This window comes from Leguminivora glycinivorella, chromosome 1, assembly GCF_023078275.1.
Source record: "Leguminivora glycinivorella isolate SPB_JAAS2020 chromosome 1, LegGlyc_1.1, whole genome shotgun sequence".
In the NCBI taxonomy this organism is placed as follows: Eukaryota; Metazoa; Arthropoda; class Insecta; order Lepidoptera; family Tortricidae; genus Leguminivora; species Leguminivora glycinivorella.
Window position 1 is genome coordinate 31,353,460 of NC_062971.1, and position 288,358 is coordinate 31,641,817.

General features: G+C 38.5%; 10 protein-coding genes and 3 long non-coding RNA genes across 66 annotated transcripts; 3 read left to right on the plus strand and 10 right to left on the minus strand.

Moving 5' to 3' along the window:
* Positions 1 to 591: 591 nt before the first annotated feature.
* LOC125229667 (breast cancer type 1 susceptibility protein homolog) lies at positions 592 to 23,942 on the minus strand. Of its 3 annotated transcripts, none has more exons than XM_048134573.1 (10): positions 23,839 to 23,942; positions 23,589 to 23,688; positions 23,210 to 23,409; positions 20,792 to 23,001; positions 19,566 to 19,801; positions 18,252 to 18,719; positions 17,786 to 17,879; positions 16,368 to 16,502; positions 1,124 to 1,244; positions 592 to 905 (listed from the first exon to the last, which is right to left on the minus strand). In XM_048134573.1, exons 2-10 carry the CDS (start codon positions 23,675 to 23,677, stop codon positions 718 to 720), a joined length of 3,741 nt encoding a protein of 1,246 aa, XP_047990530.1. In that variant the 5' UTR covers positions 23,678 to 23,688; positions 23,839 to 23,942; the 3' UTR covers positions 592 to 717. The 3 variants fall into 3 exon arrangements, with proteins under 3 accessions (XP_047990530.1, XP_047990521.1, XP_047990538.1); XM_048134564.1 differs by having other exon boundaries at positions 23,799 to 23,942; XM_048134581.1 differs by lacking the exons at positions 592 to 905; positions 1,124 to 1,244 and adding an exon at positions 15,123 to 15,362 and having other exon boundaries at positions 23,799 to 23,942.
* Positions 8,081 to 13,453, minus strand: LOC125229685. Its single transcript, XM_048134590.1, has 2 exons — positions 12,880 to 13,453; positions 8,081 to 10,516 (listed from the first exon to the last, which is right to left on the minus strand). Exon 2 carries the CDS (start codon positions 10,500 to 10,502, stop codon positions 9,297 to 9,299), a length of 1,206 nt encoding a protein of 401 aa, XP_047990547.1. The 5' UTR covers positions 10,503 to 10,516; positions 12,880 to 13,453; the 3' UTR covers positions 8,081 to 9,296.
* Positions 23,943 to 24,411: 469 nt separating the features above from the next.
* Positions 24,412 to 35,785, plus strand: LOC125224649 (ATP synthase subunit delta, mitochondrial). The gene is made up of 6 exons (XM_048128079.1): positions 24,412 to 24,564; positions 24,754 to 24,886; positions 25,133 to 25,223; positions 27,075 to 27,181; positions 32,979 to 33,083; positions 35,571 to 35,785. Exons 2-6 carry the CDS (start codon positions 24,755 to 24,757, stop codon positions 35,634 to 35,636), a joined length of 501 nt encoding a protein of 166 aa, XP_047984036.1. The 5' UTR covers positions 24,412 to 24,564; position 24,754; the 3' UTR covers positions 35,637 to 35,785.
* A 1,413-nt stretch (positions 35,786 to 37,198) lies between these two features.
* On the minus strand, positions 37,199 to 152,430 carry LOC125242628 (Down syndrome cell adhesion molecule-like protein Dscam2). Of its 50 annotated transcripts, none has more exons than XM_048151492.1 (41): positions 152,325 to 152,430; positions 141,696 to 141,854; positions 114,244 to 114,428; positions 112,783 to 112,921; positions 100,481 to 100,657; positions 100,074 to 100,223; positions 93,332 to 93,464; positions 92,436 to 92,584; positions 91,949 to 92,132; positions 91,478 to 91,581; positions 90,806 to 91,062; positions 88,613 to 88,770; positions 87,658 to 87,812; positions 73,090 to 73,383; positions 71,008 to 71,127; positions 70,726 to 70,899; positions 70,534 to 70,622; positions 69,790 to 69,997; positions 69,220 to 69,376; positions 68,685 to 68,936; positions 68,349 to 68,459; positions 67,974 to 68,215; positions 67,616 to 67,771; positions 67,140 to 67,288; positions 66,697 to 66,829; positions 65,446 to 65,555; positions 64,137 to 64,296; positions 63,128 to 63,279; positions 59,864 to 59,946; positions 59,196 to 59,372; positions 58,841 to 58,905; positions 58,205 to 58,306; positions 49,906 to 50,106; positions 47,850 to 48,026; positions 46,059 to 46,154; positions 44,174 to 44,349; positions 43,581 to 43,694; positions 42,958 to 43,096; positions 42,313 to 42,462; positions 38,926 to 38,986; positions 37,199 to 37,420 (listed from the first exon to the last, which is right to left on the minus strand). In XM_048151492.1, the coding sequence occupies exons 2-41, from the start codon at positions 141,742 to 141,744 to the stop codon at positions 37,342 to 37,344; spliced, it is 5,967 nt and encodes a 1,988-aa protein (XP_048007449.1). In that variant the 5' UTR covers positions 141,745 to 141,854; positions 152,325 to 152,430; the 3' UTR covers positions 37,199 to 37,341. The 50 variants fall into 50 exon arrangements, with proteins under 50 accessions (XP_048007449.1, XP_048007441.1, XP_048007425.1 ...); XM_048151484.1 differs by lacking the exon at positions 100,481 to 100,657 and adding an exon at positions 100,853 to 101,029; XM_048151468.1 differs by lacking the exon at positions 100,481 to 100,657 and adding an exon at positions 101,338 to 101,517.
* LOC125224666 lies at positions 52,601 to 54,804 on the plus strand. Of its 2 annotated transcripts, none has more exons than XR_007176898.1 (3): positions 52,601 to 52,633; positions 53,332 to 53,414; positions 54,336 to 54,804. It is a non-coding gene; the product is annotated as an uncharacterized LOC125224666 (long non-coding RNA). The 2 variants fall into 2 exon arrangements; XR_007176899.1 differs by lacking the exon at positions 52,601 to 52,633 and adding an exon at positions 52,850 to 53,136.
* LOC125224656 lies at positions 117,273 to 119,839 on the minus strand. The gene is made up of 2 exons (XM_048128087.1): positions 119,397 to 119,839; positions 117,273 to 119,019 (listed from the first exon to the last, which is right to left on the minus strand). Exons 1-2 carry the CDS (start codon positions 119,769 to 119,771, stop codon positions 119,014 to 119,016), a joined length of 381 nt encoding a protein of 126 aa, XP_047984044.1. The 5' UTR covers positions 119,772 to 119,839; the 3' UTR covers positions 117,273 to 119,013.
* A 2,138-nt stretch (positions 152,431 to 154,568) lies between the features above and the next one.
* LOC125227019 (glycogen phosphorylase) lies at positions 154,569 to 185,155 on the minus strand. The gene is made up of 9 exons (XM_048131213.1): positions 184,702 to 185,155; positions 183,691 to 183,922; positions 177,920 to 178,104; positions 167,560 to 167,671; positions 161,127 to 162,244; positions 160,542 to 160,662; positions 158,505 to 158,670; positions 155,678 to 155,879; positions 154,569 to 154,995 (listed from the first exon to the last, which is right to left on the minus strand). The coding sequence occupies exons 1-9, from the start codon at positions 184,939 to 184,941 to the stop codon at positions 154,846 to 154,848; spliced, it is 2,526 nt and encodes an 841-aa protein (XP_047987170.1). The 5' UTR covers positions 184,942 to 185,155; the 3' UTR covers positions 154,569 to 154,845.
* A 2,044-nt stretch (positions 185,156 to 187,199) lies between these two features.
* On the minus strand, positions 187,200 to 206,751 carry LOC125228297 (galectin-4-like). Of its 2 annotated transcripts, none has more exons than XM_048132804.1 (7): positions 206,540 to 206,751; positions 194,674 to 194,783; positions 193,743 to 193,889; positions 192,113 to 192,332; positions 190,054 to 190,175; positions 189,575 to 189,779; positions 187,200 to 189,304 (listed from the first exon to the last, which is right to left on the minus strand). In XM_048132804.1, exons 1-7 carry the CDS (start codon positions 206,657 to 206,659, stop codon positions 189,101 to 189,103), a joined length of 1,128 nt encoding a protein of 375 aa, XP_047988761.1. In that variant the 5' UTR covers positions 206,660 to 206,751; the 3' UTR covers positions 187,200 to 189,100. The 2 variants fall into 2 exon arrangements, with proteins under 2 accessions (XP_047988761.1, XP_047988768.1); XM_048132811.1 differs by lacking the exon at positions 206,540 to 206,751 and adding an exon at positions 205,744 to 205,961.
* Positions 206,752 to 212,752: 6,001 nt separating this feature from the next.
* LOC125227373 (PR domain zinc finger protein 10-like) lies at positions 212,753 to 228,268 on the minus strand. Its single transcript, XM_048131680.1, has 18 exons — positions 228,127 to 228,268; positions 227,891 to 228,021; positions 227,622 to 227,688; positions 227,236 to 227,321; positions 227,029 to 227,191; positions 226,356 to 226,484; positions 223,917 to 224,045; positions 223,273 to 223,473; positions 222,652 to 222,746; positions 219,444 to 219,511; positions 219,137 to 219,229; positions 217,259 to 217,517; positions 216,311 to 216,399; positions 214,922 to 215,042; positions 214,464 to 214,520; positions 214,138 to 214,297; positions 213,554 to 213,693; positions 212,753 to 212,923 (listed from the first exon to the last, which is right to left on the minus strand). The coding sequence occupies exons 1-18, from the start codon at positions 228,146 to 228,148 to the stop codon at positions 212,891 to 212,893; spliced, it is 2,043 nt and encodes a 680-aa protein (XP_047987637.1). The 5' UTR covers positions 228,149 to 228,268; the 3' UTR covers positions 212,753 to 212,890.
* An 8,793-nt stretch (positions 228,269 to 237,061) lies between these two features.
* On the minus strand, positions 237,062 to 241,509 carry LOC125231574 (trypsin, alkaline C-like). Its single transcript, XM_048137033.1, has 4 exons — positions 241,354 to 241,509; positions 240,421 to 240,589; positions 239,805 to 240,060; positions 237,062 to 237,462 (listed from the first exon to the last, which is right to left on the minus strand). Exons 1-4 carry the CDS (start codon positions 241,415 to 241,417, stop codon positions 237,106 to 237,108), a joined length of 846 nt encoding a protein of 281 aa, XP_047992990.1. The 5' UTR covers positions 241,418 to 241,509; the 3' UTR covers positions 237,062 to 237,105.
* A 7,207-nt stretch (positions 241,510 to 248,716) lies between these two features.
* LOC125231593 lies at positions 248,717 to 253,921 on the minus strand. The gene is made up of 4 exons (XR_007177636.1): positions 253,852 to 253,921; positions 253,421 to 253,617; positions 252,401 to 252,513; positions 248,717 to 249,015 (listed from the first exon to the last, which is right to left on the minus strand). It is a non-coding gene; the product is annotated as an uncharacterized LOC125231593 (long non-coding RNA).
* Positions 253,922 to 258,818: 4,897 nt separating this feature from the next.
* Positions 258,819 to 260,422, plus strand: LOC125231599. The gene is made up of 2 exons (XR_007177638.1): positions 258,819 to 259,660; positions 260,100 to 260,422. It is a non-coding gene; the product is annotated as an uncharacterized LOC125231599 (long non-coding RNA).
* Positions 260,423 to 271,898: 11,476 nt separating this feature from the next.
* On the minus strand, positions 271,899 to 277,337 carry LOC125231582 (trypsin, alkaline C-like). Its single transcript, XM_048137044.1, has 4 exons — positions 277,182 to 277,337; positions 274,872 to 275,040; positions 273,169 to 273,424; positions 271,899 to 272,275 (listed from the first exon to the last, which is right to left on the minus strand). The coding sequence occupies exons 1-4, from the start codon at positions 277,243 to 277,245 to the stop codon at positions 271,943 to 271,945; spliced, it is 822 nt and encodes a 273-aa protein (XP_047993001.1). The 5' UTR covers positions 277,246 to 277,337; the 3' UTR covers positions 271,899 to 271,942.
* Between the last annotated feature and the right edge of the window lie 11,021 nt (positions 277,338 to 288,358).

Here is a 288,358-nt window from a genome sequence, read left to right on the forward strand (position 1 = left end):
AATGCGCAATAGGAGCGTTTATCTACACGTGTGTACTTTGTGTGGGTTCAGGAGCTTGCGACAGGCGTATTCAATACAAAACGCACGCACGCACACAGTCTAAGCTCGTTCAAAAGAGATAAGACAGGTCGACTGGTCGCGTTCTTGACTGGCGGCAACTGTGAGGTAATCGAGAGCGGGTGGGCGGCCCACCCGGGCGGCACTCTCAGTGGGAAGCAAAGACATATCGTCACTAATTTTAAAAAATCTCGTATCTCACGCTGTTCCTCAAAGTAAAAACGCAGTAAGTCTATATGCATTCCATACATACTTACTACAATTTTCTTTTCATTGACAGACGAAGATACAAGTTTTTTTTAAAGTAGTGACGATATGTAACTCCGTATATACAGATAAAGTCTAAGAAAAAAACGTACCTCAGAACCATACAGAAACAGGTACGGTGGCCTAGATGGTGTTCCACCTTTGGGGGACGCTCAGCTAGATGGCGCTAATATTAATATTTGACATTTTCACACATGCTAAGAATATGGGCTAAATTGTCAAAACTGAGGTCCAAAAGTTTTAAGCCTGTGTCGAGAGATGGCAGTATAATGAACTGTGTTACATATTTTACTTTGACAGTAACTCTCTATAATACTCGATCCTCTGGTGGGAAGCAAGGGGCGGCCATACTGTATGATAGTAGTATACTGTGTCTGTGGTACCATCACCTGGTCAGTCGCACTCCGTGACAGAGTCGAACTCCTGCGTGATGAGGACGGGCGGCCATTTTGCGGTGACGGCCGGCAGCAGGGAGGAGGGGCACAGCATCAGGTCGAGGATGGAGGTCAGGGTGTAGCTGCCGAGGCAGTTGAGCGCCCACTCGTAGTTCACTGGGACGATGTTCAGCTCTAATGCTAAGTCTGTAACAATGGTTTTTTTTTGGAGTATTTCAAAGTGATAGTTATTTTATCCATTCTAATATTATAAACCGTCACAAAACTGACAGCGAGTTAATTTTTGTTAACAACTTACGCTAATTGGGGGGTCCCAAATTCTGAAAATGCACAGGAACAAATATCTGTGGTCATGCATCACACAAATAAGTATCTTATACCGTTATTCGTCCATTTGGACTTACATGTGAACTGATTCTCCTGCGTGTGCTCCGGCTCGGCGAGCAGCAACCGAACATCGTCCCCCTTGACTTGCACCTCGCGCGCCGACGACACCACGCGCCCGCCAGCTGATTCCAACATCACCTGAGAAATAAGATAAGATAAGATGTTTATTTGTAAAAGTCATATACATAGGATCTTAAAATTTTACAAATGGCTTCCATGACACCCTGTCAGGGCACACAAATTACTTATATCTAGCTTATTACTAAGTTTCAGGCCATAATATAATGACGTAGGTTGTCCACCGTTTTATTGAGGCAATTTCACACTCTTCACGGAGAAAAAAGTCTCGTCCATGATACCTGAATAGTGTAATCTGAACGAGAAAATCTAGTAAATTCTGGGACAATTGTTCACATAGTATAAATAACTAAACTAGTCTGTTTAAATGCGTTGAGCTTAGTGAACTAGTTATCTTGTAATTGCTACACATTAAAATAGCGTGTATTACTAGAATATTTAGTAATCATAACACGTGGACCGTACAAATAAATAATATTTTCTTGCAGAGCTTAATAAATGAAATGTGACCTTGACAATATATTCTTGTAAAGGTAATATATACATTACGTATCATAAAATAAAAATATTGTAAGGGTCACACAGTCAAATTGTGTGTATTACTAGATTATTCAGTATTTATAACAAATGGAGTGTCTAAATAAACAAAATAATGTAAACTCCACAAGAAATTCTTGTAAAGGTTATAAAACTTTAGTTAGGCCAATAATAGGTATCGTTAAGAATACAAGTCATCTGATATATATTACATTCTCTTCATTTATGTAAACTACATTAAATGGTTGATAGAACAAGAAAGTTAGTTACAGCAACTGCATTTATGGTACTCTCTAATAAATATACAATTGCGTTAACGTGTTATATTTTTATCGGTACCTATGAATTTGTCTGTGCACTGTATAGACAACTAACATTTCTTGTAAATGTAAAAAAAGGTTTGTTGTCTATACAAGGTGGTTCAGTAGGATTAAAGGCCGAGCCACGCCAGATACGTGTACGTAGACGTGTGCGTGGCGTGCGCGCTGTAAAGTACGAATCTTCAAAAGAGATGATACACCGTTAGACACACACGGGTAACACGTCACACAAGCGGTGTAATCTCTAATGAGGATTCGTCATTTACACCGCGTACGCTACGCGCACGTCTACGTACACGTATCTGGCGTGGTTCAGCCTTTAATCCTACTGTACCACCTTGTATAGACAACAAACCTTTTCTTACATTTACAAGAAATGTTAGTTGTCTATACAGTGCACAGACAAATTCATAGGTACCTACCGATAAAAATGCAGGTTGCTAGGACCAGTTCCAAGAGACAGAAGCCTAGAGTTGAAACTGGGATCCGGAAACCTGGGTCACCCAGCATATGGAATGGATGCTATGAGCGGTGAAAATTGGTGAATCTGAAAGTAAATAAAATAATTATATAATTTGTTAAAAAATATATTTCAACGATCCTTAGTGCAAGACTTTATTCATATATTCGTCAGTGTTAATAGAACCGTCCTTCATTTCGTCCAAAATTTATATTTTGCAGAATTTTTCCACTTTTGTTCCACAGTATGGCATGGGTCACAGGAAACTTGCAACCATTGTAAATCATCTGAAAAAAACATTAAAATTTCTATGAATAAATTTTACAAGAAGTAATATTCTACGTCCACTTCAGATATATATAAAGACTGTCCACGATAAAAAGTGGTCATATATAACATGGTAAATCTTTTGATACAATAAGAATTTATAAGCAGCATGTTTGTCAAATAATTTGTAGATATCAAACTACATTATAAAAATACAAACAAATTATAAACTTTAGGTGGCCTATGAATTTTAGCAGTAGGTATGTATCTCATGATAACAATATTTTTTTGTACTGTGTCTTCTTGCAGTCTTTAAGTACAACAGTTTTAATGACAAAAATATTTTTTAATGTTTAATTATAATAGCCAAAATATACCCTATTACATACTGATTTTACGATAGTAATCATTTTTCTGATTGTAATCAGATTAAGAAAGTACTGAGATTTTCTAACTTTGCTGAATTCGACTTTTTGACACTTTTTGGCTCTCCATACAAAAACAACTGTCAGTGCTTGGAGTAGAAAGTCTTCCTGACTCCCAAAAGTCGAAATGAGTTTCAAAAAGTATTTTTTTGTCTGCTAAGATGTCATTCTAATGTGTGTAAAACAGCTTATAAAAATATAAGTATTTATAAAATTGTGCCAGGAAGCGTGTGAAGTTTGTTAAAAAACACTGTACAAGAAATGAAATGCTTGATGGTATACATTCGGCGAAACCTCAGACACACTAAAGCATTATAAGGAATAGCTTTAATTATTATATAGTTTTATGTATACAGATTTATCAAAATATAATATTGCTTCAAAATGTGCATTCAGGAAGAAAGATTTATCATGTTATGTATGACCACTTTTTATCGTGGACAGTCCTTATTAGTTCAGTATTTAGATTTTGCCCACGTAATGTCGTATGAATTTGTATGCAATGTAAAATGAATACAACATTAAATGCCTTTTTACTCACCATTCTAATTATCTACTAAGTTCTACATGTAGGTACGGTACATGACTCACCTGCTTTTGCCAACTCTGCCATCTCCCATCCTTGCAAGAGTTTTTGCACCTCTTCATCCATTTCCTAAAATGGAAACTACCAAACGAATGGATAATACGTAGTGAGTACGTTTAACGATAAATAATATAACCTATTGCGATCCGCGTCCGCACGCGTGATCTCTCATGACACGTAAATGGCCGCCGACTACGCCGCGAGTGCTTTGACATTGCGTTTCGTTACACAAGCAAAACATTTATTTATGCGGACAATATTTTTGTTATAACAATTATTTTTCGGTGTATATTACGAGAATATCATTGTTATTTTTTTACAAGAGGCGCAAAGTAAAATCAACTATACTGCTATAGCATTCACTAAGATATACAATGGTACTTAAACATGGCGTTTCGTTACAAAAACGAAACACAACATTTATACTAACTAAATAATTTTTCAACAGAACTATTTGTTCACCAGTATACATTACGAGAATATTATTGTCATTATTTACAAGAGCTGCAAAGTAATACCAACTTATAAAACAGTCATATCAACTATACTGCGATGGCATTCGCTACGATACAAATAATAGAGTTGACAGCGATGCGTACATATTTATACAAACTTAATATTTTTAAATATAACTCTTCGTTGAGTTTACATTACAAGAATATTCTTTTTATTTCTTTACGAGAACTACAAAGTAATGGCAACGTATAAAAAAGTTACAGGAAGTATACTGTGATAGTAACCGCTAAGATTAAGATTGTAAAGATAATTTTTATTTTTTTGGCATTACAAGAAGCTTCTTGTTAATAGAATTATCGTAACCTTTATTCTATTAGTTGTAAATAAAACTAGAGTTCTCGTATATGTAATTCAAACAGAACTGTTTAGTGCATATTAATGTTTGCTTAGTTCTATTGAATTCAAGATATAGTAAACGTAACAATACAGTTGTTTTTATTACGAGATTGTAGTATCAGTTACGATAAATCTATTTTACTAAACGTTCTGGTAGTATTGTTAAAATATTTTTTTTCCGTGTTGGCAAACACCGCCAAACATCGAACACAAAGCACAAACACGAACGTATCGAGAGGTGTTCGGATTGAATAAACGCACCATGTAATCGTCAGCCCGCCTGTTTCCGGCCAGGCGACCCTACACTACATCTACGTGGAGAGGTGTTCGACTGTTCTGTTTGGTGTTAGGTTAGGCTGAGATCAGCATGGGTGTCGGTTTTTTACACAAATCAAAAATGTTGGCCTAGCGTGTGGATGCCGTGTTTGGCATGTGTTTGTGACAAACAACAACCAAAGCTAAAGAAAAAGCATAAATAAATTCGTTAACTTGGCATGGCAGCCAATGCTACTTTGGAAGCAACGTTTTATGGTTTGAAAATAATATGAATCAGATGTTGCGTTCACACGTGTTATTATCCACCTTAGGATTTTTTTTGTCTAATACCTGACCATAAAATAGTTTTTATAAATCTGCTTACGTATTACTAGAGCGGCCCCTTTGCGCCAAAATTAATTTTAAAACAAATCAATCATAATCTCGTAAATCGTCGACATCATCGTTTAATACATACCGATAAGATACAATCTACGATCTAAAGATATACTTTGAACTTGCAAATTATAAACAGTGTTTGTGTTTAATTTTATCGTAAACGTGTATAAAACGTGACTACAACAAATTCTTTATTTTATCACGTGGCACAATTGTTTTCAAAAATGCCTACCTCCTAAAGGCTCGTACCTGTAGGAATTACTAGTTTTTTTTTTATTTTTAGGGTTCCGTACCTCAAAAGGAAAAAACGGAACCCTTATAGGATCACTTTGTTGTCCGTCTGTCCGTCCGTCCGTCCGTCTGTCAAGACCCTTTTTCTCAGGAACGCGTGGAGGTATGAAGCTGAAATTTATATCAATTACTCAGGTCTACTGTCCCTTGAAGCTGTGAAAAAATCAAACTTCTAAGCCAACGCAATCAAAAGATACAGCCGTTTATGCCGCAAATTGTCGACACTTGCAAGGGAATCAAAACCTACAGGGTGCTTCCCGTGAACTCAGAATCTTGAAATTTGGTACGAAGCAACGTCTTATAGCATAGATAAAGGAAAAATTACGAAAACCATAAATTTTTAGTTACATCACATAATATTTTTTTTTTTAATAATTTTAACCTTACTACCCATTTCCTCATAAACGCGTAGAGGTATTAAATTGAAATTCATACCAAATACTCAGGTCTATAATACCTTTAAGCTGTAACAAAATCAAACTTCTATGTCAACGCAATCAAAAGAAACAGCAATTTAAGCTGCATATTTTGAAACTCGCAAGTACTCGCAAGGGAATCAAAACCTAAAGGGTACTTCCAGTCGACCTAGAATCTTGAAATTTGGCATGAAGCAACGTTTTATAGCACACATAAAGGAAAAATTCCGAAAACCTTAAATTTTTAGTTACATTACAAAATATATATTTTTTAATAAATATAAACTTATTACTTTTTTCCTCATGAACGCGTAGAGCTATCAAGTTGAAATTCATATCAAATGCAGGTTTGTACGGAACCCTCGGTGCGCGAGTCCGACTCGCACTTGGCCGGTTTTTTTATATTGCAATAGTTATATTCTTTTTACTTATACTCTACATACTTTTAAAGGCGATTTGACTTAATGGGTGACATTTGGCACGTGTGTGCTGTGTGCATTGGGCACATATGAAACTCTTGTTAATAGTGTCATCAGGCCTTGTACATCTTTACAGATGATTTAAGCAGCGTCTCAGATCTAGGGACAGCGGCGCTTGTGGCTATATAATAGAGCTCCTGGTCGTGTTTCGTGTACCCGTAGCCGAATCTCCGTTGCCGTGTTACTCGGCAACGGAGATCCGCTCCGTTTGCTCCGTGTGATTCGGCTACGTGTAATTAAGATACGTAGCTACGTGTACACGGAGATACGTATCTTATTTATACGTAGATCGGATCCAGTCGTGACCGTGACGTTTAGTGTAGATTTTATGCGTGTCACTAAGACCCCCGAATGTAATGCAAGGGGCGAGTTTTTAATTTCAGTTTCCATATTTTTGCATTTTAAATAAAGTTTTAAGAGTGATCAAAAATAATAAGATGCAAATATTATGTTGGAGGCAAAAATAATAGACCAGTACAAATTGTAAAAGATGTGTATTATATCAAAAGAATTCGCGTATAATCAACATATAAAAAAATAGGTAAAATTCTAATTTTCATTCACATGACACAGACTATAATTAATCAACTTTTTTTAAATAATCTAACATGTACAGTCAGCGTCTTATAGTTGGTAGTATCCGAAGTAGTCAAATAGTTTGTTATTTTTGCTTTCACTTAACTTCACAAACAATAGGAACACATGGTACTTAACAGGTAAATCCCAAAGCTACTTGAAGGTAATTATTATCAATGGCCCGCACACTATTGTTTGTTATCTTTATCTGCACGTGCAACTATTTCTTAGTATTTTCACCGACGAAAGACGGTTGTCCAGACAGTAATAATATTTATGAACAACAGTGTATAATAATAATAATAATAAGCCCGCGGGGGCAGCTTGTGGCGAGCTGACGGTGAGTGGCGACACCGCGGACCCCTATTCCAGAGGGCACTTCCATCTAGCCCTCGCCTCTGCACTTGCCTTAACCGGCCGGCCAGAGTGGATTCGCAAGAGCGGGACCTATGCTCCAGGTTGGAAGTGTAAAAATGTCATAACGCCGGCGGCCTGCTGAATGGAACACCAGGAACCAAGCTACCGCAGACTCACCTCTCGACAACCTTTTAGCCACTCTCAAGTGTTGCTCTGTTGTCGCACCGTGCGTGCGGCCGTTTTGCAGGGCCCACTCAATGAGTTGGCGAGTCACCGCCTGCCTTTTACAATTGTGAGACTAATTGTCACGGCAGATGTCCGATAGTCTCCTCCCATAGCCCTTTAACCAGTTCATCCAACTTTCAAAACAATAACCCATGACTTTAGCTCCCATCGCAGCACAAAAGTGCTGCACTGCAATAGTCTTTGCACCTGGCGGGGACCATCTCCGGTTGTATCATATTGTGCGCTCGGGGATGGTATCCGCCACGTGTATCCCTTGCCTTTAGATTAAAATGTCTAAAAGGGCCTATGTGCTGTTGGCTTCGGCCCCACGCATGCCTCCCAAAGGTCCGGGACCCCATGGTCCCAGATATGGTAATAATAATAATAATATATACTTTATTGTACACAGGGTGACCACTATTTACTACAACCAAAATTCCCTGACTTTTCCCGGTTTTCCAGGCGTTTTTTCAAGTTTTTCCCTGACCATAATCTTAAATGTAATAAATATACAATATATAATTGGAATACATTTTTGAGTTTTTGCTTGGGTGTAACTGAAACAAAGTCATCAGTTAGCATGGTTTATTATAATATAAGTACATATTTTAAAATCTATTGAAACTTCGCAATTTGTTCTTCTAATAACTCAGCTTCCTTGGCAGCTCCGTCGAGAAGTTTTTGCTTTTTGGCTTTAAGTTCTCTGACCATTTCTTCATTTTTTCTTTTTTCTGCTTTGAGTTTCGCCTCAGAACTTAAATTTTCCTTTCTTTTGTGTAGCTCCTCTGTGTACAAGGAGTGAGCATTACGAGCCGCGTGGATCATTTTTTTTCCAATATTTATTTTTTCTATACCGCCGTGGTACGATATAGCATCATAAATGCGTCTTTGCGCAATTATAGATTCTTGCGAAAGATTTTCCACCAATATTTCCTTATTGATGGAAAAGCCACGCTCACTATAAGCGTTTCCGTGGGATAACACCAGGACCATTTTTATTAAAGATTGCAAGTCTTTATTTTCCTTTTTCGTCAAACTGAGCCAAACATCATCCAGTCGGTGACCATCCTTAATGGAAAAATGTTTCATTGATTTTTCAAATTCAGGTGATTTACAAATATCGTTGAAAGCACTTTTGGCGTTATCTGCTTCATATCCTGAAAGCCGGTTATTTTTGACAAATATGTCCAACACTTTATCGAGCCTCTCTCGTCGGAATTCTGCATTGACTGCGATTGCGGGATCGAAACAAGATATTCCCTTAGTCAAAGCATACGAAAGTGGGGATGTTTGGCATAATGACACGCAAAATTCTATTAGACTCTTTCGACAGTCTTGACGGAAACGCAAGATATCGATATCTTTGATATCGCGGCTATTTCGAAGAGCATTCTTTACAGCGAAGCCCAAGTCGATTTCTTTCGCGTTTATCAGATTAGACTCCTTTTTCAAATCAATCGACGTGATATTAGTGGCAGAATCCAATACATCCACTTTAACAACTCTTTGCATGATTTTTTTCAGTGTGGCCAAAAGTGATTCGTATAAAAGTGGAGCAAGTGGTGCGTCGGATTGAAATAATGTTAAAAATGGCTCCACTTGCACCGCCACCGATTGAAAAAAGGCCAATTTAGCCTTTAATAATTTGTCTTCCAATGCAGCATTTACTACTGTAAAGCTTGCGCTGTCAGGTGCTTTTTTTCGTTTTTAATTCCCTTCACATATTTTTCAACGTTGGGTATGATTTTAGTGGCGCGATCAACAACGCTAAAGTTCTCGAGCCAACGTACTGCACAAAACTTTAATGGGAATGTACTCGAGCCTGAAAACCTTGTATAGTCTTCACGTCGCGCGGGGCTATAGCAGAATAGGTAGTATAGAGAACGTAAAAAGTCTACCACCTTCCACCCCGAGGCTTTCATTGATTTTTTAAACGCATTGTGGAGATTATGAAGTCCACAACTCCCCATGTTGAGCAGAATTGGGTCACCTGCTTCGCCCTCATTTTTTAGTTTGGATTTTAGGTCTTGCAAAAACTTCTTATTCACATTAGGGCCATCCATTGAAACCTGCAATATTTTTTTTGTATCAATGCCATCGGTAGTGGCAAGAAAAGCCTTCAACAAATCATCAGCAGTTGCGTGCCCCAGAAAAGCTGAACCATAATACCTGCTTCGGACTTGGTTTTTTTCATTGTCCCAATAACGGACAAAGATGTCCATCTGCCCTTTCTGCGCAACTTTATTAAGGGATTCGTCAAAGCCAATGGTAATGACATCACAATCGCAACATTCTTCTTTTAACTGTCGAAAAAAATATGGCGCTAATCCGTATAAAACAGTGTAGGCTATTTTTGTTCTTTGCAAGCGCATTTTTTTTGCGATATCAGAGTCCGGAAACATTAGAGGAAAGAGATCCACGGCTTGTCCACCGCTCCTTTGTGAGCTATGACTTAGTACTTGGTACATACACCAAATGATTTCAGCCTTCGTAATTTCGTCCTTAATAAGCATTGTCATTATAACACGTTTTTCTTTAATATTATTGTGATGTGATGGCGTGACCTGTCCTGCTGACTCGACTACTATGTCTGGGGAAGTAGTTGTAATGGGTTCTTTGGAAACAGGTTCCTTTTTATCTTCCGAGTAAAATGATTTAAGGCTCATGCTTTTATTTTGATTAGATAACAAAATATTGTGTTTTTTTCCCTTCATATGGCTGGAGAGAGCCTGCTCGCCCATATTACTAAGTGTAAAACTTTTTTTACACAATTTACAGTAGGCGGAAAAATGGTCATTTTTGACAGGTTCAAGCCACGGTTTAAATTTATCGTTCAATTGCCATTCACAATTAAAAGTAGTTTTCTTCGACATCGTAGAGTGACCATCTGGAAGTAAAAAGAAAACATTTTTGAAGAGACGTATAAGCTGTAAGTTACTTAAAATATACTCCACTAGCTATAGACATCTATGAAATGATACACAATTTAAAACTTATGAGTTGGCACATAAGTATACCGGGTGAAATTTTAAGGACCAGCCATATCCATCTATACGCAGTGACTTTATATTATTTGAGCAAACCCGTCATTTTCATAGAAAAGTCTAAATTCGAACTTTTTTCATTGTTTATATTAATTAAAAAGTATAAACACATAACACACATAAGTGAAATGTAAAGACAATTACGCTCTCCTGTTATATCGTCACGTTCCCCATTTGATACTCAAATAACAAAATAACTCAAATAACAAAGGGGATTAAATTAAATCATAGCACATTTTTATTCTATTTTTAAACACATTGATTTAATAGTTTGAGGCCGCTTAAATATTGTTAATATGCACAAATATCAAATAAATAAATAATTATTATAGGACATTCCACAGATAAAATGACTAAGTCCCGCAGTAAGCTCAAGAAAGCTTGTGTAGCCTGCTCAGACAACGAGTATAGGTATAATATACAAATACGTAAATACATACATAGAAAACCGGCCAAGAGCGTGTCGGGCCACGCTCAGTGTAGGGTTCCGTAGTTTTCCGTATTTTTCTCAAAAACTACTGAACCTATCAAGTTCAAAACAATTTTGCTAGAAAGTCTTTATAAAGTTCTACTTTTGTGATTTTTGTCATATTTTTTATACATATGGTTCAAAAGTTAGAGGGGGGGGGGGGGGGGGGGGGGTACGCACTTTTTTTTCCTTTAGGAGCGATTATTTCCGAAACTATTAATATTATCAAAAAACGATCTTAGTAAACCCTTGTTCATTTTTAAATACCTATCCGACAATATATCACACGTTGGGGTTGGAATGAAAAAAAATATCAGCCCCCACTTTACATGTAGGGGGGGGGATGTTTTACCCTAATAAAACATTATTTTCCATTTTTTATTTTTGCACCTTGTTGGCGTGATTGATATACATATTGGTACCAAATTTCAGCTTTCTAGTGCTAACGGTTACTGAGATTATCCGCGGACGGACGGACGGACGGACGGACAGACAGACAGACAGACATGGCGAAACTATAAGGGTTCCTAGTTGACTACGGAACCCTAAAAACACCCATGCCTTAGGGACAAATAGCTAGGATCATCGTAGATAGGATCATCGGCTCAGCAGGTAGGGTCACTACAAACTAGGTCAAACTGGTCGTCGTCCAAAAATATAGTATACAAATACGTAAATACATAGAAAATATCCATGACTCAGGAACAAACAACTGTGTTCATCACACAAATAAATGCCCTTACCGGGATTCAAACCCAGAACCATCGGCTTCGCAGGCAAGGTCACTACTAAGGTCAGTATGTAAAAGTAAAGTGAAAAAAAGATTGCACACAGGCCAAACCAAACCGATTGTCATGACAATGTCATAAAGGTGCTGTCATGGGAAACCTTTTCCCACTCGAAATATACCTATAGAGAGGGATAAAGTTGAATTGCTTTAAATGTAGCCATATAATATACACATACATCGCGCACCAAAGCGGACCCCAGGCTCCCATGAGCCGTGGCACATGCTGGGATAACGCAAGGAAGATGATGAAGATAATACACATACACAACAAAAAGCCAAGAAATCTTATAAGTAGGTATCTTACAAAATATAGTAGGTATACTATTAAGTTGTGTATATTTATGTGGTGAACGCAAATGTGTAACAGGAGACTGTTATTCGTGTTGTTGTTAACCTAGGCAGCGTCCACACTCATGAGACGCACGTCTTGCGGTGTGGAACGGACGTCTCCGCCACGCCGCCTGAATGTCATTCAAACAACGTCTCCTCAGTACATTTTGTATAGGAAGGACGTAAGATGCGCCCCCAGGCGGCACGGCGCGCGCCATGCAGAGACGCGGCGGTGGCGGAGACGTCCGTTCCGGGCCGCAAGACATGCGTCTCTTGGGTGTGGACGCTGCCTATGTGCATTATTATTTAAACCAATAAAATCGAAACATATATTTAAAACTTAGGCATTCTATGAAAATGACAGAAATTAAACCTACACGCAAAGTTTCGAATCACTGCAATTTACTATTGAGGAGTTCTCCCGAGAAGACAACCCTGTATATCATCCAGGAACGCAAAGTACTCGTCATGTCAATACGAAACAATCGAGCTTAAACTCGATGGGGGTAGTGTCGATTAATTACACAGTACTACGTTCCAGTGCCATCATCAGATCACAGAAACATGTTATAATCGTAATAATAATCGAGAAATAACGAAATAATCAAATCACTTACCGAGGTCATCCAAACGAAACAGAATAATTATAGTCCTTATGTCCTCTTCTTAATTCACGTCCTTAATGCACTTTTGCCAATTAACACACATTAACTTCCAAAAAACAATACTCGTAAGTCGTAAGTAAAGAAGTACACAAAGACACACAGCACTTTCACTATCGTCTTTATCCAATCGCGTAATGAATAGGAATGAAACAAATTTACCCATTGCAAAGGGCGGGCGCAAGGCGGTAACTAGAACACCTGATACCTACAGCCTTTGATTTGCCGCCAACCTGCGCCGGCTAAGTGTCGGCGTCCTTTGACATCCCAGCCGGCGGCGATTTCCGAGTAATACAGTGGCACGTGCGCCGCGTGGTCACGTTTACTTACCTATTATAGTATAATTATATATAAATTTGGAGATGATAAAATTAATAATTTGCTTATTTTTTTATGTACATACAAAGACAATTTTTATTCCCTGACCTCTATTAAATTTCCCTGACAATTCCCTGACTTTTCCATGACCAGTGAAATTCCCTGACTTTTCCCGGTTTTCCCGGTTTTCCAGAAAGTGGCCACCCTGTGTACACCACTTATTGACAATGAGATTCAGTACAAAAACAAAACGTATTAAGAAGCAGGTAACAACAGGCGGTCTTATCGCTAAAAAGCGATCTCTACCAGACAACCTTAGGGTAGCAGGAAACAGATTGCAAAGAACAATGAACGGGTAGTGCCAACATAAAAAATTATGTAGGTATTCGAACTATTTCAACACATCAAAAAGTAAGAGAAAAAAAAAAAAATATGCAAAAGACTATTTTGACCAAAATAATATTATAAACGCATACACACATATACAATACATATATACAATATATATATATACATATATAATACACATGTACAAAGGCAAGTCAAGGTAGCGAGAGGTAATGAGATTTTAAAATATTAATTATTTCACTTAAAATACTTTTAAATTGTTGCATTGGTCTACCTGTAGCATTTCTTACTAGGGAGTAAATATTAATTAGAGATATTAATATATTTATTTGGATGGACTTTCATATTCATCGACATCGCCAAGTAGGTACCTAGTACCTACCTGAGGTGCGATTTTTGATTCTCATCGGGTGGCTTATTTCGTACTAAATAGTCATCGGCTGCATACAAAACAAGGCACCGGTGAGATTCAAAAATCCCACCAATACCACCTCTGGTTTTTTTTGTACAAACTCATAATGTCTGGTTATCAGAGAACAGAATAATACCAATATGTAATTACTTAAAAAAACATCTGGAATCAAATCAGTGCAAAGACCACGAGTATAACACATAATGCGAAGGGTCCGTTCGACACTTACAAGCTCTTTTTCAACAACCGAGCGGAGAGGAGCCGAAGCCGAGATTCGCGGGAACGTAGCCGAATCCAGAAACGGATACGTATCTTTGACGTGACCGTGTAGTACGGGATCTTAGCACCGCCGGTGCTAAGGCTACGTAGCTACGGTTCCGCGTGTAACACGTATATCACAAGCCCTACTATATAACCCGATTCGTGATCGGCATAACCTACCACATCTGTCACAAATAAAACTAGAATTAGTCTCTATCTCTACACGAGCGCGAACCTCGTTATGCCTTATTGCCCGTTTTCGGGCTAAGTTTTGAAACTAGGACCTGTCATGGGTTTCACGACCTCTTAAAAGGCTGGCCCTCCACTCGACGCGGTTTGCTGCTAGGTCTTCCCACGAGTTAAAATCTATGTTAAAAGCTACCATATCGCGCTTTACACAGTCCTTAAAGCGGAGGAGTGGGCGTCCTACATTGCGCTTGCCTGATGCGATTTGGCACAGCATAGTCCGTCTGGGCAAACGAGTACTGTCCATACGCTGCACATGGCCCAGCCACCGCAAGCGTCTCTGCTTTAGGAGCGCGGTAATACTAGGCAGCTGAGCGATGTCCAGCACACTTTCGTTGGTGACCCTATCTTTCCATGTTATGTCGAGTATACTCCGAAGACAGCGCATGTGGAAGGTGTTCAGTCTTCGTTCCTGATTAGCGTACGACGTCCAAGTTTCGGCCCCGTACAAGAGCACGCTTAAGACACAAGTTTGGTAGACAGTCATCTTGGTCTTCGTCGTAAGGTGTTTGTTGTTCCATACTCTTGCACGCAGCCTACCGAACGTCGTTAATAGTGTTAATAGTGTAAGACATGGAAAATATTTCGATTTGTTGAACATTACCTTAAGCACAGGTTCACTGACCCAAGTGAGAACACTAAAGTCATGCCGCCGCACACGTTCCTCTCCACAAAAGAGTAGTCGAGATCGTCAAAATACTACGCTTGGTCACAGAGGGGGACAGGGGGGTCTAATTTCTTGTCACGTAAGCAGTGGAATATTGGTCCAGCAGTGGCCAGCAGTGGGACACATATAGGCTGGTGATGATGATGAAGGTGATGGGATGAAACCCATTGTTTAAAGGCTAGAAGGCTAGAAGAAAAACATGACAAACACGCGTCATTAAAATCAAATATTACATTTTATATAGACACACGAATATTTATTAACAACTTTCTGCAAAAATTGATTTAGAGTTTCATTTATAAATACTACGTGAAAACTACAGGGGAAGGGGGGGATTTCGGCATATACTAAGCCTGGGGGGCAAAAAACGGCACAAATATGGTCACATAGTTTGGGTATGTCCCCTTACGTGCCGCCTGTTAGTCCTGTTACCGCCTTTCAAAAACGCGAACAGTCGACCTGTCATATTTCACTCATACACGCATAGTATGCGTTCAATTGCGTTCAGCCGTTCACCTACACGAACTTAGACTGTGTGCTAGGAACGCGCCTTTTTCATATATTTGATCGCTAGTGTCCCAGGTGTGGTTATATTAAGTACCTTGAGCACAGGTTCGCTTAGAACGCTGAACGGAGGCATACAAAAGGCGAATCCGTCGAACAGTTTACGAGTGGCCGCGTCTAACGCACGTCGCTGCGGAGAGAGCGAGACAGAGCTATGCACGTATATATTGATCTCACCTTGAGCACAGGTTCGCTCAGAACGCTGAAGGGCGGCATACAGAAGAAGGTGAACTCGTCGAACAGCTTGCGAGTTGCGAGTGGCCGCGTCTAACGCACGCCGCTGCGGAGAGAGAGTGAGACAGAGCTATGCACGTATATATTGATCTCGCCTTGAGCACAGGTTCGCTTAGAACGCTGAAGGGCGGCATACAGAAGAAGGTGAACCCATCGAACAGCTTGCGAGTGGCCGCGTCTAACGCACGCCGCTGCGGAGAGAGTGAGACAGAGCTATGCACGTATATATTGATCTCGCCTTGAGCACAGGTTCGCTTAGAACGCTGAAGGGCGGCATACAGAAGAAGGTGAACCCATCGAACAGCTTGCGAGTGGCCGCGTCTAACGCACGCCGCTGCGGAGAGAGTGAGACAGAGCGTATGCACAGAGCTATGCACGTATATATGATCTCACCTTGAGCACAGGTTCGCTTAGAACGCTGAACGGCGGCATACAGAAGAAGGTGAACCCGTCGAACAGTTTACGAGTGGTGGTGCGAGCACGCTGAGGGCCTGGCTCACCCGTCCAGTCCAATGCTTCGAACGGCTCCTGATGGACAAACAATTAATAGTTATTTGTTTTACAAGGGTGCAAAGTAGTTGTTTAACCGCACGTGCCAATATTGATACCAGAGCAAGCGAAAGATTCCAATATTGAACCGCGAGCGTAGCGAGTGGTTCAAAAAGTGGAATCTTGAGCGTTGCGAGGGTATCAAGGCACGAAGGTTAAACAAACTTTGCCACCGAGTGAAACACAACATTTTTCACCACACCAACACGAACAAAATACTGACTATAAAATATCAAACTAAATCAAATCTATGAATTTTCATGACTCAGGAACAAATATCTGTGCTCATACATACATACAATCACGCCTGTATCCCATAAAGGGGTAGGCAGAACACATGAAACTACTAAAGCTTCAGTGCCACTCTTGGCAAATAAGGGGTTGAAAGAAAACGAAACTGTGACATTGCAGTGACAGGTTGCCAGCCTCTCGCCTACGCCACAATGCTCATCACACAAATAAATGCCCTTACCGGGATTCGAACCCAGGACCGCGGCTTAGCAGGCAGGGTCACTATTGACTGAGCCAAACCGGTCGTCAATATTACATAATACAACAACAACAATTACAGATTTTATTTCAGCACAAAGGCTATTGACAATTCAGACACGTCATGTCACCGTGTACAATGCGCAAATAAATTTTAAGTCATAATCGGTTACAAAATAACCACTTTGTTTCTACATGTGTCTACTATTAGAATTAAGGCGCAGTGAGGATGTGGCAAAATGCCATTGTTGGCATATGTACCTATGTATGATTTTTTTATTTATAAACAAATACATTGTTTATGCCACTCGTTATAGACTATTGGATAAAAGTGTTGGACTAAATACTGGGCTATGGGATAAAAACCGGACGCCAGCCTAATAAAACGCTATTTTATTTCCGGCAGTGACGTCCCCACAAGATGGGCCCCACAAAAAGCGTCATTCAAGATGGCTCATGGACAACACCGGTGTGAGAATTCAAGAGCGAGAGGTGTACACTGCTTTTTACCAAGTGACTTTTAAAGATCAGAGTAGCGTTGAAAAAACCGGAAAAAATCAAATGATTTTTCCCGAAGTTTAATTCTACTTCATTCAGTTCATGGAAGGTTCAAATTAGATTGCAACACTATGTACATTGTAATGTACATTGGGCCTTACGAGGTAAAATAGCTGCAACCAAATTGCTATTTGTATGCAACTTGTTACAAATATATAAATCCGTCGTATTGAATATGAACTCTGCCGTCGTATACATAAGGTTGAGGATCTCACCTCGGCGGCGTGGCCGCGGCGCAGCCACGTGTCGGCCCACTCGTAGCGCACGATCCAGCGCCCCGCCGCCAGCGCGCACATGAACTTTACCGTCCTGCGAATAAGGTACATGTTAGAATAAGGGCCAATTGCATCACAAACAAGAACCCGCCTAGTGGGCAATCGTGAAATTTGCTCAGAAGCCCTAGAACCCGCTGGGAGGGTTCTCGCCATACAAGCGAGCGGTTATAAATTATGCGACCCGTTTCTGACGTAGTGCGCCATGTTTTGTATTTTTTAATGTGTTAACAGGACACATCAAAACTCCTTGGAACTTGTACACGAAATCAAAATCCATAGCGATCGTCTATACCAAAGAATATAATACTCATTGTCTATAAGTCTAACGGCAGTTTAAAGTTTAGTCTAGAGTCTAGACTAACCTCTAGACCAACATATTAGTTAATAATTCAAAATTAAATCTTACCTCTGCGATCTACCCTCTTCATCCACCCCGACAACCAAATGTGTCAAGTCCTTAGTGAACTCCTTGACAAACGTCCACCCTCTCTTCGCACACAGCAGCTCCACTGTTTTCACCTCCGTCGACGTCAAGCAAGACGCTGCCACGCAATACTTCGCGCTCGGCGATCGCGGCTTCGTAAATTCTTTCATGCTAGTGCTAGATTTTGTTCTCTCCGAAGTGTCAAAGTTAAGACTCTTCCTCGCGACTGGTGTAGAATTATGCTGGATAGAGTTACAGAACTGGTTTATAGTCGGTGTGGCTATGGTGAGCTTGGGTTTAGTGACGACGGTGTTGTCTTTGTCAGTGTCCGACTTGTCGGAGATGTTGATGATTTCCTTGATGAGTTGGGCCTCGTTGGAGTTTAGTTGCGATTGGGCCTTGGCTTGGACGCCGCTGGCCGCGTTCGACTTTCTTGCGAATGGTGAAGCTCTGTGAATAAAGGGGTTTACATATTATTTTTTCTACTCCCGAACTGTTATTCGTCATTTACAGGGTCGTGCATAGATCTTTAAAACCCTACATAAAAGTGTATTCCCCAAAGTCAGCGCCCGCCGGCTTCCGCGCACGCGCGCAGTAACGAAAAAATTGAAAACGCATTGTTTGGCTCTGTAACCATGGCAACGCATTGTTATGACGATACTACGCGCGTGCGCGGTAAGCCAGCGGGGGATGGCTTTGGGCAGCTGCGCTGGCAGTGCAAAATACAGGAAACAGTGTGAATTTCATGAAAATTATTCTAGAAAACTATTAAAAACTAAGTGCATGGTCGTAGAAAAAGTATTGTATGCAACAGTGTTTAACTGAGGCAAAAAATACTCGTGGCGTCTTTATTAACAATTTTCGGCTTCACTCAAATTGTTACCCACGCCACTCGTCTTTTCTGAACCTCCTTTAAACGCCTGTTGCATAATAGTACATTACGATACAAGTGCGTAAAAAAGGAAGTTCGAAACGAGTGGCGATAAATTAAAACACGACCGAAGGGAGTGTTTTAAATCGACACGAGTTACGAATTTCCTTTTCGCACGTGTATCGTACGACGTTTTTCAGTACAGGTGAGCCTCCGAAGTTTCGACCTGGCATATAATGAACCACTTCTCGAACTAGTGCGTAAAAAAACGACCATCTGTACTGAAAAATACTATATACTCGTATCACGCGGTGTTATGGTAGTGTGTGGGCTATCCTAACTGTTCTATAGACCTAAACTACACGTCTGTCACATGCCTCCTGGTCTATAGACCTAAACTAAAGGTAAATAGGTGGTGTACATACTTCTGTGGTGTCTCTTCACACACGCTCGCATCAGAATCGTGGTCCTGCGGCGTGGCAGGTATCACATGCTGGCCACTCTGCTCCTCCTGACTCCTGTGACAATTATCTTGACTCTTGTGACCTTCATCCTGACTCTTATGGCCCGCTACCTGACTCTGGCGGGTGTCTGTCAAGTTCTGGCACATTCCAGGTGTAAGAAGGTTCTCGATGTGAGCCTGGGTCTCTGGGCCGTGTTTCTGAAAAATGGAGGGTTATGTTTTATGTTATAGTAGGAGTTTGGCTAAACAGTTACTTTATTTTTACTAGTAAATGTTAGATATAAATGCAAACGCAACGCTGTTCAAGAAAGCTAATGTGAAACTTTACATGAAAGCAAGAAGGTATGTACATGTAGTACTAAAGGTATGATGACTAGGGTTGTAAATAGAAAAAAAACCAAATTTTTTTTTCTAAATTATAAAAAAAACATGAAAAAAAACCGAGCACCTTGGTTTTTTTTTCTAAATATGGTTTTTTTTTCAGATGAACAAATAATACGACAGTAACGGTTTTTCGTGAGTTGTAACGTGTTTCAATAACAATAACGTACATTTTAATTCAGTATACAAACGTTTATTGGGGAATCCCCGATGCGGCGTGTAGCGTGGAGAGGCGGTGGTGTTGCCAACAGTAAATAGTGATAACTACAAACTACAGATTTCGTAAATGTTACTTTTATAAGACCAGAAATTAAAGTTATTTGATTAAATTCGTTTAATAGTTAACATTAAGTCTAAAAAACCGTATAAAAGTATTAACTACTTTGCAAATTTTGAGATTTCGTACTTTAGAAAAAAAACATACTCCAGAAAAAAAACTGTTTTTTTCACGGTTTTTTTTCATGTTTTTTTTCAAGCCAGAAAAAAAACCGTTTTTTTACAACCCTAATGATGACTAAGGCTGATAAACTTTAAACACAGACTTATCAAGACCAATTAGCATTATGAGTTGTTTTTTTGCAGAATATCACTCACAACTACTAGACTAGACAGACAGGTTATAAAACAACATAGTTACCCTTCGGGTTGGAAGGTCAAAACTAGTGCCTACGTCAAATCTTGGGATTCGTTGTCAAAGCGGACCCCAGGCTCCCATGAGCCGTGGCTAATGTCGGGATAACGCTAGGAGGAGGATGATGATGTTACCTTCACTAACTGAAAAAATAGTCTATAGTAAATAAAACACACCTGATTGTGGCCCTTCTCTGTTAAAATCTGCGAGTCCACATTTGACAATGCAAAAAGGCTCTCACTATCCTTTGGAGGTAAATTACTCTTTATGTTCTGTGTGGCATTGCCCAGTCTGCTCAACCCTAGCACTTTCCTTTGCGTTTTCTGAGTTTTCAAAAATTGCGAGTGTTGTATAATTGCTTGTGATTCAGCCTGTTTTTCAACTAACGTTTTATCTTGATTTTCGATGATACTTTGACTTTTATTGCTTTTCCCAATATCTGCATCAATATTGGCAAACACTTGGCCCATAACTGAATCATAATTTATAGAACTCTCATCTTTATTGTCTTCATTGTGTATGTCATCAATACTATCTTCATAGATTTCACTTGCAACTTTGATTTTCTTGTTAGTAGTCATCTCATCATCATTTTCTCTGTTTCTTTTATCAGCCTGCCTCTGTGTTTGTGTATGTTTCTTTTGCCTCAATGTAGGCATTAGTATTTCTGATGGAGCCGGTTTTGTAGCTTTAAGGAGTTGGACATTATTCTCTTTGACAGATCCACTGGCAAACATATCCTCATCCAGCTCCATTTCTTCTGATTTTTGTTCCTTATTAGGAGTGTATGTAGATGATATTCTATGGACCTCTTCACTTTTCTTTTGAAGTTCTTGTGTTTTATCTTTTTGAGCTTCATTTTTATCATCATCATCACATTCCATTATTTTAGTAAGTTCTTTTTCAAGGCTTGCTGAGATTTCAACAGGAACAGTTTCCGCTGATGCAGTATCTTTCTTTATGGATGCAGTTTGATTATGATTAGTATTAGAGACACTGGTGGTGGTTGGTGGTTGGTCGACACTGGGTTCGACACATTTTGTCTGCTGTGTGACAGCACTGACTACAGCCTCACCACCAATATTGATCTCAATGTTTTGTACATCTAAAGTTTTAGGAACAGATGGAGATGAGTTACAAGAAGTCGCTTTTTCCATGCATTGCAATGTTTGAGCTTCCTGGTCTGTATTGAGTTTTACCTTAACATCATTTTTCTTTTTCTTGATAAAAATATTAGTCAAAGTACTTCCGATTTTGATTGTTATCTGGATATCATCTGAATCAGTTTCAATATTGTCACTAACAGCATGGTTGACTGTTTGGACAGTATTCTCTTTGACAATCTCAGTACTTTTTAGATTGGAGTTTGAATCTTCAGCAGGTGTATCTGTTTGTAAAGCACTCTTTTTAAGAAAAGGTATATTGCTTTTAGACAATACATTTACTTCAGTCTCAATGGGTTCACTCTGATTTTCATTGAAACTTTGAAAGTTATGTAATATAGAGGAACTGTTAGTTCTATGGTCTCTTTTAGATATATCATTATTTTGATTAGTTTCCATTGCTGGGGAATTTTGTCTATCTTTTGTTGAAGCATTTTCAGGACTTTTGTTGTTCAAATCTTCAGTACAATTTTTATTATCAGTGTCAACAGTTATTTTGTCTGTCACAGGAACAGGTGATTTCTCTTTTTCATCTATCTTGGGTGTACAATCATCTATTATAATAACTTTTTGAGATTCTGGCTCCAGAGGAGGCTCCACTGGGGCGGGGTTGCTGATGGCACTTTTGGTTTTCTTACACATTTCTATTGAAACATTTAGTTTATTTTTATTCTTCTTATGTAACTTACTGAATTCTTTTCTCATTTTCTTAACATTGCTCCAGTTCTGCTTGATTTTGTTCAGCTTGTCAGTAGTATCTATGCTTATGTTGCTAGAGCTGTGCTTATCTCCTGAGGTTTCACTGGGTTTGAGTTCATTCTTGTGCTCCCTTTTTCTGAAACTTCTTCGCGGATGATCTGTTGTGTATTCCTCTTCATCATCTAGATTGAAAGGGTCAATATTAGGGCCAAAATTCTCTTTATTTTTCAAGAATTCTTCTGTGTCTGAAACACTTTCAATTTTATCCCAGTCATCCTGAGGGGGAGGTGGTGCATGAACTACTTTGGTTGGGCTCAGAACCTTCTTTGATTCTGTGTGGACTTGGATTTCACAAGTTTTCACTTCAACTGCAAGCTCCTCTCCTTGTGTGGATAGCTGAGTGGAGACAGGGGCTGAGAAGTGGTTCTGAGAGTCACACAGCCATGCATTCACTGTTTTACTTGGATCTTTATCCACTATCTTATTTAATACTTGAGGAGGTGGATCTGGAGCAAATTCTTCCACTGAAATACAACAACAATAACATCTTCAGTATTCAATTATAAAATAATTTACCTCATTACTGACTCAAAGGTAGAATCAGATAAAGTTAACCCTAAATAGTATTTTCAGAAACAAGGAGTGAAAATTTTGTATGAATTATGATGTTTAAAATTATTTGCACTGCTGAAGTTGGCGTTGAGTTGAGGACTGAATATAATCTATACTTACATTTGATGTTAAACTGTTTTTCAAACAAAGTTGAAGCCTTCTGTACACATTCAGTGTACCTTTTAATGACTGCATTTTGCTTCAAAGCCCGCCTCTTGAGTGGCAGAGCACAGACCGCACATGTCTGCCTCCCTATCCAGCAGCCATGGCACAGGGTGTGCCCACAAGCAGCAGTCTCCGGAACAATGTAAAATTTACAACTGGAAATTAAAATTAAATTAGCATTCGTTGACAAAAATGTTAATTGATATTGGGATTCGGGGGGAGGGACGGGTCAAAAACTAAAAAATGGCCATGTAGTTTGGGTATGTTCCCTTACAATGAGAGTAAAATAGTTTCAAAATATAGATTTATAAAACTGGCAACGCAAAATACAAACCATTCCAAACAAGTTACAGTTTCCGCTACCCTTGTCAGCTCCTTGGCAGCATTCTCGGGGTTCAACTTTTTCAATAGTTGTTTCTCCATGAATTATGATGCTGTAAACGCGCAAAAACAAAATTAACCAGAATATTATGGGACAGTTATTCTGTCAGGTTACGATTGTAATTTGTTCACAAATAGACACTAATTTAGAATAGAAACTTACACTTATTTCTTCATTGAATAACAGCAATTTACGCACAAACCTTTTACAAAAAATAACACTGGCCGGCGGCAAATATCTCTTTGCTATATGACAGAGACAGACTGACAGTTCGCGCGCCTATCTGACAATGACATCTGTAATATTGCAGAGTCCAAATTGTACGAAAATCACAATAATTTATTAATTTTCACGTTTTGCTCAATTTTTGCCCTCAGGACCTTCGTAATTATTTTATATAAAGATATTAGTTTTCAATATATTAATATACATATATGTCAATTTCTTCAAATATATTAAATTTAGAAAGGTTCTGAAGTTATTTTTTTTTTTTTTTATTTGGACCAAAACTATTTAGGTTAATTTAAAAACTGTTATACTTTGTGTGAATTTAACTCGAATAATAATTAAAACAGAAGACAAAAATAATGTCCGGAACAATATGTAAGTGTGACCAGAGTATTAGTGAATACTCCACATTTTATGGGACTGACTTTTTTGAAATTATTTACACAATTGCAAACATTTGTAGTAACAAAATTTATGTTCACACTATTTTAATTTTGCCCAGATACGTTTATGAAATACTTGTGTTATTATGACGGTTTTATATTACCCGAAATTATGACTTTATCTCAAGTGGCAACATAATTTTCTGTCAACGAAAAGTCAATCGGAATCGGGGGTGCGTGTGCCGATTTGCTGAAGGATCAAAAAACCACCTTCCTATTTTATAATCACCTTGAACAGACAATAAACTATATTTAATGTGAGTTAAACTCCTACTGAATTAATTTGTACTTAATAACTAATTATTTCTTTAAAAATCGTCCTTTAATTTTGACACAAATGTCATTACATAATATCAAGTTAGATATTTAGTATTCGGTGAATTTTATAACCAATAAGAATGGTTGGTGTCGGAGTGGAGCTACAATTATATTATTTGTGTTTGCAGCATGTCTGTGGCACTCCGCGGTTTGTTGAGGGGCGCAGCCAGGAGGGTCCAAGTCCGCACCTTTGCAGCGGAGGCCCCCAAAGAAACTGTCAAAGAGGGCGAGATGGCCCTCACCTTCGCCGCTGGTAACAAGGTACTTGAACTGTAGATTGTAACTAGAATAAAAGTCAGAATAATATTTAACTTGGCTAGGTTTGTTCACAAAATGTTTTTTGAAGGTTGTCAATAGGTTACCACTTTGTAAGTAGTATTCCTTGGCCTTATAATTGAAGTTCTCGATAAACATTTTACTGAAATATGTGTATTTTTTTCCTAATCTGGGGCTGACACCCTGTTGTTTATTATTAACTAACTATATTTCGGTTTGTCTGTGTTGCAGGTGTTCTACAACAAGGTGTCAGTGAAGCAGGTTGATGTGCCATCCTTCAGTGGAGCCTTCGGTATTTTGGCTAAGCACGTTCCCACACTGGGTATGTCATTATTTTTTTTTTAGAGGACTGGTCTGGCTCAGTCGGTAGTGACCCTGCCTGCTAATCCACGGTCCTGTATTTATTTGTGTGGTGAGCACAGATATTTGTTCCTGAGTCATGGATGTTTTCTATGTATATAAGTATGTATTTATCTATTTAAGTATGTATATTGTCGCTTAGCGCCCATAGTATAAGCTTTGCTTAGTTTGGGGCTAAGTTGATCTGCATAAGGTGTCCCCAATATTCATTTATTTATTTTATTTTTACTTACCCTGTTTGCTGCCTCTAGGCACATAAGTTCAATTGAGTACATAGAGGAATAAATGAGGGAAAAGTTGTATCTCCATACATCAGAAAATGCGGGTTATTTGTATAGGCATAGTTAAGTGACATCTAGCGACAATCACGCATCAAATCATCGTGAATTATCAGTACGTGTGTAGTCTCTTGTCTGCCAAAAATTTAATATTAGAACAGTTTATTACAAGCAGAAGGAATTTAAAACAGAATACTGATTGATAATATTAGCTAAAAATTGGTGAACATTAGACTTTTCGTTGGTCGCGACATCTATTCACAAGTAGCAGTACTGATAATTTACGCTAGTTGACGCATGATTGTCGCTAGATGTCACTTAACTATGCCTATACAAATAACCCGCATTTACTGATGTATGGAGATACAACTCTTCCCTTACTTATTCCTCTATGATTGAGTATGAGAAATTACTAGCCTAGTGCTGATTGTGTATAAGCTCAAACCTCATGTGTGGTCTGCCAATTCTGATAGTAGAAAAAGTGATTTTGACACAGATCCATCTCTAATAACGAAGGTTAGTGATTATAACTATTGATCTCAACTGATATGGGAATATATATTGATTCAAATCTGTGTAATGGCAGATGGCAGTTGTAGTAAAACCGGCCAAGAGCGTGTCGGGCCACGCTCAGTGTAGGGTTCCGTAGTTTTTCGTATTTTTCTCAAAAACTTCTGAACTTATCAAGTTCAAAACAATTTTCCTAGAAAGTATTTACAAAGTTCTGCTTTGGTGATTTTTTTCATATTTTTTAAACATATGGTTCAAAAGTTAGAGGGGGGGGACGCACTTTTTTTTCCTTTAGGAGCAATTATTTCCGAAAATATTAATATTATCAGAAAATTATCTTAGTAAACCCGTATTCATTTTTAAATACCTATCCAACAATATACCACACGTTGGGGTTGGAATGAAAAAAAATATCAGCCCCCACTTTACATGTAGGGGGGGTACCCTAATAAAACATTTTATTCCATTTTTTATTTTTGCACTTTGTTGGCGTGATTGATATACATATTGGTACCAAATTTCAGCTTTCTAGTGCTTACGGTTACTGAGATTATCCGCGGACGGACGGACGGACGGACGGACGGACAGACAGACAGACAGACATGGCGAAACTATAAGGGTTCCTAGTTGACTACGGAACCCTAAAAATTAGTGGCAATACCAATAAAATTCTTGGGATTATAAGGACAAGCAAATCATCAAAAAGCTGTTTAATTCCAAGCATGATGATGTGAAATATATCTTATATTTAAAGAATTATGCCTGTTGGTACTTGTTTTCAATTTTTTTTTGTTTAAATGTTGTTGTTGTAGTCCTAAGGCACCCCAGAGGTGCAAAGGGCCTTCACAAGCTCGCGCCACGCCTTTCTATCTTCAGCGGCCCTCGTGGCCTCGCTCCAGCTCAAACCAGCCGCTCGTAGCTCATTTTCGACGGACCGCTTCCATGAGTGAACAGGGCGCCCGGGGCCACGGCTTGCATTCTGCGGTTTTTGTTTAAATACTAAAGAATTATTATTTGGTTTCCAGCTGTCCTCCGACCCGGTGTTGTGACAGTGATTGAGAGTGATGGCAAACAGAACAAGATCTTCGTGTCATCAGGCACAGTCACTGTCAACGACGATTCCTCCGTTCAGGTATGTTAATAATTTTTGATGTTAAATTCCAAAGTCAAAAACAAACTCTTAGACTCTTAATCCGTAGATAAAAACAATGGATATGATTTTTTTTGCATAGAAATCTTATTATTTCCTTCTTTAGTGACGAAATTTAAAAATATAATATGAAATGAAGTTATTTGTGTCACATTCATTTTTATTAGAGATGGGCCGAATATTCGGTAAATATTCGATATTCGGCATATTCGGCAAGTTTTTCACTGTTCGTATTCGGCCGAATAATTCGGTTGCATTGCCGAATATTTACCGAATAAACAAAGTAAATAACTAATAAAGATCTTACGTATTCCATTGGATAATAAGCTCCTATTTTAGTAGCTTTCTAAGGAACTCTACTAAAAAGAAATAATTACCTTTGCGTCAAAACATAAATACAATTGTTTATTTAAACAATTGAAAAACCCATAGTTTAAGAGTTGAGAAGAGTTCAGAGTTGTTTTAACTAAGTTTTAGTTATCCACTAAATTATAAGAGCAAATGTAGTTCTAGTAACATAATGTAACCATTATCAATCATTTAATAGTTTTAATCTTAATATATGCTTTCTGAATATTCGTATTCCGCAAAGTCCATATTCCGCCCATCTCTAATTTTTATGGTTAATTGATGTCAGTTTTGACTATATAACCCCTTTTGTTGAAGGGCTCTAGCTATTTATACACCTTTTTTTTGGTTTTCCGTTAAATACGACACGCAGTTAGGTTCATCATCAGGAACCACCCTGTATATCGCGTTTTGTTAAATTGGAAAAAAAAAATTTTTTTTCGTTTCCATACATAATAAATGGATTAATTAGTGTGAGAGGACCTTAATCATAACATTAAAGTCATTGTCAAGTGTTTGACGGCACCTGTCGAAACAAATAACATTAGGAAGTGGTACTTTCGGCAAAATACCTCACAGTAATTTAATGGTGGACACATGTAAAAAATAATCAGTTTTAAGGTTTACAACCCGAAGCCACCTAAATATATGACGGGAAATAAGACTTTTTTTAATGATATAGAATTTTTGAATTTTTTCTAACGTGCTCTAGAGCAAATATAACAACAGATATTTTTAAGCAGAAATGAATAGCACATAATATTTCAGATATTTAGCATATAAAAACCACCAATATATTTATATGGAAATAAAAAAATCTAAATATTTGACCGGGCAAATTAGGAACAGATAATAGTACGAGGTTGACTTTTACTGTCCCTATTTAACAATATTAACAGCATGATAATCCACCCAATAAGTTTGACCTTTATTTAATACTTTAATTTAATAATATATTTACATTTTTTGCGTGGTTTGGTTTGGACCTTAGTGTCTTACATTTAGGAATTCATATGGCAAACCACCACGCCAGTGGAACTGGGCCGAGAGTAGGTGATGAGCCGTGTCGCATGCTTTTTATTCTGTTCTTCTATTACACATTAACGTAAATGAGGAGGCACACTGACATTTTACCCCGCCAGGCGGCGCCTATGCAAGAGTCCAGGCATGTCACTGTCATTCATATGTGAGAGAGAGAGAAAAAAACATAATTATCAGCTTCTCGCTCTCACGTCTCACGGACTAATAGGGTGGCGCCATCTGTCGTATCCTTTGAGTGTTCCTCCCCATTACATGCCTATTTCTACATAAGTAATATTTTAGGTAGATTAAAAACAGACGTTTCCCACCGATAATAAAGTCCAAAGTAATTTAAAAAATTACATATTTAGGCATGCGATTTGACAGTCGTCGAAAAGAGTATATACTTGTCAGTACATACATCTATCTCACGTTTTTCTCTTCTACCATTTGACAGATCTCCGTCATCTTGTGAAATGTATTCTTCCATTCTTCAGAATCGTTGAAGCAACGCTTGTTACAAACACGCGAAAGCTATGCAAAGTCTAATTTCGACCCATATGTCACGGCCAGGTATAGCCCCGGCGATTATCGTTAGACTTACAAGCCACAGGTCACGGGTTCAAATCTCAGTCGTCGCATACGTAGGTGCGGATATTACAGCTTTTTTAATTCATTTTTTTTATGTTTTATTTATATTATAAGTTGATAAGTACAAGCTACTGCAATGACATTAAATACAAGGACGAACAATTCATAACAAAAATGTTTTAAAAGTCTGGGTCTAAATTGCATTTATACCATTCTTGTTGATGCTAATAACGTTAACTTCTTATCTGCTTAGGAAAAAAATCGTTCATGCCATAACCAACTTAGTGTATAAAGACCTAAGTATCAAAATTGCAAATAGAACTGTGACACACTAAAAACTCTTTATCAAAATACCTTTTGTCATAATATGCTCAAATGACTTAAATGTCAAAATGAATTGCGAACGAATATTGAACGAATGGAGCCGCTACCAATATATAATAAGAATAGAAATACCTAAAAAAGGCCGCAATTTTACTTCTTCATTACATAAACTTTAAAAATACCCTACTGTATCATCTTTATCTTGGTCACTTGTACTACGTTTATTACAATAAGGGCCGGTTGCATCAAATCGTCTGTCATCGTTAAAGTGTTCGTTAAATTTTATTGTATGGAAAGTTACCATAGACGTCTCCTACTTGACGATGATGTGTCTGTCAAATGTGGTCGATGCAACTGGCCCTAAATGTATGTAATGTATGTATGTGTAAATTTCCTGACATGTCATATCTAGTTGTCACAAAGAAAAATTTACAGGACTTCCAAGAATCTCGAGCTGGAAGGATACAAATTAAAATATTTTCTATGCTGTCGAATTTAATTATTTTCAAATAATTAAATTCGACAGCAGACAACCCAAAGGTTAATCGGATTTATTTATTATAGGCATTTGTTTTAAATTAAATACCAGTGGCTCTGATCTGATAGTGGGATATTCTTTAAAATTTAATTTCAAAAGGAGATTTAATGTTGGTAAAGCCATTCAAATAATATTAGAAGTGTCTACGCGAGTGTCCGAATTTAATTATAGGATAGCACATATTGAAAGTACTGTAATATGGGTACAGAAGCCTGCCTATTGAAATATAAATACATAGCAAAAAGTATAGAAAGAACCTACTACTTTTCGACTTTTTATTTACACTACATACCGACCATACAACTGACTCTAATTAATCTTGGTTTTCAAAAGTGTAAAATGTAGACCTAAGTGCGTTTTCGCATTATCCGAACCGATATCGGATGTCGGACCGATATCCCATACATTACAGGCGGAATCTTGGATTCATCTATTGATATCCTTCCGACATCCGTTATCGGATCGGATAATGTGAAAACGGTCTAATAGCGACTCAATTAGTTTTTGTTCCTTGACGGTCATTAATTTGAACTAATAAAATTATTTATTTAAATCTATACAATTACAACGAGTATTATACATTCATTTTGTAATGTAATCCAACGAAATAACTTATAGAAATATATTCTACCCTTTTTGCTTGTTTTCCGATTACTATTTAGCCAATTTTTCATTGAGTCATACCATGGACTTTCAATAGGGACTGAGCTCACACTTTTTTTGCCATAATAAATTGAACTTTATCACCGGTGCAGAAAAACGTTCTTATTAGGATAGTAAAAGTGTATCCACATGAGAGGGTCAAAGTTGGGGCTGGTGTGTCCCTCTCGCACGTGTGACCAGTGTTAAAGAGATTACTATAGTAGTAGTGTTTTTACCTGTATGATAACTAAGTTAATAAACTTCTTAAATTATTTTTGTATTATATCGAGGCAAGGATATTAATACCTTGTAGCGAATTGGTAAGTCATTATTATGAAGCCATAAAACCAAAGATTTGCGCAATTAAAAAAAACCTTTAATTTCGGTATTAGTAGATTTGGTAGTAACTTTGAATATTGACTGGTATCCCCAAATAATGACAGTGATGACGTCATTCAAATAATTTTGACAGTGGCAATAAGTGCGAGAGGGACACCAGCCCCAACTTTACCCTCTCATGTGGACACACTTTTTGGCCTAACAACTCAATCTAGCTTAATAATATATAAATCTATGAGTCATACCGGACAACTGTCACTGTACATTTGTAATCCTTATTACAAGGGCATAACGTCTAGCGATGGTTAGCTAAGACAGAGTATTGCGGTTGCGGGGAGGAACGATGTTGAACCTTAGGTTACCTTCAATCAATACTAATACTGAAATACAGTTTTCGACCTTATTGCATTACATGTGTCTAATAACATTTTAAAACGGCTAGGGAATTAAATATCTTGACTGTACCTAAATTACTCACAGCATTAAATAAAATGTTATATACAACAAAAAAAAACAATATTTTAAATAAAGGGGTAAAAAGGCGGTAAAAGAAAAATAAAATAAAAATAAAAACCAAAAAAAGTTCATTTCGACTGCCGGGGATCGAACCCACGATATCAGGACCGTCCGTCATTTTACGTTACGCTAGTACAACCTGAGCTTATTTAAGCGATAGTAGTGGCGACGAAATATATTATTATACCATGATGTAATGAAAATGCGGTTGAACACATGAGTCACTTTTGAAATAATGCAGGAAATTACATCGTCAATGGTAGAGAGTTTGTAGGCAAGAAGAATATGAAAATACTTATTTCAGTACGTATGTATGTGGTTTTAGCGCTTCTTGGCGAGCATTTAAAGGTGGATTAATTTTTATTCTTCTTTATTATGATCCTAACGAAAAGTATGTTCCAATTTTTTTGCTTATGTAATTTTTGCCGTGAATGTTATTCCGAGCTAGTAAAATATTGAACATCCGTCTTGTTTTTGGGGTGGTTTAAGTTTTCATAGTGTTTCAACACATAATGTATATACAAAACAACCATTACTTCACTTGTCCTTTTATTGCTTGTGTCATAACTGATTTAATTAGTCCGCTTTTTGCTACTACGAAGTATCATTCACAAAAATAGGTGGTTTCTTAATGTGTTATAAAGGTCATAAATTAAAGTAGTCGAATTTAAAACAAAAGTCCTGATTCCATTTTCGCCTGATTTTTAGTGAATTAAAATATATTTTTTTTAATTCTATTATACGTTTTTTGTCACAAATTTTGGTGGCTTAACTAAAAAAACTATTTCAAATTACCAAACTTAATTTTTGGTGACATAAAAAGTACTGTTATAGAATTAAGTTATTTTCCCAGTAGTAGCAAGACCGGATGGTTCCTAGGCTAGTAAGGGATGCCACGCACATGTTCAGTAATTAAGATTTTTTTTGGTAATTCGATAACCGTAAGAGTTAAGAGGCTAGTTTCTTAGAGAAATTGATTGTATTTGAATTAAAGAATCTTCCCTTAAAGTTAACGGAATTCAATAAAAAACAGGGTGTATTAATCTGTGTTGAAAAAAGTAATTGCTCCAATTTCATAAACCGCTGAGTATGTTTGTATGGAGAAATCACCACTCGTAAGACTGGAACTAGGACTGGACTGGAAGTATATAGGTTTGTAGATAAGTATAGGTTTTGTACTTGTCGCTTTTAACAATGATGGGATGAAGGTCTTTTGTTATTTTTGGCAAATATAGCCTCATTACTCTCATAAGACAGTGTACAAATATAACACAAATTCTCGCGTTTAGTACACATGTTTTCCAAAATTTGTGTACAAAAATTTGTATGCTGATACAAAGTCACTAATTATATTTAGATCTAAATTTTTGTACATATTCCAAAGTTATTTTGATCAGATTATTGTTGATTAATTTTGAGGTACGAGATATTTGCCTAAGTGTTATTTGATGGTTGTGGCAGGTGCTGGCCGAGGAGGCGCACCCGCTGGAGAACCTGGACCGCGGCGCGGCGCAGGAGGCGCTCAGCAAGGCGCAGTCCGAGCTCAGCTCCGCCAGCGGAGACAAGGTACACCTGTTACTGTACAACGGATAGACGGGGGCAATTCATTTTCATGATACTGCAGAGGCTAATGAAAGTTTAAAACATACATACATACATACAATACATACAATCACGCCTGTATCCCATAAAGGGTAGGCAGAACATATGAAACTACTAAAGCTTCAGTGCCACTGAAGTTTAATATACAGGGTTAAATAAAAAGAATCGTTCAAACTTTGCATAGTGACTTTTGAGGTCATAATTCATAATGAACAACTTTTATCATGGGACCAATGCTGAAATCGCAAAAAAAAAAATGGCCTTTCCATAGAAATGAGCGGCATTATGACAGTCGAAATGTGTGAAACAGCCAAATTTTTTTTTGCGATTTCAACATTGATAACATAATAAAAGTTTTTCATTATGACCTCAAGTCACTACGCAAAGTTTGAATGGTCCTTATTATTTCACCGTGTATATTATATATCTCCACATGAAATAAATTGACTGCCGGTCAACTTGACGGCCGGTCTGGCTCAGTCGGTAGTGACCCTGCCTGCTAAGCCGCGGTCCTGGGTTCGAATCCCGGTAAGGGTAAGATATTTGTTCCTGAGTCATTGATATTTTCTATGTATGTAAGTATGTATTTATTTATTTAAGTATGTATATCGTCGCTTAGCACCCATAGTACAAGCTTTGCTAGTTTGGAGCTAAGTTGATCTGTGTAAGGTGTCCCCAATATTTATTTATTTAAATACGAATAAGTGAAGTAATATTGCAGGCATATCTGCCTTTCATTTGTGTTTGCACTATTCTCTCTTCCATCGGCTTATGCCTTATACTGTACTGTACTCTACGGAGTTATTGTTACCTCAAGACATTAGCCGTAACAGGTCACTGATGAAATACTCGTGATTCATATTCACTTTTATTGTGAAGTCCTTCGATAGCCTAAAAATTCATAGAAAGTCTCAAGTGGACAATACAGGTGGAATAGGCTAGTTTTCTATACTTGAAATAAAATATTTTATGCGGATGTATATCTAGATTCCTAAAGTTTTTTCTTCGATTTTTAGATCGCCTAATATTTTTTGGCATAATGATCATTTGGCCTAATTTAAATGTCCTAATATTGTTTCGCCTAACGCCGTTAAAACCCACTTTTTTAGAAGCGATTCGGATTTGTGTGAGGTCACGGTTCTAACCTAACCTAAACCTACCTTTCTAACAGCGAATCGGTTCTGGGTAATGTCATTTTTGGGGCAAAATTTAACTTATGCCAAATGATCGTTAGGCCAAAAGAGCGTTAGGCATTTCATAATTCGGCCAAATGAGTTAGGCCAAGTGATTTTCGAACAAACGTCATTAGGAATGTAGAGGTAGTCCCATTTTATGCAGTGCACGAAATAAAGCACCACATATTTAGAAGAAATATATAGACAGTAGTTAATTAGTTATGTTTAAACATAATTTCTATTTAATAAATCAAAGAGAAAGATTTAAAGTAAATGAATTGACCGTGACGTCACTCCTCAGTATTTCATAGTAATTCCATATTGGCAAATTGTTTTGACAGTTCTTAAAAAGAAGCTGATTTGACTAATAGGAAACTAGCCTATTGAGATTGATATGTTTTATACGAACACACTGGATTTTATTATTTATAAACTTCATCATCAGTCATCATCCTTTTAATAACTTCCAAAAGAGACGAGTCACAGAAAATTTCATGTGCTAAAAAGGTTATCAATACCTAAAATATCAGTGTATTCATGCCCCAAGAGCGTGCTCAGACAGAGAGCGGTCTGGAGTTCTGCGTTCTTTAGAATGTACCGAGTCTGTAGCAGCAACGCACACAGCGGGCAGTCTGCCCGCGGCGGTCAAAGCGGAACGCCGCGTTCTAGCGTTCTTTTCCCGCCGAGACAGAGAACGCCGGAACGCGGGGTTGTCTGAGGTTGCAAACACAGAAAAAATAATGAATTTGTTAGGAAAAGGAAGGATTTCTGAGGTCGAATCTACGGATAGTACACGACGAAATGCTGTTATGTTTATTTTATCCTTAATAAATAATTACAATGTCCTAAAAATACAGCCAGCCTTTATTTTTCTCAATGAATGAACCATATTCATCGACATGCGAATAAAAATATCGAATCGCTGTTCATCTGTAAGGAGAATTTAATAGGTGGAATTTTTGAGCAATAATTTTTCATAGGAAAACGAACTTTTCAGTGACATGTTGCATGTACAAAGACACAAACGAAACTAGAACGCGAGAATTTGAACGCCGCCTGTGTGCGTTGGAGCTCTTGAGCGGTCAACGGACACCAGAACGCGGAACTCTGACAGAACGCAGATCGCTATCTGTCTGCGCACGCTCAGGGTGTGTTTAAGGGTGCCAACGTCTTGAATCTCCATAAGCAACATTGAAACAGTTCTGCTTATGCTGTTAAAAACTTAATTACTTTGAATTTCATGTACAAGTTTTCTTAAGAGGTGTATTGATTGCAGGCCAAGGCTGAGGCGGCGATCGCCGTGGAGGTGGCCGAGGAGATCGTGAAGGCGGCGTCCGCGTAGGCGGGATCTAGCGTTAGTTAACTCTATATGAACTGAACCATCTGTATGTATAATAAACACCTCCGTAGAACATGTCAACGGTTCTTATTTATTGTATGTCACTTTGTAAATTATTTGTTGGTCGAAATAAAACAGCGATATGTAGTTGACGTTTGAGTAGTTTATTCAACACAAATCAAACACTTTGGTACAAACTGTTAGCCGCTACAGCGTCGGTTTCGCAAAATTCAAAATAAACAGAAAATGCGGCCGCGAACACAACACAGCAAGCGAACTTGGAACTTATCAAGAACACCGGATAGAATAGCCATTGATTACCGCTACGTATTTATTTATTATACGCTCATCGATTCGACATTATAATTTTGGATTAAGCTACCATATAATTTTGAATAATTTTATAATTTTTAATTTGTTCACAATTTTTAACTAAGCTTCGTTTCCGAATTCGCTAATATGGAAGGTTAATAGAAGAATTGGTTGCTAGGAAGCCGCGGGACCTACCTACAGCTACGCGAACGCGATGCACAACACAGAGGAAACACTACACACGACGACGTGTCTTACGCTAGCTCCAATAACTATAGAAGGATAAATTACGACTATGATTAGTAAAAATGCACCTTATCTAGAGTAACATTAGAAGCATTCAAATTCCGCGTCGGTAGTGAGTAACTTGACAGTTAATACTTTAAATTCATTTCGTATTCGTTCCTGTATATCGGTTTAGTCGAGGATTACAATAGTGTATGTACCTAGAGTCGATTAGTTAATTTAGTTCATTATAATATTGCGTAACACATACGTCACTAACTAGCTACGGATTACACGAGTCGTTTAAAAGTTGATTAATTAGTAATAAAGAAGCTTACATCTAGACTTAACCTACGTAGTGTACGCTTAAATGCAAATCAAAAACAATAAAAAACATCATACAATTTACAAAGTAAACGTCGGCAATACAATAACGTAAATGGTAAAAAGCATCACGAAATTCATAACATTAAAGGAAGCATGAGGGGAGCCCTACACCTAATCGCGAGGTCAAAACGGCCTCGCGCTAAACATAAAATGGGATAAAAATACAAAATATCACATTATTACGTGTCGAGCTTAATTTAAATCCAAACTTCCGAGAGAACACCCCGGACCGGCGGAAGCTTCGTTTAAATTAAGCTGAACAAATAAGACTAACACAAGGTTGACTAACTCGCTGTACTCGTACTCGCCGGAGTACTGTGCGCCGCTCGCGCGGAGTGAGATCTGGCGAGCGGCCGGCCGGTGCGCCGGGGGGAGGTCTAACATTTACCGAGCTATTGGACAGGTTCAATTTCAATACAAACGCGCCGCTACTAACGAGCGAATATATCAATTTGAAATAACTAGCACAACCATGATTCTCTGCTTCATACGGTAACTAGACGGCGCGGTCCTAGGGGCCCGGCGGCACCGGCCCGGGCGTCGTATGGCACCGACGGGCGCTCGGCCGAGGCGAAATAAACACTAAACCGGCCAACCGGGATAAACTACTGCAAATAAAACGCGACACGCTCGTCGAAAATTTGGCACAGCCGCTTCGCTGAACTTCGAGCGCGTACAACTGAGAAATAATGAGCGATCGAACGTAGGAGGTAAAGTTTCAGTTCAGCTGTACGGCGGGGTGGAGCGTGGTGGGAGCGTGCCGTGGTCGGGAGCGGTCTACAGGTTACACTGCCACAGTATCGTAGGCTGTGAGTCCCCGCCCGTGGACTGCTTGCTGGGCGACTGGGGTGCTTGCTTCTGGTCTGAAATTGTAACAAACACGGTGAGACATCGAGTCGCTGTTGAAGTTTTGAAAGCTTGATGTGTGTTGGACGGTAGAGATGAGTGAGTTACAAAAAGTTCGTTACGAGATGTGCCGTTGGATTTAAATACCATATCGTGTACTGTAACGATAGCTGTTGGGTTATATATTTCATCCAGCGACTATAAGGTATTGTAAGCTTATGGACATCATGGGGCGTATTTATAGTAAAAATGTAGCAAACTTTGGTTATTATTACACAGCATGTCGTATATAAGACAGTCGCACTTGGACAAACGATGAAGGCATATTATATTATTAATTAACAATCGAACACTAAGTGCGAGTAGCAGGCTAGTACATACATAATGTTTAAAAATTAATAGGTATGAGGGGGGTTAATTTTTTATAGCAGGGTAGCTAGACTCATAGCTAGATATCTAAGTATGCGGGGTCATCCGATTTCAAGGAGTAAATGCTAAAATGATTATCACACGCCTCACGGCAAATTATTATCAAAATAATGTTATGAGAAGGCCTTACCGATCTGCAAAATAAGTAAAGTGCACAAGGTTGGAAGTGTTAGCGACATAATGTTAGAACATAAACAGGCATATAAGTCACAGAGACATCGTTCACATACTTGACTTACTGTTTCCTCATTTAGATCTGGCTTTGTTAGACGTTTAGATGGAGACGGATGCAGAACATAACACATGCTTAGTAATGCATACTAGTACGCTACGCTATGTATGCAAGCGCACACACAAGGATACGGCCATGTTATAGTGTCTCATTTAGATCTGGCTTTGTTATTCTGGGGTGTCATTTAAATCAAAATTGTTTAGTTAACTGTTCACAGTTCAGTACATGTATTATTGGAATTTACGCATGGAACATTATCATAGTTAATACTTAATAGTTATGTGGTGCACAAGTATACTTTAAGAATATGTGCGAATGTGTGCAATAGGTACTGACACGTTGGTGTAAAGAAACTTAGGTTTTAAGTTTTTGTGTGGGTTGATTAGGTTCTTTAAAATGTAGTTTGAATAAGTAGTGTCACAGGATTATTTTTCAGCGTTTGGTATTTGTTGACCATAAAACATATTTAATATCAACAATATCCATACCTGTCGATAACGGCTGATAATTTTTTTTAAAAGGAAACGGTTATATGTAAAACATTTTGGCAGGAAGTAAACGTACCTTCATGCCTTCGCTTTATCCCCATGTTTAGGTAGTGACTAATGTCTAGAACTTGAATAAAATATTTAATAGTTTGTAGGCTACCTTTTAGTGGGAGCCTGTTCAATTACCTACTGTCGCTTCTATAATTCACAAGCAACAATGATGCATTGCATTTTGGCTCGTTTCACGCGTTTACGCGTATTTTAAGCGAGCTGAAGTTTCTTAACCTGGGTATATAAGTTTTCAACATTAGGCGGTGTAACAATTTTTTGACAGTTCTGTATGCGTGTGTATGTGTGTTGGCCTAGTACTGACCTGTCAATGAGTTTCCTCATTTCCTCGGTGTGCATGCCGTCCTTGGCAGTGTGGGCCCTCACTGCAACAGACACAAGTCACGACGCGCTCTACGCTACCTCCTACCTACGGCCGTCTCGGACAACATTCATCCAAACATTTTTTATAAATTTTTGCTTCGCGAAAAGTTCCCTTTGGTAAGGATATTAGTACTCATCTAACTTCCCAATTCCCAAGGCCTCACAGCCCCACACAAGTAGGTAATTTAATTTAAATCAATATTGTGGGAAGTATCGGTGAACCTCTGTTAGGTACAAGTAAGCTTTAAACGGTATTTAATGAGTGTGCAACTCCACCAGAGATATAGGTTTTGATGGCCGCTAGCCAACCAATAACCAGTGGCCAACGCTTGTTTGGCAGAAAACATCGTTTAAATTGTGTAATTCCACATCCATTGTTCTAGAATACCTATAACGAAATGAAAATCCAAACCTGGCAGACAAGTATGGTCGCGCGATAAATGATTAGGTAAACATCTGGCCGTCCCTATCGCACTTACAAATAATGCGATAGGGATGGCCTAATTTTTTATCATTTATTGCGCGACCATGCTTGCCTGCCTCCTCTATCTGAATATAATTTATTGAAATACCTACCGTGAGTAGAACCGTGGGCTTTAGAAAAAAATAAACTTCGCCACATACATTATGAATGGCCTTTCATTTTGAGATTAACATTTTGATTTTTTAACGTTTATCCATTCGACTACTACAAACTATTTTTGAATGGCGTGTTTTTGCAGTTTTTATTCTGTTTATATTATAAGGTACAAAATCCAAAGGATTAGAAATTCGTCAATTAAACTAGTGTTTGATGAATGATACCCGAGTCTGCCTTCTGAAACACGGACTATAATCTACAACAATTTAAAAAATAAGTTATCACAACCACGTCTATACACATAAAATAGATTTGTGAAACTTCACTTGAAGATTATAGAAATTCCCATTAGACTATTTGGCGACTCTGAACAACCAATCTTCTATTCGCATTTAAGTAATAAATAATATTTCGTGGAGGAACGTATTTATTAGGTGATCATTTGTTCAGTATCACAAAACAGTCAGAAGATAGAAAGACAAGACAAATTTTGAAAATTAAATCTAGAAAGCCAATTGCGCTATTCAGAAGCTTAGATGTATCCAATTGTTATTACTGAGACAAATTTAGCATGCTGTCAGTCACAATGTAATAAAACATAAAGATAATCTAGTTGAGCCAAAGTTTTACCGTCTTCTGTTCAGGCGACACCCAGGACGCATGGACCAATTTGAGGATTAATATTGAAAATTTACAGTTTAAAGACAGACAGGGGAAGGGTGTGTAAAGGTCGCATTAATCCGTCGCCAAAAAGCTACTGCCATACCATTTAATCAAAGTTACGCGCTCATACCTATTAAAAAGACAAGCTTTAATGAATATTGGCTGAACTTTTACAAAATATATGATTATGTCAGTATTCGTTTCGTTTTCCATTCAAAGAAAATAGAGCGAGTAGAAATTGTGTAGTTACGAGTAAGTATATAAAACTTTTGCAAGCAACAAACATGTGTGCAAGATAAACTAGTTTAGCGTGAGTTGCGGTCTCAGCCTATATGTATAAAAAAACAGTAAGGTCCATACGGGTAAGTGGGTCATAGGGCGAAGTGTGTATGGACTTCACATTTGGCCTATTTAAACCAATGATCAGTGTTTATTGAGAGTTCATACGTTTACCACTAACCGAGAATAACAAGTACCAAAAGTATGAACTCGCAAAAACACCTGTGACTATGAGTAAAAAGGTCAAATATGAAGGTCAGACACACTGCCTTATGGCACACTTATCCGTATTGATCTTATCCCGTTTTAATATGAATGAGACCGTAACATCGAGTATGGCGGCAGTGCCAGCTACTAGGTTCGTGTGACCCTTAGAGCGACTTGTAACTTCATAACAAGCAGATTCTGTACACACATGTTCACTTGTCGAGCCAAGCACTCGATTTGTGAATGTGTGCGTGCCCTGCGTAAACACAAGGATAATATCGGCGTTATGAAATCTGAGTTGTTTACCTCTGTCAGTCTTTTAACTCTTTGATTGATTATGTATGATTTTGTAAATGTATGGGATGAAGTAGAACTATTTGTCATACTTGTATATTATATGTAGCAAATTTGTTCAAAGGAAAATATATAATATGCTGCTTTAAGCTTTAGCGGAATATACTACTTAAATGTGTGAAGTATGACAAATATGATGTTTGGAATTTGATGTGTCCCTGGCAGAAGCAGTGCTTTGCGTATATATATCGGCATGTTGCATTCACATGCTGACCTTGAATTTGCTCGATTTGACACCTGTCTTATTCTATTGATCGTAAATGCAATAGCCTCGCTAGACTACTTTATGTATGTACGTTCCAGAAATTATCAAGATGTCACCAAGGTTAATGTTTGGCATCAGAGAAAGAATAAGCGTCCTGGTTTTGCCGGACGATTTCTTTATACTAATCGAGATTATTCTAGATGGACTGATTTCAGCCAAGGTTTCCAACCAGATCCATGGTTATTTTTATTTTTTATCAATTTTGTATCTACTTTTAATTGAATAACAATTAATTAGGATTACAATCCGGCCGTGCTTCGAGGCAGAATGTTGATGATAAACGACATGGATGTTTAGAATCAGAAGTTAAATTGGGATCGAGCTTTAAACTGGACCTTCGTTTTCTCTTACGAGTAATTGAACCTGTGTTTCGAACAAATATTGTTGCGAGGTATTGTTAAGAACTAATAGAATCACTGCACGTTGAGCAAGGAAAACAACTGAAGTGATTCCATTGGTTTTACAACTCCCACGCAACATCATTGATTCATCTGTGATTGCGGTAAAGTTTTGAGTATTAATGTGGATGATATTCGACCTTGTGATGTACCGTTTCCGGGAAAAAATCTAAAGTAGGGAATATTCCTTATCGGAGAAAATTTCCTATAGAGTATTCGCTACGTAAGATTATTTTCTCGGGAACGTCATAACTATGATAAATAAGAGCTCGGTGTAAGGCCTGAGTGGGCTGGTATTGAGCGTGCGGCGTGCACGTCAAACAATTGAAGCTCATATAGTGTCTAGGGTACGTAGTCGAATGGCACAAACGCCCACGAAACGCTCACCAAAACGTAACGCTCGTAGACATCTATTTCTGTCGCTCTTGCGTATTGGCGCGACAGAGCCAGACTACCTTTCTCGGCGTTTCGTTTCGGCGAGCCCGCCCCACTGCACGCCAAGCCGACCGAGCGTCCACTCAGGCCTTAAACTTATCTCCAAGCAAGGTTGTGTGTGTTGTGCGTGTGTGTGTGTGTTTGTACCGGGGTAGTTGCGGGGCTGGTCGCACTCGGCCTCGGAGATCTCGTTGGAGTCCTTGCTCTCGTTGAAGGAGGAGGAGCAGTTGTTGTCGGCGGCGGCGTTGCGCGGCGGCGGCGGCGGCGGCTCGGGCGACCCGCCGCACTTGCGGGTTCCTGCGCACACGAGACACACCACGGGTTAGCTTAAACTCTTATTATACATACTCCTGCTTACTCCTATCTACCTATGGGAATATTCCCAGAACACATGAAAATACTCAAGTTTTACTGCCACTCTTAGCAATTCAGGGTTTATTAAATATTTGACAAGTTTCCGACACCACAATTGACCTCTTTCTCATTAGACTTCTTTGACACACGGGAGGAAAGAGGGTGGTGAAATTCTTAGCTGAAGTAGTCAGAACACGTTCTAAGGGAACGGTTCCTCCGCCTCCCAGAAAAAAGAACTCGTCTAACGGGAAGACTTTCCATCTTTAACACATTCACTACCACACAAAAAATGGCGGACTACGTCAGAAACCGGTAGTAATCTGTAACCGCTTGTATGGGGACAACCCGTCCAACAGGCATCGTCGGGCATCTGAGCAAAGTTCACGAGTGCCCACCAGGCGTTCTTGGTTGCGAAAGTGTCATACTGAGGTCACTGACCGATGCTGGGTCGAGAGCCGTAGTGGTCGGAGTAGGGCGTGCCGTAGGCGCCGGTGTATTGCTCGTCCTCGGGCTGGCAGCACGCGGGTTCATCGTACTCGGGGCCGCAGGCGTACATCGGTCGGGAATAGCGGGCGCGCTGAAATTAAACATATATAACGTACAATTAATTAGAGTACATGTACAGTAAAGACCCTGATCGCATTTTTAGTCACCTTCTTTGTGTTCAATAGGACACAACTGAGGTTTCAGCCGACGATTTTATATCACCACACATATGGAATGTCAGGTGAGCATCTTGGAAAATGCGGAGCATTTCCTAAAATAGGCGTGACATAGCGTTCTGGTTGTGCAAAAATGTATTTTGAGGTTATGTTTCTTACTTCTCATCTGAGCGGATAGTTAATTACTGATCATCGACTCGACACCCTTTGCGAATATTTGGCGCGTTTAGATTATGTTTACAAAAGCGGCCCGGAACCTGCCGGAACTGTAAATAAAAGGCCGTGACGAGTGACAGGAGAGGCCTTTGCCCATCACTGGGATACAAGTGATGGGCAAAGGCCTCTCCTATACCATACCATACTTAGTATAAGCTAAAATAGTAATGTTGTATGACTCACGTATTGGTCCTCTTCAGCGCAGGTGGCCGGGTCGTCGTACTCGGGGGCGGTGGAGTAGATGGCGCTCTGTCCTCCCTGAGAGTTCTTGCGGGCGTAGCGGCTGTTGGCGCGAGGCTGGAACCATTTATAACAAGGTTATTCACATTATTTTATTTTTATTGTTGTTTTATGAAAATCCTGGTCACGGCACCAATTGTCATTTTAAGTCAAGTTAATAATTACGTGCCAAACTCCAATCGTCGCTAAATATCTGCAACTATTGAGCGAGTTAGATACCGATAACAAAAGAATATACACAGTGTTTTTTCTATGCTCCGTTAACTGAGAGGTATGGCTAAGAACATTTAAGGAGACATTACTTGATTGGTTTCCTTGAGCCCGTCTCTTTTTCGACCCGCACTAATTTCAGTTAGTAAGGTTACAAGCACAGCCTGGGGCTTGCTCCAGCGGATTGCTAATATGATTCAGTCCACCGTACTTGACCTGTCCACATGGGTAGGATTAGCTATCTGACGACCTGCGGGCTTTATGCTATCTCATGTAGTCTGCCGTATTCGACCTATCCACATGGCTATAGCTGGTAAGGCACTCACCATGCTTTGGCTGCCGGCGCGGGAGTGCGCGGGGTGGTGCGGGTGCGGGTGCGCGAGCGTGCCGGCGTGCGCATGCGCGTGCGCGTGTGGGAACGCCAGCGCCTTGCTCGGGTCCATCTCCTCGCGGAAGCCCAGCAGGTGGAACGTGGCGTACGGGCAGATCTCGTCCTCCATGCCTGCAACATAATCTTATTAGTAGGTGAATTTGCACATAAGGGCGTGATTCTCGCAGAGACCAGACAGAGAGAGTGAAATTTCAAAATCTTCGGTTTTCGATGAATCAAGATTCAATAGTTCATTCATGGTATTAAACACATAATTATCTATCCTAATATGGACACTGACTTGCCTTACAAATTTAATTGTAGTTTATCTCGATCTAAAATTCTGACAACTCACGCACTTAACTATTTTATGTTACTGATTTTAAATACGAATCAGGCTGCCACGTGACAGTTGGTAGCAGGCCTAGTGTGGAGCTGCAGGATATTAACCAATGTTAACAAGCTTTATATTTTAAATAAATATTCTATTCTTTCTCTGATGCTAAACATTAGGCCTGATTTAAACGGCGTGCAAACTCGCATGCGATTTTAGTTACATTGCGGGCTGTTTATGTTACATACAATTTTGCACAGCCGTCAATACCGCAATGTAATAAAACTCGTATGCGAGTTCTCGTAGTCGTTTGATAGATTCAGATATGAGGAGTTTAAAGATTTTTTAGTGTCTCTCCGAGAATGTGTATATTGTGTATTTCTAGTTAAATTAGGTTAGGTAATCGTAATCGTGCGTTATTATTGTTTAATATTACGCTTTTTATTATTCAAATGCATTTTAGTTACATTAGATGCGTTATCGTTATATGCAAATAGTATTCCCATGTGTACATTGACATTGCAAATTAATTTCATAGGTATGCTGAAAACACACTTGAAAAATGGGTATTTTAAATGAGAATGAAAAACTTGTTACCGGTTACTTAAACAACTGATTATTTTCATAATCTAAATTATAGGTAATATATAAAACGCATGCCATCTATGTTTACACAGAAAAAGAGGAGCAAATAAAAAATAACTGGGTTAGAAAAAAAGCCAAACTAGGTTGCAAACAACTATGAATTAACATTTAAAAACATTCTGCCCAGAAATTAACAAATATTAAGAGTTGACTTGTTTTTTCTTTCACGGAAATTGCTTCTTCGTGAAAAATTTACGTAGGTAAGTATTTTTATCCATATATTCTCTAGGCAGGATGTTATATAAGACACATACACATACTCACGGTTCAGGCATGTTAGTCGATACGCCACTCTGTTAGAACCTCATTACAATTCACTCTCTTAATGTCCAATTTCATCTTAATTCACAATTGTTTTTGGGTAAATAAGTATTTTAAGTGCATATTCAAAGCAGTTTTTTTATTTACGATATAAATTTAACAATTTTTTATACCGATATATTAGACATAATAATTTATCCTGTATACCTACTAATGTAATGGGATATGTGTTATATTTAATGTAGATGTGATTGGACATTAGTTACTACTTTTTGATACCAGTATGATCGCCGTTCATTTGTTACAAATTCAGTCTATACCTATACTCCTAGTGTACAAACATTTATGCAAGTAAATACTCAAGTGTTATTTTGTTATTGAATGGCCTGCTCTTAGAGTGCACTGGTGCCACAATCACAGCCACAAAACGCACGCTCCTAGCGCGCGCACGCAAGTCGTTTACGCCGGCCAAATATAGGTTAAAACAAATGACGGGCGGTCAACGTCAGGCGTCTCACTCTAGAATGCGTTCTGTGGTCGTCTTGGCAGCTAGATACCCAGTATTTTGTTAATGTTTGGCGATGACCCTGGTGTCAGTCACCTGTGGAAATGGTGTCGCCGGAGCCCCGGCGCTGGTGCGCGCGGCGCACGCGCTCGTAGTGGTGGCGGCGCGGGTCCCACGTCGAGTGCGCGTTCACTGTGCCACACTACCCGTTAGGAACCACGACCGAGCGGCTTGGCCGCTTACGATGCATTATGACGGATTACTATTTAGGTGGATCAATTTGAAGGCTTGAGCGAAATTTCTGGGAGGCGTATGGTCACGATATTATAGAGGACAAATCACTTTATGATAACCCTTCAGACATATGTCACTCTCAAGTAGATAATACATATCCTTGTCGATCATGACACGAGCTAACATAATGAGATTCAAAACCCGAAAAAGTAGTTTGTCTCTTGGGTTTAGGCAGAGACAATCCACGGGATCCGGTGATTGATATCACCTGGATTTTAGTCCTTTACATTTAATATAATACGGATCTAAACTTTGCCAAGATTATGATAGATTAGATGGTTAAATAATTTAGTCTGTTTATAATGATGGCCTCTATTTTCTTCAATCAGTCGTAACGCAATACGTAAGCGACGAAGTGGAACCAGAAACCATTGCTACATCCAAGCTCAGGGATTGGCCTAAAATAAGCTAGATCCATGCGCTTTGCCGTGGTTCTGAACGCATGCGGTCCGATAGCATCACACTAACAAAAGTATACCGTATTAAGTATACAAAGCACGAATGTGCAATTTAAATGATAGATCGTCAGATGCTAACGAACTGGGTTTAAACATAAACAATATAAAAAGCGTGCCCGATGTAAAATAAAAACATCGAACAGACAAAATTTATACGTACAAAGTTAATAAAGATTCGAATCGATAAAATTATTTCAATATCAAAATTACTTTTAATAAAAGTTATGATTCCTTAATCTTTATTAACCATTTCCAATATTTTCGTGCATTAAGGAAAATATGTTGAAAAAGAAATTGGAACCACTGTTACAGTAGGCAATGCATTTACTTATTGCACATTTTTTTCTGAAATTAGAACTTTAATATCAATTTTGTTTCGTTAATGCACGAACTTGTTATATCATAAGTAAGGGGCCACCCTAATAGGGAAAATCAAATAATAAAACAGGGGTAGAACAGACATAATGACAACGGACGACATCTACCATTTTATACCGTCACCCACCTTGTCACCTTGCTAAAACTATTGTCATAAATAATAATTTAGAACTATCTAGGCAAGAAATAGCGAAGAGAGAAATTCGTGCAGACAGGTTTATAAAAATCTGACATCATTTACTTACCTATTTCGATTTAAAATAAATAAAGAACTATTGAACTATTTTAGTTTCTTGTGATAGAATGAATTATTGATGACTTATATTATAAGAAAACAGTGTCGTAAAAATAACATGAAAGATTAAGAGTGCGTGTGAATTTTTATTTAGAAAGGTATCGTCGACAGTGGTGAACAGAGAAGTGGGGGTGAATAGAGATAACATAGAGGTGTTATCTCGAAATTACCTGAAATTAAGTATTAAGACACAAGGATTATGTAAATAGTAGGTATGTGAAGGGTCGCATGTCATATGAACATGAAACTTGAAACCCTGGTCCGGACATCATCTTTTAGGGTGCTCATCACACAAATAAATGCGATTCGAACCCGGGACCGCGGCGTAGCACAGGTTCACTACCGACTGCACTCATCGATCGCGCAATAGCGGTGTCTGCCGTACCTCCGCCGCCACTTTGGTGTGTGCTGTACCTACACGGCGCCTGGGGCAGGGGCAAGGAGTTATGTGTAGGCACTCACTGATAACAGCCTGTCGCTTGACACGGTCGCAGGTGTTGTAGTTGGAGCCGGGCACGGGCGGCAGCTTGCGGTTGGGCGGCGCGATGTAGCCGAGCTCGTCGCGCAGGCCGCCGCGCTTGTCCAGCGTGCCGCCGCCGCCGCCCATGGCCGCTTGAGACGCGTTGTACACGGCATCGTCTGCGGGCACGGAGTCGAGGATCGTGTAAGGTTGACTTTACTGTCACTTATAGCTGTTAGGGCTAGTTCAGACACGGCGGATTCCGCGCGGTCCTAATCCGCGCGGAACCATTCCGCGAGCGAACGAAAGTGTTCAGACATGCGCGGTTATCGTGCGGTGCGAGGTGAGGTGACGTGACAGCCTCTCAGTTCAATGATACACAATTTTGTTAGAACAAGAGATGGTGTGCGGTATAAAGACACTTTATACTCTGCACCCATGAGAAATCTTAATAGATCATACACAGGAAGAAGTACACCGTCATCTTTGAACATAAGATATAGATATGCTCATTACTTTGTAAATGGGTCGCGTAGAATGGCAAGATATAAAAATATAGAATTTACATGTAACTACTGCAGAAAATTGTAAATAAAGTACCAACTAACCAAACATTTTTTTTCGCCAACGAATCCTCTTTGTCACCTAAAATCTCTACCTGTACCAGCTCCTGCCTACCTCTGTTTTTGACTATTTTACTGGAATAATCTGCACACTGGATGTCCCATAGTGCTGGTCTTTTTTCAATTTCGTCTACAAATAATTCGGTGTCAAAGCACTCCATCGTCATGTAACGTGCGGCACGCGCGGATTCCACGAAGCAACTGAACACGCGTAGGCAACGTCATAGAATTTGGACCGCGCGGCGAACGCGCGTTTTCATTTTCTTGCGGTCGAGTTGCGGCTACCGCGCGGATGCATAGTCCGCGCGGTGTGGTGTGAACGTTCTAGTACTATGCTATTGAAACAAAATCCGCGCGGTTGATCCGCGCGGTTTGCATCCGCGCGGTTTCCGCCGTGTCTGAACTAGCCCTTAACCTAGTGATGATTCCATTTATTTCACTTATACTAGGTTCCAGGTTCATTTAGTCATAACTATACCTATCAAAGTCGTATTTAACGTATTAATAAAGGTAGTGGGGGCTTCATCAATTCGTATTTCATCATTAGATATGTAGATATAGCTATTTTTTAACAAGCTAGCCATGTTCCAAAATCGAATACCTACCTACCTATAGTATATTAAATTTATTACATGTTCATTAAACACATTATAAAGATATTTATTTTTGTATGAACAGATATAAATTAACATGTTTTTGTTTGTAACTGTAATACCTAATTGAGAACTTAAACACATTTTAAATTAAGGCTTGCTAGTCTGAAATTAAACCTTGAAGTATGTATGTTTAAGATTGTAATTAATGTAAGCACTGAGTCCTGGTTATGAATGTACCTACATAAGTACCTATAACTTAGGGCTCCAGCGCAAATGATTTTGCAAATCATATAAAACGATGGCTTTGAAACAATAAAAATAGGTTGACACATCTAATGTTATACAGGGTGGATATGATGGCTAGCAACAAGAATAGAATGAGATCGGAAGTTAAATTAATGAAAGGAACTCCAAGTAAGACGTCAATTTCAAATAAAGATAAGATGGACGATGCCGATGGTTACGTGATAGTTAGGTATACTTTATTATTATTGCAAACTTTAATCATTGTTTAATTTAGCGTGACCTCAATTCTGTGATATCTATCTTTAGTTAAATGTCAAGAGTCTTTAGAAAAAATGCAAATATTTGAGACTATAACGTAACATCAATTAACTTCATAATGTCATAAACAACATATGAACCTAAAAACAGAAAGTACCTAACTTATTTAAGATTTGAATCTGAAATCCGTCGAAACTTCAGGTCTGTTAGGCAAAAAAAAACTGGCAATAATTTTTCCAAAACAGTTACATTTCATTTCCTCACATGTTGTTTATGACAGAGTCTGAATAAGGTGTTAAAATCAAAAGATGAAGCGTCGCTCCATGCATACATACAGTCGTACACGTCCTTCTGACCTCGCAGGCGGTGCGGCGTGTTCCTTCGAGCCAGCGTCAGGCATATCACCACCACGCCCACTATGAACACCACTATAGTCGCCAGAATAGGCACCAGAACCTCAGGCTCCAGCCACGCTTTGATCCAAGGAGGTAGTTCCTTCCCATCTTCAGCGTTGCCTGGCAACGGCGCGACGGTACCTTTAAAAGAACATGTTTTTATATACCTTTGTGGTGGTCTCGGGTGCCTTTAACAACGCACACGACAACGATGGCGATGATGATAACCAAGATGGCGGCGACGACGGGCACTATCAGGTTGAGATGCGACAGGATCAGCTTGATCGTCTGCTCGGGGGTCAGTGACCCGTCGCCCACCTCGCGCACGGGCGCGATCGTACCTGAAATGCAACGCAAATTGTTAGAAGATATGCGCAGTGTTGCTTTCTCGCACGTTTATAGCGAGAGAGCAACGTTGCGGGACATATCTTACGTTTTTAAAAGAAAAATAAATTTATACTGCTCAATCTACACCAAAGATTACTCAGAGAAACACGACGTCAACTGTAGAGAATTCTCTGCGCAATCGGTGAGAGTAGATTATTGCAGTGAATATTTAAAATCATGGTAAGCGATGCATTTCAGGAACGAATTTGTACAGTTAATGATATGATTTATGAAAACTAGCTACTTCTATTAAACTACATGATTCTAAATATCCGTTTACCACGATAAAACCACAGTATCCATACTTGTACAGACTATCAAGTCGAATGGTAAGGTGCAAAAGTATACGACGCCTAGTCATGATAACATTGCAAAATAATTTTTTTGCAACTACAAATTAAGCCATTTCTATGTCTGTGCGATTCACCTGTCGCACTGCAGGACGCCTGACAGATCTTTGCCATGTTTTTGGAGAACGATTATTTTCGCTCTGTATAACACACCCAAAATATGTAAAAAAACTCTTTTTTTCCATTTTTCCCCTAGTAAAAGTCGCTCAGTATGCCTTATACTGTCTGTGGTTTTCAGTGGCTGGTGTAACACCAAACAGGTGCATACAGTAAAACAGAGGTTTAAACGCGCAATGAATTAGATCAATGACATGACCGCCACCCCTAGGTTAAAATACTATGTAGGACAGGAAAAGCTTAGCTACAAATAATATAGGTGACATTCAGGGTGCGTAGCCGAATGGCACAAACGCTCACGAAACGAAACGCTCGTAGATATCTGTCTCTATCGCTCTTGCGTATTGGCGCGACAGAGCTAGACTACCTTTCGCGGCGTTTCGTTCTCGTTTCGCGTCGTAGAAATGCCATTAAGCTACGGGGCCAGGGGCCCGTTTCTCGAAAGGTACAAGCCTTGTATTACAAGTGCGCGAACTGTCAAATCGTATGGGTTGTCATGGAAACACACTTGTCATACAAGGCTTGTACCTTTCTAGAAACGGGCCACTGGTCCACTTTGTACAGTCACCGTCATAAATAAGTTTCTGTACCTTGTCATTTATAATCGTTTGACATTTTATACAAGGTATAGAAATCATCATCATCATCATCACATTTTATAATCGTATTTGCATGCATTTAGTTATGTTCCATTGCAAATAAATAATGATTGAATCACTTATTTATGCCGGTAACTGTACTTGTCGTACATAGGTGTACTTTGTAGGTACAGTATATGCCCTCAACAGGATTCGAACCCAGGAGTATCGGATTCACAAACAGGGTTCAGGGTTACTACCCGCTGGGACAGACTGGTCATCAAATAGGTATGGACGGTTAAAATGCAATAACACATTATTTCTACCCAGCAAAGGGATTCCTTTTGCTTACTTATAATAATAATTCAACTCCCGCAAAAAAGAAATATATTTTCAATTCGCGACAGTATTTTACAGGACAAGTCATAATATGAAATAAATAAAAAATAACACACATAGGTAACACATACATTTTATTGCAACTACTAAAGCACCAACACCTATTAGCCACAAATAAGAAGAATAAGAATAAGCAAGCTACATAGAAATAAGCAAAAGCATAAAGTAAAGTATAAAAAGAAGAAATGCTTAACATACAAATTAAGTAGGTAAGACAAGCACAAAGGAAAGGTAATAAATACACAACTTAATTTTTTTTTGTAATTTTATGGCCTGGTATCTAAGACCTTTAAGCCAAGTCTTTATTTTTGATGGTGATGAGTTAGTTCTTTGTTCACTTCACAGTTCATATTTTAATATCACTAGTTTCACAATTAAAGCTGTCTTTATTTTAATGGTAATGCGTTTGTACGGTTTTTTAAGTTGGTTCACTTCACAGTTCACATATTTAAAACTCACTTTCGTTGCATACTGTCAAACCGGTGTAACGTCAAACTGAACCAAAAGTGTTTTTAACGAACTTATAAATTGGTTGATAATAGTCCACATTTTGCAACAACACTTTTAGGCGGCGGGAGGGGTCGTCTGTGACTTCAAGCACTTCCTTTTCAGTTACCTCAGTGGCCAGAATGAGACGAGCCATGGAATATGCTGGACACGAAAAGACTATATGTTGTACATCACAGATGTTACCACAGTTGGTGCATTTGTCATCACCAATGATCCCAAGTTTGGCTAGGTGTGCAGGTGTTTTAGTGTGACCAAAACGGAGGCGGTTTAAAGTTGTGATGAAGTCGCGACTTACTGTTCTTAACTTGTGGTACCATGGCTTAACTGGTAAGTTTGCCTGGATACTTCCATACCATTTTCCTTTAATTTCCTGATCTTTTTTCCCAAAACTCCTTCCACAAACTTCTTATTTCATTATTTATTGTCGAATAACAATCTGTCATTGGTATATTTATCATTAATGATACATCTAATGGGTTAAGTCCTTCATTTGCAGCCTTATCAGCTATCTCATTTCCGGTTATTCCTTTATGTGAAGGGATCCACATAAAGGAAATTTCAATTCCCTTTTTCTTATAAATAGTAATCATTTCTTTTATCTTAAAAATTATATACAAACTTTTGAAATGTATCTTAAAACTTTCTAAAGCTTTAATTAAACTTAAAGAGTCGGTGAGAATAAGAAACTTTTGATGACTATTTACATGACTTATAATTTTAATGGCCTCTAAGACTGCATATGCCTCTGCAGAGAAAATACTAAAGTTACCGTTCAGAACAAAGCTTTGGACAAATTTGGTTTGAGGATTATAAACAGCACTACGTACATGGTGATCTCCTTTACTACCATCAGTATAAAGTTTATAGACTTCTTCATTTTTACTTAAAAACTCTAACATTTCCTCATTATTATTGACTGAATCCTTAATTACTGAAACCTCACAAAACAAACAATCATATGTATGAGAATAGCATGGCCAAGGTGAAATACATTATATTGATGGGTAATTTTTCTTTAATTCCAGCAAAATGCGAGACAGTTCGGGAGGATGGCCATTGAGAAGATCAGCACCTGTTGTTAGAGGCTCCCTACAGTTTAATTCGCAAGGTATGATTTTCTTCATTATATGTTGATTACTTGAAGCTAGTAGCTTCACACCGAATCTTTCTGCAAGTAGTAATCTTCTCAATGTAAGTGGCATAATATTAGTTTCTATCTCCATTGCCCTTATAGGGGTGGAGCACATAGCTCCTGAAATTATCCTCAAAGCCTTGTTCTGAATAATATCTAATCTTTGTACACACTTACTATCTAAATACGCTAAACAACTATAATCAAAATGACTCCTAACTATGGCTTTATACAAAATAGTGAGTATTTTTGGGTCTGCCCCCCAAGATACTCCTGCCAAACATCTCATTATGTTTAGACCCTTTGCTGAATTTTGTGAAATATATTTAATGTGCTTTTCAAAAGACAGATTACTTTCAATAACTATACCCAAAAATTTATGGTGATCAACATGGGGAATTATTTCATTGTTAAATAAAATATGAAAAGATGGTAAATCTTTGCTAAAAATCATAGCGGAACTTTTAGAGGGATTTATTTGTAGTAGTAATTTATTTGAGTAATATGAATGAAGTTCCTCAAGAGCATAGTTTACCCTATTTATGGCAATGTCTACACTATGATGCACTGAGTATAATACAAGGTCATCTGCAAATTGCAAAATATTTACAAACTGTGTATTTACATATTTACAAATCTCACTAGTGTACAGATTATATAACAATGGGGATAAAATTGCACCTTAGATACAGATCTTGGTCCATGTAACATGTTATTATGTTTCACATATAAAATACGGTTACTTAGGAATTCATATATCCATTTTGCAAGTAGACCGGGTATCCCCAGGCCAGTCAAGACTTTAACTAGAACACTAGGCTGGACATTATCAAATGCCCCTTTTACATCTAAGAAAGCACATACAGCACTAGAATGACTATTTTTTGCATATTTCAGGTCAGATATGAGAGAAAGGAAGCTGTCTGCGCAGCTCCTACCCTTCCTGAAGCCATATTGCACATGAGGAATGATGCCGTTAGATTCAACAAACCAGTCAAGTCGACACTTAATAATATTTTCAAATATTTTGCCTATACATGAAGACAAGGATATAGGTCGATATGAATCGGCGTTATTTGGAGGTTTACCAGGCTTAAGGACTGGGATCACACATTGCGTTTTCCAAGACTGCGGAATTATTTGTTTCGACCATAATGCATTGAAGATGGTTAATAAAATATCTAGTACTGTTGAATCCAAATTTTTTATTAATATATAGGGAAAATCGTCTAAGCCAGGGCTAGTATTTTTACGTGATAAAAGACTTGATAAGAATTCATTTCTTGAAAATGGTTGCAAAAGAAATTTTGAATTTTCGTTGTTATTATTGAGATTGAAGTAATCATCAAGATTATCTAACAAAACTGTGCTGTCATCAGACAACTTGTCTAAAAAGGAGGGGACAAATTCATCACTATAAGATTTATTTTTATTTGCATTCATACCTTTAAACCTTTTAATATAGTTCCAAATGATGCTTATTGGCGTAGTTCTGTTGAAATAACTACAAAGCCTTTTCCAGCCATTACTTTTTTCCTCTGCAATAGTTCGTTTTTTTAATACATCAAGTCTTTTGTATTTAATATAATTATCTATAGTAGGATTAGCTCTATAGTATTTTAAAGCTTGATAAGAGTTGATGACACTCTGCTCACATTTGTCATTCCACCAAGGAGCGGGAGGTTTGCTTTTAAAAGATGATGTTTTAGTAAATTTAGGAATACATTGTTGTTTAAGAGTATCAAGACCTATGCAAAATTGATTGTATGACTCTAAAGGATTTTCATAATCAACAGTAAAATTTTCAAAGACGCTACTTGATAACTTATTAAACTTTGTCCAGTCTGCTTTGCTGTATAAATATTTATCAATAGGAGAGTTTACTTGATATCTATCAACTGAAAGTGTTATGTCGGTTATGGTTGGGAAGTGATAGCTTCCCATGTTGTTATCATTTACCAACCATTCGCATAGAGGGGCAACACTAGGACTAATTAAACTAACATCTATGGCAGAAGGATTACGATTTGGATAATTAAGAGTTGTGAAGCTACCATCATTCAAAATGCATAAGTCACACTCTTCTATCATGTCAAATAATTGACGGCCACGCGGTTTAGTGGATGCACAACCAAATGCTATATTATGAGCGTTGAAGTCGCCTGATACGAATATAGGTTTAGGTAGATCAAGAATTATTTTCTTTAATTTATTGATTTCTAAAAGACCGCCTGTTGGAGGGCAATAAACACATAAGATTGTCAACTTACCAGTTTCTACCGACAGTGATAAAGCAATTGTCTGTACATCCTCATAGAAATCTGTTTGTAATATATTGTACTTTAAAAATGGTTTAATAAGTATGGCTACACCACCGTGTCCATTTTTTGCATTTTTATTATAGAAATTGTAACCAGGAATGTTAAAATTATAACCATCTGTGAGCCACGTTTCGTTAAGTAAACAAATATCTATGTTATTTTCTTTTAAAAACCGAATAAGTAAAGGTTTTTTATTTTTAACACTTTGAATATTATGTAAAGCAATTCTTAACTGTGAAATATGAGAGGGACAAGAATCCATGTTATGACATATTCTTTAAGAGCATATCCTTAATTATTTTGGTATTAATTGGAGAGTCGTCAACTTTATTTGCTAAATCTATTAAAGTTTGAACGATAGCCGAGGACAGGACATCATTACTCAGTAACTGCGCCTTAATATCGGCAACAGTGGGCAGTGCCGGTGGGGTCTGTGACTTATTTACAGTTACAGGTTTATTTACATTCTTTTTTACATTGGTATTTACATTAGTATTTACATTTTGCGCTCCTTGCAGCGGGGCCTTTAAGGCTGGGAAATTAGTCAGGTGTTCAGTATTTACAACAGTATTTACAGTGGAGGCATAAGTGATTTTACTCCTTTTTTCATCGATTTTCTGCATTTTGATTGGGCATGCCCTGGATATCGCCATATGAGGTCCGCTGCAATTAACACAATTAAGTTCCGTTGGGGTTTCACAATCCTTGTAGTGATGATCACCAGCGCAACAGCTGCAGCGCTGTTTGCCGCTGCAGATCTTGGCCGAGTGATTAAATTTAAAACATCTGTAACATTGCTGCAGAGGAGGGACATAGTCAAAGACTCTGTACGAGAACAGGTCGTATTGGACATTATCCGGTAATGTATTCGACAAGAATGTGATGCTTACAGTTTGTAAGGGCACTCGGTCTTGGCCTACTTTTTTTGTGAATCGTCGAATCGAAATGATTTCGTAAATCGACGTCAGCTTCGAATACAAATCCTTATTAGAAATGGTCGTTGGAACAAATCGTATGATGCCAGTTTTTTCTATATGCGCCGCAGGAATGAATGCTCGCAAACCGTTTTTTTCCAGAAAAGTGGAGTTATTTATGAAATTGTTCGCTGTGTTAAATTGTTTGAACGCCACTACAATTTTATTCGCATTCACTCTGCGAATAGCCTGCACACCTTTAATACCATTTGTGAATATATGATTCAGATAAATCGGGCTTTTATTGCCAATCTTTTCCGTGCCGGTTGACTCAACAAAAACTTTAAATTCACTGTTGAGTGAGTTCTCTGGGTAAAGCCTTTTGTAATTAGGCTTGAAGTAAGGTAAATAAGAATTTTCCTCACCGCCGCCGACGCCATTACCCTTTTCCTTGTCCAGGTCCATTGTCTTTGTCCTTTTATTCTTTTTGTTGCTAGGGGCTGGGGGTTTCTCACCCCCGCCCTCGCCGTCACCCATTTTCTATCACTATATTACACTACTACTATATTACAGCCAAAATTATACAATATATACAAAATCTTGAAAAGTTTGAAAAATATTTGAAAATTTCCGCCCTCTCAGTTCAAATTCCCGCCAAAGAATCCCTACACAACTTAACAATTAATATTATTGTTACCAACCTCATTCAAATTAAAATTTAAAAAAAAAAACACAGCTAAAAAAACCAAATGAGAATTGTGAAATAGTACATAATAGTCGATTTCCTAGAGTCCATATTGTCCATAATAGTCTGGGAAATCACGGATAAATCAATTTTCTGTTAACTTGAATTATTAATTTATTATTGTTGTTGTAGCGGATGGTTAAATAATTTCATAATTCAAACATTGAGATACCTTCTGCCATTATCGTGGTAAACGGTTGATTAATAACCCATGAGTACTATACGTATACAGTGCAACTTAATGCCTACCTGTCTATGCGATTCTGTGAACTCGATCGCAGTCCAACTCGCTCGTATACAATAGGCACATTGCTACTCAGACGAGTCGCAACTCTCTAGTACTTTATTGCGATTCGCGCTAAGAAACGAAACGGTGGGCTTGAAGAGGAGTACTATGACGCTATGTGGGTGCTATCTCTATCGCTCTGGCGTATCGGCGCGACAGAGCTAGACTACCTTTCGCGGCGTTTCGTTTTCGTTTCGCGTCGTAGAAATGCCATTCGGCTACGGGGCCTGGTTTGGTAGACAACGTTATACAACGAACACAAACTTGGATTGGTGTTTGGTCGGTTCGGCGTTTGTCATCGGAGTTAGTTTTGTCACAAACCGGAGGACTGTTCAACAAAGTAGCAGGTTCGTCAAGCGTGCGTATGTTTGGTGGTGTTGGACAAGCGCTTGGTTTTTGTAGCAAACACCAAGTGCGATGGAGGGGGAATGCGGTCGAGTTCACCTTTTGTAAATGTCAAGTTATGGTATCCGTGAAGGTAGTTGGTTAATATATCGTACCGCCAGTCATGGTGAGCGTAGCGAATTCATACTCGGCGACGTTGAATCCAGCATTGTTGTGCGCCGTGATGCGCAGCACGTACCACGTCGCGGGCTCCAGATCTGCGAAATGGGGGTTATGAATATACACAGTAATCGAAATCTCTGAGATAAAGTTTAGAAAATCAATATAACCAAAATAAAATGTTGTACGGCGAATTCATAATTATGTTTGTTCAACATTGACGTTGTCGATTAGTGATATATTTTAACTACTCAAACATATTTAAAAATATTTTAAGCGTGTTACTCACGTGTTACTCTTGAGAAAGATCCTCAAAAATGGATCGAAATATGTCGAACGCTATATCGACTTAACACGTGAGTAACCCGCTTAAAATATTTTTTAAGTGATATATTTTTTTTTATTTAACCTCTTCAGTCCTCGTGCACATTTTTTGCACATATTCCAAAATGTATTCTAAACTTTTACAGAGTAACAAAAGCAACTTTGGGAGGAAATGAAATTATTTTACAACTTATTTCGATTTTTGAGTAACAAAAGGTTCCAAATTCAAAAACAAAACAAATGCTTCCAGGACTTTTGTTTTTTGAAGGGATTGCTTTTTTTAATTTGATTGATTGTATGTAGCGTACCAAGAACGACGAAGTTTCCGCCAGGTTTCACAGCGTTGGAGATCTGGTTCCATTCAGCAGCTCCCCTATACAAATAAAAAACATAAAATTAGATTGCGTAGGAATTTTAACGCAGTTCATTCGTATCGAAATATTTAGTCCATGACTGTTTATAAGGAGCCTAAGCCATTAAATAACCACCCTTTATCCTTTTTCAGGAACGATATTTTCTGTCAGGATCGTAGAAAGTGGAAATCCGTGATCTCTGCCTACACCTCCGGAATACAAGCGCGACTAGAAGCAAGAGATGATATATTTCTGTTGATATACAGCACTTCCGATGATATAACGTATGAATTGTGGAGACTGTGCTTACTTCTTCTTGTTCTCAACGACGAAATGGCTCATGGGACAGCCTCCGTCCAGCCATTGTTTGAGATGCAGGGTCACACTCGAAGATCCTACTTCGATGAAATCAGCCGCGCGAGGTACAGGGGGCTTGGAGCCGCGGGTGCGAGCGATCACTACATCAGATGCTTCGCCAGTGCCGATACTAAAAGGAAGGGTAAGAACGATTTATTGCAAAGTCAAAAACAGAAATAACAATACAACTTGTTTGCAAATGTTAGAAACCTAGAGGAACAGCGTGCGTAGCCGAATGGCATTTCTCCGACGCCAAACGAAAACGAAACGCCGCGCCAGTTAGTCTGGCTCTGTCGCGCCAATACGCACGAGCGATAGAGATAGATATCTACTAGCGTTTCGTTTCGTGAGTGTTACGTGAGCGTTTGTGCCATTCGGCTACGCACCGTGTCTTGTTAATTTTCGAGTACGAGTAAAAAAAGTAAAAACCGTTTAAGTAAGTATAAAAATGTGACCTTTTACATGAGAAGTTACAGTATGTATAAAATTTATTAGGAGAGCTTAAGAGTTAGAGTATTTAGTATTTAAGTATATTGGATAACCATCCACCGGTAAATACGCCCTGTTGAATACTCTTGAGACAAAATATTAAAAATAATGTCAAGTTAAATAAACAGTTACCCATTGTAAGCCGTGACGTAGAGTTGGTATCTAGATCCGCAGAATAGGTTTTCCAAGGTATAGGTGTCAGTATTGCTTGGAATCTGAAAATAAGGTCAAGATCTTTAGAAATCCTCTTTATGTTTATAATTCGAAGCGGTATAGTATGTCCCATAAAATGACATTGGAATTGTAAATGAAATAAAGCAATTTCAACATTTTCAACTTAACAATATTTTGAATAAGGGAAATAGAAGTGTCAGCGAGTAACCTGTTGAAAGTACCATCCGCTTCGTCAGTTATTTTGGAACATACATAATCAGCAGACATCGTAAATTTTCCAGCAATTTCGGTGCAGCATGTTAGAAATAAGAATACACGTATTTTCTAGGTAGATGATCAATTAAGGCTCATTTTACTGTTATTAATCCTAATTAAATATTCCAGCTAATTTCGGACATATCATCATCATCATCATAATAATATAATACTAATAATATTATAGGACATTCTTACACAGATTGACTGAGGCCCACGGTAAGCTCAAGAAGGCTTGTGTTGTGGGTACTCAGACAACGATATATATAATATACATATAAATACTTATATACATAGAAAACATCCATGACTCAGGAACAAATATCTGTGCTCATCACACTAATAAATGCCCTTACCGGGATTCGAACCCGGGACCGCGGCGTAGCAGGCAAGGTCACTACCGACTGCGCCAGCACGGTCGTCAATCATCATCATCTCCTTCCTTGTCGTATCCGAGAAAGGCGACTCCATTAACAATTATTGTTCGGATGATGGAATGCTCTGATGTGGCTCGCAAACCCAAACTTGGTCTTGAAGATGCGGTCACACGTTGCACAGTGGAGCTGACGGGTTAGTTAGTTAGTTAGTTTTATTGGGCATTTTCCGCAAGCTAACATCCATCGTGCCTATTTTGCGTGAAATCATAAATTAAATATAACAAGATCATACCATCTCATACATTAAAATGCGACCGCCTACGAACGCGCTTACACTCCACCACACATAGATGGCGCCACAAAAAAATGCCTTGTTGCCACCGATTATTTGTAGATTGGCATTAAGGGTCAATTCCGAGCCGTAAATCTATGTCAAAAGTGACACTTAACGCCATCTACAAGTATAATCGAAAGCTACAAGACATTTTTTTTGTGGCGCCATCTATGTGTGGTGGAGTGTAAGCGCGGTCTTAGGCGGTCGCATTTTAATGTATGGGATGGTATGATCTTGTTATATTTAATTTATGGTGAAATAGACGAGGAAGCGCTACTCTGACGGGTTGCGGGTATACGTGTACGAGGGCTTAGGTCGCGTCTTTCGAATATGGCGCTTAGCATCCAGGTTTTCCAACCGCTGCTGCTCAAATTCGTGCACTTTCTTATGGACACTAGAACGCCATTCAGGCATATACATTCCTTTTGACGACCTGTCTGGCTCAATCGGTAGTGACCTGCTGAGCGGCGGTCCTGGGTTCGAATACCGGTAAGGGCATTTATTTGTGTGATGAGCAGAGATATTTGTTCCTGAGTCATGGATGTTTTCTATGTATATGTCGCAGTAAGATAGATAAAGCCGTTATATAGTTATAACCCTAGGAATATAATTATACGTCGTAACATAGTTAAACGAAAGCGATTAATTGCTATCTTACTAGGAATATAACTATAATACTAAACTAGTTTAGTCATATAGTTATATGACTGGATTCAGTTTAGTGAAATGATTGTAGGCAGGAGTGCGGCGGTGCGGCGGAGGTATAGTTATAAACCTAGGGATATAATTATATGCCGTAACATAGCTAAACGAAAGCGATTCCTTACCATCTTACTAGGAATATAATTATAATACGTTACTAGTTTAGTTATATAATTATATCACTGGATTAAACTTAGTCTAGGGATATAATTATAATACGTCTCTAGTTAAGTAATATAGTTATATAACTGGATTAGGTTCAGTAGTATAATTGTAGCAGTGTAGTGCGGGGGTGCAGTGGAGACGGGGGCGGGGGCTTACCCGCTACCACAATGCAGTCGTTCGGCATCAGGTTGTCGTTCATGTCACGGTTGCGTTTTCGTGCACAATTATTTATTGAATTTTCGAACTATTTTTATAGTTCTAAGTATACCAAAAACAATCAAAAACACCCTTATGTCGCGATGTCTGTCCGTCCGTCTGTGTGTTTTGAGAGAATAAGCACATTGAATTGGAAATAATTAACAAATTCTTGCCCTAAACAATTCTTCACTGTGGTTTGTTTACGTTATATAAGGAAATACAATAGTACCATGGTTTCAAGCAATGTTGCAAATTACACTATTTGCGATAAATATCATGTTTATCTTGTCAGATTAAATTAAAACTGCCATCGCACAAATCCAAATGCAGATACAATTCAAAAAATGAATAAATCGGATATTTTGAAAAGAACCGGGAGCACCGGTTCCTAAATTTTTGTCCCGGTTCTTTCGCCACCATAAAATTACCGGGATTTCCCGGGAAATATCGGGAGCATGCCCTAACTGTTACGTTTTAACTAATATAGCTTGGATTCGTTTGTTTAGTAACCAAACCTTGTGTACTATGTTCGATACAAAATAAACTTTGTTCTAACGTCAGTGACGGTGTTGTTATTCCAAATCGTCCCGCTATACGTATTATAAAACACTGATTTAAACTTTCACGATTTTGACACATATTTAAAATTGCAAACGGGACTTAATACATAGTAATACGCGATTAAGTCCCGTTTGCAATTTTAAATACCGTATTATAATTATATTCCTAGTAAGATGGTTCTGAATCGCTCCCTTATATCCCTAGGGTTATAACTATACCTCCGCCGCACCGCTGCACTCCTGCCTACAATCATTTCACTAAACTGAATCCAGTCATATAACTATATGACTAAACTAGTTTAGTATTATAGTTATATTCCTAGTAAGATAGCAATTAATCGCATTCGTTTAACTATGTTACGACGTATAATTATATTCCTAGGGTTATAACTATATAACGGCTTTATCTATCTTACTGCGACATATATAAGTAAAAGTATGTATTCATATATTTAAGTATGTATATCGTCGCTTAGCACCCATAGTACAAGCTTTGCTTAGTTTGGGGCTAAGTTGATCTGTGTAAGATGTCCCCAATATTTATTTATTTAACGCGACAATGCTGCACCAAAATTGCTGAATAAGTTACTACGTCTGATAATGACCTATTCAGGGCATAGTTATATTATACCTGCACAGTTTCCCAGTCTCCGAACTCCTGTTTGTAGTGGATGGTGTAGCCGGCAGCTGGCGACTGGTCGGCGTTCTCGGAGGGCTTGAGGCGGAGCGTGAGCGACGACACGGAGGAGGAGGCGATGCTCAGTTGCGGGGGGAAGGGCGGCGCTGTCGCGGACACAAACGGGTTAGGTAAGAAAAAAAAACAGAGATAATATGAACTAGAGAAATTCCGATGTTTGTGTACGTAGGCCTTGTAAGTTAAAGACCCGGGTTCGACTCCTAGCCCGCGCCCACCGATTTTACCATCTTGAATAAATGTGTCGCTTAACTTCAAACCTGGGTAAATCCATTCTGCTTTAAGGTTGAATATATAAAAAATTTAATATGATCTGAAAGATCTGATGTATCTTGTACATAGTACCTAAATAAGTTAGTTATAAGAACAATATTTGTACGCCCGTCGTGGCAAAACAAGAATCGTTCATGAAAAACCACTATTATGTAAGACCTGTATATACGCTTGTTTGATACAAATAAATATTTCATTCATTCATTCATTCAAGATAATCAACATTATAGCAGAATGGATTTACCCAGTTTTGAAGTTAAGCGACACAAATGTCATACCCAGTGGAATCCTAGCAGGATTAGGCTGCCTAAGTGCCTATTTAATTTTACTGTTAAATACTATGAAGTTGACGTAAATTATAGAAGTCACAATTCTCCAAGAGGTAACATATCATCTAGTAGTTTATGTCGGCCCGTGCCTGCTAAACGGCCACAGTATTTCAAAATGTTTGATTTTTGAGATTATTGCAGATTCGGGTTCAGAATCATTACGACTTTAATTCGAAAAAAACACAAAAAGTCTCCTTACTTCCAAAAAGCCTTTTTTTAGATGCACATGGCCACTTTCCTGCAATACAGCCACAAATCCCAATATCCCGTTATACACCATAATTATTTTTGAATTATGCCCGTATTGCAGACACTCATAACTTTGACGATGTGTGTATATTTACCGAGAACGGAGAGCGTGTGTGTAACGGTGTCAGTTCCGAACTGGTTGTCGACATGGCACGAATACTCTCCGGCGTCCTCGCGAGCCACTCCGGCGATTTGGAGGGAACCTTCCGGCAGTTGACGAACGCGCTCAGATGCTTCTAGAGGCTGGCCCTTGATCTAGAAACATAAACATCATTAATATATATCCATGTGAGCCTTTTCTGGTAAACTGTAAAAGTTCCATAATAAAATGTGACAGTGTAGAGATGCCTTATTCATAAACGTACACCAAAGTGTCTAAAGTTATCTAGCCGATAAAGTTCGTTTGTCCTTTCCTATCATACCAATACGTCGGAAAGGGACAATAGTACATTGTGCAACAAGGGGAGGAAGTTGAATATTACTAACGAGAGTAAGTTAAATCGCGACGGCTTGCCGGAGCGATTTAAAGACTCGAGTTAGTAATATTCATACTCCACGAGTTACACACAATGTTTTTCATAACATTTGAGAGAAAAATACAGAGGAAACAGTCATAAGGCAAAACCTTCAACCGGCGGCGTTGCGACCAGTAGTGTATCTTGATCTACATCAGATTATTCATATTAAATCCATTGTTTTTGATAACAAACACATTTTGAACGAAAACAAACACGAAAATACTGCATATAAATTAAATGCAACGTTCAAAAAAGCATATAAATCATATAATTAAACTAAAATTGTACTCATTTTCCATTCCTTTAAATATTTTGATCTGTTGTACTCTCCGTTGCTAGGCAACGGTGGGTGCCTCGCGTACGCCCGCGGTCAAGCGCGCGTAGAGAGCATATTGTCAGATTGTAAATTATTTATAACAATTTATCTAAGTAAAATTTTACGAAATAAATGCAAAACACACTGAAATAATTGTAAAACATAAATAAAATGCATTTTTCATACCGTATAATATATTTTATAGCTTAATAGTAAAATTTTGGTTGTGCAATAAAAATCCTTGGCAGATTGAAACATCCTTTGCCTGAAGTATTGTACGGATTGTATTAATTTTTAAAACTAAATCCATTATTCCCTTGGGAATAAAATAGTACATTATGCTTCAGTACACGTAGACGCAATGATACCTTTAAACAGCAAATGTGATGAAAACGAACTTTATCGGTTTGATAACTTTAGTGAATGTTTATGAATAAGGGGGTAACAGTGTAACTCGTAACGACGTTGTAAGATGTTTCTTTTTAGATGACTATCCAATTATTCGTTAATATAATTACAATTGATTACAAAACACGTTTGATAAGGATGGAATTAAATTATTTGTCTTACCTTCCAGATAATGTTGGGAGGCGGTACACCAACAGCGAGGCACGGCAGTTTCACATCTTCCTTGTACGTCGCGGTGAAGGATTCGTCGAACGAGGCGATCTTGGCGGGCACTGCAACACGTAAAATTATCTTGATATGAAATGTAAAACATTATTTATTATTATAATGTGAAAGTGATTTTATATATTTGTTCACAAATAAGGTAACAGACCCAATCATGGACAGTTTAAGAAAAAAAATCGCCTGTTTTTGATATTTCACTGATAAATGTAAAAATTCTACCGCTAAGCGTGTTAAATCTTGAATGTCCTATCCTTCTTTTACATTTCAAGCCTATTACAGAATAGATACTCCTATTGGTTTCTTCATAGTTAACAAATTAAAACTAGGTGTTTTTTCTCCAATCATGGACGGCAGTTCTCCAGTAATGGATGAAATGGATCCCCCATTATGGACAGTGAAATAAGTTTAAATTTTTACTTTTAAAGCCAACTGATACTCAATGAGTCAATTTTATATGCCATAAATAAAATTAGTTTTGGTTATTTTAACATAGGATTGTTTCTTGTAAATTGTTCCTTGTCCATCATAGGAGGTACGCAGTTTTCCGGTTCCAGTAATGGACACTCGCAAAATAACACTATTTCTTTATATCTTTGGAGCAACAAACTAGGATGTTTTATACCTTATCTCATGCTTAATGCAGTAAGTAAAACTCATTCAAGTTTACACCGAGTATTATTTTTTTATTATTTTTTACATGAACTCAACTCTCTTAGCAACATTACTAAGAATTCATCTTGATATTTTCTTCAGTAAACTGGTGAATTTTACCTTGCCACCAAATCCTTCAGAAATAACCGTATTAATTGAAAGTTCAAAATTAAACAGCTCTACAACTCTAGTTTATGGTACATTGCCGTCAGTTTTAGAAACTAATTTTAGATACTTATTTTTAAGGATTTGTGTTTTTTTGTCCATAATGGCATCACCGTCCATTATAGGGTATTTTACATTAATGGCATTATCATATTATCTCACTGGCGCAGTCTGGTAGGATGAAATTTTTTTGGTAGTTTCATTATGATGTTAAGTATACATAAAATATATGTCAATACAATAATTGTAGCAACTCTTCAACTATAACTATGAACGGCCCTGCCAGTGGAAGGATCAACATTTTTGAAATTTAATATATTTTTATCCCGAATAGTTAACTAAGTAACAGTAGGTAAAAAAAGTAAAGCATACCTTTGTCACTAGGGCTGCAGGAGGCGGTTCCTGAAGGCTGTCCCTCTCCGATGATGGTGGAAGCGGTCACCCAGAAGTCGTAGCGGCCGGCCTTCAAGTCCGTCGCCGAGTAGCTGGTTTGCGATGCAGGTACCTGACATAACACAATTAGATTCAGTTATTATATCAATTAATGCTAGTCCGTAAACTTCCGTTCCATTTATTAGACACCATCTGCTAGGTACTAATAATAATGTAAGTTTTGAAGAATAAATTATCTGGTTTCGTTAAGGCGTGCCGTAAGCTGGGTTCATCAACATATTATTATGCCTATTCAGTGCATAAGACAGCTACTAACATCATCGAAAAGCACCTTAAAGACAGACTGATATCAATTCAATATGGCGTTTCACTTTAGAGTCAGTTTCTTCGACTTTTCGACTAAATCAAGTTGAATTAATTACCTTGTTGGGATGGGGTTCAGCGTTCTGCGCTTGCGTGTAAACGTTGTAGTGAGTGACGACACCGTTGGGCTGCGCGGGCGCTCGCCATGACACCAGGATCGAGTCCGGGCCCATCACTAGAGCCTTTACCGCACGAGGAGCCTCGGGTACTAAACAGAAAATTCATCAATCGTTAAAATATATAACGGTGGGTGGATGTTCTATATCAATTAAGCAGCTAAAGCAATTTGAGCGTTCCAGGATTGGTTCATAATGTAAAGTAATCTGTAGCTTTTTAGTACCACGTCTAAATGGTACCAATAATCTCGGAACCCGATCATATGTGATGGATAAGCTTGGAGAGAGGTGAGCAGTATGAACTATATTATACTTGTTGCCACAGAATGTCTTATTCTGACACCAGATACGAGATCATCAGATATATAAATTTAAAATTCAGTGTGAGAGTAGCATATTCAGATCATTAGTATAATCACCGTCTTGTTCAGTCTGGCAATGAATAGGAGCAGATCGGACGCCGTCGCCTCCGTTGGTCGTCGCGAGCACTTCCATTGAGTAGTTCGTGAACTTCTTCAGTCCGTGAAGGATAGTTTCGCTGCTCGCCGTGATCTTGGTGTCCTTTGTCTTCTCATCTATGTAGAACGAAAAAGACAATATTACCATTTGTGAACTAATTTTCACTAAAAAGATTGCCACTAAGTATCAATCCTGACAACTAAGCCGAGACTTAGCGTCAAGAGTAAAGAGAGATTTTGCGTCAAAATGTCATAATCTTGTGTTTGATGATGTTTTATGAGAAGTAACTTCTAAGTTACAATAGGGACAGTTACTTACCATACCACGTGTCGCTAGGTCCATACACGACCTTGTAAGCCTTAATCAGTCCGTTGGCAGCCGCGAGCGGTGGAGAGACCCAGGAGACCCTGATAGTTTGGGCGGTCAGAGTAGTGCAGAGGACATCTTGTGGCGGGGCAGACGGCGCGCCTTCGGCGGTGTACGCGCGGACTTCTTGCGACACCGGACCGGAACCCATTTTGTTGAACGCTTGAGCTACTACGGCGTATTGGTGGAATGTTCTGGGGACAAAATAACCGTCAGGATTTTCTTCAAGCATTACTTAACTTGGGACTAATTAAGTGTGAGATTGTCTCCACATTTTTATACACAGTGTATCTACTATAATTACGTGAGTTCGTGAAGTACACTTACTTCAGATTAGTGATATCGAGGTGGTGCTCCTTGCCAGATTCCTTGGAAATGTCGACGGTTTCGAACACGAATGACTTGTTGCTTGACGCCAGTTTATATCCAACGTAGTATCTGTAAAATTACCTTTCATTACTGAGATATCCGCCACGTATCTCTAGTAAACACACAAATCATGTTAAGAAAAGAATATCTGGACCAGTTGCATCAACCACAGTAGCAGACATATCAACGTCACGCAGCAGAAGTCTATGGAATTTCCCATATAAAAAAAATTGCGAACTAAATTTGCTAACGGACGGTCTGGTGCAACGGTAGAAAGTCAAGATGTCCACTTACCCCTGTAGTTCACCATTCCAGTCCTGTGGCGGGGGAGGCTTCCATGTGACCCGCAGGGTGTGCTTGTCGTGAGCGTCGACCTTGACGTCCTGCGGCGGGCCAGTGGGCGCCTCCTCGGCGGTGATGATGGTCACGGTCTCCGAGGGCTCGGAGGTGCCCAGCTCGTTCTCGGCCACGATGCGGATGTGGTAGGCGGTGGCGGGCCGGAGGCTGAACACGCCGGCTTCGGTCGAATCGCCGGGGACTAGCACCCTGAAGATGACAAAACGTGAGACATAACGGTTGATGCCATACCACTGGCTTTCAAAGCCTCCAGTACTATCAATAAGACCAGAATCGAAAGAACAGTCTAACTGAAATACACTATTTTTATCTATACGTAGTTTCAGACAGTCATAAGAAGGTCCAATCGAAATGAGAAAATTCCACTACCCTTCAGATTTTGCGAACCTATAACAGTAATTGTACCTAATACCTATAAAGATTAGACTTTTGCCAGAGAGGTGTTCCATATTAAAGTTTAGAGTAACCTTACCTGTCAATATCCTTATCCCAGCTGCCCTTTGCGCGCTTGTATTCGATGAGGAACTTCTTGATGGGAGAGTTGCCGTCGTACGGGGCCGCCCAGGAAAGCTGCACGGTGCGACCGGACTTGTCTAGGACTTTCAGGCCGTAGGGAGCTTCGGGTACCTCTGTTGGAGACGGCGTGGATTAAAAATAGCTAACAAAATCATGAGCGGATCAGGTTTAAAGTCAGGTTAAGCAGAGGTAGCGTTTATAGTGTTAAAGGAAGACCAAAGACTGGAAACGTTTATAGTAATTGGGAATAGACCTGCTTGCATGAATTGAGTTGTTGCCTTGGGCGCATACATCTGGCGCAATTGCCAGCATGGTTGGCGAACTCTAGATTTCAGAACGTAACTCGGTCATCTAATAGTGCAACTGGTAGAGGGACTGATAATAACTCACGAAGCACGTGTCTTCCTAAAAACTTTGTCAAAGAAACAGATACCTACCTACTAATGGACATCCGATGATGACCATCCGATGATCCGATGATGACCCTCAGAAGGGAGCGACCAACGGAGAGACATCACTGACTAACCTTGGATAATCATGTTGATGCTAGTATCATCAGAACCGAAAGCGTTAGTGGCCACACAAGTGAAGAGCGCGCTGTCAGACCGCTCAGTCCTCCTGATGCTCAGGTCTGATACCACTCCTCCGGGCAAGATCTCTTCGCGGATCGTGTAGCGGGGGTCTGACTTGGGTTCCAGGCGTTTGTTGTTCATGTTCCAGATGATTCCAATGGGCTGTGGATGATATAAAATCAGAAATGATGACTCAAGAAAGAGCTAAGATAAATTATGTCGCAAAATTGTTCTTTGACGGATGAAAACCTTAAAGATTGTCCACCTAAAAGCCAAAGACCTCTCTCTCTTCCAAGCTATGAATCCCAACAGGTGGGGTCAGCTTTCCGTGTCATTCGCTTCCACGTAAAAGCCAAAGACCTCTTCTCTCTTCTTCCTCCTACCCTTATCCCACGTTATGTGGGGTCGGTACAACATTTCTTCCTCTTCCATTCGCCCCTATCTTTCGTCATCTCAACACTCACATCTTTCTTTCTCATATCCTCTTTCACACAATCCATCTATCGTTGTTTGGGTTTACCCCTCCCTCTCCATCCATCAACATTCATCTCCAACATTCTTTTGCCTATATGACACTCATCCTTCCTCACCAAAGACCTAATGTTGTTAATTTTCACACAGTGGTTTAATGAACTGGAGGAGTCTATCGGAAGAGGTTGAAATTTAGCAAAAATTATAGATGGACAGAAATTGGTAACCTTTTCTCCCTTGGCTTGGCACTGCAGTACAGCGGGCTCGCTCCTGCGGGCAGTTTGGTTCCTCATTTTGATTTCGAACTGAGGAGGAGCTACAAAAGATAAAACGAATTAATATGCAGTTGAAATAACTTCAACACTATTGGTACAGGTAGTGTTAATTTTTTTGTAGACTGGTATTTTATTTCAACTTACCTTGTACACTGATCAGAATGACAGCCGATAGTCCTGAGCCAATTCCATTGACGGCCTCACACAAATAATAACCCTCATTCGTTTTTTGAATATTGGCAATCGAGAGAGCTCCGTCCTCTACTTTCACATTAGGGTTATTTGGCTTAAGGTCTTTATAATCGCCAGGCGTATCCCCTGTAACAAACAGAGACGACTTGTATAGGATTCGTTTGAATTAATTTGTATGTATATTTATATTGACATCCCAGCAAAGAAAGATAAAGTAACATGAGAGCAACGTACCTTCAGCCCTCTTCCACGTGACCTGGGGCTTGGGGAAGCCATCGGCTTTGCATTCGACCTTAGCGTCCGAGCCCTGGGCAAATGCCTTGTCGGTGGGCTCAAGGATCCAGCGCGGGGGCACTGAAATCGCACTCATAGTTGTAGTTTACTGTCAAGCGTCAAGAGTGTATTGCATGCAATGATTATTTGTGAACTTTTATACAAGTGAATTTCTTTACAGATAGTGAATTTTAGATTATTCTTATAATTTTAAAGTTTAGTTAAAAATGTATTCAAAATTATTCAAAATATTTTTTATTATCAATTATTTTTGGGACCAATTATACGATACAATACTGTTAATTCCAGATCAGTCAATACAAAAACTGATAAATAATTTATTTGAATACAAAAAGGCTAATTTTTCTTTTGGATGTATGGAATATTTTTTCAAAATTATGGCACCTTAATTCGTCGTATTTACCAAATACTTATTTGCATTATCTGTATTTTGAAACACGATGTTTATATATCTATATATCTCAAGTATTAAGCAAATACGGTTACTTAAAATGCCACCAAATAAGATTGAATCATAAGTGTTTATCAATCAATGGAAACAAACGCCAGAACTTTTTAAATATCAGAAAACGTTTTAGATTATAAGAATTTAGTTAAAATGTTGATTGCTTTAGTGCAAACAATGCCATATGATTCAATCTGATTAATGTGAAAGCTTCTATTCCGATAACTATTCATTCCTTTTATAAATAATTGTTTTATATGTAAAAACTTTGTTACATCTACATATATTTATTATAGTTATAGCTAACGCAAAAAAGCGTAGCCACGGCTTTTTCAGCATATAAATTTATATATTATATGCTATGCATTTAAACAAACTACCAATTTAACACATAACATAAATAATTGTATCGCTATAGAAGCTTGTGGAATTACTTATTCTAAGCACATGACGCAAAACAAAACGCTTAATGAAGCAGCTAGCTACAAATAACATAAAATAAATGGAAATACAAATAATACTCAACTCCATTATGAGAAGCGTAATGCAAACAAAAAGCACTCTAGGGAAATTAATCGCTTGACGTGACATGTCTAGGATACAATAAATTGGTCAGACATCATTTTACATAGTAGGTTGTATAAATAACTATTTGTCAAAGAACTTTTATAAGAAGAACAGTATAATAAAACCACAAACCATTTGGAATTATTTCACCACGTCAACGCAATGTATTTCACTAGAGCCACAAGAAGCCAAGCATGTTAGCGCGAACCCAACACAAGTATGCAATAAAATGAACAAACATAAAATATAGAAGGAACCCGGGAAGAAGGAGGGAAATAATAAGAGATGCGAGGAGAGGTAGAGGTTCGTCGATGATAGCCGCAGCCGGTCCTATTGACATCCGTCTGTCCTAGATGATCCACGACATCGCAGCCTGTGTTCGGATATCTACATGTGCATCTTAGCCACATTCATTCATAAATATTTTAGACGTGATATACAAAATACCTTTAACATCAACATCGAATATAGTTATTTACCGCTATATTCTGACTATAAGCGAACGACATTGGAACTATAAAGGTATTTAGGCAAAGCTTCGTGCTAAGAATGCATATTATACCGTGTACTTCGAGTGAGGTGGTATAGTTGGAGAAGCCAGCGGCATTTCGCGCGAGACAAGTGTAAGATCCACTGTTCGACCACCCCGCCGGGTCGATCAGAAGCAATGAGGCCCTCTGTCCTATCTTGGTGGCTGATACGGCAGCCTTCTCTTTCAAGGATTGCCCTTCGAAGTACCACTGAATATCGAGAGGTTGGTCCCCCTCGGACACTAAACAAGTGACCTGAGTCGCCTGCCCCGCGAATAACGGCGTCTCGAATGAGAATGGAACTATGCGGGGCAGTACTGCAAACAACCATAGAAATATAGGGTTAGATCGATCGGTGGCAGGCATGTTAGCGACTGTGAGAGTGACGGAAAGAGCGGTGCCAGTGTGGAGGTCATTCGAAGGCACTGTTCCGTGATGTTAGTCCCTGTTTACCATCTCCGATATTGAATTAGCACGTGCCATTTACGACGAGACTCGCCACGTGCTCGGCTCGGCCGGCAGCGTTCTGTACGATGCACGTGTAGTTGCCCTGGTGGTTCGCGCTCACAGACGTGATGGTTAGCACGGACACGCGCGGACTGAGCTGCGTCGTCGTGATGTCTCGGTGCAGACTAGATTCTATAGTTTCACTGCTAAACGTCCACGAAATTTCTAGAGGCAGGTCTCCCTTGGAAGCCAGACAGTGTACGAGCACTGCGTCCCCCGGGTTGATGGGCACCTCACCGAAACTGAACGGCACTATCAATGGTGGAACTAGGACAAATACAAAACTTTAAATGAAGCAGAATTTTAGAATCAATATGTAATGGACTGAAACTTAATATGTATACTTCGGACCCTTGACTACAAGTTCGGTGGTATGCGAGGCGACGCCAGCTGCGTTAGTCGCGGTGCAGTTATAGAGACCGGCGTGTTTGGCATCTACGGATTCTATCGTGAGCACGCTGCTCCTTCGGTCCACGGTGGTGACGCGCGAGCCGGGGACGGAGTGGGCAAATCTATTGTTGACCGTCCACTCGATACGAACGGGCTGGTCCCCATGAGTTATTATACATTGGAGCGCAAAGTAATCGCCGAGAAAGGCCGGTTCGTCACCGGCGGCAAAAGGTGCGATCTTGGGAGGAACTGAAATGCAAACGTCATCTAGTAACTAAATGGAATTCTACCATAAATTAACTAACCGTAAACTACTAGTTCTGTGGTATGAGATGAGCGGCCCGCGCGATTTTCTCCTATACATACATAGGAACCAGCGTGCTTCGCGTCCACAGATTCTATAATGAGTAGGCTACTGCGCTTGGAATTAGTGAGAACATAATCGTTGTTTCTCTGCGATATGGGGTGGCCGTTGAACGCCCAAGAGATAGTGAGCGGGAGGTCGCCGAGGTTGACGGTGCACGCCGCTTGCAAGTACTCGCCAACATTTGCGGGCTTTTCTCCGAACGTAAACGGCAGAATATTTGGGGGGACTGGAATACATCATAAATTAATCCTACTACTTAATTAAAACAAGTTGATCAGTTAGAAGATAATGAAAAAGGGCAATGAATCTACTAAAATAATATCTAATATCTCAAAGTGTAAATACATCAAAATATGCACCATTTATAATCAAAGTAGAAGAGTGTAAACTAATCCCGGCCTCATTTTCCGCGACACAAGTGTAGTTGCCGGCGTGTTTGTGCGAGACAGAACCGATACTAAGGATCGCGCTTCGGTCTCCGATATGAAATACTGTCACTCCAGATCTCGGCTTGATCGGTTCATCATCGAAGAGCCACCGGAGCTGCAGCGGGTGGTCGCCCTCAATAACCGAGCAAGGAGCCGTCACTACTTGACCGGAATTCATGGCGACTTCCCCGAATGAGAAGGGTTGGACCACGGGAGGAACTGAACAGAAAGCAAGCGTCACTCGAGCTAAAGACGGTACCGATAACGTTGAGAACAGCTGTATGGCTGTCGCTTCCGGCGCGGTTGGTTGCTGTGCACGTATAGTTGCCGCTGTTCGCGCCCATTGCGGCTCGAATATCGAGAACGGAGACGCGAGCGCTTGAGGACGTCGTCATCACGCCCATCCTACGAGTCACGGGCTGCCCTTGGAAACTCCACGTTATATTTAGAGGCGTGTCGCCCTTGGACACGTAGCAGTCCAGGTGTACCGACTCCCCCGCGAACACGGCTTCGTCCAGTTCGAAAGGTTTGATGTGGGGGACGACTGGCAAAAAAACGGTATAGTTAATGGCGCAACTTATAAGGTGCATGCTGGAACAATTAACTAGCAGTACCCTTAACGTGGAGAGATGTCGAATGTCTATGTTCTCCTGCTCTGTTTTTTGCTATGCATGTGTAGTTTCCGCTGTGTTCTCCCGTAACAGCGGCTATAGAGAGGATAGAGGTCTGTTCTGCGATTTTCATCGTCCTGATGCTCAAATCATAGGAGAGGTCTTGTCCTTCGAAGGTCCACGATATTGTCATCGGTCGGTCACCTTTGCTCGCGTGGCAGGTCATTTGTACGGATTCTCCGTAGTACACGGACTCTTCGATCTCGAATGGCATTATATGAGGAGGAACTAATCAAAAAGAAAAAGAAAATGAGCTCTAGGTAAGTCTAATCGTGCATCGGGGGGTGGGGGTCGTTGGTGCGGTACCATGGATGTTGACGAGCGCGGAGTGGTGCGCGCGGCCAGCGCGGTTGCTGGCTGTACACGTGTAGTTCCCGCTGTGCTGGCCCATGGCCGTCGGAATGCTCAGAACTGACGCTTTCTCGCCTAACTTTGTCGTCGTTACGCCCATATTATTGTGGTACGGAATTTCATGACCGTTAAAGCTCCAAGTTATTTGAAGAGGACTGTCTCCTTTGGATACATGACATGTAAGATGGACCGATTCACCAGCGAAGATTTGCTCCTCAACTTCGAATGGGATTATGTGTGGGACCACTTGAAATAGCAATATAAGATCTGATAAGAAGATGCGGTAACAAAAAATAAAGGGACTTAATAGCCTATTTATGTAACAACACCATTTCAGTTACTTTCCGCACAACTGAAGTAAGGCGCTGACGGCAATTGCAAATTAGAAAATACCTCAATATTTTCTACCTACCTAGGTTTACTACTTAGGTTGCACAACTTAGTTACAAGTTTCATTGTAGATTAGTATATGCGTAGATGTTTTGGTAAAATGTCTGATGTGATTGAACGAATGATTTAAAAGGAAATAAACTGATGGCAAATTAAACGGTGGAAGAAAACAAGCGTACGCTGCAGATGTGTGGACAGAATGCATGCTGACTCCATCTACACGCCTGTCATCGGTGCGCTGCTGATGATAAATAAATTAAGAAAATTAAACTGACCATGAACATTAAGGATAGTGGTATGATTAGTAGAGCCGGCGTTGTTGGCAGCTACGCAGGTATAGTTGCCACTATGACTGGCGGTAGCGGCGGCGATTGATAGAAATGAGGTACGCGAGGTCATTTTAGTCGTCATGATGCCGAGTTCTGATGTAGCATTTTCGTAGCCATGAAAATGCCACTTAATGTTGAGAGGTAAGTCGCCCTTGGAAACGTGACAGTTGAGTTGAACCGATTCGCCAGCGAACACAGACTCGTCCGCCTCGAAGGGAACGATGTATGGCAGTACTGTTAATTCAGAAGGCCGAGATTATTATCGAGGCAAGCGTGCAGCGTGCGTTTAGGCTATAGAAGCGGATGGAACGGGGAATACCGATGACATTGATTGAGGCCGAGTGAACAGCCAGGCCAGCATGGTTGCCGGCGTGGCACGAGTATTCGCCGCTGTGACTCGCAGTCGCACTAGGTATAATGAGCAGCGATGTGCGCTCGCCAATTTTCATGGTAGAGATTCCCTGGTGGGAGGACAATCCTTCCCCGTGGAAACTCCAAGCGATGGTGAGTGGGGTGTCGCCTTTAGATACGTGGCAAGCCAATTGCACTGATTCTCCGGCAAAGACTGCCTCTTCGACCTCAAACGGAACAATGTGCGGGGGAACTGGTGAAGGAGGAAAACAAAAATAACGAAAAGTTAACAATGAATATACAGAAAAGTGTGAACAAGTACCCTGAACGTTTAATATGGCAGTGTGGTTTGTGTTAGCTACGGTATTGAAAGCCGCGCAAGTGTAATTTCCAGAGTGTTTCTCTGTGGCTGCCGGAATAGATAGCACAGAGCTCCTGTCGCCAAGTTTAGTAATGATGACGGTGTCCTGCTTTTGAAGTGGAAGATCGCGGAAATACCAAGTCAGAGTTAATGGCATGTCGCCCTTGGGAACGTGACACATGACTTGAATGCTTTCTCCATAAAATACGGCTTCATCGAATTCAAATGGTGATATAATAGGCGCCACTGTAACAAATTCTTACTTGTCTATTTTGTATCAGTAATATCAGTATCAATTTGGCCTTAAGGAGTTTGGAGGGGAACGTAACTTAAAATTACACATAAGTACATATGTATAGGCTATCACAAGAAGTGGACGATACCCTTGACATTGAGCGTGGCGTGGTGACTAGCATTGGCGACAATATTGGAGGCAGTGCATGTGAAAATGCCCGAATGTTGAGCCGTCACGGTCGGTACGATTAAAGCTGAGCCGCGGTCCCCAACATTCATGATGTTTACCCCGCTCAAGGAACTCACGTCTCCGCCACTGAACGTCCACTTGAAATCGAGCGGCCTGTCTCCTTTAGTAACGTGGCACATCACTTGAACGCCCTCACCGAAAAATACCGATTCGTCGAATTCAAAAGGAGCTATGATTGGTGCCACTGAAATTATGCAATTTATAAAATGTTAAGCTTGACGTCTCGTCGTCTGTATTTAGTGATATCCGCTATGACCCGCCAAAGTTACAAGTCGGAGGAGGATGGGGAAAAACTATTGCTAAAGCTACATACAGGCTTTAAGGCTGGGGTAAAGAAAGGTGCAAATACCGTTTACGAATAATTGTGCAGTATGGTTGACGGAGCCAGCGTCATTTCGCACGACGCATGAATAGGACCCTTGATTCTGGTGACTGACAGATTCAATGCTTAACTGACTTGTGCGTTTTGTATTTGTAAGTGTTATGCCTTTGTCGCCGGATTTCACGAGAGTTTCATTGAAATACCATTAAATCTTCAAAGGCTGGTCTCCTTTAAGAGCCGTACAAGTTACTAATACCATATCTTGAGCATTGACCGGTTCCTCGCCGAATTCAAAGGGCATGATCTGTGGAGGGACTGATAGAGGAGGGAAATCAGCAGAAAGCATGTGAACATTAGGATTATTGGTAGAAAGTAATCTACGCGAGTTATGACTAAGTACCGTTTACATAGAGCTCGGCCGAGTGGTTAGTCGTGCCCGCTTGGTTGGCTACGGCGCACGTGTAGTTCCCTTGGTTGGTGTGCGTGACCGCTTCTATAGTCAACTGGCTGGTGCGCTTCGTGTTTGTAAGCAACACTCCGTTATTCCCCGACTTAACGAGTTTTCCGTTAAAGTACCAATTTATCGAGAGAGGCATATCGCCTTTCGTGACCGTGCATATAACTACGACGAGTTCCTGATCGTTGACAGGTTCCGTACCGAAATCGAATGGCATAATTTGAGGAGCAACTAAAGTAAAGAAGAAAAAAATAAGGGCTAAGTACGTAACATTCGATTATTTAAAATAATTTAGGATTAGTGTACCATTAACGTGAAGAAGAGCAGAATGCGCTGCCGCGCCCGCATCGTTCTTTGCCACACACGTGTAATTTCCTCTGTGGGAGCCCTGGATTGAGTCAATGCTTAGCATTGATATTTTACGTCCACTGCGCGCGATAACTACACCATCTCCACTCCGCATGGGTTTATCGTTGAACAACCAAGATATCTCGACCGGCATATCGCCCTTTGTAACGGTGCACGTCAGGGACACGGTGTCTCCCGCGTTATACGTGTCCTCCCCGAAGTCGAACGGCGCCACTTGAGGGAGCACTGCCAAGGATGGTGATCGTACGTAACAAAAAGATAAAAACATACATGTGACTTTAAAATAGTTAAGTCGTGCAAACAAAAGCGAAGCGGTTTACATGATTTGTGTACCGTTGACGTTGAGGACAGCACTATGACTACTCTGGCCAGCTTCGTTTTCCGCGATGCAGGTGTAGTTGCCAATGTGTTCGTGTTGAACATTCTCTATGCTCAACACAGATATTCTTTTCCCATTTCTGTTTATTTGAACTCCGTTTCCCGAATTCAGGACTCGGTCGTTAAGTTGCCAGTGTATTGTAAGAGGCAGATCGCCTTTTCCGACGGTACAGACCAAAGATACAGTTTCGCCTGCATTCATGATGTCTTCGCCAAAATCGAATGGGGTCACTTGCGGTGCAACTAAGGAACATTTTTGTGAACTAGATTGTGCAGAGATACGAGTAAATAAGTAAAACAGGAGCAATCAAAATATCTGCCAAAAGTAAAATAAATTAAGACGAAAACTTTGTATCTATATAATTATTAGAGATTCCCTGTAATCTGCCTACGGACATTGCGGAAGGATATCTTCATATATTTTAGCGGATTTTTTTCCAGCCTGTTGTATTTAATCTTCGTTTATGACCCTGCATCGGCAAAATCATGGATGAAGGGAAATATAAAATAGGTGGACTTTTTGTACATAAAACAATACATGAACTTAGACAATACTGCGACTAATTCATAAGACAATGTTAAATCTGCTAAAACGTTGCGTTAGGAAAATTACCGTTAACTGCCAAGTCACTTGAGTAGTTGGCATGACCCGCTTGATTGGCAGCGAGACAAGTATAAACTCCCCTGTGGATGGCAGCTACCGAGTCAATAGACAGACTACTTGATTTATGTCCGATCTTGGTGACCGTAATTCCTTGAATTTCGTTCAAAGACTTTCCATTCAGCAGCCAAGTAATGTTGACAGGCACGTCGCCCTTAGTAACCATACACTGGATGCCCACCGTGTCACCAGCGTTGGCAGGCTCATCTCCGAATGTGAAGGGGTGGATTTGGGGCAAAACTGTTTTAGGAAGAATGCAACCTTAGTCATACTCGTAAATAGGTACAAGTAGGTACCCAACTTTACGTATATGGAAAAGAGCCTATTTGTTATATGAGTCAAATCGCCTAGACGGATTTGTGAATAAGTTTTATAGTATGCATATTAACTAAGAATGAATTAAGAAAATTTCGGTGTCGATACAATGAGATAAACGAAATGAACAATAGGTAGAAATAAAAACCGGCCAAGAGCGTGTCGGGCCACGCTCAGTGTAGGGTTCCGTAGTTTTCCGTATTTTTCTCAAAAACTACTGAACCTATCAAGTTCAAAACAATTTTCCTAGAAAGTCTTTATAAAGTTCTACTTTTGTGATTTTTTTCATATTTTTTAAACATATGGTTCAAAAGTTAGAGGGGGGGGACGCACTTTTTTTCCTTTAGGAGCGATTATTTCCGAAAATATTAATATTATAAAAAAACAATCTTAGCAAACCCTTATTCATTTTTAAATACCTATCCAACAATATATCACACGTTGGGGTTGGAATGAAAAAAATATCAGCCCCCACTTTACATGTAGGGGGGGTACCCTAATAAAACATTTTTTTCCATTTTTTATTTTTGCACTTTGTTGGCGTGATTGATATACATATTGGTACCAAATTTTAGCTTTCTAGTGCTAACGGTTACTGAGATTATCCGCGGACGGACGGACGGACGGACGGACGGACGGACGGACGGACGGACGGACGGACAGACAGACATGGCGAAACTATAAGGGTTCCTAGTTGACTACGGAACCCTAAAAAGGATGGCAAAAATAAATAGTAAAAAACAAGAAGCGGGCGCTGGAGATGTGTGGATAGAACACGAGGTTGGTTCTATCGACACACCTGTTGATGTCGACGCGAAACCAGCATGAATATGCTAAACCATAATAATGAAGAAAAAAATGAAACTGACCCTGAACATTCAAGATAGTGGTATGGTTAGTAGAGCCGGCGCTATTGGAGGCTACGCAGTTATAGTTGCCACTATGGCTGGCAGTAACGGCAGCAATAGATAGAAATGATGTGCGTGATGTCATTTTAGTCGTCATGATGCCGAGTTCTGAAGTAGCATTGTCGTAACCATGGAAATGCCACTTGATGTCGAGCGGTAAGTCACCCTTGGAAACGGTACAGGTGAGTTGGACCGATTCACCGGCGAACACAGATTCGTCTGCCTCGAATGGTACGATGTGTGGCAGCACTGACAATTCAGAAGGCCGATATTAGATATGTATTATTCAGGCAAGCGTGCAGCGTGCGCGTAGGCTAAGACAGCGGGCTGAATGAGGGATACCATGAACATTGACTGAGGCGGAGTGGACCGCAAGACCAGCGTGGTTGCCGGCGTGGCACGAGTATTCGCCGCTGTGACTCGCAGTGGCGCTAGAAATACTGAGCAGGGACGTGCGCTCGCCGATCTTCGTCGTAGACATGCCCTGGTGGGAAGACAGGTCTTCCCCGTGAAAACTCCAAGTGATAGTTAGGGGCGTATCGCCTTTAGATACGTGACACGTCAATTGTACAGATTCCCCAGCAAAGACTTGTTCTTCGGCTTCAAATGAAACAATGTGCGGAGGAACTGGTGAGGAAAAAAACATAAAACAAACCAAAAATCAACAATGAATCTACAAAAAAGTGTGGTGTACCCTGAACGTTTAGTGTGGCTGTGTGGTTAGTGCTCGCTACGGTATTGGAGGCTGCGCAAGTGTAATTTCCAGAGTGTTTTTCTGTCACTGCCGGAATGGATAACAAGGTGCTCCTGTCTCCTAATTTAGTTATTATGACTGTGTCCTGCCTTTGAAGTGGAAGATCGCGAAAATACCAAGTAATAATTAACGGCATATCTCCTTTAGGAACGTGACACATGACTTGAATACTTTCGCCGTAAAAAACCGCCGCATCAAATTCAAATGGTGAAATGATGGGCGCCACTGTAACAAACTCAATATTTTACAAATCTGGGAGCACAATGTTTCAAGCAGGTTTTGTTTCCACTATTTGGCTAAGGATTTGGGAGGAGAGACGAACGTAACATAATATAATAGACTATCACGAGAAGTGCGATGATACCCTTAACATTGAGCGTGGCGTGATGACTAGCGCTGGCGATAATGTTGGAGGCAGTGCACGTGAATATGCCCGAATGCTGGGCCGTCACGGTGGGTATTATAAGAACCGAGCCGCGGTCCCCAACATTCATGATGTTTACCCCGCTTAAGGAACTCACGTCTCCGCCACTAAACGTCCACTTGAAATCGAGCGGCCTGTCCCCTTTGGTAACGTGGCACATCACTTGAACGCCCTCTCCAAAAAATACCGATTCATCAAATTCGAAAGGCGCTATAATAGGTGCCACTGAAATGATGTAAGGTCAACGATTATGCCTGTTTTGTGTCTGAACATCTTTTCTCGTAAGTACCTATAGACAATATCTATGATGAATATTATGACCCGCCAAAGTTACAAGTAGAAGTAGGATGGGGAAAAGAAGGTACACTAATACTACTTAAATGGGTGCAATGTTAAGGAAAGTAGCTTAATACCGTTTACATATAGCTGTGCAGTGTGATTTACGGAACCAGCGGCATTTCGTACGACGCAAGAATAGAACCCTTGATTCTGGTGACTAACAGACTCGATGCTAAGTTGACTGGTACGCTTCGAGTTCATAAGAGTGACCCCGTTGTCTCCCGATCTTACTTGGGTGTCATTAAAATACCATTCTATTTTTAAGGGTAAGTCTCCTTTAGTAACCGTGCAAGTAACGACGACCATTTCTTGTGCATTGACCGGTTCCTCGCCGAACTCGAAGGGCATGATCTGAGGAGGGACTGTCAGAGGAGGGTAATCAGCAGTAAGCAAGTACAAAATCAAACTGTTGAAAGATAACAATCTACGCGAGTAATGTTAGAGTACCGTTTACATAGAGCTCGGCCGAGTGGTTAGTCGTGCCCGCTTGGTTGGCTACGGCGCACGTGTAGTTCCCTTGGTTTGTGTGCGTGACCGCCTCTATTGTCAACTGGCTGGTACGTTTTGTATTCGTAAGCACTACTCCGTTATTTCCCGACTTAACAGGTTTCCCGTTGAAATACCAATTTATCGATAGAGGCATATCGCCCTTGGAGACGGTGCACATAACCACGACGAGTTCCTGGTCATTAACGGGTTCCGTACCGAAATCAAAGGGCATAATTTGTGGAGCAACTGAAGGAAAATAACGAAAAAACAAGGACTAGGTATGATTCTATCAAGACAGTTAAATTCGGATTATAGTACCGTTGACGTGAAGGAGAGTGGAATGCGCTGCGGAGCCCGCATCGTTCTTTGCCACACACGTGTAATTCCCCCTGCGGGAGCCCTGAATAGAGTCGATGCTCAGTATTGATATTTTTCGTCCAGTGCGCGCGATGACGACGCCATCCCCATTCCCCACGGGCTTGTCGTCGAACAACCAAGATATCTCGATCGGCATGTCGCCCTTAGTGATGGTGCACGTCAGGGACACGGTGTCTCCCGCGTTATACGTGTCCTCCCCGAAGGCGAACGGCGCCACTTGAGGGAGCACTGCCAAGGATGGTGGTCGTACGTAACAGAAAGGTAAAAAAATACATGTGACTGTAAAATAGGTAATTGGTGCGAGCAAAAGCGAAGCGGTTTGCATGAAATGTATACCGTTGACGTTGAGGACTGCGCTGTGGCTACTCCGGCCGGCTTCATTCTCCGCTATGCAGGTGTAATTGCCAATGTGCTCATGTTGAACATTTTCTATACTCAGCATAGAAATTCTTTTGCCGCTTCTAATTATGAGCACACCGTTGCCGGAATTCAGAACTTCATTGTTAAGCTCCCAGTGTATGTTTAGAGGCAAATCTCCCTTGCCCACAGTACAGGTTAAAGAGACGGTTTCTCCTGCATTCAGGATGTCATCGCCGAAATCGAACGGAGTTACTTGGGGTACAACTATGTAGGTACAAATTAAATTGAAGAAAAATATTAAGCGGCTGGCTTTATCCGTAAACATTGGGAGGAAATGGAGGGTTCAGAACTAGTAAGGGCATAAAAAGACGAAGCTATAAAAGTTGTACAAAAAAAATTAAGTGTACCATTTACAGCAAGTTCAGCAGAGTGATTAGTGTGGCCGGCTGCGTTTTGCGCATGACAAGTGTATGTTCCTCTGTGAATGGCTAACACAGATTCGATAGTGAGGCCACTCGCCTTCGCGCTCATTTTCATGATCGATATTCCAGGGGTCTCCGATATGGGCCTATCGTTCAACCGCCACGTGATGTTGACGGGAGCGTCTCCTTTTACTACCATGCATTGCAAGCCGACTGTGTCACCCGCGTTGGCCGGCTCGTCTCCGAACGTAAACGGGTTGATTTGGGGGAGTACTATAATGGTTTTAAGTAAATAAATCATTTTAATGTAATAAACTAGACACGACAAGCAGAAGAAGTGTTGCATGAAGCCAGATCTACTTTGTTGTTTTTTTTATAAAATTACCATTTACAGCCAGTTCAGCAGAATAATTGGCATGACCGGCTTGGTTCGAGGCTAAACAAGTGTAGACACCTCTATGTATGGACGTTACGGAATCAATAGACAGGCTACTCGCTTTGTGACCAATCTTGGTGACTGTTATTCCTGGAACTCCTTTTAAAAGCTGCCCATTTAATTGCCAAGTTATGTTGATAGGAGCGTCGCCTTTCGGCACCATACACTGGACACCGACCATATCTCCCGCGTTGGCCGGCTCGTCTCCGAAGGTGAAAGGATGGATTTGGGGCAAAACTGTTACAGGATGAATAATTTATTGTCTACATTTACTACAAAGATCTGGATCAACAAACTACACTAATATAGAAAAGGGAGAGAAGAACCGTTGACTTCTAAAGTAGCGCTGTGGTTGGTGGAACCCGCGGCGTTCTCAACGCGACAGACGTAAGTGCCTCTGTGGGTTCCATTCACGGAATCAATATTGAGGATCGACATTTTACGGCTCATGCTGCCTATGGCGATGCCGAGGCTTTTGCCATGGAAGATCGGCTTCCCGTTGAGGCTCCACGAGAAGTTGGCCGGCAAGTCGCCCTTGTTCATCACGCACTGGACCGAGGCGGTGTCCCCGGCGTTGGCGGGCTCCGAGCCGAACTCGAAAGGTAAGATTTGAGGGGGGACTGCGATAAAAAGCGACAATTTAAAGTAATCTAATTAAAGAAAAGCGAACCGTTCACGCTAAGAAGAGTGGTGTGGTTAGTGTGCCCGGCTTGATTTCTGATCTCGCAAGTGTAGGAGCCGCGGTGCACGGCGCCGACGGGCTCAATGTTCAGGATGGAGGTTTTCTTGCTGATAGTAGTGAGGACGATGCCGAGGGTGTTGCGGGGCTTAATCTCATCTCCATTGAATCTCCACGTGAATACGACCGGGAGGTCTCCTTTGCTCATCACGCAAGAAACCGACGCCGTCTCACCCTCGTTCAAGATTTCCTCGCCAAATTCGAACGGCGTGATCTGCGGGGGGACTGGGGAGCATGTGAAAACGGGTCTCTAAGAGGAATCTACTTTTTAAAAGGAAGGATACAACCAGTTGTCGATAGCCGATAGCTGTACCGTTGACGTCAAGTACCGCGCTGTGGTTGGCGGAGCCGGCCCAGTTCGCCGCCACACAGACGTAGGAGCCCCTGTTCACCGCGCTAACCGAGTCTATGTTTAGGATGGAGGTTTTCTTGTTTATGTTGACGAGCACTATTCCGAGATCGTTTGCCCTGTGGAGCCGCTGTCCGTTGAAGTACCAGGAGACGTTGAGGCTGGTCGCCCTTGCTGAGGGCGCAGGTGACGGAGGCCATGTCGCCGGCGTTAGCGGGCTCCGAGCCGAACTCGAAGGGCGATATTTGCGGGGGCACTGCAATGACTCGCGCTCACAGACCAACCCCTATAGACATCTATTACAAGACGACTCGCGGTGGCCAGCCTTCCTAGTATTTGCACTGATATAAGCGCGGGCGCTCGCCGTGCCCGATCAGTATCGACCAAGTAACAGACCCGAAAGCAGCGCGTGTTTTTCGCACAAAAAAATTGCGATGTCCACCTGTAGTGTGAAATGGTGTGGAAAAGTAACAAGAAGCTCAAATTTAAAAACAGACGGCCATTCCACAAATAAGAACAGAGCCGGCATAGGTCAACTTACATTGGCCACTTACGGGTAGAGGGACAGATATTTGTCCCTTTTCATCTGGCGCGACTGCCCGCCGTCCTTGACGGCCAATCACAGCAACACATTCCCCGCCCGCTCCTCGCACCCCAAACACTGGTGACTCGTATCGCGAACCAAATATACAAGACTGCCACTCTATAGGAGGTTCTCTGTGCTCGCGCTACAGGGAGCTACTAGTTCTACGTCGGAGGAACGGGCCGTGTGTGGCAAACGATGTAGCTTTGGCGGGCATAAACATCTCCGATAATAACATTGGCCATTTTTAACACACTTATTCAACGCATTGATGTAAACTCTGAAAGGAAGGTTGTTAATACATCAGTGATAAAATAAAGCCACTGTAATATGTTTACATAAAATACTGCGATGTTTTGTTTAAAAAGTTTTTTGTTAAGTTGACGTCATATTACATTACAACGGCCTTATTTTGCCATAAGAAGAGACAGAGTCGCATGTATAAAAAAATGTGTTATCCTGTAATGTGTTAACGTGTAAGACTTGTATAAGTTAAATTACGGCCAACTCTGTGATTTATTCTTCCACTCATTATTTGATTATTTTTCTAATGTATGTTTTGTTCGACTAGAGGGTAGTCACTTTCCTATTTAAAGTCTTCTTTCAGTAAGAATTTATATTTCCGACAGAGTGTTCCTTTTTCCTTTGCTTCTTTCTTCTTCATTGAGTTTTAGCTTATTTAAATATTAAATTTTGCTCCAAATAATAAGTGGTTGACTCTTCTTTCGTAATAAATAATATTGCATAACTTTAATTTGTGTTGATGTGTAAGCAAATAAATTCTTAAATGTATGAATTTAATTTTTGATGTTGTTTCATAAACACTGCATACACTATTATTTGCTCAGGCGATAAATTTATTTGCTCGCACAACACATGGCTGCTGAAAGTTGACTCTAAAAAGTACAGACTTTTAGTAACTCATGTCCGGTCATATACCAAATAACTTTAGGGTCAACGTTCATACACCAAATTTGAGACACGTTTTATCTAGTGTCCAGTTTCAAACGTTCATTTTGTACACAGTTACAGTCACGTTAATACCAACCAACACTGAACCTTACGTTTTTGTGATAAGGTGTACGAAATATCAATAAGTAATAACGTGACAGCAACATGGTGCCCTAACAAAAGTATCCACTTTATCTATACAGCTATAGTTCGCATCATTCACAGAGACGCGCCTCACTGCTCTTCCTAATCTCAACACTACAAGTTTGCACACTTGTGTTATAAGCTACTAGGGAGTACAGCGGCACGCCTTCGTGAATGACACGAACTAAAGACGACGTGGGTACTTAAGTTGGGGCACTTATTGTCACCTGCAATAATCTTTTACACTTCAAAAATATGTGCCTCGCTCTTACGGCTAGGCCACGACATTGGTCTTAGGCGACAGCGGGGTGAATCCACGTAAAAGTAACGTGAGTCACGACATCATTGAGTGGTTTTTTTTAACTATAGCTGCAAATGAAAGGATCTATGCATATATCGGGAAAGTGACTCTTATTTAGAGATAGATTATCACATGAACTTGCATCGTGAATTTGAACATGCCATAAAATCGTGACTCATGTTACTGTTGCCGCGGATTGACCCAGCGGCAAGCCTCGCCCATAGGAACTTTCGTTCGCCCCAATGCCCGCCGTAAGATGTGTCAATGGCGCCATTGTCGTGTAACATAATGCAGGTGACTGTATTCCAATGAACGTTCCTGGATTTCTCTGGAAGCTTACCCATGACTTGGAGCTCGAGCGTGCCGCGGGCGCTGTAGCCCTGGCTGTTCTTGGCGACGCAGGTGTAGGTGGCCTGGTCGCTGTTCCGTTCCACGTTCTCGATCACAAGCGTGCCGTTGGGGAACACTTTCTGTTTGCGGTTGATTGGCAGGACGCTGGAAATTAATTAATAAATATTATATAGGACATTTTTACACCGATTGACTAAGCTGTGGACCTCAAGAGGGATTGTTTGTGTTATAATAAATAACACAGATTATTTCTCTAAATTGATGAATAGGTGTTGAAGTAGGTTTTATAGACGAGATTATTGAATTGTTGCGCTTTCGAGGCCAGAAGCAAAGTACACTGAGCAGATCTTCGCGAAATTGCTTTTCCTAATGTTTTGCGATTTGGATCGAAGTAATATGGCATATTACTTTGACCGAGGTGAGCAAACATTGTAAGCGGAGGACAATTAAAAATAACATTAATAACTTTATAATCATGGTACATGGTACCTGCTTAGTTTCAAATAGTGTCAGTGCTGTTCTTTGTACCTGGCAAAAAGAGTAGAAATTAAAGAGCGGTACTATGTTAACATAGTAGTGCCATCCCTTTCTATCATACACGTTCACACGGGCCAAGTGCGGTGAAGTGTGATCTACTACTATTGATGACCGGTCTAGCGCAGTCGGTAGTGACCCTGCCTGCTACGCCGCGGTCCCGGGTTCGAATCCCGGTAAGGGCATTTATTTGTGTGATGAGCACAGATAATTGTTCGAGTCAATGTTTTCATATATAAGTATTTGTATATTATATATATCGTTGTCTGAGTACCCACTACACAAGCCTTCTTGAGCTTACCGTGAGCCTCAGTCAATCTGTGTAAGAATGTACTATATAATATTTATTTATTACGCGACAACATACTGTCGTCAATCATTTGGTTACCCTACAGAGGCAAAGGGCTTACCGTCCATCTCGCTCCCACACGATAGAGTCAATCGGGTATCCGGCGACGGGGCAGTGCGCGACGAGCGTGTCGCTGGCCACGACGGGGCGTTTCTTCATGGGCCGCACGTACGGCAGACCGTACACGTTCACGCGGGCCGAGTGCGATGCGCTGCCAACCTGGAGTTGAAAACATACTTTTCATCACATTTGCTGTTTAAAGGTAACATTGCGTCTACGTGTACTGAAGCATGATGTACTATTTTATTCCCAAGGGAATAATGGATTTAGTTTTAAAAATTAGTACAATCCGTACAATACTTCAGGCAAAGGATGTTTCAATCTACCAAGGATTTTTATTGCACAAACAAAATTTGACTATTAGGGTATAAAATATATTATACGGTATGAAAAATGCGTTTTATTTATGTTGAACAATTATTCAGTGTGTTTTGCATTTATTTCGTAAATTTAACTCAGATAAGTTGTTATAATTTACGATCTGACAATATGCTCTCTACTCGCGTTTGACCACGTGCGTACGCGAGGCACCCACCGTTGACTAGCAACGGAGAGTACAACAGACCAAAATATTTAAATGAATGAAAAATAAGTAAAATCTTAGTTCAATTATATGATTTATATGCTTTTTTGAACGTTGCATTTAATTTATATGCAGTATTTTCGTGTTTGTTTTCGTTCAAAAAGTGTTTGTTATCAAACAATGGATTTAATATGAATAATCTGATGTAGATCAACATACACTACTGGTCGCAACGCCGCCGGTTGAAGGTTTTGCCTTATGACTGTTTCCTCTGTATTTTTCTCTCAAATGTGATGAAAAACATTGTGTGTAACTCAGGAGGTATCACATTAAAGACTTGTGTCTATTATTCACTCCTGCCTGCGGCAGTCGAGAATAATAACACGCGTCTTTAATGTACCTCCCTTGTTGCACAATGTACTATTGTTAAAGGTTTTAAAGAAATGCGGCCTCGCATATGTATAGCTAAAAGCTAAGTCATCGACATTGTCAGCTTTTTGTTACAGACTAAAGTGCGGGCGGAGCCTTGACTCAAGTCTGTAGTTGCCTGGCTACGACATTGGTTTAAGGCGACAGCGGCGAGAGACAGGTGCGAATGAAAGGCCTCATAACTGTGTCTCGCTCCAATCTATGGCCGTCGCTCGTTGTGGCCGGGCCGTAATTATGCATACTTGCATAGGTTGACTTGACAGCATCTATTAGGACAGTAATTCCGTGCCACGTTACCACATTTATAACTAAAATAGTAAAACAGAATAATGACCCAACTCAGGCTAGATGAATGTTAATGTTACTTCTTAGTACTTAATGTTACTTGCTTATTAAATGGTATCTTGTCTTTTAATGCATGTTAATTATAAGATGTAATGTGTTGACAAGAAGTGGCCCGCCGAGTTTCTTGCCGGTCCCATAGTGGATACCCCCCTCCAACTGAGGGGGGACTGAAATCTTCTCGAGGCTGAGGCGTAGGGTTAGAGCCGGCGTAGTTTTATTTGACGTTCATAAGCGCATTGTAATATGCCTACTTGGAAAAATAAATATTTCATTTCATTTCATTTCATTAGCAGTAACACGAACTAAACTGATATTGTACAAAAATTGATCTTCCAAGCATTTACTCAAAATAAATATTCGAGTAAATCGTGCTGCTTGAAATGGATTGGTGTCAGACAAATTGGCTTTAGGTTGGCTCATTTCCAATAATTGACACTTTAAATGCTAAACGGTTGAATTTGCGTGCCAATATCTACTTCTTGTTACATTAACTCAACTTAAGTGGCAATAGACTATCTTGTTAAAAGCTCGGCCACACATGCGTGTTTTGAGAGCGTAGGCGGAGCGTTAGCTGAGCGCAATGATAGCGATGCGCCGGACGAACGCTGGCGTTGCCAGCGGACGCCGGCGGGAACTAATGAGCGCGGAATGCGAGCGGAACGCCATCGTTTGTCCGGCGCACCGCTATCATTGCGCTACGCTAACGCTCCGCTAACGCTACGCTATCAAAACGCTTTATGTGTGGCGGAGGCTTAAGTCTTTTTCCGGCACTTTCGGTAGTTATTCTACATAGTAAATTTCTAGCAATAAGGTGATGTTGAGACATGAGGTTCCACAAGAAACTCTTGGGACCGAATTCTGGAATCGCACTACAGTTTATGAAAGTTCTTCAATTACCTTGCTCGAAGCGATGCAGGAATACAATCCACCATCATTAGTGTGTACCGAAGAGATGTTCAGATGCGATTCCACGTTGCCGTCAGCAGTAACGAACTGTCCGATCTGCAGGCGTTCTCCGCTGGACAGCTTCTCCCCGTCCAGAAGCCACGCGATGTCAGGAGTGGGGTTACCCGACGCAACGCACTGGAGTCGTAGAGATGGGCCAGATCGGAGAGTCTGCTCTTGGAAGTTCTTGCGGATTTGGGGCGGTTCGACTGAAATTGAATAAAGATAGGTATTAACTCTTACGGCTCGGCCATGACATTGGTCTAAGCGCGACAGCGGTGAGCGGCAGCCATACGTGCGAATGAAAAGTTCCATCGCTGTGTCTCGTTCCAATGTATGGCCGCCGCTGTGGCGCTTAGACCAATGTCGTGGCCGGGCCGTTAGAGCATAGCAAATTCTGGAGTAATTTAAGCGTTTTCGAATATTCTTAGTTGAATACGTTCGTTAACGTACGTACGAATGAAGATTTCTTGTGTGGTATAGGTTTTATGTGTTGAAATGACAGTTGACAGTACAAAAGTAATCAATAAGCAATCAAGTCGTTTGCTTCAGTCAATTTTTTTGCGAATTGTGAATCCTATTAATTACAATATATAAATGAAAGTGTAGTAAAATAAATCTTACATCGTCCTCCAAGTTTAAGTTCGGCGCTAGCTCCTGCACTTTCTTGGTCGTTCCTGATGAAACACTGGTACATTCCCTTGTCTTCTTTCTTCACCGATTCTATCCTGTAATCAATGTAAAAAAGATCATGTACCTATCGGAAACTTTCACAACAACTTTGTACAGGCAGGTTAAGTAAACGTCATAATTTCACACAAGTTTAGCGTTCAAAATAACATTTGCACCAGCGAAACTGTCAAAACTACCAATTAGTTTGGCTAAGACCTTGCTAAATATGACGAATTACATGAACTGAGAATTGAAAATAAGTATAACATTTATGAAACACCATGTCATTATCAAAAATAAACCGAATTATGTCCACATTGCAGGTGGACAATGCAGATCTACCGATTTCAAAGTTCTGGATCGACCAATTTGAAAAAATCAGGACCATTGCTATCCTTAACTGTAAGTTCACATAACAATTACCTGAGCAGAGGGTCGTGGTGCTTCATGTCCTTGCCATCCTTGAGCCAGGTGATCGTCTTGACGGGGTTGCCTTCATATTTGCAGGTAAACACCGCGGGTCTGCCAAAGTCAACAGTTTGAGTAGCTGGTTCCACGGTCGTCTTGAGAGGGGCGGTTACTGTTAGGACCGTTTCTACTGATTCGCCTGGAAATTTAGTAAGGAGCATTGATATATTATATTATTCTATAGCAACCGTTAGGACAACATTATTTAGGTACGTTCTCGAAAGTTGAAGGGTATGTTAATCCATAGTAATATTATAAATGGGAAAGTGTGTATGTCTGTTTGTTTGTCCGTCTTTCACGACAAAAAGGAGCGTCGAATTGATGTGATTTCTTTAGTGGAGGTAGTTGAAGGGATGGAAAGTGACATAGGCTACTTTTTGTCTCTTTCTAACGCGAGCGAAGCCGCAGGCGAAAGCTAGTATGTATATAAGTATGGACATACCACCAACAGAGTTGTTGACCACGCACAGGTATTTTCCAGAATCCTCAACTTTAGCTTCTTTGATAATAAGAGTGCCAGATACTTGTTTTACTCGATCGTTCAGCGTAACTGGCTGCTTTCTCGTCGTGCCGTCAATAAACTTGTACCATCTGGAACAAAACAGAACACGTTCAGAGAGTGAACCAGGCAACTAAAGTAATCTTGGACATTCAGAGATAAAATCGCTACAAAGTTAAAGACAAAAATATTATAGACTATCCTCTGTCACCCACCTGAAAACCGGCACCGGAAACCCTTGACTCAAACACAGAATTGCCCCCTTTTATCCAGCACCCAGTTCAGACTCTTGTAATCGACCACTAGACAGCTTGGGAGGGACACTATTCGTAGGTTCTTAAATGAGACGTTCATTTAATGTTGACGTGAGAAGCTTCAACCCTACCACCGAGACAGACTTGGCTACTAAATTAAAATAGGTACAGTAACGAAAGCGCTTGAAAGCACATGTATGTTATGTGCGAGCTACGCGAAGCACAAAGTAAAGATCGAAGCGTTTATAAAAGCAAGAACACCCTGACACTTACCGGCAGGTGTGTACGCTGTTCTATACTTTGGCTGGGGGCCTTACGGTCGCGGCCGGCCGCGAGTCACGCCTTCATGTCACGCGGGCGGAGCGGCCGCCGCAACAGACTGCAATAACAACGCACATCAGTACATTGGAATGGGATGGTGAGGCTACGTGATGGATGAATGCGTGAGATGTCGGCGGCCGGCCGTGACAGGGTTCAAATCTCAACTTTTACGCATTTCTTTGATTCATTATCAAAGGAAACTTTTATCCCTCGAATAAAAAAAAAAAGTCCACTCTGAATTTTCAATAGGCACCTATCACTCACCTAAATAAGGGTGCCGGAAATGCAGCGACTTGACACGTTAAGTATGCATTGGTGCCTTGAGAAACGACGAAAACTTCCCAACCTTCGAAGTGTTTGGCTGAATCTTTTCTAGGCGGTATCTTATTAGTTGGCTCTGTAATGGATGGATAGGCTGACTTGAAAACCTACAGATCTATGTTATAAACCCTATGGGAAAAGTCTCGAACAAAGCGATACATTTTAATCTCGAGAAATTGTTCTTGGGTACGGGTTAAGTACGATTATATCGGGCTTACCTAAATATAGGGGCGGGATAACCGGATACTTCGCAGGTGAGATAGACGGATTCTTTTTCGGAAACTAAAAATATTTGTCCACCTTCGAATTTGCGGCTTTTCTCACTCCGTGGGGCAATCTTGTTGGTGGGTTCTGCAAGAGAGTAAGTAAATAAATTCAACGCACCTTGACAACGGCACGGGGAACGCCTGCGCCGGGCACAGGAGAGCCATCGCAGAATTTTGCGAATAGTGAACCGCAGCCTTCTGCGTCGATGTGATACTCGGTGCAACACTCCCGATTGGCTCTATGAAATGTTACCTATGTCAAAAAACTTGCCTGTATAAGGGAGTAGGGAACGCCTGAGCCTGACACAGAAGAGCGAAGTTTTGGTTTATCTCTTTGATAAACGTAAAACTTTTAGAGTCCCCGGAAAAAGTCGGTGCTTTTGCGCCCACTGGCTCTGAGGAATTTAATATAACGCTTAAGAAAAACTGCCCTGCCGTATAACCTAATTTCAAAAACGACAACTTGCCTGAATAATGGCACAGGGAAAGCTTGAGCTTGACATAACAACCCGAAGCTTTGTCCAATTGTTCTTATGAATGTCGTACTACGTGCGTCCGTGGAGAAAGTTGGGGCTTTGGATCCCACGGGTTCTGTTATTCAAAATAAACAGTTGATAACCAAATTAAGTTAATAACTACTTGCCTCAAAATAGGGGTAGGGTAACAATGAGCCTGTCAGAATAGTGCGAAGCCTGGTTCGATGTTCAACGCGTTTTCGAAATAAGTACCTATAGTATGTATTTACTTACCTCCCCTTTGATTCCATGGGAAAGGTGGTCGATGTAGCTCCGACCAGTTCTAACGTTCAAAAGTCTATTTGAAATAAGATAGAAATACTTGCCTGAATAATGGTACTGGAAAAGCTTGAGCTTGACATAAGAGTGCGAAACCTTGACCTTGGGTTCTTAACAAGGTGGTACTAAGCGCATCTGTTGAGAAGGTCGGAGCTTTGGATCCCACGGGTTCTGTTGTTCAAAATAAACAGCTGATGACAGAATATAGATTTGACTTGCCTGAATAAAGGAGTAGGGAACGCTTGCGCCTGACACAGTAGAGCAAAACTTTTGTTTATCTCCTCGACGAATGTAAAACTTTTAGAGTTCCCGGAAAAAGTTGGCGCTTTAGCACCCACTGGCTCTGTAGAATGGAATATAACGCTTATGAAAAGTGTCCTGCCGTGAAACCTTATTGTTGGTTCTGTTGTTCAAAAACATCTATAGAATATAAGTACGATAACAGAATATAAGTACTTGCCTAAATACTGGGGCAGGGTAACTTTGAGCCTGACAGAGAAGAGCGAAGCCTTGTCCGATGCGTTTTCTAAATATACTTCCCATTGATTCCGTGGAAAATGTCGGCGATTTAGCTCCCACCGGTTCTACAGGAATTTAATTAAGACATTTTAAAGTGCCTGGGTAGGGCTAAAGTAATGTTGAACTTGCCTGAAGATTGGTACAGGAAATGCCTGTGCTTGACAAAGAAGCGCAAAGCTTTCGCCTCCGTGTCTTTTTAGAGAAGAGATATCAGACTCAGTAGAAAACGAAGGAGCCTTGGAACCGACGGGCTCTGCATAAGAAGAACGGACAGTTAGCACCAACCAAGTTGGTAACTTGGTACAATGCGCAAAACTACTAGACCAAAATAGTAAATGATGTTAGTAACACTTGCCTGAAGATTGGTATGGGAAAAGCCTGGGCTTGGCACATCATTGCAAAATCTTGGCCTCTATGTCTCGTGACCGCCGATAGAGTGAAATCATTGGAAAATGTCGGAGGCTTGGAACCCACCGGCTCTGCGTAAGAAAATACGTGAAGTTAGCTTACCTAAACACTGGAGTGGGGAATGCTTGGGCTTGACACAATAAAGCAAAACTATTCCCAATCTCTTTCACAAATATACTGCCTTTGGATTCAGTAGAAAAAGAAGGGGCTTTTGCTCCAACGGGCTCTACAAAATAAATTAAAATTAATATTTCGAACCGTGTTCGAATCTACCTGAAAGATGGTTTTGGGTACCTTTACTCTGGGAAAGCAGAACCCGGGGAACCTAGTTAAGTCTTACAATCGAAATATATCTCAGCCGTATTAACAGGAGATGTGATCTAACGCAGAGATAGCGAAGATAGAACAGTCGGAGAAACTAGTGGCTCACCTGAAAAGGGGAGTGGGATGCGCCTGAGCTTGACACAAGAGAACAATAGCCTGTTCTGCCGCTTTAGTCAATGTAGTGCTTTTAAATTCTGACGAAAATGTCGGCGCCTTCGACCCAACAGGTTCTGCCAAATAAACTTAATGTTAGGATCTTTGTTTGTCTTACCTGTATATTGGGACGGGGAAAGCTTGAGCTTGGCATAATAGAGCGAAATCTTGACCGGTCCTACGAGTGATTCCAGAGAACTGTACGTCGTTCGAAAACGTTGGGGACTTTGAGCCAACGGGTTCTATAATTGAAACATTAAAATGAATGTAATCACCTGAAAATCGGGACCGGAAAGGCTTGAGCCGGACAGAGGAGTGTCAGGCTTTCGCCTATTTTCCTCATGTATAAAGATAATTTGTTATCAGTAGAAAAGGTTGGCGACTTCGATCCGACGGGTTCTAAAATTATATCTTGAGTATATGATCTGAACTTGCAAGGAATGAAAAGCAGTAGTGATTAGTCCTCACCTAAACAGAGGAACAGGATACCCTTGAGCAGGACACGTAAGTGCAAAATCTTGACCGGAATGTATCTCAAACCACGCTAATTTGGATCCACTTGAGAAGGCAGGACTTTTCGAGCCAATCGGTTCTAAAACAATAAAAAGCTTAAAATACCTGAATAATGGGGCGGGGGATCCCTGAGCTGGGCACAAAAAGCCTTGCTCCACGTCCTTAACATACCACGCCATTTTGAAATCCGTAGAGAAAGTAGGGGCTTTCAAGCCGACAGGCTCTAAAACAAATACGATATTGATTTATAACTCACCTAAATACTGGGACCGGGAACGCTTGTGCCAGACACAAGAGTGTAACACTCGAATCCATTTTGAATTCCACGAATTCTATTGTTTTAGTAGGCACCTTGGGTGGAGCACTATTTATTGGTTCTACAAGAAAAAAGAGACATGCAAATAGTTCAATATTTACCTGGAGAGAGGAACTGGGAAGGCTTGAGCGGGGCACAGCAGAGTCACGCTCGAATTAACAGATGTACTAAAACCTCTAACACTGTCTAAAGTAGGAAACTTCGGAGGAACTCTTCCCACGGGCTCTAAACAGATATTTATTCTATTGTATTCACAACATCGATACTTGTGAATTACCTGAATATTGGGACAGGGAAAGACTGAGCCGGGCATAGCAATGTCACAGAATTATTGGATTGCGCCTCTGTGATGTCAATCATTTTCATAGCCACTTTGGGAGCAGCACTGCCCAGCGGTTCTACGAAATAGTTAACAGTTTATTGATTACCTTGATAGAGGAACTGGGAAAGCTTGGGCGGGACATAGCAACGTCACGCTTGCATTAACTGATGTTTTAAAACCTCTACTATCGTCCAAAGTAGGAAATTTCGGAGGAACTCTGCCCACGGGTTCTAAACATGGAAATTATCTCTACTGAATTCTACGACTCGACACTAGAAATAGCAAATTACCTGAATATTGGAACAGGGAAAGCCTGAGCCGGACAGAGCAATGTCACAGTATTATTTGATAAGTCTTCTGTAAGATCGATCAATTTAGTTGCCTTTTGGAGCCGCGCTTCCCAAAGGTTCAAAAATTGATGTAATATTTAGAAAAAGTTTATGTACCTGAACATTGGGGATGGAAATGCTTGTGCAGGGCATAAGAGCGTGATGCTATCTCCACCGTTTGCGTCGAAGGCGCGAAGTTTATCACCAGTTGTGAATTTCGGTTGAACGCGACCCACGGGCTCTAAATTACATAAGCGCGCATTGGTGTGATGTTTAATCTGAGGATTACCTGAACATTGGGGCAGGAAATGCCTGGGCGGGGCACAAAAGTGTGATGCTATCTCCACCGTTAGCGTCGAAGGCGCGGCTTTTGTCACCAGTCGTAAACTTAGGCTGGACACGACCAACGGGCTCTAAGAATATATATTTAAAAACTTACTGACATGCTTCTAATCTAATTACCTGAATAAAGGGACAGGAAATGCCTGCGCAGGGCATTGGATAGTCAGACTTGAATTAAGAGTAGCGCTGAAGCTCCTTGAGCTATCCATTGAAGGGAATTTTGGAGACACTTGACCCACAGGTTCTAGAGAGACAAACAGACATCTAAGTACCTGAACAATGGTGTGGGGAAGGCTTGGGCTGGACAGAGTAGTGTCACGCATGCATTTGAAGAAAAGGTAAAGCTGCGTCCAGTTTCCATAGACGGGAATTTCGGAGAAACCTTGCCCATCGGTTCTGTCCAAGAAAAACATTAGAGCTAGTTTTGAATTACCTAAATGCCGGCGCAGGGAACCCTTGAGCTGGACAGACCAACGGGAGATCGCTACCCGTATTTGCAATAAACGACCGGCTAACGTCTCCGGTAGCGAATTTCGGAGATACTTTTCCCATGGGCTCTACGAATCGGAAATGATATGTTTTTATATCATATTTAGGTGCGACTTACCTAAACATTGGGGCAGGAAAAGCTTGCGCAGGACAAAGAACCGACAAAGTTTGATTACTTTCAAATTGAATAGTCGACTCTTTTCTAGACTCGGAAACTTCGGTGACACTTTTCCCATGGGTTCTGTAGCAAAATGTAATATGATTTACCTATAAAGTGGAATCGGGAACGCTTGGGCAGGGCACAATAGAGTGATACTGCTGCTCTGCTGATAGTCCACAAGCCGGCCCTTATCGATATTGGGGAATTTCGGTGATACTTTTCCCATTGGTTCTATTACACATAAAATATGCGTAGCTCAAAAATATGTAACTGGTAAGTACCTGAAGAGTGGAACGGGGAACGCTTGAGCCGGGCATTGCAATGCAAGGGAATGATTTTCTTTAGCTCCCATCCAGGTGCCCATCAATAACGTGGCAAATTTCGGAGACACGCGACCAACCGGTTCTAGGGGGGAATTGCGAAATGGTAAAGGTCAAATACCTGAATAATGGAGTAGGGAACGCCTGCGCAGGGCATTGCAATGCGTATGATTCGTTTTTCTTAACCTCGAACATTGTCCCAGTGAGTACGGTCGCAAACTTGGGAGGTACGCGGCCAACCGGTTCTAGAAATATGTATAGACAGTAGAGATTTGGCGTGCAAAGATTACCTGAAAAGGGGTACAGGGAATGCTTGAGCGGGACATTGCAAAGTAAACGAAGCTGCCAGCGTGGTAACGTACATGGCGCCGACTTGTGTGGTGGATAGCTTGGGAGGCACGCGCCCTACCGGCGCTGGGGATGTAAAGGGTTAGATTTGAAGAGTCCTTACCGGTACATTGGTGGAGGAAAGGCCTGGGCAGGACACAGGACTGCCATGTTAGAACCTTCGCTAAACAGGAACCCGCTGGTGGTCGACGCGCTAGGAAACTTGGGAGGCACCCGACCCACGGGTTCTGCACATGTTGGGAGAAGGCGGGTTTTCAAGGATCGGACCAGAAAGATTACCCAGAGTGGACTTTGACCGGCCAAGTTACCCCTACTGTTCTCTATACACCTAATTTTGAAAACGCGAGTCAAGGCTCTGCAGGGTACCCTATCCCAACATTCAGGCAAGTCGTTTAATACAAGAAAGTTTTCAGACACAAATATTTGTGTGTGTAAACTTTGCTATTCACAGTAAAATTAATAACCTCAGCTGTATGCATATTTATGAAGTACTTGTAAATACCTTGATACGTTAGCTTTTGCTATGAATATATATTGGTGTTAGAAGAGATTATTAATTTTCTTAAAAAACTTCACTATGAAAAAAAAAAGCAGAATATTTCCAGCACAATATTAAAATTGCATTAACTGAATGATTGTTTTCAAAGTATAAGCAGAATGTGCTATATTATTATTAGTTGAACATATTAATATTTAGTTGTTGCCGTTGGTCAATTTATGTGATGTTGATAGGTACAATTAGGTGTGTATTGGAAATATTCTGCACTATAATAGATTTCAAAAACAGCTAATTAAGTAAAATTAAACTTAATATCAACAATGTCTTTAAAATGCTACTAAACTTTTAAGAAGTTTTAGACATAAGAAAATAACGAATGTGAAAACCTTGAGCACGTATAGATCCAAACGACATTGTTGTTATTAACGAGACGCTCTGAATTAATTACAAATTTAATTCTCGAATAGAAGGAGTGTTAAATTCATGGAATGTAAATACAATGATTCATACATTTAATACTTATAATAAGTAGGTGCTGAATGAATTCAAAGCGTCACCTCAGATAGAAAATAAGAAAACTCACCAGTAATTACGAGACGTCCCTTAGTGGCGGACAAGCGAGTTTCTCCCGTAAGCCTATGCTTGGTGCGGCATTGGTATGACTTATATCCATCCTCGGGTCCGACATCTCTAATATGTAATTCTCCAGATGGTAGTACTAAGTATTTCCCCTCTGAAAATTTACAAAACATTGTAGGAATCCATTATGTAACACGAATTTGTCAATAAATTCATTTTCATAATCTTCAATGGCTGCGCAGCTTAAGGCTGCTTTACTTACAAATTTCACAGCATGCAGGAAGGAGGATCAGAGGAAAAGGTAGGCCGTGAGGCCCATGGAGTCACGGGAAACCAATAGGAACATTGCTATGCACCACTGGAAAGACTTGATCATTGGAGACGGAGGCCAAGGACGGCAAAAACTCGTACCTAAGTCATGATCGGAATCGAGATTGATTTCGACCTCTTCTGCATCTTCGCTTATAATCCACGAGACAACAGTAACGTACTCCGCAACAAAGCTCGGGATGTGACACTTGAGAATGGCGGCGTTGCCTCTCAAAACGTATTCCTCCATTAGATTTACGGCATACGCTTGTGAAACCACTGGAACAATACGAGTTGTCAAGGCCTTGTTTTGACTCTAATAGAGGAGAACTAAAGATTAATAGTAGCCCTACGACAAAATCGCAATAATCCCTACATTGTAAACTAGAAATACCATATAACGACACTAGACAGAAGTGTTAAGGACAGGATGGGAAACCTCGGGAACGGAAAGGAATACAACCAAGCAAGTACCTAAATTTGATGAATTGTCGATATTGATTTCATCTTCCTGTTCGCCCTCGGATACTATCCAAGATGCGACTGACACGTATTCGGAAACGAAACTCGGAATCTGGCATTTGAGAATTGCAGCGTTTCCGCGTAAAACATATTCTTCCCAGAACTTCACGTCGTAAGCTTGGGATACGACTGTAAAAGGAAAGGACTTCCGATAAACTTGGCCCTTGATTTACGAGTAATTTTATATGGTTCGTAATATTACCCAGTAATAACTGTAACCACAGGACTGTGATTCACTCACAGCTTATGAAGATCTATCGTGAGTCATATAATATTTGCATCTTACAAATCCATTCATTTAGCAAGTGTTGCCACAGCTAACTATGACCCGTTATCTAGAGAAGAGAACGATATGCAATGTAGGTATACAACAATGGAATAGGAAATGATTAGGAATAATAATTATGCGTAAAAGATTCGAAGCTATCCTTATTTACCCAAATTAATGTCAGATTCTAAATTTATCTCCAACTCGTCACTATCCCCTTCGGAAATAATCCACGAAGTGACCGTGACATATTCGGTGACAAAACTCGGAATGTGACACTTTAGTATGGCGGCGTTTCCGCGCAGAACGTTCTCCTCCCAAAGATTGACGGTGTATGACTGAGACACCACTGGAATAAATTATCGACTTATTAAACACGAAACACTCAGAATATTCTTTTAGTCTAAACCTCGCTGTGATGTCGCTCCAAGTAGGATCCGGGCAGGAATTTGGGATTGGTTTTGTTATAATTAACAATACCTAAGCTAGCTGAATCTTCTACGCTAACCTCATTCTCATTAGTATCGCCTTCGGAAATAATCCAAGAAGATACAGTCACGTATTCTGTGACGAAGCTCGGTAAGTGGCACTTTAGGATGGCGGAGTTGCCACGCAGTACATTTTCATCCATCAAGTTAATCGTGTACGCTTGAGACACGACTGAAACAAAGTTATTTGTCTTGTCACATTAATAAACAATATACCGACAGCTTAATCGACCTAACAAACGACGATCAAGGGAAATGGGAGGATGGCACGGCCCGACTAGCTGTTAGATTAAAAATACCCAAGTCAGTTTCTTCAGCGTCGGCGTTAATTTCCAATTTGTCAGTTTCGCCTTCGGATATAATCCAAGAAGAGACGCTTACGTATTCCGTGACGAAAGTAGAAATGTGGCATTTTAGGATAACTGCGTTCCCGCGCAGCACGCTCTCTTCCATCAAATTTACTGTGTAAGCTTGGCTCACCACTGAAAATTAAGTCCAAAACATCCGGTTGAAAAAGGAAAGGATCTTTAGGATCTAAGCTGATGAAGTAACTATAAAATACCCTCTTTGTTAGTAATGTCTTCTAATTTGATTTCAGATTCTTGTTCGCCTTCAGAAATTATCCACGAAGCGACTGATACATATTCGGTCACGAAACTAGGAATGAGGCATTTCATTACTACGGAGTTTCCACGCAACACATTCTCGTCAACTAGTTGAACTGTGTAAGCCTGGCTCACGACTGCAAAAATAATTCGAAAACATCGTCTTAAAATATGTTCAATACGGGAAAGGATTTTAGGAGCTTAATTGACTCTACGGACATTGAATACAATCACAAAATACCCTTATTGTTAGCAACATCCTCTAATTTAATTTCAGTTTCTTGTTCGCCTTCCGAAATTATCCATGAAGATACTGAGACGTACTCAGTTACAAAACTGGGGATGAGGCATTTTATAATCACAGCGTTTCCGCGTAGCACGTTCTCTTCAACTAAGTGGACCGAGTACGCTTGCGATACCACTGCAATATTGAAACGACAACGTTGCGTTAGCCTGGCATAACTACTCGTGGGCTGGAGGAAAGGAGGTGATGGATAATTACTTTCGCAAACAAGTAATACCGTAAGTTTCATTCTGAGTATATTCCCCGCCATCCGTATCATGCCAAGAAACTATTTGCACATGATCGGAGACAAACGAGGGGATGTGACATTTGAATACTGCGGCGTTCCCTCGAATCACGTACATGTCGTACACCTGCGACTCATAGAATTGGTTGACGGCTGGAATTTAAAAATATACCTAGTCACTACAACACGGCCATTGCTGTTAAAGTTGTAGGATTTAGAGGAGAGCGGATAGGGACAATTGGGGTCGGGCGGGCGCTCTCGATTACCGTAATTGCCGTCAGAACCGTTTAACGAAAACGCAGAGAGGGACTTCTCGTCTGTTATCCATTCCAGGACATTGACGTAATCCGCCACGAACGACGGGATTGAACACTTAACGATAGCAGAGTTTCCACGCAGGACATCCTCGTCGATCACGCGAGGTTCATAAGACTGATGCACCACTGTGAAGCAGAATTTCATTCATCCCTTCAAAATGGTACGTTAAAGTGGGAAGGATTGGGATTAAAAGTCTACAGGTTTTATCTACCCGACTTGACATTCGCGTGTTCTTCAGCAGTAACAGTTTCATTGTCCATAGTCCACGACACGACATGAACGAAATCCGCAACAAAGGAAGGCACGATGCATTTGAGAATGGCTGTATTTCCGCGCAAAACGAACTCATCGTTGACTCTAGCCTCGTAAACTTGAAGAACAGCTGTGCAAAAATATTAAAATATGGATTTTATTAGGAAAGGAGTTGTGTTTCGTGTTGGAGGATTTACCCTCTCCATGTCCAGGAAAGTAGGACCCTCCATCGCTGTCGGTCCACATTTCAACAGATACAAAATCGGACACGAAACTGGGAACCTCGCATTTCATAATAGCAGCATTTCCGCGGATAACATATTCGTTGTCCGCCTCGGCCTCGTAGGGTTGAGATATCACTGACAACATTAGTTTATTTTTATTCATAGTTTCCGATAATAGTTAAGGAATTTGGGATGGGATCGTGAGAAGTAACAAAAGCAAGACGTCAAAGGAGTACCCTCAGAGTGTGTATTGTTAATGGTGAGCGTTTGTCCGTCATCCATTATCCATGACTCCACATAGACGAAGTCGCTCACGAAAGAGGGAATCTTGCACTTGACTATTGCGGCGTTGCCTCGTATCACGTACTCATTTTCGGCTTCGGTCACGTAATACTGTGACACGACTGAAGAATAACAATTAGTCACCTATAGTTGGAAATGAGCGGGTAAAGGTGTGGGACAGGCGTTTAGTGCGTCGGGAAGCGGTTACTTCATTGTTTAGCGTGGTATTGTTACCGAGGTCGTCGGAATGCGTAATCTCAGTTCCTTCTTCGTCGATCCACGCTTCTACCTTCACAAAATCGGCGACAAAGGAGGGAATGGAACATTTTAGGACAGCCGCATTGCCCCTTATAACATACTCTGTGAGGATTTCGGCTTCGTAGAATTGATTTACAACTGAAAAAAGACACGAGGTCTTTAACGAGTACACCAAACAGCAGGGATTCGAGGGGCGCTTGCAAATAATAATATGATTTTGACGACAGGAAGACCATAAAAGTTGGAGGTTTTATGGTCAATGACATTATATTGAAATGGTTTGATTGGGAATGGAAAGCTGGCAACAGGATGTGGAGGCACATTTGCTCATGTAATAGTGGTACCATTGTCTTTAGGATCAGCGGCGGCGTAAGAATTTCCGTCTTCGTCGTGCCAAGAGACAACGTTAACGAAATCAGCTACAAACGAGGGTATGGAGCATTTGAGAATGGCGGAGTTTCCACGGATGACATATTCATTGTTCACTTCGGATTCGTACTGCTGCTGTACCACTGTGGAGGTAGAAGTTTGGAAATCCTTGAGGATTAGGAAGAATGGGGGTAAAAGGCGAGAGAGTAACCGTAATTGTTGCCAGGGAAGAAGTCTTGGTTATCGTCGGTGTGCCAGGAGAGAACCTCCACGAAGTCGGCGACGAAAGACGGGACCTGGCATTTCAGCACAATGCTGTTGCCCATTATGACGTATTCCTTATTGACATCAGTGTCGTAATGCTGGGCCACAACTAGCGTCAAACATTGTTAAATATTATTGTACCACAAAGAAAAATATATAAATTACGTCCATGTATAACTGATATTCTGAAACCTGTCAGAATAAAAACACTCTCATTTAATTAAATAAGATGGCTTAGCATGAATAGTAAATTATTTAGTAGCGAAAATTTAGAAAATTAAGTAAGCAAAAACGTTAAACGACTTTTAATTTAATAACTGTACTATTCATGAGTCACAGCCAACTTAACCATTACTTATAGAAAGTATAACAATCAGATAAACATGTACTAGCATAATTAAAATTGAAAATGTACTTCTGTAACATAAATTAAAGCGCATTTCAAGAGACGCAACGCTGAACCATTAACGCACATATCACAAGAACAAAATATTTCTGAATGTTTACGAAGAAGATTATTGTAAAGAGTGCAGGTAATAGTGGTGAAGCTTTGTGTCTCTATTATGCCTTGATTTCATTGAATTCAAATTAAAGTTTAATCTGAAACGTACTGGGATCGTATGATGGATGCTCTTACTATACCTTGTACTTTTGGCACTTGAAAAAAGTGTAAACAAACCTGAGCTGTCAAATTTGAGGGTTGTTTATTAGGTAACGTTTGGTTCCTGAATTTTTTTCTCTATTTAAAAATAATTGAGCTCACTACTATTTTTCATTTCATTCCACTAACATGTAATTTCGTTTAATTTGACGAAACATATACACCTTCACGAATACAAACATATCGTCATTACATTTAATGAATATTATTATTTTCTTCAGGGAATCATCAACCAAAAAGTACCTAATTTTGCAGAGGTTTAAAACTCATGGTTGCATTTTAATCTGGGTGTAACTCCGGTTTCACATTATCCGATCCGATATCGGATGTCGGAAGGATTTCGATGGAAAAATCCAAGATGGCGCCTGTAATGTATGGGATATCGGTCCTACATCCGATATCGGATCGGATCATGTGAAAACGCACTAACTATACTAAAATATAAATTTTATCTGTCTGACATTTGCCGTTGCTTGTTATCAATCATCAATATCATCATCATCATCATCTGTTCCGAGTTCGATATTTGTGTTGATGATTGTTATATTTATGTTTTTTATGGTTCTGTACCAAAAAGGTACAAAAGGAACCCTTATGGCGACGCTCTGTCCCTCTGTCTGTATGTCTGTCACTTTTCTAAATATCTCGAGAGAACTACTTACGCTATCGATTTGAAATTTGGAACAGTTATGAACATTTTAAACCTCTACAAGCTGAAACTATTATTTTTAAAAATATATTAATATTAATTATAGAAAATGGCAAAAATGGAAGGGGGGCAAACTGTAAATGTCAAGTTACTAGGTCAAGTGGGGTATCGATACCATCCCCTTACCTTCCGAACTTTACCAACGATAAATTATGACTTTTTACGAAATATTGGTTTTTTTTAAGCTAAATTTTACAGGAAAAGGTTTTCTGGTTCTGGCCTTAAAAGGTTCACTATCCCCGGATCTGTCAAATTTGACGGCTCCGGTTTGTTTACACTTTTTTCAAGTGCCAAAAGTACAAAGTATAGCTTGATAGAGCAATTGTCATTTTCTAAAACCGCGTGATAGAAAGTGACAGGTTTTGCCATTATCACGCTATCGAGGATAACTGCGAGTTGCGACCATCATAACCGTACTGTAGTATCGCAAAATGTCCTTATCAGCAACCTTGAGCTCCACGCTGCCGATGTTACATTTGCAATACAACAGGTGGCTGTTACATCAGCAAATAGCATTGTTTACACGACGCGGTTACTCAATACGGGTGGAAGTACATTTGCATTTATTTACATGCTGTCAATTGAAGCTTTTACAGTTCAAAACAACGGTTTCCCGTTAGTAAAGTGTCTGTTTTCATTAGCTTTAAACAACGAAATTGTCACAGGCAACAATTTAAGTATGTTCTCTATAAAGGTGACACTGACTTTGGTAATTATGTAATTGGCAAGCTTAAGCTTAATAAATTAAATCATTCTAACCTAAAAGCTGCTCCCTGTAATGAAGCATAATTTTTGACAAAAATTTTTTTCGTAGGTCATCGAAGACGTGAATTGTTATAATTAAGATAAGGTTATGTTTTCGCGGCTTTATTTAATATTTATCTACACTTGTGTTATAAATAATTCTGACCCATATGAACTTTCATTATACACTGCATCTGCGTCTGTATGGGACTGCGAGTATGGGCGGTCCTCACCGAGAGCTGATTATTTAATTGACCGCTCGCCCCCCGAAGGGCAGGAGGGCCGTGACACGGCGCGACAGACCAATAAAGTGCATCTACTCGTACTATTGTTACTTTATTACTAATCAAGGGCCGTGAAAGGGCTTGTGGTTAAAAAGCTAGTTGTTTCTCGATGTATTTACACTGTAGTTAAATGAAAAAATGCATTAAATTTGTAGATACCTACCTACTATTATAGTAAACTGATTACAGTTAGTTTTTTTTTGTGTAAATAGCAGCTTCATAATATAAAATACCCTATAATGGACGGTGATGCCATTATGGACAAAAACACACAAATCCTTAAAAATAAGTATCTAAAATTTGTTTCTATAAACTGACGGCAATGTACCTACCATAAACTAGAGTCATACTTAGATCTGCTTAATTTTGAAGTTTCATTTAATTCGGTTATTTTTGAAGGATTTGACGGCAAGATAAAAGTCATCAGTTTACTGAAAAAAATATCAGGACGAATTCTTAGCAATGTTGCAGAGTTGAGTTCATGTATAAAATAATAAAAAAATAATACTCGGTGTAAACTGAAATGAGTTTTACTTACTGCATTAAGCATGAGATAAGGTATACTATAAGCATGAGATAATGTCCAACTATAATTTAGCATCATATTTTTCAAGGAAACATCAGCGGCGAGGTGGTTCGTGTATATTACTAAAGCACGGTCTAGAATATATACCACTAAAAATCGCAGCTAAATTATGTGCACCGCACTACTTTGAATGTTGTGGAGTCGAATTGACTAACTATAATTTAATAATAGTATGCATATATAGAATACCTAATCATAACATAGGGTTATTTATTCATAAGTTTAAACAATTATTAAACAGTCTTGTACGTAAAAAGAATAAAAAAAATGATATTTTGTGGAGATTGGAACATAGATATTTTAAAAAATAATAGTCAAACAAAAGAACTAATATCTCTCTTAACGAAATTTGGATTAAATATTCATGTAAAGTCACCAACCCGAAAAAATCTTGTATTGATTTAATAGCTTCAAATTTGGATTTATCGAATGTATCATGTAATCTACATAACCTAGGCCTGTCTGACCACGATACTGGGCAGTCTATATCCTTTCAGATTTCTGAAAACTCGAAACCGAGACAGACCATAGAATACACTGAACAAAAAAGAGACTATAGTCAAGAAAATTATGATAAATTTTATAACTATATTTCATGCCTTTCTTTCAGCCAAGTTTTCGAGACATCAGATCTCAATAGAGCATTTGAAGAGTTTCATGACTTAATTATCTTGTTTTTCAACTTATGTTTTCCAATTATAACCATACCACAGAATATATAATAGTACAAGTACAGAAGGCCCACTCTTTTGATGTTCACGAAATGCCGCCTTTTAAATGCCTACAAAATTCTAACAAAGAAACGAGCCGCACGTGCGCTGCGTCGGACGATAGGGTTGTCTAAGGATTAAAACGAATTAATACTGAGATGAAATGTTATGCTATTATATTCCAGTCTTGGGTACTTTTAGGTATATATACAGTCTATATATATTTTTGTTTAAGTCCCAACATCACAAACCTTATTGAACTTTTCCTTTGGACTTAATCAATAGTAGATCTGTGTAAGACTGTCCTATTTTATTCATGATGTCTATTTAACTAAGCACCATTAGCCATTCACACGCGGACATCGCATATAAAACTTTAAAAAAACTCGCGACGTAAAGTAACAATAGAAAGTGCGAACGTGCGTTCCGTGAGAACGCGCGCCACCCCTGATTAGGCCGCGAACTCGCGGCCGCCAGCATGTACTTGTAGCGCGGCGATAGAATCGCAGAGTGAGCCGCCCCTGGTAAAAAATAAACCTATAAAAAATAAATGGCTTACGAAAGGGCTAAAGAAATCATGCCTTAATAAAAGAAAGCTATACTTTAAATATCATAAAGAGCACACAAACAAAAAGTACAATAAACGAAAATATGTAGCATACTCAAAGTTGCTAAAAAAATGTATTCATAAGGCCCAGCAACTAAATAATATGTCTTATATCAATAATTCTAAAAACAAGGGTAGAGCAGCATGGAACTTAATAAAAGATAATCTTAACTTGAATATAAATAAATCAGAAATTGAATACATTACAATGAATGACACAATATTAGACGAGCCTTTGAAAATGTGCGAGATATTTAATGACTATTACACCAATAATTCAAATGATAGGATAAACTCTTACAATGGAAGTCCAAAAGTAAATACAATTCATAATAGTGTTTTTCTCTCTCCCTTAGATGAGTACGATGTGATCAAAATTATAAAATCATTAAATGATACAAACTCAACCGGATATGATGAGATTCCAACAAAACTTTTAAAATTATGTGCAGTACAAATAGCATCGCCCCTTAGCTACTTGATAAACTTATCTTTCGAGCAGGGTTGTTTCCCTGACCGCCTAAAAGTAACCATTATAAAACCTCTTTTCAAAAAGGGTGACCCGACTTCTATAAATAATTATCGCCCAATTGCACTAATACCCATATTATCAAAGGTCTTCGAAAAAGCTATGTATAGTAAAATAAACAATTTCTTCGACAAAGGTCATGTCATCCATCCAAATCAATTTGGCTTCAGGAAGGATACTTCTACATCTCATGCTTGCTTTACTTTGGTTAGACACATTACTCAATCACTTAATGACAACCAACCTATCTTAGCAGTTTTTCTGGACATGAGCAAAGCCTTCGACAGCGTGTGCCACAAAACTCTGCTAACTAAACTAGAAAATTATGGCATTAGAGGAAAGGCTAATGATTGGCTCAAAAGCTACTTATCTGAGCGAAAGCAATACGTGGAAATTACTAAAATAGTCCAGAAAAAGAAAACGACTTACAAGTCTCTACCAAAGACTAGTAATTGCGGTGTCCCTCAGGGAAGTGTACTCGGTCCACTGCTATTTTTAGCTTATATCAATGATTTGCCAAGCATATTAAAACATACATGCATTTTGTTTGCTGATGATGCTACTCTAATTATAAAGTCTAGTAATGATAGAGACCTAGAGAATGATGCAATTAATGAACTGCGTAACACGACTGCCTGGTTGGAAAATAACTCTTTAAAATTAAATTTAACTAAGACTAAAATTATTAGATTCAAAACTCGACATTCTACTATTACTGATATAAATGTACATATTGATAATTCGAATATAGAACTTGTTAATTCAACCACTTTTCTTGGTATCACTTTGGATGAACATTTAAATTGGTCTGCACATGTTGAAAATGTATGTTCCAGATTAGACCGATTTGTTTTTGCATTGCGCCGACTTAGATCTATAGCATCAAAAGAGGCTGCACTATCTGCCTATCATGGTTATGTGGCCTCAATTCTGCGGTACGGACTAGTCATTTGGGGTAATAGCACCGATATCCAAAGAGCATTTGTTACCCAAAAAGCTTGTGTTAGAGCTATAAGTGGTAGTGAATATCTTGCCCATTGTAAGCCAATATTCCAAAATCTCAAAATCCTCCCATTGCCCTGTCAATACATTTTTGAAATAACAAAATTTGTAAAAAAGCAGTCTCTCCTATTTCCACTTCACGATGAAGTAATAAATAAGCAAAGGCCCAGCAGAAGGCCACTCCAGCTATTTCAACCTATGCAAAAGCTGAAAGTGTCAAAGTCAAATGCATACCATATGGCTATAAAAATATTTAATCATGTACCTGATGAGTTCAAAACCCTGCCAACATGCCAATTTGAAAAAAAAATGTATAAGTGGCTACTGCAAAAATGTTTTTACTCGGTACAAGAACTTTTTGAATGACTTTGCTGATTATGTTAACTATATTATATTACCGCTGCACTATATACAATAATTTTGGAATGTTTATATTGTGTTGATTATGATTAATGTTAATTTTATGCCATATTATCTTATTGCTGTACTTTATTCAATAATTTCAGAATGATTATTATGTTATGTTAGGTACTTAATTGATTATGATAATTTTATGTTACATTATTTTCCCCTTCAACTTCATGTAAATATTTCTACGCCGTTGCATGCCGGCAGAATATGCTGTTCTAACACCTATTTTACTAACCAAAACTGTACCATATTCTCAGAAATAAATGATTATGATTATGATTATAAAACATACTAGTTTGTGTACCTCCTATGACGGACAAGGAACAATTTACGAAACCAAAATTTACAAGAAACAATCCTATATTAAAATGACCCAAACTAGTTTTATTTGGGGTATATAAAATTGACTCATTGATTATCAGTTGGCTTTAAAAGCAAAACTTTAAACTTATTTCACTGTCCATAATGGGGGATCCATTACTGGAGAACTGCCGTCCATAATTGGAGAAAAAACACCTCGTTTTAATTTGTTAACTATGAAGAAACCAATAGGAGTATCTATTCTGCAATACGCTTGAAATGTAAAAGAAGGATAAGACTTTCAAGTTTTAACCCGCATAGCTGTAGAATTTTTACACGTATCAGTAAAATATCAAAAATAGGCAAAATTTTATCTTAAACTGTCCATGATTGGGTCTGTTACCTTACTACTTGATTATTATGTCACAGGCGGTATCATATGAAGAGTAAAGCTGTACATTTTGGAGAGCCAGTCTTTACTTGATAGCCCGGGTATTTTACGAGTAGGATACATGATAAATCCAGGATGTGTCATAACTTTCTCCAAGCGGCCGCCTATCTCGGCATATCTCATATGAAACATAATTCGTTTATCAAATGACAGTCGCATTAGGTTACAAACGAGCGCGGGTCATAAGTCAACGGTCCAACCGTGTTTGAAGTGAGATATCTTGTTTGATAAATGCTTTTCCGTGTATAGTTCAACGTGTTCGGTTACTGTAACTTATTCTCCGTGTCACTTATAAAGACTTTAAGACGACGTGGTACGATATATTTTCATTTGGTTAGCTCGTTTATAGAGGCCTATGTTTAAAACTACTGTAGCGAACTGGTCGTCTAAACAGAGTTACAGGAACGACGTTACAGTGTTTTATGCTGTGTGGATTGCTAGTTTTATGGCTACATTACGAAATTAATAGCGTAAATTTAGATAACATGTAGTTTAAACAGACACTTTACTGAAGGGAATACGTTTTTTCTTCGTCTAACTTGCTGATGCTTATTTTAATGGCACAGGTATCAGAAGGTCTGTGCTCCCAGAGAGCGGCAAAAAGACGTAAGAATAGACCCCAAATAGTTGAAGAAGAATAAAACTGAACGCCTTTTAATTACAAGTATCGTTGTAATATTTATTATCATGTTATTAAGTCCACTACCCACGTCCTTTTGCAAGCTTTGATTTAAAATTAAATCATGTAGGGTCAGCCTCAACTTTGTGTTGATCTGAGATCATTACATCATACCGACTCACCAAGGTGCACCCCGCACTGACTGTAAAAGCAAATGTGACCTGGCATTCTGTTCTCACATTTCGGGCTCGAAGCATCTTTTGCATTTATCACGTATCACATTCTATTGAATTTTAGAGGTCTTTACACCACATTTTAAGATAGGTTATATGTATATTGTGACGCTATAGCAGCATATGGCATCAACCAATCACCAATGCTCAATATCAATTGAATGAATGAATGTATTACCAGCTCGCACGTTGACGTCTCGGGAGTGGATGGAGCCGACGGGGTTGCGCGCGAGGCAGGCGTACACCTGCGCATGCACTTCTTGCCGGTAGTCCTCGGCGCGGAACGGCGGGAACACCAGGTTACCGTTCGGCAGGACCTGAGGAGAAGGAAAACGATGGTGAGTAACATCAGTAGCATACAATTGCTCTGCTGGACACATGGCCACACTCTTACTCATCTGGCGCCGTGACCCAACGATTGTCCGCCACTGGCCCGATCCTCTGCAGTTCCTCTCCATTTTCAATTGTGGCCATGTCAATATTTATTTACCAAGTGAGCATAGCAAAAAGTTGTAATGTATTACATAAACAACGATAAGCATGATTACCACCAACCGCATTATGCAGACAATTGTTCTTGGGGAGTACACTTAGATTACAGAAAATTTGTTTAGATACTTTAAGGAGATTCCAAATGACTCGTGATGATTAATAAAAGTCAACAGCAGAACTGTAATTGGATTAAATTCTATTCTTGGCTAGACAAATCGAAACCTAATCCAAGCGATCTGTCTGTTTAAAGTCTATTTATATGCGAGTACAAGGGATGATAGTGAAAGTAGAATTACGTCGTGAGTGCCAGCTAACTACCTATGTTGCACTTGCATGCGAGGGACGTCAACTTTCGGGCCTTATTATGAAATTAATTTAAATCCTTACCAGAATTTCCAGGCTACTGACTGATATACGTTCAGGTACTATTTCTATAAAAATCTGTCCAAAAATAGTCTAGCACTTCTAACAGTCATCTCAAATCTTATAATCTAAGATGAGACGTCCAGAAATACACCAGAGTTAAGAAAAGCTGCCGGCGTTAGGAAATACAAGTCCAAATGGAGTTCTCACGTTCCGGCCTCATATTGGGTCAGCTATTATTAGCGAATGCTTGCTGTTTCGCTTCCTCTGAACGCTCGGTTTGCTTATTGACCGAACATGTGTTCAACTTGGTGATTAATGCCCATGGTGAGACTGTCGAGTATGCGTACGCTTAGTTTTAAATGTTTACGTGCACACTATTACATACAATAGCTGTAATAAAACTATAATAAAAGTGCAAAACTAGAATCCTTTAATTTTGGTGATTTTAGTCATGCCATCCCAAAAATAATTTCAACGCAGATTCTCACACACAGCGGGACTAATAGGAACTAATAATACCCACAGAAGAGATATCACAAAAACCAAAGGATTCGATGTATCTTCGCTGTTTTATAAACTTCTCCATTAATGACTTAAATAAGCAAGATCTAGTACTTACTTATCTGTTTAGAACATGCGTACGCGTTGCCCCACAGCGGTACCACCAAGTCGCACCCAGGTGACGTCAGGAGTAGGGGGTCCTCAACTCAAGTCAAACTTAAAGCTTATAATGTCCATTCAGTATATAGGATTTTCTAAGTGTCGGGGGTCTATGTCTTACCTGTCGCAAGCCAGGCACGTCGCCTACAGCAGTACCATCAGATCGGACCCAGATGACATCAGGAGTAGGGGATCCTCGAGCCGCACATTCCACAACTGCGCCGGTCGTGTTGCTGAAGTCCACTCGGTTCGGGGGTTCTTTCATGAATATCGGGCCTATCGTCTCATCCTCGGCTAGCACTGATCCTGTAAACGAACAATAATCTGTTAATGCAAATTACAGTTCCTTGCAATTAGTTAAGCTCTTAAAAGAAGATGTATGCGTAAAAGTGTCTTAAGTCTTTGGACAAAGCTGTATTCTAGTTATGAAGTATGTAATTTTTCTCTTTTGTTGTAGAATTGTCGTACAGAAAACATTCCGCAGCCTCTTCACTTCTTTTGTTCAAAAGAAACTATGCTAGTGGGACGCTATGACGCTAAGTTCAACTCAGGAATCCCTTTATTCATAGTTATATGTACAGCGACTAACTGCCGTCCTCGTAAAAATGCTGCCAAGCATAAGTGCACACAAAGCTTATTTCTGCGCGTAGTCAAACGACCCATTGAGTAGCGAGACAAGAGTTTTTAGCCCGGCTTTTTAGCTAGAAGTAAAACGAAGTAAAAGTCTATGGAAAACATACATTGTTAAGCTGTTCCCTATACAATGTAGCCACAGCCCTTTGCACTAGTTACTGGATCTCGACCTACTTTATAATGAAGCGGCGGAATTTTAATACCGAGTTGTTGTGGATTGTTTACCGTGCTCCATGGAGAATTGGAATGACTACAAACTACAACTTAACACGTTGTGCTGCATGAGGTCTGATGAGAAAAAACCCGCCAAGTGCGAGTCGGACTCGCCCACCCAGGGTTCCGTACAAACTTTCTATCAAAATACCTAGTTAAAATAATCTCATGTTTTCATATAACTCTAATGACTTGACTAGAAGCTAGTGAAGTACTAATGAGCATTATTGTGTATAGCGCCATCTCTCGGTGAATTCGCTAATTAATTTGCGCGACCTGTATAGTGTGTTGGTTTTTCAGGGATAATTCTTTATAATGTTAACCCATTTAAACAGTTTTTACTTAATTGGAAAGAAGATGGTTTACGTAGCATCTCGTATTAATTTGAAGTTTTTACATTTTCCTTCAAAATTCTTTTTTTTTCCACAACAAAAAAATTATAAAAAATAGTTTATTTATGTTCAATTTGCGCTCTTTCTAACGATGCCCCACTTGACCTAGTAACTTGAAATCTACAGTTTGGGCCCCTTTCATTTTAGCCATTTTCTATAATTAAAATTAATAAATTAAAAAAAAATACTTTCTATTTGTAGAGGTTTACAATTGATAAATAAAAGACGGCGTGTGGTGAGTAGTACGTATATTCACAGACTGGCGAGCCTAAGCTTAAAACCACCCTCCAGTACATTTATATTATCTCGCAACTACCCCATGTTCAATACCTAACACCTCCACCCTTATTTTCTAACTTAAAAGAATAAAATTCTTAAGTATCTAAATCTATATGATAATTATATAGATACATAATTAATAAGCATTAATTATGGTCATTAATAAGTTTTCCTTATAACTAAACAAGTTAACAATGGGTTAAGGTATTTTTAGTTACATGTTAATTATAGACGAAAGAAGGTACCTACGTCACACGTACCTGGAAACATACACTTGTTGATAGTTGTAAGGTAGGCACAAGGAAATCTTTACATAACTTTTAAGTCTGTTTATCGTATATATTATATAGATTATTACAAACATTCAGATACAAATACTAGAGGCAATTGTAACTTGTTTTAACCCCCACGTATTTATAACTATACAAAGTTAAACCAGGTATACAGATGTTAGACACCTATTTATTTATTGAACTGTTTAATACTAGTTACGGACTAGACTTACATACCTATCATAATAAAGAAACACTACAATCTGTAATAGATGCAACTTGAGAAATACTTATAACTAAAAGATGTCCTCAAAACCAAAACGTCTAGGGGGATTCACAATGGGCCTCAAACGATCGGGCCGCATGCGCTCACCGGCGGTGTCTGGGTCGGGCGCTGGCGCCGGTTCCGGGTTTGATTCCGGCTCTGCCCGCGCGTCCCCTGGCGGATTGTTTACTCTGTTTTTGTCACTCTCCGCCGACCCCGAACTCGACGCCTCCACGCTTGGGACGAACAAAGGTGCCTGAACCGGTGGATAACCTGCCCTCTTACTCAATGTAGGTATCTCAGTTTCCCCATGTGAATCGCGTTTTCTTAGCTGATTTATATGTCGATGTATTTTTTCACCCCATGAACCTACTATTGTATAATCGGTTTCTCCTAACCGTTCCAAAACCTGTCCAGCTTCCCACGTCCCCTGTGAATTCCCTGCATTGTACCGTCTATACCATACTAAATCGCCTACGTCGAAGGCTCGATGTGTTCCTCCTGCAGCCTCTCGCTGGCGGCGTTGAAGGTCGATTACCCTCTGTTCGCGATCAGGTTTGAGACAGTCTAAACGCGTACGCACTGCTCGACCTAAAAGAACCTTAGCGGGACTCTCGCCTGTAGTATTATGAGGGGTATTACGATACATTAATAGAAACCTACTCAACGCAGTATCTATATTCATATTCTGAATCATAGCTTTTTTTATTACACGTTTGATCAATTTCACCCCGTTTTCAGCGGCCCCGTTAGAGGCTGGATGATAAGGTGCTGAAAACAACTGTTCGATTTTATTATTTGAACAAAAAACTTTAAATTCATCACTAGAAAATGGCGGTCCATTATCACTCACTATCTGTTTCGGCAAACCAAACCTAGCAAAATATTCTCTCAGTTTTCTTATTAGTATTTTAGCTGTAGTACTTGACATTTCTGCTATTTCTATCCATTTAGAATACGCATCTATGAGTACCAGATACTTGACTCCAGCTACCGGTCCTAAGAAATCTAAATGAATCCTAGCCCAAGGACGGCTTGGGTAAGGCCAGGGGCAGGGTTCGTGGCGCGGGGGCGCCGCTGCCACCGCGGCGCACACAGCACCAGCGCGGCACATGCCTTCCACGGCCTCGTCCAGGCCGGGCCACCACACATAGCTACGCGCCAGCGCTTTGGTCTTTACGATCCCCATATGCGAATCATGCAACTCCCTCATAACTCGCTCGCGACATGCCGTCGGCACCACCACCCTATGACCCCACATGATGCAATCAAATTCGGTATATAGCTCTGATTTACGATTAAAAAAAGGTTTAAGTTCTCGTATGTCTATCTCTTGGGGCCAACCGTCTCGGATGTAGCTAACTACTCGACTTAATAATGCATCGTTGCGAGTCTCTTTACTTATCGTCTTATAATCCAAAAGCATCGCCTCGGTTGCAAAATGTAAATATGTTTGTTCGGGACCGTCCTCATCTACAGGACCCGACAACTTGTGCGCCGCGATTAATCGCGAAAGAGCGTCCGCCGTGTTATCGTCCGATTTTACGTATTCTATATCAAAGTCGTATGCTGATAATATCAAGGCCCAACGCTGCAAACGGCTCGCAGTCATACTAGGTATACCATGACCCGGGCCAAAGATGCTCACGAGAGGTTTGTGGTCGGTTTTTAACGTGAACCGCCTACCGTATAAGAATTGGTGAAATTTCTTTACTGAAAATATAATAGCAAGTGCCTCTTTGTGTATTTGACTGTAATTACGCTCGGCCGGCGTGAGCGCTCGCGACGCATAGGCGATGACGGTGTCGGGCCGGCCGCGCATGGCCAGCACGGCCCCCACCCCGTGCGGTCCCGCGTCACAGGTGACCACCAACTCTCGGTTCGCGTCGTAATGTCCTAAAACCGGCGCCTCACTCAATACTTTTTTTATCATGCTAAAGGCCCTATCCTGTTCGACCGACCACGCCCATTTTCTGTTTTTCTTTAATAATTCATATAAAGGTGATAAAATTTGGCTCAAGTTTTGTATGAATTTGCCATAAAAAATTACCATACCAATAAACGACTTGAGTTCTGAAACATTCCTGGGTCGCGTCATTTTCAAAATCGGCCTAATTTTGTCTTCGTCTACCTTAACCCCGTTTTTATCAATCACAAACCCCAAATATTTAACCTCTTGTACTAGAAACGAACACTTTTGTTTTTTTATCTTCAAACCGTTGCTACTCAATCTCTGTAGTACCTGCTGGAGGCTACCTAAATGTGAGTTTAAAGTATCCCCGGTTATCAAAATATCATCTAAAAAGAAAGTCACGTTGGGAATATCATTCAAAAGGTTACTCATAATTCTTTGGAATATTCCCGGGCTAGACGAAAGACCATATACTAAGCGTTTATACCTAAACAATCCCCGGTGCGTGTTTATTACCGTTAAATCTCTAGAACCGTCATCTTCTAATATAATTTGATTGTAGGCCTGTGATAAGTCTAGTTTTGTAAAATACCTACTACCGCTAAGCTGCGCAAATAAATCTTCAATTTTAGGAATCGGAAATTTATCAACTAACAAAACGCGATTCAATGTGGATTTGTAATCCGCACATAATCGTAATGACCCGTCCGGCTTATTTACGATTACCAATGGCGTGGCCCAGTCTGAGTGATCCACCGGCTCGATGACGTCGGCGCGCAGCATGGCGTCGAGCTCGGCGTCGACGCGGTCCCTCAGCGCGTACGGTAGGGGGCGCGCGCGGCAGAACACGGGGGCTGCGTCCGGTCGCACGCGCAGCCGAGCCCGCCCGCCGGTGAACGCACCCAAGCTCCCATCGAATATTTCCTTATGCCTGGAAATTACATCAGAAATGTTATCTTCACATCTTACATTATTCGTCGTGACAACATTTTCACCTGACAATAGTTTAGGTATTGTAATGTCTAATTCAGCCAACCATTCACGACCCAACAAACTGGTCGTGCCTCTTTGGTGGACATATAAATTCAATTTCTTATTGATATTTTTATACTGTACATTACCTACAATATAACCTGATAACGGTTTCGTTACGGTACCATCATAAAATTTTAGGGACATGTTACATGGCTCTAGAGGTACGTCCTTAAACAAAGTGTCGTATGTTTGTTTACTTATACATGTAATAGCCGTACCCGTATCAATTTCAAAGGTCATTAACTTATTATTAACAATTATTTGTATCCTTACCGGCTTATATTTGTCAAGGCTCATCTGGTAAACGGGATCCTCGCTTCCTTCATCTACCTCAAACGGTATCTCCTCCGGGTTCAGCTGGCCATCTTCCACCACCCAGTGCACCCGTGAGTTGCCCCAGCTGCTGTTCCTGGCGCGACCACCGCGCGCTCCGCTGCTCCCGAGCGTGGCCCCTGCTCCGCCTCGGCCATAACCAGCTGAATTCCTGGTACCCTTAGCACTTCCTCTAGGCGTAGAACCCTGTGCCCGTGTTCCATTTGCCATTGCTGGACACATGCGACGCAAGTGCCCTTTTAAATTACACCTACTACAAATATAAGTGTTAAATTTGCAGTGAGCCTGATCATGACGGAAATCTCCGCACGCCATGCACCCCCCCGGTGCCGATCGCACGTGATGTACTGCTGCAGCCTCTGCTGTCAATCCAGTGGCGGCTGCGCCGCCGCCTCCCTCTCGACCTCCACCGAATCCCGTTCGGCCGCTTCCAGAGATAATGCTAAGGATAATGATGTAGCAAAGTTTAATTTACTTTTCGTAAACAAACGCTGTCTTATCAAATCACTGGATAACCCACACACAAACTGATCTCGCATGTTATCGTCTAATGCCGTTTCGAATTCACAAAACCGTGCCAACTTTTTTAATTCCGCCACGTACTGCGCCACCGTCTGACCTTTGACCTGTCGGTACTGACGAAATCTGAAACGTTCTGCGAGCACCGAAGGAGTCGGTTGTAGATGTTTTCTCATTATCTCCACCACTTCTTTATAAGTCATATCGGCCGGCTTTTTAGGGCTGCATAAATTCACCATCAATTCGTACGCTGCCTCGCCCACTACACACACACTCGAAATCAATGTCGGTAATTTCCGCTCGTCCTTCACGTCGTTGACCACAAAGTAGCTCTCCAGCCTGTCGCAGTATGATCTCCAGCTACCACTTTGCACGTCAAACTCCCTAATTTTCCCCACAGACATGTTGAATGTAAAAAAAAAAATCCTCGTCAGCCACTGATAAATAAAAGACGGCGTGTGGTGAGTAGTACGTATATTCACAGACTGGCGAGCCTAAGCTTAAAACCACCCTCCAGTACATTTATATTATCTCGCAACTACCCCATGTTCAATACCTAACAACAATGTTCACAACTGTTCCAAATTTCAAGTGGATAGCGTTAGTAGTTCTCGAGATATTTAGGAATGTGACAGAAGGACAGACAGACGGACAGAGTCGCACCATAAGGGTTCCTGGTTGTACCTTTTTGGTACGGAACCCTAAAAAGCATGTTTTGAGTGGTAAAGTAAACGCTCAGGTCTTCTTATTTCATGATTTCCGTGTTTGCAACATTTTGTACTGGCAAAACGGAGATTACCCGATGAGAAAGCCCCACCGGTAGAGAACTACAAAATACAAATCTTACTGAAACCAAAGCTAGACTAATTTTAGATGCAGATGCACTGAGCCACTAACCAACTAACAAGGCTGTTTTCTGTGTCTTAGTTCCAATCAAATATTTGCAACGATATGATAATCAAGGATCCACCTTGTCAGATTGAAATAAAGCAGTTTTCAGAACAATATGCTATTCTGAGTTTAATATGGCGAGCTTGCGAGATGTGTGACATACTAGGACAATTACTCACAGCAATTAAGTCGCCTTCGTTAACGTTTTATTCATGTTTCCGGATCTAATTGGCCGTGAGGGGAAATCGGAGCAAAACAACCGTGGTAATGAGAGACAGCTCATGTATTTATGTCCGCTTAAAATAGGAGATAAGTAGCTCTTAAGTAAGTTAGATTCAGTCAGGATTCTAAGTATAGAAAGCTTCATCTTATTCTAAGTGTTCTCATTTTATTTCTTTCACGCCGGCGTCCATAAAAATAGGATTTTGTCCTAATCTTTTCACCCAGACGCCCAATTTCAAATTCTAAAGCTTTCGAAGGTATAAAATTATTAAGCCCTTTTAGATTGGTAGTAAGTCCAATTTCCAAAGGACTGAATATTAAGTTACTTGTCTATAACAAACACAAGAGACATGCAGGTTTCCAATTATGTGTTTTCTCCATATCCCTATAGTTTTCTCCACCATGTGTCGTGCTGTATCTAATTCCATAAGTCAAGGCGTGAATCTAAATGGGGCATTTGGTAGAGTCGTTGGAACAATATAACGGCTTATTCTATATTAGGCCGATTGCTCGGCCGCGTTAATCCGGTAAACCAATTAGGGAACAGTTTTATTGTGTGTTTATTTGATTCTTCGCATCACGCCAAAGTTATAAAGTTGTCTGTCTTGATAGACTTTATAGTTGAAACGGAACCATACAGTTTTAGAGGAAATAAACGTCAGTCCATATATTTTGCGACTTGGATTTAAAAGTTGTTGATGAGTTTTCTTATTAAGCAGTACCTATGATTTTACGATTTTACTTAAAATTTGTAGTTGGTCATGTGCACAGGAAATAGGTTATTTTATTAAGAGTAAGATTGGATATGAAACTTTAATAAATACATATAAATCACCCAAAAACTATGAAATATTCAACATTTCTAGTTTTTAATTAATCAGTATTGTTGGCATAACTAATCCCTTCAAATACTCCCCCCGTGCTCCACTCATGGACAAAAAATAGCAACAAAGGGAACAAAAAGCGCGGGTGTGCGCCCGGGCACTCCATCCGACAGATGCGCGCGCAGCACGCTCGTGATTGGCCGCCGCGGACAGATGTTCCATCCGAGTACTATGGACCGATCAGAAATGATTTACACACTTGCTTAGCGAGATTGAATCAGGTCTGGGTGCGTAGCCGAATGGCACAAACGCTCACGAAACGCTCACGAAACGAAACGCTAGTAGATATCTATCTCTATCGCTCGTGCGTATTGGCGCGACAGAGCCAGTCAAACTGGCGCGGCGTTTCGTTTTCGTTTGGCGTCGGAGAAATGCCATTCGGCTACGCACCCTGGTGGTAGTATGACTCTGATGGCTTTATCACAGCTTTACGTACTTCCATAGGTAGGTAATTAGGTATCTAATTTATAGAATCTATCCATAGTATATTATGTGTATTTTATTTTTAGTATCCAATTTATCTGACGTCACTTTTATATGTAAGTCAAAACAAGATAAAAGATTAAGATAGCCAGCATTAAACAAGTTCATAAAGAAAGAAAGCTTACTTAAGTATTTGATTAATGATTATGAATGAATTATTTATCCTTAAGTAATTTAGGAAAATTGTTTAAATATCTTATCAATCAGTTTGAAATTTACCTTATCAGGGAAATAGTATTGCGATATCATCCGGTGCTGCATAGCGACTTTGTTATCAGTGCACACTGCCGTTATCTGCGGTAGCCTATATTGATTGACCTAGGCCAATCTGAACACATCCGTTCGTTTTAATTTAATAGTAGATACATTAGGTACTATAATTAAAACAATATATGTAATTGTTTATGTTTGTGCAATCATCCAAAACGAAAAGCGAAACTTTTTGATTAGGCAGTTAACAATACTTACTTCGTTCGTTTAGGTTTAGATTGTAATATCAGTAACAAGAAATCTTAAACAACGTGCTCAGCAGGTAGACACAGATAGGTGTCATTGTTTTGTAATATACATAGAGACCATTCAATCCCGAAGCTTGTGGCTGAATGGACATGAATGAGCAAGCATTGTATGTTGAACACAAGAGATACCATACAAATGGGAATACCACGATTTTAGAGAAATAACCGGGAATAATAATTGAACATTTGAAAAGAAACGAGAAAGATATAGGTAAGTAAAGCTAGATTACTTTAACTTATCTCATTAAACCACAGTCAAGTGTCCTTAGCAAGTTAAAATGTATACTATGTGTATGCATAATTTATCAAATTAATTTAGGGGCTTTTTGATGGAACTTAAATATTTTGGTTTATTATTAAAGTCACAGAGCATAAGTACTCCATTTCAGGACATTATTGATGACGACATAACTAAATACAACAAAAATCTTATAATATTTTCGCTAAGTTCGCTTGTTGTCTATAATGAATGAGTATAATCCTTAGGTGATTAGGAATATTATTATGATTATTATGAAGTCCGACAGAAATGACAGCATTGATTATTGTAATTATGTAATTAGCATTAAAACAATGGTTGATAAGGATGCGCTAAACAATGGTCGGTAGGTGTAATAATTGGCACGACTATTTTCAGTATATCTAACCCGATTAGTATTCTACTACTGGATATTTATTGTCTTTGAAAATTTTAAGTGTCAAGTTTATGCATATGCATTTTATCCACTTAAGAAAATGTTTATATTGAAATATTTAATATATGATGATATAAAGATAGATGTACGAAATTGCAATGCCAATTGCTCATGAGCTCTACTTGAAACCTATCCAAAATAATTTAGCATCAACATAAACATTTAGACCAAAAATACCAATTTCTAAGTTCGCCAGTCTAAGATTCGTAGCAATTTAACACCCCGCATTCAGAAAGACGCAAGACGTAGACGGGTTCCTCGCATATGCCAAAGTTCGCTGTGAACTTCTCCATTGAGACCGAGACCTAGTACTACGACACGACACACGACCGTATGCATAATGTTACTGTACTAGAATTTAGTTTTGCATTATTCATCACCTGCATAGAATTTACTCGTACATGCTTTTGTTTGAGATTCGGTTGTTGAGTAACTGTTAACGTTAAAGAAGCGGTACTAATCAATAATCATTCACAAAACTGGAGAGCTTTTAATGGTAGTCATTGCAGAAGACTCATCATCTCAGCAATGCTATTATACTGTTCATCTTCATAATGTATTTAGTATATTTTACGGACTTGTAGTTACTGTATACCTAGCAATTTCATAGCCATTTCACTGTTCACAGCCAGAGTGAATTAAAACATATTGAAAATACATTAACCCTATTTTATTTATCACTTGCAATTTCAATTAAAATTTTAATTGAACATTTTTAAGACGTACTCTACCTACATAGAGCTAACGTCAAAGCGTTCGATTACGGCTGCACGATGCACGAGGTAGAGCCTAAATTTTAACAAGAACTTTAGGTACATTACCTAAGGTACGCTATTAGTAGTGAAGTGACGTCAGCAACAGGAACAGGTAAACGAGGTAACTGATATGTTTGGATTCCGGCGAACAAAGCACGCGTCGCCGTCGCGTGGAGACGCGTGCTGCGTGCCCGTGTGCTACTCTGCGGCGGCGCCACCATAATGAAATTCAACTATTTATATGTTAAAATGATGTTCGTAAGACGTACAGTATGTACGTATAATTTTATGACTGTACCTATAGCGGGAAACGAAATAATGGGCTTTTATTGTGGCGCCGCTGCAGAGGATGCTCTGCAGCGGCGCCACTCAGTTCTCATAGATAGATATGACATCATCTACTTTTTTCTCATGGAAATTGATGTACCAATGCTGTTTATTATGTACGTATTGAAAAAATCACTATAACTTAGTAAATTTATGTACTTTCAGTAATTCCGCATTCCGCCTGAACGGTATGAGCTAGTATGTAAGGAGGTGTACCTACGGGTAAGCGAGAGGGAGATATGTTCCTTCCCGCTCGCTCCCGCGCTCGGCGCGTTTCGTTCTAGGTTTCAATAATTATTATTAAATTTATGCCCCTGTTGTACACTTTGCTTTTTACTTCGATTGCGAGGAATTAATTATATTTTTCTCGGCAATTTACACCACGAAATTGTCGTAAAGCGAAAGAACATAATAGGTACATAAGATAACCAATTCCCGCCAACTTTTTTTTCAACATGTGATCAGAGTTTCAGACGCTTGGTTTTTTGCCAAGTCAAAAATTTTTTAAACGATAAGTAATCGAATCCTATTTTATTTAATTTACTTAATTTAATGACAGAAAATACGGAATTCTAATAAATTATAGCAAAAATAAAATAACCTATCAAAGTTTTGTCACCTACACAATTTTATTGCTCAATAAAATTGTGCAATATGTTTTAACTGTTTGTCTCTTGAGACCGATTACCTTAGTCTTAGGCCGGCACGGCAACAACAGTCTTAAAAATCATAATCTTAAAAAACAAGAGTGTGTGTGGACTAGGGCTTCCAAATACCGGACCTTATCCAATACCGGTATTCATTCCGGTATTGGCGATTTCAATTCCGGGATCCCGGTATTGAAATCGGGAAAATATAAAAACCAAGTAATTTGCTTAAAATAACAAATTTTATTCAAAATCTCGTTACTTTTCATGCGTGTTATATACTACAGCGGAATCTTGCCAATCCGACTTAGTGAGGTGTCAAATCGATTACATTTCCAACTTCATAAGTTTCGATTTCAACCCAAACGGTTCGCAAACTTATGTGGCCAAGTCCGTTCAACTTCTATTGTTTTTAAGTATACATAGTTCAAAGGGCTACGCCCTGTGCTCTTTATTTTTGTTATGAGTCCTCAGTCCCAAGTACGCAGTATAAAAGCAAACGGGAAAGAGCGCCAGATCTCTACTCAGGTGATTCTGTAAGTTAGATATCGCCGCCATATCGGACATTTCACAAGAAGACGCGGCTATAGCAAACCATGTTTTCTGCCAAATCGATCTCTTTAAGCTCGTGCGGAATAGAACCTTTTACATTTTAATAATAACAAGCCTTTGCATATATAACCAGATGGTTCAAACGGCATCCTTGCGACACTTACGTTTGTGGCTGTACAGCCCAATTCGATAGAGGATCCCTCGTCCGCACACACGGCAGGTGTATGCTCCCCCAGATGAGCGGGGTTTAGAGGCTTGCTCGTGACGCCTCATGCGTTTATCATTCAAGGAGGAGAACCAGGCATTGTCGTGCTTGGATTGAACGTCATGGACAACACGGCGCCACGTGGTTCGGTCTTCGGCCAGTCGTTGCCACGGGTCGCATGGAATATCAAATGTGACCATGTCACGCTTCACGCAATCTTTAAAGCGCAGCGTTGGCCGTCCGACCGGTCTTTTTGCATCTACAACATCTCCCAGCGTGGCAAACGAGTCCGCTCCATTCGATACACATGCCCGAGCCACCTCAATCGCCTCTTCTTTAGTATGGCTGTGATACTAGGAAGCTGCTGTGGCTCATTCATGCTGTGTTACATTTTATAGTCAGTGTTAATGGTGTAGTTGTGCTGTAGGTTTAACTATAATATCACTTTATTAAATAACAAGCATTAAGAAGCATTTCTCGATTATAGTTTCATCATTGACTTTTGAAATTAGAACATGAGATGATTTTTTTTTAGAAACACATTGTAATCAATATCTGTGGTACAATTTAGTGGTATTTTTGTATTTCGTGGCGCTAGAGGCGCTAATGCACTAATAAAATAAATCCGCCAAATCATTGAACAATTAGCCAAAAAAGCTGAATTGTCCGACATAGATTATCATAAATCACATTAAGAAATAATCTATGGAATCACACATTACTTTGCGGAAATCCATGATAATCAAAATCAAAAAGGTTATCCGCGGAATTGGAACACTTAATTTACGGATTAGAAAAGTATTTTTCTTGATTTTGATAGTTAAGGAGTGATTTCCCAATTTCGGTACTAAGTATAGGGAATGTTATGTACGGCAAAGTTTTGAGCTAGATAGAGTTCTACACACTAACGCACACGCATAGTAAAAATAGAGTAGCTACGGTATACGTTAGTTCGTATGCATTAACCAATTTTTGAAAAGTTATATCTATGATATAGATGCATCAAGGCGATTTGTTTACAGAGGATTTGTGTCCTGTTGCAACTACGTTTGATGTGTTGCTCCTCTGTCACACTTACGTGCGAATTCACAAGTGCAACAAATGTGTCAAAAAATGTTCGCGGCCGTCCCTCCTCAATGAATGCTTTTGACACGTATCTTTAATTCTTTATCTAGCTAATCATCGAAAAAACAATCATTTTCATACAAATATTGCAAAAACACCAAACAGAGAATGTGTCAAATCGAAAAACGAGAGCAAGAAGAAGATTTACGCGTGTAGTAACCATCGTGATGCAGAAATTTAACGTTTTTGATGAGTGATTTATGTTCATTTGGTAGTTACTAAAAATGCCGGGATCCCGGTATTACTAAATTAAATACAGGTATTGAAATGTGCCCAAAAAAAGGCGGGATCCCGGGATCCCGTGATACCGTATTGGAAGCCCTAGTGTGGACGGTCGCGAAATTGTATGGAACTCCGTGCACTCGATCTGATTTTTGTACTGATTATGGCTTCCCACAGACAGTCTTAAAAATTCATAATCTTAAAAAAAATTTGTATGCAAATTGACACTGACAGATCTGTCAGTGTCTTGTCAGTGTCAGTTTGAACTGTCAGATTGCATACAAGTTTTTTTTAAGATTATGAATTTTTAAGACTGTTGAGCAATAAAATTGTGCAATAAAATTGTGTAGGTGACAAAACTTTGATAGGTTATTTTATTTTTGCTATAATTTATTAGAATTCCGTATTTTCTGTCATTAAATTAAGTAAATTAAATAAAATAGGATTCGATTACTTATCGTTTAAAAATTTTTTGACTTGGCAAAAAACCAAGCGTCTGAAACTCTGATCACATGTTGAAAAAAAAGTTGGCGGGAATTAGTTATCTTATGTACCTATTATGTTCTTTCGCTTTACGACAATTTCGTGGTGTAAATTGCCGAGAAAAATATAATTAATTCCTCGCAATCGAAGTAAAAAGCAGTGTACAACAGGGGCATAAATTTAATAATAATTATTGAAACCTAGAACGAAACGCGCCGAGCGCGGGAGCGAGCGGGAAGGAACATATCTCCCTCTCGCTTACCCGTAGGTACACCTCCTTACATACTAGCTCATACCGTTCAGGCGGAATGCGGAATTACTGAAAGTACATAAATTTACTAAGTTATAGTGATTTTTTCAATACGTACATAATAAACAGCATTGGTACATCAATTTCCATGAGAAAAAAGTAGATGATGTCATATCTATCTATGAGAACTGAGTGGCGCCGCTGCAGAGCATCCTCTGCAGCGGCGCCACAATAAAAGCCCATTATTTCGTTTCCCGCTATAGGTACAGTCATAAAATTATACGTACATACTGTACGTCTTACGAACATCATTTTAACATATAAATAGTTGAATTTCATTATGGTGGCGCCGCCGCAGAGTAGCACACGATGTTTCTGATAGAATAGATAGAACCCTACCTAATACCTTTCATAATTCGAGGAAGTCTAGAAATTTATAATCACAAACACCTCCTTAAATAAACGACCCACGAATTTACCTCTTTACGATAGAGATTGTTCAAATTAATATAGCAAAACTGTCTAACAAACCTTATTAGAACTCTTCAAGTTTAAACACTTTCTTTCCCAGTAACGACCATAAAAAAAGTAAACAGCAATGATAGTCCATTAATAAGCACCGTAATTAGATGAGCATGTTAATAGATATAGTCCTAATTAAAGTCATCTCGCGCACGTGCGTACGCGCATCGCTGGCGTTAGGGTCGTTGACCTGCGCTGCTACCGAATCTTATCGTAAGATCTTGCATCACTGGTGCTTTCTGATAACGGAGGTATGGAATTTAGACTCCATACCTTCGTACAGACGGCCGCCTTTACGTTAGTCACACACCCACATTTGCATAGACTTTGAAAACTAAGCATCCAATTCCGACATCAATTATTAGTGCCCTTAAAAGCCTGGATAAAGAGGATACAAACATCTAGCTGTGTCTTAATTCATGTTTAATTCTATTTCTATGTCATATGTAAATTAAGGCGTTTTAGCTCTTTATGAAAATGTAAAAACATCGTACACGTAAAACTGACCATAACACGTACGTAACATTATCATAATTCCTATATTTATACTGACCTTACTCACAATCACAGTATATATGTAGGTACGATTTATTACAAACTCCTAGTGAAAGGAAAATTCCCTTTCCTTTTCAATAAGTATACACTACGGCGATCAATATGTAAAATTACTGTTACACTTTTACCTTTGCAATTAAAATGACACATTGTGACGTCGTGTTTATCATTATTTAACCTGTCCTGGCCCAATCTCGAACAGCTTTAGAGACAACATCACCATCTGAAATATCAACGGGAAATCCTCGAATATTTGTGATTACAATAGGTCAACATGAGATTTTTTGTCAATTTTGTCTAATATCGATAATGTCATTATGTATTGTATCTGAGTAGATATTTACTATACCTTGTACTTTTGGCACTTGAAAAAAGTGTAAACAAACCTGAGCTGTCAAATTTGAGGGTTGTTTATTAGGTAAACGTTTGGTTCCTGATTTTTTTTCTCTATGCAAAAATAGTTGAGCTCACTACTATTTTCCATTTCATTCCACTAACATGTAATTTCGTTTAATTTGACGAAACGTATACACCTTCACGAATACAAACATATTGTCATTACATTTGGATGCTGATAAGCAACAATGTGTCAACCCACACGCCAACCATTTTGAGAAAATGGCGTCTAAAGATTTTTTCTCATTTTTTTGTGTTTCTTTTAAAAAAAAATGTTTTTATATAGATTGTTGTGTTTTTCAGCTATAATACGTTCAGTAGTAGTGATTATTGTAGCTTAATTTCAAAACAAACTTCAATTTGACGAAATAATGCCCTTTTCTTTTATTGCGAATCGTTCGACGACGTCAAACTTTTTCAAGACTGTGTTATGATACTTAACCCACTTTTGCTAATTGTTTAAAAATATCTATGAGTCTTAAATAAACATGTTAAAGCACATAAATTGTTGTTGTAAAATACTCTACCTATGCATATTTTTAACTTTATAAGTGTTAAGTAACATATCAGTCATGGTCACTTATGTTATTAGGTATGTAGGAATCAATACATTGTTTATTAATCAAACCTTTTAATGATTTTTCTACTCCCGAACTGTTATTCGTCATTTACAGGATTGTGCGTATCGAAAAAACTGAAAACGCATTGTTTGGTTCTGTAATCATGGCAACGCATTGCATTAACGATACTGCGTGCGTGCGCGGGAAGGCTTTGGGCAGCTGAGCTGACAGTGCAAACCTTTGCAATACAGGAAACAGTGTGAATTTCGCGAGAATTATTTAAAAAAAACTATTAAAAACTAAGTGCATGGTTGTTGTAAAAGTATTGTATGCAATGGTGTTTAACTGACTCCAAAATACTCGTGGAAAGTACGCCACTCATATTTCTTGACCTCCTTTAAACGCCTGTTGAATAAAATACTATAAATTAACTATTAGAGTAATGATCATTTCTAGACACATATTTAAATTATCTGTGCTTTTTCAACAAAAAATCGTTACAAAAACCAAATAATATTCTTTAAAAAAATAAACTACTTATCTAAAATATACAACAAAATATTTTTTTACGCTAAGAAATAGACTAAGTCATTTAAGTTATGAATAACTCATGACTTGTACAAGAACAAAACATAAAATATCTTTAACAAAATAATAAACTACCATTCAGTAAGTATTCAAAAATCAAACAATATTTTTATGCATACATTAACACGTCTTAATGTAATTAGTAATTATAAAAAAATAGTAGCTTATATAAGTTTTTTATATAAACACGTACTTGTAAAAAATGTTTGCAAATTATAATAACGAATATGTATATTCATGACTTAAAATATTCAATTTCGTACTGAATTTACCATTCATGTGCAAAAATATACTAATGGACTAAGTCATAACTCATTCAAACATAAATTAATATGAACAGTTATATTTTACAATATAGTGTCATGGTACTTACACCAAAAACGAACAATTTATGACCCGAATATAATTTAACAATAATGACTTATGTTTTATAACACGGGTCGTAGCATAAAACAACGAATAAAATATCATTTTGCAATAATCATTCAAGTCTCATAGTGGGTAACTATGTCATTTTTTGCGTTTTGCAAGAATGAGTCAAGTGTAAAAAAATCGTTGAGTCAACCCTCATAACACATTATTGTAATTTAAATATGTCTTCTGCCAATTACTATAATAAGTTAAGGTTCTTGACACATTAATGCAAAACAGGCAACACACGATAAAGGATTTGTGTTAACCTATTTTTTTAATTTTGGGATAGTGAAAATTTTCAAAATGAAAAGGTCATTTTTGCAAATAGAAGTTTAAAAATCCAGCTATAACATGGCATTAAAATCTCATTTTTTTAGTTTTTGTGGGTTGACACATTATTGCTTATCACCATCCATTTAATGTATATTATTATTTTCTTCAGGGAATCATCAACCAAAAAGTACCTAATTTTGCAGAGGTTTAAAACTCATGGTTGCATTTTAATCTTTGTGTAACTCCGGTTTCACATTATCCGATCCGATATCGGTTGTTGGAAGGATTTCGATGGAAAAATCCAAGATGGCGCCTGTAATGTATGGGATATCGGTCCTACATCCGAAATCGGATCGGATAATGTGAAAACGCACTAACTCTACTAAAATATAAAGGTACACCTTACGCGATTTTTAATTATATCTGTCTGACATTTGCCATTGCTTGTTATCAACCGTTATCAATCATCATCATCATCATCTGTTCCGAGTTCGATATTTGTGTTTTCGAGCTTCCGTTTCTCCGTATGAGATGATGATTGTTATATTTATGTTTTTTAGGGTTCCGTACCAAAAAGGTACAAAAGGAACCCTTATGGCGACGCTCTATCCGTCTGTCTGTATGTCTGTCACATTTCTAAATATTTCGAGAACTACTTACGCTATCGATTTGAAATTTGGAAATGTTATGAACATTTTAAACCTCTACAAGCTGAAACTATTATTTTTTTAAATATATTAATATGAATTATAGAAAATGGCCAAAATGGAAGGGGGCAAACTGTAAATGTCAAGTTACTAGGTTGTGCTAGTGGGGTATCGTTAAAAAGAGTTCAAATTGTACATATCAAAACTATTTTTTATATTTTTTTTTTGTAGTGGAAAATAAAAAATAATTATGAAGGAAAATGTAAAAAAAAAATACCATTCCCCCCGTAGCTCCCGAAGTTTGTGATCAGAAAGATGGATTGATGGATGTTTATATTTATATATACTCGCCCAGCGGTGAGCTATCAATATCGCCGTGTCTCTTTTATTTGCACGGGAGTGCTTATCTTTTGTTCGTTTTTATAGCCGATAGCTCATAGCTTACTAGCTCGCGGTGGGACCAGTGCCTGATTGAGGCATAAAATTAACTTTCTGAACTTTATATAGAATGACAGAGAGCTTGAGCTTACGTTTAAGCCCCCGGTGTTTGGCCATATGCTGTACCATGGTTACACGCCATAATATCAGTATTCAAACCACAAAGCTTCATTTCACCTTGTAGCAATCTATCGCCCACATCTAGATAAATTATATGCGCTCCGGTTTCATGTTGTCACGGCAACGCACCCACCTCTCCATTGCCATGCATTGCATAACACAGCATCGTGTGGACAATGTGGGTGATGTGATAGCTGCCTTAAATTCTAAACGACTTAAAAATGCAAATTGAAGTCGCACATAAGACTTTTCATATTAGCAAAGACGTTTATCCTCACCGCCCGCGTATTATTGAAAAATTGCCGCTAAATTAGTTTATTTGTCGGTTTGTATTGAGCGAATGCAGCTAGCTGTGATTTAGCCACTTAGGATGATACACGAGTACATGAGATACGAACATGTTGTGGATTTGTTTTATAAACAGAAATACATATCTAAAGATATAATCAAAACTCACTGTTCTTTGCTGTTTCATACTTAATCGTCTTACATTACCAAGCATCCGAGATAAACAGAAATCGTGGTACCTATACGGCAAAAGTGAATTCCATTTCCTTTCATAATGTATGTAGTCATTGCGTCCTCTTTTCCAACGAAATCCAGCCGAGTAAGGGAAAGAGATAGAGTACATTGCTTCACGCTATCACTGCACTAGGCAAGTAGGCACGTGCAGAGGGCAGTGCTCTATCTTAGCTTGGCTTAACTTTTCGATTTTCAGTCCAGAGTCGAGGCATTCGAGCTTGAGAAAAAAAGAGACAAGTCTGAGTGCAAAACCCAACCTTGAACTGTAATAAAAAAATAATGATGGACAAGAGTTTTAACCGACTTCGTTATTAGATACGAGTATGTACCGGTACGGTACCTATGCATATTCATAAAGTAACCAACATATAGGCGGTAAAATTATTCATGAATAGACTACACACATAAGAGTTCGTAGTTCTAACAATACAATTCATTAAGCCTTGAATCATTTAATTCATTTTGTCATAAAGCCATGCAATATGTAAATATCCTCCAGGCTGGTCTTTGACCCTTAGACAAACACAGGGAGAATGCATCAAGTTACCCTCCGACTTAATCCCTTCTTCCCCTGATAGTGTTTAGACTGAACAGCCATTCATGAACCAGTTCTCGTCCTTGCTTTTAATAGAGCAAATTAAACAGCAGTTATACTCATAATCCGATCTTAAGGCATTGAATACTAGAGGAGTGTTAGAATTACTTTAGTAAGTGCTAAGCCTCAATTTTGTGTTGGTTCTTTGTAACTTTGTGGTGTTAATTAATTATGTAAATCTGAATAGCCCATTCCATCAAATGTTAATAGGTACAACCTATATGAACATTATGAACGCATAGAAGCCGCGATTGTCTAATATGTATTTTCTTAAATAGTATTTTATGCAACTGGTGGTTAAAAGAGGTCAAAAAAGGTGAGTGGCGTGGGTAACAATTTGAGGCGAAGCCGAAAATTGTTAATAAAGAGGCCACGAGCATTTTTTGACTCAGTTAAACACCGTTGCATACAATACTTTTTCTACGACCAAGCACTTATTTTGAAACAAAATTATAAATCAACAAATACCTACTTTCAGTCATCTTAGTTATCTAGTGGACCGCCTACCATTTTGAATATGCAGTTTCAGTGCAAACATGAAAATAAAACTGTCTATGGTATGGTTCTTTGAAGCCTGGCCACTAAGACGAATCGAGCCGAGTTGAATCGAGTTCTCATACATTTGAATGCGATTCGACGCGTCGCCAATGAACGCAGCAGAAAACGAAGGAGTCTCGACTCTGCGAATTGGTTTGTTAAGTTGGTAGCAATGTATTTACTGAACTGTAACAGCTATATCGTGCTACTTCTACTAAATGTTTTCAGGGTATAGACTAGATAGACTTGTCCTGACATCTTTTATGTAGGGTTTTTAAGTTCTATGCACGACCTTGTAACTCACGAATAACAGTACGGGAGTAGAAAAAACTGTTTATTGGTAAATACTAACTAACGATGACTAAATAGTAACTTACCACCCAGATAGATGTAGTAATCTCATGTGTATTCCATTGTAATCTGCATTAGTTTAAAGCCGCTAAGACAAACAAACGGCCAGTTTCAAATAACAATAAACATTCTCTATTTTGGTTTCTTTCGCCCCATTTGCTTCTGACGCAATGTAAACAATCAAACTAAAACGGACAAGTTTTGTAGATGTCCGTTTATTGATATGGTTTGTCCAATAAAATATGCTATGTTTTATCAATTGATAAGTAAAACAATATATTGAACCTGCTGTTTTTATTTGCATAGTTTGTAATGCAATCGTTTACTTAATCATTTTATAAAAATTCATTATCATCATATCAGTTCCTATACATATCGTCCACTGCCAAGTATACTGCTTACAAGTCTTACAACAACAAAACAAGAAATTACCTACTTACAAACAAACTACTCGTCAACTTATCTTCTCTACCTACTCTTCGAAATCTTAGGACTTTTTTGACTCCGGAAGTGACGGGAAGGGACAAAAAAAACAAATAGCTACTGTGATAAGTGATAACTGATAAGAGACAATGTCATGTAATGGACGGAGCTCTCGATGCTTTCCGACATTTCATCTTTACAAATGTACGTAATTACTGTAATGGTTAGTTATTATGTTGTTACGATAACGACATAATTAACCAAGGTAACGAAGCAAAAGAACCTACTGACTTTCAATTGAGACTTTGAGACTGATGCGTTTCACTCGACATCGAGAAATTTTATTTAACTAAATTACTTATGCGATGTATTCTTATGTTATGCCATACTATTACTGGGGACGCTATTGCTATGTCTTGTATGGGAACCCTGCATTTTATGATTAAGCACTGAGACTTGGCACAGTTGTTCATTGGGTGGCCCTGAGTAGATAAAGATCGGGAGGCATCGAGAGCCCCCCTTAATTTAGGAGGGAGGAGGGGGAGAAGGCTGGCGCCTCCGCGCTTCCATTGAAACCATATTTCTCAAAAACTATACAAAATAGGGCATGCGACATATCATTTTCGGATAAATGAAGGACGAGGAATTCATTTTTGGTACAAAAAAAATGTATTTTAGAACAAAAATACAAAATAAAATGGGAAAATCTGAAAATGAGATTTTTTTTTATACATATTATTGCACATTTTATGAAAACTGTAATGGTTTTTTCTAAATAAAAAATATTATTTAATAGCTATATTTATCTAGTTTTAGAAAATGTATAATTTGTTATAGAAATATATTATACGACGAGTGATAAAAAATCCGATAGGGTGATACGAATGCTCACTTCAATAAGTTTTGTCAATGATTTCGGGTATAATCACTATTTTTAACACACGAAAGCCGTAATCATTGTATTTTATGGCTATTTTAGTGATTAATGTACTTAAAATAAAAAAAATACAAAAATAAAAAAAATAAATGTGGTAACTTTTTTATAACATTATCCTATTTTGTTCTTTCTATACAATATATACCTAAAAGCAATAAATATGAATGAAAAGCCACATTTATGTAGTTTATAAAAATATATAGTTTGTTATATAAATACATTACGAAACGCGAGATAAAAAATAATAAAAGTGACGTGGCACGGCGATCTTGATGTACGGTACGGGTCAGCTTGTATGATTCGATGAGGTGAGGTAAAGGTACTCAAAGCTCTCAAAAAGTGTAGTTATTTAGAGTACTTCAAATTAAACAACATACTCCTATATAGTCTGAATTTAACTATTTATATTACATGAAATGAGCGATTGATATGATAGATCAGATATATACATCTGATCCTAATACATCTTGTGAAATAGTAGTTATCTATATGATTTGCATAATTTATGGATAATTCTTACTTGACATATTTATTATTCCAGGGGGCCGATTTTTGAGTCTCACGGCGTTCGAATTCAGAAAATTGTCACTGAAAATAATAGGCAATTCACCGTTTTCAACCGGTATTTTAGTGACAGTGAGACTCAAAAATCGGCCCCCCAGATCTGCGTCCTGTACTTTGGTTAACGAGTGCCGAAAATAGTTATTAACCAAAAAAGACCGCCAAATTAACAGCATTTCACCGACAAAAGCTGCCTTGCACCATTTTTGTAAGGGTTATAGGTATATCAAGGTGTCCATTTATGGGGTCAACTAAGTAAACCCAATTCAAAATTTGCCATTATTTGCTACTTGTGGCTGGACGAAAGTCTGTAACAATTGGGATTTGGGAGCCTACTTGCCCGCAACGTTGCCTGTTGCTGCAGAAACATGCCTCGAAATTGTCGGATGCAGCTGTAAAAAACAGTGCCGCGTAAGGTGCAATCGTAAAAAAAGACTTTTAAATTAAATGTGCGGAACTGATGTGCTTATGCAGTGGATGTTGTGATATATACATAATTAAATTCAGACTATTCATGTTGTTTTATTGAATAACTCAAAATAGCTACACTTTTTGAGAGCCTTGAGTACTAGTCCCGATACACATGTTTTCGTCTAGTCAGACCATTTTTTGAGGTTCTCCTTTGTACAAAAGCAATGTCTTAGTTCAAAAATCATTAATGTTTAATGCTAATACGAATCTAGTTTATTTTTTATGGCACTATTGCGCAATAACTAACTATCATTGATACTGAAAGGAAGAATATGACGATTTTTATTTTATCTTTTATGGATGGGTAAAACCGATTTAAGGGGGCCCAAAGGACGTAACTAAATTCTGCTAGTAAACTAAAAAATCTTCAAGCCTATACATGCAGAACTGCTTTAGGAGTGGAGAAAGTGATTATGACTTTTTTTTTTTTGCAATATAAGTCATATGCAATTTTATTTTACAATCAAAATAATCTATATTATAGGACTTTTACAATTTTCTGTACTGGGTCGTGATATACCTACATGTGTAAACGTTATTAGAATAAGTATATTTCTGTATTACTAGACGAACTCCACTGCATAGCGGGTAGTACCTTTACCTCACCTCATCGAATAATGCAAGCTGACCCGTACATAAAAATTTTCATTTTCATTATTTTTTTATCTCGCGTTTCGTAATATATTTATATAACAAAATATATATTTTTATAAACTGCATAAATGTGGCTCTTTATTGATATTTATTGCTTTTAGATATATATTGTGTAGAAAGAACAAAATAGGATAATGTTTAAAAAATTATCACATTATTAATATTTTTTAAAATTTTTGTATTTTTTTTTATTTTAAGTACATTAATCACTAAAATAGCCATAAACTACAATGATTACGGCTTTCGTGTGTTAAAAATAGTGATTATACCTGAAATCATTGACAAAACTTATTGAAATGAGCATTCAAATCACCCTATCGGGCGATGTAAATTATTTTTTATCACTCGTCCTATAATATATTTCTATAACAAATTATACATTTTCTAAAACTAGATAAATATAGCTATTAAATAATATTTTTTATTTAGAAAAAACCATTACAGTTTTCATAAAATGTGCAATAATATGTATAAAAAAAAATCTCGTTTTCAGATTTTCCCATTTTATTTTGTATTTTTGTTCTAAAATACATTTTTTTTGTTCCAAAAATGAATTCCTCGTCCTTCATTTATCCGAAAATGATATATCGCATGCCCTATTTTGTATAGTTTTAGAGAAATATGGTTTCAAAGGAAGCGCGGCGGCGCCAGCCTTCCCCCTCTTCCCTCCTAAATTAAGGGGGGCTCTCAATGCCTCCCGATCTTTATCTACTCAGGGCCACCCAAGGAACAACCTGTGCCAAGTCTCAGTGCTTAATCATAAAATGCAGGGTGTTGTGCAATAGCGTCCCCAGTATATTCATAGAAATCAATTAGAAAAAAATCAATTTTAACTATAAAACTCCCGTGAGACCCAAACATATTTAAAAATATTTTAAGCGGATTAGGGTTACTCACGTGTTAAGTCGATATAACGTTCGACATGTTTCAATACATTTCCGAGAATCTTTTCAAGAGTCGTTATTTTTAAATAAGAGCTTGTAACTAGGCCTACATGAATAAAGATATTTTGAATTGAATTGAATAGAAAAAAAACATTTAAAAGTCAGGAGTCACTTATTGGAACATTCGGAACTATCCAGTTATCCACCACTTTTTAGTGGTTTAGTTTTATACCTTACAGTGTCTGTTTGTATACGTTTAGGGTTTAGTTTAATGCATGTTACCAATTACATATAACTTTAATTCTGCATGTTCTATTTACTTAACTTTACTTTTAACTAATAACGATGTATGTATTTATACATAAATTTCAAAATTGTTTGCCATTAGAGCCATGTAATAATGAGAAGAATAAAGATTTTTTCCCCTCACTAGCTCGGAAACACGTGTTTTGTTCTTTAATACTAGCGGGTAAAAACGCATTTTATCCACTAGTGGGTAAAGTAATTTGACCTTGAATAAAGTCAAATTAACTGCTTTAAAATTGATAAAAGTACGTGAATCAAGTAATAAAGATGATTTACCACCCGTGGAACTACTGGAAGCAATGATAAACGCATTTTTTGCGTTGTAGTTTCCTCGCTATAGTGAGGGGAAAAGTTTTGTGTTACACTCGGGTGCAAATGTATTTTGCTTCTCGTGTGTTAAAAAACTTGCAAGTTCAGGATTCTATTCTCGAACCACGAGCGAACATAAAACAAAACGCGTACCTAACCTACGAAGTGTAGGTACTAGGTACACGTCAGTTCTGTCTGGCAGATATCAGTTCTGATACATTGTGTATTGGCTCGTATAGGTATAGCGAATCTGCAAGTCCGTGACCTCAGCTCAAAGGCCAACGTGCTGTGTGTTTACGATACGAGTTAACTCTACCGCCTACGCGTTCGCGAATAAACTGCAACTGAGGTTTACCATGAACTTGGAAATATTCATCGTGGAATAAATGTTTAATGTGTCAAATCATTTATATATTCCAGATTTTCATCGCGTTTTATTTAGGATCCATCTACTTTTAAGTTTCTGAACGAATATTAATAGTAGGTACCTAGGTACCTACTTAATATATGACTTGTTATTAGTTTTACTTAATATATGACTTGTTATTAGTTAGTTTAGCTGTATCCAATATTATATAATCCTTATTCCGTGAGAATGTCATACACACATTATTTTACTGTATTTACTATTACTTACTCTGATTTATGTGTATTTAATATTACTTATACCTGACGTGAAAACTGGAGTTTAATCAATTAACAAGGAGTTTAGCTAAGATAACTGTACCTATGTTTCATCTAAGCAGGTTTTACCTAAATGGAGATATCACAGACTAAACGAGATCTTCCGTTCACGAATTCTGACACTTTCCTCTAACTTGTTACAATACTGAATAATAACATTCTTATTACATTACCTACAGAAGTGAAATCTCTAGTTTTAATGAGCCGAGCCGGCGTGACGTGCGATCCAGTTCAGTGGCCGGGCTGTATCGACCGCTGACGTCACAGGGTGGCTACCCCCGCCGAGGGTTACCAGACACACATTTCAAAAGTCTTGATACAATTCCAATTGTCGTAATATCAGGCGAAATACTCAGCAGGAACAAAACAAAGCGGTTGGATTGTTGAACGAGTAACTAATCCGAATGGCGACACCTTCGCTGAATTGAAATAGATTTCTTAGAACTTGCTTTTGAGTCCTCAGTTGATAACTTGATACCAAATTAGTATTATATACCAAAATTACCAATCTCATTCACCCTTCAAACATTCGCTTCATATCCGTTTTTCGGCCTTATTCCTAATTTCTAACAACGTCGAATAATCTGAATGTGAAGAAAATTCCTCATGTCTGGTAACCCCACTGAGCGGTCGCGGCCGTATTTTCCACGCTCGTATTAAGGTGTAGTCACGTTCCACAATTTGAGGCCACTTGCTGTTCATTGGATTTTGCTGATAAATTGATAATTACGAAGTGGGAAAGTGATTGAAAATGTTAGCCAGTATAGAATCAGATATTTTTTTTAGTTTTGGTTTAGAATAGTTAGATGACACTCTAGCTACCTACTACATACTTTTAAACATGTTATGCTTTTAAAGTGTGAGATACGGTTCTCCTTTCAATTTAGCTTAAAGTCAAAACATCTTCGTCTTGTGTACAAAGCAGGACTACTCATACGGTCATTATTACGATACAATTATTTCTCACGGAATTTATATTGTGTAAAGTATGTAATTATATTTTCACAATGTTTAGTTAGTTATAATACCTATTAAGTTTATCGGAGACTTTGGAGGTCTATTTGACTTAAGTAAACTAACGAAAAACATAAATGTTCTTCCACTGTTTAGTCATTTTATTTATTTATTCGAAAACATATTTATTTAAATTAGATAAATAGGACATCAAAAATCCAAAACACGTCAAAAATTGTAATTACGATACAATATCAGAACAGGATCGGATATAAGTCACAGTTCCGGAGCTCATAATCCTGGTTTTAATGGGTGTTTGTTCAAGCATACCGCTGTCAACAGCCACAGCCCATCTGTTAGGGCCATCAACGTTATATGACCATAACATACATTCCACACAGTATACTTCATACTTCATGAATTAGAAATAGTAGTACTCCGCGCGATATCCAGGTTAGCGGGTCTTTATAGCTTAGTCTTGAGATTTTCTGTTTTGCCTTAGAACTACAGCAATAAATAGGTACCTAGTAAAATGTATTTGATTACAGTTAAGAGCCAGCTACAACTGGCAGGCAAGCATGGTCACGCGCGACAAATGATAAAACATTTACAAATAGCGCGATAGGGACGGCCAGATGTTTCTAGACAAGCGGTAGCGTGTCAAGCCAAGTTCAAGTAACAGAACTGGCGAGCAGCACCATGTGTAGTTATTATCCTTTATCGCGCACCTTGCTTGCCTGCCTGGTTTGCAAAAACTTACCCATAAGGATCAGCGCCGTAAGGGCCACGTGAGCCACCGGCGACGCCATAGCACCGTCACTTCGCACTTCACAACACTTCACTTTAACTCAAAGGAAAATGCCGGTAACGAAACTAAAACCAAACTGGGAGCCGCGCTGCGGCCGGGCTCTGCCCGAATCTGGAACAAACAATGTTTCATTGTAGTACTTACATATTTATTTAATAGTTATACGAGTAATTTATCGTAATAAAATATGGGTCCTTTGTCCTGTCTCCTGCATTAGGAGAAATGTCCAACTTTTGGGATTGAGACGTTCAAAGTTTTTATCCTAGAAGTCCTTGACCATGTCCCGAAAATTTTATATTTAGGTAAGTAAATCCGAAAAAAATATTTGCTCTCTCACATTTTCTTAATTATTTTCTCTGCTTTCTACCGCGACCCCTAAATTGCTACTTATATCAATTTATTTGGATAACATGCGATCCTCCTAGCACTAGATATATTAACAATATTATATCCACCCACCCACAATTATAGTTGCAATACTTATATTAAAAACCCATAGTAAAATATCGCGCAAAAAACCTAAGTGAAATCGACTATTATCAAATTCCGTTCAATCGGTATATTTTTATTAAGAATTTACCGTGGAATTTACCACATCCTTTTTGCACATTTACAATAATAAATTATTAATATTTTGATTAATGATTGTTTTACAGTTTATAATTATAAAGCACTAGGTTTTGCACGCGGCTTCGCTCGCGTTAGAAAGAGACAAATAGTAGCCTATGTCATTCTCCACCCCTTCAACCATCTCCATTTAAAAAATCACGTCAATTCGTCGCTCCGTTTTGCCGTGAAAGACGGACAAACAAACAGACTCACACACTTTCCCATTTATAATATTAGTAATAAATAAGTAATATAGAGGTAGTAAAATGGATCAATCGCAGAAACGTTTTCTTATCTGATTTACTGACTCAGGACTGTTTCATACAACTTGGGAAATTTGGAAGGACAGAAATGAGAAGCCATGGAACCAGAATAACGCCATTAACGCTCCTGTAAAAAAGTTTAAAAAGTTCCAACAGAAAAAAGTTTTCTGAAGGACTGCCATAGCAATAAATATACAAATCCTACCGTGCCTTTACTGTTTACTTAACAGTGTTTTTGGCAGTCTTAATTTCATGGCTGTGTGAGCCGAGACAGGTGATCCTGCAATGCATTTGGCACAAAGCGACATGGATGTGCGATTGCCGGCGTAGATATTTGCCTGTTAATGTTGTGAAAACAAATGAAGTAAAGCTTCTAACAGTTCTACATATTGCTTCCCCATAGGTAAGTAGGTAATATTAGCGATATGCTACAGTAGGTACATTAGGTACTAGTTACTGGCATCTAAAAATTCTATACCTAACCAAAAGTAAGATATAAATAACTAAAATGACTAAGCCGATATCTAGGTAATCTAGATATAAAAACTTTAACAGCTTGTCAAAATTACGATTTTTGTTTGTCGGTATAATATTTAATCGTTAATTACACATATTTTCATCTGGGTACTTAAAATGTTTCCATAATTGTCTATAATTATTTAATTATGTAATTATTCATGTCTTGTCCTTGGCCTTTCATAACAAAAATGTTGAAGAAATACGAAACATTAATCAAGACATTTTTATATCGTAACAACAGTAATTAATGATAAAAACAAAATTACAAACATCTTCGAAACTGGCGAAACTAGTACTTACTCAAGTCCCTGTTTTTGTAGATGAAAAAAAAAAGAACTTTATGGTCTCTTCCGATAAATCCACAGTTGAAATTTCAGACATTATGCTGCTGATTTTACACCTTTACAACCTCATATTACGGTTGTATTTTACTTATTTTACCTAATTGTTCTTAGACTCTAGAATAATAAAATACGTCCATTGGTTTAGTACACATTTTTCAACCGCGTTTTGATTTCAGAGCTTGGACCGGAAAACAGAAGCATTTCTCGTTTTGGCGAATGAAACGAGGCAAACTTCATTATTTATTGAGTCTGTTAGCTCATTTAGCTAGAAACGGAGCTGAGCTAGTTATTTATTTATACTTTAATCAGCGTTCATTGCAGTTTTAGCGAAAGTAGAGCAGGGAATAAATTGTATATTCGATTTTTTATAAACGACCATTCTCAAGTTCGATCAAAAGAAAGGTGTAAGGTGTAGCACTGTACATATTTAACCCGGGTAGATAAAAAAAAACCGTCGCGTAGCTGAAATTAGGTGAAAGTGTTAAAGTTCTAACATAACAACCATAAACATAGGATACCAAGAAAATAAATGGCATTTTCATAATTTTGCGGACCGCATACTTCACAACTTACTTAACTGAAATAGCCACGAAACCAGACCAAGAAAAAACAAAAGACGAGCGAAAGTTTCAGATTTTTATCACCAGCCAGTGCGCACTGATTTCCAGTTCCCGATAATTGTAAAAAAAAAACTATTTATCTTATAATGATGAGTCTTCTTAATATCTTCAATAGCCAATAGTTTATGCTGAACTGAAAGTATTCTTGGATAGCATAGCTTGATTTTTCCTCGCAAGCCGATCGGGTGCGTATCGATCGATATAACTTTTTTTGATATATTTTTAGTCGTTATAACGATCATTTGATATAATTATTGAATCATATAACAACAAATAATATACTAACAAATTGTATAATTCTTATTTAATATAATGATCATTTTTTCGAATAACATTTATTATAACATACTTTGAGTATAATGCTTATTTCTGATAATAAATAAATTGTATAGGTACCTAACACAAATTCTTTCTAAAGCACAGTTAGAATAAAAAACAACTGTACAGTAAATTAGATCCATCATTTATCAGAAAAGTAGATTAGGTTAGAATGTGTCCCCTACATACAACGCGCTGCTACCAGAAAAATAGGTTAGGTTAGGTTAGAACTGTGACCCTTAAACATATGTACTGCTATCAGAAAAGTAGGTTAGGTTAGGTTAGAACTGTGATCCCTTCAAAAAAGAATAAAATTAATTAATGAAATGTTTTATACTGTTTGCTAGTTATATTATACTAATCGTATATCAATAGATAGTTATACCATATAACGGTTATTATAAATAAGTATTATACGAAATAATGATTATACAAAATAAAAGTAGATATTTTGTGGTTATACCGAATGTTAATTATGTCAAATGAGTAATTATATCCTTCAAATATATACGAAATGTTGTTATATCAAATGTTATTATACCAAAAAAAGTTATACCAATCATTACACACCCAAGCCGATCTAGTATTTTTTTTAATTTCTACTAATCAAACTACGAATAATTAAAGCTGCCTACGCTTGTAATATAAGTTCTTTGCCACACCTCTACCCACTACTATCGCATTAATTAAGAACTGGGTCGTCCAAATGAATATTTCACCGCATGTACGAGTCCATTTCATTACGCTTTGGCTCTGACCAAACACATCATTACATGCCACTACGAGTAGAAGGTGCATAAATATATAAAACTCGCGTGTCCCACTCATAATAAACGTAGTACGTTATAGTCAGATCAAGCTTGATCTTTATTCTGAAAGATGCCAATTAATATGAAAATAGGTCGCTTGATATTGTTCTTCCGCACATACGAACTCTACCATCTTTATCTATGTTTTGTCGTTTTGTATTTCAGTTTTTATTACCGATTCAGAAAACTTGTCATGAAACCAGAAAGTTTCAAATTAATTCGTCGTCTATTATGCTTTCAGTAACACAGTATTTCGTGGGCAGGCAGGTAATCCGCGCCAAACCATGAACCCCAAGTGTTCGGTCACGCTACACTGTTTATTTTGAGTACCACACGGCTTCCCCCTTATTTTTGTGCTCAGTTAATGGACATCTATAGTTGAGCTTTTTATGGCAGGATATTGCTTTTGTCAGTGTATTGCGTGCTTCCTTTACGAATTTGCTTACGTTACGAGTGTGGGATAGTAATGAGGTGCCAACTAAAATTAATATACTGCGAGACTTAACCAGACGGGATCACAGGAGACCTAAAAACCATTTTCTTAAAAAAAGTGGATAATTCGAATTATTTTTACTTAGTCTAACGTGACATTCTTGACACACAAACGATTTTTATATAAATACAACATGCGAAGGTAAATACAAAAGCAATAAACATTTATGTAATCCATACTAATGTTATAAATGGGAAAGTGTGTGTCTGTTTGTCCGTCGTTCGTGGCAAAACGAAGCGACGAATTGACGTGATTTTTTAAGTGAAGATAATTGAAGGGATGGAGTGACATAGGCTACTTTTTGTCTCTTTCTAACGCGAGCGAAGCCGCGGGCAAAAGCTAGTTACCTATATAATGTCATTCTCTCAACAAGTGAACGATGCAAGTGAAAAGTGTTAAACAAAATATAAACTGGACATTTATGTCATCATATTACCCATTCGCGATGACATCACTCTAGTAATTTGTCAGCGTCTAGGCTATTAAGTATACACAGTGGTCGTTCGTTGTAAATTTTAGGACTATTTTTATAAAGAAGAGGGTGATAAACGATAAGTTACATACTTTGCCTAGCCAAGAATAGCTTTGTCATTAATATTAAAGAAAAAAGTATATAAGAGTATACTTCTTCGAATTTCGTATCATGCAATCCGTTTTTAGGGTTCCGTAGAGTATACTTCTGTCTGTCCGTCGAATTTCCGTAGTCATGCAATCCGTTTTTACTTTTAGATAAGTATTTCCTGTAAAATCAACGGACATTGGATCGATCAAATACCGCAAAGTATTGCAAATCGCATGCGATTGTCGGCGACGTTTGAAGCCATAATTTTAGATTTATGCAACATTAGGAAATTCTTATTTACGATTTCCAGACTTCTGTGTGCAACACGAAATCTTGTATAGCTGCCGTATTTGCGTGTAGGTAAACATTACCACATTCTAACAAATGTTCATTTTTGTAATATATTTTAGAATGTAATTTCTGTAACTATAAAATAAATTATACCCAACAATAAGCAATTATGACTAAGTTATGATATGAAACTGCACTTTTATTATCGCACATCGCATACAGAACTAAATTTTCCATATATTCACTTTGGTCACTTAGGTAGGTATTATATTTAAAAGAAGACCATGGATCAATTGATTCGGTAAAAACTGCGTTTGGTATGCAACTTTGCACACTGCATACTGAAGAGCACCAAACCCGTAGCTGATTTAACTAATAAAACTCCGAGGCCGAGTGCGGAGTGACGGAAGGTTATTTTTGGGCTTCCATTATCCAGGAATGGAGACGCGTTCCTGTTTATATTTCACAACTTATACGCGGTAACGCGGTATTGGCTGGAATTACTACAGATAATTCTGTTATTTGCTCGATATATTTTTAGGAGAAAATAATGTACTTTTGGCACAAAAGTTGGTACTTATCTAAAGTATCTTCGTATCAATGGATACAACTGTGGCTGTGTAGGCACAACTTTAGAGTTTACATTATCAAAATAAGCTAAGCAAGGGATTACAACTATTACAAGATTTGCAAGTTATAAATATGAGCCTCATTTTATGAATTGCGGCAGCGGCACTCACATTCCTAGCATTCGCGTGAAACGACGCACGAGACGTGTGGCACTTCCTCATTTTCTTGTTGCAGTCTCTAATGGGCTTAAACATAGCTAACGATGTTACGGGAACGAATAAACGAAATACTTGAAGTGTGTGAGAGAAAGGTCCACATGAAAGACCATATGAAAGGTCTGGACCATACATAAGGATAGGACTCTATAACCCCGTTTTATCTAAATGAATGAAAATAATTAAGTAGATAAAGCGATAAGTGATGTAGAAAGCTTATTTTCTATGATGCCCACACTTTTCCTTAGATATTACGGTCAATCTATCTCGTCAAGAGAAAGGTCCAGAAAAGCATTTGTACAAAATCACTTGCAATTACCTTTTTGATTGCTTGGTCATTGACCAATAACAGATAATAACGATAACTTTCACAGTAAATTTTCATGTTTAGCCTCAGCTGCAACTATGTTCACTTCCAGAACTCTGTAGAACGTCGATTCTTCAACTACTGATCTTTGGACATGATGTCCGCGAATTTACAAACTATCCTTTTTCATCTTTCTTTGCTTTGGTAATCCCTTACTGACTTCAAGCTGAGACTATAGTAGGTGCATTATACAGATGACTTTGTGTCCAAAAATACCTGTTGGGGTGTTGGGTCCCCTCTGACCGGAATTTTCTGCTTCCGTTCGCTACCTAAAACGCGGAACGCCCATCTATACCCATCTATACCAAAGGATACAACTTGTACCACCTCTCTTTCGTATCATTGCCAATTAAATGTCAAAACAAATCCTATTTTGTTTCTACTTAAATATACATAAGTAGGTATAATTTAAAGGGCAGGGCAGGCCCAGTATTCTCAGCATATTTGTTAATGTGTCGTGTCTCAAATCAAACCAGCATGTTTGAGCCCCCATTACGCTTAGTTGTTTTAGATCTCTAGATCAAAATATGTACCAAACCATCTAAGATGAAAGCTTGGCTTGTGAATGGAACAATCTAGTACGAGTCGAGTATATAACCTTTGAAGGGACACAGCTAAATATCGAACGACGACGGGCTGTCTGGGAGAGGAAGTGGAGACGGCGAATTCCGTTCTACCCCCACCCCCTCCCCCGGTCTACGCAGAAAGATGTGAATCGAGTACTTTACCTATAACTATACTTACTGTTTTGTGAGATGTGGAGACGTTCATAAAATACCGCTTAGCGGCGGACGAGGAAAGCAATTTCTAAAGAAAGGAAGGAATGGCATGGCTGTATCAAGGTATTGGTAATATTAGTATAGCCATATGTAAGCTAAGCAATACCAAAGTAAAATTATTATGGGATATCCAATAGGTACCTGTGGGTGCTTATAACGTTTAGTTGAAATGCCAGGATATATTTTGAAGTGGTATTTAATAGCGAGGAAAAGGTAAACATCCGCATAGCTGTCATGGTACCCGGCGAGTTTAAGTTTCAATGTGTCATGTTCGCTATACTTAATACTACCTACCTTCTAAATAGGTAGGTATAAATACATACATAAATATATACAATCACGCCTGTATCCCATAAAGGGGTAGGCAGAACACATGAAACTACTAAAGCTTCAGTGCCACTCTTGGCAAATAAGGGGTTGAAAGAAAACGAAACTGTTACATTGCAGTGACAGGTTGCCAGCCTCTCGCCTACGCCACAATTTAACCCATATCCCATAGTCGCCTTCTACGACACCCACGGGAAGAAAGGGGGTGGTGAAATTCTTAACCCGTCACCACACAGGACAGGTAGGTATAAATAGGTACTTTAAATGAAGCTGTATTACAAAACAGTTGAAATGAAGAGCGTACAATAGAAAATAAGCAAGAGCAATCAAGGATTGAAAACAAAGCGTTCAAAGTAATCGAATCTCTACACTTGAAGAGAACCATCATTATCATCATTTCAGCCGTTAATCGTACACTGATGAGTATAGGCCTCCCTTCGTGTACGTACACCACTTATCCCGGTCCTGGGCTAATCTCATCCGGAGGTGCCCCGCAGTTTTTCGAATGTCGTTCTTATAAAAGAAACAATCGTTTAATCTACCAACTGTTCCAAGTTTACATTATCTCGAAACCGAGCAATCGATACGTAATTACATTTTTATTGCTCTTGAGTGTACGTGTTCACAGGACAAACAATCCACAGCCATAAAAGTCTCAGTAAAGTAAACAGCAGCTGATCCAAATCAATGTTAGTATCGTATCGTAGGTGGAGGCGGGCGCCTACCTGCCGCCGCACAAAAATCGCTTTCGGGACATCCTGCACCTGCTCTCGAAAGGCCTTATAAAAAACGACGCCATGTGTTCTGGGGTGTAATTTTCGTGGCTTATTTAGCACAGGCAGGTTGGGATCAGTGTAACTGGACCTCGAGATTCGAGGCAAATTTATACGCAGTTGAGCGTACTTATACTGGCTCTGCCTTCGTTCTGTTATAAAGGGAATCCATGGCCAAATTTGCACGCACAATGCGTTGAATAAAACGAATGCTTAATTAGTTTGGAAGTTTTAGTATTTCCAAATAATTATGGCGTGGATGAATTCTACAAAGTGCATGCTTACCTAAATATGTAATATCAAATTAAAGAACTCGAATAGATAAGAAGGTAGAAAAAACACACTACAAGACATTTGCAATGGCAAAGGGTGCTTTGTGCAACGTTAAGATTTATGTCGAATTTCTATAGTACCTCATATTATAATTAGAATTACCTGTCGTTTATAATTTATATATTATACCCAATTAATTACATCACTCTGCTTTATTGAGTTGTATACATAGTTAACACTTTTGTACAGACATCTAAAAAAGTGGTTTACCATTTTTCGACCTTACGTGTTTAATTAACTAACCTAACCACAAAATTAAAATTTTGAAAAAACCCCCAACCGCGACATAGTAGACCGATTTTCATGAAACATGGCTAAGAACACTCTCGGCTAACTCAGCTTTCAGAAAAAAAAACTAAATCTAAATCGGTTCATCCGTTCGGGAGCTACGATGCCACAGACAGACACACACACAGATAGACAGGCAAACACACAGACAGACATGTCAAACTTATAACACCTCGTCGTTTTTGCGTCGGGGGTTAAAAATAGAGTCGAAAAGTGGTAAACCACTTTCTAGGCTAACCGTACCTGCCGCTAAGTAATTCTCTTCTAAAACCCTAGAACTCACATGTCTTGTAATATGTATTTTGTTACTAGATATTTCTGTAGGTAATTAGTAATTTCGCTCATTCATAAAAAGACCTATACCAACTTGCTATAGGTAGATTGTAGGTAAGCTGAGGGCGTTCCATATAAACGAATTGGTACACATTTCGTTACCCCTGAGATGTTTGTGCTTATTCGGTAAATGGGGGAAGGTCGGTGGGCCAGAAGGGCGAGGGTGGGTCCCTTCCGAATTTTAACGACCTTCGATCTTGCGCAGGCATGTGTTTTATTAATGAAAAATACACGTTTTTGACACGAGTACCTATAGCAAAATTTGGGATATTTTCGAGGAGCGTTTAATTTTCGTCGTATTTACGGTCGTATAGGAAGGACTAGCCTACTCTATATGTAATGTATAAAGTGATGAATTTACTAGGTACTTACTTAGAAGTTTGATATTTTTTATTTTATTTATTTATTTATTAACATTTCTACAAATACAGTATCCCACAAAACAGTTTCCACGGTTTAGATAGAAAATGTACCTGGTTATAAACGAGACCTAATATCTACCTAGTTCAAGATTTATGCATAAGTAGGAACGTAAACTACAGGTTTTCTAAACTTAGACGCAGAATCTTGAATAGCGTCTCTTACTTAAGTTTATTTCAGAAAGCTGTACCTACCTCGCTGTGTGAAATAGGAAATTTGTTATCAATTTAGCATGATAATTATCAAGTTAATGTCATTCATTTCAATTCGGTTTGATATCTTTAAGTTAACATTCTCTACGGGTTGGTGTGGTAATTAAATAAAATTTTCTTATTTAAACTTCGTGCCGTGCTTTAAACCACTCGCAACGCTCAAGATTCCAATTTTTGAACGAGTGTAGCGCAATTGTTCAGTTTGCGATAGCCAAAGTACGTAAATCTATTAGGTAGCTAATTAGAGCTAAGGCTAGACCATGCCAATAAAGCGAAAGTTCAGCAAGAATACCTACCGGCCGGTTCGGTTTGTTTATTTATGCCAAGTAAAATATACAAATTACTCACACAAACAAGGCGTGGCGGATTAAATTGCGTGCTGTTTTGTGAGCAATATTTTATAGGGCTCTCAATCTTTTCGTCGTTTCCAAATGCGAATTTTATCATTTTGAAGACCCGGCCAAGAGTAGGGATTCGTTATTTTAAAAATACTCGTAAGTTACAATATTGAAATCGTAAAGCTTGTGGCTCGTCGAACTTTGCAACATGTGCCGTCAAGGATTTCTTGAATGCATGAATCACCTTGATACAGTCATGCTGCCGCTTAAAAAATACATTTGTATAAAAGACGACGAGATAAGTTACTACCTAGGTTTTTAAGTTGTTAAATTGAGGTGCTAAGATTTAGGAATCTATAAAAAGCGAAATTTGACCGACATGCCCAAACGTTCCACCCACTGGATTCACTTGATTACGGCTGTGCCCAAATCGATGAATTGAAACCCATTTGGCAGTCAATTTACACAATCTAAGCCCAGTTTGCCTTGGATGTTTCAGAATTAAATTCCTGCGTAGACTAGAGAGCTTATGATAATCAGACAAGTACATATTGTAGAAAATTACAAGGATATACACCTTCACTTTGTTTAAATATAAAAATATTATAGCTCTCACTATGTGTGCAAAGGAAATTAATATCTAAATATAAAATTGATACGGCGAATCTGGCAGAACGGACAAGACAACATCGTTATCGATCGTGCTTGCGCATTCACCCGGCCGGCTTTATTCGTACAAAGGATTTCATAACACAAAAACACTGCAAGAGATCCTTCGGGAGCCATCCGCGGTCGTACCTGTGTGGTAGGAGTGGTGTATCACGGGAACGCACTCAACACTAAAAAGCACAACACTCGCGAAAGGACGGCGGTAACAACCGACCCGCCCAAGAGACCGACGCGGAGTGAGGTAGGTATTCAAGGAACATTCATCGGCCAATGACACGAGTTGAGAGGGACGGATGAGCGTGCCGCTCGCTTGCACAATACGGTTACGAGGGGGTGATCTTTACCGAAAAATGCCGAAGCGCTACGACTTTGGCCGACGGCAGGACTCCCTTTTGCGCGCGCAGGATTGAAGCTAAGTAGTATCAGCGCTTGTCCTTCCTAGCGTATTGCGTACTACCATCAATGAGTTCAGACGGATGGACAACCATCCGTGCCAGAATCACACCTTCAGCTCCTGTTGTTTTTTATAGGCTTGATAGATTCATTGGTGGAAGGCGATGAGCGAAATTGATCGTGTATCAGGATGATTTTTCCCCAGCACCTTTTATGTTGAGAGTAACCCCAGCGAAAACAAAACTGCCTTTCACTTTCTTACACACTCAGGTACGTCGTTGGCGTGGAATGGAATACAAACGCTCTCGACTATTTCCTCCCTGGTTTTTGAAGATACAGCAATGACTTTTTCAACACAGATTACAACACAGATATTTTTATTTTTGTATCGGACCGTTTTGATTTTTTTGATATTCTTATTTTTAAAGACGCTAAAGCCCATCAAAAATTTCCAAAAACGGCCTCATTGATTGTGGCGCAAAAAAAGGTATTGCATTCAAAATAAGCCAAAGAAACTAAACTGTCCGACACGGAATATTTCATTGTTATTCAGATTCTCAAATTTCGTTACGATTGATTAAGTTTTGAAGGAGGAAACAGTCGAGAGCGGCACCTCGATTATAAAAAATTTTTCGCAATATATTTTAACCCAGTCGTTTTGAATGAACAATTTTTTTTCGACAAATCTAGTTAATAACACTAGTATATTTAACTAAAATTCCTAAATTGAAAGAGGGGCTCCTTTCCATTTTAGCATTTTTGCTCCTGTAGCGTAATAAATAAAAATACACAAATATTGTTAATAGTTTATTAAAAATAAAATTGCAAAGAGTAACATAACAGCACACTAACAATACATATGGCAGTATTTGTTTTAATATAGATATTACATTTTATAAACTATAGAAACTGATAAATAACCTTAAAATTAACTATGACCTTATTTTTCTAATAATTGTTTATATGAATTCATATATAAAATAAACAATTTCAAAAAGTTGTGATTTGGAAGATCAATTAAAGTCTGGTTGGTTTTTTACATAGGTATTTAATTATTTATATAAAAATAATATACAGTTCGTTTTCCCCCACTCCATATAAATATAATCACCACAAACATCAAGGATCTACCTGGACAATATAAATAACATCGTATATAATTTATTCCTTTAATTATGGCACAAAAATAAATTCTTCAAAATATTTACGTTCACATAATAGTATAAAAATAACATTCAAGCATAATTTAAGTGAATATAAACACTAACTATCTATTATGCACTTTTCTTAGTCTAAATCTGGTGTTTATAATTTCTACAACGTTATTTATAACGTTCCATACTATAATCTCATAGGTTTTCTTACAATCGACTCTTATTCTATACGAAAGAACCAAACAGAGCTACCAATAACGCAATCTGATCGAATGCAAGCAAATAGGCCGAATAAAAATGAAAAACAGCGACCATGAGAGTTATATTAAAAGAAAAAAATTAAACCTAAAGCCCATTGTAATGAGTCTTCGGTCATAGTGCTCTTTGTTTTTGTTTTTTACCCCCGACGCAAAAACTACGGGGTGTTATAAGTTTGACGTGTCTGTCTGTCCGTCTGTCTGTCTGTCTGTCTGTTTGTTTGTTTGTTTGTCTGTCTGTCTGTGAGTGTCTGTCTGTGGCATCGTAGCTCCTGAACGGATGAACCGATTTAGATTTAGTTTTTTTTATTTGAAAGCTGTGTTAGTCGGGAGTGTTCTTAGCCATGTTTCATGAAAATCGGTCCACTAGGTCGCGGTTGGGGGTTTTTTCAAAATTTTATTTAGCAATACAGCAAATGTTGTTCTTTAAAGTTTACTTACACATAGACACAGTTAAGACTAGAAGAATAGAAGCCAACGTTATAAATTATAAACAGGACAACATTTGCAAATTTATCTAACACAGTATATACGAATTTGAATCTTCAACATACCCTCGATTGATGTGGCACATAATGTAAAAGTAGTTTATCTAATAACTTTAGTTTAATAATTTTAAACGCGCTTTTCATTTCGCTGTAAGAATTCTTAGAACAATTAAATGTTACATTATATCCGGCCAAACAAGATAGCAAGTAGAAATGGCGCGAAATTCAAATTGTCTATGGAACTTTTCGCGACACAATGTTTAGTCGCTTTTTTCTATTGGCGGAAGTGGTTTGACAGAGTATATATAGTGTTTTACATGCATTATCTGTGGTGGTAGCTTGTTTGCGTGCTAGCTTCTTAGGCGGTCTCGTGCGGCGCGGGCAGTTTCTCCCAGGAGGGTTCCACGCCCCAGATCTCGCGCGCGTACTCGGCGATGGTGCGGTCAGAAGAGAACTTGCCGGACGACGCGATGTTCTCAATCACCATCTCTGCCCATTTCGCCTGGTCCTGGAGACAAAGTATAAGTTTGAATAGACTATCTACTATAGAAAAACTTTTGACAACAGTCGTGAACTTTTTCAAAATTGCATCAAACCTCGTCTAGTAAAAATAAACCACTTATAAAGATGATTATCATCCAAATAGAACGTGCAAATCATACCAGAGTGATATAAGTTAAATACATATCAGCGAAATATAATAGGTGCAAACCATACCACTGCGTCATGTGTAAGATCAAGGTACACAGGTACCTACAACTTGGCAAAAAAAGTAGAAATTAAAAACTGGCAACACCATAGTGTCTTGATTTCTCACACTTATTGATTTCAAAGGAACGATAACAATGTTGCCACATTTTTTGCCAGACTGTATGATTGAGAAGCGCGAATCTGCCGTGTGAGGGATTCGACACGGCAAGAAAATCTCCCTGCAAACCATATTATCGCGATATATGTACCTGTACCTGATTTCCGCCAGACTTTCTCCTGCGCCTTGATATACGCGTCGTAATCGGCCAGGTGTAGGAACCGGTCGTGGTGGAGGAGCACATCAGCGATGTGCGCCAAGCGGCCCGGCTCGTCCGGCGAGAACCCACATATTGCCGGAGCTTGAGGATATATGCTTCAGAACACCTACGCGATTTAGTTCGGCTGACGTGAAAATCATACTACCGCGATATATGGACTACCTGATACGCCTGGGAGACTTTCTCCTGCGCCTCGAGATACGCGTCGTAATCGGCCAGGTGCAGGAACCGGTCGTGGTGGAGGAGCACGTCAGCGATGTGCGCGAAGCGGCCCGGCTCGCCCGGCGAGAAGAAGCCGCTGCGGATCTGCTCCACGCACTGCCGGAGCTCGGGGTTGCGCTCGTAGTACTCGTACGCGTTGTATCTAGAAACAAAATAAGATTCATTATCATCACACCTTCACAAGTACAACAAAGTCACCCGCTGCGTCTGTCTGTGTGTTTCTTTGTGTGTGTGTGTGCCTTCGCGGTAAACTCGAAAATTACTGAACGGATTTTCATGCGGTTTTCACCTATGAATAGTGATTTTTGGTTTTAGGTTTATAATTTAGGTTTAGGTATAGAATTTGTTAGTTTTGTTTTAAATTGATTGGTATGCGACGATATTTGCTAATCAAGTCGGTAAAAATCACGCTGCCTAAGAGCTTGAACCGATAAACGCTCAACATACCGATTGAGATATTTTATTTTATTTGGAAAACATGTTTATATGGCTTGACAGACAATCCAATGCGCTATAAACCTTAAATAGAACATAATAATTATAAGATAAGTTAAGAATAAATTAAACACATATCAGACTTTCACAGTGGTGGGTTTCGCATCCATCACCTCACAGAACCTCAAGCATTCATTTCTCACAGCCACAGCCGTCCATCGCCACGCAAACAGATCGCATTCAGGCGCTGATGTCAGGAGAGCATTCAATTGCGTGAGTGCCCGGGGCAGCGAAGAGTTCAAGCGTAACATAATAATAATAATGTATGGCGGAATTGTACAGTGACCTGCAAAAGTGCATGGCGAATTTATTCATAATTTCTCCATGCAATTTTGCAGCTCACTGTGCCTTACACTACCGTCAAAAAGTTTAAGACCAAACACAATGTTTAGTGTCATTGTTATAAACCCTTCTAAAAATCATCAAACTAAATTTGTAATCAATAGAAAACAACGTAATCTTATTTTATTGATCGGCAACCCATTTGTTCTGCAAGAAGACAACGATCCCAAACACTCAGCAAAGATCTGTAGAAGCTACACAATCAATAAAGAACGCCAAGGTGTGTTAAAAAATATGATTTGGCCACCGCAATCCCCAGACCTGCGCTTCACCCGATCGAACTTTTATGGGATGAACTCGACCGTAGAGTCCGAAGACAATGTCCGACATCTGCAACAGCTCTATGGGAGATACGGCAATACGAGTGGAAATCCATTAGCCAAGAAACGCTACACAAACTTATAGCAAGAATGCCAAGAATCTGCTCGGAAGTGAAAAAGCGTCGAGGAGGATTTTTCGATGAGAAAAACGTTTAGCTTTTATTTCTTATTATGATCCCTTTTAAAAATTGTTATACGCTTTATTTTGTCGGTTGTAGGTACTGAAAAGTAATTAAGTAACTAAAATTTGTTCAATAGATTTGGCTGTCAGACGTTCACGTCAATTAGAAAAAATCCATTTTAAATAACTAAATGACCTTTCTACGTTGACAGAAGTTACAGGAAGGTTGTTATAAAATCTAGGTATTGTGTCATATCCATACTGGGATTATTCGTGCACTTTATTACACTCCTCCGTGCACTGCTTTTGACTTGAACTACTTGAATAACAATTCTAGATAATTAGTCGTATTTAGAGTGCATTTGATTATTTGGATTAAAATAATATACACTTCGCGTAATGTATTTTTATGACATACATAATTAATGTCATTTGACGTTTATTGTTTTAAAAATATATAGTTGGTCGGAAAAGGCTTTGTACCGTAGAGGTGTAATCCTAAGAAGGTAAGTATTTATTTTGTAGTTAAAGAACAAAGTTAATATTTAAATGTATTTGTTTTTTTTTGCCAACCGTACCATCTGCCACGAAAAGTGCACCTTGATAACGATCTTTAATAATAACCTACCAAACTACATAAAAAATGAACAAAACTATAATAAGTTCCTAAAAATTTTGAAAGCATTCCTTGTAGACAACGCATTCTATTCTGTAAAAGAATATTTAGAGTATAAGAACAATATTTAACTTCACATAATTAAATGACTAAATTAAACGTCGCGCTCTCTGCTGTCACCCTATGATATAATATAATATAGCTTCATTGCCGGCCGTATAAATGTAAATACATATATTGTATTGTATAGTAATCTTCTTGTATATAGTGTTATTAGTTACTTAGTTTTAGTTTGTTACTTTATTGCAGTGCCCTTACAGGGTTGTGTTGAGTCATTACCATTTATAAGATCTTATGTACACACAAAGCAATGATTAAATGAATACTGAATACTGACTCTCATGCCGAAGATGAAGAGGTTGTGCTCGCCAGCCTCCTCGGCCTCCACGTTGGCACCGTCCATGGTGCCGATGGTCAGCGCTCCAACATTATTGCTAGTACCAGGACTAGTGTAGACTAGTGTAAGGACTCACCCCTTCCTCTGTAAAGCCTCTACATCGTCGACTCTCATGCCGAAGATGAAGAGGTTGTGCTCGCCAGCCTCCTCGGCCATCTCCACCTTGGCACCCTTCATTGTGCCGATGGCTAGCGCTCCATACATTGTTGCTAGTACCAGGACTAGTGTAGACTAGTGTAAGGACTCACCCCTTCCTCTGTAGAGCTTCTACGTCGTCGACTCTCATGCCGAAGATGAAGAGGTTGTGCTCGCCAGTCTCCTCGGCCTCCACGTTGGCACCGTCCATGGTGCCGATGGCCAGCGCTCCAACATTATTGCTAGTACCAGGACTAGTGTAGACTAGTGTAAGGACTTACCCCTTCCTCTGTAGAGCTTCTACGTCGTCAACTCTCATGCCGAAGATGAAGAGGTTGTGCTCGCCAGCCTCCTCGGCCATCTCCACGTTGGCTCCGTCCATGGTGCCGATGGTCAGCGCTCCGTTTAACATGAACTTCATGTTGCCAGTGCCGGAAGCCTCAGTACCTAGAGATGAATGTTATTGGTTAGGTACTGAAATTTTAGCAATTGGGGACAATAGACGTCACCACTGTTACCCCCCTGGAGGTTGACTTTAACCCTTAAATGCATGAATTTTTCTTTTACGAGATATGAATATATGTGATAGACAATGGTTTTCTGACTCTGGGAAAAAAAAAAAAAAATATTTAAGTTCGATTTTTATACTAAATCAGTGTTTGAAGTTAAATAGGTCAAATCTTATTTATATAAATATATCGTTATTGGTAAGTTTTATTTAAAAAATGACTACTATTAAAAAGGTACACTATTTGTGAAACCCCTATGATAAAATGTTTAAACATAAACTAATTATTAACTTCGAAAAAATCAGCCTAAATCACATACTAAAATCGCCATCATCCTGTTTTTTTACACTTTTCCACCATCTCATCTTAATCCTTCAATAATAAATAGTAAATCATAATATTATTTAATTTATTTAATTGTTTATTAAATAGTAATAAATAATGAATAATAATTAAGCAATAAATGTGATTGTGGATAGCTACATATCGAGCCACGGGCCATCAAATATATGATGCATATATGCCTCTACATCACCATGCATTTAAGGGTTAATCTCGAAATACAATAATATAGTAACTCTTCTATTTCACGTACAGTCGTAGGTAATATCGTAGATTAGAGCATTTTGTGAGCATTGTCATTTTGTGTGTCTGCGTGTGTATAGATAGATAGATAGATATATTTATTGGTACTAATCATACACCGTCAAACACTGTTACAATTATGTAAAAAATAAAAAAAATAAAAATACAATCTTTCAAATAAAATTCCAATAAAATAATGTCTAATTTGATCTAAGGAACTTGATGCCATTTTGTACATTAAAAAATAAATAATAATAGTAATGATCAGAAAAGTGATATCAATACAATAATTACAACACAATTCGAAAATCAATGAAATTACAATTAAAAATAATAATAATAAATAAGAATTCGTAAATACAATTTTATTATGGCATTTTAGGTCATGTTTAATTTTTAGCTAAATTTTCATTCATCAAAGAACTCATTTATTGTGTAATAGGCCTTCATTAGGCAATACATTTTCAACTTATGTATAAAATTGTATATTTTTAAGATTCGCAAAAGCCACTTATACCCCCTTATTCATAAACGTACTCTAAAGTTATCAAGCCGATAAAGTTCGTTTGTCCCTTTCCGACGTATTGGTGTGATAGAAAAGGACAAACGAACTTTATCGGCTTGATAACTTTAGAGTACGTTTATGAATAAGGGGGTTAGTGTTTGCCGGTCATCTGTACCCACTTTTACACTTGTAATCTAAACTACTTGCACTAGGGCAACCGGTGATAGCTTGCATACGACGGTAACGGCCCAGCCACGACATTGGTCTAAGCGCGACAGCGGTGAGCGGCAGCCATACGTGCGAATGAAATGTCCCATCGCTGTGTCTCGCTCCAATGTATGGCCGCCGCTCACCGCTGTCGCGCTTAGGCCAATGTCGTGGCTTAGCCGTAAAGAAGCGTTCTGACTTGTTCAGTAGGTTTAATTTGACGTCCAGTCGTATTTTCACGGTATTCTAATGTTTTACAAATTATGTATGTATATAAAACCAGCTTAGCCTTATGCTTTAAACATAAGTGGTAAAATGCGAATAATAATTGTAATTTTTATGAATGTACCTGCACTTCCTAGCTGTAATTTAGTTTTAAGGAATACTTGCTGTGCCCTAACAGGGTTCATGTGTGAAGCTACCTTATTGTAACACCTGCTTGTACCACATGATTATTATGCAATAAATTATGAATTATGTATGTAAATGTTATGACTTAAATATAAATTTACCAGCAGTGGAGATCTGCTCGCTGAGGTCAGCCGCAGGCATGATCCTCTCAGCGAGGGTAACGCGGTAGTTCTCCAGGTAGATCAGCTTCAGCTTGTCTCCGACGTCGGGGTCGTTGTTCACCTGGAATTCATACAAAATTTTAATTTTGTTCAATTATAGTTTTTCCTAATTTGTATAAAAACCCATACTTAAATAGGGAAAGTGTGTGTATCTGTTTGTCCGTCTTTCACGGCAAAATGGAGCGATAAATTGACGCGATTTTTTAAGTAGAGATAGCTGCAGAGATGGAGAGTGCCATAGGCTACTTTTTGTCTCTTTCTAACCCCCCACTTTCCCGCAATTATCTAATTTAACGCGAGCGAACCCGCGGGCAAAAGCTAGTTCTCTTTAAATGTGGGTATTCTGTTACGATATCTCTAGATACCAAAATACGAATTATGGTATTAAAATCTAGTATCTCAAGGTTGCTTTCATTATGTTACTGACGTAAATCCTCTTTTAGTGTTGAAGAACAGTATTTTGATTTTAATAAACACCATTAAAAACGTCTTGAAAAAGCTAACGCAATAAACGCATCTACTCACCGTGTTGCCCACGGCACACGCCAGCGCGATGATCTGCTTGGCAATGTAGTATCCGGGCGCGGCCTTCCCTCCGATCATGACGGTGCGCGGCGTCACCGGCGCCGACGGGTCGCGCTTGATGCGGTTGTACAGCGTGATCACGTGCAGGATGTTCAGCAGCTGCCGCTTGTACTCGTGAATGCGCTTCACCTGCACGTCAAACATCGACGCCGGGTTGATCTTCACCCCCGTATCCCTCTCGATCAACGACGCCAGCCGCAACTTGTTCTCCTGTTTCACTTTCATCACGGCTCTCTGGAAACCTGGGTCCTTCGCCCAGCGCTTCAGACCCTGCAGCTTCTCAAGGTGCACCATCCATTCCTCACCGATCTTATCACAGATCAAGTCGGATAATCCAGGATTGCACAGCAGCAACCAACGACGCGGAGTGATACCGTTGGTCTTGTTCTGGAATTTCTCAGGCCACATCTCGTAGAAGTCCTTGAAGACGGTCGCTTTAAGGATCTCGGAGTGGATGGCGGCGACGCCGTTGACGGCGTGGGAGCCGACGACGCACAGGTTCGCCATGTTCACTCGCTTCTCTCCCTCCTCTTCGATCAAGGACATGCGGCGGAGACGGTTCCCGTCGCCGGGCCAGCGCTTCTCGACCTCCTGTAGATGGAGGAAGTTGATGTGGTAGATCAGCTGTATGTGTCTGGGGAGGACATTCTCCAACATGGAGCAGGGCCATCTTTCTAACGCTTCGGGCAAGACAGTGTGGTTGGTGTACGCGCAGCACTTGGTGACGAGTTTCCAAGCTTCATCGTAAGGAAGGTTTTCTTGGTCGATGAGGATTCTGAGAAGTTCCGGGATGGCTAGGGCCGGGTGTGTGTCGTTGAGCTGGATGGCCACTTTGTCGGGGAGGCTGTCGAAGGTGGTGCGGACAGCTTCTCGGCAGCCGAACTTAGAGGACTTGTAGCGGCGGATGATGTCCTGCAGAGTGGCGGCACACATGAAGTACTCCTGGCGCAGGCGCAGCTCCTTGCCCTCGAAGAAGTTGTCGTTGGGGTAGAGCACGCGGGAGATGTTCTCCGCCACGTTGCGGTCCAGCACGGCTTGGATGTAGTCGCCGGAGTTGACTGGAAAAGATAAATATTGTTACTAATGTGATAGCTATAATCGTTAAACACTCGTTGAAATTTATTGTGAAAATGTACAAACATGCTGGACACTGCATTAACTAGTCCTTCATTTATGGTTAAATAGCTCAATTGATCCTTATGTAAGATGTTTCTCTAGAGCACATTCGACTTAAAAATTCGCATCTGTAAATAAGTTTGTTTACTTTCTTATTGTTTTTGTTTACACATGTCGTTCGTGTTGCGCTATTAATATAGTGTCTATTAATAGGTACTCCGACATTTTTGGAGTGACGCCGCATTCATATACCTATTATTATAAGTAAGTACGTGTAGGTTCATGTTGATGTCTTATAATGGCGCATGTTGTAAGAACATGTTATGCTTAGTTAGTGATGGGTCGTTACCGGTAATATTACTAAAACGAGTATTTTACCAGTAATGTTACTAGTAATATTACCACTTAGCGGTAATTTAGAGAAATATAGACATAAAAATAAATAAAAAATATTTCTTTAGTGTTTATTGATACAAAGGATACATGTTGCACTGTATTGTAACAAAAAATATTACCTACCTAACGTCAATTAGTAAACTACCAATATTACCAGTAATATTCCCAATACTACCGAGTATTTTACCAATCTTACTGGTAATATTACTATAGTAGTATGATATGAAAGTTACAATGAATCATAATTTGGAATAATATTATGGCGAAAATATAACGATTTTTTTTTAAATCTGTTTTAATTTGTTGTATTAAGGTACCGTACCAATATTAGGGTTCCGTACCTTAATGGAAAAACAGAACCCTTATAGGATCACCGTCCGTCTGTCACAGTCGCAGCTAATTTTCTCCGAAACTACGGAATCGAATAACTTGAAATTTGATAGACGTATGTAACCTTATGACCCGAAGACGGACATGTAACTTACATTAATACATTTCTATCATAGGGGTCACTTTTGGGGGTAATGTAAAAAATAAAAATTAAAGATTTTTGAATGAAAGTTTCTTACATACTATCACATGCATGAAAGAGCTTATTATAGAATTATAGGCATCTCAAAAATGTTTGTTTTTAATTAATTTAGAAATAATTTAAGAAAAGAGGCAATAAATAACCCGTTCCAGAACCGAAAGGTGGTAAGGCGGGGTTAGACAGCCGCTGGCTTTGCACTACATCTGTAGCAACGTGTCTGTCTGTATAAACATTTTCATTTATGATTTTTCCCAGCTAAACCATATTTTTGATCACCTGTAGTACCAGGGCCGCAGATCCGGAAGGCGAAATAATAGAAATTTTCCTGCATACTTCATATTTCTGATCTAAGGCGTGCCAAATCTCTCCCAATTTTTAAGGCTCAACTGAAATTACACTATCTGCTATCTGTCACTTCCTTAAACTTCTTAAACATGTTATTCTGTTGCTTTTTTATATGTATATATAATATTATGTTTATGTATATGTATGTATGTATATCTATATAACTTATATTAGTATGTATATATTTCTACGTAGTTACTTGTGCTGGTTTTTTTTTTTTCTCTCACACCACTTATTTTTTGCTACCCTTATATTTCTCCGTTACATTGATCTCTACTACCCGAAGGTTGGTAGAGATCGCTTTTTAGCGATAAGACCGCCTGTTGTTGCTTAATTTCTTGTTTGATCTTATTTGTTGTATGTAATTACTTAATGTGCACAATAAAGAATATTATTATTATTATGTTTGTTCTTTACATATCTCGGGACCATGGGGTCCCGGACCTTTGTAAGGCATACGTGGGGCCGAAGCCAACAGCGCAGTGGCCCTTTAGAACAGTTTAATCTAAATGTAATGTGACACAAACCAGCGATTATCCCTGTCCGCACTATAGTAATGCACCCAAGGACAAGCCCCGGTTAGTGTAGAACTATTGTAAGATAAAGGTACAAAAAGAAACCGGGCTATTATGTTGAGTTGCTAGTGAATTCGTAACCGGTGCTATTGGAAAAACTATGGCACCTGCCTTACTCATATGTTACAAAACATGACAAAATAGGCAGGTGGTGACTCGCCAACTCACTATATGGGTCCCCGAAAACGGCCGCTCGCACGGAGCGACAAGGGCACAACATAGCGTGAGCGGCTCAGGGTGTGGAGAGGTGTGCGCCGCTTTCTACCCAGTCTGTACGAAACAGCCACTGTGCCAACTCGCGTCTTATGCATATTTCACTTCCACCCTGCAAGCATATAGCTCTGGCACCCCACTCTGGACGGCCGGTTAAGGCAAGCCAGAGGTGAGAGTCCTGCGACCCCTGCTCAGTGTTCACTCCGGCCGGCCAATGAAGGCAAGCCGGAGGGAGGGATCTGATCGACTCTCGGGGGCATGGGACCCAAGGGACGCCACTTCCCATTCAGCTCGCCACAAGCTGCCCTGGGGGCCTTATTATTATTTCCTTTATTTATCTTTTCTCTTAGATTAGGCTATTTTATAATATGATTATAAAAGTAAAATACAAAACCACATACAAAACAATTCAAAATATATAAACACATTATAAAAAACCTAACCTAGGGTGCCGCCAGCAGCGGGGCAGGGCCCAAGCTGCCGGTGGTTAGGGCTGCAGAGAGAGGAACCGTCGGACTATACGCGCCGTGTCCAAGATCACCGCCTTCTGCATCTGGCCCTTGATCCAGCCACCTAACGAGAGTCTCTTAAGATGTTGGTGGAGACTCTTCGCTATGAGACCGTTCGCTGAAACGACTATAGGGACAATGATCGTTGAATCAACATCCCACATGGCGGTTATCTCGTGAGCCAAGTCTAGGTACTTACTGGACTTGTCCTTCTCGGCTTTCACGAGATTCTCATCATGGGGGATGGTGATGTCTCATGGGGGATGGTGATGTCTCATGGGGGATGGTGATGTCTTATTATTATTATTATTATATTTCCTATCACCAGTAGAACCAGGACCATAGAACCGAAAGGTGGTGAAGCAGGGTTACACAGCCTTAGGCACACAGATTAGTTTATGTATTGTAAATAGTGGAAAATTAATAGGGTAGTATTTAATTTTTGCTTAAATCTCATCTAACAAATTTTCGTTAAACTGTAAATAGTAGAAAAATGGTCCGATAATGGAGTTTCACTTCTTACTGTACCTCCGAGTACAAAAGAGAGAAAAAAAGCGGCCGTCCTACTCGCACTTGGCGCGTTTTTTTTTCACATTACCTATTCGGTACAACAACACATAGTTAACACAAAGTTATTAGGTACCCAATGCAGACTTGCATTAAAGTATTACAATAGATAGGTACCGTAAACTGGGGTTACATTGATCAGTTTATAGTTTAAACTACTCTAACTTCTACATTTAATAAAAAAAAATGGGAACATCAACTTTTTTTAGTCTTTCGCTGCTAAAAATCTAGAAAGGCTAACAAAATAATGTACGGAGAGAAAAAAAATGACGAAAACTAGGATTTTTTGGTAATCGAATATAACCCCTTACAGAAGTATTTTATCTCAAGGAAACATAAAAATCGTTTCGCAGGTTCAAAAGTTACAACTGTTTAATGCTATTTTGGGGTTACTTTGATCAAAAATATAAATTACCATCTTCTAAAAATTAACTTTATTTAAGATTGTCTCAATATTTATCACAAAAAGAGATCAAATTATCAGCCTCGATAAGTACCTTGACATAATACACAATAATCAACTTTGTGTAAGTCTGGTCAATGTTACCCCATGCAGGTGATCAAAGACACCCCACAAACTAAATAATTAGTAATAAAATGCCTAGTTTGAATTTTAACACAAAACTCAATACAATGATATACCTAAACATATTTCTGGCAAGCTAATATTCACTGTGAACCTTTTACTTTAATACCCACTATACTTCGTTTCTTTTAAGATTAGAATTATCTGTCAAACGGGTAAACAAAGAAGCAGTGGTCGTAGACCTTCCTTCTTCGATTTCGGCCGATACCACTGATTTCTTGGAACTTATGTACATAGTATTATAAGTTATAAGTTCCAAGAAATCAGTGGTATCGGCCGAAATCGAAGAAGGAAGGTCTACGACCACTGCTTCTTTCTTTACCCGTTTGACAGATAATTCTAATCTTAAAAGAAACGAAGTATAAGTTAGTTTAGAAGTTATTTGAACATGATAAATAGCGATAAACTATACTTACATTTTGACAAGTGATTTGCACTGCCCACGACCATATTTGTTCACTGCGTTAGAGCAACTATGGTAGTATCTATCGATAGTGCCAACGCCGTTAAAAACACCATAAGGGTTCCTGTTGTACCTTTTTGGTACGGAACCCTAAAAATGGACAGATGCGTTGTGACATGTAGAATTTTGCGTTTAAAGATAAAACGAAGTTTTTATCAATGTAACCCCAAGTATCAAAGTAACCCTAGTAGTAAAATAGTTGTTATATTTAATGGAACAGGGACAAAATATCCAAATATTAGATATATCTGCCACAAGCCACGAAATACCACAAAATTATACGAAGTATATTTGCAGTTGGTGACAATATAGGAAAGGAATGTTTCCAATAAGACTGGTAATTTACTCGGTATTATTGGGAATATTACTAGTAAGATTGGTAATTTACTCCCCGAGGCACTCTACGAGTTTTTTTAAGTTTTATGATGGCGACTTAGTAATACATAATTAAAAAAATAACCATGGCGTCTCATAAAAATTGCAAATTTTTGTATATTACCCGGTTTTGGTAATATTACCGGTAAGATTAGTATTTTACTGGTAATATTCCCAAATGGAAAAATACTGGTAACGAGTATTTTACCGACGACCCATCACTATGCTTAGTATACATATTATAGTATGTTTTTTATATGCGTAAGACGATTTGATATTATGAAGTTTGATACATGAATCACCAGAATTTTTTGAATTCGATAAGAAGGGTAAAAATGTCGAATACAATTAAGCCGTTCAGAATTAAATAATTGTTTTAGATAATATAATGTTGTATGGCACCGCAACCCCACCTGCTAGCAGTGGCTACTTACAGAACTTGAGGTTGAAGTCGATGGGGCTCTTGGCGGACCAGAGGAGCGTGTTCACCACGTTGTTGTTGTAGCCGGGGATGGGGTTGTAACTTGTACGGCACCGCAACCCCACCTGCTAGCAGTGGCTACTTACAGAACTTGAGGTTGAAGTCGATGGGGCTCTTGGCGGACCAGAGGCGGAGCGTGTTCACCACGTTGTTGTTGTAGCCGGGGATGGGGTTGTACGGCACCGCAACCCCACCTGATAGCAGTGGCTACTTACAGAACTTGAGGTTGAAGTCGATGGGGCTCTTGGCGGACCAGAGGCGGAGCGTGTTCACCACGTTGTTGTTGTAGCCGGGGATGGGGTTGTCATACGGCATCGCGAACACCACCTGTGATAAACCATAAAGTAAGTATGATAATATATCTTATCTGTGAACAAACGGAACGTTTAGGTGCCGATACAATTGAGCATTCACTGGTAAAATAAGATTTATCAATCATCGTTTTTAAATTTATTGCACTGCATTCACTCACTTCAGAAGTCTTCTAAAAATAATACCTATCTAATTTTCCCGATTTGGTTTATTTTGGCCGTTGGTACTACTATGTTTTCTGATCGATCCAACATTTTCTCTAATATCAACTTTAGGACTTAATGCTTACATAATAATTTATAACGTCGTGATTGTCAAGGCACAACTACTACTTAAACGTCTTATTTAGTTCTACATTGAAACATTCATGACCCAGTTACTTAACTGTGGAGGCATTCACCTAGATATTAATGAATAATATGAATTAATTGATAATTCGACGGGTCACTCACCAATGATAATAACCATCATTATAAATTTATTATCATTTAAACATGCGAATACGACCATCGGGTAAAATGTATCTTAACAATCTATCCAATGGAATCTACATTAATAAGATTTAATTTGTGTTCAGAATAAGTTTTATTATTAAGTATTTACATAAAGTAGTTGACATGTATACTTACTTATTAATCTTATTAAGTTGTGAAATAAATTTATACGGAGATTATCTACATTTTCTTGACATGTGCAAAGTACCTACAACCTACACTACCTACACGAAATAAATATATAACAGTCTATGCGAGGTGCCAACTTTTGGCAAATTGGTACAAACATTTTTTTTCTTAATTCGCAGAATTCTACCTTGATTTGCCTTCTAGACAATTGACACACAGGTACAATTAACCAATTGGAACCCTAGACCCCTGGTAGAACTATGTCACAGTGACGTTATAAATCAGACTAGCTTTTACCCGCGGCTTCGCCCGCGTAATAAAAGTATTCATTAAGATTTTCATTTGGATCCTTAGGTTTCTCTGTAGGTATATTTATCTGCGATTATTTCGATTGCACATAATACTTTTGCTTGCAATGATTGTAGAAATATTACACATCGACCACAGCGTAGGTAATTCTATATACGCTGGGGAAACCTTTATAAACATCCCACATAGCCCGTATTTAGACACTATGATCGGTGGGTAAAAAGTACTTTTTTCTATTATCCCTTAATTTTTTTTAAATTTTGCTTATACTTATCGCAAACGTAATCTTCAAGCAAGCAAACAACGATCGTCTTAGAGCACATTGATTGTAAGAGACCGCCGACCGATTATCCGTATCCCTCTAACGATACCCATATTATCCGTATCCGTATCGCTATCGCTATCCCTATCCCAATCCCAATCCCAATCCCTATCCCTATCCGTTATCAAGATGTTCAATGATTTCTTATCAAGTGCTAAAATATAAAGTTTCATGGTTTTATCTTTTAAAATTAAGAAATCCCATACAAACTTTCAACCTCTTTTTCAACCCCTTCATCCCTTTTTTTCGAAATAAAAAGTAGCCTATGTTCTGTCTCAGGGTCTAAAGATTGTCTGTTCCAAATTTCATCAAAATCGGTTGCGTGGTTTAAGCGGGAAAGCGTAACAGACAGACAGACAGACAGAGTTACTTTCGCATTTATAATATTAGTATGGATTGTAAGAAATCTTTTACTGCTTGTCATTTTGACATGGTTGTAGAGTGGCATAGGGTTCCAATTGCTGGACTGTACCAGTTTACCCTTCCCTATACAGGGTGATTCATGAGTCGTGAGCAGGAGTGAACAGGGTACTGGGGAGGGTCACGCTGAGCAACTTTCATAATGGGGCAACACTGAATTGTGATTATTTTTCTTAACTATGACTTAATTGATAGCTAATTATCAATTACGTTCTAATTATGACTTAATTGATGATTAACTATCAATTAAGTCATAGTTAAGAAAAAAAATATCACAATTTAGTGTTGCCCCATTATGAAAGTTGCTCAGTGTGACCCTCCCCAGTACCCTGTTCACTCCTGCTCACGACTCATGAATCAACCTGTATATAAGGTCCTAATTTATTAGATGCAGATATTTTTACAGCTGATAGTACTCGGTCTCTGGAGTATATTAAACCGTGAAACATTATAGCTTTTACGATGTTTTTTTGGAGAAAACGGAAAAACAAATTTGCTACGTAAAAACACCCTGTTTATGTGATTATTAAATGAAAACTCATTGAACAGATTCTAGTACCTCTTTTACGTACCACTTAACTGTAACTGGCCACTTCAATGACATGTGCAGTTTTCCCGCCGAACCTTTACGACATTTACAACAAACAATTGTTGACATGACAGACAGTGTTATTGTGACATGTGATAATGCACATGATGATTTTTTTTAGACGAAATTATAATTAATTTTTTTGTTAGGAAAATGAAATCAAAAAAGTTACATGAAAAGATTTTTTAATTTATATTTAAAGTTAATTATTTTAATGTAAAGTATCATGTGTTAAAATATCTGCAACTAATAAATTAGGACCTTATATAAGTACAAATCAAATGTTCCGTTAAAAATAATTTTATTTACCGATTTCATACAATTTTCACTACAGTACAGAAGTCGTCGTATTCAAGCGAACATATGCCTAAATCACTCTACACATCGTCCGATCTCTCTTCATCGTCCGATTTCTATTCAGTTTACGCCCACAATAGGGCTTCAAAACATAGCTGCGAATAGCGTGTAGGAATGTAAGTAATTTAAGTTTAAACTAAGAATACAATAACCACGTCATTACACAGATTGACATTATTACACAGATTGACTGAGCCTCACGGTAAGCTCAAGTAGGCTTGTGTTGCAGGTACTCAGACAACGATAAATATAATATACAAATACTTATATACATAGAAAACATTCATGACTCAGGAGCAAATATCTGTGCTCATCACACAAATAAATGCCCTTACCGGCATTCGAACCCGGGACGGCGGCTTAGCAGGCAGGGTCACTACGCGCTAGGCCAGACCGGTCGTCAAAAGTGTGTGACATTATCGATTATAATTAGACACTAAACATGTTTTATTTTTAACCATCTCAATGCCAGGAGTTAATTACTTTGAAATGACCTAGTGCTCTACTAGTAGTCAGTCTTTGCCTTGTTAAGTAATATGTACAAGTACATGCCTTAAGGCACTTATTGGAAAAGTATTTATAGTGGGTATTTTAATGGTCTAGTAGAGCGGCGAGAGGGTCTCGGAAAAAGTTGATGTGACTGGAGAGTATACTGCTGACAAGTGGTATCGTTGTGATCGGTAGACTTTACTGAGTACGAAATAATGACTTGTCGCATTCTCAGACTGTGGGGGGGTTAACTATGACGTCACAAAGATCGCGGTCCCGGGTTTCATTTTTTTGCCAATTTGTCTAGAACCCCTTATCCAATTTTGAAAAATGAGGTGTCAATTGAAAGCGTATAACATGCTGATTAAGATTTCTTATATGTGAAAAGTATAGTTTTGTTAGTTATTTTTTAATTAACAATAATGCAAAAAATACTTTTTTTTTTTCTCTTTTTTGATTTTTGTGACTCAAAAAGGCAATGAAAACGGCCACTTAGCTAAAAAATATGTTATATAAATCATTTAACTACATTATTAAGCTATCTGTTGCTTTTTAAATTTCTACGATCGGATAATAAATAAGCAAACTACAACCACATACCTGTAGGCGGGGAGTACCGCTTGACACGCGTTCCCATACATTCGGCGTCTATCAAATTACACCTCGCGCAAAATTCGTTTCAAGCAGATATACCTCTAATCTTATTCATCGTAACCTATCAATATTGGTATCATTTGAAAGGACAATTAAAGTACTTTAAGAAACAATGTCAATCATTTTCTTAAAATCAATAATTGCCAGTCTGCGGTGGTTACAAAGGAAAAAAGTGGGTATGCAATTTGACTGGTTTCCTAGGTTTGATACCTAGACGAGTTTAAAAGGGGAGGTAAAGGTGACATATGGGTTTTTCTCTGGCCTAAAAGCTACACAGAGGGTCAGGGAGAAAAAAACTAGGGTTTAAGTTTAGTTTTAAGTTATTTTTCCTTTATTTATTGATTTTATTGTGTTTAATTTTTTTGTAATTTTATCAAGGATACACGTTGGTTTCTTTTGCTAAAAGTTCCCTTTTTTATGAGAAATGTTATGAATTTTATGGCATTTTCCGATAGGGACTAAAATTAACTTTCAAATAAGGCCAAATAGTCATACTTTTACTTATATAATATTAAGGGTATGGCTGTGTATCAGTAGGCCACATAGTCATACTTTTACTTATATAATATTAAGGGTATGACTATGTATCAGTATGACTATGTGACCTTATTTGAAAGTTAATTTTAGTCTCTATCGGAAAATGCCATGAAATTTATAACATTTCTCATAAAAAAGGGAATTTTCAGCAAAAGAAACCAACGTGTATCCTTGATAAAATTACAAAAAAATTTAACACAATAAAATCAACAAATAAAAGAAAAAATAACTTAAAACTAAACTTAAACCCTAGTTTTTTTCTCCCCTGACCCTCTGTATAGCTTTTAGGCCAGAGAACAACCCATATGTCACCTTTACCTCCCCTTTTAAACTCGTCTAGGGTATCAAACCTAGGAAACCAGTCAAATTGCATACCCACTTTTTTCCTTTGTAACCACCGCAGACTGGCGATTATTGATTTTAAGAAAATGATTGAGATTGTTTCTTAAATAAAGTACTTTAATTGTACTTTCAAATGATATCAATATTGATAGGTTACGATGAATAAGATTAGAGGTATATCTGCTTGAAACGAATTTTGCGCGAGGTGTAATTTGATAGACGCCGAATGTATGGGAACGCGTGTCAAGCGGTACTCCCCGCCTACAGGTATGTGGTTGTAGTTTGCTTATTTATTATCCGATCGTAGAAATTTAAAAAGCAACAGATAGCTTAATAATGTAGTTAAATGATTTATATAACATATTTTTTAGCTAAGTGGCCGTTTTCATTGCCTTTTTGAGTCACAAAAATCAAAAAAGAGAGTAAAAAAAAAGTATTTTTTGCATTATTGTTAATTAAAAAATAACTAACACAACTATACTTTTCACATATAAGAAATCTTAATCAGCATGTTATACGCTTTCAATCGACACCTCATTTTTCAAAATTGGATAAGGGGTTCTAGACAAATTGGCAAAAAATTGAAACCCGGGACCGCGATCTTTGTGACGTCATAGTTAACCCCCCCACAGTCTGCCCATATAACCATAATCGGTCGCCGTTCCTACGCAAATCCTCCTATTTTGTGTACACACAGGTCTTCGGGTCTCAATGCTTAGTCGCAGTACGGTCGACGTTTAGTCGCGGCGACCCAAATGGGGACGATTGGTAACAGGCACAAATGGTCACAAAAGTGACAGAAGTGTGCACTACGCGTGCACACATTGTTACCGTTTGGCGACTACTTTCCCAAAATCATTCGTTCATTTCATTCTTTTCAAATGGCGACTGTCAGAGACGTCAAAGTAAAAAAGAAATAAAATAATTTGACATTAAAATGTAATGGCGTAAGAATTTGTTAAAGATAAATATTGTTTGCATTTGTAATATAATGTGGGCTAATTACCATGGCCAATTAAATTGCTCGAGTGATTTCATAAAATAAGTCTAAATTTATCAACGCGCCATCAATTTACCTCAGTTTAACCAGTAATAATATTATTGACTACTCGGTGTTTGCGTGTTATGTATATTGATTGGTGAAGTTTTAGTGCTCTGGTGCATATACTATACTGAAATAATAAAAATAATGCCTAGAAAACCAATAAAGTTGTTAAAATATGGATTAAGACGGTAATATTCCATGTAAAAAACAGTCGCCAAACGGTCACCAAACGGTCAACAAACGGTCGCAAAATGGTCGCAGCGTACACGCATGACCGAAAGCAGAATGGCTTCTTGTATTCATTTTTTTCAGGTATCCTCAAACTTTATAAACAATTAAATATGCCGTCGTACTCAGTTGCCCTCACTAAAGAAGATTAAAAAAAAATTGTAACGTGCGTACCGAGCTGCTGGGTTGTAAAGGATCGGGGATCATATTATTATGGTCTTCTATAGAGCAACTAGTATTTTGCGGCATTTCACAATTGACACTTGTTGAAGTAGTCGTCATTAATATTACTATCAACATTCATTTCAGCGATCTGTACTTCTTTTGTCAAGATTTTTGTATAGATAAGTGTCTACAAATTTGTAATGTTAAAGAGACATAAATAAAACGTAGTAGAGTAAATAATGTGTTTTTTTTTGTAACCCAAACAAAATACTTGTAGATACGAGTGCGGAAAAGAGGAAAATCGATACGAGTAGCAATAGATTAATACACGAACGAAGGGAGTGTTTTAAATCGACACGAGTTGTGAATGTCCTTTTCGCACGTGTATCGTACGACGATTTTCAGTACCTAAATCTAAGCTAAGAGTTTCGACCAGACAAGAAATGAATCATTGCTTGATTTGCTCGCACTACTGCGTTAAAAAAAGCAGCATCTGTACTGAAAAAAACTATCATTGCGCAACAGAAATTCTATTAATATCACAGTAAATACTCTATTTCATTTGATTCCTACTTTTATTGTGTAAAGCAACACTACACTTCATTTTTATCAATAAGAATTAAAAATTATATATTTAATACATTAAGTAACTATAAAGTGCTTATCTATTTGTATTATCATTCTGCACTTTTCTTAACTTTCCCACATTTCTATAAAATGTCGAAGAGTGCTTAAATGGTCGTCGTCGTTTATTATTATTTAATTCGCTCATATTTAAATGATTCAAAGCAACCAGTCCACAACTTCACAAGACAGTTTGAGAAACCTTCGTATTTCAGATTGTCATTTGCGGATACAGTGGTTTAGGAGCAGTTCGGTAATCAGACCTACACATGTGTGTACAAATTCTGTCAATGTCACTGTCAGAAACCGTTCTGACAGTGACAATGACAGCCACAAATTCGTCCACATGTTGTTACCGTTATGTGTGCAAACGTCGACTAATAAAGTGTCGTTAAAAGTCATTCTGACAGTGACATTGACAGCCACAAATTCGTACACATTTTGTTACCGTAACGAGTGCACACGACGACTACATTTTGTTATTGTATCAATACGGTCGCATTGTTTGCACGCCGTTACCACGCGTTATGTCACATTTGACAGTTAGTTACTGATTTGAAGATTTTGCGACTGAAATGGTTGTATGGGTGAGAATGCGACAAGTCATTATTTCGTACTCAGTAAAGTCTACCGATCACAACGATACCACTTGTCGGCAGTATACTCTCCAGTCACATCAACTTCAAAACTAAACGACTTTTTTCAATTCCGCCGCCTTACTAGTCTTACTAAACAAGGTTTCCTAAAATATCTGAAAAAAATATACTGCACGTCACGTCAATAGTTTAGTCTACTTCGAGCTTCAGGCCTTCAAGATGTCCGTTAAAATTGTTTCACGACATTTACGAGAATCCATAGTTCAATACCTAATAATCTTTATGATAACGTACCTAAATTATCTAATTATAAGAAAGATATTATTACGTACTTGAAGGCTTCCGTTTCGTGCATGACGTTTGCCGGCGGATTTCAGATGCAATTAAAAACTTATCGATTTTTATTGCGAATAATTGCCAAAAATGTCTAATTTTGTTTATAATTTACTGCGAAATTCGGTATTTATAGGTTAATTCCTGGACAATACATTGTTTAATTTAATAAAATTGCCACCTGCAGGCAGGCAAGTATGGTCGCGAGATAAATGAAAAAACATCTGGCCATCATTTACCGCGCGACCACAGTATAATAAAGAGTACTATCGTACAGTATGGCCACTCCCGCTCCCCGCTGAAAGTGCCTCCCATCCCCTCTCGGTTACCTCACAGTTACCGCCTGTCAAAAACGCGAACAGTCGACCTGTCATATTTCACTTATACGAGCATAGTACGCGTTCACCTACACGAGCTTATACTGTGTGCTAGGAACGCGCCTCTTTCATATATTTGATCGCCAGTGTCCGAGGTGTGGCGCGACTATGCTCGCCTACCAGATTGAGTTTGACAATTTTATTGTCGATTAAAATTAAACAGTTACCTTGGTGTGTACTGTGTACGATATTTCTTTAGCTAAATAGCTTCTATTGCAAACTTTAAGAACACATTCATTCAACCAATAAAAGTCATTCATTAGAATTCATAGAGTAATCCCTATTAAACATGTTTCATGAAAGCATTAAAGTCACCTTAACCCCGGAAGACGATATAATATTGACCTTATTTACATTCATTCATACGTAATTAAAGATCAATAATATCCGATATAAACAGTAACGCGACATTTCCTCTAATATAAGTAAGGCATAGATAACTTATCTCATTTCACTGACCACTGTCGCTTCACGACAGCGGCATCTTATCATCACTCAACCACGCTGAGGTCGATGGCTTCTCGTAAAAATAAGCGCATTACAAAACACGGAGAAACTAAAAAGCAAAAAATAATAAACCTTTGAATTCAGATTTCTTATCGGATTGCAATAATCTAAACATCCAAATTATAAACAAATCAATTATTTTTGTAGTCGGTACCAGACCTGTTCGTCGCCTTGTTATTTCCTGTTTGCTCCACCCAGGCTGGCCCCGACTCCAAAAATAATTGATTTGTTTATAATTTGGATGTTTAAATTATTGCAATCCGATAAGAAATCTGAATTCAAAGGTTTATTATTTTTTGCTTTTTAGTTTCTCCGTGTTTTGTAATGCGCTTATTTTTGAAGGCAGTTTTATTTTTTGTTAAAAAGTTTATTTATTTGTTGATTTTTAGTGATTCCTAGTGATATTATATGTATCGGTCCGAATATATGTACAGTAGTGAAAGAATTATCCTTTAACTCCTAACCATTGAGGAGTTGACCTTCCATCATCAGCTCAGCCACATAAAATTATTACCATCAGGCGTAAATACTGGTGTACTTTTGAAAAATACACTAAAAACATTACATGTGCCTATAACATTTGAAGAGTTCCCTCGATTTCTCCAAGATCCCATCATCAGACCCCGACTTGGTGTCAATGGGACCATCTCGGGGTTATACCCGTTCGATCAAAAAAAAAAATTTTGAAAATCGGTCCACGATTCTCGGAGATATCGAGTAACATACATACAAAAAAATAAAAAAATAAAACATTCAGTCGAATTGAGAACCTCCTCCTTTTTTGAAGTCGGTTAAAAATAGACGTTCCGCTTGTCTGTTTAGTGCGAAATTTCTTTAACGTTTGAAGGTCGGGACGTCCTCTAGAATGAGAAGTTTGCGTAGGATGCAATGTTCAGTAGTTTTTTTTATTAATATTATGGACTAGTTTTGGCTTAGAATTGTATTTTGTTAGTACTTGTAGTATTTTAAGTAACATTTGGACTGAGTACGTGGTCAAGGTTGATAACATTGAGGCAGGATTGTGCAGCCTTCCGTAGAAGTCGACGGGCAGCATGAACTCGTTGCGAGCCTTCTCCCACGGGTCGCCATGGCAACCAGTCGTCGACCTACCTGTGTGTCGACCCACTTCTTGCCCTGCGGGGTGTCGACGACGCGTCCGTAGAAGTCGACGGGCAGCATGAACTCGTTGCGAGCCTTCTCCCACGGGTTGCCATGGCGACCAGTCGTCGACCTACCTGTGTGTCGACCCACTTCTTGCCCTGCGGGATGTCGACGACCCGTCCGTAGAAGTTAACGGGGAGCATGAACTGTGGGCGCGCCTTCTCCCACGGGTTGCCATGGCGACCAGTCGTCGACCTACCTGTGTGTCGACCCACTTCTTGCCCTGCGGGGTGTCGACGACGCGTCCGTAGAAGTTGACGGGCAGCATGAACTCGTTGCGAGCCTTCTCCCACGGGTTCCCATGGCGACCAGTCGTCGACCTACCGTCGACCTACCTGTGTGTCGACCCACTTCTTGCCCTGCGGGATGTCGACGACCCGTCCGTAGAAGTTAACGGGGAGCATGAACTGTGGGCGCGCCTTCTCCCACGGGTTGCCATGGCGACCAGTCGTCGACCTACCTGTGTGTCGACCCACTTCTTGCCCTGCGGGGTGTCGACGACGCGTCCGTAGAAGTTGACGGGCAGCATGAACTCGTTGCGAGCCTTCTCCCACGGGTTCCCATGGCGACCAGTCGTCGACCTACCTGTGTGTCGACCCACTTCTTGCCCTGCGGGGTGTCGACGACCCGTCCGTAGAAGTTAACGGGCAGCATGTACTCTGGGCGAGCCTTCTCCCACGGGTTGCCGTAGCGGAGCCAGTCATCGGGCTCTTCTTGCTGCTCGCCGTTTTCGATCTTCTGAGCGAAGATACCGTACTCGTACCTTATACCTGTGGGATAATTTTACCGTAAATTACTTCTGTATACCTATAGTGTGAGGACTGTGGTGAACACCCAACAACGGAGCGTTTGGTCAAGCGGTTAGTCATTTTTAGTGGCATGTTTTCGTATGCTTCATTACCTACGTTGGTAGATGTTTTTGTTGCTACCACAGAACTAAATCAAGATAGAAGGAAAATGCTCGGCGATTAACAGCGAAACCGAGCGTGTAACGTTTTGTGTCGAGCCTATGACGTCACGAGTGTACTTTAGTGATGGGAACGTTGTCGCCGCGTAACCCATTCGATCGATTGTGGAGGTTGCGTGCGGGATGCCCGCCGAAGTTAAAAATATCGGATGTTCATCTTCGTTGTGAAATGAAGTAAGTATATACCTGTATTCGTGTGATGACAAACAATTCACTAGTAGGTATATAATTTGCCTAAGGCCAGGAACAAAGATTTTAGTAGTATTAATAATAGTTAATATTTCGTAATATTTTTAAGGAAATCGACCATGTACTCACAGCATTATCCTCATGTTATTTGTTACAACTTTTAGTAATATATAAATATAATTAACCATTAACACATTTTTAGAGTTATTTTTATTCATAATAAATATAGAGCGTATTATGTTTGTAGTTGTTTTTCTGCCGACCACAAATTCAACGTTAATACCGTAACTGTAACCTATTTTAAAGTAAAATTTTCTTTTCACTCGTACTTTATATGTATAGTTTCATAACAATATAAAAACATAATTATAATTTCCACTGCTTCGCAAAATCGATTTAAATCGAATAAGGAAATCGCAGCATACATGACAATATAGTTCCGTGGTGCACCACTATTCTTAAGTTCGACGTGAGTTCGACGGACAAAATAACAAATCTACCTTCACTTTGTCTCGACAGTTTGAATAGCCTATTTTTATATCGCTTGTCTTAAACGCACGCCAAGTCGGACTCGTCAAATTAAAGCCGCAATGGAAAACTAGTTTGACGGCCGTACGTCAGCTAATGTTTTGATGATAAAAATAGGAAAATCGTGTTTTTTATTTAATAAAAAATATTTTAGGACAAATGGTACTTACTTACCGATGATAGGAAACACTTTGTTTAACACCCTTGCTTTTATTGGTGGTGTTTGAACAGTTAATTATCGAATACCGACCCATTTTGTATTTTTCACTGTATGTCACTCGCGGGCAGCGGTCGGGAGCAGACTGACTTGCGCGGCGAACAATGTTGCTCGCTATTTAACTTTTTCGCACGCGAAGTAGATACACTTTTTCCTTCTATCTTGATTTAGTTCTGTGGTTGCTACATATATTTGTACATAGAATACATAGATGCTATTTGCCTAATCATTAAAAGAAATAAATAATTAGTAGTGTCCGGCCGAAATAATCTAACGAAACTACCTACAGTAAAACCTAATTTTCGGTTTCGATACAACTTTTGTTAATAAGGCCAACGTTTTCAACTTCATGGCGTCCATCTTAAAGTGGTAGTTTGTTCTATAACGGGGAATATCTAATAAAAATATAAATAATTCAGTATAATTGAAAACTTTATTTATCAGTATTTTCTGTCGTAAGTAAGTATATAGCTGGACGCAAAACTAAAGTAAGTACCTATTCCATCATTTCTCACTGAAACCTTGGGGAGTGGGGGTCAAACTAGGATCAGATGAGAAGTAAATGATTATCCATAGTGTCCACCAACTCGTTATCACTTTACGTCTCTGCAGCACGCAGGTGCGTAGTCAAGAAGTCACATTAAAGTTACACGATAGTAACATGGAAGACTCACAAATTGTCATTACTCGAGATACAAGTATCACGCGTGTTAAGAACGCGTAAAGATCTGATAACTTACATACTTTAAAAAACATACCGATAAAGTATAAAGAATTGTGCCTATCGCCTTGCGATAAAAATGGTGTGCATGTGCATCAATTGTGTTTTTTGCCATAATTATATCCATTTATGTGATTAAATGTTATTTATACATGACGATCACGATTAAGATTACTTCAATTGCTGCATATAAAAAATATTTATCAGTATGTCTACCATTATACTATATATGATCGTTCGTATTTTAAAAATAGTTAAACATTAGGTATGTCATGCCTAGGGTAAACTTGCCTCATTCGGTGACACGCCTAATTCGGTGAAACAACCAAAAATCGTCTTTCGGAATAGTGCCTCAAAGCTTGTATCACCGAATTAGGCGTGTCACCGAATGAGGCGAGTTTATATACCCTATATACAGATTCGCAATACGTGTACGTTGCGTAGGTACTAGGTACGGAATTACAGAACGAGTTACTGGATTTGTATTTGTTTAATGTTTTATGCTCTTCAGTATTTTGTTCGTGTTCGTGAAAAATTTTGTGTTTCACTCGGTGGCAAAGTTTGTTTAACCTTCGTGGCTTGAAACCCTCGCAACGTTCAAGATTCCACTGTTTGAACTGGATTCGGGTATCAATATTGGCACGTGCGGTTAAACAACTTTGCCCCCTTGTAAAACAAAAACAAATAACTATTATCGTGTTCGACTTTTGAGTGACTTTAAAAATGTGAACAAAACGCGAAAGTGTTACAAATAAATAATTCGTTATATTAGTTGCAACTGTAAACAAGGAATCGAAAGGATGCATTAGCGTGACTGCGACATCGCACTTCTACAGATGTTCAGGCTCAGTTTGGCGAAACACTATTAAATTGGCGGCGCGCCAACGGCCGTTATCAACCGCCTCAATTAGTTTATATGAATGTTGACTATTTTACTATTGTACGGTCGAGGAAATTGATTCCTTAGCAATTTGCGGTTCAAGTACATTTGCTTGACACATACTAATATAATGCTAAGAGATGTCAAATGTAAAGTGAACCGCTAACTGCTACTGAATCAATTTTCTCGGCCGTGCGTGCACCCACCAATTCCGTGCCTACATCATGTTTTAGTAAACATTTCGATGTCGTATTTTTATCTTTATGCAGATGTTTCCTATGACTAACAATTTGATAATCAAGATTTGAAATCTTTAAGTCTATTCAAGTAATTATTAGAGACAATGTAAATTAGTTACAAAAAAAATTATGCATACAAGAAAAAAAAATAATGTAGCGTTTTGCCAATATTTTTAGACAAATATCTGCAAAATACTTCATGATATGATATATATTGCAATATAACATTTTATAAAATTTATTTTGCTTTAGTTTTAGTGCAAATAAAGGTCAGTAAGACGAATAGTTACTTTGGTAAACAAAAAAAAATCTATAAATAGAGAAGCCAAGAGTCTAGTAGATTGGTTAAGGTAAAATAGTTTACGCTAAAAGTTTTAGGTTGAAAGTGCTATCTATTCGATCTTACTTTCTTTGATATCCGTTTATCTTAAAAAATTGTCTAAACTAACTTTGCATCGATTTGACTATTACTAATGAAGAAATAAAATACAGTAAAATTTTGAAGTTTAGTAAATTAGAAAAATAAAACAGAATTAGTTACATTTTACTTTTTCCTTTTTGAGGGTCCTGGTTCTGCATCTTGATGGCACAACTCCTGTAGTGATAGAAAGTCCACTTGAGTTGTATTTGACCACCAATTGCTGTGGAATAAACTACGGGAACGGAAAGCGCCCACGCCAATTATTAAGGTACTACTACTGAAGAAGTGGTATTCCCAGCAGAAAAACGTAGTAAGATGGAAGTCAACTCTGTCCACAGCCAGCGGGCTAAACTGTGGCGTGAGACAAGGAGGCAGTATGTCTCCGGCTCTCTACAGCGTGTACAATTGTACATGGATGGGCTGTCGCAGGCTTTGACCAGTACCGAGGTTGGCTGCTCCATCAATGGGCAAATGATAAATCACATCGCATATGCAGACGATATGGTCCTACTAGCACCATCTGTGGGAGCACTCATCATGCGTAAGTTACTTGCAGAATGCGAGAGATACGCCAGCCAGCATAACATGAGATAAAATCCGGACAAGTCTGAATTTATGCTCATGGAGGCAGCACATATGCCCACACATGTACCACCTCTTTTGCTTGATGGAGTTCAATTTCGGAGAGTACACGAAGTCAAATATCTTGGCCACATCTTGTTGTCCAGTTTAAAAGACCAGGAGGACATAGAAAGGCAGAGGCGAGCCACCGCAGTTAGGGCAAACATCATGTTGGCTAGAAGATTCGCCAAATGTAGTGACAGCGTAAAAAGACAGCTGTTCCTCAGTGTTTGTACAAGCGTGTATACTGTCGAGTTATAGTCCGACTACACCTGCGCGGCGGTGAGAGACCTGCGCGTGCAATACAACACGTACTATGTACTGATATTTCGTTAAACGGAGAATACTATGATTCGGGCACGTCCACGACAACGCTCGTGAGATTGCATCGATGTTATTGACCCTCAGTGATATGCTTTAAAAACCAGTCCGTACAAGAACAATTTCGGAACAATCTGATTCAATTAATGAGGGTTTTCTACTCGTAATTTTTTTTTTCCGCCAAGCGGCGATACTGAAGTCTTTCTGACCGTAAACTTAACTTACTAAATAAATGTTGATATGATATACGCAAATATGTGTCTGAGTAATACTTGAACAGCCCCCAAATAATAATAATTCGTTCTCCGCTACGCCTCCTGTAAATATATGTAAACTATCCCATTTGGCCATTACCATCCACCGATTATTTCTGATCCAGTTATACTAGACTAATCCTATTTTTTTAAATAACTGGCACTCTTTTGGTCTTAAATGAAAGCTAGTGAAATATTCTTCATTTTTATTTTACAATTTATGAAATAGCCTGAGTTGTTTTGCTGATATCTGTCTCAAAATATTAGCAAAACGAATATTTTCATAGAAAGGTGAAAAATGCTCTTTTTTTGACGCTTCATATCTCAAAAAATATTTGACAGACATTGATAAAAAAGATGTCAAACTGTTTGGAATTCAATGCGCTTTCAACATTACACAGCAACTTTTGACCAAAAATGCATGGTTTTTAAAAAAAACGGCAAAAACCAAAAAAAGTCAGATTTTTTTACTTTTTTTTTAAATTGCGAAGTTAGCACACCATTTTTTTGCTTGCAAAATATAGTCCTACATTCCCCCAAGGACCCCAAATAACATACCAAAAATGCAGCTTTACATCACACTTTGTTTTTTTATTTCTCTTTTTGACCAGTGTAAATAGGAAATAATGCAATAAGCAAAACTTATTTACAATTGTATATCGTAATTGTACATCGTAAATATCGTAATCTAATCTGCTTTGATTTAAAACTATCATGCTTACTGAACAGTGAACACCACACCATAACCGAAATCATCATCATCATATTGACCGTTTATCACCCCATGCTGAGCATAGCCCTCTCGTCTAATTCTCCACTTGTCCCAGTACTGAGCTAGTCACATCCTATGAAAACATGCAAGACCCTAACCATTAAACCCAATAAACTGAAACACTTTTCATTAGAAGTTCGATTTTTTAGAAACTCCAGAGACATTTTGAGTAATTCCAAACAAACTCAAAACTCAATAAAACAAAATTTAAAAATATTTGACTTACCATAGCCATAAGCAGCCAAGCCAAGTGTAGCCATGGAGTCCAAGAAGCAGGCAGCCAGCCTGCCCAGGCCTCCATTACCGAGGCCAGCGTCTTCCTCCAGCTCTTCCAACTCTTCAATGTCCAGGCCGAGCTGGTACAGGGCCTCGTCCACGGTGCCTTGGATGCCCAGGTTGATCATGGTGTTTTGGAGTGAGCGGCCCATGTAGTACTCCAGCGAGAGGTAGTATACACGCTGTAGGGGATTTTAGGGTTGTAGTTAAGAATATCACGGTAAACAAAATAGAGCAATGGTAGTGTTTCAATGTGTATAAAGAAAATTATTTGATTAAATATTTTTGAGTTGTGTAAAGAAGTACAGTTGTATACTACATTGGTGGCAAACAAACATATGCATAGCCTGATAGTAACCAATACTGCTTACATACTTATTATACACATGTAGCCTATACATTACAGATATGTAGTGTCAAGCTACTAAGTTTCCTAAAAATTACAGTAGCAGAATCTCATTTCAATTGTTTTAGAAGATGTTTAAAATCCAACACACGAAGAAAGATTTAGTTTAAAATTTGATTGTGAACAACACTTACAGGAGTTGCAAGTAGCCATAGTTTAGATATAGGTTCTTAAAGCATTGATTTGTTTCTTAAAATTATAATGAACTAGCATTCATATTCAAGACCAACTTTAAGTGAACTCAAACTATATTAATAAATATTTGATTTAGAAAAGTGTATTTTATCTTATCATAGTAATCAATTTACATGAAGACACAACTGTAGCAGGTGCTAGTTTAATTTTAATCAAATTTCTTTTATATAAAATGAAAAACTCTTTTTATTATTAACTATCCCCTGAAAAATACTTTATTACAAAAACCCTACACATACAAGTGACTATTCTATATGTGTAATTGTCAATTGACTAAATTGTGGGTAGCTTTTACATCAATTTTGTCTACCTTGGACAGTAAGCAAAACATCATGACTTAGCAGATATCAATAAAATTACCTTGGGGTCCTTCTCATAGTAATACTGCTGCGTGCGGATCCAACGGGAGACGAGGTGGTCCCGCACGGTGTGCGCCAGCGCGAAGTAGTAGTCCCTCGGCGTCGCCACATTGCGGTCTTTCACCAGGGTGTAGTGGACATGACGGTTGAAAGCCTTCTTCACCTCCGTCACATTCTCCACTGCCACGATCCCCCTCACGGAGATCTGCTTACGCTTATCGTGATCCGACTGTACGCTCATCTTGAATATTTAATTTCAAATCGTGCGGCCGAGACGGTCTCTTGACTGAGCGCGACTGAACTGGCCCGCGGTATCGGTCACCTTGAGAAGGTCAAACCGAGTATTGGAGTTGGAGATGTTATGTATTGGCTACCCGGCTTTTGACGTCTGTCTGGTGACACTAATAATTAGAACTTAGTACAGTCACAAATGGTGACTGAAACCAGTTTTCATTCAATTTAGTTTTAGTTATTAGCTGATTTATTCGGTACTAATAATAAAGTTTTTTTTACATATTTCATAGTCAGAAGAAAGGGATATACTAAGCCACATCAAGCTAAGTAATGTTTTGTTTTCGTTGTACGCAAGTTTTGATATTGGAAATATAAAAATGTTAGAATGCTATAACAAATGAAATCAAATTATGTCTCACTTCTAAATTTTTATATAATTTTAGTAATAACTGTTCATAAAGAAAGTAAATACTCTAAAAATACTTGATCAAGTAATTTTAAAAAATAACCAGAAATTGAAAACTGCAGAAATCGAAACGTTATGTGAAATATTTGACAGTTGACATTGACACTATTGACAGTCAGCTGTCTGTCAGTGTCAAAGTAAAGATACGTTCAAAATCACAAGAATGTTAAATTTATAATGAAGTCCAAAGAGCATTAGCATTGAAAACAAAGAATAATGAGGAGGCACACTGACAGGCATCCCGCCAGGCGCGATATTACTCATTGGCCTCCTCATTGAAAATGATTGAAAATCACTACGATGAAGTCTGTTAAATTAATAGGTAAGAAAATGTATGGTGGCTGAAGATTGAAGGCTTTTAATTTTTCATCTGTCTTTATTAAAATCCCTCCAATCTTCTCCACCTTACCTTAACACATTCACTATGGCATCGGATCTATTCCACCACCCGATGCAGTGTATGGTTGTTAACATAGCTGTAGCGACGTGGTAGCGACGGTATTGAATAAAGTTTGTAATATGACTTTTAAACTCTCTTTTTAATATCATCATAATTATAAGGTCGCTGTACCAGAGTTTACATTAAGCTATCATAGGTAGCGAGAATTTAATTCAACTGCCAAGCTGAAGATATCCACCACATTCCTAATTTGTATCTGGATCTTCAGCAAGATTAGAAGAGAGTAGGCTCTAAGGAACTTGTCTGAATTTAAAATAAAAGACGTACAGACATTTAAAAGTTTATTGTCAATACAGTGTCTCGTGTAGAAGTTATTATATCTTAGGTAACACCAAGTAACACTAAAAACCATATTTTTGCCCCAGATCATGTGTGAATATCTACTTTAAACAAAGCCGTGGATGGAAAATGTTCTTCAGAACTGTAATTTAAATTAATTTATAGTTCAAAACGCGGACGGAAAATTACCGATCGCACAAGTCTGGTCTGGGGGCAATAGTATATTAATTGTTGTTTTTTTTTTATAATTTTATTTTAGTCTACTTGGAAACCATTGTCAGTAATAGCGAGAAAAGATATCCTCTTGTACAATCACAATAAATTAACTAATTGATGCAACACATACACCGTGTTTCCGGTATCACTCAAAACCTCAGACACCCCAACTGATTTTTATTTTTTTAAACGTATCTACAATATTCATTTTTTAATTTGATGATTATTATTTTTTTAAATTGAATATTTAATTTTCTGTGCAGCTCTACTCGACTTTTAACTCTACACTCAATAAAATAATTGCTAGCTACCATCGTAAACCTTAAAACTGATTAATTGTGTACGTTACTGCAACGACATAAGGTTTACCAATAGACAGCTATGTACCAATACCACCAATTACCAATACCAATAGTCACTGTAAAGCACGTTAAACTGTGTCACAGTAAACTTCAAATTGGACAGGTGACGCAGTAAGCAAATTTAAACCTAACATTCAAAATGACAAGGTTGTAATTAGGTAAGAGTTCAATTTGTTATGACTTATGATAAACTTTAAAATTAAAGTGACGCACAACGTCAAACTCGTAGCGGAAAAAATAATCGTCCAAGTAACCAGCCAGTATTAATACCCCTAAATACTGAAAAAGGTATACAACCTCTAGCAATATGATATGCACAATGTTGTATTACGAATTTGTAGAATGGGCACGTAAACAATAACTAATAATACAAATTAAAACAAAAAATATTACCCCCATCAAGATATAGCTCAATCGATTCTACTCTCGATTCTGAACAAACGGTTTTCAGGTTTTTAGTGTTAAGTGAAACACGGTGTATACACAATCTTCTGGATGGATTGGGAATGGCAACTAAAAAAGAAATCATAATGATTTCTTGGGTTTTTTGGTTGTGACATTAAGGGCCTTATCACACTTGGGATTTGCGGGCGATTTGAAAGCGAAACGAGTTCGCCACGAGTGCGTAGCGAGTTCGCCACGATTGTGCAGCGTGTTCGCCGCGATATCCATTGCAGCAGTGTTTGAATCTTCCGACGGTGCTATTATTGTTGCTTGTTCATCTGCCCACATTCGTAGATAATATACTACTACAAATATCGGCTTAAACTAAAGTGGATAGAAATTAATTTTGCTGACGAATACAGCATGACGTCTCGACTATAGACGCGGCGATCTCGCTGCACACTCGCGGCGAACACACTGCGTACTCGCGGCGAACTCGCTGCGCCTGCAAATCGCAAGTGTGATAAGGCCCTAACCTCATACAAAAAAATGTTGGAGCAAAATTACACAGTGAGGAGCAAAATAGGCACATCTTATATACTTACTATGTTTATCTTCTCAAGCGCATATAAAATATATAAATATAAATTCCTTATAGGTAACATAAAAATTACTCAAATTAAAGAGTTAACACGAGCAAAAGCTGTGAAAGTAGCAACTATAAGTAAATGCGTTTTAATATTAAATAAATATTTATTACCTACTTACTCATACTTACTAAGTTGTACATGTGTTTCTTATAATTATGACGGCTGAGTGTAATAAACACATTTACAAAACAGCATAAAAAAGGTATGTATTATTCAATCCTTTTAATATTTACTCTCTTCTAAGCCAAAATTGAGGAAGATCCATTACACTACATCCAACTATTTCTCTAATAGATAATCTCGTTAAAATATCCAATAATTATGAGATAACATTATTTTAAACTTTGCAAACATTATCAAACGTCATATTCATAAGCTTAATTAAACAAAAAAATATTAGGTCATTAATAATATTAATATTTACAATAACAATTTATTAGGTAGGTAGGTACATATGTGATCCTGATCAACTCGAGATTTAATTTACAAACGACTAGGTATAAATACATAACACTCATTTGCACAATCCTTTTATGCACTTTATCGTGTACCATGTGATCATTTCGATTTTGACTCATACCTGATATTTAATGAATGTATTTATAATAGTACATCGTGGCCCCCCAGCCCCCTTTTTCAGATTTATCACTTTAATTTACTTTAGACCTCAAGGTTTATATCTCCTTAGTCATATTAAAACTCAGACTGGCAGACTATGGCCGATTGCCATCAATCTAAGTAGATTAGATCGACTTCGGTTACACCAAACTGTATTATTAATTGTGTTGGAAGCTTTATAGACTATAGTAAACGGCTGGGGCACGATTGTTGCTAATCGCTGCTCATTTGAATATGTCAACAGTTAGAAATAGCCTACCAGTCTTTCGTAGTGTGTGAAGGCGCACATAAACCGTGTAAGGGAAGATATCCCCGCGCATTTGTACGGCCCGCACCAGTGTTCAAGTCCGCCGATGAGCATCGTATTGATATTGACCTACTCGTGAATTTCCCTTTCAGATTTTGATATATAGAGGTATCGAACCAACTGATTCATGACCAACTTGACAGATAATTCGTTTGAATCTTTCAAACCTGTAAGGTCTATCGCTTATAATGCACTTAGGTCGTTTTAAACACTAACTAAATTTTGTCACTATCTACACACATGTCAGTTTCTAGTATGTATAATGATAACAAGTTCGTCACCAAGGAAACTCTATCTGCAAGCGAATTTCGATCAACTTACATTTGGACAGTTTGGCAAAATGAGCTTATGGTGTGGGTCATGATTTAGTTGGTTCGATAGTACATATATTCAGAATAGCCACCATACAACCCGTCTGAAACTATCAACAGTTAGACACATCCTTCCAGTCTTCCGTTGTAGGCGAGTGTGAAGATGGACACAAATAAATCGTGGAAGGGAATAAATCCCCGCGCACTCGAAAGGCGCGGACTAGTGCCGGCGCCGCGCGGTTTTCCAACTCTCCGATGAGCACATCGTTGGCGAACACTGACCACTCGCCCGGCCCGTTCAGGATGCGGAACGTGTTCTGTGGAGTTAAAGAAAATGAATTAACAGGAGTGAAGATGAGGTTCTTAGAGGAGCATAGATTTGAAGAGAGTGGGCGACAACAGTAGCATCGTTTCCATTCTCTGCCGTTTTTCATCACCCCAGGCTTCTATGTAAGAGTTGAGCACAACTAGTTGCCGCTCCGTGTGACTTGTCGTAGTTGTCGTGTGTGCGCCTTGACATGCAGGCGGCGTGTTGGGCACGGGCACTACACATCACACTAGTAAATATTAAACCACTTGTTATTTACCTGTGTTCCAGGCACAAGAGTAGCAGTCCTCTGTCGTCTCTCGTCGCCCCAGGCGCCTAAGTAAGAGTTGAGCACGACTAGTTGCCGCTCCCGGTGTGACTCGTCATGCGCGCGCACGTTGACGTGCAGGGGCGTGTTGGGCACGGGCCAGTCGCGCGCCGCGTCCATCAGGTTGAGCGTGAACGAGTGGAGGATGGGCCTGAGCCTGGAAACAAGCGATAACTTAGTTACATACTTTTATTCGTTTTAGTAGATAATTTGTGGAGCCTATGTGCATATTTTTTTTGTTTGATTCATAAACATTCTCCTATCTTATTTCAAGATAAGACACAACGAGCTCTCAAACTCAGAGTTTAGCTGAATCGATCGTCACGATGAACCGATGATACATGCTTACAATGATCGTATTCGTGAATGACAGGCTATAAACTATATTGAAGACTAGGTACATATAATAACAACAATGAATCCAAACATACCTTCCGTGTATGACTAGTTGGTATCCAGGTGGGATTCCCTTGGGTAATAGTGCTGTGATGTTCGGCCGCCAAAGCGGTTCGTCTTCCGAAGCCGACGCATCTAAACTAGGTCTCAGTGGCACCTGTAATGATATGACACACATTTTAATTCGTTAGTTTATGAACAAACAAAAAATGATCCCTTGAGGATGTTAATTGTCAAAAACTTGGGTCCTGTAAATGAATGGAATCGATTAGCATAAAAAGTTTATCAAGAATGACATTTTTCTCGCATCTTGTATGTCTTTCTAAAAAAAACATAAATGTTTATTAATTTTAATATAAGAGAAGGTCTACTAAGACCGTTTTTGTGTACAAGACCCATGTAGTTACAATTAGAATTTGCATTATCCGTCGGGTTTTTAATATTCGAATAATTCGGATAATACAATTTTTATTATTCGAATAATCGGATAATTTCGGATAATTTATAAATGGAACAAAATGATGTTCCAAGAAACATAATTTGTAAAACTAGCGCAAAATTAAGAGTGGAATTTGCGTGGAATTGATAACGGCTGAGATATATGAGTGCCATAATGCGAAATTTACCTATATTATATTTTATTTTTTGCGTAAATCAGCAAACTGTAGAAAACACACCTAGCTCTCTATTTTTAGTTCTGTGACTAAAATATGCTAGTAGATCTCTTGTTTATTTATTTTTTATTAGTAAAAACATGTTTACATGACATTACAGTAAAACCAATGCGTCACGAAACTTAGATAACAAAAAAGAGAGAAAATAAAGAGAACAATAATAAAAATAAAATTAAACAATATGAAAAGTTGAAAAAGTACTTAGGCTCTAATCAAAAGCGCCCTGGAGGTCTCCACCGGTGATTGGTGGTAATGGGCGTCATGGTTAGGGTCTTAGAATAGGAATGAGTGAAGATATAGGTACTCGCGCAAAACAGAATCCCCAAATAAAAGAAGACCAATTAGTCGAAGACACTTCCTATCCAGGTGTGGATCATTTGAGACCTTAGTTACATACCTAGTGGCTGGTACCAAAGTACCAATGGAAGGGGTATGTCCTCGGCAGCGATTTGATGGGTTTTAGTGTCCAAGCTGATCAGTAGCCTGATATTTTCAGTTGGACTATTCGAATATTTTCGGATAAAAATAGTAGTAGTAGTAGTAAAACACTTTATTGTACCAGAAAATAATACAACACACAGGAAAAAGAGCTTATTATAAGTACAAAGGCGAACTTATCCCTTTAAGGGATCTCTTCCAGTTAACCTTTGAGCAATTGAGGGAGAATTGGAGATGGTAGGCATACAGTACAAACGGCGCAGGAAACGGATTCTAGGTAATAATAAATTATAACTTACACTAACATGCAATATATACGAATAAATACATAATATACAACTATACAAATAGCAAATGACATAAATATATAATATATAAATTAAATATATATTTACATAATAAAAGCTACAACTACAAAACCGCATACATCCAATACCTTAGTCTTCATCAGAGAGCCAAAGCTTTTTTAGATTAGCCTTCAGCGACGCGACCGACTGACACTGTCGAAGAGATAAAGGCAAGGAGTTCCACAATTTAACTGCGTAGATTGTAAACGATTTATTATAGGACCTATGTTGGTGGGGCGGGATACTCAAAGTGAGATTCACACTGGAACGGAGCCGGTGCCCGCTACCGTCAGCCAAGTATTTAAATCGTTCTGAAAGATAGGGAGGGGAAGTAGGAGAAAATAAAACATTATACAGGAGAGAAACCACGTGCATGTCTCTACGGCGACGGATGGGCAGCCACTCCAGCTGGGAGCGGAAATGAGAGATGTGGTCAAATTTTCTTAAATTAAAAATGTATCTGATGCACACATTTTGCAAACGTTCAAAAATATTGGCGGATATTCGAATAATTCGGATATTCGAATATCCGGATTGCAAACCCTAGTTACAATAGTCACTAGTACTTCTCGTCGACCGCCCAGAAAGTCTCATCTCCACGATCACTTCTGTCTATAGCCAGTCCAGAGTCTCACCTCTACAGGGGGCGGTGCCAGCATCGGGTACACCTCAGCTTTCTGCACATTGAGCGTGGCGTCCCTTATCCCGGAGACCTGCAGCCAGGGCGCTCCGACGGGCGACGGCGTGCGGTGCGCGTAATTGCAATAGTGCTCGCCGTCTACCGCCCAGAATGTTTCCGTTTCGTCCACGATCACTTCTATCGTGAACGGACGGCCCATTTTGAAAGGAAATGATCTGACAAAAAACAAAATCGTTAACTCCTTCGTTGCTCTTAGTTAGCTATATATCATAACAGGCATTTTGACCCCGCAATGAACGTGTATTAGTAAAAAATGCGCTGGTAGCCTAGCGGTAAGAGCGTGCGACTTTCAATCCGGAGTTCGCGGGTTTGAACCCAGGCTCGTACCAATGAGTTTTTCGGAACTTACGTGCGAAATGTCATTTGATATTTGCCAGTCGCTCTTCAGTGAAGGAAAACATCGTGAGGAAACCGCACTAATTCCAATAAGGCCTAGTTATTCTTCGGGTTGGAAGGTCAGATGGCAGTCGCTTTCGTATGACTAGTGCCTACGCCAAATCTTGGGATTAGTTGTCAAAAGCGGACCACAGGCTCCCATGAGCCGCGGTGAATGAATGAACGTGTTATTAGTAATCCAGTTGGAAACAGCTTCCGTGCCCGAACTTGTTAAGTGTAACGCTAACGGCCTTCATACAGAACTGAGGTAAGTAGGTGCTCAATTTTCATTGACAGCAGCCCACTAATTTATGGTAATTACCCTCGACCCTAATTCCTGGGCACTTAGCACTTAGCTAAGTAGATACTATCTATTTGAAGCTACATACGTATTTGTGCAGTAGGTAAATAGCTAAAAGTGCAAACTTTCTGCGACCCGATTTTTATGCATGTTTTTTTGTTTTTAAATTTTTAAACAAATAGGCATTCCTGCGTAACTGCTTCTTGGCAGGTATTTTACCTAAATGCATTAGTTTCTTCTATCCACCACTTGTCATGCCGCCTTGTGTTCCGCACCACATAGCACTGCGCGATCTGCACGTTGAAGTGGACTGCGATCTCCCCCGTACCATTATCTGCGTCTCCTAAACCTGGCTTGTACTCACATATTGATGCCTTACCTAAATGCAGTAGTTTCTTCTATCCCCCACTTGTTATGTCGCCTTGTGTTCTGCACCACATAAAACTGCGGGGCCCCCACGTTGAAGTGGCCTGCGATCTCCCCAGTACCATTATCTGCGTCTCCTAAACCTGTCTTGTACTCACATATTGATGCCTTACCTAAATGCAGTAGTTTCTTCTATCCCCCACTTGTTATGTCGCCTTGTGTTCCGCACCACATAACACTGCGGGGCCCGCACGTTGAAGTGGCCTGCGATCTCCCCTGGACCACTGTCTGGGTCTCCGTATCCTATGTTAACTGTGAATCTATTGTACCCACATATTGATACCTTACCTAAATGCAGTAGTTTCTTCTATCCCCCATTTATTATGTCGCCTCGTGTTCCGCACCACATAACACTGCGGGGCCCGCACGTTGAAGTGGCCTGCGATCTCCCCTGGACCACTGTCTGGGTCTCCGTATCCTATGTTAACTGTGAATCTATTGTACCCACATATTGATACCTTACCTAAATGCAGTAGTTTCTTCTATCCCCCATTTATTATGTCGCCTCGTGTTCCGCACCACATAGCACTGCGGGACCCGCACGTTGAAGTGGACTGCGATCTCCCCTGTACCATTGTCTGGGTCTCCGTATCCTATGTTAACTGTAAACCTGGAATTAAAATACATAACAAGTAGTAGGGATGTATATTATGTGTAAAGATATGTTGATAGGTACTTTGTATATATGCCGATGCACTTTAGTTGTGTTTGTCTACCATTTCCTATTTTCCTCTCTTAGTTATTCTAAGGTTAGCTGGTAGAGATCCCTTAAAGGGATAAGGTCGCCTTTGTACATAACCATTATAATTATCCACTATACTTGTAATTTGTTCTGTGTTATTAGAAGCTGTGGATTTGTTAAGTGTTTACTACTACTACTACATTGAAACTTACCACCAGTATTAGTGAAGTAGGTTTTTTTTTAATATATGGCCTACATTTCTAGCGCAATAGCACCAGCCGGCCAGTCATTTTAGAATATTTGATCTAACACCCTTAGCACATGATTGGCGCGAGTTAGATCACACGTCTTCTTCTAACAGTATTAATGACATTGACGATGACGGGTCGTCTATCTCGCGGCGACATACTCTCGCGCCAATCATGTGCTAAGCCTGTAGAGTCGAGCTGTGATATGGTGGACAAAGCTCTTAAGTAGATGAGAGATCTTTCGATCATAAGGGGGTAAATGGGGTAATTGCATAAAGAACCCCATAGGTCGAAGTGTAGGTATGATACAAAATAAGATGTACCACTTAGAATACTTAGATTATGGTGATGATTATATTGATGAGTTTTATATCAGCAGGGTTTCCACTAGCCTGGCTTTGACATATTCTTATATCCACAATAATCCACATCCCGAAGAGTATTGGATTCAATGATGCAATTACCATGGTAAGTCCTCAGTAGGTGTACCGGTGCAGAGGATATGTGTCCCGACCGCCAGCGGATCCTTGAGGGTTTGGTTGAACTTGACATCTCGCGCCTCGGCCAACTGACACTGAAACATGATTGATAAAACATTTCATATCATTTCTGTGGAATGATAAGTCCTTAAGATTCGGATCCGACTGAGAACTATAAGTACTTATTTAAGTATTTTATTTATCTGCAATTCATATAGGCAGCTACGTGATGTATGAAATGAAAATGAAAAATATCTTTATTTAGATAATAACATATGCTTATACAATTTGCTGGGACTTCTCTTTAGGCTTACAGCGTTGAGACGACCCGCTCATCCAACGCCTGATTACGAAAGTAGTACAGCATGTATTTAATATATATCTAAGGTACACGTATATATTTAGAACCCTTACCTATAGAATAGGAGAATACAGAAGATGTCAGATTTCTGATTACAGTTAAAGGTGTAAGATACCATATACAAGTATGTGTGCGTGTGCGTGTGCGTGCGTGTGTGTGTGTGTGTGTGCGTTATCTGTGCAGCTGTGTGTGTGTGTGTGTGTGTGTGTGTGTGTGTGTGTGTGTGTGTGTGTGTGTATATACACATTTACATTATATAAATAGTTAATTTATACATAGATAGGTACTTCTCAGCTAGAGCATAGATTTTCACGAATTTGTGGTACCTACCTAAACAGTACCTAGGGCACAACAAGATTGCCAGTAATTAGGTAAAGAAAGGCAAAAAGTTGACTTTCCTTAAAAAAAAATCTTTTTCTACTGAAAACTTAAGTTTGTTTGAGTACATGTAACTAGCAACCAGTTTCAAGAATAATACACATATATCGATAAGTACCTAAAGTTGTTTGCACTGTTAATTAACAAATACAATTCCGTTTCCGTTTGGGCAAATTATTTCAATAATAATTACAGTTAAGTATTATTGAATTGCTGAATTTGCAGATTGCTGAGGCAGTAAATACAACGGGCATGTTGGAAATTTGTATATTTTAACGGTGCACTTACTTCATAATTGCCACATACAATATGGCTTAAGGTGTGGTTCGTTTGTTTATCTTTACCGAATCATAAAGAACTCCGCAAGCAACTTTCTTATCAGTCACATACAAAGCAGACTGATCCGATATCGATATTATTTATGTAGTGTGATGAATCAAGAATGTTAACTTAGTTTGGCGGGAAGAATTAATTAAAATTTATTCACAAGGTACGAGTATATTACACAAAACTCTGAGCAGGGGACTCATCCGGCATATTACAGAGGGTCTACCGCATACCGGACGTGACGTACTGAAATTAGGGTAACTTAAAATCCTATCTCTTTGCCTAAGAGGATTAACCTATTTTCTCCTAGATTTGTAAGAGTTGAAATTAGCGTTAGTTTCGTCGCCTACTGTGAATCTCTGCCTCCAACATAGAACTCATTAGATGTAATGAAAGCTGTCCAGTAAAGTAATGGTGATTGTTAATTAAAAGAATAGGTTAAGGCCAGGCTTAGGTCACTTTATTGCATTATTAGCCCGCTCAACAAGCTTGACGCTGTAGATCGAGTGTAATAAAGACGCTACATTTCACAGACATTTGGCAGATTGTTATTGGGTATTTAGGGGAGACTGAGGTCAATTGGAACGTTTTACACTACTCCGCCTGTTTTTTTTATTTCATTCCCCACACATGGATATTGTTTTACATTGATTCCCCTTAAAATTAAGGTATATATACTAGAGATGGCCCGAATATTCGGTAAATATTCGGTATTCGGCATATTCGGCAAGTTTTTAATTGTCATTCGGCCAATTATTCACATGGAATAAACAAAGTAAATTAATGAAGATCTTACGTATTCCAGTGGATAATAAGCTCCTTTTTTAGTAGCTTTTTAAGGAACTGCTAAAAAAAGATTCCAAAATATAAATACAATTATTTAAAAAAAAGTAAAAAACCGTAGTTCAAGAGTTGAGAAGAATTCAGAGTTGTTTTAAGTAAGTTTTACTTATCCACTAAATCATGAAAACATAGTTGTAGTAAATTATCAATCATTTAATAGTTTTCATGAATCCCCTTAAAAATATGGCGTAACCGAATATTCGGCCGAATATATAATATTCGTATTCGGCAAAGTCCATAATTCTAAAATATACGAATTCAAATAAGATTATTCAGTCAACGTTCATTATTCAGATGTTTTTTCAACGTTTTACAATTCTTTACCCTACATATCGTATGATGAAAACGCATTGTTTGGCTTAGTAGCCATTTACCTAAATGTAGCTACCTAATGTACTATTAAAAACAAAAAAGTATTGTATGCTTACTGAGTCAAAAAATACTTCCATAAAATCTTCAATTTAATATTGTAAAAAGGAAATTGTCAACAGTAGAATTTTGCATTTGTGTTTCAGTTCAAGAGCAAAGGAGGCAGGTCATTATAACATTTGTATATATACCTACCTAACTTACTACTAAGTTTTTTTTTTTTTTTTTGATCTCTATTTTTGTATACTGTCGCAGACAGTAATCATACAATACAGCACCTTATTGTATTGACAAAGTAATGCAGTATATGTTGACCTCAAGCGTCATCAGTGAGATCATCACAAGGCACGTTAAGGAGCTACCGTCGACGGATACGTCTACTCATGCGGACGGAATGTATGATATCAATTGATTAAAGTTTAGGAGAAAAATGTATCTTAATATAGCTCGAATGCCTTTTCTGACTTCTGTATTTGGTACCTACTAATGAATTATGGATGTTAAAAACCTTTAGCCGATTGGTAAGTAGCCGTGCGTTTGTGATTCAAACTATTCAAAGTGTTCAAACTTCGTATCGTGCCAACGATTGCCTTGGAACCTTACTTATGTTCGAAATATCATTTGAATTTAAATAGGCATTTTACTGGTGAATGAGGAGGAAAAATGTGAATGGTATGATTGGTGCATAAGAATTGTCTACTGTGTATAAAATTCGTAAGCCCTAAGAATGCAGGTAAATATGCAGCCGTGCAGCGCAGCGTGAGATTTTAGGGGACCTCTTAAATCGTTGAGATAACTCAAGGTGCTGGAAGATATTCTTAACATAACCATATGAAGTTTTTCTCTCTCTTATCTTGGCATTTCTACCTCGGGCTTCAGGTCCGCTTTCCTACGTTTTCTCATACAATGAGTAGTACCTAGTGGGTATTTAGGTACAAATTCTTAATTGAAGCACGCACATTCATCATTTTGAAATGGGAAAGCTCGCGTGTTGCGTGTTACAAAACGACCAGTTGTATCGTAAAGTACCTACTCGATACTATAAATATCACCCTGGAAGAAAGCAATCGAAAGACTGTCTCTTTGAGGGTCGCCATACCGGCAGTATTGATGTTATTCTATCTTTCAAAAGAAGTCAGGGTTAAGTAGGTATACTTAGAATACTGAGTTTTTTTTTCAAGCGAGAACTATTGTAACAAATATGAGTACAGACACCGGCATGATTTCTGTACCTTGTTCGTTTGACAATTTCGTATGACATTACAAACGAGACGTTAATATGACAAGGTACAGAAATTATCACTTCTTTATGCCGGTGACTGTACGAGCTGTACGAGTAATAATTAGGTACTTTATTGACATAAGGGACTTAGGTCAACAAAATTTCGATAACCAAACTCCGGAATCCAAACAAACCAACGCTTTTTATCGGAAATGAAATCGCCACAATTGATATTTGCTCCACAAAAGATAAATATGGTGACATCACATTTTCTTTCAAGTTCGTCGGGATGAAAACAGAAGTCCGAAATAATGTGATACATATACTTAGCTACTAATGAGAACGCTGATGATCTATTTTTGCAGGCCATTTGGTTCCCGCTGTCGTGGAATTTACGATTCACTTCTGTTTTACGAGGCTAATTTCATGTTAAGTAATTCAGTTCAGTCAGACTATCCAGCGAAATACGGATTTTAGGTATTTATAAACTGGACATACACTATCCTAGACAATGAAATTCAGAAGTTTATATCGAATTTGGTAGATATGCGAAAGATAATAAACGTAAGGTTTTAAGGAAGTATCGACCTTGGGTTGTGCCTTCGGGTTGACCTACCTAATTTAATTGGTCACATTACCATGCAGTACTTCGAAATTTAACCCCATAATAATATGGTACATATTTATACGTATTGATGTTACCATCACGCAGAATGATTTTACTGCCCATTGTCGATGTCGATTCGATGTCGCCACACAAGCGACACACGAACAAATGATCCATATAGTAAGTAGTCCACTAATACAAAGATTAACCGATGTTGATAACTAATATCATAATGAAAAAAAAAAAACAGTGATCAATAGGTGTTATAGTCTAGAGCCAATTTGGCCACAAGTCGTCTCCTTCACGATTTTCGTCGACATCTCTTCTAAATACCTAAAACAGGTATGGATATGTTCCTCGTTCTCTCCAGATTACGAATTGACCTGTTTTAGTTTAAGGAGGGGGGGACGGGTCGAGAAAAAGGGGGGGAAAGATGGCGACCGACCATCATAGATATTTATTCACATCTCGAGTCCTATGGCACCAATCTGTTCGTGCGAGGTGTCATTTGAAAGCTTATTAAACCTACTTTAATTGTTTTTAAATAACTATACTCATAAAAGTAACCGTTTACGAAATATTTGAAAATATGTGTTTTTTTATCGCGCATGAATTGCACAAGTACTAGTAAAAAATGCGTCTAACTCAATAAACAATAACTTTACCGCAATTGATGTTATTATAAAATTTTTGCGTCTATTCATGCTCTTTCTAAAAATATAAGTTTCATTGGTATATGATAATATATAACCATGTAATTAAGAATTTTGTTTGGCAGGGGTTATCCTCCAGGTCGCATAAACGGGCGCTGACCGTAGTAAAGTATTCAATATTTTTGAGGTCTTATTTTACGGATCCATATGTGAGAGGTATCGTTTGAAAGATAATTAAACCAACTATAATTGTTTACACATAACTATAGTCATAAAGGTAGCTGTTTACAAAATATTTGAAAATATGTGTTTTTTATCGAGCATGAATCGCACAAGTACTGGTAAAAAATGCTTCTAAGTCAATAAACAATAACGTTACCGCAATTGATGTTATTATAAAATTTACGCGACTATTCATGAGCTTTCTAAAAATATAAGTTTTATTGGTAAGTGATAATATAACCATGAAATTACGAATTTTGTTTCGTAGTGGTCACTCCGCCGGTCGCATAAATGAGCGCTGACCGTAGTAAAGTATTCAATATTTTTAAGTTCCTATTTTACGGATCCATATGTAAGAGGTATCATTTGAAAGCAAATTAAACCTACTATAATTATTTTTGAATAACTATAGTTATAAAGGTAGCTGTTTACAAAATATTTGAAAACATGAGTTTTTTTTTCGAGCATGAGTTGCACATATACAGATAAAAAATGCTTCTAACTTAATAAACCATAACTTTACCGCAATTAATGTTATTATAAAATTTACGCGAAATTTCATGCGCTTTCTAAAAATATAAGTTTTATTGGTGTATGATATTATATGACCAAGTAATTACGAATTTGGTTTAGCAGGGGTCACTGCGCCCTGTCACGATATTGGGTGCTGACTGACCGTCGCCAAATTTTCTACATTACTCAGATCCTATTTTACTGATAAATTTGTGAGAGGTATCATTTGAAAGCATATTATGCGTACTATCTTTATTTCTAATACTTCAAGTCGAAACTGTAGAAGTTTACAAAATATTTGATTAGTAATATGTGTATTTTACTGTGCATGAATAGCATTGGCATTGATAAGACACGCTTCTAGCTCAATAAATTATAGTTTTCCGCAATTGATATAATAACAAAATAAACGGAAAATGTATGACTTACACAAAAAATAAGTTTGGTTTGTATTGCATAAACAATTAATTTTAATTTGTTCAGCTCACCTACTGCGCACCATCATATAAATGGATGTCCACCGTCGTTGCCTTTTTTCATGATTTTTCAGACTTTATTTCACTGATCGTATATTCACAATAAATATAATTTATCACGTATCGAATTTACTTATATACTTAATTGATCAGTAAAATAAAATCTGTAAAATGATGAAAAAATTAAGGCAACGGCGGTGGACATCCGTTTATATGACGATTGACCGTGCGCAGTGGGTATGGTGGACAAATTAACATTAATTGTTTAAGCAAAACTAACAAAACTCATTTTTTGTAAAGGCCATACATTTTGCGGTTCATTTCGTTATTATATCAATTGCGGAAAAATATAATTTATTGAGCTAGAAGCATGTTTCACTCGTATCAGTGCGAATGCTATTCATATACAGTAAAAATACACATATTGTCAAATATTTTGTAAACTTCTACAATTACGACTAAAATTATTAAAAAGTAACGATAGTACCGATAGTACGCATAATATTCTTTCAAATGATACCTCTCACAAATTGATCGCTAAAATAGGATCTGAGAAATACATAAAATTAGGCGACGGTTAGCACCTATTTACGTCACGGGGGTGCAGTGACACCTGCTAAACCAAATTCGTAATTACTTGGTTGTATAATATCATACATCAATAAAACTTATATTTTTAGAAAGCACATGAAATGTCCTGTAAATCTTATAATAACATTATTTGCGGTAAAGTTATTGTTTATTGGTCATGCACCAAGATACAATCTTAAAAATTATGAAAACGGCAACGAAAATGGTCATCCATGTATATGACGGTGCGCAGTGAGTATGATGGATAAATTAACATTAATTGTTTATGCAATACTGACAAAACTTATTATTTGAAAAGGTCATACATTTCGCCGTTTATTTTGTTATTATATCAATTGCGGAAAAAATATAATTCATTGAGCTAGAAGCATGTTTTACTCACATCGGTTCCAATGCATATTTTCAAATATTTTGTTAGCTACTACAGTTACAACTAAAATTATTGAGAACTAATGATAGTACGCATAATATGCTTTCAAAAGATTCCTGTTAAATAAAATAGGATCTGAAAAATATAGAAAATTTGGCGACGGTCAGCATCCATACGTGGCCGGGCGCTGTGGCCCCTACTTAACCAAATTTGTAATTACTTGGTTATATAATATCATACACCAATAAAACTTATGTTATTAGAAAGCGCATGAAATTCCGCGTAAATCTTATACTAACATCAATTCCGGAAAAGTTGTTGTTTATTGATTAAGAAGCATTTTTTACCAGTAGGTACTTGTGCGACTCATGGTCTATAAAACACATATTTTCAAATATTTTCTAAACAGCTACCTTTATGACTATAGTTATTTATAAAAAAATATAGTAGGTTTAATTAGCTTTGAAACGATACCTCTCGCATATGGATCCGTAAAATAGGACCTCAAAAATATTGAATACTTTACTACGGTCAGCGCCCATTTCTGCGACCGGGCAGAGTGACTCCTGCTAAACCAAATTCGTAATTACATGGTTATATATTATCATATACCAATGAAACTTATATTTTTAGAAAGAGCATGAATAGACGCGAAAATTTTATAATAACATCAATTGCGGTAAAGTTATTGTTTATTGAGTTAGACGCATTTTTTACTAGTACTTGTGCAATTCATGCGCGATAAAAAACACATATTTTCAAATATTTCGTAAACAGTTACTTTTATGAGTATAGTTATTTAAAAACAATTAAAGTAGGTTTAATAAGCTTTCAAATGACACCTCGCACGAACAGATTGGTGCCATAGGACTCGAGATGTGAATAAATATCTATGATGGTCGGCCGCCATCTTTCTCCCCCCTTTTTCTCAACCCGTCCCCCCCTCCTTAAACTAAAACAGGTCAATTCGTAATCTGGAGAGAACGAGGAACACATCCATACCTGTTTTAGGTATTTAGAAGAGATGTCGACGACTTTTTGTAAAAGAGGTCGTTTGGTCCCTGACTATGTCTGTATGTTTTTTTTTTTTTTTTTTTTTATGTTTGTTCCTCGATATCTCCGTCGTTACTGGACCGATTTTGAAAATTTTTTTTTTTGATTGAATGTATATGCATACAGATTGGTCCCATTTTTCTCAGAACCCAGTTCTGATGATGGGATCCTGGAGAAATCGAGGGAACTCCTCAAATCTGAAAGGCATACATATGGTGATTTTTGTGTTTTTAAAGGAACAGCATGCATTTAGGTACGGAACAGTGACATTTGGTGCAGTGGAACTGCTGATGATGGCCAGAACGGAACTCTTCAAATCTGAACGGCACGCTTATAGTGACTTTGGTATTTTTATAAGAACAGCATGCACTTTCGTCCAGAACAGTGACATTTGGTGCAGTGGAACTGCTGATGATGGCCAGAACCAAACTCCTCAAATCTGAACGGCACGCTTATAGTGACTTTGCCATTTTTATAAGAACAGCATGCACTTTCGTCCAGAACAGTGACATTTGGTGCAGTGGAATTTCTGATGATGGTCAGAACCGAACTCCTCAAATCTGAACGGCACGCTTATAGTGACTTTGGTATTTTTATAAGAACAGCATGCACTTTCGTCCAGAACAGTGACATTTGGTGCAGTGGAACTGCTGATGATGGCCAGAACCAAACTCCTCAAACCTGAACGGCACACTCATAGTGACTTTGGTATTTTTGTAAGAAAAGCATGCATTGAAGTTCAGAACAGTGACATTTATTTAGTTATGTTTGTTAAGCATAAGTTTTGAAGTCAAAGTTTGTCAAGCTTCGATTTCTTATAATATAATCAATCGGATTCATGAGGAATTAAGGAAACTTCTCAAACCTTAACGTTATACGTATATTTCGTGTGTCATTTGTGTTGCCATCTAATAATTAAAGCATTAAAAACAGTTTTAAAAAATACTTACACATTTCTACATAATCCAACATTCGCAAGTAGCTTTCACCAGAACCCGAAAGGCGACGGTTTTTTTTTCTTAAAAATTATTTGGCTAATTGTTACCAATTTTGAATACCACACCTTTTTTTGCGCCATAATCAATAAGGCCGATTTTGGAAAATTTTGATGGGCTCTAGCGTCTTTAAAAATAAGAATATCAAAAAAATCAAAACGGTCCGACACAGATAAGAATAATAATAATGTGTGTTGAAAAAAATCAGTGCTCTATCTTCAAAACCCAGGGAAGAAATAGTCGAGAGCGTTTGTATGGAGAATTGACCCTTCCTGTATCGTCTTAAAATATCGGGCGTTACTCTGCGGAAATCCAAACATCGTAGGTACCAGTTTTTTTTTCCTTTTAGTAACGGTTGACTAAAACTGAAGGATCATTTGTTTCAGACAGGAAAATGAATAGTGCCATAGATGATGATGGATGAATTATTTATTTTTCCCCTCACTATAGCTCAACACGTGTTTTGTCCTTTAATACCAGCGGGTAAAAACGCATTTTATCCACTAGTGGGTAAAGTAATTTGACCTTGAATAAAGTCAAATTAACTGCTTTAAATTTGATAAAAGTAGGTGTATCTAGTGATAACTATAGCTGATGATTTACCACCTGTGGAACTACTGGAAGCAGTGATAAACGCATTTTTTGCGTTATAGTTTCCTCGCTATAGTGAGGGGAAAAGTTTTGTGTTACACTCGGGTGCAAATGTATTTTACTTCTCGTGTGTTAAAAAACTCGCAAGTTCAGGATTCTATTCTCGAACCACTCGCTTCGCTCGTGGTTCAACTATAGAATCCTTTCACTTGCTCGTTTTTCAATTCCACACTCGGCGTTAAAATACAACTTTGCCCCCTTGTATAACAAATAACTATTACTTCTCGTGTGTTAAAAAACTCGCAAGTTCAGGATTCTATTCTCGAACCACTCGCTTCGCTCGTGGTTCAACTATAGAATCCTTTCACTTGCTCGTTTTTCAATTCCACACTCGGCGTTAAAATACAATTTTGCCCCCTTGTATAACAAATAACTATTCTTGGAATTACGCTACTCTGCTGCCTCTAGTGCCTCGTCATTTGTGGCCTCTATAATTCTATATGAATGAAATGACTGATGAGGTTTTTAACTTAGTAATCGTTCCACGATTCTAATTGTTTGTATTCAAATTTATAAATATTAAACATGCCGGTAAGTATATTAAAAACATCGCCGGCACAAATCATCAGACTATAAACAGCAGATGAACTAGGAAGAAAACCAGGAGCAGGTACTTACGAAGAAATAGATAGATATGTATAGATTGTCAATTTGCAAATACCTACAGCATTCACGGTGAATCACATCGTTCCTTAGGTCAAGGATCAAGGAAAAGCAAACGAACGAAACAAAAGATACATATCTTCTTCCAACTACTTACGAGACTAAACTTCATGTGTCGACTATCCACCATGACGATCTAACCACTAATAATCTATGTTTACACTACGATTACTACTGAACGTGATCTGTCTGCATCCGTTAGCCACTACGGTGGGAAAACAGTTTTTCTCTTAGTTTTTTGTCGAATCGAGAACCTTTCAAGGCAAGTTACATGCCGATACGGTGCTTAAGATAACTAGGACAGTAAGGTTGTTTGTTTATCAATAAACATTGATTAGGTAGTTTTGAAGGCTACAACTTAGCTACTATTTACTAGTGCCTATGGTATATGGATATATGCGATATTTAGCTTACCTATTGTACATTGTTGTTTTTACCTAAGTATATTAAATTGCCCATGAAGTTTTTGAACAAGTTTGGATACTTAGGTATATTAAGTGGATAGACATTATTTATACATATTTATCTATCTCATATATTAACATAATTTAAAACTAGTGCCTACGCCACTTCCTGGAATTGGTCACTATGCGGACCCTAGGCTCCCATGAACTGTGGGAAAAGCCGCGATAACGCAAGGAAGATGATGATTTTACTGACATGTAATCGTTCTTCGAAGTCAAGTTCAAAAGAAACATTTTTCCAGGTGTTTATTATTATCGTTCATATTTCTAATTGCAGCAATTAGCCTATTTATTTACCAAAGTAACCGGCGCGTCTTCATCGACATTCTCAGGGCTCTCCGGCTCCGGCGGGCGAGCGCGGCAAAGCAGTCGCCGACAAAACGCACCGCACCCGCAGCGGTCACCGCTCACCATCACACTGCGATTCACAGTCGATTTATTACTCGAGCCGAGCGGTTCGTTCGAGCGATGCGGTCGCCCGGGACGTCGCTTACACACTAAAATACCCGCTCAGCCGAACAGCTGACGGCGCAAAAACGCGATGACTAACACTAACCATTATATCCTAACCATTACGCGTTTGTTTTGATTCTGCATATTAAATACTTACTCAATATTAGTTGCGAGTTTATGCAGGTGTTTATGTAATGTTTTGATCGCAAACCCAGCGCACCATCTGTCGATTTGCGACAATAAAAACACTTGTCACGTCTAACAGCGCCATCTATTGAAGGCCAATGACATTATTTTAACAATGTTTTTGTTGTTGTTTAGTTTTTGTTAACGCGAAGTTAATTGATGTGGTTAACATTTATTTTGAGATACGTTTTTAAGTTTTTATATTTTATTGATCAAGTTATGTGGTAATGAACGTTTTTAAACGCCTAGAAATAATTATGAATTACCTACCTACATCTATTATCTTACTTTGTTTACGTTTTTTATTGTGCCCTGATACCTATAAATTACCAAATAAAACTATAAATCATAATTTAGCATGTACCTTTTTGCAAATGAATAATTAATTGATACCGTCAACACATTATCCTAATTACCAACGACGATACTTAATTAAAACTAAGCTAAGACTAACCTCAAAATCATAAGCATCCTCAGCAAAGTCGTATTCGGCGTATTCACTAGGAAGATATCCTTCTTGAATATAATAATCCATCATCGGGCACTCCGCACATTTCAAGCAGTCAACTGGCATAGGTATTTTATCGGACACTGACTTAGGAGCACTTGTTAGGTTTTTTATGCGGTCACATAAATATAATATCTCTACACTGTTTACACACAGACACTAATAATATGCGCAATGCAGGTCGGTCGGCGGGTTTCCACGAACGTCGTTCTTGCGTCTCTCTTCGCAACGGGCTGATGACAAGGACAAACGATTATCGATTGGAGAAGTCACGTTATAAGCATACGGAATTGCTCTGCTCGCATCTCGCCTTGAGAAAGGAGGCGGATCAAATGCGACATTGTGTTTGTATTTAATTTCATCTTTTATAGTGATTGTACTTGGGTCGATTGAATTACAACCGCTCGGTTTCATGTGTTTCGTCACTTCGTTTAACATTATCTCCACAAAAATCTATTAATGAAAGCGAGAACCAGTGGTTAAATGCAACTAGATTCCTAATTTATATCGCTCGTAAGCATTTCAAAAAAAGCGTGTCCCCGTCTTTCACAAACTTTCGAGTGATGGCCCCTGTACACACATGGCCAACGGTTCCACCAGCCCTTTGTGAAACCCCTTGGCCAAGATAAGAGCCGCTGTTTACACATTGGCGAACCAATCACTTGGCATTGGCTCTTCATGAAAGATGGACGTGGAATGAAAAAATCTAGGAAATTCTTGGTCATAGACGTTGTCAGAAAAAAAATATTAAAAAATAATAACCCCGTAGTAAAATTAAATTATTTGCAATATTAACAATTTTTTGAATATTCTGATAAGAACATTTATCTTTTTTAGGAAATACATTAAACATTTGCAAGGTTATTTTATTTCCTAAAATCTACACTATTATTGGCATAGATAAACTTATTATTTTCGTAAATATATCACTACTGTCCTCTCTGACGGCTGACGACCAACTGAATGAAGCGCCAACGTGTAAACGCAGTTGGCCATTGGCGCCAAGATCCTTTGATGTGTGGACAAAAAACCGACACGAATCGGTTGGCCGGCAAGCGCAAGCGCCAACTGCCAACTTACGGCCAAGTAGCCCTCTACACACATGGCCAAGGGGGTTGGTGGAACTGTTGGCCATGTGTGTACAGCGGCCATGAGAAATCGAGCGCTCGGTATTATGGCCGCTGTACACACATGGCCAACAGTTCCACCAACCCCTTGGCCACTTTGAGTAATTATGTTAACTAGAGAGGGCACCTCAACTTGATTTTGTGTAACAACACTTAGAGCCGATCGGCACAACCGCGCTTAGTCTGTGCCGAACGGCTGAGGTAGATTGACGTATCGCAATGAAAAATATTTCGTCTAAATAATGCCGTCATGTGTAGTGAGGTACTGTACAAACTGCTCAGGAAAATCTAACTAAAGCCAAGGAGTGACTTTTCATACGTAGGTTTACTGCATTTTTGTTTAAACACGCTTACTTTTTAAAAAATGTATCAATATAAACTCATGCCGAAGTGCCATGTTGCGGCGGCCATGTTTCGTTGAAACCAAAGAGTAAAAAATGCAACAAAAGCAGACGTGACAATATCGCAAGTTAGTTCAAGTTTCCTATCATACATTAAATTATATATATGTATCGACGCAAAAAAGGTTATTTAATTATTATTGTCAGAATTGCACAGTTTTCCGACATGTCGGTCTATAACAGATTCTCAATACGCGTGTCGAATTTCATGTGAGTATGTAAATGTAAGTGCAGTACCTAACCTATCTGAATGAATTTGGGTAGGTAGACGGTCAAGCAAATTATGTGAGTATAAAAACGCGCGAAATTCAAATTGTGTATGGGACAATAAACCCGCGCCCATACATACATGGATGTAGATAAAGTTATGTATGCGACTATACATAATTAGGCATTAAAACATTCATGTTATATTATTAACACAACAAAAACAACACTCATGTTTTAATGCCTACCATTATGCAACAGTCACATAAATAACTAATATCCAGTTGCGGCTACGTGTACACATGTATGCTCAGTCCGTATGCAGCTTTCTATGTGGGCATTTAAAAAAATTGGGATTGAGTTGTTAAGAAAAAGTTAAATCGCTGTTAGTTTTGCAACGATAATTAAGCATGGAATTTCAATAAAAACATCGTTTTTGTTTTAATTATGTAAATTATACTAAGCTATAATCTAAATTCAGAACGTGAAAAAAGTTTAGTTTTAAATACAGATTTCAAGCTTGATTGTCGTTACAAAACTAACAGCGATTTATGTTTTTTGTTAACAACTCACGCTAATTGAGAGTCATAAATTAAAAAAATGCCCATGTAAACCCATGTCACTTCTATACTACGATTTCTAATCTATGCACTCTATGCAGGGCTCATCATCGCGACCGAAACGTCGTAAGCGCCGAGTAAAATCGTAGCGCTTGCGACGTTACGGAAGCAGGCCATTGGTTCACACCCCGCCCCCTCACCCCGCCTTCAGCTTACAGGCTGTGACACGTTCGTTGTTTGCTATAGCTCCTCTATACGAAGTAATAATTACTCAATGCTTGGCCATGTGTGTAGAGGGCTACTTGGCCGTAAGTTGGCAGTTGGCGCTTGCGCTTGCCGGCCAACCGATTCGTGTTATCAGAATATTCAAAAAATTGTTAATATTGCAAATAATTTAATTTTACTACGGGGTTATTATTTTTTTAATATTTTTTTCTGACAACGTCTATGACCAAGAATTTCCTAGATTTTTTCATTCCACGTCCATCTTTCATGAAGAGCCAATGCCAAGTGATTGGTTCGCCAATGTGTAAACAGCGGCTCTTATCTTGGCCAAGGGGTTTCACAAAGGGCTGGTGGAACCGTTGGCCATGTGTGTACAGGGGCCATTAAAGAATTCGGCCCCCGAACATTACTAATCCCGTTTCGTTTTGGTAAATGTTATGCAACTTTGTTGACTGCAATATCACTTTGTTAATGCGAATGGTGGCCGCTATCGGATGTAAGAAGCGCCTGGCATCCGTTGCGTTGGCTCGTTGGGTGGACGACATTCGAAAAACTGCGGGGCACTTCTGGATGAGATTAGCCCAGGACCGGGACGGGGCGTACACGAAGGGAGGCCTTTTTTTTTTTTTTTGACGAAGTGGGAGGCCTATGCTCAGCAGTGGGCGATTAATGGCTGAAATGATGATGAACTTTGTTGACTTTGATTCATTATTGCGACGCCTCAAACAACAGTAAAATATTGACGCTATGTAGATATTACTATTTAATTTAGGGTAATTGCATTTTATTAAGTAGGTCAACAAATGAATATTTTCAGATTTCAACAATTGGAGGTTTTTAAATCTTAAAATGACCCCTGGAACGCCGATGTCAAAATGCGTTACTAAATTAGTAGGTGATTAGTAGCCTGCGATTTTTTATTTCAATTCCAAATTAGCTGTAACGAATACGGGACTAGGCGTCAAAGGGGTTAATCATCAAGTTAGACCACAGCGATCGGTGTGAGCAGACGTGTAAGACGTTGCAATATTTTATTAATTTACGAATTAAAATCATGTGCAATATGCATTGACCTCGATATTGAAAAACTGTGTCATGCGATGTGCCTTGTGCTGTGCAAGTAGTTATGACGTCAGTGTTTAGTTATCAATAACTTTATACAAAATGAGTGGTAATAATAGTCCATTCGGCCGTAGCCCCAAAACTCAGCGAAGTCCACCATCAACACCATTGCCCTCGGACACCAGGAATGAAAATGTTCAACAAACAAGACCAGATCAGACAACCCTTGACGTGGTATCAACATCAGACCTTCAGAACTGGATGAGCACCATAGAAAAATATCTTTCTGAAATTAGCAGCATCTCGACGGAAGGCAAATTGAACGCCGACCAGAAGCTCAGGATCCAAAGCCTCTGCCGAAAAGTTTCCCATGGTTCCGCAAACATGGCAGTCCTCTACCAAAGCCTCAAACAAAAGGCTATCCAAAACCACCACGACCTTCAATCTCTGGAAGAAAAACTCGACCTGTCAGAAAGTTTCCGAGCCCTCAAGAACAGCATCGTTAGCGCTACTACTCCAACTACAAACGCTCTGTCTTTTGCTGATATGGTGAAAACTAGCAATAAAAAAGAAGTCCGCCCTGTAAATTTGAGCTCAGTCGCAATTTACCCTAAAGACCAGTCAAAGTCCAGTGAGGAAACGAAAAACCTGGTGCAAAAAATTATTAATCCAGAAGAAATGAAACTGCACGTAAGAGCGGTGCGCAAAGTCAAAAATGGCGGGGTTATTATTAGCACCGATACAAAGGACGACATAGAAAAATTGAAATTAACATTTAAAAACACATCCCCGAATCTGACCATCGATGAACCCCTCAAGCGCAGGCCCAGGATCATTCTACTAGGTGTACCGTCTACTATGCGGGAACAAGAGGTCTACAGTTGTTTATACGAGCAGAATATAGCCGATAAGTTTCCAAACTTAACTAGGGAAAAATTCTTAGCTTCTATTAAATTAAGCCACAAGTCAGGTAAAAAAGATTTAGAAACTTGTAATTTTATAATTGAAGTCCCAGCCAATATACGAAGAGCTCTCGTATCTCAGAACCGAGCATTCATTAACTGGTCATCGTGTCTCGTGAAAGACTTTACAACCCTTACCAGATGTCTGAAGTGTCATTTCTATGGCCACGCTGCGAAAACATGTAGACAGCCAGAACTGACGTGTGGACATTGCAGTAATCTAGGCCACTCGGACAAGGAATGCCCCAATAAAGCAGAAGACCCGAAATGTGCCACATGCAGTCTCTTCAAAAAACCAAGCAACCATCAAACTGGGGACCCTGACTGTCCCGTCAGGAAAACGGCTGAACGACGATACAATCATAAACTCAATTGATTATGGTGAGATTTAAGTACACGAACAGATTAGACTAAATTACTGATACTTTGATTATTATTATTTTTTTGCCAACTTTGAATTAATAATAGTTTGGATTGTAGTTATTGCCAGTTTTTGTCATTTTACTGATCAATCATTTTTTAACATTTTCACAAGCGTTTCATGTTTTGTATAACTTTATAATCAATAGGTAGATATACTTTGTCTATTTATCAAAAAAATAAATTTGTCCTACTAACCGTAAAGTTACATACTTTTAAAATGCAGTTCTTGCAATTTAAGATAGGTAGTTTGAATAACAATGTAAAAATATAAAATATACACGATCGATCTATTTTTTAGATGTTATAAACGCTGACGCAGCAACACATGTTTTCCAAGTGTAATTAATTTTATTTTTAATACCTATTTATGTACATGTTCTCATGATTTTAATTTGTTTACATTAAATTGTGTTTTAAACTAGGACATTATCTCTTTGCCCGAGATACAGGATTATTTTCCTAGTTCGGGCGCACGTAACACTGCACGTACTATAAGTAAACGCATAAATGTAACATTAGCAATAAGGTTTTTTCAATAAATTATTCTTATTCTTATTCTAATCTCTTAACTGATCAAGGGTCATGAAATTAAAACTACCTCACTTATACAGTTTTTTTTTCAATCAAACCAAACAAACGTCGCACGATGACGACCTATCCTTTGGTTGATATTAGATTTTTTTATCGACATATCGTCACTACTTTTAAAAAAACTTGTATCTTCGTCTGTCAATGAAAAGAAAATTGTAGTAAGTATGTATGGAATGCATATAGACTTACTGCGTTTTAACTTTGAGGAACAGCGTGAGATACGAGATTTTTTCAAAGTCTCCTCTTCTTCCTCCTACCCTTATCCCACATTATGTGGGGTCGGTACAACATGTCTTCCTCTTCCATTCTCCCCTATCTTTCGTCATCTCAACACTCACATCTTTCTTTCTCATGTCCTCTTTCACACAATCCATCCATCGTTCAAAGTAATGACGATATATAACTTTTTGTGGTCCCAACAAAATCTATGAATCCTTACTAAAATGATCTTTGGAATCTATTCAGTCCCACTAAAATTCTTTTTGTAACTCTATAAAAAGTTGTACTTAATAGGAAACTGAAAATTGTCATCTACAATCATAAGTAGAAGCTATCGTCATACCGTACAGTAAAGTTGGAAGGGAGGGTAAAAAAGAAACGGTTCACTTAAATTTCTTCTTTAATTAATTATGTATTTTAGAAAGGAACTTTCTTGAAACATACTAACATTTTGCATTTTTGCTCCTGATCATTCGAAGAATGTGGCTCGCAGGCGGGCGGCGTAATTTTCTCATTAATTTTAGCGGCGTAATTTTCTTTTGACTGGGGGAGCCTGAAATAAGAGAGAATTTAATTTCGATTACTTAACTAAAACTACACAACTTACTTAAACTAAAACTAAACAATATTTTTTAATCTAAGATATCCACAGATACAGTTCCGGTTTAAGACAGCGTCCGCCTTCTATCGACGTGGCTACTTTTCGGATGAACCCGGCAGTAAAAGTATACATAGCGGAGTGGTGTAGCCGCACGTGCTGTAGCTGTAGCAGCTTGGCACGCGCTGCAGACGGCCGGCGCGCGGGGCACGCGCCCGCCTTTTATCCACGTGGCTACTTTTCGGATGAACCAGACAGGTAAGTATACATACCCGCGCGGAGTGGTGTAGCCGCACGTGCTGCAGCAGCTTGGCACGCCTGGCGTACTGCCGCAGGCACACGCTGCAGACGGCCGGCGCGCGGGGCACGCGCCCGCCTTTTATCGATGTGGCTACTTTTCGGATGAACCCGACAGTAAGTATACATACCAGCGCGGGGTGGTGTAGCCGCACGTGCTGCAGCAGCTTGGCACGCCTGGCGTACTGCCGCAGGCACACGCTGCAGACGGCCGGCGCGCGGGGCACGCGCCCGCCTTCTATCGATGTGGCTACTTTTCGGATGAACACGACAGTAAGTAATACATACCAGCTCGGGGTGGTGTAGCCGCACGTGCTGCAGTAGCTTGGCGCGCGAGGCGTACTGCCGCGGGCACGCGCTGCAGACGGCCGGCGCGCACGCTACTCGCCCGCCTTCTATTGACGTTCCTATGCCGGACAATGATGAACCTGTACATAAAATACACGAGTTAATGACATACGAGGGTCTTTCTTACAACATTCAGCGTCGAAAACCGGACAAAGGGGTATTTTATGATTTCTTTCCCAGGCTACACGATCGGATAGTCGGGATTGTGGTATTGCAGCATGCCAGCACTATAGATGGTTCACGTAGAAAACACACTTACACTTCGGGACACGTGACGCACGGGTAGTGTCACACTTTCTTCTCTAGAGAGACAGCAGTTGTGACCGTCTTGTGGACTCAATATACATGGATCACTAGAACACTCACTAGGATGATGAATCTTCACGTCGTGACAGTCCCGTTGGGCCGCAGTGCGGCACATTTTGAGACACGTGACGCACGGGTAGTGTCACACTTTCTTCTCTAGAGACAGCAGTTGTAACCGTCTTGTGGACACAATATAGATGGATCAGTAGAGCACTTACCAGGGTGGTGTATCCTCACGTGGCTGTCCCGTTTCGCCGCAGTGCGGTACACTTTGGGACACGTGACGCACGGGTAGTGCCTCACTTTCTTCTCTAGAGGAACTGCAGTTGACAGAGTTTTGTGGACTCGCCAGAGATGGTTTACTAGCATGCCGCGCCGCTGAAGAATGAATACAAGTTATTAAGAAGTATAAGCGGATATAAAAAAATTAAAAAAAAACGGTGCCCAAACCCAACCTCATTGAGTTTGATTTCGTTAGAATATTAGTGTTGACAAATAGTTAAGCTATAAGCTATATAGCAGCGACTTTCTAATAGTTACTTACCTTAAACTTGAGATTGCACATTTCACATTTATATTGCAGCTCATTTTCATTTGTATTCTGAAAAAAATAAACATTGGATATTTGAAATGTAGGTATATTAAAAAAGGACACAGCCGCAAAATTCTAGGCCAAATACAATTTACGTAAATGGACTTGGAGCAGCATATCGTTAGTAAGTATAAAGAAATTTCTGCGAGATTCTTGTGACTCATAACATAAGTATTTAATAATAAATATATCTCGAAAAAAAAACCGCTTCGAATCCTTATCATACAGAGCTTAAACTAATCTCCATAGTACGTATAAAATAAGTCAGCCTCTCACCTTCGGTCTCCGCTGGTCAGACGTCAGGTTAGGGTGGTCGACGCGTGGCACGGGTGGCGTACTGGCGCAGAATCCTTATCATACAGAGCTTAAACTAATCTCCACAGTACGTATAAGAAAAGTCGGCCTCTCACCTTCCGTCTCCGCTGGTCAGACGTCAGGTTAGGATGGTCAACGTGAATGTGAAGAGCTAGTTTGTCCTTGTATAGGAACGAGCGTCCGCACTCGCAGTGAAACTTTCTTCCCGTGCATGCCCTAAACAACAATAAAACATACAATGTAACACATATCATTAAGGTCCGATCGAGATCTCGGTCTCGGTCTCGGCCAAATTGGGCCGAGATTCTCGGTCAGACCGAGACTGTGATTTTGAATTCATCGCGAACTGTTAGCGTCTGTTCTTAGCCAGTTTTTGGTCGCATGAGTCGCATCGCCTGGCTGGCGTGATATTTTTCGTGCTGTAAATATATATATATATATATATATATATATATTTATGGGATAGGAGGCCAACGAGCAGACAGGTCGCCTGATGGTAAGCGATCACCGCCGCCCATGGACACCCGAAACACCAGAGGTGTTGGAGGTGCGTTGCCGGCCTTTAAGATGGGTGTACGCTCTTTTCTTGAAGATTTGAAGGTCGTATCGGTCCGGAAATACCGCAGGCGACAATTCATTCCACAGTTTAGCTGTGCGGGGCAGGAAGTTTCTGGAGAAACGCACAGTTGAGGACTGCCAGCCATCTAAATGATGGCGATGGAAATGATGATTTTTAAGCCCGTAACAGTCAAATACTAGTAAAAGGTAGATATTTTTTGATTATTCGTCGAATTTAGATTTTTTTTGCGTAAAATGTGTGTTATTTTATTTCTCTGTTTTACTAATTCTCGGTCTCGGTCTTGGCCGAGAATACCATTCATTCTAGGTCTCAGTTTCGTTTTTGGCCGAGACAAAAAAATCGTTCTCGGTCGGACCTTACATATCATTATCAAGTTATTATGAGTCAAATTGTCAAAACTGAGGTTCAAAAATTTTAATCATGTGTCGAGAGATGGTATTCTAGGCACTGCATGTGCACATTTTACTTTTACTTTGACGGTTATTCTCTATAAGTCTACATATATACTCGATCCTTTTTGACCGTACTAAATAGGTACAGTCAAGTGCAAAAATATGTAGGTACTTATCGACAAAATCCATAAATATGGTACTTACTACGCTCTTATTACACCGGACTATTATGCTATGGGACATATTTTTGAGTAAGATGTGTACACCCATAGTTTACACTTGACTGTACAGTCAACCAATTGGAAGTATTGGAACCCTAGGCCACTCTACAACCATGTCACAATCACAAGTAGTAAGATATTTTTTAAATCTGATTTATAACGTCACTATGACATAGTTCTACAGTGGCCTAGGGTTCCAATTGGTTGACTGTACATGTTGTGACGAACTACTACTTTGATTGCTACAATATATTTGATGCTGACTGTACATGAAGGAAAGGAGTTGCTCACTTGACGTGCTGACGTTGCCGCCCTCGAATCACGGCCTGGTTACAATATCGGCAGGTTAGGAATACTGGTTCCGTGTTCTCTTTTCTCACCTGCAGACATATAATCAAGTCAGTATTGAGAGAAGAGCTGATGTATCTGTATTTCTTGTAGTTTATTTCTTTATTTTCTGAATATGGGTTTACAAAGATGTACAATAAAATATAGTTCAACCATACCCTGCTTGGAGTAGCATGCAAATTTAAAGTGGGTCTAGCTGCACTATAACATAACACAAGACAAAATGATAGAAATAAACATGTCAACTTAACTCAGGTAATTATTAATTCTAAAAGTCATGCAGTGATTTATAAGTTACAATAGAATTAGCATTTTACATTCATTATTTACACAAATGACATGTCATGTTGCGGTGTCCTAAAGATAAGGGCGTATGACTTACAATTTGGAGGAGGTTAAAACTCTGGCTTGCACTAATGAGTTTTTCGAAATCTTCGAAATGTATCTTTGGCTACTTTCCAGTACACTTTTCAGTGAAACAATAAGGACTGATATAATTGTGAACCCTTTGGTTTGGAAGGTCAGATAACAGTTGCATTTATAATAACTAGTGTCTGTGCCAGGTCTTTGGACTATTTGTCAAGCGAGAGTGGACAACTATAAGAGTGGGGAGAATAAAGGTACAACTTAGTCCGAATACAACACTGGCCTCATTTTTACTGCAAGCTTCGTCAAATGCCAACGGCCAACGCTATATCGTGTTTAAGCCCCATCGAATAGTTGAAGACCTCAGAACGCGAGCTGCCAGGCATGGCCTCTAAAGGTTGATACACTCCGTGTCTAAGAGGTTCGTAGAAAAGTCTAGAATGTGTGCAGACTGGCGACTGTTACCACCGGGTGGGTTTACCGGTGTAACACCACATAGGTTGGCACTTGTTTTTAGATACTAACCTCCTTTTTACTGCATGCTTCATCCATCCCAAAATCTATGCCAGCTGCTAGCGCCATATCATCCTTCAGCCCCAACGAATAGTTAAAGTCCTCAGAACGCGAGCTACCAGACATATCTAGATTGATCCGGTCCGTGTCGAAGAGGTTGGTGGAAAAGTCTAGATTGTTGGTCAATGTTTGGAGGCTCTCATCGGAGGGGAGGCGGCTGTCTTCCGCAGGGGGCATGGAGAGCTCCAGGTCGTCTGGCTTAGAGGTGTCTCTGGAAGGAAAACGTTGGAATGTAAGATGTTTGTCGCCTGGTGACGTACGCTGTGTACTGCTGTAGCAGTTTCTCAACTAGCACAGGGTGGGTGCGGCATTATCTCGCACGCAAGATAGACTATAAAACCCACTCCAATTGATAAAGAAAAAGATGGGTAACCTGCCTCGCGAACGAGGTACCCTGGCAAGTGCCATGCCCTTCTTGTGCTACACCTACAACCTAGTCACGTTGACAAGGATACGTCGACAAACGCAAATGAAGAGACTTGAGGTTTTTGGGAAAATATACTGGCTACAAGGAACAGTTCCATTATTTTTCACTGTAGCCTCAAAACTTTCTACAATTAGAACAACAATTATTGGGTTGGTAAGAAAGTAATGAGCGATCGATTGAATTCCACATAAAATTTTTGAGAGAGTTCTAGAATCTTCTATGGTCGAAAGTATATAAAGGGCGAGTCGCACAGTTTCTCGTCAGTCATTCACTAGCTGTCGCCGAGCTAATATAAGGAAGAAAATGGACGAATTAAAAGTGCATGTAAGGCATTGCTTACTACATGAATTTCAGTCTGGCCATTCAGCCGCCGAAGCAGTGCGTAATATATGTCAGCGTGTTGCTCCTGAAGTTGTGTCTGAGGCCACGGCGAAACGATGGTTCCAGCGGTTTCGTAGTGGCGACTTTTCATTATCAGATCAACCTAAGTCTGGTCGACCGGTGAAGATTGATGTAGCCAAATTAAAAACCTTAATTGAAGGAGATCCGAGGCTAACGAGTCGTACTCTTGCTACCGAGTTAGGCTGCTCTCATGTCACCATAGAAACACATTTACACGAGTTGGGAAAAAACTACAAATACAGTGTTTGGATACCGCACGAACTTGATAGAGATCAACTAAACCGCCGTGCCGATATCTGCATACAACTTCTGTCTTTTCGCCGCACATTCAACTGGTTGGACCATCTTATCACTGGAGATGGAAAATGGGTCTTATATATAAATCACACACGCAAACGTCAGTGGCTAGCTCCAAACGAAAAAGGAATAGAGGCACCAAAAACAGAGCCTCACCCGAAAAAAGTTATGCTGTCCGTTTGGTGGGATATTCATGGTATTATTCACTGGGAACTCCTACCAAGTGGAATGACTGTTACCGCATCAGTATACTGTAATCAGCTTGAAAATTTAAACCAAAAAATCTGTCAGAATCGTCCACAGCATGCTAAAGTTTTTTTCTTACACGACAATGCTCGCCCACACATTGCAAAAGTGACTCGGCTAAAGCTATTGGAGCTAGGTTGGAAAGTGATACCTCATCCACCGTACTCTCCAGACTTGGCACCTACGGATTACGCATTGTTCAGATCGCTAAGTAATGCCTTGAATGAAAAAAAGTTCGATGATCAAGCCCATCTACGACAGTACATAGCTGAGTTTTTTGAATCTAAACCTAAGAACTTCTTCGCCGATGCTATTCATTCTTTACCAGAACGATGGAGACAAGTAGTAGATAACGAAGGCCGTTATATTTTTGATAAATGATTAAAATGATAAATTAAATAAAAATTACAATATTGGTTATGATTCGCTCATTACTTTCTTACCAACCCAATACTTACAGAATACCATTCGCAGATTGGACCGCTTGCAAGTCATTATTTTTGTCTTCTTTCCCTTTCTTTGTACAATGCCGTGCCATGTGTCGTCTTAATCTGGAAAATGTAAAGAATGATTAGGTATTAAACGGATATGGGGTACCTAATTTTTGTGTAACTTGGTGGTGGAAGACATGGCAAAATAATAAAAACTGCCTAATAAGATAGTACACAAATGGTGACAATGTTGGTACAGAGGGATGTTTTTAATAGTATTATGAAAAATTGTCTTGTCACCATTTAAAGTAGGTCGAAAGTAATGTATACTAACGTAAACAATCTGCAGAAAGATCTGGTGCAGTGTAGACATCTGTAGCGGCGTGGTCGATGCGTCTGCTCCTAAGATAAAAAAGAAAGCAAGTTTTTAATATCCTCTACTCCAAAATTCGTTTTAGGCTTGTGTCGTTCTCCCATCACGTCAGTTTATTAGTAAAAAAATAGAAAAACTATCACCACATGTATATCTACATTTAAGTCGCAGTAGTATATTATGTATTTCGCAATTTCACTGATATGAAATTTATTATAACAAAACTGACTGTCATTTGTGATCTTTGAACGCATCATAGAGGGTTAATGATTTATGGTCAATTATGTTTGTTTTCGCGTAGGCTTGTGCCGTTTCGTTCGTTGATCGGAGCGTTCCGATCTCGTTCAATCGCTCCCACGAACTAGTTCGCTCTTCTAGGTCTTTTGCTCATTTAGTTCAGCCAGACCAGCGACCACTGCGGTCAGAAAGATCAGAACGAATGGGACCGAATAGTGTCAAAATGATACGAATAGTCTACAGATAGAAACTTTCCGGGCCGAAAGGTTGTAAGTAACCGAAGTTTAATATGACTTTGACTTTTTTTTTTGCTCTGCTAAGTAGCTCTCGCTCTCGGTCGGCGCAGTCACACATTCGTTCTCGATCCAAACCGCTCGCGCTCGCCGATCCTATACTGAACTAAATGAGCAAAGACCGATTCTCAGACCACGGAAAGATTCAGTTCATTTCGGTCATTGATGGGATTTTATTCCTAACAGTTCATAGTCCGTGAACGACACAAGCCTACATCAAACCTATTTAAAAAATCCGCCATAAATATGTCGCGTTCCATGTTTAAAGGGTCCACAATTCCACATCATTTATGTGCTGAAACTGCTGAAAGGAACCATGAAAAGGAACCTTTAGGCATGGAAAGTCACATGAAAAGTTGTCGTAACTTAATAATAGATGGCGCTGCATTCGAAAATCTTGACTGATAACTCTATACCATGCTAATCAATATACCCTATGGTGTCCGTGTGCCAAGAGACGTCACATACGAGTATTGTATAGCCTCGTAAATTTTTCCAATCCTGAATTTGGAACTTTATCTTATTTCTACAGAGTCTAAAACTCCAATATAATAATTTTGTACTTCTACAAGTACGCCTAGACCTGCCGGCGTACCATGCTTCCAATTTTATCACTTATCCACGTGGATAAGACATCTGTCACTCTCACACTGACATACTTGCCAAAGCGTGACAGAAGTTTTATCCACGTGGATAAGTGATAAAATTAGAAGCATGATCTGCGAAGATAAAACCTTATACTTTCCACAGCTCTTCTCTTTCCGAACTTTCGAACGTACTCTATGCCTATGTACAAAGACTCGGCTATTCTTTTTAACATGTCACAAGTGCCAATCGCTTGACTCCGTCACAATTCAAAATGTCAATCAAAATATAATTAATTATCAAAATATATGAGCATATTTCTGTATTTCTTCCTAAAACCTGGGATGTTTATAGAGGGCCCGAAACGGAAGACTATAAAGCCTCTCACTGAATGATAAGAAAAATGCAGTTGAGAGTTCGGTGACAATGACGATGTTTCATTTCTTCTAGAGTACTCATATCTCGTTGAAAACGTTTCTTTAGTCGTGCTACACCGAGTGAGAAACGTACGTGGGATCCTAGTACCCGGTTTGAATAGGATTCGTTAGTTCAGCTAAACCAACTCACCGTCATGGATTCGGTCACACCGAAGATATTTCATCAGTATTGCTAAACTCCTACAGACCAAATAGACAGCAAGCCACTGGAATTGTAAAACCTATAATGCTACCAACAATGTTTAGTGAGTTTTACTAAACTTACTAATCGAATTATAATTTTTTGTGGGAACCATTACGTCGAGTATATATTATGACATTGCAATATATTTCGTCAGTCCAGCTAAACCAAGTCATCTAATACATGTTCATATACTATTGCGGACCTTTTTTTTTTTTTTTTTTTTTTTTTTCACGCCATTGAAGATGTTTCACCCTCTTTTCCGTTGTGACAGCGCAAACGTTTCACTTCACCACTGCGCTCTCCGTCGTAAAGGATAAACGTTCTTCTAGTCGTTGTCACTCGAATTATTAAAGATGTTTCATCAGTACTACATTTATTTAATGTGTAACATAATGGACCGTCCGTGCCCCGCTAGGACCACTGATACCACTGTTGACAAGGTACAGATCTATGTAACCATTAGCCACACTACACGTCAAAAATAAAATCTCTATTTCTTTTCAATCCATCAAACCCAACCCTAACTCTGACCATGAAATGAGGAAATTAGTACAATACACAAAAATTGACTTAGTTGTTTACATACATACAATCTAGTTATTTATAGAAACGCCATTTGTAGACCAAAATAAACATATATTTTATATATTAAAATAACCAGTCGAAAATGGTGTAATATATAGTTTTCTTATAAAATGGTATTAATATTAATAATATACATAGGATCCAAAAATAATCATAAGCCATTTTTGGGGCTGTGCGATAAAAACAGGTAAAGAAAATGATAATTTTTTGGAAAGGACATTTTTTTGCAGAAAATATATTAATAGGTAAAATTTGAAGAAAAATAGTACATTACATCAGATTTTTTGGATTTATTATAGGAAATTTTTTACACGACGAGGCATGTATAGTGCAAAATACAATAAAATATATTCTAAAGATAATAGTTTGAAGACTTTGAACTCTTCTCGAGTTGTTGCGTACTTCCCAGCCCATTTTAAAAACGTAAAGACAATGCTTTTATCTTCCAGGTAAGTAACTATTAACTATAAATACCTAATTGAGCATTTGAACTAGACATAGAGACAAAGAAAATTTTTCATTAAAATATTCATTTGAAGTGTTTTTCTATATATTAGTAAAAAAGTGTTCTAGAACTAAAATAATAAAAATATATTTTACAAAAAGCTTAAATTGAATAAAGAATCATGTATAACATTAAATTAACATGATTTTATTTATAACACAGAAAACAATTAAAAGTCAGTGCTGTGCTCTTAATCCTTAAACAGCCATGCCGATGTCAGTAATTATTTTTATATTAGCGAAATTACCCTAAATCTTATTATTTTGAAATAAAGTAGTATGCGCGCTGGTAACTGCAACACTTAACAATAGGATTATTTAGCTAAAATTAGCAGGTAACTCACCGTGTGATAGACGTCCATGTGTCGCTGCAACAGCGCGGCCGTGGCCATGGACCGCTGACACTCGTGGCACCACCACTGCCGATTTGAGGACAGTTCTGAAAACACAGAACAGACAAACCTACGCTTAAAACAGTTACAAGTTTATTGCACGCTGCGGCGTGGCGCTTGTCTCATTGTGATTCCTAATAAAAAAAAAACATAAAATAAAATAAAATGAGTTTATTTTCAGACAAAATTGGTCCATAAGCTTTGTTAGTAAACATAAACTTAAAAACTAAAAATAACTAATACTTAAATGTGTTAGTATTATAAACTAGACTATATGGGCATAGGTATATTTTCAGTATGTTATGGATGAATTGCTTGTCCATTAGCTATGAAAAGCTTAAATAAGTAGAGGTTACACTTTCTTTTTTAACTATGAACTCGAAACAAAGGAACTTTATTTTACTTATAGGTAATATGTTTAATTTTATGGCTTAAACCGAGTAAGGTAGAAAGGGCGATCTTTTGAATGCCAAAGTCTCGTTAGGGCGGCGCATCATTGTAAACGTTGTCAGTGGTCCTCCTGGTAAAACCAAAAGTGTGCTGTATTTTGGTAGATTCAAACAATTCACTAACCTGCTTGAAGGTCCAAGACCGGTTCTTCAACAGGTAGCTGGTGAGTGTCCACATATTCTTTACTATATCCCAGTGCAAGCGGTACCCTGGCGGGTATAGTTTTTATAGTAGCAGCGTATAACTGATGGTCCTCTTCGTAAAGCCATACATTTGCTGTGCTTTGGTCACCGAGCGGAAGTAAGCTTAGCCAATTTGATTTATCTGATGATCAAAACATTTATAAGAAAATGAGTATACCTAAATATAATTAAAAAAATGTATGAATGAATGAATGAATTTATTTGTCAATTGGTTTACAAAAATGGTCTTAAAACTATTTACAATATCCTCCGATCCACACTCAGACTGGCGTACAAATAGGCTAACCTAAGTAATCACATGCATACATTAAATATAGCTGTAGTTCTTTGTTCTTTTATGTCATACGGTAATTTATTATAAAAGTATGAACATTGGTGCCATCCTCCGTCCACACTCGGAATAGGAAAATAAAACATAGTATGCTCAAAGTATTCTAGCCCCTAAAACTTCGGTCATAGAATGGTTAGATGCGGAGTAATCCTTAAATCAAGTACCTAAATCAATGTAGGAACATTTTGTACATTTTGTATTAATATTTCTACGAATTATAATTAATTCATTACCGTTGTCAGAAACATCTATGTGCGTGTGAGTGCCGTCCTCCGTTTTTAACAAAAACAGCGGCGTTTTAGAATTGCAGTGCGCTAATTTTAGGCTTTCGACGTCTTCAGTTGAAAGATTGTGTTTGATCCCTGAAACAATAGTACATTGTGCAACAAGGGGAGGAAGTTGAATATTACTAACGAGAGTAAGTTAAATCGCGACGGCTTGCCGGAGAACGATTTTTCTATAACTCACGCTCCGCCTGAGTGCAATAGCACATTAAAGTGTGGGTGTGACTGAAAACAAATATGGGTAGGATAATATTCATACTCCCCGAGTTACACACAATGTTTTTCATCACACTCGCAATGTAAAAAATATGTAAATAGATGTAAAAAAGTTAAATACGGTACAAGAAATTTCATTATTCCCTATATCAAGATATATATCCGATATATATATCAATGGATACAAATATCCGATATATATCTTTTTTTAAATAAATATTTCAATACAAAAATGGTTTTGAAAAATGTAACATTGTTAAAAAACTAGTTTTTTGTGTTTGTTACTGGTTTTATACAAAATTTTATGTTTTTTTGTACATTTTTCCTTAACTAAAGTAGTATTAATAAATAACGCAACAAAAAAATGAAATGCCTTCCATACAAAATGGATATATATCAAAGTTGATATATATCCGATATATATCATAAATATCCGATATTTTGATATTTATTATAAATATAGGATATTTTCGAACCCTGATATATGGATTATGGGCTAGGTAACATTATGATACAAGTGAGGAAAAGAGGTCTTCTCACATGTATCGTAACGTTTACATATGGCTTTTGAAGTTTCGACCTCACGAGAAATGTACTACTTTGCGAACTAGTTTGGGACAAAAACACCATACCTATCTTACTGTAAATATTATAACAAACGAAACTTCCACGAGACATCGGCATAAATACGGCATTAACTAAAACGTATTTTATTTCTCACATGTATTCTAATCACTATATGAAGATTTTTACTACCTATTCAATAACAGTCAACAGCGCCGGCCCGTGCACTCGATCAGGGTAGAGCGAGTTTGAGTTTCGGCGCCCCTGGGAAGAAAATTCACTAGGTAGGAAAATAAATCGCGAGCGTAGCGAGCGCGAAATTTTTTCCATAGTAATGCCGTAATTTGAAGATTAACGCAATACAGAATTTATGGATTTCATCATACAGAGTACGAAAGGGACAAATGGTTGAACAGGTTGAACTTTCGCAGTCGCACCCTAGTATAGTTACGTGTGGCTGAACGTGAATATCATGTACATAAAATAACAAATAAAATGGAGCACTATAGTGGCCAAGTCAGGAAAGCAGATTCAGAATTTTTCCAAACTAAAAGAGAACATATAAATAGTAAGCGCGATTTTTTTTCGACTCAACTCGCCAGCGGGGAATCCGCGAACTTTCAAGCTTTTATCCTCTGCATCCTTATTTTGACTTCACAGGGCTCCTATGTTCCCGACTTTTAGCCCTTATATTTCGCCATCACTATTATTTTTATAATAGTAAGAGTTCATTAAGAGATTAACTGCGGACTTGATCGTCACCGTCGGGATGCCCATTTCGGTATTTTGCCACTAAGTGATCTTAGTGCTTTGAAGTTCGCTCACCATCTGATGCTGTGACTTACAAAATTGCGCCTCTCTGAGACATTTTGCGCCTTTGGCTTTATGAGGAACTCCGCTTTGGACTATCGGGTAGACTCATATTTTTGCATTTGGATAGCGACGTAACTTTGTCGTTCGCCGCACAACAATGTGGTTCATCAAGGGATTCAAGGGCTAGAATCCTCCTTTTACGGCGCGCTAGCAACAGCGCCTTATGAATGTTGGTATATGTTGGCAATGTGGTGCAACTTTCCACTTAATCTAAATTACAAATCTAGATTTTCCATAGCTGGATTCATTCCCGACTCCTCTCCTCTCATTTTGTGATATGTGCGCGCCCACGCAACGTATAATTTTTTTGTATGGATTTTTCCGCATTCTCGATTTTGGCGCCCCCTTACCATGTGGCGCCTAGAGCGGCCGCTCCACTCGCTCTACCCTTAATCCGGCCCTGACAGTCAATAAGGACTATTTTCAGAACTTCGTTTGGGATTTTGGATAGAAAGGACCCTATTACACTTAAAGCATGAGTATGAATATGAAGACCCTCAGGACTGGAAAGTTACATATCGTCACTACTTTAAAAAAAACTTGTATCTTCGTCTGCCAATGAAAAGAAAATTGTAGTAAGTATGTATGGAATGCATATAGACTTACTGCGTTTTAACTTTGAAGAGCAGCGTGAGATACGAGATTTTTTCAAAGTAGTGACGATATTCGCTCTACACCGAACACCGAGCACTACAGAACACACACAACAACAAACAGGTGATAACGTGACATTACCTTGGACGGGTCCGAAGCGTACGCGGGCCGGCAGCGGCGCCCTCGGCGACACGACACCGTGGCGCAGCTGCAGCGCGCCTGGCAGCACCGCTACCGCACGCGGCGGCACCACGCGGTCTGAGATGTGCACTGCATAAACCAGACAACCACGTCGTTTAATTGAGAGCCTGAGAGCCCATATTTTCCCACTGCTGGGCAAAGGCCTCCCTCAAATTCCTCCATGTATCCCTATCCCCTGAAGTCTCTCTAGATCTCTGGCGAGGTGTACTGCAACACCTTACAATTTGTGGTACCCAACATGTGGCTGTTTTGGCCCACAGGGCATCCACCGAGTTAAATGTTGTTAAAAGAAAAAAAAAATCCGCCAAGAGCAGAGTAAGAAAAAAAAACATTTATTCAAATAACAAAAAATAGTAGTTACCACAGGTCATAATTGTCATAAACTATATTAACACAAAAGAAGCTTCAACATGTCCAGCGCCGGAACTAGGGAGATCCTGTATCTCAGATAGAGAGGTAGGTCGTATAGTGGTACCTCTTTTTTGATTTTTTTATTACACTGTTATGTTGCCATGTATGAATTATTTATTATCTATCCCAAATTACAGCTTTCTAGCACTAACAATCTTTATTCACCTTACTTATTAATTTAATAAGTTCATGTAATGCTTACCAAATTTTTGAATTACTCTCTTTTTCTGTTCAGCATTATGTGATGCCTTCATGTTGCTAATTCTGTCTTCAATTGATGGCAACTTTTCCAGCGTGGAAGCTTCTGTTTTGGTTTGCAATATATGTTCCTGGCAGGGTGTAGCACTTTTCCTAATATCCATGATTTGCACTCCTGGCAGGGTGTAGCACTTTTCCTAATATCCATGATTTGCACTTCATTATTTGTTATCTGTGGCTCAGTGATACTATAAAACTGGTTGTGTGCTACATTTGTGCCTGCATGTTCACGGGAATCTGAAGTATAAATACTAGAGATGCACCGAATTATTCGGCCCTTATTTTATTATTCGGCCGGAAACCGGATAGTGACGTACTACTACGCGCGAAGTTCACTACGAAATAAGTCAAAACCTGCATGACGCGCCCGCTCCCTGCTTAAATTGTAGGTATTGTAGGTAAAGTTCTACTGTCCGAATATCCGGCCAAACAACTATTTGTTGCATCTCTAATAAATACATAATACAAATATAAAAACATTATAAAATATTCAGTACAAATATAAAATTAAATTTTGTAATAATGTAACCAACTTACCAATATATAATTGTAACTGTTTGCCTTGAACTACAGGGATAAAGTACTGATGTTGGGGATCTTGCTCCTGAAACAGAATATTGTAATGTTGGATCTTGTGGAGGCTATGCACCTATGGGGTGCCCTAGGATCAACAACAACAATTGGATAAAATATTTCAACTTTGCATTTCCTATGTAGTATGTATGTATGTAAACATCAAAAAGATAGTAAATGGAATAATTTCAACTGTGGTATACAATGAAAATAAAATATATACGTTTTCTTACGTTTATAAGCAAGTGGAGTGGAATAGCATCAGCTTCTAAAGATCCTTCATTACCGCTTGGTTTAACTTGTAGAATATACATATTACTTGTACGAGGTTCCACAGAACTTGATATAGGATTTATGTAATGGTCTGCAACCCAAAAAATGTGAATTGTAACAGTAAGTAGTAACCAACATTAGGAGTTTTAACAAAATCCACTGCACGGGAAATAAGTAAACTTATCAATTTTTTTACCTTGAGTACCATTATCCATCATCGAGTTATAAATGTTTCAAGTAACAATTTAAAATTATGAACTGTATATTAATCTTTAAAAAACTCGTCAACGAATGTAATGTAAGTTAATAAGTTTATTTTTTATTTTCTGTTGCCTACTTGCCATTGTGTCATAATCTGTCATAATCACCTAGTGTCAAATTGGTCAAAGTAAGATTGTTTAAGACATGACTTTTCCATGGACTTTCAATAGGGACTGAGCTCACACTTTTTTTGTACAGAAAGGCGTTCTTATCAGACTAGTAAAAGTGTGTCCACATGAGAGGGTCAAAGTTGGGGCTGGTGTCCCTCTCGCACGTGTGACCAGTGTTAAAGAGATTACTATAGTAATAGTATTTTTACCTGTATGATTAAGTTTATAAACTTCTTAAATTATTTTTGTATTATATCGAGGCAAGGATATTAATACCTTGTAACGAATTGGTAAGTCATTATTATGAAGCCATAAAACCAATGATTTGCGCAATTAAAAAAAAATTGGTTGTCTGTAAAGTCGGTTTACGGACGGTAGTTTAACGTGATAACGTCAAACATTACAGTAGTAATATCTGGGCAACCGAGCTTCGCTCGGTTCTGGTATCCTTGACATGTGTCGCCATCTAGTTCAAAAATGAATAGTACCTCCATCGAGCGAAAGAATTCTCAGCCTTAACAACACAACTACTCCACACGAGATGGCGCGCATTTCGCCACAAAAACTCAAATAGTGTATTTTTCTATTCGTTTTAGCCTTGACCTGTGTCGCCATCTAGTGTTTGCAATAAATAGTACTTACATCGACCGAAAGAATTCTGTCTTAACAGTACAACTTTGGCGCGCGATTCGAAAATTCGCGTTTTCCGGGACCTTAAGTTATTAGATCGTCAGTGTAAATAAATATATATATAAATAAATAAATAAATAAATAAATAAATATACAAGAATTGCTCGTTTAAAAGTATAAGATAGACAGGGGCGGTCAGAGTATAGCAAAAGGGGCCCGATTCTGGGACTTTTTTCACGTTTCTTTATTTATTTATTTATTAAAAATACACAAAAGTTAACAGTATTTCACCAAAGCACTTATGTGGTAATATAATTATGTACATGTTAAATTGACATAAATAAAAGCAAACACACTTAAAAGTTAAACTATGGTTATTACATTAATCACCTAAGGAGTGTAGAGTCTATGAACCTTAAGACCGTTTTCACATTATCCGATCCGATATCGGATGTCGGAAGGATTTCAATACAAAAAATCCAAGATGGCGCCTGTAATGTATGGGATATCGGTCCGACATCCGATATCGGATCGGATAATGTGAAAACGCACTAAGAGTTTTCTGTAAAACACACCAACACTATCAGCAAATATGTCAATATCGTCTGTCTCCAACAGCAGAAAAAAGCTCTAAGGTTCCTAGAAGGTTGTTCCGGTATACCAGAAACGCATAGGTGTATATTTATAGAGCATAACATCTTAACAGTTGTCTCCCTTTACCTTTACTCTATATGCCTATATGTCTTTAAAAACAAACACCTTTTTAAAATAGCCAGACAAAATGTACGCAGTAATTTTAGAAATAAGGATGACATGTTAGTAATTAAGAGTAATTTTAGGTATTTTGACAAGAGTTTAAACAACACTGCTGTAAGAGTTTATAATAATTTGGATAAAGATATAAAGAATGCCCAGATCTTAGAACGTTTCAAAGAAAACTTAGACAATATTTTACAAGTAAGCCATATTATTCCATCAAAGAGTACTTTGCTAGAGCATTAGATTAAACATTTAGAATGAAAAATAAAATAGAAAATCGACACATAATTATACACTCCGGTCATCTAATTACATCACATTATCTTTGTATCTCTTCTATCTTGACATTCTTAGTTTCTCAATATGCAATTATTCTTAGTACCTGACTTTTAAATTATTATTATTATTTTATTTTAAATCGTATTCCCTTTTTATAATTTATAATTTTGTTTTCTTTTATTCTAATTGTAATCTATTTCTATTTTAATTATTATTTTGACATTACCAGTGATGTAATGTTCGTTACAACTATGTTTGCATGCATTGTATTATGTTTTATCAGCAAATAAAAATTTGATTGATTGATTGATGATGCGGTTAAGAGCAGCTCGGGCTCGAGCGGTGCGCCGGCCGCCGCGAACAGGCGCCGCCGCCGCCGCGCCGGCACCGCGCCCGGCATGCCAACCACCACATTCGCTCTTGGCACTTTCATTTATATTACAATACTCTTTGCTTGGCACTTGCAGCCTGCAGCCCCATTCTCTCAAGCACGGATGCGTCATCTACTCTATGGTGAAACAGTTGGCGGTAATGCATAATATGCAGCAGTTTCCGTCTGGTTTCTAGAGTTTGAAGACCAACCATTCCTGTTACGAATAGAGATGGATACATATATGGGTAATATCCGTACAGTCGTTTGTAAATGTGCCTACAGAACTTCCTCTGCACTCTTTCTAGCATAGTGTTTTGTTCTTATTTGAAAGAATGCATTAAAATAAGCATATTTTATAAATTGAAGTTTTTTTAAAACCTACTAATTTAGGAGTTAGAGTGGTGCAAAGTTGCAAAATTTTCCCGTAGCATTACTAAGGCGCCAGAGACAGAAAGCGATATCGACGGAGCCCCGCTTATTACAGAAACTGCACAGAATAGGAGCCTTCGGCCGTTTGAAGATACCTAACGAACCTAACCTATACCTATATAAAAGTCGTCATTTTGTATCCTAGACCGTTTGCGAGACACGCGTTAATTTTATTAAAGTGCTAGTGCCATTTACTAATCTTAGAACCCTAATATCTCAGTAAATATGAATGGAAAAGAAAAAGTTTACATAACAAAAGATCCTTATTTAAACGTGTTCTATATGATTTATCAATATTAACATAGGTTATATTGGTAAAAAAAATCATCGTAAATTTATTAAGTCTCTGGCGCCTTAGTAAATACTATGGGAAAATTCGCAACTTCGTACTGCTCTAACTCCTAAATAAGTAGGTTTTTCAAACAACTTCATTCTATAAAAGATGCTTATTTTAATGCAATCTTTCATGTTTTTAAATTACAAACACTCAAAAATAATAAATGAAAATTTTTGTTAAAAATTTTCTAAGTCCTAAAATGGTCCATACACAAACCACTAAACTTGCTCTTGCTTGGTGGCCTTGAGGAACGGGACAATGACGTCATCTTTTTCGTGCATGCTGCCCGTAGTAACGAGTTATTAGACGTTATCACGTCAAAAAACCTTTAATTCGGTATTAGTAGATTTGGTAGTAACTTTGAATATTGACTGGTATCCCCAAATAATGACAGTGATGACGTCATTCAAATAATTTTGACAGTGGCAATAAGTGCGAGAGGGACACCAGCCCCAACTTTACCCTCTCATATGGACACACTTTTTGGCCTAACAACTCAATCTAGCTTAATAATATATAAATCTATGGACTTTTCTTATTTTCTGGATAATCAAAATCATAAGGGCCCGCGCAGACGGGCGACACAACTTTTTTGTCTGCGGCGATCGGTCTATGGGCTAGTATGAAAGTGCGCACACGTTGCGACGCAACTTTTTTGTCTGCGGGTTCGGCGACAAGCCTGCGACACGTAGTATCTTCTTAGTAGTTTGTGCCTGCGACGCAACTGTCTCCCTCCCTATTGGTTTCAATGCAAGTGCGCACACGGCGACAAAATAGTTGCCGGTCGGTTTCATTTTGACAGTTAACAACAACAACATACTACGTATACCGCCTGGGCGAACGTATGTTATTATTAGAAAAAAATATAATTTAAATGCCGATTGTTGAATTCGACATTGATATTTGTCGTTTGATTGAAGAAGTAGAGGAAAGACCGACTTTATATGACAAGAATTTAAAATAATATTCCGACAATATTGAGAAAAACGATGCCGGGTTGTAAAATTCTAACCAGTTCATCAAAACTTTTAGGCCGGCAACGCCGGCAACAGACAGTCTTAAAAATTCATAATCTTAGAAAAGATTTGTATGCAAACTGACACTGACAGATCTGTCAGTTTGAACTGTCAGGAAATTTGCTCGTTTCCTTTACAAGAGGAAGTTTGGGTTTTACCCTTATCTCTATCCTTCTTTGTTCGTCAGCGGCATGGTCGGGTTGGATACACTAGAGTTGCGGAGGAAAATGTTGCTCCTGGGGCATTTTTATAAGCTACTGTGCAACCAAGTATCTAACCCGACTGCGCTAGCACGGATAGGTTTGTCTGTGCCGCCCCCTCGCCGGCTCGGAGTGGAAGGGGAGGGCGGGGCGGTGGTGTCGCGGCGGCGCCGGCGCCTGTTCGCGTGTCCGTCGACGCGCACGCGCTGGGCCGCAAACGCTCCAAGAGCTCTGCAAGAGCTATTGCTCTTTTAAATGACATAGCATCTGCATATATTAGTTTTAGTTTACTACCCTTGATGCCGATATTTTTTTTGATCCATCTTACCAAATTATGAAATGTATTAATGAAGTTTTGATTTTTGGATAGGCTCTCAATTTCATGAAAAAAGAAAAAGTTGCGTCCGTAGTATCTTCTTAGTAGTCTGTGGTTGCGTTGCTGTCGTTCCCGTGTGCGCACCTTGGAAATTGTCGCAAGGAGTGACGACAGAGACAAAAAAGTCGTCGAGTGACTTTGTCGCCCGTCTGCGCGGTCCCTAATAATCAATTCAATAAGGCTCCGCGCACACGGGCGACAAAACTGTTTTGTCTCCGTCGCTCGGTCTATGGGCTAGTATGAAGGTGCGCACACGAGGCGACCCAACTTTTCATACAAATACGACGGAGACAAAACAGTTTTGTCTCCCGTCTGTGGGGGGCCTAAATATCAATCACATTATTATATCCTCTAAGTAAGGCTCCGCGCACACGGGCGACAAAACTGTTTTGTCTCCGTCGCTCGGTCTATGGGCTAGTATGAAGGTCTGCGCACACGAGGCGACGCAACTTTTCATACAAATACGACGGAGACAAAACAGTTTTGTCTATTGTCTCCCGTCTGTGGGGGGCCTAAGAGCGAAAGCTAGAGTTATTACTTTTCGCTGTCAATTATGTGAAAAGTTTCAAGGTCGTGGTGTGGAGCGGTCGTGTGTTAGCTACAGTAGGTAACAGTAGCTAACAGTAAAGCTAGGAACACACTACGCGGACGTCCGTCGTAAATCGACCGCGGACGGGAATCTGGACAATGGAAATACACATAACCGTGCAAACTATCGGTCGACGGACGCGGACGTGGCCTTGAGCGCACGGACGTCCGATCGAAATCTGGCTCTCTGGATGTTTTGTTCCGTGCACACTGATAGGTCGCGGTCGCGGTCGTTTTACGACGGACGTCCGCGTAGTATGTTCCTAGCTTAACTGTTTAGCTGGGACGCTATTGCACAACACCCTGCATTTTATGATTAAGCACTGAGACTTGGCACAGGTTGTTCCTTGGGTGCCCCTTTGTAGATAAAGATCGGGAGGCATCGAGAGCCCCCCTTAATTTAGGAGGGAAGAGGGGGGGAAGGCTGGCGCCGCCGCGCTTCCTTTGAAACCATATTTCTCTAAAACTATACAAAATAGGGCATGCGATATATCATTTTCGGATAAATGAAGGACGAGGAATTCATTTTTGTAACAAAAAAAAATGTACTTTAGAACAAAAATACAAAATAAAACGAGATTTTTTTTTATACATATTATTGCACTTTTTATAAAAACCGTAATAGTTGTTTTAAAATAAAAAATATTATTTAATAGCTACATTTAATCTAGTTTTAGAAAATGTATAATTTGTTATAGAAATATATTATAGGACGAGTGATAAAAAATGATTTACATCGCCCGATAGGGTGATTTGAATGCTCATTTCAATAAGTTTTGTCGATGATTTCAGGTATAATCACTATTTTTAACACACGAAAGCTGTAATCATTGTAGTTTATGGTTATTTTAGTGATTAATGTACTTAAAATAAAATAAAAATACAAACATTTAAAAAAATACTTATTAAAAATGTGATAATTTTTTTTAACATTATCCTATTTTGTTCTTTCTACACAATATATATCTAACAGCAATAAATATCAATAAAAAGCCACATTTATTCAGTTTATAAAAATGTACAGTTTGTTATATAAATATATTACGAAACGCGAGATAAAAAATAATGAAAATGAAAATTTTAATGTACGGGTCAGCTTGCATTATTCGATGAGGTGAGGTAAAGGTACTACCCGCTATGCAGTGGAGTTCGTCTAGTAATACAGAAATATACTTGTTCTAATAACGTTTACACATGTAGGTATATCACGACCCAGTACAGAAAATTGTAAAAGTCCTATAATATAAATTAAATAAATAAATAAATATTATAGGACATTCTTACACAGATTGACTGAGGCCCACGGTAAGCTCAAGAAGGCTTGTGTTGTGGGTACTCAGACAACGATATATTTAATATATAAATACTTATATACATAGAAAACATCCATGACTCAGGAACAAATATCTGTGCTCATCACACAAATAAATGCCCTTACCGGGATTCGAACCCGGGACCGCGGCGCAGCAGGCAGGGTCACTACCGACTGCGCCAGACCGGTCGTCAAAATATAGTCAATATAGTTTATTTTGATTGTAAAATAAAATTGCATGTGACTCATATTGTAAAAAAAATGTCTTAATCACGTTCTCCTCTCCTAAAGCAGTTCTGCATGCATAGGCTTGAAGATTTTTTAGTTTACTAGCAGAACTTAGTTACTTCCTTTGGGCCCCCTTAAATCGGTTTTACCCATCCATAAAAGATAAAATAAAAATCGTCATATTCTTCCTTTCAGTATCAATGATAGTTAGTTATTGCGCAATAGTGCCATAAAAAATAAACTAGATTCGTATTAGCATTAAACATTAATGATTTTTGAACTAAGACATTGCTTTTGTACAAAGGAGAACCTCAAAAAATGGTCTGACTAGACGAAAACATGTGTATCGGGGCTAGTACTCAAGGCTCTCAAAAAGTGTAGCTATGTATAGTCTGTAACATGAATAGTCTGAATTTAATTATGTATATATCACAACATCACTGCATAAGCACATCAGCTCCGAACATTTAATTTAAAAAGTCTTTTTTTACGGTTGCAGCTTACGCGGCACTGTTTTTTTACACCTGCATCCGACAATTTCGAGGCATGTTTCTGCAGCAACAGGCAACGTTGCGGGCAAGTAGGCTCCCAAATCCCAATTGTTACAGACTTTCGTCCAGCCACAAGTAGCAAATACTTAATGGCAAATTTTGAATTGGGTTTAGTTGACCCCATACATGGACACCTTGATATACCTATAACCCTTACAAAAATGGTGTAAGGCAGCTTTTGTCGGTGAAATGCTGTTAATTTGGCGGTATTTTTTGGTTAATAACTATTTTCGGCACTCGTTAACCAAAGTACAGGACGCAGATCTGGAATAATAAATATGTCAAGTAAGAATTATCCATAAATTATGCAAATCATATAGATAACTACTATTTCACAAGATGTATTAGGATCAGATGTATATATCTGACCTATCATATCAATCGATAATTTCATGTGATATAAATAGTTAAATTCAGACTATATAGGAGTATGTTGTTTAATTTGAAGTACTCTAAATAACTACACTTTTTGAGAGCTTTGAGTACCTTTACCTCACCTCATCGAATCATACAAGCTGACCCGTACCGTACATCAAGATCGCCCTGCCACGTCACTTTCATTATTTTTTATCTCGCGTTTCGTAATATATTTAAATAACAAACTATATATTTTTATAAACTACATAAATGTGGCTTTTTATTAATATTTATTGCTTTTAGATATATATTGTATATAAAGAACAAAATAGGGTAATGTTATAAAAAAGTTATCAAATTTTAATTTTTTTTTTAATTTTTGTATTTTTTTATTTTAAGTACATTTATCACTAAAATAGCCCTAAACTACAATGATTACGGCTTTCGTGTGTTAAACATAGTGATTATACCTGAAATCATTAACAAAACTTATTGAAATGAGCATTCAAATCACCCTATCGGGTGATGTAAATTATTTTTTATCACTCGTCCTATAATATATTTCTATAACAAATTATACATTTTCTAAAACTAGATAAATGTAGCTATTAAATAATATTTTTTATTTAAAAAAAACCATTACAGTTTTCATAAAATGTGCAATAATATGTATAAAAAAAAATCTCGTTTTTAGATTTTCCCATTTTATTTTGTATTTTTGTTCTAAAATACATTTTTTTGTTCCAAAAATGAATTCCTCGTCCTTCATTTATCCGAAAATGATATATCGCATGCCCTATTTTGTATAGTTTTAGAGAAATATGGTTTCAAAGGAAGCGCGGAGGCGCCAGCCTTCCCCCCCTCCTCCCTCCTAAATTAAGGGGGGCTCTCGATGCCTCCCGATCTTTATCTACTCAGGGCCACCCAATGAACAACTGTGCCAAGTCTCAGTGCTTAATCACAAAATGCAGGGTTCCCATACAAGACATAGCAATAGCGTCCCCAGTAGTTGACATGAGAAAAGTTTGGGTGGTGTTCAGCATGGACCTAATATTATACGGACGGACGTAACGCTCAATACTCAAAAAATGTGATTCTGTGATTCTATTGCATGTGTTGCGTACGTACACTTCGCGCTTGTGTGCACCCCGCGCGGCGTACGTTGGTTAGAAGAGTTATTACTGGTTGTTTATACTGTGATTGTGTGTAACTCGGCGTATAAGAATATTGCAAACTGTACTACGTTGCACAATGTAAGTAGATACTACCTACTAGTGTAACAGCGACATGATTATTAAAGGGAATGTTATGTAAAACAATGGAAACATTCTTATAAAAAGTTTATATTTCGTGTTAGGTTCTTAGCTTCTTAGGCGTTGGCGACGATCCAGTCGGTGTATCTGCTGACGCGGGCGTTGACACCGGGGAATTCGGCGTGGGCGCACTGGTAGCCCCAGGACACGATGCCGACAAGCACGTCGGTGGGCTGAGCAGTGTGCACGTCGGTGGGCTGAGCAGTGTGCACGAGCGGGCCGCCGGAGTCGCCCTGGCAGGCGTCCTTGCCTCCGACGTGCAGGATGCCGGCGCACAGCATGTTGTCGGTTATGTCGGGCCAGCGCGAGAAGCCGGGTTGGGTCTTCAGCCAGGCGTACTGGGAGGCGCAGTATTCTTGGTTGATGATGTTGATGTCCACATGCTGGAGCTGCTCAGGAGCTTGACCGTTGCTCTGCGATATAAAAACGGTATAAACAAAACAACATCGGCTAATGTAAAAACTTTTTAACAAAAAATAAAACCGCCTTCAAAAATAAGCGCGTTACAAAACACGGAGAAACTAAAAAGCCAAAAATAATAAACCAGACCTGTTTGCCCCTCCCAACCATACGCAGGCTGGCCCCGCCTTCAAAAATAATTGATTTGTTTATAATTTGGATGTTTGAATTCAAAGGTTTATTATTTTTGGCTTTTTAGTTTCTCCGTGTTTTGTAACGCGCTTATTTTTGAAGGCGGTTTTATTTTTTGTTAAAAAGTTTATTTATTTGTTGATTTTTAGTGGTTCCTAGTGATATTATATGTATCAGTCTGAATATATGTACAGTAGTGAAAGAATTATCCTTTAACTCCTAACCATTGAGGAGTTGACCTTCCATCATCAGCTCAGCCACATAAAATTACTACCGTCAGGCGTAAATACTGGTGTACCTTTGAAAAATACACTAAAAACCTTACATGTGCCTATAACATTTGAAGAGTTCCCTCGATTTCTCCAAGATCCCATCATCAGACCCTGACTTGGTCTCAATGGGACCATCTCGGGGTTATACCCGTTCGATCAAAAAAAAAAATTTTGAAAATCGATCCACGATTCTCGGAGATATCGAGTAACATACATACAAAAAAAAAAAAAACATTCAGTCGAATTGAGAACCTCCTCCTTTTTTGAAGTCGGTTAAAAAAAATTGCCAAGTCTCTATATCATATTGTTTTGTTTTTGGGCATTTCTCAGGAGGCGCGTTTAACTTTATACGTGTCCGAGGCAAAAAACGTCAAAACGGACTGTTCTAAAAATCTGAATTAAATCAGGCATAATCTTTAACCTCTTTTCTATTTGGTACACCATAACATTATTTATTTATTATTTGTATGATATGAGTAATAAAATATTAAATGCGAAAAGTGACCGTCGGTGGGCGTGTCCCGCACTCAGAATTTGCAAAACAAAAAATCATAACTCAAAATGGAGTTGTTGATCGCAGTTGTTATAGATATTCACGTATAAGGTATTAGTTAACCTATCATATTTTCTGTATAAAAATAATATGTTAGCTAAACTCACCGAGTAAAGACAAATTTACCATGTGTCCCGGGCTAGTGACTGATTTCGGTGTAATTTTATAAACATGACATTACTCTTACAAATTAGTAGATCAGGGTGGCTAGCCGAATGGCACAATCGCTCACGAAACGCTCACGAAACGAAGCGCTAGTAGATATCTATCTCTATCGCGCTTGCGTATTGGCGCGACAGAGCCAGCGGCGTATCGCTTTCGTTTGGCGTCGGAGAAATGCCATTCGGCTACGGGGCCAGGGACGTAGTGGCACAAATATAGTTAGTTTTAGCTATGTTTTAACCATTCAGTGTAGAGGAGATGCAGTACCGTTTTATAAAGTGGACTTTTTGAAGGTTTCTCAGTCGCTCGCAGGGTTTGGTCCCATGTTTTTTAAGATTCGGTGGATCAATTTACTCCCACTGTTTAGGTCCATTTGTCGTTATGTAAGGTACTAACAAATCCTTGAAAGTATGTTATTACGTCATTATAACATCTCCTCTGTATTATGCATGCTATTGCAGTTATCTCCAAAAAAGCTATAACATTTGATATCAGTGGAGTTGATTTCATGGTTTCGATGGATTTTTTGACCACCGATATCAAAAAAAGTGACCACCGACTTCGATTGACATTGTAAACTGATTAAATGTCCATTATTTTCTAATATTTCATACTTAAATAGTAGGGTATACCTTGTAAAAACATAGAACTATGTTTCTAAACAAATTAAGCCACTCTATGGGTACAAACTTCTCTACTCGATAATGACTAGCATATTATCATGTTAAATTTAGTAAAATTGCGCGATTGTGAGCCTTTTTACATGACCTGTCATCGAATTAAAATGAAAAATATCATTAAATTGAATAATAAGTTATATATTAAGTTGAAATGTGGAATAATGTATAAAAAATTGAATTCGGTGGGGAAAATTGATTAGAGTGCCCATACATAATTTCGGTGATTTTAAAATGTCAGATTTCTTACAAACTATAAGGTTCTAATGGAGGCCTCCACCACCAATATTTTTTATATTTAGGCTAGATTTTAGTAAATTGACTGACATATCAATAAAGTAATAAATAAAAATCAGCACCGAAATCAGGCACCGAACGTCATCCCTGAGAACCGCCCTTTTAAAGTCCACTACATAATTCTCATTAAGCTCAACGGATAGTCTTCCTTCGTCCTCATGTGTCTACTACATGAAACCAGATGGATATGTAATTTAACTTACGGAGAGGGTGCCCCATCCGAGGGTGGTGACTACGGTGCCATCGGGGAGGTTGTAGTTGGCGCCGCCGACGCTCACAACAGCGATGTTGTTGCTGAAGGAGGCGGGGGTGGAGAGGCGGATGATGGCGATGTCGTGGTTGAGGGTGGCGCTGCTGTAGCCGGAATGCAGAATCAACTGGGACACTAGGTGCTCGACGCCGCCGCTCGATGCCCGCGAGGTGCCGAGGCGAACACGCCACTCGTTGGCACGATCACCCCTAGTACACAAAGAAAGCCAATTCAAAATTAGAATACACAATAATTATTCTGTATATACTGCTAATACCTACGACAATGAAGGAAGTAGGCATCCAAATTTTTTTCGAATCAAAATACAATTTATAAGTCAGACGATCAATGTACTTTAATTTTACTCCTGGATCATACGCCGATATTACACAGGAACACAAGATATAAGTACACGATATTGTGGTTTCGCTGTAGACTTGTAGAGCATACCTACTTGTCTGGTAGTAGGTATGCGCCGTATGACCATTAGACAGAAATATACATTTTCTGCATAAATCCTCTATTATTTTAATTACCTATAGTAACGAATGACAGACATGTGAACTTACTCGTAGCAATGGGCCGCTGAGAGGACGGACCGGGAGTTGATGAGGGATCCTCCGCACCACTGTTCCCAGAACGTGCCCCACAGCAAGTACTGCATGTTGCTGATGTAGGGGTAGTTGTCCACGGTGGTGGGAGTGCCCCCCACGATACGTTGTGGGTTCTTATGGGCCGCTGCAAAAAACATCGTTTTAGGAATCATTAGATTGGAACATTGGAAGTACTGCGAAAATCTCAGAGCAAAAATACACCCTTTTGCTTGGTAGGTACTTAATTATTATTATTCAGTAGGTGCACACCTCCGTAACTTATTGGTAGGTACCTACTATAATTGTCCCGAGTATTTGCAGGCGGCATTTTTATAATTAGTGTTTATATAGCCTGCCATGTAGAGGCGGCGCCAAATTCGAACTTCGTGAAATCCAAAAGGCGCCAAGTTTCGTTTTTTGAAAAAAGTCGAAACCCGGCGCGGCGCTACTGCAATGTATCACTACTTCAAAAACAACACCTAAATATGCCAAAACCTTCCAGCCGTTTAAGCTGCGAGATTTTGGAACGAAACCAAAGCAATGGTTCAAAATGAAAAGGCGTGGAAGGATCTCGTGGAGGCTTTATTATGCTCCAAGAGGTTGTGGTAGGACAAGCAACAACCATAAACTAACAATTGATGCTGACATCAATTCTTACTTCTTATTCTTCTTAAAGTTTCGGAAAAGGGTTTTTATTTTCTGCAACAAAGATCCAAATGGCTATTTTATTTTCTTCTGTAAGTACTACGAGAGAAAACTATCACTTTGCAGTTTTGAAATGTTGTTTTATAACCTTCCTCGGGTGAAAACCGCATGAAAATCCGTTCAGTATTTTTGAGTTTATTGCGAACACACGTACACACAGACACATTGAATCGTTGAATAAAAACACAAATTTAAGAAGCTTACCTGCGGCCAAGCCCAGAAGGGCGAAGAAGACCAAAGCACGCATGGTTCTGGTGGCTATCGACATGAAGTGAAATGCAAAATGTTGAGTATATATACCCGATTGCACTTCTTATCAAGTACTAATCAGCTTAGAATTTGATAGGATATATTAATTATACCTACTAAGATACCTTTTAGGTGCAACGGTTACCATTCGCGTGATAGATAATTTTATTATTAATTATCAAAGATCGTTATCAGGGTGCACTTTTCGTGGCAAGTGGTACGGTTGGCAAAAAAAAACAAATACATTTAAATATTCACTTTGTTCTTAACTACAAAATAAATACTTACCTTCTTAGGATTACACCTATATTTTTAAAACAATATACGTCAAATGACATTAATTATGTATGCCATAAAAATACATTACGCGAAGTGTAATTATATTATTTAAATCCAAATAATCAAATGCACTCTAGATACGACTAATTATCTAGAATTGTTATTCAAGTAGTTCAAGTCAAAAGTAGTGCACGAAGTAAGTCGAGCACGGAGAAGTATAATAAAGTGCATGAATAATCTCAGTATCTTCATTCACAGTATGGATATGACACAATACCTAGATTTTATAACAACCTTCTTGTAACTTCTGTCAACGTAGAAAGGTCATTTAGTTATTTAATAGTTATTTGTTATACAAGGGGGCAAAGTTGTATTTTAACGCCGAGTGTGGAATTGAGAAACGAGCAAGTGAAAGGATTATATAGTTGAACCACGAGCGAAGCGAGTGGTTCGAGAATAGAATCCTGAACTTGCTAGTTTTTTAACACACGAGAAGTAAAATACATTTGCACCCGAGTGTAACACAAAACTTTTCCCCTCACTATAGCGAGGAAACTACAACGCAAAAAATCCGTTTATCACTGCTTCCAGTAGTTCCACAGCTGGTAAATCATCTTTATTACTAGATTCACCTACTTTTATCAATTTTAAAGCAGTTAATTTGACTTTATTCAAGGTCAAATTACTTTACCCACTAGTGAATAAAACGCGTTTTTACCCGCTGGTATTAAAGGACAAAACACGTGTTTCCGAGCTAGTGAGGGGAAAAATGGATTTTTTCTAATCGACGTGAACGACTGACAGCCAAATATGTTGAACAAATTTTAGTTATTTATTCAATGTAATTTGGCTAAGTAATTATAAATATGTATATATTTCATAATTTGTTAAGTATATGTAGTGTTTTAAATACTTGTGTATTTGTTTTTTTGTCAACTATACTCTGCCACCAATACAGCACGCTGATAACGATCTTTATTAATTATCTGCCCTGCCTGTCTAAAGATCGCGTGCCAATAATGTTATCTACCAGCAAAATAAATTTATAGTTTAAAAAACACTAGAAAAACACGCTTTTATAAATGCACGTAAAAGCCAAAAATAAATTATGGATCGTTCAAGCGCTGTAACAGGAAACACTTTGTAGGTATAACTTGCTGAGAAATCAAGTTAAGCTATGTTACGAGAAGCAGTTTACATAGATTGGCGCGCTAACTGGACTTGCAGCACGACTGAAGCGCCCCACGCTTTTACAATCAAATATTATAATTAAAAGCACATAGTTTACTCTTCATCCCAGAAATAGAGAAAACTTGAACGATCCATAATTTATTTTTGGCTTTTACGTGCATTTATAAAAGCGTGTTTTTCTAGTGTTTTTTAAACTATAAATTTATTTTATACTTTTTAGTCGTTAATAATGAAATATCTTTAAAATTTAAACATAAATGTCAGCTTAGAACAATCTAGCTCTTCTATCTGGAGAGCACTAAGTGATTTTACTCTACTCAGGGCATCCTAATGCTAGTTGGCATAATTGATATTTAGCCTATTTTTGTTTAAGCCTAAAACTCATTTATTCTAACCATCTTTTTACCTTTTTTCAAATGGCCAATGGTTACTTGGCATAACGCTCATATAACCTATTTGTGGTAGGTAGGGTCAGGTAAGTGTGCTTCACTTTCAGAGAACGGTGGGAACGCGAGCAGTCAGGCTCTAGTGACGAGTCGGACTCCGCGTCTGCTCCGGCGCTGCGGGTAAATCAGCCCCTTCGCCCTTGCGTATTTGCTACGGCGGGCCAGGGCTGCTTCCCCTCCGCGCCTCTGGCCTTTAACATACACTCTAGGGGTAGGACAGACAAGACCACGTGGATAGTGGGGTGCTCTGATTCGGATTTGGTCTTAAAGATTATTTATTAGTACTCATTTTTGTGGCAGCAGTTCGTTTTTCGAAGGTCGCAGTTCTAACCTAACCTAACCCACTTTGGTGGCAGCAGTTCGTTTTTCGAAGGTCGCAGTTCTAACCTAACCTAACCCAATTTTGTGGCAGCAGTTCGTTTTTCGAAGGTCGCAGTTCTAACCTAACCCCCACTTTTGTGGCAGCAGTTCGTTTTTCGAAGGTCGCAGTTCTAACCTAACCCACTTTTGTGGCTGTATCGTCCTCTTTTAATATATTGTATCAAAAGGAGGAGTTCTGTAATAAATAAAACAACTATTTCTCTGTACGGCATTCTCCGACCTCTCACACTTGGTGCCATCTTGACAGCAACTGAGTGTTGCCAGTACACCGCCATTTATTAGAATACCACATCTCTTCCTTTTTAACAAATTTTAAATTAAAACAATGCATGAACCATTTATGAAATTACCAAGAGTGCATCGCGCACTAATCAACAGTTTAGCTTCAAACAAATTCAATAAATGCATTGTTGTCGCCGAGAGATGGCAGCACTGGTTGACGTCGGCTGACGTCACATCCGAGCAAGCAGAGCTGGGCCGACGGGTTCTCACGCCACCGAGTTGACGTGGAAGGGAGAACACCGGCGCGCCTCACTTTGTACTGGACTTCGAGCGAGAACGGGTCTTAGTGATTACTTGTACATTTCTGAATAGAAAGTGATTATATATTATTTACCAATTGATATTCGTGCCTTTTATTAATATCAGAAGTGCTCGACCTGCGCCATGGCGCCAAAAAGGAAAAGTAGGGAAATAAGTCGTAAAAGTAGAAGTAAAAATAAAAGTTCTCATAGAAAACGTAAACGTAAAGACAGTTCGAGCTCGGAGTCAAGCACGTCTCGAAGCAGTTCGTCGTCAAGTAAGTAGTAGTAGCAGCAGCTCTGGAGACAACAGGCGACATCGGCGGAAAACCAAGCGAAGTCGTAAGCGCTCCGAAACCGTGAGTCAGAATGCATTATTATCGTCGGTCATTCCAGAATTTGATCCCTTGATTGATGATATATCTATGTGGCTAAATGTTGTTGATGCTAATGCTCGGGCTTTCGGTTGGTCAGATAAAGTAATTAAATATCAGGCGTTACAAAAGCTTCGAAATACTGCAAAAACTTGGTACGATTCGTTACAAAAAAACCGTACGTGTTGGACTTCTTGGGACTGGAAAGATTGGCGCAATGAAATGTTAGATACGTTCCAAATAAATAGAAATATGTTCACATTGTTATCGGATTTAATGAGTGCTAAACCCACGGAAGGGCAATCGTTGTATGAGTTCTACTTCCAGCAAAAAAGTAAGATTGATCGGCTGCGACTTGCGTTTAAAGAGAAGGATGTGGTTTCGATTATAGTAGGGACAATAGGCGATAAAAATATTTGTACAGCGGCAGAGGCGGGCAATTTCCAATATTGTGAGGAATTAGCTTCATTTTTACATGGAAAAACATATTCGACGGTAGAAGCGAAATTGTTAAATAAAAATAATACAATGAATGTGACACATAAACAGCAAACTTCTCGGTCTAACAATGGTGGGTCGGTTTTTAGAAAAATAGAACAAACCAATAATCAGGGCTCTGTTAGTATCGACCATTCGCAGACAAGAATTACTTGTTTTTCTTGCGGTGAAGTGGGGCACAAAAAGATTGATTGTAATCAAAAAGACTCCATTAAATGTAACTTTTGTCAAAAACCGGGACATTTAGAGGCGGTGTGTAGATCCAAACCGAAAACAAAGACCGAGAAGTCGGCTGAAGTGAAGTTTATTAGTAAGTACGTCTAATACGAAAGAAAATTTTTATAAAGATGTGTATCTAAATGATTGTAAACATCAAGCTTTTATTGATATGGGCAGCGCGTGCTCATTAATGGAATCGGATCTGGTTGCAAAGTTGAAGTTAGTACCGCGAAAGTTAGACGTGCCGGTTACGCTGACGGGATACAAAAAAGAGATATGTAGTGAGGTTACGGAAGTAGTATCAGTGACGCTCAAATTGGATAAAGTTCGTTTAGAGGTGGATTTTTATGTGATAAACGAGTTATCTGGATGTGACACTTTAATAGGTAGAAATTTTACCGAAAATGAAAATATTATGTATACCAGAGTGGGCAACACATTGATGTTTCAACCAATTACAAAAGAACAGATTTGTTTGATTGAAACATCAATGTTCAATGCCGATAATGCAGAACATGTACAAATTCTAAATAAACTTTTTACAAAATATCCGAAATGCGTAGCAAATGACTTATCCAATTTGGGGGAAACATCATGCGTGGAGCTCGACATTGAAGTTACTACGAACAAGCCTGTATGTCAGCGACCATATCGTATGTCGGAATCGGAAAAGAAAGTTACCCGCGAAATAGTTGACGATTTATTGAAAAACAATATAATACGTGAGAGTAACTTACCGTACGCGAGCCCGGTGTTATTAGTTGACAAACCCAATGGCCAGAAGCGATTGTGTGTCGACTATAGACAATTAAATAAAATAACTGTAAAGGAAAAATACCCGATGCCGATTGTTGAAGATTTGATAGATAGAATGCGCGGATGTAAATATTTTACATCATTAGATCTAAAGTCTGGATATTATCAAATTAAAATTAAAGATGAGGCTATCCCCAAATTTGCGTTCATTACATGTGATTCAAAGTATGAATTTTTACGGATGCCGTTCGGAAATTGTAACGGACCGGCGGTTTTTCAGAGATTGATGGACACGGTACTGGGTAAACTTAGATTTGGACGAGTTATATGTTTCATGGACGATTTATTAATAGCGACAGAGACACTAGATGAAAACATACAATGTCTAGAGTCAGTTTTGAGTCTGTTACAAGAAAATGGTCTAACAATTAATTTAGAAAAATGCAATTTTTTTCAAAACAAAATTAACTTTCTCGGATATGATATATCGGGCGAAGGCGTCCGACCGGGCACGAAAAAACTGTCAGCAATCAAAGATTACCCAATACCTGAAAATGTCCATCAAGTTAGGCAATTTCTTGGTCTAGTAAATTTTTTTCGAAAATTTGTCAAAAACTGTGCAGTTTTGTGTAGTCCTTTGACAAAACTGTTAAAAAAAAAGGCGTAACCTGGGAATGGGGTGAAGAGCAAAATAAAGCTGTAAACGCATTAAAACATGAGTTATTAACAAACGCGCTGCTTACTATATTTGACCCCAAATTACCGATAATTTTATACACTGACGCGTCTCGTGATGGAATCGGGTGTATAGTGGTACAAGTTACAAAAGATGGTGAAAAACCGATTTATTTCTATAGTCGACAGACAACAGTCGAAGAAAAAAAATACCATTCGTTTGAACTCGAGTTTTTGGCCATTGTCGTGAGTTTGAAGAAGTTTAGGCATTATTTGTTGGGAAACGAATTTAAAATCGTAACTGATTGCAATGCGGTGCGGTATACTATTATGAAGCAAGAAATTAATTCGCGAATAGGTAGGTGGGTACTACAAACACAAGAGTTCAATTTTGAAATTATACATAGACCTGGAACGCAAATGCAACACGTGGACGCGCTAAGCAGAAATCCAGTTGGTAATTCCGCGGCCCCTGTTAATGAAAGTGTGATGGCCATAAATGTTTTAGAGTCTGATTGGCTATTGTCAGTACAATTGCAAGATCCGTGTATATGCTCAATTAAGGATATCTTAGCGTCAGGCGAGGCCGAGTCGCATAAACAAATTTTTAACAACTACGAATTGCTGGGAAATAAAGTTTACCGTAGAACTGAATATGGTAGGAGATGGTTAGTACCTAAACAATGCATATGGCAGGTGATAAGGGCTAACCACGACGATATAGGGCATTTTGCTGTAGACAAGACGATTGAACGCATAAAAAGTAAATATTGGTTTTCTCACATGAAAAAGATTGTAACAAAGTATGTAAATAACTGTGTTAACTGCATTTACAGTAAAAATGTTCATGGAAGAAAAGCTGGTAAATTGTTTCCTATACCTAAATATGCTAGGCCGTTCCACACCTTACATATATACCACTTGGGACCCTTCGTGAAAACCACAAAAAGGAATACCTACTTGTTAGTCATTGTTGATTCATTTACAAAGTTCGTTTTTATAGCCCCGGTGCGAAACACTCCCGTTAAGCAAGCAGAACTTGCGGTAACATTGCTCAATGCTACATCTGGGAGCTTGAAACTTACAATTGCAAGCTTGAAACGTTTGAGCAACGTTTGAGCCATATTGATGTTAAACGCTTTCGGCCGCGCTGTAGATAAACCCTGTAAGTTTCCCAGATCGGATTTTTACAACTTTCTATAACTTTGAATAGCAATGTTGCTGATACATTGAAATATAAACTTACTAGAAAGTTATGACGAAAACTTTTAAGAAGTTCATTTTTGTACATTGCATCAATAGCACATTATGCAACTTGTCCGTAACATACATGCTATTCATTGCGGCAATGTTACATTCATAATACACCAAAAAGTTTGATGTTGTATATTGTATTGACTTTTCACCGATACCTTTCAATGCGTTACAAATATAACATTGCTTTAATAACTCTAATGAAGTTCCTTGCAAGTTACGCATGTAATGTACCTAAAAGTAGCTCTCATAATGTTTCATTTGAAACTTCTGGAAATGATTATATTTGGTATGTTGTGTCAACAAATCACTGGTAACTTTTGTGAAAGTTACTTGTGAACCGTTCACACAATATTTCATAGGGATATTTGAGGGAACGTGATTTTTGTGGTTGATAGGACGTCACAAATATAACTGCCCGCAAGGTGCTCTGCAAGCTGCGTGAGCCTGAGCGAGCCTCGTGCGGCTGCCAGCTGCCGGTTCAAAGAGAACTCGCTTGATTCGATCGCGATTCTATTGAAACAAGCTAGATTCTCTCCAAAAGCCGACAGCCAAAGGCTAGCGCGCGAGTACGCTCGACAGGTTCGGATCCGTGCGCAGCTTACAGATACTACCCAGCATAATTTTAATGATTATGTATGATCAAAATAACTATAAACGAAAAAGTCAAACTTAAAAAATACCTCACACAAAAATCATTGATTGTAAAACAAAAACATGGATATACAGACAACATAATTATTTTATTTAAAGTTTTTTCTTCAGACCGCAAAAACAGCACCATACTAATGAAAAATGATATGAATACTTATGTAGAGTTAGACATTTGAATTGAACATAAATGTTATCATAATACACACAAACACTATTTTAAAACACTGCGTGAATACTACGACGGTTAAGAGCCCGCAGGACCCGAGCTCCTTCTCATATTTGAGGAGACCACCCGTCGCGCTGAAGAGGCGTCACTAAGGCCGTTCGCAGACGCACCTTCTCAAGTCCTCCTCGCCTCAAGTGACATACCTGCAAAAAAATAAATTCATTCAATCTATAATTCTGATTGTACACATGAAACATGAGTTTGCCGCTGATGAGATGAAGGATTTATGATAATTATTTTGTATGATTTAACTTATTGATTATTTGTTTGTCCTTTCCAGTACTCGGGACCATGGGGTCCCGGACATTTGGGAGGCATGTGTGGGGCCGAAGCCAACAGCACGGCCTCTGTGCTGTTGGCTTCGGCTGTGCTTTCTAGACAATTTACTCTAAATGTAATGTGACACTACCCGGCGATTATCCCTGTCCGCACTATAGTAATGCACCCAAGGACAAGCGCCGGTTAGTGTAGAACTATTGATAGAAAAAGGTAAATAAAAGAAACCGGGCTATTAGGTTGAATTGCTGGTGGACTTGTAACCGGTACTATGGGAGACTATGGCACCTGCCTTGATCATATTATGTTATAAAAACATGAAAAAATAGGCAGGCGGTGACTAGCCAATTATTATTATTTGCCTGCTCTCATCCTGCACAGTCTCCAATACGTCTGCACGATTTCTTAGAAACTGATAAGTCTTCAAGAGGAGACTTTGCAGTGTGGTTTTGTACATGGAATTTTCCTGTACTTAAAATATTTTATACCATACAAAATTACAAATGAAGCATTAGATAATTATAAGAAACACATTGGCAAAAGTTATTTTTAAATCAAATTTCTATTGAATATGTCTGATAGCGTACATTGGGGTAATTTCGAAAGTCACAGAAAAATCACCATTATTTCCATCATATCAATGTTCCCCTTTCGAAATTACCAGAGCATTTCTGTGGTTCGAAATTGCCCCAACGCACCCTAAATGAGTTGACGTCACTAAACACGAAAGTCGTACTATTTCCATAATTAGCAAACTTAAAAAGAAGCTGATTTGTGTGCTACTCTGCGGCGGCGGCATATGTACGTATGATGTTTATGACTATACCTATACTGCCCTGCTAAGCCGAGTGGCGCTGTCTCAAAACCAAATGATTTTGGAAACGTAAACGTCAGTGATATTATTATTTATTTAGGTAATCACAAACATAAATCTCTAATTAATTTACATAGTATCGTTAAACCAATAAGGTTTGTCTCGATACCTATTCCACAGATACCTATAGATACTTTATAAGTTAATTATGGATTTTCGTTTGAGATAGCGCTTTTCGGCTTAGGCCTCCTAAGTATAGGGGGAAACGAAATAATGGGCTTTGAGCGTGGAAGGAACAAATCTCCGTCTCACTTACCTGTACACCTGGCATAATAGCTCATAAGGTTCAGGTGTAATGCGGAATTACTGAAAGTAATGATTTTTTCAATACGTACATAATAAACGACATTTGTACATCAATTTCCATAAGAAAAAAGTAAATAATGTAGATTCTATCTATGAGTACTGATACAATCAAAGCCCATTATTTCGTTTCTCCCTATAGGTGCAGTCATAAACATCATACGTACATATTGTACGTTATACGTAATTACGTACATCATTTTACCATATAGTTAGTTGAAGTTCATTATGAAGGCGCCGCCGCCGCCGCCGCGCCGCAGAGTAGCACACGCTGAATTGACTAAAAGGAAAGTAGACTATTCTTTCCACTTAATGCTAGTATTGCTAGTGACGCCGTGTCTTGCGAGGGCGACGGTCGCCGTCGCGTCTCACACTTCCATATCGATAAGGTTTGATTTCGTATACGTCGCATCGCCCACGCAAGACACGGCGTTAGTTACACTGTCCAGTTTTTGGACAACTATATATATTATAAGAGTGACCCACAGGTCAGTGCGTTCCCTAAGCGAATTCAAGGCTCTCAAATTTGTTGAAACATGGTCTACAATAGGGTGGTCCACATTTGTATGGAAGAAAAATAAATATGACTAATCCTTTCTCCACATGGTTCCCTTTGTTCTATTATGAATTAGTAGTTTATGTACCAAATTTTAACCCATTTGCTCATTATTTACAGGTCGCTCAAGATACATTTAAAATTGGATATCTCCTATAATAAAATAAAAACCGAAATAATTAAAACATTGCAAACTGCCCGGTTCATGTTTTATTTAGCTCTAATGAAATAGGGAAAAATATAATTAAACCATTAAAATACCTCCATGTAAGATTTTTTCTTTAGTCAAGTTCATTTCTTACATTTCAGTATGGCATTATTGCTTTATTTTGAGCGACCTCTAAATAAAGTCTGATTGTTCTCAAAATTGGTTGACATGATTTTAATAAGTTTTCGTGTAGAAATAACCATGTGGAGCTCAAACAATAAAAAACATTTTTTTTTGGACCACCCTAGTCTACAATAAATTTAATCGACTTATGAGATTTGTTATTCATAGTAAAGTGTAAAAATAACCGGCCTAGAGCGTGTCGGGCCACGCTCAGTGTAGGGTTCCGTAGTTTTCCGTATTTTTTATTAAAAACAACTGAACCTATCAACTTTAAAACAATTTTCCTAGAGTCTTTATAAAGTTCTACATTATAAACTGAAATAAATGTCATATACAAAGAAAAAATGACCAAGGCATTCTATATTTCCTATGAAATAATTTAATTTGGTCTTAGAGTGAAGTTCTACATTTGTATTTTTTTTTTTTAAACATATGGTTCAAAAGTTAGAGAGGGGACACACTTTTTTTCCTTTAGGAGCGATTATTTCCGAAAATATTGATATTATCAGAAAACGATTTTAGTAAACCCGTATTGATTTTTAAATACCTATCCAACAATATATCACATGTTGGGATTGGAATGAAAAAAATCAGTCCCCACTTTACCCTAACAAAACATTTTTTTCCGCTTCTTATTTTACCACTTTGTCGGCGTAATTGATATACATAATTACATATTGGCACCAAATTTCAGCTTTCTAGTGCTAACGGTTACTGAGATTATCCGCGGACGGACGGACGGACGGACGGACAGACAGACAGACAGACAGACATGGCGAAACTATAAGGGTTGCTAGTTGACTATAGAATTCTAAAAATGATGTGAGATTGAGATGATTATTTATCAATACATTTTTATTATAGGCTACTTTCCTTCTAGTAAAATCAGTTTCTTTTTAAGAACTCTCAAAACGAATTTGAATGATTTGCTGATATGGAAATTAAACGAAAACGTGTCGACTGACGTCACGGTCAACTCCTATGATCATTATAAATTTCAATGAGATTTAAATAGAAATTGGGTTTAAAAATATGGCAGATTATTTTTAAAGGAAATTTCTATTTAAGTTTTGCTTCGTCAATATCCTCGCTCTTGTTATCACTACTGTCATTGTTGACATTTTGTATTTACTGAATGAAAATACAGAAATAAATTAATGAAGAGAAGGGTAAAATGTGCAAGCTAACCAAATTCCACCGGGCCAAACAAGGTGAGTGAGTGCACTGTCGCGCTGACACGTAGATCTGCAGTTGGAGAATGGCCTGTGGCACGAAGTAGCAGAGCACTGCGCCACAACCATCTGAAATGTCCGGTGCGTGAGCTAAGCAAGTGAAAATAACAGGGAGAAGCAAATATGCAGTGTTAGTTAATGAGGTGCAGAAACAGTTAATAAGAAAACCCAGGAATATTTATGAACACACACAAATAATTAGCAATTAAATGAACCCAAATGCTTAATTTACACAAATCTCTTGGGTTAATTAAACTGAGCTTGGACTATCAAAGGGTCATGTGGGACTATTTACGTGACGTGACGTTTTTATACTTGGTACACAATGAAACACAAAATAAATGTTGTAGACAAGATACAAATATTGTACCCTCGACGGCTTTATATTGTCAAGTTGTAATATCAGGCAATCACAACTGACTACATACCTAAGGGTCACTTGCACCACCGAAAATGGAGGGTTGACCCGAGGCTAACCCACCATTTCATATGGAATTTGACAGTTGATAGCCCACTAACCTTGAGTTAAGCAGTTGGTACAAGTGGCCCTAAATGAATTTATGCTTAACTGGGCCCTAAATGTCTGACGGAGGCACTAAAGATTCGATAAATCTGATTCTGTATCTGTACGTATTTACGTAGGTGGATAACTACAACTTTATAAAGTAGCAGACACTGAACAAAGAAACACTATTTTTTTTTCATAAACATTCAGTTTATCTTTAAATTTATATGCATGTAAATAACAAGTTACTTGGAAACTTGAAAACAACTCTGTGTTGATAAATTAGAACCAAATACAACCTTTGCAATTACGTACCGACAACTGTACTAGATTAACTGTATGTCACTTACGATTTTACAAGCTTTGATAATACTAAGTAACACTAATTATTATGCCACGAACTCACGACAATATTCACAAGTCAAAAAGGAAATCAAAGTAGACGTATAAATGGAACGCGCAACTACATACCTTTCTAAGCTTAAGAGAGATCTGCCGCGTCATTTGTAACCGACGAGTCCGACGACGACAGCGTGATGACTTGATAATAATACAGGCACTGGGATAGACTTCACTGGCCATTGCACGCAGGCCGGATCCTGTTGTTGATCGCCAACTTGTCCAGGATCGCGGCAGATGATGGGGCATGGGCAAAAACAACCCTGAACCTGAACACAGTATAAAAATATATTGATTTATAATGTTAAAAATAATTCGCGGATGCGACATGTAGGTCGTCGATTCAAGTGGGGCGCGAAGGCGGCGTAAGCGCTACCCGCGACGTGACGAGCCGTTTTTCTGTAATATGATATATTACACAAACCAACCTAGTCCCACAATAAACTATCTAACAGTTAACTGCCACATAGGCTGTAAATTGGTAATTAAATAGCAAATCTCACCATATTTCCGTCAGCTAACTCACAGAAGGACGCGCACCACGATAGAATACATAAAAGATGGCGTCGCGTCGCGGTCCGGGGTTGCCAACTCTAAAACCGTGTTCAGAAACCGAGGGAAAATTATATTTAATATTATTTAGTTCCGTTACCGTCAGTGGCGAAAATGCATATCGTGATTTCGCTAGGACGGGTATATACAGGGTGTAAACCTAATACGGGCGAACAGTATAATAAGTTGTATTTGATAAGAAACGGCCCCTCTTAGTAATTAGTCTCTGGCATATAATTTATAAGTATTTAAAGAAGAAAATATTAATTTACGTGAAATGATCAATTAATGGTCCAAGACTTCCAAGAGCTGGCAGGATTTTGGAGTAGGTACTTGAGGCAACCTGTAAAGGTGCTCAGATGCTTCTCTGATCATAACCAACATCAGGTCTGCAAGTCTGGCAGCTGGGGAGTGGGGCTTTATCGAGCTATGAATTATTAAAGATTTAATTTTTGGGGCCCATAAAAGGTGTTTGAGGCAACCTGGAATTATTAAAAAGTGAAAGTAGAGTTCCTCAGATGTCGCATAGTATTTATGCCAGATCATTTGGCCGGGTCCTTCACCGAGCCAGAACAGTGCAAAGTGGTAAAAAAAGAATTCCAAAAAGGTTCTTGCGGCAATCTGTCATTTTTACCAGTAAAATATGAGGGTCTAAATAGCCATCGAAAAATAATGCCATGACATGAGGTGGGGTCTGTACCCTGCCATTCGATCTTGAAAGTATTTTTTTTAGTTTTTCGTAAATAACTCGTAAACGGTAGCCCACAGCAAAAAAATATGTCAAACAGAAAATATGTACATAAAATTTTCTACAAGAAAGGTTATATACATTTTTTCGATAGGATCAATATAGAAAAGGATAATTTAGTAAGAAAGTTTTTTTAATCGATTAAATGCTCCGTTTTTCGTCCATACCTCGTAAACGGTGGCCCACAGCAAATAACTATGTTAAACAGAAAATATCTACATAAAATTTCCTATAAAAAAGGTTATATAAGATTTTTCGCTAGGATCATTTTTTTAGTTGGAATGTATTTTTAAATAGATTACATGGGCCGTTTTTTGTTGATAACTTAAAAACGGTGGCTCACAGCTAAAAAAAAATAATGTTACACGGAATTAATCTACATAATATTTCCTACAAGAAAGGTTCTATAAGATTTTTCGCTAGGATCAATATTTTAGTAGGTAAGTTTTTTTAAATAGATTAATTTTAGTTGGAAAGTATTTTTAAATAGCTTACGTAGGACGTTTTTTGTTAATAACTCGAAATCGGAGGCTCACAGCCAAAAATAATGTTATACATAATTAATCTTCATAATATTTCCTACAAGAAAGTTTCTATAAGATTTTTCGCTAGGATCAATATTTTAGTTAGAAAGTATTTTTAAATAGATTTCATGGGCCGTTTTTTGTAAATACCTCGTAAACGGTGGCTCACAGCTAAATAAAATGTTCACAAGAAAATATCTTCATAAAATTTCCTACAAGAAAGGTCCTATACATTTTTTCGCTAGGATCAATGTGTGAGTGTGTTTGTCGGTTACCATTAAGGCGAGATTTACTTGTATCTTTTATGCATTTAAACTGACAAAGTGGCTTTATAGCAATCGACAAAGTGGGACGTTTTCACGTCCACACTCACATATTTTAGTTGAAAGTATTTTTAAATAGATTGCATGGGAAGTTTTTTGTTGATAACTCAAAAACGGTGGCTCACAGCCCAAAATAATGGTATACAGAAATAATCTACATAATATTTCCTACAAGAAAGGTTTTATAAGAGTTTTCGCTAGGATCAATATTAGTTGGAAATTATTTTTAAATAGATTTCATTGGCCGTTTTTGTAAATACCTCGTAAACGGTGGCCCACAGCTAAATAAAATGTTCACGAGAAAAAATTTAAATAAAATTTTCTATAAGAAAGGTTCTATACGTTTTTTCGCTAGGATCAATTTTTTAGTTGGAAAGTATTTTTAAATAGATTACATGGGCCGCTTTTTGTAAATAATTCGAAAACGGTGGCTCATAACCGGAAATAATCTATATAATATTGCCTACTAGAAAGGATATATAAGAATTTTCGCTGGGATCAATATTTTAGTAGGAAAGTTTGTCTTATAATTCTTTCTGAAGTGCAAATTTAGGAGTTTCAACTCAAATCTCAAAATCGATCAACAAAAAGCGGCCCATTTAATGTCGCCAGTATCCTTGGTACAATGCCTCAAGGGCCTATTTTAGACATTAGCTAGCTTTTAAGTTTAGTCTTAGTTTCTTATATAATTATGTAAATATGTTCATGTAAATAAAGAGATAAAAACATTAAAAAAAAAATGTTATCTGCAAAAGTATTGTTTGACTAGAAGACTATTATGCTCATCAACATTATGACAAGAAACAATTCGGTATTACAAAAATCTGCGAAATGATTTATGCCAAAGCATATTCTGCGTAAGGTGTTTCTGCCAAACGTGACTTCTGCCAAGAACTATTATACGAATCAAATGAGTAAAAAGTTTCTACCAGAGAATAGTGAACCTATATAAGTTTTTTCGCTAGGATCAATTTTTTAGTTGGAAAGTATTTTTAAATAGACTACATGGGCAGTTTTTTGTTGATAACTCAAAAACGGTGGCACACAGCCAAAAATGATGTTACACAGAATTAATCTACATAATATTTCCTACAAGAAAGGTTCTATAAGATTTTTCGCTAGGATCAATGTTTTAGTAGGTAAGTTTTTTGAAATAGATTACATGAAATAGATAACATTTGTGCATAATATGTAGGAGGCATAAAGTTGCAATTCGCTATTTGATAGCGAGTTGGATGTGTTTGGGATGCAAGATACCTAACACTCCTCCTCGCTTCGCTCGTCGTCGTACCTAATAGTGACTCTGGGGCAGTTTTTCTTTTTTGATAGCGTGTAATAATTCTGCTATTGTAATATTATGCTATAAGATTATTATGGTACATACAATCACGCTAAATCAAATTTGACCAAAGTAATGTTCTGTAAAACAATATTCTGCCAAATGTATCTTATGCGTGGTAGTAATAATGCCAACTAAGTTTTCTGCGAAATTACCATTCGACCGAATGTTTTTTCTGCGAAACATGTTATGCTAAGTGTGTTTTTGGCCAAAATTATTCTGCCAGATGAGGGTAACCCTTTTATGATATGTGTATGAGGGTGGATTTGAATAATTCATCTAATCAACCATACATTTTGATCCTTGAGGCAATCAAACCATATTTAAAGGTGGTGCAAAGTTACCCATGGGGGAGCAAAATAGCTCCGTTTTACTGTATTGTAACAAACAAACAATTCGACTGAAAGTGTTACTGCGAAACATGTTATGCGAAGTGTGTTTCGGACTAAAATTATTCTGCCAGATGAGGGTAACCCCTTATAATAACCTTTCTTATAGGAAATTTTATGTAGATATTTTCTGTTTAACAAAGTTTTTTGCTGTGTGCCACCGTTTACGAGGTATTGACGAAAAACGGAGCATGTAATCGATTAAAAAAAACTTTCTTACTAAATTATCCACTTATATATTGTTCCTATCGAAAAAACGTACATAACCTTTCTTGTAGACAATTTAATGTAGATATTTTCTGTTTACCATATTTTTTTGCTGTGGGCCACCGTTTACGAGTTATTTACGGAAAACTAAAAAATTGACTTTCAAGATCGAATGGCTGGGTATGGACCCCACCTCATGTCATGGCATTATTTTTCCATGGCTATTTAGACCCTCATCTTTTACTGGTAAAAATGACAAATTGCCTCAAGAACCTTTTTTGGATTATTTTTTTACCACTTTGCACTGTTCTGGCACGGTGAAGGACCCGGCCAAATGATCTAGAATAAATACTATGCGACTTCTGAGGAACTCTACTTTCACGTTGCCTCAAACACCTTTTTTGGGCCTCAAAAAATTAAAGACGAGAGAAGTTATCAGTAGAGACCTGAAATGTGGTACCAATATGTATATCAATCACGACGACAATGTAGTAAAATTAAAAGTGAAAAAAATATAATTATATTAGAATACCCTCCCGTACATGTAAAGTGGGGAGTGAATTTTTTTTTTTTCATTTCAATCCTAACGTGTGATATATTGTTCGATAAGTATTTAAAAATGAATAGGGGTTTACAAAAATATTTTTTTTGACATTATTAATATTAAATTAATTTTTATTAAGCAGAAACGTCTGCTAACGATTCAAAACATTTTTTTTTTTTTTTATTATTATTATTTTTTTTTAATGGTGCGGGTTCAAGTCCCGCCGGAAGCGTAAATTTTTCCATTTTTTCCTTTAATATAAAAATATTTTTAATATTTTCATAAATAATGGCTCTAAAAAGAAAAAAATAAGTGTGCCCCCTCTAACTTTTGAACAACAACTTGAAAAAGTCTTTCTAGTATAATTATTTTCAACTTGATAGGTTAAACAGGTTTTGAAAAAAATATACGGGAAACTACGGAACCCTATACTGAGCGTGACCCGACACGCTCTTGGCCGGTTTTTAGGATCGGTGATCCAATTTGTGTGCGCCCTGTAAGCTAGCAAGCCAATCCAATGCGACCCCCGAATCCCCCAATGTTCTAGCTTTTTGAGTAGGATGGTAAGGTAACTGAGACAGTGTCAAAGGCCTTGCTTCTTGTATATCTTAATTCCCTTTATACACCGTGGGAGTGAATAAGCCGAAATATACTATTTAACCACCCATTTTTTGTGTAAATCAAAAAAAAAAAGATATTACATGAATTTTGTTTCTGAATGTATTTTCACGTAAAAAGTAAATGTTTTTCATAAAACTAGCACTTGAAACGAGTTTTAACTTTTTTTCTAAAAACTTCATTCTTGAAAGATTTTACTTTTTACTTTTTGACATTTATCAATGAGGATAGTGACGCCGTGGCTTGCGTGGGCGATGGTCGCGCGACGGCGATGCGACGCATACGAAATCAAATCTTATCGATATGGAAGTAGACGATGCGATGAGACCATAATCTCCATAGTGGCATCAACTCCCGTAAAGGATCTTTTTACTGACTAACAATAACATCTTTTTTCAATTGGTAATAACTCTGAAGCTAGGCAATATCCAGAAAAGTATAAGTACATAACATTATAGTCTCTAAAAGTGGTCAGGAATACACTGTTAAAATCTTTTGACGATGTTAAAAATATTTAGGGTCTGTTTAACAATGTCTTACTAAAGTATAGCTAATCAATAAATTATTTTACCAAATAAAAATTGTCAATTTGTTAATTGCACAAACTACTAAGAAGATACTACGTTAATTGTAAGTTACAGCTGGCAACATTGTATATTGACGTTTCTCACGTTTCGATTTACGGAATACGTGGTCCATATTATAACGCCTTTTGAAATTTTGCACATTTTATTGATTTTATACATGATTATGTATTTAATATTGATTACTTTAAATGTATATTCTTCCTACAACATTGTTCAATGATACAACTTTTTTAAGAAATTTTATGTGGATGAAGATGAAACGTAATGCAAATGTCAAAGAAAGAAAATAATTTTAGTTTAACTTATGAATCATAAACATACTGCTAAAAATTCTAAACTTCAGGTCTAATAATATAAACTACATCTAAGTATTTTGCAGTCCACAGGATAATTGAGGGAAGTTAGTTCTGAGATGATGAAAATAATATATGGTCTCAAAGGAAGTCGGCCTCATTGTGAACAAGACGAAATCCCGCTTTATGTAAGTTATTATATGTTAATATGACATGTCTGGCCAGTGTAGTGACCCTGCTTAAAGCTTCGGGCTATATTAATAGACTACATAGTGTCCCACTGCTGGGAAAAGGCCTCACCCATGGATCTCCATTTGTCACGGTCTTGAGCAATCTCTGACTCGTCGCATTGTGGCAATTTTTGCTCAACTCTGTGTGTGCATGAGACAGACATTGTCCGGCCCATCCATACTAATGGGAAAGTGTGTGTATCTGTTTGTTTGTCCGTCCTTCACAGCAAAATGGAGTGACAAATTGATGTGATTTTTTAAGTGGAAATAGTGGAAGAGACAGAGAGTGACTTATGCGAAGCCTCGGGCAAAAGCTAGTAATATTTATTTTATATACTATCAATTTTTTTCCCATTGTTTTTATGCAATTCTATTCTGAAACATTACTTTGTTATAGATAAACCAAGGCAGGTTGGAAAAGTCCAGAAGCAAATTTTAGAAGAAAAATATTGTACTGAATAACTACAATGGGCCATTGAAGAAGAGAAGACGGCACAAGAAGGAAATATGGGCCTTAGAAAAAGATATCACGCCTCTATCCCATAAAGAGGTAGGCAGAGCACATGAACTACTAAGTTTCTGTGCCACTCTTGGCAAAAAGGGGTGGAAAGAAATCCAAATTATGACATTGAAGAAGTGAAGACTAAATAAGTAAACCAAAGGCCCCAAGAATATAAAAGACTGCAATGAAATTGTCAAGAAGAGGGTGCGAGAGCAGAACATATGGGCTACTTGCTATGGAATGATGAATTCTACCTTCAAGTGGATGGCGTGACAATGGGGTCTCCTGTGTCTTCAGTAGTTGCCGACATCTTTATGGAGGACTTCGAGGAGACAGCACTCTCATTGGCTGCCGTCCAGCCGAAGATATTCAAAAGATATGTAGATGGCACTTTTACTATGCTTCCTAAAAGTAGTGTTTCAACTTTCTTCATAGTTCACTATGGATAGAATTTAAATGGTCATACGATACAATTTACTATGGATAAAGACTGTTCTCGTCCCTTCATGAATGTTCTCATTTTGAGGAATCCTGATAATAGCTTAGGTTGCACTGTGTATAGAAAACCTACTCATACTGATAGGTACATAAATGGCCAATCTCACCACCATCCCTGTCAACTAGCTACTATGGGCAAATCTTTGTTTCAGGGAGCTCAGAGGATATGTGACAACCAGAATTTGGCCGCGGAGCTTCGACATGCCAGGCAGGCGCTGTTGACGAAAAAGCTCAAGATACTGCATGTCAAGCAGAAGGCCTGTTTGAAGATCCCTACAGTCGAGCGCCAGCTTGCTATTTTGCCTTTTCTTAGAGGGGTCACATATAGGATCAGTCACATCTTGAAACGGACTTTCATTAAAACTTATTTGAAGCCCATGAAGAAGATGTCACAATTCCTGAGGTCTATGAAGTGTCAAACTCCTCTACAAAATGCAGGAGGGTACAGGTTAGACTGTGAGTGCGGCCTGTCATATGTAGGGCAGACGAAACGAAGTATTTCCACATGGGTGAAGGAACACATAGCGGATGTCAAGCACCGTTGGCAAAGGTCTGCAGTCTCTGAACATGTCATGGATAAAGTCAATCACGCTATAAAGTTTGATAAGCTGTTTCTTGCTAAGGAGAAGCGGTATCTACCCAGAATGTATGGTGTTGGACATTCGCCATTTGGTTTTGCAAATTTTGTGTAGATTAACTAATTAATTGTTTTTACATACCTAGTAATGTAAAATTTGTTAAATATTGTATAACTAGCTTTATTAACTGTGTCTTCATTAATATTTCTTGTATGTGGGTAGCTTTTGCACATTGTAATTTTTCCTCAGTTGACCACAAATGCTGTAAAGTGTTCGAAACGTCGGGATGAATGGTAAATTCATTATACGCGATATAATCCGTTTCCATAGTTTTATTGTGTCTAAATGAATTCAACAAATAATCTCTATAATACTGTCTTCGGTTACTACATTACTTATTTATGACAATAATCCTAGAATCTATATGTAATATGGATATTATAAGATAACGGATATCGAATGATGAAAGTGATAGAAACCAAATAAGCAACAAATAGTTTATCGTTAGGCCTGATTTAGACGGCGTGCGAACTCGCATGCGATTTTAATCACATTGCGGGCTGTTGATGTTACATACAATTATGCACAGCCATCAAATACAGCAATGTAATAAAACTCGTATGCGAGTTCTCGTACGTATGTATGTAATATGTATGTATGAAGTTCAGGGAGCATTATAAAGTGGCGCGGACGACAACATCAACTTCATACAAATTAGTCGCGCGGACCGTCCGCGTGACACTAAAACCAGCCTTAATGCTAGTGGCATAGGACTATGAATTTCGTAGAATACCAGTAGCATGTATTGTAATGTGTGATTAAGATAATGTTTACTGGCATAGTATAGGCAATTCAGTAAAACAGTACCGGGGCGAACGTGTTAAGATGTAAAAGAAATACGTATGGCGAGTTTCTTGTCAGTCCCATAGTTGAATACTGTAAAACAGTTTAAGAAATTTAAATTTTCTCGAGTCAGTTATGGAGGGTTAGGGGTCTTAGAGCCAGTGTAAAGACTGATTCGGAAAAAAAGCAGCAGCACCGATTTTAGATTATTTATTTTGTGATCATTTTAAAGCAGTGCATTTTTATAATAATCTGTAGTTCGGTAGATCCTATTGTGTAAAATTAAATATAATCGTATGTATTCTAAGTAAAAGATCGAATTCAAGTTTCCACCTATTATATTACCTTATCTCCAACATTTATGAACGACGCGACGCGACGTCTTCTGAAATAGTTTATGAGGTAAGTATTTTCTTTTAGTTTATGAGTCACTTAATGTTGAATGAGTTTATGAGTAGCTACGTTGATAAATTTTATTGTCTGTTTGCCATCTTTACATGAATTGTATCCCATACAAAAACGTGTGTTACGCTTGCTTGGAAAGGCTTCTTAACTACCCAAGATAAGATCCAGTTAGTTAATAGCGTACCTATGGCGTAAGGTCGCAATTCCGATCACACGTTGTATCTTTCCTAGTAAGTCCGTTTTCACATTATCCGATCCGATATCGGATGTCGGAAGGATTTCGATGAAAACAATCCAAGATGGCGCCTGTAATGTATGCGATATCGGTCTTGCCTCCGATATCGGACCCTTTTCAGTCCACCCGCTGCCGTCGCGGCCATAGTCAAAGTGCAGTTCAGTGTAAGCAAAGACAGTGTACAGATATACCACTTACGGTATTAGTGTTAGATAGTACCTACTAATGAATCCTATTGCTGTTGTTCTAATTAGCCAGGCCTGAACCCTTCACCGTCTTTTAAGAGTGCCAACTTATTGGGAACCTCAAGCTAAATAGTCTGCGCTCAGTAAAGGGAACACCATCACACCCTTTACCAGTTCCACAATATATATAATATTAATGTGGTCTGTGGTTTGGCTCGAACCCCACTGATGCACACGCCGCTACGTACGGGATGCGCACGTTATACTCGTAGGTACCTAATAATACCTAAGAAAATTTCAAATAAATAGTAGTTGAAACAAAATTACTCGAACTAAATTTTCGATGATTTGTTGTCGATGAAAAGTTTATCGGCGAAACAAGGGTACATGTGTGCCATGCCTAGGAATACCGCCTTTTCCATCTGACCTATTCATCAGGGTCTACAGAACCTAACTTCAAGTTGGGGAGTAGTACTCCCCAGTCGGACCCCTTTTAAACCCATATTTCTGGTAAACTACATGTACAGTACATTTAATTTCCGACGAGGTACAAGAGGTACGTCAGAGGTACATTCCACCATGGTAATCTGAGCACAATAAAGCGAGGTGGTACGGCTGCAGAGTATCACGCCGTGGCTTCGGCTGATGAAAACATCCAGCGAGCCCGATTTCGATCGAACGTCCATGCGCTCAAGGCCACGTCCACGACCTTCGACCGATAGTTTGCACGGTTAAGTGTATATTCATTATCCAGATCCGCGTCCACGGTCGCGCGACGACGGACGTCCGCGTAGTATGTTCCTAGCTTTAATCTCAGAACAGAAAACTATTACAGCTAGGAAAGGAACATACTACGCGGACGTCCGCCGTCGAGCGACCGCGACCGCGACCGATCAGTGTGCACGGTCTTCGGGACGTGGCTTCGGCTGACCAAAACATCCAGCGAGCCAGATTTCGATCGGACGTCCATGCGCTCAAGGCCACGTCTGCGACCGTCGACCGATAATTTGCACGGTTAAGTGTATATTCATTGTCCAGATCTGCGTCCGCCGTCTAGCGACCGCACCTAAAGAATAGGATGCATATAGTTTACTTTGTTCTTATTTATTGACAGACTTGTTTGACAGACTATAGTTTAATCAAGAAATAACAATTTTGAATTTTCTCGAGAATAACCGAATGTGAAATCTCCAAAAGAGGAGTAGAAAAACAATGTAAAAAAATCTAGCTTAAACATTTACACTGTTTATAATTTACCGTAATGTTATGCCCTTATAAATAGACTCATTGAAAGAGTGCTAATTTTGTGATATCGCAGCAAAATTATCAAACGTATATTTAAAACGGTCAATGACTGTAATGTTGATGTGAAATGTTCAATAAACGTAAATATTACAAATTGGTGCAACATTGAGAAATGAATTCTTTAAAAAAAGCAATTGCTGTGACATTGTATTTATAATTATCTGTAATGTTACAAAAAAAATATACCGGTTATATCAAAAGGTTTTATTGAAGTAAATCTTAATTTGTGATATTGCAGCAACTGCATAAAACCAATATTTCAAGTGGTCAGTTGCAGTAATATTGATTTTGAACATTTGGGAAACTTTAAGTTTAGACATTGAAGTAACATTGAAAACTTGATGTTTAAAAGTTAATGTTGCTGTAACGTTGCATATGTAATATAGCTAATACCTTGTTGCAGCAATGTAATAAATGAACATTTAAATAACTTGTAATCAAAACATCCTTGCAATATTATAATATTAGTTTTCATTTGTCATGTTACAATAATATAGCACTACTAATTTTCTGAAAGTTTCAAATTACCAATAAGTTGAATGTTGTTGTCATATTTCTCCGACCTTACATTCTAAACTTACAAATGTGAGGTATGTAAACTTACTGCAAGTTATTGTAAGTTTCATGCTCAGTGGGCTAAAAGTAAATGCGTGATAAATGAATTAAATAAGATCTTTAAAGTATTCGGAAACCCCAAGAGGATTATATGTGATGCGGGAAGTGCGTTTACATCTAAAATGTTTCGTGATTTTTGTATTGAGGGAAAGATTAGGCAACATGTTATAGCTACAGCAATGCCGCGTTCGAACGGCCAGGTTGAACGGTACAATCTTACAATTTTGGAAGCGTTGCGTAGTAAAGGAGCCGATACCGATAACAATAAATGGGACACCCATGTCACCAATATACAGCAAGGCATCAATTCCACAATTAATAAAGCCACCGCTGCTGTCCCCAGCGAAGTATTTTTTGGCTATCGATTGCAAACTGATTCCGATAACCTTGTTGACGAGATTGAGCAAGCAGTAGATGTAACAGCCTTAAGAAAGAAAGTTGATGAAAACATTAAGAAAGCTGCAGAGAAACAAAAACAATTATTTGACGCCAAAAGAAAGGAAGCCCGAGTATACGCTATAGGAGAGCTAGTTGTTATTAAGATACCAAGTCAAAGCAATGATGGCCAGAGCACAAAATTACTGCCTATTTACAAGGGACCGTTCCAAGTTGTAGAGGTACTAGGTCATGACCGGTACAAAGTAGCAGACATGCGAGGCGCTGAGAGGACCACAAGACGATACGAGGGTGTCACGTGTGCAGAGAATATGAAGCCCTGGGTTCGTGTCACAGACGCACAGGTCGACCAAGTATTCCCGGATGTGTAAACCGGATGTTGTCAGGTATGCAATGTATGAATCATTAATAAAGTCTTCAAAAATAAATAAAAAGATGAATCTAATTGTGCAAATCCATTTATTCGATAAAATATAGTTTACAACATTTAGAAATTGATAAAGTAAATATTCCATTGATCAGTTAACTGTCATATTGTATGTTGTGTCTAATGCATAATGCTACGAATAAGTATATGTTACAGTGAAGTGAAGATTAGCATGAGATTGGCCGCTGATGGAACAATAAAGCTAATAAAAATGAAAAACTGTGCATATACTTTCGTACATGATGTTTTTATGATACTATTATGATACTCTGTTACTTATAATGTGAGAACTTGAGTTTATTGGCCGATGATGGAATAATAGACTCTAGAGAACACATTGAGTGAGCGTATCGGTGTCAAAAGCTAGCCGCTGATGGAATAGCCGGGACACGGCGATACGCCACTCGTTGAAATTGATAATACCTATCGGTCGCGTATGATGTGATAAACACTAAAGGTATACTTTGTTCGCAGCATATGCATTAGACGTCAACGCATTCGGGGACGTAATGCGTACGCAGGAGGGCCGGATGTTGTCGCCGAGAGATGGCAGCACTGGTTGACGTCGGCTGACGTCACATCCGAGCAAGCAGAGCTGGGCCGACGGGTTCTCACGCCACCGAGTTGACGTGGAAGGGAGAACACCGGCGCGCCTCACTTTGTACTGGACTTCGAGCGAGAACGGGTCTTAGTGATTACTTGTACATTTCTGAATAGAAAGTGATTATATATTATTTACCAATTGATATTCGTGCCTTTTATTAATAGCATGTAGCAACAACAACGGTTTTGAATCACTAGATACATACACATTTTATAAACTTCCAATTTTATACAATCAACAATCTCTACTACTATACAACTAATACAAATAGGGTTACAGTTTCCAGATAGGCTTGAAATTATTATCCATTGCAAATATTTTTCTATTAAGTAAGTAACATCTGATCACATCACATTATAATTATACTCCATGGTAAGTCCTTATACTAACACAAGTGTATGACTTTAGACTAGAGCTAGAAATATCAACCACTAGTTAGTAGCATAACATATTATGAATCTTTGAGTCTTAAGAATAATCCTAAAGAGTCAAAATAGACTACACACAAGGTATATTATATCTATTAATATTATTAAATACAAGATACTAACACTTAAGTAGATTCTGTACAATGACTGTGTCCACATCCAGTAAATATTTGGTTTGGAAATAACGATCTGCTGTAGGAATCCCCAATGACATTTACTCGGTACCTTCCCGTTTCCTCTCCTTTTCTTTAAATGAATTAAATTTTATAACAATCTTTACTTGCTACCTCTCACAAGTTCATATACAATTACACATAAAACAGTTATTGATTAATTTCCTGTGGAAATGTAGAATAAGATAGATATTAGAATACAAATTTCATACAATATTTAGTACGTCCACATCAAACATTGAATCGCTCTGTAGGTAACTAATATTAGTAGTTACCGTCTTTTATAAATATACCTATGACATACAAAGATTATTGATGAAATTAACCATTGAACACCACAAATTCAAACTTTTTACTAACCAACATTTTACATTGCTAATTGCTAGCCTAATACAATGTTTCATGAATGCAGTTTAGGTGTAGTTAACTTTCCATATTTCATTAATCTACTGTACATCTATGTACCTACATTAAAATGCAGGTGAATAAACGAGGCAGGTAAGTCAGTACATAATGCCCTGTGAATGCATACCGCAATCTTAACTAATAATCTGGCTAGTTTTGAAATTTAATTATGATTAGTCATCATTGAAATGAATAAATCTACATACAATATTTTCTACATTGTTAGTAGTTACAATGAATTATGGGTATGGGGTTATGGGTTATAATCAATTTCATATCATAAAAATAAGAACAATGAATTATGTCTTAACAATAGTCAAAAACATACCATAAAATTAAACAAAGGTTAGTAGTCCCGGTTACTACTAAGTATCATTAATTAAAATTTGTGGGTAGAGAATGCATCCTAGCATTAAGTCCACCATTGACACATTTGTATTGTGTAAGAAAGTTACAATTAAATAAATCAATCCTTTGTCTTTATGTATCTCTATGCATAAAAGATTATATATTATATTAATCATGTCAATTGTATTATTAATGCAATTATTTACAGTTTACAAACAATTTTTACCTAGTTTGCATCCAACATCACAGTCACATCGAGTTTGGCTACAAGTGCCATCGACAACACTGTTAGCCATACATTTGTAATCCTTATTACAAGGGAATAAAGGCTACCGATGGTTAGCCAAGAGTGTTGCTGTTAGTACTAGAGACTTAATATTCTAGTTTGTAGAATTTGTAAATTGTACCTATATAGCTGAACTCAAATAACTACTATCTTTAGGTATGCAATACAACAAGCAGTACTTATTAAAATTTAAACAAATATGCATAGTCAAACTTATTACTACTTTGGTGTCACCATGTAACTAATAACTATACTGATTTCACTTGAATTTTATTCATGTTAAACACATAGTGACTTCACTTTTCAGATATGGACCTAACATTGTTATAATGAATAACCATTATTTTAAGTACTTATGAATGTTTGTGGCCAATAGGCAAAAACAGAGTTCTAACCTTTATACATGAGCTTTTGTTGTGAGATCTACTGTAGGTATCAAATCAAATGTATTCCACAAAATGGAACAACTTTACTAATAACAGTAGGTATATTATGAAACTTTTACAGCAACTCTCATAATGATGTGAAACATAGATCAAAATACTTGTACCTAATTTTCATTTTATTATATTTGTTTAACATTGGTATCAGTTAAATAAAATGTATAATATTTAATTACCTGTTTTTGAAACACAGACCAAAATATTTATTTGCTTGACTGAAACTTTGTTAGCTAACTTTTAAACCAAATAATAGTGCACAGACCTTTCACCACAGTATAGAGTGTTAGCGAACTAGAGCACAATTTTCTGTTTCCAAAATGACTGACATGGGCTGATCTCAGCCATATTCCACCATATTACTAGGTGTGTGACCTGTTTGGAAGAAACCTGTAAGATAAATAGAACTAGTATGAATATCTCAGAGGATAAAAACAGTTTGATTTGTAACCCCCAACAGATTTGTAGCCTAGCTCAGATTTAATATGAGAACACTGATATTATTCAATTATAGGCGAGCAGCTATTCAGCTGATGAGCCTATCTCACACAGTGTCTCATGATTAATAGTTAGCAAAGTCATGTCACTATTTTATTTGTTAAATTAAAAGCCACTTGTCTAGTCTGTTTTTAAACACATTCACTGAGAGAGCAGTAACAATACTATCCGGTAGACTGTTCCAAACCGCTACAACACGATTGGATAGGGAATGATATGCAGCTTTAGTAGTAGTAGGAGTGCAAATCAGTTTCAGGCTGTGACCTCGGGTCTCGCGGCTGGTATTTCACTTGATATGTAATAATTTGTCATGATATAAAGTATGAAGGTGCGCACACGAGGCGACCCAACTTTTCATACAAATACGACGGAGACAAAACAGTTTTGTCTCCCGTCTGTGGGGGGCCTAAATATCAATCACATTATTATATCCTCTAAGTAAGGCTCCCCACAGACAGTCTTAAAAATTCATAATCTTAAAAAAAACTTGTATGCAATCTGACAGTTCAGATCTGTCAGTGTCTTGTCAGTGTCAGTTTGAACTGTCAGATTGCATACAAGTTTTTTTTAAGATTATGAATTTTTAAGACTGTCTGTGGGGAGCCTAAGGCTCCGCGCACACGGGCAACAAAACTGTTTTGTCTCCGTCGCTCGGTCTATGGGCTAGTATGAAGGTGCGCACACGAGGCGACGCAACTTTTCATACAAATACGACGGAGACAAAACAGTTTTGTCTAATTGTCTCCCGTCTGTGGGGGGCCTAAGAGCGAAAGCTAGAGTTATTACTTTTCGCTGTCAATTATGTGAAAAGTTTCAAGGTCGTGGTGTGGAGCGGTCGTGTGTTAGCTACAGTAGCTAACAGTAACTGTTGACATGAGAAAAGTTTGGGTGGTGTTCAGCATGGACCTAATATTATACGGACGGACGTAACGCTCAATACTCAAAAAATGTGATTCTGTGATTCTATTGCATGTGTTGCGTACGTACACTTCGCGCTTGTGTGCACCCCGCGCGGCGTACGTTGGTTAGAAGAGTTATTACTGGTTGTTTATACTGTGATTGTGTGTAACTCGGCGTATAAGAATATTGCAAACTGTACTACGTTGCACAATGTAAGTAGATACTACCTACTATACTCCAATTGCTAATTCGAGTCCAAAAAAACTACTACGATGTTGCCACTGCAATAAAATGTTTGTAAAATAGTATAATCCTTTTTTATAAAAACACACGCCAAAATAAATTATTTATTATTTATTTCAATCCTTTGATTTATATATTTAATAGTCTTTTATTATTTACATAAATACTAGGACGCTCGATTTTTTTCTTTTTTTCCGTGATTTTTAGTTGTAAAGTTGGTATTGCGCTTGTATCACTTCAGGTATCAATAACATTTGGTGCTATATTTTGCGGTATAGAACAAACTATTGATGATATAGATATTGTGACCAATTTTTAGGGTTCCGTAGTCAACTAGGAACCCTTATAGTTTCGCCATGTCTGTCTGTCCGTCCGTCCGTCCGTCCGTCCGTCCGCGGATAATCTCAGTAACCGTTAGCACTAGAAAGCTGAAATTTGGTACCAATATGTATATCAATCACGCCAACAAAGTGCAAAAATAAAAAATGGAAAAAAATGTTTTATTAGGGTACCCCCCCCCCCCTACATGTAAAGTGGGGACTGATATTTTTTTTCATTCCAAACCCATCAACATGTGATATATTGTTGGATAGGTATTTAAAAATGAATAAGGGTTTACTAATATCGTTTTTTTGATAATATTAATATTTTCGGAAATAATCGCTCCTAAAGGAAAAAAAAAGTGCGTCCCCCCCCCTCTAACTTTTGAACCATATGTTTAAAAAATATGAAAAAAATCACAAAAGTAGAACTTTATAAAGACTTTCTAGGAAAATTGTTTTGAACTTGATAGGTTCAGTAGTTTTTGAGAAAAATACGGAAAACTACGGAACCCTACAATGAGCGTGGCCCGACACGCTCTTGGCCGGTTTTTATACATATATTTTACAATTAGGTAATCAGCGAAATAGTGTATAGTGGGCTTTATGGTTGCCACGGCCGCCATTGTTTTGGAAGCGGCCATGACAATGGTGTCTCAAATATAGTTTCTCTGGTGTTTCAAATATAGTTTGACAGACCATGGGGTCTGTCAAACTATATTTGAATTTATTATTATGTATGATACACAGATATACAGACTACATCTCTGATATATGATAGACAGACGTTAATATACAAGTAGCGCTTTATTGACAACCGACACTTATGAACCTTTTAGATAAAAAATGGCACATGTAATGATCTATTGTTTTACCTTAAAGAGAGTATTTGCAAGTATGTAAGTAAGTTTGAGTAATGTTCTTCAATTTATGGTTCCAAATCTCCTGAGGAGTCTCAGAGATACATTGGGCACTCGTTCAATACGCTAAGGAAATACCTTTCGTGAGCCCCTGACTTCGCCACGCGCCATTCTGAGAGCCAGTTCAGGTGCTACCCTTCAGCAATAACATTCTAATATTGGTAATGGGTTGTTAGACTCTAATGACTAATTTAATAAACATTGGCGAAAATTGCAGCTGACTGAGACAGGGCATCTTTAGTGCATACATTTGTCTGGTTTAAGTTTTATTATTATTAGCAACGTGAATGAAGGTGATGTTGATTGTCACAAATACACGTAATATAATGCGAATTACCAACATTTATCATTAGTGGCGACCGGTGGAACTAATTTGACGTATGTTTTAATTCTTAAAACAAAAAACTAAAACGAATTTTCTTCACAATTTTATCATCAAGTATTCTTGGATTTCTTACGTGCCAAATAAAGAATGTAGAAGGTTGGCGAAACCTGAAAAGTATTTTGACAGTGACATAAGTGACATTGACAGCTGTGACATTGACGTATCTGTCGTAGTTTTTTTGGACTCGAATTAGCAATTGGAGTATAGTGTAACAGCGACATGATTATTAAAGGGAATGTTATGTAAAACAATGGAAACATTCTTATAAAAAGTTTATATTTCGTGTTAGGTTCTTAGCTTCTTAGGCGTTGGCGACGATCCAGTCGGTGTATCTGCTGACGCGGGCGTTGACACCGGGGAATTCGGCGCGGGCGCACTGGTAGCCCCAGGACACGATGCCGACAATCACGTGGTTGGGCTCAGCAGGGTGCACGAGCGGGCCGCCGGAGTCGCCCTGGCAGGCGTCCTTGCCTCCGATGTGCTGGATGCCGGCGCACAGCATGTTGTCGGTTATGTCGGGCCAGCGCGAGAAGCCGGGTTGGGTCTTCAGCCAGGCGTACTGGGAGGCGCAGTATTCTTGGTTGATGATGTTGATGTCCACATGCTGGAGCTGCTCAGGAGCTTGACCGTTGCTCTGCGATATAAAAACGGTATAAACAAAACAACATCGGCTAATGTAAAAACTTTTTAACAAAAAATAAAACCGCCTTCAAAAATAAGCGCGTTACAAAACACGGAGAAACTAAAAAGCCAAAAATAATAAACCAGACCTGTTTGCCCCTCCCAACCATACGCAGGCTGGCCCCGCCTTCAAAAATAATTGATTTGTTTATAATTTGGATGTTTAGATTATTGCAATACGATAAGAAATCTGAATTCAAAGGTTTATTATTTTTGGCTTTTTAGTTTCTCCGTGTTTTGTAACGCGCTTATTTTTGAAGGCGGTTTTATTTTTTGTTAAAAAGTTTATTTATTTGTTGATTTTTAGTGGTTCCTAGTGATATTATATGTATCAGTCTGAATATATGTACAGTAGTGAAAGAATTATCCTTTAACTCCTAACCATTGAGGAGTTGACCTTCCATCATCAGTTCAGCCACATAAAATTACTACCGTCAGGCGTAAATACTGGTGTAGGTACCTTTGAAAAATACACTAAAAACCTTACATGTGCCTATAACATTTGAAGAGTTCCCTCGATTTCTCCAAGATCCCATCATCAGACCCTGACTTGGTCCCAATGGGACCATCTCGGGGTTATACCCGTTCGATCAAAAAAAAAATTTTGAAAATCGATCCACGATTCTCGGAGATATCGAGTAACATACATACAAAAAAAAAAAAAAACAGTCGAATTGAGAACCTCCTCCTTTTTTGAAGTCGGTTAAAAAAAATTGTCAAGTCTTTATATCATATTGTTTTGTTTTTAAAGTCCACTACATAATTCTCATTAAGCTCAACGGATAGTCTTCCTTCGTCCTCATGTGTCTACTACATGAAACCAGATGGATATGTAATTTAACTTACGGAGAGGGTGCCCCATCCGAGGGTGGTGACTACGGTGCCATCGGGGAGGTTGTAGTTGGCGCCGCCGACGCTCACAACAGCGATGTTGTTGCTGAAGGAGGCGGGGGTGGAGAGGCGGATGATGGCGATGTCGTGGTTGAGGGTGGCGCTGCTGTAGCCGGAATGCAGAATCAACTGGGACACTAGGTGCTCGACGCCGCCGCTCGATGCCTGCGAGGTGCCGAGGCGAACACGCCACTCGTTGGCACGATCACCCCTAGTACACAAAGAAAGCCAATTCAAAATTAGAATACACAATAATTATTCTGTATATACCGCTAATACCTACGACAATGAAGGAAGTAGGCATCCAATTTTTTTTCGAATCAAAATACAATTTATAAGTCAGACGATCAATGTACTTTAATTTTACTCCTGGATCATACGCCGACACAGATCAATACAACAAGATGGCCCTTACAGGGCGACTCGCGGTCACCAAGCATACGACAAATCAGGTTTATAAAAGTTTGAACGCGTGCGACACCGATCAGTAGCGCCCAAGTATACGACCCGCTAACAGTGTCCGTGTCCGCTCGGGAAAAAATCTTAAATAATCAATTTTGGTTGCAAACAATGGTCTCTTACAGCATAAAGTGGTGTGGCAAGTCTTCTAACACTTCTACATGTAAAAAAGATGGAACAACATTCCACAGTTAAGTCAAATTAATTATTTTGTTGAATATTGTTTATTGTCCGCGGAGTTCATTTATACTGGTCAATATGGTTGTGCTGAGCGGCGCCGAGGCGCGTCCATCCCTCTTTACCGAGTTAACAGTGTGATATGCTATCCCTTTCACGTAAACGACTAGGCATGGGGCCATGTTAGTTTATGTCTGTTGCGGGAACTTCGTACTGCCGTTCGTACCATGTGCTACCATTTTATGAAATATAAAAGAAAGCAGATTTGTAATAGTGAATAATTATCTAGAATCTGTAGAGTCTGTAGTGGTATTTAGTTCATTGATTAGTTTAGAATATTTAGTTGGTTATTTAACTTAGTAAACGTAAGTAAAAATGCACAGTTTAGTTATTAGTTACTAGAATGATTTTTATTGAGATGCTATCACAATTATCATCCTCCTTGCGTTATCCCGGCATCGGCATTCGCCACGGCTCATGGGAGCCTGGGGTCCGCTTTGGAAACTACTACCAAAATTTGGCGTAGGCACTAGTTTTATGAAAGCGACTGCCATCTGACCTTCCAACCCGAAGGGTAACTAGGCCTTATTATAATTTAATTATAATATTATAATTTGTTGCAAAACAAATTCACCACAGTACTGGTACCGGTACCATTGTCTATAATAGACATGTCCCATTCCCATCCCTACTGCTAATCATAAAGGCGCGCCATTATTTGAAACGACCAATGGCAGCACCGTGCGCGCCCGCCTCACCCCGCAAGGATTGGTGATTTGCGTCTCGAACAATATCGCTTGCATTTGGCTTCTAGTGGGGTGTTCTGTGTACGCCGATATTACACAGGAACACAAGATATAAGTACACGATATTGTGGTTTCGCTGTAGACTTGTAGAGCATACCTACTTGTCTGGTAGTAGGTATGCGCCGTATGACCATTAGACAGAAATATACATTTTCTGCATAAATCCTCTATTATTTTAATTACCTATAGTAACGAATGACAGACATGTGAACTTACTCGTAGCAATGGGCCGCTGAGAGGACGGACCGGGAGTTGATGAGGGATCCTCCGCAATACTGTTCCCAGAACGTGCCCCACAGCAAGTACTGCATGTTGGTGATGTAGGGGTAGTTGTCCACGGTGGTGGGAGTGCCCCCCACGATACGTTGTGGGTTCTTATGGGCCGCTGCAAAAAACATCGTTTTAGGAATCATTAGATTGGAAGTAGGGCTTGCAATATCGGACGATTTTCAATTCCGGAACTGGTTTTCGAGATTGGACTTCAATTCCGGAATTCCGGAACTAGTTCCGGAATTGAACAATTTTTTTTGGTTTGGTTTTCTGGTGGGTTTTTGATGAAATAATACAATTTTAAATTGAAATTTATTATTAATCGACGTTTAAGACAATAACTCCGCACCTGAAACGCATATAACACTGAAATTTTCATTTTAGTAATTTTACAGGAAAGCCCATTTTGTGTCAAAATCGGTCTTGCAAGTTATTTCGAACAGTTAACGATACAAACGACGTTTTAGTGCCAGTTTTCTGGTAGTGGTCAACGTTAAAGTTATTTTTTTATCCATTGACCATCGAAATAATATAAAAGTAATAATTTACAAGAATGGCATAACGTCTTGTTCACATAACTGTAATAAAAGAAATATTGAATTACCTTTATCAGACTCGAGTAGGGACAAAAGATGTCCAAGCTAGCCCAAAAAGACAGATTTTATGATTTATTCCTAGGTATACCTATGTATACATATGTACACCTTATTTTTTTGTAAAAAAAATAAATCATTCTTTTCATATTCATCATTTTCCATACATTTGCTTCTCAAATCTTTTGATTTTGTGGTAAGGGGTAATAGACTTAGATAGAGTTTAGTAAAATATGGACACGTCTTTGTGAAAAGTGTATAAAGTAACTACGACGTTATGCTTGTGAATGAATGTAATACCAAATACTACGATTTGCGTCTGAACAGACTTTATGCCTAAAATATTCAGTGCTATGAGAAAAGAAGTAAAATTTAGATTATTACTGAAATTTAAGTTCGATCTAATTAAATTGAGCATAAATAAAACGCTAATAAAATAATAATGTACCTAATGTTATTTATTTATATTTAATTGTCCTTCAATATTCGAGCATAACACTCAACTCCCGTCTAGTAATTTTAAATTATCACAAAACACAACTTTCTACAGCAAATATTTAATTTAAACTGAAAATATATTTCACTTATTAGCTAAAACAATTGAGAGCAAAACCAGAAAGTGACAAGGGTATAATATTAGCGGGTTAAATTACACTATCTCGCTCTAACTAGCCCTGGATGCAACCCTTTGGTCATAAAATAGGCACTACCTGAATCCGAGCAGTGTCTAACTTATAAATTTACATATCTTTTATAGACGCGGTGGTAGTTTTGTAAAATAACCAGGCTGATATTACACGTTTTCGTCCAAAAATATATCTTTTTTCAATTCCGGAATTTTCGAGATTATATGTTTCAATTCCGGAACTGTAATATCGGAAAAATTGTCCGAAATTCCGGAATTTCGAGATTCCGGAATTACGGAATGCAAGCCCTAATTGGAAGTACTGCGAAAATCTCAGAGCAAAAATACACCCTTTTGCTTGGTAGGTACTTAATTATTATTATTCAGTAGGTGCACACCTCCGTAACTTATTGGTAGGTACCTACTATAATTGTCCCGAGTATTTGCAGGCGGCATTTTTATAATTAGTGTTTATATAGCCTGCCATGTAGAGGCGGCGCCAAATTCGAACTTCGTGAAATCCAAAAGGCGCCAAGTTTCGTTTTTTGAAAAAAGTCGAAACCCGGCGCGGCGCTACTGCAATGTATCACTACTTCAAAAACAACACCTAAATATGCCAAAACCTTCCAGCCGTTTAAGCTGCGAGATTTTGGAACGAAACCAAAGCAATGGTTCAAAATGAAAAGGCGTGGAAGGATCTCGTGGAGGCCTTATTATGCTCCAAGAGGTTGTGGTAGGACAAGCAACAACCATAAACTAACAATTGATGCTGACATCAATTCTTACTTCTTATTCTTCTTAAAGTTTCGGAAAAGGGTTTTTATTTTCTGCAACAAAGATCCAAATGGCTATTTTATTTTCTTCTGTAAGTACTACGAGAGAAAACTATCACTTTGCAGTTTTGAAATGTTGTTTTATAACCTTCCTCGGGTGAAAACCGCATGAAAATCCGTTCAGTATTTTTTGAGTTTATTGCGAACACACGTACACACAGACACATTGAATCGTTGAATAAAAACACAAATTTAAGAAGCTTACCTGCGGCCAAGCCCAGAAGGGCGAAGAAGACCAAAGCACGCATGGTTCTGGTGGCTATCGACATGAAGTGAAATGCAAAATGTTGAGTATATATACCCGATTGCACTTCTTATCAAGTACTAATCAGCTTAGAATTTGATAGGATATATTAATTATACCTACTAAGATACCTTTTAGGTGCAACGGTTACCATTCGCGTGATAGATAATTTTATTATTAATTATCTGCCCTGTCTAAAGATCGCGTGCCAATAATGTTATCTACCAGCAAAATAAATTTATAGTTTAAAAAACACTAGAAAAACACGCTTTTATAAATGCACGTAAAAGCCAAAAATAAATTATGGATCGTTCAAGCGCTGTAACAGGAATAGTTATTTGTTATACAAGGGGGCAAAGTTGTATTTTAACGCCGAGTGTGGAATTGAAAAACGAGCAAGTGAAAGGATTCTATAGTTGAACCACGAGCAAAGCGAGTGGTTCGAGAATAGAATCCTGAGCTTGCGAGTTTTTTAACACACGAGAAGTAAAATACATTTGCACCCGAGTCTAACACAAAACTTTTCCCCTCACTATAGCGAGGAAACTATAACGCAAAAAATGCGTTTATCACTGCTTCCAGTGGTTCCACAGGTGGTAAATCATCTTTATTACTAGATTCACCTACTTTTATCAATTTTAAAGCAGTTAATTTGACTTTATTCAAGGTCAAATTACTTTACCCACTAGTGGATAAAATGCGTTTTTACCCGCTGATATTAAAGGACAAAACACGTGTTTCCGAGCTAGTGAGGGGAAAACACTTTTTGTATAACTTGCTGAGAAATCAAGTTAAGCTATGTTACGAGAAGCAGTTTACACAGATTGGCGCGCTAACTGGACTTGCAGCACGACTGAAGCGCCCCACGCTTTTACAATCAAATATTATAATTAAAAGCACATAGTTTACTCTTCATCCCAGAAATAGAGAAAACTTGAACGATCCATAATTTATTTTTGGCTTTTACGTGCATTTATAAAAGCGTGTTTTTCTAGTGTTTTTTAAACTATAAATTTATTTTATACTTTTTAGTCGTTAATAATGAAATATCTTTAAAATTTAAACATAAATGTCAGCTTAGAACAATCTAGCTCTTCTATCTGGAGAGCACTAAGTGATTTTACTCTACTCAGGGCATCCTAATGCTAGTTGGCATAATTGATATTTAGCCTATTTTTGTTTAAGCCTAAAACTCATTTATTCTAACCATCTTTTTACCTTTTTTCAAATGGCCAATGGTTACTTGGCATAACGCTCATATAACCTATTTGTGGTAGGCAGGGTCAGGTAAGTGTGCTTCACTTTCAGAGAACGGTGGGAACGCGAGCAGTCAGGCTCTAGTGACGAGTCGGACTCCGCGTCTGCTCCGGCGCTGCGGGTAAATCAGCCCCTTCGCCCTTGCGTATTTGCTACGGCGGGCCAGGGCTGCTTCCCCTCCGCGCCTCTGGCTTTTAACATACACTCTAGGGGTAGGACAGACAAGACCACGTGGATAGTGGGGTGCTCTGATTCGGATTTGGTCTTAAAGATTATTTATTAGTACTCATTTTTGTGGCAGCAGTTCGTTTTTCGAAGGTCGCAGTTCTAACCTAACCTAACCCACTTTGGTGGCAGCAGTTCGTTTTTCGAAGGTCGCAGTTCTAACCTAACCTAACCCAATTTTGTGGCAGCAGTTCGTTTTTCGAAGGTCGCAGTTCTAACCTAACCTAACCCACTTTTGTGGCAGCAGTTCGTTTTTCGAAGGTCGCAGTTCTAACCTAACCCACTTTTGTGGCAGCTGTTCGTTTTACGAAGGTCGCAGTTCTAACCTAACCTAACCCACTTTTGTGGCAGTTTATTATTAGGTATTATTTAGGCTAAATATTGTTAGGCGTTTTGTAGGTTATGCTCAGCGCCGGCCCGTGCACTCGATCAGGGTAGAGCGAGTTTGAGTTTCAGCGCCCTTGGGAAGAAGTCTCACTACGTAGGAAAATAAATCGCGAGCGTAGCGAGCGCGAAATTTTTTTCATAGTAATGCCGTAATTTGAAGATTAACGCAATACCGAATTTATGGATTTCATCATACAGAGTGCGAAAGGGACAAATGCTTGAACTTTCGTAGTCGCACCCTAGTATAGTTACGTGTGAAATAACAAGTAAAATGGAGTACTATAGTGGCTAAGTCAGGAAGGCAGATTCGGAATTTGTCCTAACTAAAAGAGAAGATAATTATAAATAGTAAGCGCAAGAGCGAGCTCGATTTTTTTCCTATTGACTCAATTAATTATTCCCCGCCAGCGGGGAATCCGCGAACTTTCAAGCTTTTATCGTCTGGAGAGCTGCGGTCTTTGACATATTTTGGGGTATTTTGACTTCACAGGGCGCCTATGTTCCCGACTTTTAGGCCTTATACTTCGCCATTACTATTATTTTTATAATACTAAGAGTTAATTAAGAGATTAACTGCGGACTCGATCGTCACCGTGGGGATGCCCATTTCGGTATTTTGCCACTAAGTGATCTGGCTGCTTTGAAATTCGCTCACCATCTGCTGTGACTCACAAAATTGCGCCTCTCTGAGACGTTTTGCGCCTTTGGCTTTATGAGGAACTCCGCTTTGGACTATCGGGTAGACTCATATTTTTGCATTTGGACAGCGACGTAACTTTGCCGTTCGCCGCACAACAACGTGGTTCGTCAAGGGCTAGAATCCTCCTTTTACGACGCCCTAGCATCAGCGCCCTTATGAATGGCAATGTGGTGCAACTTTCCTCTAATCTGAATTACAAATCTAGATTTTCAATAGGTGGATTCATTTCTGACTCCTCTCGCCATTTTGTGATATGTATGCGCCCACGCAACGTATAATTTTTTGTATGGATTTTTCCACATTCTCGATTTTGGCGCCCCCTTACCATGTGGCGCCTAGAGCGGCCGCTCCACTCGCTCTACCCTTAATCCGGCCCTGGTTATGCTATTTAGCCATAGTGCTTAGGAGTATTTACAGTTATGTTAAAAATACTTAGGACAAATTAAATTCAGGCTAATCAGTAAATTATGCTAAATAAATGTTATAACAATTGATCATTAGGAAAAATAATTGTTATAATAATTAATCATTAGAGCTTTATCCATTAGGTGGAAAAAGTTAGTACATGTACCTAATCTTAGGCCAATCATTGTTAGGGATTTTGATGATTGTGGCATTAAACAATAGTGATATTGATAGTTATGGTGAAAATGTTAAGGACAAATGAGTTTTATGCTAATCATTACATTATGGAAAATAAATGTTATGACAACTGATCTTTAGGGAAAATAATCGATAGGACAAATTATCACTAGGATAGTATCCATTAGGTCAAAAAACTTAGGGCATGTTATTTTATGCGAATCATTGTTAGGGATTTTGAAGATTATGCTATGAAAAACCGGCCAAGTGCGAGTCGGACTCGCCCACCGAGGGTTCCGTACAAACTAGGCTTGTGTCGTTCACGAACTATGAACTGTTAGGAATAAAATCCCATCAATGACCGAAATGAACTGAATCTTTCCGTGGTTCAGACCAGAATCGGTCTTTGCTCATTTAGTTCAGTATAGGATCGGCGAGCGCGAGCGGTTTGGATCGAGAACGAATGTGTGACTGCGCCGACCGAGAGCTACTTAGCAGAGCAACAAAAAAAGTCAAGTTTTCATATTAAACTTCGGTTACTTACAACCTTTCGGCCCGGAATGTTACTATCTGTGGACTATTTGTATAATTTTGACACTATTCGGTCCCATTCGTTCTGATCTTTCCGACCGCAGTGGTCGCTGGTCTGGCTGAACTAAATGAGCAAAAGACCTAAAAGAGCGAACTAGTTCATGGGAGCGATTGAACGAGATCGGAGCGCTCCGATCAACGAACGAAACGGCACAAGCCTAGTACAAACTTTTAATGGTCAAAATAATCTAATACTACTCATACTCATTTATTTGTAACGCCATTTTACACGTCAAGATTTGATTTAAAAAAATAATATTCATACAACAATAATACTTAGAAAATAAATAGACAGAAGATTGAAATTACAAAAAGTTAGGCAATATTCACATAAAAAATTAACAAAAATATTTTTCTAATTAGGTAATAAAAAAATTGTCATAAGTGTAGAACGGGTGCTCGACCAGCCAATTTTTTAAGCAATACTTAAAGTTCGACACTCTAGGTACTTCAACCACATATTGCGGCAATTTATTATAGACGGCAGGGTCCATCACACTATGAGCAAGAAGAAGTATTGCATAGATTTCATCGAAGGAACCGGCCCCTTACCCTTCTCTTTGTAGGGAGTAGTCACGTGCGATTTCATGACTATTGGGATAAATCGGATCAGTTTGACCCAAGGAACAATTTTGCCAAGCAGCATCGCCACAGGCAAAAGTGCAAAGTCGCTGGCCTTACTTATCCTACAGGTCATTGGTGACACGAATATGGCAAAGGGAAAATGAGCATAGTTTGAAAATTATAAGTTCTAGCTATATACTTCCAAAGACAATATTGTAGAGAATTTTATAGAGAATATACTTCTCTTAGACGTTATTGTTGTAGCTTTTACGGTTTTCATGGAAATATAAAAAAACTGAAAACAGGCATACAAAAGTGGGGAGAAGGAGGGGAAACATTGACACCTCGGCGTGTTTCTATTTCAATTTTGTCTTATAACCCTATAAGCTATATACATGCCAAGTTTCATGCTTTCTGCCAGACGGGACTATACATTCATACTAATGCTCTGTTAACGCTCCACACTATTCAAGTATTTTCCCATTAATATGAACTATCAACGGCGTGGTCATGCGGCCCGAAAGATTAAAATGCACAAAGTGAGTCTTTTTGAGATTTAAAGCTAAGCCATTCCATGCGAACCATTGACGCCGTGGCTTGCGTGGGCGACGGTTGCGCGATGGTCGCGCGACGGTGATGCGACGCATACGAAATCAAACCTTATCGATATGGAAGTAGACGATGCGATGAGACGCGACGGCGAGTTATATAATGTCTTTGGCTAGAAGTATAGGTACTCTAATGAGCATTATTGTATTTAGCGCCATCTCTCGGCAAAATTTACTAAGTAATTTACGCGACTTGAGACTTGTGTGATCCTTTAGGCATGGAAAGTCACATGAAAAGTTGTCGAAACTAATAATAGATGACGCTGCATTTGAATATCTTGACTGATAACTCTAATACTAAATTGAATATAATCTAAGGTAGAGCAGAGTCTAACTGGGGAAGTACCTCCGCTTTACAAAAGACTGCGGTCAAATAGGACTAGACCTTACTCATTGTTGTGTTCCTGCCGGTGAGTAAGGCAGCCAGAGCTCAACGAGGGAGGACCTACGGAACTAATTAGGACAATAGATTGTCCTTTGAGTCGTCGGCACCCAGGCCCCTTCTAAGTACAGGTTTGTACAAGTTTCTAATGAGTCGGCAACGCACATGTGCCACTCCTTGAGTGGCAGGCGTCCATAGGTTACAGTGACCGCTTTCCATCAGGCAGACCGTATGCCTGTTTCCCACCTACGTGGTACAAAAAAACTGTCGACGAATTCACCTTAAACATTAAAAACAAAGTCAAAATCGATTGATTCGTTCGGGAGCTATGATGCCACAGACAGACATGTCAAGCGTCAAACCTTAAATTATTATAAAACACTCCGTCGTTTTTGCGTTGGTGGTTAAAAACAAGAAACTTCCTTCAAAACTATAATAAAACACAACTTTCTATGAAAATTGGTCAAGTGCGAGTCGGATTTCGACATTTCCATACAAACAGGTCATGAGCGCCTGACGAAATGTAATGGTAACGTACACTAAGTAATTTCGTACTTAGATTTCGCGTATATTTCGGAAACGATAAGAGATAGAGCAAAATGGACTTCTGATTTTGGTTGTCGATGGCACAATTTTTTTTTCGTTTTCGTATATATACACCTTTTTTGGACCTATGTGGGCAATATTATGGTCAGTGAAGTTCTAAACGGTCTTAAGTGCCTCTTTTTTAGTAGGAACTTAAGTCATTTTGGAAAATGATTTTTTTTTAACAATTTCTATAACAAACGAAACAGAAATTAATTTCTTTATACCTGTCCAACGCGATTACAACATTTTAAGACGTTTAGTAACTACTTGCAGCGGCAGTGAGTGAAATTCGTAATCTGAGTTTTTTTCTCTTAAGTCCGACTTACGCTTGACTGTAGATTTCTAATAGGTTTTCCTGTAATCTACAGGTAGAGGGCTATCTCGTGTATTTTTTTGAAAATTTTAAGCTAAGTAATTTCGGAGATAAGGGGGGGAATGGTCATTTTTTGCGTATTTTCTTAAATTACTTCTAAATTACCAAAATAAAAAAAATAAAAAATTACACTTCAAATGCTTATAAAATGCTCTTTCATTTGATATGTAACACGATATAGTTTTAATAACTTTGATTTTTAATTTTCAATGTTACCCCCCAAAAGTGGCCCCTGTGATTAAATTTCATTTAATTAAATTACATGTCCGTCTTTGGGCCACAGGTTTACATATGTGTGCCAAATTTCAAGTAAATCGGTCCAGTACTTTTGGAGAAATCGGCTGTGACAGAGGGACAGACAGACACGCGAGTGATCCTATAAGGGTTCCGTTTTTCCTCTTTGAGGTACGGAACCCTAAAAATTATCCCATCCCTCATTCTCCCGTTCTCCCTCCCTCATTTATTAGACACAAGTTTTTCAGGATTCCTAATACCTACGGTCCAGGGTGATTACTCTAGCTACATTTTTAATAAGCTGTTAAGTAATAAATAATTTCTCTGATACGTTAGTCCATAGTACTCTATTTATGACGCCAAATGCAATAATGAAAAAAATACAAGAAAATGAAGCACAAATCTTACCGGCAGCGAAGCCCAAAAGGGCGAGGAGAATCAGGGCCCGCATGGTTGTGGTTTACCTGGCGGTATTAAGTACGGTCAAGTAGGGCTTACTGGGCATTTATAGGCCCTCTCCTATCGATGAAACGTTTAATCTTTGATCAATAATCTAAGTTTGATAGTTAACTACGTATTTGCTTTGATTAATTAATTGGTAATCTATCATTAGAAGATAAGAACTTACCTCTCTGTCCACTCATAGCTTAAACACTATTGTTTATTATTTGTCTAGTTTCAAAGATATCTGTGAAACTAAAGGACTTCGTTAATTAAAGTTCAGTTAATCGTAACTTATGTAGGTACAGTCAACCAATTGGAACCCTAGGCCACTCTCCAACCATGTCAAAATGACAAGCAGTAAGAGAGATTTCATCCAATCTGATTTATAACGTCACTATGACATAGTTCTACAGTGGCCTAGGGCTCCAATTGGTTGACTGTACAAAGGGAAAGTTGCAAACCTTTCATACACGGCAAATAAATAAGTAGGTAGTTATTTTCATTAAAACACACGTTTTGCGCATTTTGACGTGTCGTGTTGTGAGCACTCGTGTGGATCGAGTCAGTATTTCACACCGGCCCATTGCCTTCAGGCCCTTCAGCTCCATAAGATGCAGGTTCGCCCACACATGGACTACTGTTCTACATCAATGGGCAGGGGCACCTCAGTACCAGTTACTCCCTCTGGACCGCATCCAAAGAAGTGCGACTCGATTTGTCAACAGCCAGCATATTTCGGATCTTCTTGACCCCTTCGGCGCTGCGTAGAGATGTCGCCTCGCTCTGCATTTTCTATCGCATATTTATAATATATGATCAAACGAGCTTCGCAAGCGAAGTTCGATCGATATTATATGACTCGCTTCATTGGAAGATATAATTATTAAGTTTACATTATTGTAGTTTATTTAATCTACTGGCAACATATTGCACGCTTATTTTAGAGATTTATAAAAAATAAGTATTTCAATTGCTTCTAAACCTTCCCCCCACCCTCAGGTTGGTGCAAACCGGTGGTGGCATCCTCATTATTTTCAGAGATTATTCCAAGCATTTGGAATCTGGGTTTATCGGGAGGGAGGGTAATTATATCTTCCTCTAGCTTCATCGAACTGTTCGATATAATTATTAAGTTTACATTATTGTTTAGTTGTAGTTGTTTAGAGACAAAGTTTTGCGGATGGCAATTGTGAAAACAAAATTAAATATTTATCATTTAATTTTGTTACATAATTATTACTAAACAACTAGCAATTACATAATTATGTAATTTATAATCAAGATCAGCCTTATTCAGTAACACAGTTCTTAAATTAATTAAAGCAAACTGATCTTGCAAATAGGTCTTCGTCAACTATTTGACGATGGCAGAATTTAGGGAATATTTGCGAGGTTGGGGTCCAACCCGCAGTTTTTCTGATAATGTCAACATTGACCTCTGCCGAAACGGCAGTAAACGTGGTAGCATGGCGAGTGCTGTGTGCACTAAATGTCGCCACGTCCATCCCGATCTCCGCTAGTACTTAGTTTGTTTTATCCATCTGCTTATTGACTGTGCCATCGCGTCCCTGTGAGGGCGCTTCGCAGTTAATAAGAGGTGTCCTGAGTTCGGAAGCCTTTTATCGCTTGGTAGAGTGAGATACTGGCGAAGGACCGAATCCGCGCGACAAGTTTCTTTAAGGTACGAAAGGAACAGTATAAGTAGGCCGGGGCATAAATATACACTGACACAATAATTTTTACCCCATTTGGGTAGTGTATATTCACCCATTTAATCAGTAAAAAAGTTGGCACGCGATGGGCAGTGTATAATGCCAATAATACGACAAGCTTTTTAGTACCTAAGTACTAAAGATATATTATAATCTATTATATGATATATTATTATGATATATTATATTTATTATTATTTTATTATCTTTAGTAGTTCTAAAGATATATTCATATTTGGATACCATTCATCAATGTAATCCAATACTATTTTTGGATCCCAAGTGTGAGTAAGTATATTTTGGAAAATTAGGTCTCATTTTAAATATGCGTTTTAACAAACGTTTAACATATTCGTTTTGTTTTTTTTTTCTCATTGGTCCCGAGGAACAGGGATAATGCTGACCTTGTGATTGTTTATGGATCCATATGACGCTCCTGCGTTAAACTGGTCCGTTAAAAATCTTAGAATCAACTTAATCGAACTACTAAAAACGTTTTGATCGAGTTGTGATCAAAATGTCCACCATAGTTTAAACGAAACGTTATATTGCTGAATGGTATTTTTAGAAATAGATGTGATCACAGGAAGTTTCCTCAGATAACCTTAATCGGAGAGCACCGCTCTGCACCCAGGAGAAGGCGCTTGTGGAACGGATTCCTGGTGCTGTAATCAGAACAGACCTTATGTTCTTCGGGGCTCATGTAAATAATATCGGATTTTACTAGCGACATTAACAAAGGAAACCACGCTTGGGATGGCCCAACGGGGAAACTAAACTTCCTGTTGCTTTGCCATAAATTATCTTTTTTAAAGATTTTAAAATGATCGGCAATGGTGGGAAACTATAAAAGTCTAGTGTAAAAGCATCTACAGCTGATGCATCTGGGTCTTTCCACCATGATAAGTAAGTGTACATTTGGCATTGGAGCGAGAAGCGAAAAGATCAATATCTGGCTCACCAGTAGTATACATTATGCGTAGCAGTATAAACGCTTCATGAGATAGTTCCCATTCAGTATCGAGATTTACATTTCGTGATTCCCGGTTTACTTATATATTCTGTATTGTATATTTAATATTTATATACCTACGATAGGATGCAAAAAACCAAAGATTTCGCTTCTTCGCACCACTGCCAAATCCGTCTGAAAAGGTCGTTCAAATTTCGAAATTGAACGCTGCCCATGCGATTTTCATCGCTTATAGCTGTCGTATTGTCTATACGAAGTAATATAAACCAGTCACAACGACGGTCATTAGAGAAATATTAAGAGGTAAACAGTTCCAATTGGTTTATGTGGAAAGCTTTTTCCTCGGATCTCGACGCTCCGTGTGCCCTATCGTCTCAAGATCATATGAAGTGGGCAACATAGAATAAGTGCATGAGAATATATTATTCATTCCCCAGTTCGGGTCATTTAATATTACTTTCGGTAATTTAATTTTCTTACTATAGTTTGGGTCGCGTTGCAAAGCATTTTTTTTTATAGCCACCCAAATTTAGCTGCAGGGCATGCGTCAATAAGTACTCCGATCAGTTGAGATTAGGGATGTTACGAATATTTGCATTCGCATTCGCATTCTTTTAAACATTTGCATTGACATTCGCATTCGCTTCAAACGATGCGAATGTTTTGCGAATGCGAATGCGTGCAAGTCGCAGCTTGTTCCTCGCCCGCGCCGGCCGCTCCAATTGCTACTTGTCGACTGTCGACTCGCGCATGCGCAGATAGGTCAAATTCGTACGGCGTGAAGTTCGTACTACTTCGTACTCGGCATTTTGACCAATAGTAGTAAGCATTTTAAATTTTTTTACCTAGCGGGTTGTTGGTGATTGCTTGGTTTTTATTTTGGTTTTTTATGAAATTCAGCGATATTCGCATTCGCATTCGCATTCGCACATTCGCATTCTCAATATTCGCATTCGCATTCGCATTCGCGAATGTGACACATGCGACATTCGTGACATCCCTCCCTAGTTGAGATAATTCTCTAACGGAACAAGAGTGTAGTGACAGAGATTTTCTAACCATCACGTTGATTTTCTTTCGTTTTTCCCGTAGGTTAAAATATCGACTGAGTTGAACATAAAACCTAAGTCTCGACAAACCTGTCGCGGTTTTAATGTCCTATTAGTATAGTTTATGACAAAGCACAAGCATTCTAGTAGGTTAACCGTATGTTTTACGTTTCGTAAACACTCTACAACTACATAAGAGTCCCCGACACATAAAATATCGCGCTAAGAAAGACCATAAGACAAAGCCGTAAATTCATTTAAGTTAATAAAGGCATATAATTAACCGGGCAACTAAAATATTAAACGGGAAGTTAAGTCGAGCATACAATAATATAATTTGGCTGTGTTTTAATATTGTGGCGACAAAAAAAATATATGAGCCTCAAATATTAAGCATCATTATTATTGAAATAATTTTTAAGAAAAAAAAAACCGTCGCCTTTCGGGTTCTGGTGAAAGCTACTTGCGA

Excerpts from the sequence above, each read along its gene's own strand:
- LOC125227373 (XM_048131680.1), bottom strand. The coding sequence starts at position 228,148 with ATGATGGATAATGGTACTCAAG. Across the intron at positions 227,322-227,621 it reads ACAGTTACAATTATATATTG|ATTCCCGTGAACATGCAGGC; the intron begins GTAAGTTGGTTA and ends TTTATACTTCAG. Across the intron at positions 223,474-223,916 it reads CATAGATGTTTCTGACAACG|ATAAATCAAATTGGCTAAGC; the intron begins GTAATGAATTAA and ends TTTGATCATCAG.
- LOC125228297 (XM_048132804.1), bottom strand. The coding sequence starts at position 206,659 with ATGCCAGTTGACTGCTTGAAATGTGCGGAGTGCCCGATGATGGATTAT. Across the intron at positions 192,333-193,742 it reads GAAGAAACTACTGCATTTAG|ATCATTTCCTTTCAAAATGG; the intron begins GTAAGGTATCAA and ends GTTTTTTGTCAG. Across the intron at positions 190,176-192,112 it reads TGGCACCGCCCCCTGTAGAG|GTGCCACTGAGACCTAGTTT; the intron begins GTGAGACTCTGG and ends ATATCATTACAG.
- LOC125224656 (XM_048128087.1), bottom strand. The coding sequence starts at position 119,771 with ATGGCGTGCGGAGATTTCCGTCATGATCAGGCTCACTGCAAATTTAAC.
- LOC125224649 (XM_048128079.1), top strand. The coding sequence starts at position 24,755 with ATGTCTGTGGCACTCCGCGGTTTGTTGAGGGGCGCAGCCAGGAGGGTC. Across the intron at positions 25,224-27,074 it reads TAAGCACGTTCCCACACTGG|CTGTCCTCCGACCCGGTGTT; the intron begins GTATGTCATTAT and ends TTTGGTTTCCAG. Across the intron at positions 27,182-32,978 it reads ACGACGATTCCTCCGTTCAG|GTGCTGGCCGAGGAGGCGCA; the intron begins GTATGTTAATAA and ends TGGTTGTGGCAG.
- LOC125227019 (XM_048131213.1), bottom strand. The coding sequence starts at position 184,941 with ATGAGCGTACAGTCGGATCACGATAAGCGTAAGCAGATCTCCGTGAGG. Across the intron at positions 178,105-183,690 it reads CTTGGCTGCTTATGGCTATG|GTATAAGGTACGAGTACGGT; the intron begins GTAAGTCAAATA and ends ATTATCCCACAG. Across the intron at positions 154,996-155,677 it reads AAGTCTCCCAGGCGTATCAG|GACCAGGCGAAATGGGCAGA; the intron begins GTAGTCCATATA and ends CTTTGTCTCCAG.
- LOC125242628 (XM_048151453.1), bottom strand. The coding sequence starts at position 141,744 with ATGGCGTCGCCGGTGGCTCACGTGGCCCTTACGGCGCTGATCCTTATG. Across the intron at positions 92,133-92,435 it reads GGTCAACAACTCTGTTGGTG|GCGAATCAGTAGAAACGGTC; the intron begins GTATGTCCATAC and ends CTAAATTTCCAG. Across the intron at positions 50,107-58,204 it reads TACGCTCACCATGACTGGCG|GTACCGTCGCGCCGTTGCCA; the intron begins GTACGATATATT and ends GTTCTTTTAAAG.
- LOC125231574 (XM_048137033.1), bottom strand. The coding sequence starts at position 241,417 with ATGTCGATAGCCACCAGAACCATGCGTGCTTTGGTCTTCTTCGCCCTT. Across the intron at positions 240,061-240,420 it reads TCAGCGGCCCATTGCTACGA|GGGTGATCGTGCCAACGAGT; the intron begins GTAAGTTCACAT and ends TTTGTGTACTAG. Across the intron at positions 237,463-239,804 it reads TCGGATGGGGCACCCTCTCC|AGCAACGGTCAAGCTCCTGA; the intron begins GTAAGTTAAATT and ends TTTATATCGCAG.
- LOC125229667 (XM_048134573.1), bottom strand. The coding sequence starts at position 23,677 with ATGGAGAAACAACTATTGAAAAAGTTGAACCCCGAGAATGCTGCCAAG. Across the intron at positions 19,802-20,791 it reads CAGAGAAGGGCCACAATCAG|AAACACGGCCCAGAGACCCA; the intron begins GTGTGTTTTATT and ends TCCATTTTTCAG. Across the intron at positions 18,720-19,565 it reads TGTGAAGAGACACCACAGAA|AGCTTCACCATTCGCAAGAA; the intron begins GTATGTACACCA and ends CTTTATTCACAG.
- LOC125229685 (XM_048134590.1), bottom strand. The coding sequence starts at position 10,502 with ATGTCGAAGAAAACTACTTTTAATTGTGAATGGCAATTGAACGATAAA.
- LOC125231582 (XM_048137044.1), bottom strand. The coding sequence starts at position 277,245 with ATGTCGATAGCCACCAGAACCATGCGTGCTTTGGTCTTCTTCGCCCTT. Across the intron at positions 275,041-277,181 it reads CCTTCTGGGCTTGGCCGCAG|CGGCCCATAAGAACCCACAA; the intron begins GTAAGCTTCTTA and ends TGTTTTTTGCAG. Across the intron at positions 272,276-273,168 it reads TCGGATGGGGCACCCTCTCC|AGCAACGGTCAAGCTCCTGA; the intron begins GTAAGTTAAATT and ends TTTATATCGCAG.